Raw genomic sequence first — 277922 nt, forward strand, 5'->3', positions numbered from 1 at the left:
GTAGGTACTTCTCTTTACTTGATACTTTGCGGTATTAGTCATTTATTTAATTTGCTCTTTAGAAAAACAAGTTTTAACCATTAACTGTTGCTGTCCTGAATGATTTTAAATTAACTAAGTTTATCATAATATAAGTGAGAGATTATTTGATGATATTTACAAAAGAGCACACTAACAATTATTGTTCATACAATATATATGTATCAGATATATCTGTAGCCAAGTTTCATACACTTTCATAACAGACCATCCCATATTCTTACATGTTAAAGGTGTTTTTACTTATACTTATAGGGATTTATTTTTATAAGCAATACTAGTACATACTTAACATTTTTTTATTAACTTAAAACTTAACACTGGTTGAATCATAGTGTATTTTTGCACCACAACAACTTTTATATTTTAAAAAATGATGTCCACACAAAACTGAAATGGAGTAATGTACTGGATGGGTCAATATTATGACATACTGTCAATAAGAGATGCTCGCATTGTTGATGTGATGGCGGTGGGTTGCGCATCATTTAGCTTGAACACACTCTCTATGACTGAAATCTCCGTTGATGTTGTGTCCATGCCACAGAATGCACGCCAGTCATTCACAACTAACCCTGCAGCAACCACATCACTCCCTCGGTTCACTGTCCCTGCTACTAGGGGCACCTGCAGAAGGGATGACAACTCATCCTGGTCCTGTATTGTTGTTTTGGGATGAACCATACCTCCTCTATTGCTCAATGTTGTGTACGAACCGACCAGAACGTTTCCCGCCACTGTTTGCCGAAACACTTCCACATCAAGAGTGTCTGCAAGGATCTCTTCCGTGTCTTTATCCAGGTCGGGGTGGACGAGAGCTACGTAGTCGTTGCATGCTATGACATTGCCGAGAGCGCTCAGTCTCTCTTCTACTCGCTGCACCTTCACCCTGTCAGGTAAACTGTTGCGTATGTGTTGTAGTTCTGTGTCTGTTGTGGACGATGGGACGAGTAATCCGTTCTTGTTTGCGACACTCATTCTTCCAATGATTCGACATCCAGCAATGCTAACATGGACAACGGGTATTGTATCAGCTAATTCGGCTTCAAATACACTGTAGAAGTTTTCCGAACCGCCGATTGCAACTAAGCAATAGGAATTTGTGAGTTTACTAAACACTCCAACTTCATTATTATTTTCAAATTGAACACGTACTGCCATTATTGATTTTTGATATTTTTTTTATGTTAATTTCACAATATGATTAAAATTTCACGTGGGAAAAAAAACTTAGATTCATGCGGCGGGGGCAGGCGGATAAGTCATCAATCAGTTCCCACTTCACCAGTCACCACAATTATTTGACAGCTTTGATAAGTTTTACTTTTTTTTTTTTTTTTTATATTAATTCGTTCTTTCGAACAGGCTATAGCCAGGGGCCTTACTGCCTTGTCGTTAGTATTTTCATTTCTTTGGTATTTATTATTTTCACTATTTTGTTTTACAAAAAGTCCAATCCAGTTTTCTCATTTCATCTTACATTATTTCCATTTTCCTTTTCCAATTATGTATATTCGATAGCGAATATTTATAGTAGTTTCTTTCATCAAATCCAATCCAGTCTTAAAGTCATCAGTTATTTTACCATTTCCGTTAATGTATGATTCTCTAAAGAATATTTTCCATATTTTCCTTTTAGTAAGTCCAAATCCAGTAATATAGTCTCTAATAATTTTCCCCTTTTCTTAAAGTCAAATCCAGTGTAATTTGCATAACTTTTTAGAATAATACCTACCTATTTACATTATCTGTTCAGTTCGCGAATTGCGCTATGCTATTACTAGTTGTATATGTACAAGATAAAACGTATTTACATAATTATAAACAAATTTACAACGTATGTATCTACAAATTACAATGTATTTACAGTACTACATACAAATTTATACAAGGACATATAAGTTGATGTGTCCTTTAATAGATCTATTACTGAGAGCGGGATTATATTGGGTGCACCATATATTTCCAGTAGCTCATCCATCAGCACAAGGCGCTGTATGCCAAAGGACGAACAATCAAAAAAGATGTGATCCAGAGACTGATCTTGTTGCTTATTACAATGGTCACAAAAAGGAGAGGAGACAATTTTTTTGCGATGAAGATGAAAATTCAATCGATAGTGACCAATACGCATTCGTGTTATTGTAGTATAGAACTTTCTGTGAGCGTTATTTTTAAACTTGATAAGTTTTACACTTTTGACAATTTCTCTGTTTTTTTTAATGTGTCCAGTCTTAGAGTCAAAAAATCAAATTCATGCATATGAATTTTAAATAGGATTTTTTAAATGAATCAAAATCTACCACATTGTCGAAAATATATGCCTCAGACCTGAATAGAAAGGGTGCAAGATTGTCTGAAGAAAGTCTCTTTATTAACATTTCATTTTCATTCCATACTTTATCCCCGAAAAACAAAAAGTTACCGTATGGTAATAAAGAATCTCCACAATACTACCTGAAACTGAAAATTCAGGTAATACTGTTAGAGGAGAAATAATTAATAGCCTGCCATGGCCCCGAAAAGTTACCTGCGTCTACTTTTTATGTGAATTTAGAGACAAGCTTTAACAAAAAACTAGTTAAAGAAATATAATACATATCTATAAGTATCCCCAACGAATAAAAATATAAGATCCACGTAAAAATAACTCTATTTTACAATGCTAGCGTTGCCAACAGTATGGATATCAGAAAATTAATTGCATGTGGGTTGCATTGCGTATAGGTGTGTGAAATGTTGAGAGGGTCACAAAACCTCAGACTGTCAGAAAAGACTACAGATCGCCTCGAGCTCTTTATCCGATTCGATATTGATTTATCGAGTAACTTGTTCGAAAATATCATTCGTACAACGATATCCACTTAAGCGGCGATAGTTAAAAATTAAATGATTTGAGCAAAACAATATTGGAAAAATTTTGATATTACGTTGATTACACTGAAAGTTCTTGCAACATATACAACTAAGTCTAAGTAAAAATTTAAATTTAGTTTAGTATGAAACGTTGAGCGACGTAGTATAATCCGGCTAAGTTTGAAGCGAACAGTTGCAATGTAGTGGATTTCGAATATCTCCGATTTTTTACAAGATTATAGCCGTCATCAGTCACTGTATCAATGACTGCACATTTCATACAATCGAGTGAATCGCTTTTTTCTTAGGGAGTTTCGCTAGGCTGGTACAACGTCTCTAATGTTGTCATTTGTTACGGTGAAATACATTAATTATGATTTCTATTAATAGTGATGATTAGATATCTATGATTAAAAAATGGAGTGATTTGCATTTCATTAAAAAAATTAAAGTGCGGATTGCATTACATAATGTTATTCAGAATCATGGTCCGACTGCAAACCCCCACATTTATGATGTAGTTGTTACGTTCCTATAATCACACACGTTAGGTCCTGGGGAAAAAAATTATAGGTTGGTACTTAGTTAAGAAAACTCTTTGCAAATATACCAAATCTCATCTGTTAAATATTTATATACTATTGAAATATTATTTGCATCGGTATTGAAGGATGACGACTTACTTTTATGATTGACAGCTTTCACAAATAGGCAGCCAAAATCAAAATGTCTTATATAAAATATTCAATTTAATATTTTTCATCTGATTGTAGAACACATTACAAAATGTCGTCCGAGCGCAAGAAAAATGCACAGATTAGTTAACGTGAACTATTTGATGCAGAATAACGATACACCAAATGCTCGGATAGACTCTGTTCAAAATTTTCGACAAGCTGCAGCTGTAATAGGTCCGATCAATTATAAACCAAATATTCGAGAAACGCTGCAGAATTTGAATTTTAACTTTCGAGCTAACAGTTTCTCCAGTTTGATTCGGGTAAGAATGTTGCTTGTACCTGCTATAGAAAGCAGCAGATGGGTACTTAGGCATATATGCCACGTGATACTAAATTAGGGATAATAATATTGAGTAAAACCGTTACAGGAATGCTGCGTCACCGAAGGGCAGACTCTGCTCATATTTTGGGCCTGTAGAAGCACTGACAGCAGAGTCACCAGCATGTCGGCGTCTAGTTGTTCCTCGCTCCAAATACAGGTATGTTAATAAACAAGTCAATAGTGAAGGACCCTTACGGTACGTAGCAATGTGAGAGCACGAAGGATTGCAAAGTGCATCGCGGTTGCTCTTTTGAAACCTGAAACTGTGGCGTAACTATACAAACAAGGCTCTCAAGAGTCCATATCATATAATGGTTAATAGGGAGGTCTTATGAAGCTTCTTCGATTTGTCAGTGTTTACAACAAATATGTTTTAGGGACCGAGAGTCTCCGATTGTTTCGCAATAACGTCCACCGCTATGTTTTGCATCTTTTTGGGATTGAACGAGACAGATTAATATAGAAATGCTAACCATACTGATATTTTTATTTACATAGAATGGATAGAAGTCGATCTAACTAAAAATAGAAAATTATTTATTATATATATATTAAATAATAATAAAATTATTTATTATATATAATGCTATCAGTTTTATTCTTTTGTCAGGCTTCTTTGACACCAGAGACCTTCTTGTGCCTTCCTAAGTATAGTAATGTTCTTCTACCTAAGTATAGTAGATAATACGATTGGGCCACATCATTTCAGGGTTAAACCACTCTCTTATAATGATTGTTGAGCGGGCATAACAAGTAAAGTAGATGACAAGGCACAAAATTGCGTTAGTATTACCCCTGCTGAAGAAGTGAGACGAATGAAGGGAGGCAAGTGTCCCGGATGGGATTATTGTCGAAATTATTTACATTGTGTTATTGACTTAGTTTTCTTGCCAACATATTAATGAAAACTATTGAATTTCCTGTGCCAAAGAGAAGAACTGGTGATATGTCAAGTACTAAAAATTATGGACCGATTTCACTAGGTACTATTATAGGGGAAATATTTGAAAGAATGGACCCTGATTTGAATTCAAAGTTAAGAATTGACGACGCGCTATTCGATTTTTGTACCAATCTCTCCAGTGACGCTGCAAATTTTGTTTGAAAACGACTGTGAAATACTACACTTTCATTCCTCGATCTTAGTCGAGCGTTCGATCTCGTAAATTAAAGTTTACTCTTTTCGAGAACTTCTAACTTTTCTCTTTGCTCGAGGCCGCTCATTCTCGCTATTGTCACCGAATTCCTCATCTCTGATATGAGCGGTTTCTTGGCCGGCCTCACCACCGAGATCTTTGAGCCGCAGCTGGGGTGTCACAGTGCCATCGATAGGTTTAATTGGCGTGTTGTTGTTTCCCTTGTGCCTTTTCTTTGTATACTCCAGACATGACTATCCCTTGACTGTATCACCGCTGCTGAGCAGCCCTACACACTTAGCGCAGGCGACAGCAGCCGCAGGTGACAAGAATTTGCCACACGCAGTACATGTGTTTGCCATTTTAAATTACTATAAAATTGTAGTATAATTATTATTGTATAGCAGAGTTTGAGTTAATTTTGATTTATCAATATATTATAGTAAATACCAGATGATTTTATAGCCACCTTTTATAGTTTACACTGTTAAATGTTTATAATTAAAAAAGTTTAAAAGAAAATCTGTTATTTTTAATTATTTCACGGCAAAACACAAAACAGCAGTTAATCGTTTATTATACGGTACCTTTTATTATGCTGTTATTTGAAGACTTCATGGTACGTGATTACTGAAATAAAGTTTGCTTTGTCCAACCTATTTTTTTTATCAAAGACAAGATTTCAAATTGCCTAAAAATCTACCCCAAAAACGTATCGTTTTATTTCTAAAAAAATTTTAATGCATGCCTTACTTATCGCTATTTTCTATCGCCGTGGAAAACAGCAAAAGTAATAGGAATCCCTAAGCCCAGCAAAGATTTATCAGACCCATATTCATATCGCCCCATTAGTCTTCTCCCGTGCATTTTCGAAAAAAGAGGATGAATTTCTGCTAGGCATTATTTCTGCGATCGAAATTACGCGGCTGACAACTCACAAAATTACGCTCGTTTTACGATTTTTATAAGCACTACGTGCTCAGTCATGTATGCACGCGGAAGAACTTGAAGCTAATCCTTAATTTAAAAGAAGCTAATTGTCGATAGAAGGTGTCCTTACCATACGCCGTCCGACGTACGACCATCGCCTATGAACAGCTCCGTGACCACAAGGCACGTCCAAAGCACTGTGTTGCCAAGAATTTTTCAATGTTCTATTTTCACAATATTCAAATTCCACAGCGCTTTCAAATTTGCTCATATTTAAATCTCTAATTTTTGACTTAATAAATACAAATATTTCATTCATTGTTTCTATATCGTTAGACATTAATGCGCAAACAGATATGTAGCATATAACGAAAATTAATCTGTATATGAGTGAGGAGACACAAGTAGTAGATAGATATCGATATAAAATTATTATTACACCTGTCGCAGGCGCAGGCGAGTGGGCTCAGCCAGGGCTCCGGGCGCAACCGCGAGCTGCGGTCTGTGGCTCAGCAGACGGACATCACCAGCTGCAGGTACCCTCCCGGCGGCGCCTCACCAGGTGAACGAACTATTGAGGATCCGAACCAACTGACCAACACAGCTAATGTTAATTGTGCTGTTACGTCCAGATCAGTTTACAATTTGTTTTTTTTTTTCTATCGAAGTGGAGGATAAACGAGCGTACGGGTCACCTCATGTTAAGAGATCACCGCCGCCCACATTCCCTTCTAACCAGAGAAGCACAGGAGCGTTGCCAGCCTTTTAGAAAGGTATACGCGCTTTTTTGAAAGAATCTCATTCCGAAGAAAGTTCCATAAAAATCGCTAATTTCTGGCGTGTGCGAAAGTTGAATTTGACAGGAATTAAGGCAGGAATCAGGTCAAGCTGCTCTCGGAACACCCGGTTATAAATGCGGTTGAAGACAATGATGCTACGTCTCTCCGCAACGCCAAGTGATATATATATAGCCTTTTACAGTGTCCTATTGCCCAGGCACTTCTTCTCCCAATACATTGGGAAAGTTCATTGGGTCTTTGTTTGGATTTCATTGCTATTCGCTTGGATCACAACATATGTTTTTCTTTTATAAATGTATATTTTGTAATTATTTCTTTTTTGCGTTGTGTCCTTGCTAGAAGCTTTGTCTGTCAGTCTGTCCTTTGTCGTTTTCGGCTTGTTGTAAAATTTATGTCCCTCTCTTCAATGATGCAGTCCTTAGAGTACGCCATCATTTTACGTTTACCCTCCTCGTTCGGGGGTCTTACATGTAGTGGGGCAATTCCCACCCCACATGTACTTTAGAAATTGCCGATGATTACGTCTACCTTGGACAAATAATGCAGTTGGGCAGGTCCAATTTCGGGTAAGAGGTCACTCGTCGAATCAAAAACAGCTCCCGGCGAACAGATACTTATAAGCGAAAGGAGAGACACGAGGAAGCTGTGGTAACAAACGAGATGTCCAACAACTAAAAGCCGCCTCAACCACCTCTCATAGCTTTGGACAAGCATACAGAAGAGGGCTGCGAAAGCCATATATTAAATACTAGCTGACCCGGCAATCGTTGTTTTGCCATATAAAGTATAATTCAGGCGATAGTTTTATAAGTAATAAAATATTGCCTATATTATAGCCTGTACATCATTTTGTTCTATTGTCAATAGTTTTTGCAGCGCACGCAAAAATAGGTTTTCGATTTTACACCTTGTGTTACAAAATAGCAATTTTATTACGGATCCCTAATTTTGAAAAAAAAAACATGGCCTATAGCCTTCCTCGATAAATGGACTACCCAACACTGAAAGAATCATTCAAATCGGACCAGTAGTACCAGAGATTAGCGCGTTCAAACAAAACAAACAAACAAACACTGCAGCTTTATAATATTAGTATAGATAAATGAAGATTTACCCTCACTTCACAAGCTATGCAAACAACTCTCCAGCAGCCTTCTGAAGTTCGCAACGGCAGACATGGCGAAAATGCTTGCCGACGGACTGGAGTGACAGTTTGCACCAAATCCAGACTTTGACCCCCAGCACACCAGAAGGGTAGAGGAACACGTAGAGGCATATCTAGCACGAAGAGAGACCACAAGACAACAAAATCAGATATTCGTGACTCCAGGCTAGGTGATGTTGTTAATCAGACGATTACCTACCAGAAAGGCACCTGCTCTGATTACTACCGAAAAACTCAAGAGCATGCCAGTGAAAGCTGTGGTCGCACTCACACGCATTTTCAACGGCATATTTCGCGCTGGCCATTTTCCAGATACCTGGAAAGTAGACAAAGTGGTGAATGCTAAAACCGGGAAAGCTCGTTGATCAGATAGGTATGTAAAAATAATTATTGTTCAATACCTAGTGGGTAGCTGGTACGCACATGACAACCGAAACTGTACGAAACGAAAAATGATAGCATCGGGTCGTGTCGGAAAAATATGTGCACTGCTGTTTTGCTACAGATTTACTGCGGAATATGGACTGTGGACTATGGAATGTGGACTGTGGATGGTAGACTGTGGAATGTAGACTGTGGACCGTTGAATGTGGACTGTGTAGGCACTACTGCCCAGACGAGCTAGTTTGAGTTCTTATTTTTAGCGACTCTGTGTTTTTAGTTTTTTCGGTGTATTCAGTGAGCCTTCGTCTTCAGGAGCCAGGAGTTATATTCTTTCTGTCAACATCTCATCCTCGTGGATCAGATAAGACTTGTGTCAGCTCCAGATAATAGGGCGGCGGTGTTGCAGTGGCCTCGTTGGACTCGGATGAGCAGCGCGGCGTGCGCGAGCGCCTCGCTGATTCGCTGACGTACTCGTCGCCGGCGTCGTCTCTGCTGCAGCCACCCCAGCGGTCCATATCCATCCTGGGCTCGGTTTGCGCGCTGCTGCTCAACACAAAGGTCTCTAAATACTATTATTTATTTGTTCAACAGAAACACACGGTCACATTCAGTAACTAACATAAGCAGGATATTAAATCTATCTAAATAATATAGAGATGAAAATTAAAAAGGTATAACTAAAAATCGGGTTTTTAATGATCCTAATGATTTATTCGAGAACAGATCTAATTGGCGAAGTTCAATATCCACACACTCTCCTGATAAAACTTTTTTTTAATATAAATGGTCATCCTGTGCGGTATGCTGAATAACTTTTTTTTTATTTATTAACACATTTACGCTCACATCTACGTGGTACTTTATATGAAATGTTATGCAAAATGGCTGGAACGCCAATCACATTATTGAGAATTTTCAAAAATAATATAGAATCAAAATAAGTGCGACGAAACTGTAACACACAATATTGCATTTTTTTATTGAATTCGCATAGTCCAAATACTCCACACAACTCCATGCTGCCCTTTCCAGAACACCCATTGTGGGCGAATGAGTAAAACGTCCACAAATTCTATATAAATATATATAAGGTTATATTTTAAACAAAGGTACGTGCGCCTTGCGCCAGAGTTCTGAAGTAATGGGCCGAAGTTGTGCACGATAGGTGTCCGTATTGAGCTGTCTCGCTGCCGTCTGCACGTCAGTGACAAAGGCGCGATGTTCACGCCTGAACATCTTCCGCCTCTTGAAAGAGTTCACTTTCAACATTTCCTTCAATAGGAAGCCGGACAATATTGTGAATGGCTCGCCGTATCGTGCCTCTGGTTGTGTAGATGTCTACAACTCTGCAGACGTTATCAGCTCCCAAATGCAAATGTGATATTCGTCCCAGACGCCAACGCTGAGGTGGCAGATTCTCCTCCTTTATTATAACCACATCTCCTACCTTGGGATTAATTGAATGGATTTCCATTTTGTTCGCTGTAGCAACTCTGCAAGAAATTCTTTTCTCCAGCGATCCCAAAACTCACGACGTAGTTTCTCGATGAGTTTGTACTTTGGTCGTCCGTCTTCTGCTGGTAGAGAAGGCATCGACATCAATGGACGCCCGATGAGAAAGTGCCCAGGGGTTAACGGATTCAGCTTAAATGGGTCAGAGGACAAAGGAGATAAAGGACGAGAGTTTAAAATGGATTCTATTTGTGTAAATACTGTTGTCAATTCTTCGAATGTTAAAGACACGTTTCCAACAATTCTTTTTAAATGATATTTTGCTGCCTTTACACCCGCCTCCCAGAGGCCTCCAAAATGAGGTGAATAAGCAGGGCTAAATTTGAATTTAATTCCTTCACTACTTGAGAAGTCAATGACAGAGTCTCGAAAAGAGCGTAAGATTTTACCTAGTTCATTATTTGCACCCACAAAATTAGTCCCGTTGTCACAAAAGATAACATGGGGTTTACCTCTACGAGATACGAACCTGCGCAGGCATAGTAAAAATGCTTCAGTACTGAGATCACTCACCACCTCTAAGTGTACAGCTCTAGTATTCAAACACACAAAAAGACATAAGTAACATTAAGTAATTCGATTGCCTCGTCCTTTCTTACTAGAAACCATAAACGGACCGGCGAAGTCAATACCGCTTGTATAAAATGGGAAGGTAGCGTTTGTCCTAGCTGACGGCAAATTACCCATTATTGGTTGAACACATCTACCACGATAACGTGCACATATAACGCAATTCTTTGCCACCCTTCGTGCCAGATATCTTCCTCCTATAGGCCAAAATACTTCACGAACAGAAGATAATAACTGCCGGGGGCCTGCATGAAACAAGCGGCGGTGCTCATATTGCATAATTAAACTCGTAAAATTGTGCTTTCCATTCAAAATGATTGGATACTTTTTATTGTAAGAGTATGAGGAGTTTCCTATACGACCACCGATTCTGAGTAATCCATGTTCGTCAAGAAACGGATTTAAAGGTAGAAGTTTAGATTTCTTATGTAACTGTTCACTATTTGACATTATAGACGATATTTCATTTGAAAAGCTTTCCTTTTGACACAGCTTGATAAGAGTTTGTAATGAAGTATGCATTTCTTCAGTTTGCAAAGTACCTGTCAATCTATTATTTTTATTTTTAATGTTATTTATAAACCTTAGCACATACGAAAAAATACGTTTAAGTTTAGGAAAACTTGAATAGTTCGAAAAATTAATAACAGAGTTTGAAATATGGGTTTGTTCTACTTGCACGAAAGCTTTAAGTTCAGGTAAGTGCGTAAAAGTATGAGGATGCTCAGGCCAGGCAGCAGATTCTTCCTTCAAGAAGGAAGGTCCTTCCCACCACAAGGAAGCAGAACGTAGTTTCCGAGGATCCAAGCCCCGTGAGGCCAGATCAGCGGGATTTTGGTCAGTAGGCACATGCCTCCAGGTGCACCCTTTAGTAAGCTCATGAATTTCTGCAACACGATTTGCTGCAAAGGTTTTCAAGAGCTTTGACTGAGCTTTAATCCAGCCTAGTACAACTGTTGAGTCAGGCCATAAAACCTTCTTAGTAACACAGCAACGAATTGACTGTATTACCTTTGTGACCAGCCGTGCACCAAGTAACGCTCCACATAACTCCAAACGAGGGGTAGTCATGGCCTTTAGGGGTGCAACCCGTGATTTAGCACATAACAAATATACTGAAACTTTATTGTTTGAATCAGTGGATCGTAAATAGACACATGCACCATAAGCTTGGTGTGACGCATCAACAAAACAATGCAATTCTATATCAATGAAAGAATCACACAAAACATTTCGTTGAATGTTAATATCAGATAATGTTGGTAAATTACTAGCAAGCTCTGACCACCTTTTAGCTATAGCTGGCGGAACTGGTTCATCCCAATCCAACTTCTCGCTCCATAGTTGCTGTAAAATAATCTTTGCTTTGATTATACATGCACATAAGAGTCCTAACGGATCAAATATTTTGCATGTCATAGAAATGATAGAGCGCTTTGTAATTTTCTTCTCAGATTCTAAGTTTACTACAAAATGCAGAAAATCTGAATGCGGTGACCAATTAAGACCTAATACAGAAAATCGTTTATTTAATTCTAGATCTTGAGATGTAGTCGATCCGTGAAGTATATCAGGACAATTACTTCTTATTTTATGAAGGGGAAAATGTGCAGAATTGAGAACTTGTCTGACACCGTCATATATCCTCTTTAAGGTCACCTTAGATTGAGAACCAGTGGTTAAATCATCGATATAGGTATCGTGCTCTATCGCAGTAGAAACAACAGGTCATCATCTTGAATGACTGGCCCTACACACTGAATATCATTCAGTGATTTTCCAGAAGTAGTTTTTGCGGAAGCATCAAAAACTACTCTGAGTTTAGTAGTCTCGCTTTTTTCTTTGAGCACAGCATGATGTGGCAAGTAATGACCGAACTTAGGTTTTTTAATTTCACTTAAATGTCCTAAGCTGCGGTATTCCTCAATAAATTCTGTATAACGTTGTCTTAATATGGGATTTTTATCAAATTTTTTCTCTAAGTTAAGATACCTCTTTTTAGCTAAGTAGTACGAGTCACCTAGTGCTTCTTCAGGGTTTTCTTTCAGTGGTATTTGAACTGAAAATCTACCATTTGATAATCGTTTTGTATTTTTTATAAAGTGTGACTCGCACAACCTTTCCTCGGGAGTGAATGTTATATTATTAGAACTTTGACTAACTTCTTCAACTTCCCAGAACCTTTGTAATAAATTATTATCAAATTTTCTTGTAAAATTACAAATCACATGATTGTTAGGTGGGACACAGTTGTCCAAAGGACCACTAATAAGCCAGCCAAAGTGAGATTCTTGTAAAACCAGTTTACCTACACTTAATTCAATGCGCTTGGATCCTATCAAATCCCAAAATATGTCAGCACCTAATAGCAGGTCAATCTCTGAAGGGCGATGAAATTCAGGATCTGCAAGTTCAATATTGTGAGGCAAGTTCAAATTAATTATGTTCACAGGAGCACTCGGCAAAACGCTTGTTATTTTAGTTACAACAAGACATTTTATTTCTTTCTTAAATAAGTTATCACGTGATTGCAAAGTTATGTTGCATCGTTCTTTAATACTGAAAGACAAATTATTAATGCCCAAAATACGGAGCGGTTCAGAAGTTTGCGAGGATAGATTTAATTTGTTTTTCAGGGTAAAGGTTAAAAATGATGATTGACTGCCGGTATCTAACAAAGCCCGAGCAAAGTGAGTTTGATTTGTTTCTTTATTAATTATTTTGACTACAGCAGTGCACAGCAACACCTGATTAGAGGTGGCTGCTGACAGCGCGACTGATGACTGTGGATTTGTTGTGCTTGTATATGGTTGTGAGTTATATTCCTTTGACTTACTTAAATGCAATAGAGTATTGTGAGCATATTTACATTGCCTACACGAAGCCTTTAAACGACAATTTTTGGCATTATGACCTTCACGCAAACAATTAGTACATAGTTTATGCTTTGCAACTTCTTTAATCATATCAGGAACATCTAATTTCTTGAATTTTGTACAGTCATATATACGATGCCCTTGTTGATTGCAAATGAAACACAAGATATCACACAAATTCGCTGTAGAAGCGACAAAAGAACTTGTTTTGTTAAAATTCTCCTTTTTATTTGAATTGCAATAATTTTGGGATAAATTGTTCTGATTTTTATTCCAATTTCCTTTTAAATAATTACAAGTTCCTTTATCATTAGTCGCTGCAGTAGTCTCTAAAATATTTGCCCTATCACGAATAAACTTATAAAATTCTTCTAAAGTCGGAATATCGGACAAATTATTTCGGTGTTCTTCCCATTTTATATTCGTAACGGAATCTAACTTCGCCGTAATCATGAATACGATAAGAGTATCCCATTTATCTGTTGGCTGACCTAAGGAGTTGAGCGCTCTCAAATTTTTTGACACATGGTCTATTAGGTTGCGTAATGATATATAAGATTCTTTAATAAGTGGTTCAATACTAAATAACGTTTTAAGGTGATTATTTATAAGCATCTTCTTATTATCATATCTATCGCATAATAATTGCCAAGCAATAGAATAGTTTTCTGAGGTAAACTCCAATGATTTTATAACTTCAACTGCTCCGCCCTCTAGTGAGGATCGGAGATAGTGAAACTTATTGATGTCGGGTATCGAAGCTCGACAGTGGATTAATGATTGAAAAGTGTCTCTATACTCAAGCCATTTCAAATAAGTTCCGTCGAAAACCGGTAACTTTATAGTTGGCAATTTTATAGAATCGTTTTTATCTGGGTGAGAAAAGTCGTCATTATAAGTATTTAATTTATTCCATTTACCAATCACACTTTTCAAACTAGCTAAGACCCGGATAAAATTATCTTCAATCTCAGCTCTCAGTGATAATTGTTCGGCAATGTCTGATTCTGCCTCAAGCATAGATTCAATTTGAGTTTGTACATTATCAAAATCATTGGACAACCTTTGACATTTTTCTAATCGGATTTCTAACTCCAATATCTTAGTTGTCGTTAAAGTTTTAATATCCACTTGCATTAAAGAACTTACATATTGTTTTGTTGTTGTTAAACGACCCTTTACATTTCCCCGATTCCTAATTAATTGTGCTAATGCAGCCTTTGCTTTCTCAGACATAGTAATAAATGCTGACAATTAGCTTTAAGATGACAAATGCAAAAAAAAATAGTAATCAAACTAGCTGACCTTTAATTGTGTTGGTGCATACAAATGAACCAGATAATAATCTGTGCATCGAACCCAAGACCTTTGTACTACGCTCCACTCGTCAATGTTCCAAGCTAAGCTAATAATTATGGAAACCTGATATTTGATAATGGGGATTCAAAGCAGAAAAAAAAATTCAACTTGCTTTTATGAAGTGTATATATAGTAGGTATTTTAGAGCCTTTGATGTGAAATCGAAAATAAAATGCAAGAATAGCAGTGTAATATTGTGCCCAATTCTAATAAAAATGCAACAAAGCGCGTACCTATTTAAATTAATGTAATTATAATATAGTATAAACAGTTTAATGATATTATGAATGCAGTACAAATAGTAACTGATTTAGATTTAGTAACTAGCAGTCTTTACACAAATAGATGAATATTCGGAAAGGAAACATAGGATATATGAGCGTTACTTCCCTTCAATTGAATCAGCTGATGCGATGACTTTCAAAATTCCAATAAAGATTATAATATGCGGGCTGCTCTCGCACGGGTCAGTTGAAGTTGCTCGATAGTACGCAATCTTGTTGTAATGGGTGCAAAGTACAAGCCGCGATGCCACGTTGTCTCGTGTTTAATTGTTTCGTAATCCGAAGATTGCAGTCCTGTCACGGTCGCCACTTTTGTGGGCGAATGAGTAAAACGTCCACAAATTCTATATAAATATATATAAGGTTATATTTTAAACAAAGCTAGGCCGAAGTTGTGCACGATAGGTGTCCGTATTGAGCTGTCTCGCTGCCGTCTTCACGTCAGTGACAAAGGCGCGATGTTCACGCCTGAACACCCATAGTGAAGATGACCTTCACATAGGCCACAGGTCACAGCATCAGCTAGCACATAACCACATTTTATTCATAATTATTGATGATAATGAATCATTCTGGATAATTCTTTTAAATCCCCTTTATATCTCCCGTGTTCCTTGACATATTCGAGCTATTTTGGGTTCACAAATCACCATAGCACTTGAACATGTCCATGCTATTGCTGAATGCTTCAAACAGGATTCAAATTCAAATATTTTTATTCCAAATAGGATTTAAAATCACTTATTGAACCACCCATTCAAAAGAGACTGCCTCAGTCCTGATAAGAATGGGCGCAAGAAACTCAGCGGGCTTTTTTTTTAATATAAAAATATGGATTACAATGAGATATCGTACAATAAGAGCCTGGGGGTGTTCGCTTTATTCCCAGTCAGTGGTGTCATTAAGAAAATCGTTTATTCTATAGTAACCTTTCCCACACAAACGTTTTTTAAAAATTCTTTTAAATTTCGTAAAACATTTGTTTTGTACATTTTCTGGGATCATATTGTAGAAGCATATACATCGCCCAACAAAAGACTTACTAACTCGACCCAACCGAGTAGTAGGCATAACAAGTTTATGTTTGTTCCTAGTGTTAACATTATGAATGTCACAGTTTCTAGAAAATTCGTTAATGTGCTTATGAACATACAGAACAGAGGCCGCACTGCTCCATAACAATATACCATTGGACATAATACTATGAAAATAAATAAAGTGTTCTAGTCGCGCCGTATCTGTGTCAGTTAACCGTCTAATTTTCTTTGCCAATCCTTCAATATAACCGGGCCCCATTGCAATTTGGAATCAAGAGTAATGCCAAGAAATACAGTAGATTCCACTGGTTTTACCACCTCTCCATTTAATAAAATATTCGCAACTCCATTTTTGACATTTGGCGCGATAAATTAAATATATTTGGTTTTATGATTATTTAACAATTAGTTATTGCCGCTAAACCAGTACACGATGTCAGATAGAGCATTGTTTACTTCGTCATATAAAACTTGGCTTCGTTTAACTTTGAATATAAGTGAAGTGTCCACCGCAAACAACACCACCTTGTATATTTTTCTACAAGGTTAGGTAGATCATTTATATAAATTAGGAAGAGGAAGGGTCCATGGACCCTTGAAGGGATGACTGTGATCTGTGAATGAGTGAGGTGGGCTGCGATTACATGGTGCGACATGTAATCTATTCGGCCGCTATTGTGCGGCTGTGTTCGTAGATTATTAGCGCTCAAATATGAAATGAATAGATATATACAACTAAATTGGTATTTGAAATATGGCCGGTGATTGCGACAGCAGGCGTCCGCCGCTAAGGAGGCTGCGGGCGCGGCGGGTAGTCCGCCCTCCGACACCATCTGCCGCATCTGCTTCGGCGGCGCGTCTGCGGAGCGACTGGTGCGGCCGTGCAGCTGCCGCGGGACCATCGCCGCCGTGCACCGCTCGTGTCTGGAGCGCTGGCTGCTGCAGGCGGTCACCTCGCACTGCGAGCTGTGCCGCCACCACTACACCGTCACCAGGACCCACAAGTACCGCCATCACCACCATCACCAAAGCTCAAAAATTTAAGCAAAACTCTACGCCTCTACTAGGCAGACTTTTCGTTCAGTTGTGTTTCGATCGCGCTTTGAATACAACGCCACACAAAGTGTTCAGTGAAACGCTGTCCAAACAGCATATCCAAACTTAAAAAAGGGAGTGTTTTATTTCATGTAAGTGGCTTATGTAACTTACTTGAAAGTTTTAATCAATTTGCTTACATTTCAATTAGTAAAACAAAATGTTCTTGCCTCGTGTTGGCGTCCTTCTCGCGCGTCACGTAGTGCTACTACTTCCAATGAGCGTGTTCAATGTTACTTTGAAAGTTACTACTGCCATGACATAAGGTGTTAAGTTGCAAGAAATGTTTTAATGTTATCTTTATAAGTATAAGTATAATGTATACGTATATACAACGCCGATACAAGGCGATTAGAAGTCTAGTGGTTTATTGTAAGTCAATGATCAGGTGGTCGTGGGCGCGCTCCGTGGTGGAGTGGGCGCGGTCGGGTCGCGGGCGAGCGCTGGCGGCGGACGCGTGGCGCGGCCTGGCCCTCGGCGCCGCCTCGGTGTTGGGCACGGCGCGGGCGCTGCACGCGTGCGACGCGGCGCTGCAGGCGGGCGCGCGCCGGGGAGGCGCCGCCGCACTGGCCGCCAACCTGTTCTCCTCTCTGCTCATCGGAATCATAGGTGCGTACTGCGAGCGTACACTCGCGCTGGCGTATAGACGTACCCCAATAATGGAGATTCAGCGAAATAGCAAACCTAACCGATCTTGATTAACAAGTAAACAGTCAGCTACGCTTGCCGTAACACAACAATCATTAGTTTATACTGTATACAGAATGTTAAAAAAATCCTGTACTATATCTTGGCGTGTGTTGGTATTAAGTAGTGAGTACATATATACTATTTTCAGCAAATAATCACATTTAAAAAAAGAGGAATAAAGTACCCAATTATAAAAGTTTGGGCACCTCTGCCTGCGACCATTTTCGTTTTTCCCCGCCCAAACACCCATTTCATTCATGCTACCTGCGAAGGGCGTGCGGGTTGCGGGGAGTGGTTTATATTATTAAATAATTCATTATTATATCTACTTCCTCAGCGTCTCTCAACCTCAGGTACTGCTAGACTCCGATACATTTAGTGCAACATTTCACGACATCGTTGTAACACCGTCGTGCCAGTCTTGCAAGTCAAGTGCATAACTTTGGTCGTACGTGCTGCATAGTTACAATTATTACTATTTATTGTTACAAAACAGGAAGTTGGCTGGTCCATGCGTCAACTTGTGATCGAGTGCTGCTTGTGGTGCCTGGTCAACCTATTACCTATTACCTAACAATGAAGATTTTTCTTCAATTAATTTAAATTAAGTTATTTGACAAGGGAGGACAACTCTTGCAATATCATACAAAATAGGCAACATTCACCAAATATAAATGTTACTGCTATAGATAATCATAATATAAAGCTCATAAATATTGTTCACCAGAATATACAAGGTATCTCAAGTAAGGAATTAGAAATTGAACTGTTTTTGAGCTGCTGTAATAAAGATATATTATGTATTACAGAACATTGGCGTAAGAGTCATCAGCTCCAGTTTAGTTTTAGAGAACATAAAGTAGTCAGTTCGTTTTGTAGAAGCAGGGCAATACATGGAGGTTCCTTAATTATTATTAATAATAGATTAAAATGTAAAAATAGAAGAGATATTGTTAATCTCTCTATAGAACAACTAATTGAGATAGCTTGTATAGAACTAGAGCAATTTATTATTGTAAGTGTATACCGCCCCCCCACTGCATCATATGAACAATTCCAACATAGAATGGAGGAGGTACTATCAAAATTTAGCAAAACTAGCAAGTCAATTATAGTGTGTGGAGATTTTAATATAAACTTGCTTGAACCTTCGGCCAATTGTACTAGCCTTAAAAATTTATTTCAAAGTTTTAATTTGTTCAATGTATTTTGGGAACCTACTAGAATCACTTCTACAACAGCAACCTGTTTAGATAATATTTTTACAGATGTTACTATTACTAGTAAACTCATAATTAATAATCTTCAGTCCGACCATAGTGGGCAACTTATAAAAGTTAATACAAGATTGGACAGTGTCAGACCAAAAAAGGTGACGATTATACCAGTTACGGGTAGCCGTCTTGAGAGGTTTAGAAATAATTTGGTAAATACGATACCATTTTTACACTGTGGCGAAACTGCAAATTTTCACTACAACTTAGTCTTCAATTCCCTCTGTGAGGAATTTGACAGGATTTTTACTCCAGTAACGGTGACAGTAAAAAAACAAACATAGTTTTAATGATTGGGCAACAATGGGTATCCAAAAGTCGTAAACGCTTATATGACCTTTATTATGAGAAACATTACAATAATAGTGAAGAATTTAAAATATATGTAAAAAAATACTCCAGGCTCTTTAAAATAGTTTGTCATGAAGCGAAAACACGTTTCATTGCAGATAAAATTAAAAACAGTAATAATAAAGTAAAAGCGACTTGGAGTGTAATTAACAATGAAACTGGTAGATCGAATTGCCGTCGAACACCTCTATTTGTTTAAATATTAATAATCGCGTTATAAATTCGGAAATAGAAATTGCAAATGAATTTGATAAATACTTCTCCGAAATCCCGATTGTCACGACCAAATACCTTAACTCTTCGCCAAAAGCAGCATATGATATGCTTAAATTACACGTACCAGTATGTTCTACTGATTTGAAATTTAAGTATGTTACAGGTAGCGATATAATAAAAATCTTCAAATTAATTAACCTAAAAAATACAAAAGACCTATGGGGCCATTTGACTAATATTGTTAAATACATACTTGACATTATAGCACCTGAATTAGCAATAATATTTAATGAATGCATAGATGAGGGTGTGTTCCCTGACCTCATGAAATACAGCAAAGTTATACCTTTGTTTAAATCGGGCAGTTCTTTTGACCCTGCTAATTTCAGACCTATTTCAGTGCTGCCTGTTTTTAGTAAAATTTTTGAAAAACTTTTGCTTCAACAGCTACAAATGCATTTTTGTAAATTAATGAACAAAAATCAGTTTGGTTTCACTAGGGGCTTATCAACAATTAATGCGGGTACTAGACTCATTGAGCACATCTTTGACGCCTGGGAAGAGTCACAGGATGCATTGGGCATTTTTTGTGATTTGTCAAAAGCATTTGACTGCGTCCACCATGAAACTTTACTCCTAAAACTAAAGCATTATGGAGTGAAAAATAGAGCCCTAAATCTGTTGAAATCATATTTAAGCGAAAGAGTTCAGATAGTCGATGTAAATGGCAAACGGTCTTCGGGTAAACCTGTGGGAATAGGTGTTCCACAGGGTTCTATTCTCGGTCCTTTCTTGTTTCTTATATATATTAACGATCTACCGTTTATGGTAGATGATAGCCATGAGATTGTATTGTTTGCTGATGATACTTCACTTATTTTTAAAGTGAAGCGACGTGCGGATATTGATGACGAGGTAAGCAATGTACTCTCAAAGATAGTGCGTTGGTTTGAGACGAATAATCTGCACTTAAACAGTAAAAAAACAAAGTGTTTACGGTTCATTACACCAAACACAGCGGAGGTACAAACCAACGTACTTATAAATGACCAGAGATTGGAACTTGTGGACACTACGGTCTTCTTGGGTATCACGTTAGATAAAAAGCTTCAGTGGGGTCCATATATTACCCATCTAGCAGATAGACTCAGCTCTGCGGCATATGCAGTTAGAAAGATTAGAGAGTACACGAATGTTGCGACCGCTAGATTAGTGTACTTTAGTTATTTTCACAGCATCATGACGTACGGTATATTACTATGGGGTCATGCTGCTGACATTGATATAGTGTTTGCACTGCAAAAGAGAGCTGTTCGTGCTATATATCAGCTTGATTATAGACAGTCTCTCAAAAAAAAAAATTTAAAGAAATAAATATTATGACTGTTTATTGTCAGTACATTTATGAAAATTTAATATATGTTCACAAAAATCGTCACCTTTTTGCTCTTAATAGTGATTTTCATTATTATAACACTAGAAATAAGGGATTGCTTGTAACTAATTCTAATAGGCTTCATAAGATACATAATAGCTTTAAGGGTAAATGTATACACTTCTACAATAAAGTCCCAGCCACTGTTCAGGCATTATCTATAAATAAATTTAAATGTTTTATAAAAAAAAGGCTCTGTCGTAAATCCTATTACTCCACTGCTGAATATCTAAATGATCGGACAGCCTGGGACTAGATTGTGATTATTTTATAGCGACTGTACAATATTGTATATTTTTATTGAAAAGAGCGCATAAAAAAAGAATGCTGGGAGAGTTCCTTGCGCCGCTTCTTCTCTCTCAGAGCGCCATTTGTTTCCGAAGAGGTAGTAGTATCTAGTAGTATAAGAAATGACATCAAAAAGAATTCTAAAGGAATCAATTTTGAGAAAATAAATGCCTTTTATGCCTTTTATTATGGTTAATAATTCATTGTATTTGCTTGACGTGATTACTAATTATGACAGTAATCAAGACCATCATGTTCACGAAGAATCCTTACACAAACAATGAATTCAACCCCTCTAAAGGTTGAAGCATTCCTTTATCCTATAATTTATATTTGTACAGTTTATTTTTTATTTCAAATCAAATTAATAACACTTTATTCGTAGAAGTCAAGGAAGTAACACTTATTAATGTCAAAACTGGATTTCCGAAATATCTGTTACTGTGGTAATTTAAGTGTGGTATTTGTTCATTTTTGTGTTACTTTCATCATAATCGTGTTGGTGCATAAAACTTACGAGCCGAGCGACCCACTGTTTGTAAATATTGCTCATTGTTCTTTATAATGATTTGACATTCAATTTGTGTGTACTTCAGTGTCACGGGAATCACTGCAATATTGATATATACACAAGGTACATTTTTTCTTATCACGGCAAAAAGCGGTACGATCTATTTATTTCTTGTGAACTTGCATGTTTCTGTTATAAATTTTTTTCGACCTTAGACCACCGCATTAACCCAAACTTGATAGAACTCCTGCTTTATGCGAGCGGACATATCGCAGGAGCGGTCAAAATAAAGTTGTGACCTACAGCTAATAGGCACCGAGGAGGAGTGAATGAAAATTTGCAGTACTACATCAGCGTCAGCAGCGGCATCTAGATTGTCCAGCGAAAAACAGGTCGGCCTCCACGGGTAGGATTCCAAAAAAATACCTTATTTCATTCCATTCAGCTGAACTGTAGCCACACGTGGTGGCAACCTAAAAAGTGGGCACTGCTAGGCCCGTTATCGGCACGGTGCTCCGGTACAGACTGTAATCCGACGACCCCAAAGGAGGATCAACAGAAGCTCCAACAGTGAAGTTGTATGATCTTACACGTCTGGAATTCGCGTCGGCCCAATAACCAGTTGTGACAGACCGTATGCTAAAGCGAATTCTCGAACAGATCTCCCCGCATGATCGGTGTATGTGAGCCCAGCCCAGGGAGTTGTCTGCCCTGCGGTGAGGATCTGTTTCAACACGGAATCTTTAGCCAATTGGTTGTGCTCAGGGAGCCGTTTCTTCCCTACGTTACCGATATAGAACCTATACAGGCATGCGTATTCGCGTATGGTGACCGCCGTCTACGCCCACCCAGAGAAGGGATAGGTCCTCCTTCAAGGATTATCAGGATTCGAGAACATACATTTTCTCTTAAGTAAACGAACACACCCGCCCATGGTATTGCGTGTGCTCCAGATAAACGAGCGAAACTCTCTAAGAAAAAAGCGATTGTTTGAAACGTGCAGTGATTGACAGATGACGGCTATTATCTTGTAAAAAACGGAGATAGCCGAAATCCACTACGTTTTAAGCAACTGTTCGCTTTCAAATTTAGTCAGATTATACTTCGTCGCCTTAATATTGTAATTACTATTTCTGTCCCGCCTCTTATTACGTAGAATTTACATCCTCTTTGAATTATACCCGGGTAGGAGAGGTAAAATGTATCAACCGAAGAGGGTATCTTTGTCGCGGTTAAAAAATAGGGCTTTCAGAGCAGATGGAAGTGGACAGCATGTAAATTCATACGAAGCCCCTAGAAGTTTAAGTGTCTTGCTCTGTTTGCCCCAGGTCAGTACAGGTTCCCTCTCCACAGTACGCGGGACAGCCTGTGCATCCACTATAAAGTACAGGTTATAATTGTGTCCCATGGATTCTCGGTGGGCTCCTGGATGGTCCACAAACTGAACAAAGCACAGCGGCCGTTAATTTAAAAACTTTGTCATGGCGCAGGAACCTAAAGATATTCTTGACCCTCTTGGGGTTTTTCCTTCGATTAACATTTATGTGGTGCGGTGTGTGCAGGAGCCCTCAATGGTCTGCTGACGACGTGGATGCTGCTCAAGATCCAGGAGCACCAGGTGTCGTGGCGCACGTGGCGGGACAGCACGCTACACGTACGCGTCACGCTGGACGCCGCAGGGGACGCAGCAGGTGGCGGCGCCGCCTCACTAACGTCGCGCGCCTCTCTAGCTTCCCACGACTCCTTCGCGTCACTCGCCACGGTGGTAGGTGAGGCCGCGCCACGGGCCGACCGCGCTACCAACATCACTGACCCCTTTATGGTTGCGGCGCCGCCCGTCCTGCCGGAGTTTTAGCCCGTGGCACGCCGCCACACTGCAGCCTCCGCTCGCTATACCTTATCCACCAGCTTCAATCCGGTTACAATTGCATCAGCCAGTTTAGTATTAAGCTAATACTTGTTGTTACACTAAGTTTTTTGTAAACAAATCATTAACTTGATCTGAATTTGTTTCATTATTTACTTTATTTATTCCAGTCAATAAGTTGTAATAACAATTTTACTATTCAATTAAAAACTTATTCTAATGTACAAATATTGTATTATTACTGAAGGTGCCAGAAGACCAAGCAAAAGTATTAGATTGCTAAAGATGTAAATTAATATTATTTAGGTCAATTAAATATTATGTCTTACATTAGTGCTAATATTATGTACTTTAGTGAAGTGAAGTCTAAACGAAGTAGGTAAAAGTAGTTTACCACCAAGCTCCCAAAGCTGCCAAGTGTCACACACCAAGTTGTCTGCTTGGAGATTATAAATTGAAATTAAAAAATATATTTTATAAATAACCATATATTAAATATTAACTTTAATATATTATTGGTTATATTCTTATTTATCCTAACTTACGACTTTTTCTAATTTTTCTGTCTCGCAATTGCAGAGGCACGAACGGCACAGATAGCATCCGTAACGATGACATTGATTGTGTGAGGCAATAAGTGCCCGGGCTATGTTCTATGTTCAATGTATTAGACCTGTTACTAATTTTGTGGAGACGTTGATGCATTTGCAGCTCATGTTTATTTTTTGTATTTATCTTGTAAACGTCACAATTGTAAAAGTATGTCTTAGAAGCCTGGGAAGATTCCCAAGATGTGTTTAGGGTCTTTTGCGACTAATCAAAGACATTTGACTGAGTTCAAAATGAATTCTGATTATTATACCAATTGAATCATGGTCAGGTGGCGTCTTAAGCAGCAGCTTTTCAAATTTCAAAAAAAGCAACTTGAAGAAATCATATAGGAAAATTAAATCAAAATCACTTTATTCATGTAGGTCAAGGAAATGATACTTATGAATGTCAAAAATAATATTTTTTCTTATGGAATCTACCGCTACTTCGTATAGGGGAATGTAATGTATGAGAAGAAGTAGCAAGAAATATTATTATTAAATATTTATCTGAAATGTTAATAATGTCACTCAAGTTATAATGACACGCTGTTGCTTCCTTAGATTGAAATAAATCGCCAACGTCAAGTCCAGGTAGCCCCGTTCTGCCAGCGCACCAGGGTGAACAAAATAAAACACAGTGCCATTGTTAATTATTTATTTTTAATATAAATTAGATTCCATCAGTAACGATTATTGTCAATTAAATAAGATTACATCAAGACATTATAATGTCAGATAAATAAGATAAGTAAGTTAGTTAGATACAATTATGATAGTGGTTCCGACCACCACCAACCGACCTCGCGGCAGTGGATACTTACAAGCTAAAATAAAATCACATGTCGAGATTACAACAAGTAGGAGGACCTGAGACGCGCGAGCGGGCGGGACGGGCCGGCGCTTTCTTATAAATATCTGGCAAACGTCAACGGACAAACAAACAAACAAACAGACAACAATAACAATCAGTGTTCTGGTACTCGCGGCTATGCGCGGGCGGCGCTAGCGCTCGTCCTTGAAGCGACGATGGAGGGACTGCACGTACGTGAACACACACTTCCAGTCGGGCTTGCGCATCGCGACCATGTCGTCAACGTCGAGCAGTGGGTACACGCCCGCCTTCTCGCTGCAACACAAACAACCGACCCACGTCATGCAACACAATCTGTCTGAACATCTTACCTATTGCCACTGACCTGTATAAATGCCACTAGACAGGCGGCTGTCAAAGTGCTTTTGTACCTGTTTGATATTCGCCATTTTCGCGTTGTTGGCCATATAGCGAGAGTCTGCGGTACTAAAACTAGTGATCAGCAAACATCGATAGATGGTGGGCAACTATTTACAAAATAAATGTGTACTTTATTACGTTAATTCTTGAAGTATAAACAACACGGAAAACGAAAATGTAAAAATACTTCAGAGTATTGTACGTTCCTTGGCAGCCATTTGTATTATATGTCAAAATTAGTTCTCTGGACGCTCGCGAGTAGCGCTTCAAATAGGCACATAAAATCTGCAGTCAAACATATGGTACAGCCTTTCCAGTGGTATTTATACAGGTCAGTGTACATATTTGCATATGGTTCAATTTGACACCTGTCAGTATTATATTTATATTTATTGCATTTTTTAATTATCGCGCCTTGAGCGATAAAGAGAACCAAATTGATGTGATAACATTACACAAAATACTTAGGTATCGTTTATTATGTACTAAAAGAATGATTAAAGCATTGAAGGAAAAAAAATAATTGTCCAAGAGCAAAATATTTTGTCTCGAGAAATGAATAGTGCAGAAGCATGTCACCGATACTTTAACCTGCACATAAAGGGAGGTCGATTACTTTTTTTTATTCCTGGCGACACTTTACCTAACGAGTATTATTTTAACAAACAGAGTGGCTAAGTTTATGTTCAAAGGTCTCTGGAAAATTCTCAATTAGTCGTGAAGTACAACGTGCGGATTATCCGTCTTCAGTGATGGCTCAGACGTTGGTATCTGGTATAAGCTATCAAGGAAAGACTTTGTCATATTTTAGTGATAAACACGTCAAAGCAAAGGTGTTGAAGATACTAATTTTTGACGAGGTTGTTAGGGACTTTTATCAAAAACATGTTCCATAACCAAAAATGCTCCTTTCAGTAAGCTTAATATCCCGGATTTTTTGCTGGTCCACACAAGCTGAAGACTGCCTGACATCTAGCCTTTATGGTGTGTTTTATGGAGTCATGCTCTTAAAGTCAGGAGAATTTGGCCTCCTTCCCTATAAAATCCGTATAAATAAGATAGATGGAAGTAAATTTTCGAAACGTTCATTATCGCGCCTTTTCTTCTCGCGCATAAGCTTCGTGAAGTGATAATTTGGGTTGCACATAAGACATTCGCCTGTGGCTTTTTTTATGCCGATACGGGACGAGACGAGCAGGACGTTCAACTGATGGTAATTGATACACCCTCCCCATTACAATGCAGTGCAGTTCAGGATTCTTGAAAAAGAATAGAAAGAATATAAACATAAGATGTTATGTCTCATTTGCCCAGTAATTTCACTAGCTACGGCGCCCTTCAGACGGAAACACGGTAATGCTTACACATTACTGCTTCACGGCAGAAATAGGCGCCGTTGTGGTATCTATAATCTAGCCATCATCCTGTGCAAAGAACCCTCCTACTGGTTATTAGGTACAGGCTATTAGGTACGTATAGATAATGGACCTCATACTTACGCCTAAAACAAACACAACAAATACAATACAAGAGATGACTCACTCGGCAATTTTGAAGGCGAGCGTGAAGTTGTGGCGACGCTGGTCGGCGCTAAGCTGCGAGTAGTCGAAGGTGTGCGGCAGGAAGTGGTGGATGAGCGCGCAGAACGCCAGCCCGTCCGCCCAGCTCGTCGAGAAGTTCTCCAGTTTCACATTCTGCACAGAAACGGCTCAATGTACTGGAGGCTCTGGTAAGCTGTTCTTACTGCAGAGCTCGCCTACAATAGTCAACTAACTCAAGAGTGAGTTGTGCTAAAATGATATTGGTCGCAGTATCTGTGGCTTTCGGTACTGAATAATTATTTTCAACACACTTGCTCATAAAGTGAGCCTATTGCATCGTTTTTAAGGCCGCCATAAACCGAACTATAATACACACGTGTATAATAATTACACACTAGTAATTAATATAATTATCCCTATTAAGCTAGTACTTAAAATTGCTGAAAATCCATTTATATTTTGAGAATAAATAAAATGTGTCCTTAGTTAAGACGAAAAATTATTCGTTATTATCAAATTATTGTTGTAAGTATTTGGCGCATCATTTGCCTAATTGGTACGGCTATAGACGCGTGCAAAAAAAAACTTGCACGCCATTCCCATAATTTTCATATTATTTTGTTTGCATCGCATTTATTGCTGTCTGGTAAATAACTGTAAAAATGTTGCAAAAATTGTTGTTAAAATTGCTTTTACCCCACCAGAAATACCTGCACAATTTAGAGACAGTAATTAGCTGCTTACGATACATTTTTGTTTTTTCCTCACAAGTGTTTCAACACACAAGTGCGTATGAAACTCGTGAGCACCTTGCTCACTAGACACTCGGCTGACTTTCACTGCAACCCACTGCCTCGTGTATAATGAGCAACTTGCTCACTAGACAATCAGCTGATTTACAATTACTACAACCCACAGCCACGTGTATAATAAGCAACTTAGCTCACTTGTATCATAATATACTATAATGTAATATTGTGGATCATACATGCAACAATATTATAATGAAACACCACAACCACATCCATACACCGACATTTAAGGCGGACCACTCTGTAAGTACTAGACTCACGCACACCAATACATGATACTTTTTAACATTCGCGCATAATAACAACGAGGAATATATTTTTCTTATCTTTACATTCCAAGATACCACTGCTCGATTCTGCAGGTACGTGTTTTTTTGATTAAACTAATTTTAAATCAACCTTTAGGGAGTAAGCAATGTACTAGTCATAAAGTACCTTTAATTCGTTTTAGTATACTTGATAAATTTTCTGATGTAAATTCCAAATGTTGTTTTTATGAATTGTAGGTCATTTTAAAGGAAATTATGGCGGAATGAGAAAGACGAAGAAAAGAATTATGAGGAATGAGAAAATTATTTAAACTTACGGCAAATTGTTACATATACCTATGGCTAATACATTGCTTACTCCCTAAACGTTCATTTAATATTAGTTTCACCAAAAATAACACGTACCTGCAGATTGAGCGGTGGGTTCTTAGTCTATTAAGCAGTTTGTAATCAGTGAACTTACTATACTGGTTAACTATATCAAAGTTTTATCAAATGTTATTTGTTAACAGACTCCAAAAAAGGAGGCTTAATAGATGACTCATCTGGCAGTTCGGTTTGGCAACCTCGCACTCAATAGTGCCGCGAAATGGAAATTTAAAAAAAGCTGTATCTCATACGTAATAACGTAATACAAGCTTTTATGGGAAACTTGCACCACTCCCACCCACCACCTAATAATAAACAGAGGTTAAGGTAAGGCTAGATTCTAAGACTCTTGAATTTGTAGATTCGACTGTTTTTTCTTGGCATTACCTTGTATAGTAAATTACAGTACCCTTATCAGTGACGTAGCAAATAAGATTAAGTCCTGCAGCTTTTGCCGTTAAAAAGATCAGACCGTTGACTGATGGCAATACAGCTCGTTTGGTCGTTGGGATATACTGCGAAAGTTCATAGTGCTCCAAAAGAGAGCTTAGTAAAGCAATTTATAATATGCGACCAAGAGACTCGCTTCGGGAAACATTCAAATTGATAAACATCTTAATTCAAATTCAAATATTTTTATTCAAAATAGGATTTTAAAATCACTTATTGAACGTCAAAATCTACCTACCTACTAATCCTTCTCTCACAATACAATAAATATAATGTATGTTAGAAAAAATATTATTGAATTAAAGAAAAATTATGATTTGAATTCATTCAATTCACGCAGAAAGAATTAACTGTACGCGCCGTGTAATATGTTAGCTAGAGTTAAGGGCTCCTTCATAGGTCTTGGTATTGAATTTTACAATAAAATACCAGATAGTATACTTGGACTCACTGAGCATAAACTCAAGAAATATATTAAAGTTTCTTTGACAAAGAAAGCTTGCGGTAGTATAGCAGATTATAAAGAGGATAATAATGCAGGGCTCTTGTCTGTTACTGCGGAGATCGCCTTAAATTGTGCTGTGTGGCAGGGAGGGGGGGGGGGGGGGGGCTGGGAGTTTTTTTAGTTCTTCTCCCCATGTCAAAGCCTTCTTACGAATGATGTAGCTTCATAGCGTTTACCAAGTGTTATTGATATATGTAATGTTATTTTCACTCCCTACTATGGTAAATAAATATATTTATATCTATCTAACATGCTAATCAAGACTCAGGTTCGACACACAAAGTCTTCGTTCTTTTTTGTAGCCGCATGTGAGGCCCTCAGTCGCCTCTTACGTAAAATTCCTCTAAGATTAGGACCACCCGGGGTTCGTACAGTGAAAGGTGTGCCTAATATCCGGGTAAAGACTTACCGTGACACGCAGCCGGATCTTAGGAGTACTGGAGCTCACACAACACGACATGCTGTGAGTGCAACGCACACACACACAGACTTGTTATACATATTTACATAACGTGCTTCATCCGATGACAGATATCTGTTTTAGTTTTGTTAATTCCAAACAAATATTGAGAGTTCTACGAGGAAGTATTGTCTGTACACAGTGCGACACCGGGTTCTGACCAAAGTTATAAAATTTGGTATTTTGTGAATATTATTTATGAATAGTAGATATAATAATAATTTATTAAATAATTGGTTAGAAGCATATGACAGCGTGAAGAGAATGAACTGTCAAGTGTGTGTCTGTGTCCACGCATGCGGTGTGTGTATATTGTGTGTGTGAAGGGGGAGGAGGGGGGAGGGGTGGTCCCGATCACCCCGCGCCCCGCGCTCCGAGACCGACTGCCTAGCACTCCCCGCTACTATTTTACATCTACCGTCATTAAATACGTCTACCCTTCGTTAAATTATATATAAATGCTTTATGAGATGAAACCCCAACAAATGAAATGAAATGTTTAAAAGCACACAATTAGCTGCACGTTAGTATAGTCAGGGAAGGCAGGCGGCGGCGGGGCGCGGGTAGAGTACCTCGTAGTCCCGGGTCTTGTCGCGACACCACTGCAGCAAGCGCTCTTTAATAGTGACCGCACTGAGGTGCAGCGCGGGGTCCGTGAACTTGAAGTAGGGCTGCGACGGAGAGCCCGGGCTCTGCGGGCTCTGGGGCGAGCTACAACCGGGGCTCAGGTTAGTAGGGCTGGCTCCGAGCGGACGAGGCGCGGATGATGCTCGTGGGAGCCATGTTATTGACAGTATCGTGCGAGCTGGTCACAGCCCTGTGCCGTTACATGTGGAGAGCGGACGCTATCTACGGGTTCGATGGTATGTAGTATATTATGTAAGTAAGGAATGTTTCATATGCAGTGTGACTCCATATTGGTGCACCGGACTCTACCTGTGGCGCTGCACCCGGCATATCGGTTGCCGGCAATTAATACAATGACATATAAGTTTTATATATGTAAAAAATATTTAGCAATGATTGAGATTTTAAACAACGCATATAATTATAAGTTACGTGTAGTTTTGAAAAGAAAATAACGCGTTTATTGAGACCGTATGTGTCTTTTTTGAGGACTGTATATTTAGTAGAGATGGCCGTCAGTGACTAAGCCACTCACCTGGGTTTGCTTGTAGAGTTTTGTTTCTCGAGCTGCCGGAACTTGGTGAACGGCGACACCGGCTTGGGCGCCGCTCGCGTCACCTCGATCACTGCAAACATTATTACACTGAAAACAACTTGCTTGTTCCTCTTTATATATATTTTAATAATGTCATTTTAAAGCCGGTGACAGACAGGAAGTAATAATAAAGGAACAGGAGGACGTAATGACGCAAAGGTTTGGAAAGAGTGTGGAAGCCCGATTTATCTAAGGACCAAGACAGTCAATAAGACCTTTGCATTTTGCGAAGGAACATTGCGTTATCAATATATAGTTTAATAATTATAAGCCAAATATTCGTCTTAGCATTGACTTACAAAAATTCTTTTAAATGGTCAAAACTCGAATAGGCGTACGATCCCGTTGCCTAGCTTAGTTTAAAAAAAAGTCCGGTTGCGAAAACGCGCCACTTTCCGAAAGTATTGTCGCGTAGCAACGCTTCGACGTACATGACGAGAGTTGTCATAATTAATTTCGCACAACATCGTACATGACAGTTGTCAAACTTCAACACATTGATAATATCAACATCATCATTAAGAATCATTTTGAAAATAGAACAGATCGGGGGGTATATAAGCCGTACTAAGCGTGGCCTACGGCAGTTCTAATTCAGACTCAAAAGTGAAAAGGGAAAAGAAGGAAGAAAGTGGAAAATAGAGAAGGAATAAAGAGGACTAGTTTTCGGTGCGGTGTGATCTACTGAAGGAAGCACAGCGCCACAGACAGGAAGAACAGCGGCAGACCGGTGAAGTGCAAGTTCAGAAAAAGTGAATGCAAATATAGACTCGTTCCTATAAGCGGAGTATTATTTCCAATCCCTGACCCATTCTCGTGTCAGTATGTTGGAATAAACATAATATTTAATTCTTTACTTTGAGTTTTACTATTTCCCACAACTGTATTAAAAAGGTCGTGTGATACACGGGTGTGTAAGTTATTGCAAAGGAGCTGACATTAATAAGTGTCTCCTTCGGCTCGGGCTAGTTAATAACAGCTCGTTTGCGTACTACTACTTCCAAGGGGTGTAATTATTATTTTAATTGTAATCTTATATTCTATATATATATCTTCTAAATATATAATCTGAATCTCAGAAACAGCTCCAACGATTTTGATAAAAAATCGTATACAGGGGATTTCGGGGGCGATAAATCGATCTAACTAGGTTTTTTAATTTAAAAAAATGTTGTTTATCCGTGTTTTAATGAGAAACAGCTACAATAATAGAATACAAAGGTAATTTTTGCCACAATATACAAGACTATAATAGCTCAGATCCCATCTGAGGTTGATTGATTGGCCATTAGGTGATTCGGAAAGCAGAAGACCCCGGTTGCAATCTTGATGTCCTATTAGTTATCTTTTTTCCTAACAATCCTAGCAAGGCTCAGCCGTCCAGATATTAATATGTAATAGAGTAATAAAATACTTTTTAACGTGATCTCTAGACACTTTATGTGTGGGCTGTATAGGATCAATTATTAGCGGATAACTGCCGTTGCCAATATACTATCTACAGAAAGAGATAAATTACTACCTGCTCCTGTCAGTAATTAGCTGTCAATAATCTGAAGATGTGCCAATATTCTTATCGCTTTATATTGGGACGCGTGAATTGCAATTTCCATACAAACATCTGTCCCTGGTAAGCTACACGTCTTCCCATTGACAGACAGCGTGTACGGATAAGGTGAGTTACCGTCGATAAGTTTATTGGGGCAGAAAAGTCAACGATAGTTACGATTTTTATCTCAAGCACCCCACAACCGGAGATAGACTGAATATTGGGAACGGCCGTGAAAGAGTTAGAGCGCGAGATCGTTGATACCTTTAGTGTTAGTGGTGCTGCTCAATGTTTGTTCTGTCGAACTCCTCCTTACACTTGGTGTCACAGTGGTTACCTCTTCTTCATCTGTAATCAGTAAAATGATAATATATCTATTTCCTGTGTTATAACATCATCACACATAACTTCAAATGTTATTAATTAACATAAAACAACAGGCAGAAACGAAAGCTTAAAACGAATCTTATAAAGTATTAGTTCAACGAACACAGTTATATGCGGGACGGTCACAAGTGATTATTATTATTGTATGTACTGTATATTGAGGAGCTCTAGTTCGGTAGGTGCACGGGGCGGTAGGTACAGCAGGCCGGTCGGGGGTCGGGCATGCGGGAAGCGATGCGCAGCACTCGGCAGTCGGCACACACTTGACGACACACACACACGACTCACGCGCGTCTCCTCCCGCCCGCTCGCCAGTGGAATGTGGGTCCGCTACAGCCCCGACACCAGATGTTCGAACGCGTCGTCCGCGTTGCTCTCGTCGAGGAACTGCAGCTCGCTGACGGCGGGCACGGTGCGGCTCCGGCCCAGCAGGAACCCGCGCGGCGAGTGAGGCGGGGCGCGGGGCGCGACAGGCGACTTGTCTCCGGAGAAATAGGCTTCCACGGTACGTTTCTTATCTAGAACTTCCTCCTGGGCGATTCCCCCCTCAAACAGTTTCGGCACGGCCAGTAGATGCATGGACTTTGTCCGGGCGACCACTCGCTTAGGCGACGGTGCCTTCGCTCCGTATTCGGAGAGTCGGTGCCAGGAGCCGGAACGGCTGAGCGCGGCGGGACCGGGGTCACTGCCGGCCGAGGAACCGGAAGGGCTTCGCGGGGAACGGGGGGTGCAGGGGGCCATCGGCCGCGTCTGGGGGCCAGAGCGTTCGCTCGTCTTACGTTCTATCTGCGGGAGCACCTCGTGCCGAGGCGAGGACAGTCGGTCGAGCACCTCTCGCAGGCTGTCAGCGGCGCCGCGCGTGCGCACGCCCGTTGTGATGGTGGCGGCGCCGCGCACCGGGCCGCGCATCACACGCGTCTCCACACTGTCGTGCTCGGTGGCCGGCCCGTCGTCGGCGCGGGGAGGCGGAGCCAGGGCGGCACCCACCGGGGTGTCCCGCACCGACCCGCTAGGGGACGTCGAATATTTAAGACTACTCTCGTTGATTACGACGTCCGGCAAGTAGTCGACTTTGTGAGCTTTTGCTTTTTCTATATCGGGGGTTTGCTGCAAAGGCATAAACGTTGATGTTATATTCGGTGGGGTGTAGTCGAGCACGGTGAAGGGCAGCGGGGCTGGCGGAGGGGGTGGCTTGTGCACTGGATGCTCGCGGCGATTTTTCTCTCGGATTTGTTTCTCATAAAACTCTATTTGCAACTGCTGAGCGTTAATAGACTGAGGAAAGTGGTCTGAGTTGTGAGTGAAGTTCGAATTGTCGACTTTTTTCACCAATTCTGGAGCAGATAAGTTATTTTGGCTCGGAATGACGCTGATTGGGTAGTTTGGTGTGCGATGCGCGTGAGTCGGTGGTGTGCAAGGATTGCATTCATTATAACTTGTCGGTGCTGACGGAGTACTGTCATACATGTGATTATCCAACGTGTCTGTCGTTATATGTTTGAGCTCTTGGTCCACTTGGGATTTTGTTAGAGAAGCTTCAGGATTATTTCCCATATTTAGCGTTGAAGGGTACAACATAGGATTTTCTTTAGATGGTGATAACGGTAGACTGGACGAAGGAGGACTCCAAATATATTGAGCGGCATTCGTGGGTGACTGAAGCTTTCGAGGAGGTTTAAAAGCTGACATAGGTGCATGAGAAAACTGATTTACTGGAATAGGTCTCGCGATGAACGGTTTGTGTGCAGTTTGTGTCGGAGACAGCAGAACTGGCGGTTGGTGCGTGTGCCGAGGTGACTGTTTCACCGTCACCAAAGGTTCTCTGCGCTGCGCAACCCACGGTGGTTTCACTATTTCAGATGTTGTGTCGTTAGAAAACTTTCTCAGGCGGAGTATTGATCCCTGCGAGCTAACGTCCGCAGTTTTCCAAAATTGTTTAGCGGAGGATGCGCTCGACGACCTACTGTGTTCCTCTTTGTCTTTATTTTCGAAAGCATTTTTAATGTTACCAAATCGACTATTCCAATTAGCTTGACCAACAGTAGGGCTCCGGTGGTTTTCGTCGTTTTTCTTCATGAACGCTAAAAATTTCTTGTCATTTTCTGTTTGTGGTTTAAGTTCGGGCACAAGAGGAGCACGTGATTTGTTGGATTCTTCATCCGTATCGCTATCGAATCGGTAACCGTTAGTTGATTTCCCAATGTCTATTGTATTAGCGCGCTTCATGCGGAGACGCTTATTATAAACGGTAGATCGATTCAACGCTTTGGTACTGTCGTCCGTCACAGGAGCTGCGAAATTATAAGTTGGAGGGAGCGGGCGATAGAAGGTTGAACCACGCTTGGGCTCTTCCGGTGGTTTGTGTTGCGTGGTGGGTGTCCGGGTCGGTCTATCTGCTGCCGCGCGTGGCACAGGTGGGACAGGGGTTTTCTCTATTGTATTAAATTTATATGCGATCGCAGCGATGCCACCTCTGTTCTCTCGTCGCCAACGTTCGGACGGACTGGGTGGTGAATCGTGCGTTGCCGTATCTGCTATCGAATGTCTGAAGAAGTTCGGCCTTCGCGGCGGCGGCGCTCTTCTCTCTACGACTTGAACATCTCTGTTAACTTTAGGCGGGGAGTCTACGGTCACGGTATGTGCGACCGGTGTGGCTTTCTGGCGAGTTTCGACAGCGTCGTGGTAGCTAGCTTTCTCGGACACGCTTTGGTATATTTCCGGGGTGGATGATTCATCAGCGCCGGCTTCACTCGAGATGGAGGAGTGAGCGGGGTCAGGTAGCAAGGAGCTACCGTCGACCATCCTCCTAGCCTCATCAAGCTCCTCGCGAGTGACGCCGACCGTGTGTCGCGCCGTACGCGGCCGGCGACGCGGTCTTCGCTTGCAGCCGTCGAGCTTGTCAGCCATATCGAGCGCGTCCTCGAGGCGGTCGGCGAGTGCCAGAAGCGCGCGTGCCTGCGGGTGGCGGGCTGGCGGCGCGAGTGCTTCCCGCAGTCGTTGCAGCGAGCGCCGCACGTCTGCCGCCACGTCATGCGGAGCAGCACCCAACCCCGCCAGAAGCCGCTCGCCGCCGCCTCGCAGCAGACCCTGCAGCAGCGGCAGGAGGAGAGACTCACCGCGCTCGGCCCCTTCGGTCCCACTCGCTGCCTGCGACGCGTCCGCCGCCTCCACAGCCTCGCCGGCCGCCGCCAACGCCTCTGTCACTGCGCTCGCGCATGCTGCAATATATACGAGGTAAGAACTTTAAGAGAGAAATAAAACGAATATAGTCTTATCTTGCCTAACAACCTAAACTCATTGTGCTGACACCATAGATAATAAAGAGAGATAGATGTACAAAAAAATACAAAATCATTTATTTCGCACTTTTCATGTACAAATTAACATTTTATACTGACCCCCACACTAGGCGTTGCCTGTCTCGTGGGGGAAATAGTAGAATTAACAGAAAATGACGAAACTGATGCTTTTATTATGTAAAATCAGTGTACCCAGGCTAAGAGATGGCGCTGCGTTATTTTAGTAAAAATAATCTACGCTCGTAGCGTACCGGCTACCGTCGCTAGATGGCGCTCATTATGCATTATTATTGAATGCATATTGCGATATTGATTAATATTGTAGTTTGTTCTTTATTTGTGGATGGAAATTCTTAATGGTGTTTCTATTACTTTGACTACCACACGATAGTAAAGTCTTGTTTTAATAAGTAACTTAAGTGAGTTTTTTGCTTCTAGTGATAGCATGTTAGCCAATGTGGGGAAGTTGCACCCCCCTGGCTGACTCTGAAGTGCAAGGATGGCTTTTCTATGGCGCAACTTGAGGGTAACTGAGATATTATTTCTGAATCGAGGTCCCTCACTTGTAGGCATGATTGTAGTGTTCTCAAGTTTCGCTGGAATTCACATACTTAGATACCACCGCATTGACCCAAGCCTAATAGCACTCCTGCTTTCGGCGAGAAGCCATTTTGCAGGAGTGGTCAAAACAAGTTTGTAACCTGCACTGATGAAGAACCTCTGATCGATCCCAAACTAGTCGGTACCTACACCAGCTGTTTGCAGTTCTGTAAATAACTGTGTACATTTAACTGTATATTAAATACAATTTATATTATTACAGCTTCGAAAAATTATTTTGAAAAGTAACTTTAACAGATGGTGTATTAAGCCTGGATTCCAAAGTGGTATAATACTAGTTACTATAGCATCTCTTAATTCAGGAAAAAATATAAGGGTCTTTTGAAATGTAAATGAATAAGAATAAAGAAAAAAAAAGTAATCTAAACTAAAGCAGTTTAACATTCCAATTGCGAAATTGTGTCTATGGATAGTGTTAGCATTTTTAAATTCCTGCGCCAACTGAATATTTACGGGTGAAGATGTAAATTTTTGAAATTCGATGAATATTCTCGGATTACCATTACCGGATTAAAATTATTTAATACATCGAAATAATTACGAGTAAATAATAAAATTACTCAGTAGGATGTGAACGATCTGACTGTAACTAGGTCGATGTTTTGTTCCGTCCATGACGTTCTTGGTCGACCTGACCGCTGTTTATCCAACGTGGAATAAATCTATTCGAACTGAACACAGTTTTTAATCGTTTGAACACATGGAGCGTCGTTAAAGTTTCGTAAAATGTGATGGTATCTAAATTCGTGTCACGCAATGGTACCCGAATCGTTGTTTCAATCTGCCCCGTTAAAAAGCTCCATCGCAATTGAATTCCAAGTAACCGTCTGTCCCTAGGCCAAGCTACCTCGCGCCCTTTGCATTTACTTCGAAATTTTCATTTCAAAGGCCACCTTTTTCTTTAATTCGTTGAAATGTATTAGTAATAATGCTCTAACATTGACTAGTACCACATATACCTACTTAGTCGGTATTTTTTGAGTGACTAACATTTGGGGTATTTGACGATTATATTTTTTATAGATGTCACTGCATCTGCCTCAAGCTAGAAGTATCTTGACGTTGTTTTCTGGGACATCATGTATCATGTTTTGTTGGTAAATTAAAAAAATAACTACATAACTACATAAACTACAGTCACCTTCTTGTTCGGCCATGAGACACTTGATACGCCCGCGCAGCCGTCGCCGAGTCTCGTAGTCGGTGGACTCGTCCAGCTGAGGACATGGGGGAGGTGGGGACATGCCCCGCCGGTATGTTAGCCACATTATTCTAGGTACACATTTAAGTAAATATTTGCCATTTAATAATAAATAAAATACATAGATGTATCGGGTTTAGGTAGTAACTTGTAGTTGTCATTCGATTTATATGGAAATAAAACAAAAATAAATAATTATTCTAATTTTTGTTCTACTCTATTCCGGATAGGTATTATAAAGCTATGGTTGTCATCTATTAAAATAGCTATTTCAAGAAAAAATGTCCAACAATAACAATGCCAACAAAAACTTTAAAAAGTCATATATTTTGAAAATATTCGAGTGTATTTGTTTATTTATTAATGAATCTATATATATATATATAAATGAATTGCTGTTCGTTAGTCTGGCTAAAACTCGAGAACGCCTGGACCGATTTGGCTAATTTTGGTCTTGAATTATTTGTGGAAGTCCAGGGAAGGTTTAAAAGGAGTAAATATGAAAATTCTCGGATAAAATAAACATAAACAAAAATTTTGTTCTTCTTTTGATATGTCCCCTGTCGTTCAGAAATCAAACTGAAAAAATAGTTTAAAATAAATAACTAATTAGAATCTATATATCATTATATCTCTCAGGAGATAAAAAATAAACATAATTTTCGCTAATAGTTGGTAGATTAATCGCTACGTGCGAGAACTTTGTTTACTTCGGTTATCCATTGTGATAGTGACGTTTCAATTCTTAAAAAACACTATTTTATTTATTATATTCAGAACAACTTCTGTCGGATCAGCTAGTAATTAATAAAAGTTGTCAGAAATGTTCTGACGTTTGCGAAATTCTTTATTTTTTTTTTGGTTTCTTAGTCCATTAAAAAGACAGGCAAAGGTATCAAGCCCATACAGCCATATTCGTTAATATTCAATATTTCATTGTCAAAGCCATCTTTGCAAGATTTTTAGATGACATACAATGTAAAAATTTCGATTATTATTTTAGCTACCGTCAATTGCTACATTCATGAATCAAATATATTTTTAATCCATAAAAGATTTTATTTATAAATAACCTTTCCTTACATTATCATATTAATATACATAAAAGTTAACTAAAAACTACAGAGCGATCGCAAGTTTAGCGATTTATTAATAAAATTTTGAATTTAACCAACGCACACAATCACAGCAATTGAATATTGTCAATGATTTGAAGAAAAATTGTGCAGATAAATTAAAATAAAAGTAAATGCCGTGTAGGTTTGCTAGTGTTAAGGGCTCCTTTTCAGATCTTGGTATTCAATTTTACAAAATATAGTATCAGACTATTATATATATCCTACAAGGACTCAATGAGCTCAAATTTAAGCAATTATGACAAAGAAGGATTACCATGGGAGGGTCCTTTGCACAGGATGCCGTCTAGAATATGGGTACCACAACGGCGCCTATTTCTGCCGTGAAACAGTAATGTGTACACATTACTGTGTTTCAGTCTGAAGGGCGCCGTAGCCAGAGAAATTACTGGGCAAATGAGACTTAACATCTTATGTCTCAAGGTGATGAGCGCAATTGTAGTGCCGCTTAGAATTTTTGGGATTTTCAAGAATCCTGAGCAGCACTGCATTGTAATGGGCAGGGTATCAATTACCGTCAGCTGAAGGTACTGCTCGTCTCGTCCCTTGTTATCATAAAAAAAACCATAGGAAAGCAGATTATATAGAAGATAATAAGGCATAGTTCATTGTCCGGATCTGTGCCGGGCCCCTAAAACTGTATAGTATTTTATTAAGAAGGCAATTAGTTTTTATATTTTCTTGTCAGCTGATTTACGCTGCACTAGTGACCACAGTGCCGCCAACAGTCGGAACTAGTGAGCTGAGTGCTGTTGCTGCCTGCTCTCCTTAAAGACATTACATTTATCAACTCGGATACGCGGCAGTCGGGTCAACAACAAGTACACTTGCTATTAATATCTTTAACGTATCATTTACGGTATATACTACCTAGAACGCACTACCTACCTACAATCTTAGATAGCACAACTGTTCGAATGTAATCAAATACAATACACTAACACGAACATCGACACTGATAAAGATCTAATCTGATCGGATGAAATATAACAGTAGCGCGTCAAACTGTTAAGGGTAAACATAGACCCGTGGACAACTCACAAGTTTCCTGAGCACTCTCTCGTCCCAGCACTGCTCGATATCGATCGACTGCTGCTGCCGACCCGAGCTTGTCTCCTTTCCTCCACCGTCTTCCCTTAGAACACTCTCCTGCAACATTGATTTATGATTTACAATAGTACATGAAAAATAACCAGATTTTTTCTTAATACTTTCGAGAAATTGAACAAGTTGGTCGAAGTCAGAAGTTAGGGCGTTTAAGTCACATATTGCACTATCGGTGTGATAACTGGAAATCATAGCGCGGCTAATCACTGTTTAATGTAAAGGGTTGTCTACAACGAACAACCGAATAGAAAAACAAACGACCTTCGTCCTTGTTAGAGTTCTACATATACATAAATACAGTTAATCAAATTAAGCAAGGGCATCACGTCTGAGGGGTACCAGAAGAAGCACAAAAAAATCCGTCCTTAGGGCATCACATCTCACTCTCACGTAACGAAAAAAACCACACCAAAAATAGTTTGGGAACAATAATATATTAATAAACGTACTACTACTAGATATATTTTGATCTAGTATATCTATGACACCGTGTGGCAGAACTTGTGCACTATCTCATGGAATTAAAAGATGAGCGGCGGGAATGACCCCCCCCCCCCCCTGCGCTAACATGTCGACAGATTCCACACATGTAAGCTAATGCTGTCCACCACTAACTTGATGCGCGCTTTCATGCCTTATTTGAAAGACTTTCGATTCGTTTCCGGTTCTACGAATGTATTTTCGAAAAATAATAAGTGATTCATTATATGTGTGGCGAGTTCTGGACCTAGCTGGCCATCATCGGATGTGTGTAGCTCAGCAGCGGCGGGTTCAACATTGATACAGTGAGTGATGTGAAGTGTGATGTGAAGTGCTGGTGCGTCACCTTCGTGCACAAGGAAGGCACAGTCGCGCACCACCGCACATTCACGTTCTGATGAAACACACGCTCCATATGTATCTCCGCTCTCATTTCAACCTCACACGCAAGTTTACAGTAATTTATATACAATGGATAACTACCACCGATGCTTCGACGAAAGAGATGAGAATGAGAGACATCATGGCCGGATCACTACTTATGTAAGTCCCAAAAATGGTTCTTTTCGGGATATCAATTGAAGCAGTAATGTGTAAACATTACTGGGTTACGGTCTGAAGGGCGCCGTAGCTAGTGAAATTACTGGGCAAATGAGACTTAACATCCTATGTGTCAAGGTGACGAGCGCAATTGTAGTGCCGTTCGGTGTTATTGGGTGTTTTAAGAATAATGAGTTGGGGGTATCAATTACCATCAGCTGAACGTCCTGCTCATCTCGTCCTTTAACATCTTAAAAAAAATATTAACCCGGAAAAATAAAAGAATTTCTGGTGGTAGTCGGATTTGCAAACTAACAAAAACGTTTCTTACGAAGGCTGCCTTACCGATGAGAGATATATGATCGTGTTGTATGCACGCATGTTACACTAACTTATTGATCAGGAGCCCTATTACCAAAATAAATACGAAGTTTCGATTTGCGGATCGTACATTTTCCTATTACGAAAGTGTTTCGGATCCGAAGATCGATACGAAGTTTGCGATAACACATTTTGTCTTTCGTTTACCTTATTCCCAAATTCAATTACTTTTACTTTTAACCAAATTTACTTTTTAGTTGTTTAACATTATTACGAGTATGATCGTAACTACAACTTCACTATTAATGTTATGTAACCATAGTTTCGAAACGAAATCCATCCGCACTATCGGATCCGAAGTACTTTGGTAATAGGATTTAATTCGAAGTGCGTCGTTCTTTCGTTTCGGACCGAAACTTCGGCTTTCGATTTGGTAATAGACCTCCTGTTGCGTATTATGATCTTTATCAATTATATGTTATGTAACGGTCGCTGAGCATCCATTATGGGTTGACTGATCAAGCGGCGATCGACCCACTGCCACGCGCCTGTTTTGAACTAATAATTGGAGCAACAGCACGCCGATCCATCGATCTATATATAGTGGCGTGTGAACGTCCGCTAAACACGCGCGTCCCCCCCCTCTGCTCTCCTCCCACCAGCGTAATTCAACTACTAAATTTGGCACTGGCGCCACCTGTCATCGATCACATTATAATTCAAGTTGATATTGATTAAGATTTGAAGGTAATGAAATTAGCACAATTTAAAAATATAACAAACTAGTCGTTCCCGCCCGAATTTGAAAAGGAAATAAATTATACAATAAAAAAATAAGTAGCCATAAACCATCTTGGATAAATTTCGCATCGAATGGTGGTAGTTTCATGTCCATACGATTAGTGGTTTAGGCTTGAAAGAGCCTCAAACAAAGTACATTATCTACAATGAAGCTTATATATTCTGTAAAATAAGTTGATTTTAATAACTTAATATCTTTTCCAGTAATCGTTGGTTAATTAAACTGTTCTTGTCGCAATAAATATTATAAATCTTAGTGAGAAATTTCTAAGGAACAATAATTGGTTTAGCATAAAATATTTTATGCCACTTATATTATGTATCTAGTTATGTTAGATAATTGTTGTTTTTTCTCCAAATAAATAAAAAAAAGTAAGTTAAGAAACTGGAACCAAAAGTTCATATTGCATTGGCACCGGTGCGGAGCCACTCTATAATCTATGACAATTACAAAAAGCACACTTATGAGTTAATGATTTGTTATGTTTTTAAAGTGGTAACGCTCACTTCTTAATTATTAATACACATATAATTTAAAAAACAAAATTTTACACGTCCTCCGGCGTTAATGATCACGGATCAACTACAAAGTAATTTATTTATATTTTGATTTACTTAATTGTCAAAATAACAAGGCTGTGACTTCCCACCACTTCTTCTCTTGTGGCGGTAGGTGAATCATAAAGGTTTAATGAATAGTTAGTTACTTGTCAGAACTGGATATAGACCACAGACCGCGAGTGCGTTCACTCCCACACAAGTTTTCTTGTGACTCCTTTATTAAGGCTTGACTATACTCGTAATTCTGACAGTCAATGGTCACTTTAGCCCAAAACAAAAAAGAAATGAGATTTAACTTTGACTACGAAATTATTTAGAATACAAGGCGGACAAAGTTGCGTCATCATTTCCATAATATTTATTCCTTTTTTTTAGTAAGAAACTAAAAATAAATATTTTAATAAATTCTTTTAAAAAAATAGGGCAACGGTTACCGGAAACCGGCCATCCCTGTAATTTCGCGCTAATTCCATACCTAACTACTACACTTCAAATTGTAGGTACTTCCGACGATTTTGAGTTCAAATATAATTTGTGTTATTTTCAGCTCTTCTACCTCAAAAGTCTGGTAAAAGTTAAATAAAACCCTATTTTATAAAATAATTTAGAAGGGGTTTACGTAAATCCATACACACACACACTCATACTCATACATATATTGAGACGTTCGGATACCATCGCGGGAATAGTCAGGGAAGCTGAAAAACTTTAATAAAATGACGTAGGTCTGAGGTGGACGGGCTCTTGCTCTATTTTAATTTATTTTTTTCTGGGACCAGATACAAATGTATCGTGATATAAATTAAAAATAAGGAAATGTACGTGTGTTTATTACGTACAGTATTAAAAGTGAGAATTTTTTAAAGTTCTATTGTATTGGTTTTTTTAAATAATAACAAGGAATTATAAATGTATTCTCAATCAGTCTAGAACTTTTCAAATTATTAACTTTATATTGACATTATAGCCTATGTAACAGTAGTTAACTAGTATTTTTAAATTCATTCAACATATTATAGAGCTATTAATAGTATGAAGGTAGACTTAAGGTAAGCCGGTGACTACAGTAAGAAAAGGCGGCGTTTTTTTTTTTAATTTATATGTAAGTCGGTAGTTTTATGGTGTTGGACGTTACTTAGAAAAACCACTGAAGCATAGCACAGCGGTGCACTTTCATTTTGTTTTTACCGTACCGGTAGTCACGGACGAGTAAAAAAGAAGGACTCCGCGCCGTGAAATTAGCAAGTAAAGCAACGTTATGCTAGTGTGTGTTCGGTTACGGGGGACTAGTTACACAATTTTTTCTCCCTTAAATAATCATATATGGCCACAAATACTTATAAAGTATCGTTTTTACACTTTTTCACAACGCACGACGGCATAATTAAAATATTTTATTGAGACGCAAACTGATCTGTCACAGACGATGACAATTCTCATACTGGCCGCCTATCGGCCTGTACTAGTGTAAGTGTGTGCGTGGGGCTATGTATTTACACGTCAATCGGCTTGTTTTGGTGCTACACTGTTATGTAAGGGGATAAGGAGTCCTTATTTTTTTACTAGTCCGTGACCGGTACTATTTATTATAGTAGTTTTCAATGAACGCGAGAAGTCGCAGGTTCGAGTCCCGCATCGTTCATAAATTTCGTTTTTAGACTTCTTTATCGACAAGAGAAAGATAACTATGACGGGAAATTATTCGTTTTTGAAAGTAATAAATTATGATGGTGACACAATAGTCACCGACAAGTCTGTTCCTGGCCTTTAGTTGTTCACCACAACCACGAGGGATGACGGAATCCATGTTAAATATGGCATGTCATGTCTCGTCTCAAATTAAATCATATCAAAATCACTTTATTCGTGTAGGTCACGGAAATGACACTTATGAATGTCAAAAAAAATTTGAATCTACTGCTACTTCGTAAAGAGTTGAGCTAATGAGAAGAAGTAGCAAGAAACTCACTACCATTCTCTTAAATCAAGATGTACATTTATATCGTTTTACAAATCATTTCAATTACAATATAATATGTTAAGTGATGCAACACACATACTCAAATGTCAAATAGTCAATGCCTTACACGAGTAAGTCAAAAAAGTAAATGTAAATTAATACAAAAGTTATTGAGTACAGTAGCTGCATCATCCACGCACACCGTAAATAAATAAAGGTATTCTGTGAGCTGTATAATAGCTTATAAAATATAAGCGATTATGAAAACTCAACAGCAATATGTGCGCGTTCGCATGAGTGACCACCTGAGTGAACCACATGCAGTGTATGTGAGACACCAGTAGAGCGCGGCACATGCACACAACACACTTTATGCATAATGACACAGATATGCTTCATATCGGTGTCGTGGCTACTGTATCATCCGTTTCCACCATTTTTCACAATTTATTCGTATCTATGTGCTGTGAAATGTGAATTTTTATGACAATTAGAGGCGAGACGAGTAGGACGTTCAGCTGATGGTAATTGATACGCCCTGCCCATTAAAATGCAGTGCCGCTCAAGATTCTTTAAAAACCCAATAACTGAGCAGCAATACAATTGGGCTCGTCACCTTGAGACATAATGTTAAGTCTCATTTGCCCAGAAATATCACAAGCTACGGCGCCCTTCTGAACGAAAAACAATAATGTTTACACATTACTGCTTCACGGCAGACAGCCGGCATACTGAGAAAAGGAGCCTCCCACTGGACATGACAGTTGGAATTTGATGCAGTGTTGATGTGGTCACCTGATGTTAAGTGATCACCGCCGCTCACATTTTCTTGCCATACCAGATAACTCACAGAAGCGTTACCGGCCTTTTAAAACGGTGTACTCGCTTTTTTGAAGGTCCATGTCATCAATTCTAGTTTGTGGCGTGTCGTGCGAAGGTGGACTTTGGCGGCAGGAATCAGGATGAATGCGGTAGAAGACACACAATGAGGCGACATCTCCGAGTGATATAGCCGTTCATAGAGCATTGGATCCTAGACAATTCGAGCAGCTCGGGTTGCCAGACCGGAGATGATAGCAATGCGCTTCGTAAAGCGATAAAGTGTTGGTCAGCTTGAAATATTGCCTTGCTCTATTTATGAATCCCAGTATCTTCAAGACGGATTAGCTTCGCCTTGCAGATGATCGCGGAATTGGAGATTTCCAGAACCAGTAGTCCGATACTAGGCGCACAAACGTAACGCTCAAACGTGAGTCTTTTGGGGGTGAAATTAAACATTTTTTAAGAATGGACTCCATAGAAGACACAAGTTTATTTCGGCAGTAGTCGACGATACCCGAGAGAGACCCATATGGCCACACGTACCTAGCACTACATAACACATACAACTTGGGGAACTCCAGCCTCCACGAGGTTTGGGTTCATGCGGTATATAGTTCGAGTTCTTGTAATTTAGTCTCTGATGTCCAGCCGAGCCGCAGCCATTGTGTGCTTGAAATGCTCTCCCAATTATAGAAGCTTGCTGCAGGTTTATGAAGCTTAAATAATGATCAAAAGTAGCCCGTATGATGGCAGGGTGTTGGGAGCCTCCTAGCTACCACCAGTGGGAGGTTCCTTTGCACAGGAAGCCGGCTAGATTATGGGTACCACAACGGCGCCTATTCCTGCCGTGAACCAGTAATGTGTAAACATTACTGCGTTTCGGTCTGAAGGGCGCCGTAGCTAGTGAACTTACTGAGTAAATGAGACTTAACATTTTATGTCTCAAGGTGACTTTTCAGTATTTTTGGGTTTTTCAAGAATCCTGAGCGGCACTGCATTGCAATGTATCTATGTGATGGGTAGGCCATATCAATTACCATCAGCTGAACGTCTTGCTCGCCTGGTCCCTTATTTTCATTTAAAAAAAAAGTATGATGGCAGGGTGTTGGGAGCCTCCTAGTTAATGGAGACAGTGCACTGTCTTATATTGCCGCACTACGCAGTACACGCCACACGGCTCGTATTCTGGCGCGTATATTGATAACATTACTAATGGATATATTTAGACCTGCCATCTCGTTTCTTTTATGACACAGTAAAGGTTCTTTGTAATATTACATAAAACGTAGAACATCTTCCAATGCACGGAATAAAATTTTGCATTTTATTTTATTTATTTTTCCGTATGAATATAAGAATTGATAATATAATAATAACTATAATAAAGAATATTATACATACTTAATATATTTTGTATATTCATTTTTCATTATGATTTTTTTTAATAAAAACATAGTTTATTCGTATTATATTTGTTTGTCATCTGGAATATAATATAGTATCTTGCTGTGTATTTTAAATATAGAATATAACTCACCAATAGCGAGGCAGCTATCTAAGGAGCATCCGTTTTCTTGATTCCTGTCTACTGGTAGACGCGCACAATTTATAAATAAAGAAATACCTACTTTGTAACTTATAATCAAACTAATTTATTTGTCTAAAATGTCTAGGGCTACCACCGCGCACGGCCGTTACTGATGGACTGCGCTCGCGCTGCTGAGTGACGTCATAAAACCAAATATAGTCCGAGGAAAGTAACTGGAAAAGCGACGCAAAAGCACTTCTATATCCAATGAAATAGAGTCGAGAATAACTGGCGCGTGTTGAACGTTCATTTGGTAGACACGGATGATGCACGGCAATGCTTCGTCTCTATGTTTCTCGTGTACGGTTCAAATTGCAACGCGTGCGTACTGCGTATAGTACGCGGTACCGATGGCCGGCGGGTGTTATTTTTGCCGGCAATGTTCGTGCTTCCCGCACGTGGACTAAAACGGCAACGAATTCAGCGAACACTGAACCGATCAGGCGCATAGTTTACTACGAGATGGTCACCATCACGGCACGACCAGATCACTTATACCAAATATAAATATGAACGTAAATAATATTGATGACTTGGAGATGTGGTGCTGGAGGCGTATGTTGAGGATTCCTTGGACGGCCAAGCGAACAAATGTATCGATCCTCTCATAGCTCAATATAAAAACCCGTCTATCCACGATATGTAACCAACGAATTATTTCGTTTTTGCACACATTATGAGAGCCTGGAGAAAATGATCGTAGTTGGGAACACAAATGGCAAGCGAGCCCGAGGTCGATCTCCTACCAGACCGACCAGGTTTAGGTCCGTCGTCAGGGCCGAGATGGACAGAAGCCGATGGAAACAAATAGTTCACTCCAAGTGTGGACCACTTGTTGATGACCACGATCCTCAGTCATGAGGGAACGACTAGAGAGAGAGAAATAGTATTTGATTATTACCTCATCCTGAAGACAATTATTAAGTAAATAATGATTAGCATAAAACGTTTCTAACATATTGGTTAAGTATAAGTTAAAAGTGAAGGAGCTGTTTTACTGAGAAGTGAAAACTGATCGGAAACAAATAATTATCTAATGACCATGACTGAGCAAATATCGGAGCTCTCCCGTACGTGGGCACACACCCACATGTGTGTATTACACACACACACTTGGATCTGGCACGCGGCCATCTTATGACGCAGCACGCTAGAGCTTCGGACGGCCCATGCGTGAATGTCGCAGCTTTGGTGAGTGTTCGCAAACAAAGCCATTGAATAGTTTTTTACTAATCACAAATACATTAACGTACATTGATTGAAGGCGATGAGGTATTCAATTAAAATACCTCAGCGGCACGACGTAGTGCCGAGCACTCCTACGATCATAACTGTTGTACTGGGGTGTATACAGTTGATATTGTGTTGACAGGGGCTACTGCGAGGTAGCAGCCGATGCACCGAATTCAACATACAACTGATACCGTTTTTAGGGTTCCGTGGCCAAATGGCAAAAGACAATACCCTTATAGATTCGTCATGTCTGTCTGTCTGTCTGTCCGTGTATGAAATATGAAAGATATGAAACTTGGCAAGTTTTAACATTTTCACACAAAAATAGAAAAAAAACACAATAAATTTTGGGGGTTCCCCATACTTAGAACTGAAACTCAAATTTTTTTTTTTCATCAAACCTTAATACATACGTACGTATCTAATTATCTATGGAGATGTCTTCAAAAATGATATTGTAGTCTCTAATATCATTTTTTTTCTAAACTGAATCGTTTGCGCGAGAGACACTTCCAAAGAGATAAAATGTGTGTCAACCCCCTGTAGCTACTAAAATAAGAGAACGATAAAACTAAAAAAAATATTACCATGAAAAATTGGTTTGAACGAAATCTAGTAAGTGGTTTTTGTTTAATACGTCATAAATCGTAAACCGCAATTTACCTTTCATTTAATGAACTCAGTAATATAAACTCAAAAATTTTAAGGAAATTACTTAAATTACATTTTTAGATGCAATTAAAAAAAGTTGAATATTACATATTTCAGTTGTTTTTTTATTTTTAGAAATTTCATGCCGCTGAGCTCTCAATTTGAATGGTTTATTGCAAATATCTTTATTTCTCTTGCAAATACGTCAAAAGTGATTAAGAAACAATTTTATACACAATTTTGAGATTTACAATAATTTTATTTGAAATCTTTTTGATACATTTTTGGTTAAATATATTTCGGAAAAAGTGGTTTTGGGGGTAAAAGGGGTTTAATCTTTAAATTGATTTTTTTTAACTATGTATTCTTTTAATCTATAAAATAATTAAAATAATATTCTCTTACTACTACACTCTTACACAAATTATCTTGCCCAAAACTAGGCATAGCCCGTAGAATAAACTAAGAATAAAAAATGAAGGTTGCTGTTTTCTGTGTAAATTATACCTTGATTTTACTGGACTTAACAGTAGTGATTAACATTGTCCCCATTTACGCTATCCTAACAAATATAATTTGTCCCAAACAGAGGACAAACATAAACACTTGATGTTAAGGGATCACCGCCGCTCGCACACCGCAACACTAGAGGAATCACAGGAGCCGGCCATTTAGAATGGTACCAATATCGTATCGTCCTGAAAGCACCGCGCAGAGAGGCTGATCCCACAGTTTGGTTGCTAATTGTAGAAAATTAGTTGATAGTTGCATATCATGAATGATACACACACATTCAGATGATGAGAATAATTTCCAAGATTCTGGCGTGTCATAAGAATTTGGAATTCGTCGTCAGGAATCAGGTCAAACAGCTACTTGGAACAGCCTCTATGTAACTAGCCTCAGTATATTCCGTACTTCTCATCGCACACCAGTGGGAGGCTCCTTACACCGGATGCCGGTTACATTATGGATACCACAACGACGCCTATTTCTGCCGTGAAGCATTACTGTGTTTCGGTCTGAAGGGTGAGGAAGTCTGAGGAACTAGTGAAATTACTGGGCAAATGAGACTTGACAACTTATGTCTCAAGGTGACGAGCGCAGTTGTAGTGCCGCTCAGAATTTTTGGGTTTTTCAATAATCCTGAACGGCACTGCATTGTAATGGGCAGGGCGTATCAATTGCAGTCCCATATTTTCATAAAAAAAAATCGAGATATATCGCCGTACTCTTTAGAAGTAGTCACGGCCAACAAATTCTCAGACGACCAGACAACAGTGTGGACACGCCAGCAATCTTTGTCACTCATTTTGTGTAATGTCTCTACATAAAGAAAATTGCACGCCTTTTAGTGTTTCACCATATTTGGGATGCAAATATTACGAAGTTGGCATGGACGTTGTTTTCGGAAGGTTGCCGCTCGTCACCAGCGGCGTCGGCTGATCTTTTGGAGACACGCCAGCACTCGGAACCATCACTCGCTGCGGTCCACCGTGCTATGGTGAGGTTCTAGAGTTACTAAACGATTCCGTCATATATGCTGTATATGTTGTTTCTCCAATAACCTCCAGTTTAGATTTGGATTACATTATACAGGTGGGAGCGATCGCAATCCTGTACCTACAGCTATTGGCTGCGGACTTCCTGTTGTGTTCACTTCACGTTGCACGTTACGTACGTCGCGGCGCCCCGCTCAAGTAAGCTGTAGTTTTATGGTAGGTATTGTCCGAAAACTAAACTGATTTCATTTGACATTTTTACCAGAAATGTTTATTATTATTTTAAAAGTTCAAAGTACTAATTGATTGTCAAATTATCACGAACTAGGTTTGGACGTCACATTAAACTGAAGTTTTTGTATCTCAAAGCCCGACGAGATTAAACTTATTTATCACACACAAAAAACGACTACATAGCTAAACACTTTACTACCAACTGAAGGTTAGATTTTATGCCGAAGTAATTTGGTCCGTAAATCATATGAATATGAAATTAAATAGCTTGATGATTGATACTGAGAGACACAATAGTGAGTACCAGTAGAAGCGACGCATGTGTTTGGGAGTCAGCCAACATTGTCTGCCACAGTTCGCCGCGGCCGCGTGACATCACGACAGGAGACAGTAATACTATACACTTGTGGCTGCCAGTACTCGTACTGGTGATGGCATATCTCTCATCCAGGGTGTGTTGGTGAAACAACTATCAGTGGAGTTTCCCTTTGCTATCCTTAAAGATATGACTGTACCCACCTGTTTGACGGAGATCTTGCCCGACGGCTTCTCGGTGACGTAGCTCTGCATGCCGGCCATCAGCACGGTAGCGCCCAGGAACTTGTTGAGGAGGGCGCGCGCTTCACTGTCTTCGCTCGTGTCTCCCTCTTCGATCACTGCCATGACAGAGCACATGACAACTTTATTAGTCTCATATCACTGGTGGCCGGGTCAGATTTAAATGGATGGCAAGCGGAAAACCAAACGAAAAAAAAATATTCAGGTCTTTTAGCTCTGTGCTATTATAATAATAATATTGACATACTCTTCCACAAATTATCCTGCACCAAACGAGGCATAGCCTGTTCTATAGGTAGAAGACAACGATATATTTAATACAATATACTTACTTAAACATACATAAATACATATCAACATCCATGACTCGGAAACAAACATGCATGTTCATTATATAAATGATTGCACCTACCGGGATTCGAACCCGGGATTTCTAGCTTAGTAGTCAGGGTCACCAGCCATTCGGCTATATCGGTCGTAAATAATAGTAACAATAAGTTAAAGAGTAAGACATAAAATTATACTCAGTTCTATCCTATATCTATGATGGCCAAGACATTTGAAATAACATTAGAAATAACAAGAAAACAGGTGCCGGTGGTACCGACACAACGTGAAAACAAATGCTGAATAAAAATAAATTTCAAATTGAAAATTTCAGCGAAGCGTATTCTTCATAATAAAAATTGTTCATCATCATTTCAGCCGGACGACGTCCACTGCTGGACAAAGGCCTCCCCCAAATATCCACATATCCACTGCTGAATATCTAAATGATCGGACAGCCTGGGACTAGATTGTGATTATTTTATAGCGACTGTACAATATTGTATATTTTTATTGAAAAGAGCGCAAAAAAAAGGAATGCTGGGAGAGTTTCTTGCGCCGCTTCTTCTCTCTCAGAGCGCCATTTGTTTCCGAAGCGGTAGTATAAGAAATGACATCAAAAAGAATTCTAAAGGAATCAATTTTGAGAAAATAAATGCCTTTTATGCCTTTTATGCCTTTATCGCCATGACGATCACTCCTGCGCAGCCCTCATCCATCCTACTCCGGCGATCTTGACCAGATCATCGGTCCATCTTGTGGGGGGCCAACCAACACTACGCCTTCCGGTACGTGGTCGCCATTCGAGGACCTTACTGCCCTAACAGCCATCTGTCCGCCGAGCTATGTGCCCTGCCCACTCCCACTTCAGTTTCGCAATCATTTGGGCTATGTCGGTGACTTTGGTTAAAAATGGTTGGGTTAAAATAAAAAAAAATATTAGATTCTAATTCCGACCGCTAATTAAATCCATATCCTATTAGTATTATAAATGTGAAAGTTTGTATGTCTGGATGTATGTTTGAACTTCTTTAACGCAAAAACTACTGATTGGATTTTGATGAAACTTTACAATAATATAGCTTTCACACCAGAATAACACATAGGCTATTTATTATTTATAAAACTATCGCGTGAATTATACTTTATATGGCAAAACAACGTTTGCCGGGTCAGCTAGTTTGCTATAATTAAAACAAACCTATGTCTGCATTTTTCATCCTGGTGAGAATGTCCTGCACCCCGGTGACCTTGGTGGAGCTGTCGAGGAAGGAGCGCTGCTGGTCGTGGTCGTTGCGCACGGTGGTAGTGGTGGTGACGGTAGTGCCGCTGGCCACACGCTCCACGGTACACGCGCTCCGTCCGCTGGTCGCACGCGGCGTACCTGCATACGCATACATGTATACAGACTGTACGAGAGCAGAGGGATATGATCAAGAGACATTCGCAGCACGTGACCGCTTTTTTTATGGAATAGAAGGACAAACGAACGTACGGGTCACCTGTTGTTAAGTGATCACTGCCACCCACAATCTCTTGCAACACCAGAGGAATCACGGGAGCGTTGCCGGCCTTTCAGGAAGGTGTACGCGCTTTTTTGAAGGTACCCATGTCGTATCGTCCCGGAAACACCGCACAAGGAAGTTCATTCCACAGCTTTGTAGTACGTGGAAGAAAGCTCCTTGAAAACCGCACTGTGGAGGACCGCCACACATCCAGATGGTGGGTATGATATCCTTACTTGTGGCGTGTCGTGCGAAGGTCGAATCCGGAGGCAGGAATCTGGTTAAACAGCTCTTTGGAACACTCCCCGTGATAAATGCAGTAGAAGACACACAATGAAGCGACGTATCTACGCAACGCCAAGTGATCCAGCCGTTCACAGAGCACTGGGTCCCTGACAATTCGAGCTGCTCTGCGTTGCACGCGGTCAAATGGATCGAGCTGATATTGGGGTGCGCCAGATCAGAGATGACAGCAATACTCCATGTGTGGCCAGACCTGCGCTTTGTACAGCTCTAGAATGTGGGCCGGCTTGAAGTATCGCCGTGCTCTATTAATGACGCCCAGTATCTTTGAAGCCAATTTGGCTTTGCCCTCCAGATGGCCACGAAATTGGCAATCGCTCGAGATTTCGAGACCCAGTATTCCGATACTAGGCGAGGCTTTAAGGGAAATGATGCCGAAGGGTGGTGATACGATGGGGTGTTTTTAGTGGTAAACGCGCAAACTTGAGTCTTCTGGGGGTTAAATTGGACAAGGTTCAATTTACCCCATTCTTCTTAATTCACCTTCCCCAAACTCAATTCACTTTCTCTAGAGATAGCTCGATAGAAAACAGAAGTTCTCCCGGCACTGGTCGACGATTTCCCGAGAGAGACCTGCATGGCCCGTGTATACGGCATCACCAGTGCTGTCGTCCGCATAGAAATGAATGTTGGAGGTGTCCAACATATCATTGATATGCAGAAGAAACAGCGTAGGAGATAGCACACAGCCTTGGGGCACTCCAGCATTCACGGGCTTCGGGTTGGAACAATGTCCGCCGACAAGCACAAGCTCTCGGGAAGCCCAAATGATGGAAGTTTTGAGAGGAGCGCCTTGTGCCATACACGATCAAAGGCCTTCGCTATATCTAGGCTAACTGCCAGGCCTTCCCCCTTGCTTTCAATAGCCGCAGCCCATCTATGTGTTATGTATACCAGAAGATCACCTGCCGACCAATCGAACCTGCCGACCGACCATGGCGAAAGCCGTATTGTCGGTCGCTGATCAACTGGTGACCCTCTACCAAGAGCTGACGGCTAATTATGCTCTCCATGATTTTGGAGAGCAGGGAGCTTAACTTCCATGAGTCAGGGACTACGCCTTTGGAATAAGAGTGCCGAGTGGCGTCAACTCAGGGGCACACGTTCTAAGCACGATTGGAGTAATGCCATCCGGCCCGCTCGACTTCCTGACTTTCAACAAAAACAGAGCTCACCTAACGGTTTTCTGTGTGAACTGCACTTCAGCGGTGGTGTTTTTCCGATGTCGTCAAGAGTAGAGTTGGAGGCGAAAAGAGAGCACAAGAGATCGGCTTTCTCTTTTGCCGTATGGGCCAGGGTGTCATTCCTCATGTGCAACGGCGGCATGGACGGCTGGCTGAAGTTACCAAGAGCAGCTTTCGACAACGACCAGAACTTGCGTGTTCCGGTCGGGTAACTGGAAAGCTGCTCGCCGACGTGTTTTGACATTGCACGGGCGATTTGCCGCTTAAAAAATCTGGAGGCACGGTTGTATTTCTTCTTAAGAACTATGCCGTTCGGATCCTTTGTGCCCAGCACCGCAACCCAAGTTCGATACGTCTGTTTTTTGCAGTCAGATGCTGCTTTAACTGGCGTATCGAACCAGGGCTGTGATATGCCACCGATCGGTACTACAGAGCTTGGTATAAAAATATCCATGCCCTGTAGTATCACATCGGCTACTGCAACGGCGCAGGCACTAGGATCATCCAAAGGGGAACAAACCCTGCCCCAAGGGTAGGATGCAAAAAAGGAACGCATCCTATCCCAATCTGCTGACTTGTAGTGCCAAACGCGGCGGGTCGCTGGTGGTCTGCGACGTGGGCGGCGGATAGGCACTACACTCCTGGCACTTACCAGGCAATGGTCGGACGTTCCGAGAGGGGCGTCGACAAAGACCTGGTAACCATCGGGATGTGTAGTCAGCAGAAGATCTAATAAGGACGGCATGTGGCTATCCACAACCGGGAGCCGCGTTGGCGACTCAACCAATTGGGACAGACCACACGCCAATGCAAAATTATGCACAGATCGCCCTGCGTCTGTGGTACGTGATCCAAGCCATTGGGCATTGTGCCCGTTGAAATCATCCAAGACTACGATTTCAGCGGAGGGGATTTGTGCAAGCATGTCGTTAATTGGCGCTTAAACGCAGCCCATGAGATGATAGGTTTCTGCGTTACCACTATGGAACCTGTAGACACACGCATAGATGCGGACGTGGTCCCCTAAATCTTCGCGGAGCCAGAGAGTGGACAGGTCCCTACCCTCAAAATTGCCGAGACGGCGACAGCAGATATCCTCCCTAACATATACACATACCCCGGCATGAGGCAAAAAATTATGCTCAATTTTGTACCCGGGGTACGTTTAATATGACGTATCGCTAGGTCGAGATATCTGCGTCTCCGTAAGGAAACACAAGGCCGGCTTCGCCATCTCAAGGTGGTGGTGGACGGCGTTTAAGTTGGAGTGAATTCCCTGATATCGCAAAAGTCCACGTTGAGGGTGGAGCGGAGTGCCGTGGTGTTACTGCCTCGTTTGTTGTTGTCCTTGGTCATGCGCGGTTCTGTGCTCTCTCCAGAATACGAAAGGCAGCCCGAGCTAGAGTGCTCGGGGAAAGATTCTCCGACTCTGGTAGAGCCGGTACCCTCCTGGGCTACTCGTCTCTTTAAGGACCGCTTTCATAATCTTTGTTGGGGAAGGGGGGGGGGGGGGTCCGGTCCTCGATACTAACCCATGCGAAACATAGCGGCATTAGGCTGCTACTTCACGCCAGTATTCTGTGCGAGTGTGGTAATTAACCCGGACGAGTCTGGCCCGATTGTGCTGACGTCAAAAGACGGCAGCGTGACTCTCCCACTTCTAAAAAGCCCATAGTCGCCTCTTACGTTACCCATGAGCCTGGGACTCCCCTATTCTTTTTATGCCCCGGGGAAAGTACAGGGCATCTCGCTCGGCGAGGGACACCGGGTATCCTTCCAAAATCGAAAGTGCCGTATGGCACACTCGCCCTCATCAAGTTCTGACCCTTATTTTGTGTATAAGATAGTTTATTTGCATGGTCTTATAGCTGGTTTCAATATTTTCTCTCATATCATCCTAATTATTAGCAAACTACTTAAGGCTATCTTAAGAAATCGCGAAAATAGCGCATAATTGAAACCATTTCTTAACGGCTCAAGCTTTTAGTTTTACAGAAAACAGTTACCTATCTACAGAGAATGAGAAGAAAATTCAATTTTCTCTTCACATTTCTATCCTTAACAGACATTGCAAAAAAAAATCACCAACGTACCCCTAACTTTTACAGTTGGTAAAAGTTAGGGGTACGTTGTTGTTGTCGTTATTGTTTAACAATGAATGATTAACATGGCTGTTAATCATTCATTGTTTACTAATACTATTTAACATGACATAGTTTTGTTATTTTTGTAAAGAAAATTGTATTATGTTTGTAAAAAATTAAAAATGCTTCTAATTATGAATGAGAACAACGGCGATCTTGTGCGAGAGAGGTAAGCTAGCTTCGCTCGATTGCTCAAGGCCGTGGCTTGCTCCCCAGCCTTAATATAATACGCATTGACAGGCCGCTGCGCCAAAATCGCGCCGGTTTATTGCATACCGCGGCGCGGGGGCACTTGCCGAGTACGGAAGGGTATGCAGTTATTACCTGGGCCGCTGCAGGCGGGGGTGCTGGCAGCAGCATCAGGCACGGTGCTCCGCAGGATGAGGCCGGCCTTCGGGTACGCACTGCGCTCAGCCTTCCCCGACTCGCCTGCTAACATTATTTACATCGATCATTATTATTGCGATTCGTGTACTTCAGTTATTTTCACAGCATCATGACGTACGGTATTTTATTGTGGGGTCATGCTGCTGACATTGATATAGTGTTTGCTCTGCAAAAGTGAGCTTTTCGTGATATATATCAGCTTGGTTATAGACAGTGTCTCAAAGAAAAATTTAAAGAAATAAATATTATGACTGTTCATTGTCAGTACATTTGTGAAAATTTAATATACGTCTATAAAGGGATTGCTTGTAACTAATTCTAGTATACTTCATAAGATACATAATAGCTTTAAGGGTAAATCTAGTAGTAGTAAATCACTTTATTATAAAAGACTCTGGATTCCCACTACATACATACCACAAACTCTTACTTCCCCAGACGCACAACTAAACTGTCCAACAAAATTTCTTCTGTTATGGTTCCAGGTATCAGGACTGGTCAGGTCTTCAAAAGTCGGCCAACTTCAATTTATTCTACCTTTAGATGTTTGTATTTTTTTGATATAATATGTTATCACTGTTGGCTGGCTTAGGCCTTAAACTATATATACATATAATTGTTACACACAAAATCTGTTCTGTACAAAATGTATTTAGAGAGTTTCTTGCGCCGCTTCTTCCGCTTCGGAAACAAATGGCGCTTTGAGAGAGAAAAAGCGACGCAAGAAACTCTCCCAGCATTCTTTTTTTGCGCTCTTTTTAATTAAATATACAATATTGTTATTGCTATTGCTATAAAATAATCATAATCTAGTCCCAGGCTGTCGGGTCACTTAGATATTCAGCTGTGGAGTAGTAGAATTAACGACAGAACCGTTTTTTAATAACACATTTAAATTTATTTAAAGATAACAGAACAGTGGCTGGGACTTTTATAATAAAAGTGTATACATTTACCCTTAAAGCTATTAGGTATCTTATCAAGCCTACTAGAATTAGTTACAAGCAATCCCTTATTTCTAGTGTTATAATAATGAAAATCAGCATTAAGAGCAAAAAGGTGACGATTTTTGTGAACGTATATAAAATTTTCATAAATGTACTGACTAAACTATACTAAAGTAAAAACGATTACAGTAATAATGGTCTTTGATATTAGGTTTATATTTATTTGAAAAGGAAAGACTATAATATTAGTAATACGATTATATTATGACTGCGATATAACCGTAGCTTAGTTGGTCGCGTTGCGCTTGTCATTATTACGAGGCTGTTTCAGTCATCACTTTTACTTTCGTTCACTTTTTGTGTGTCTTCATACACAGCAAATGAAATCGCAAAATGTGCCAAATGCTAACATGAATATTTATCATTCGAGAAAGCAGAGCCAGTCTGTCAGAACAGTTAAGTTTACTTCTTTTAAGCTCTGGTGGAACGCGATCGCAAAAGGGGTTACTGGTTGACTTTGCACATGAAAGAGTGTTGGCATTATTGGGAGAATCTTATATGAGGACTCATATATAAAGAGCCTTAAAAACAAAATAAGTACAAAACCAAGCTGTGGATTGAACTTCCTTGTGCGGTGTTTCCGGGACGATACGACATGGGTACCTTCAAAAAAAGCGCGTACACCTTCCTTAAAGGCCGGCAACGCTCCTGTGATTCCTCTGGTGTTGCAAGAGATTGTGGGCGGCGGTGATCACTTAACAACAGGTGACCCGTACGCTCGTTTGTCCTTCTATTCCATAAAAAAGTACACTTTTTCAAATACAGTAAGGGACGAGACGAGCAGGACGTTCAGCTGATGGTATTTGATATGCCCTGCCCATTACAATGCAGTGCCGCTCAGGATTCTTGAAAAACCCAAAAATTCGCAGCGGCACTACAATTGCGATCGTCAACTTGAGACAGACTCAATAGCACAGTAATTTAACTAGCTACGGCGCCCTTCGGACCAAAACACAATAATGCTTACACATTACTGCTTCACGGTAGTATCACATGAGAGTTTTAATACCTAATTATCAACAGTTGCATACAAGACTTTATCTACACCCAGAATATGAATCCTCTAAAAGATTCTGGAACATTTAGCTTACTGCTAACATTAAAACACCAGTCCTAGTAGTAACCTAATATCATTCATTACTGATTATATATATATATATATATAAATAAACTAAGTATTAATGAAACAATTATTTATTTAGTAGTAATTTACATGTAGTATAGTGCAATAATTAAAATTCACTCGAATATAATGTTCTTTTGCAGCGTTTAAAATGAATCGCTCATTTTTTGTAAATAAAACAATAAAAATATCGAAGAAAAATGGCGGGGATTCGAATAACCTACTTTTTTTTTACGGCGCGCGACGTTCTGGTAGTGTGGAACGCGCGTAAACGAAAATGTTCTTTTTTTGAAATTCATACAGATACCACGCATCGAGCAATAAGAATGTGGCTGTCTGTTGAAACTTTTTACGCATGAAGGTATAAAAAAAACATAGGAGTGTTGTAATGAAATTCAGTACAACATTACAACACTCTTTTGGATTTTTTTTTTCTTTCATTTATTGCAGTAGCCTTTACAAATTTCATGAGTACAGTCTGCCAAACTACGTAAGTAGTTTGTCGGCAGCAGCTCTCGTGCAAAGATAATACTAACAATAATAAATACAATACTAACTACAGCATTAAACTTATTTCTTATTGTTAATTAACACGGCATAGTAAAGTTAAAATTATAAATGATGATGATGTAATGGTTATTAGAACATTGGGTGTTTTAATGTTGGCAATAAGCTAACTGTTTCAGAATCTTTAATAGAGGATTTAAAGCATGGGTGTAGATAAAAATTTAAATCGACCGTGTAAAACAATCAGTTGCAGGTGATCGCCCACCGCATGTACGAGTGTTTTCGTCGAAAATAACCGAGCCGCATGCGATTTTAGTAACCTGTGTATGTGCTAGCGATGCGGCTTGGTGAGGCAATTTGTGAAGCGACTAGTCGCACGGCGAATATCGACCCAGTAAACCCCCTATAACCAACACACGCAATTTCAATTATCGCAACAAAATGTTTTGAGTTTCTCGAAGATTCGTTGTTCAACGTGCCAGAGAAATGTAGATAGTAAAAAAATTATGACACATCGAACACTCGTGACCCTGAAGAGCCAAACGGGAACGAAGTGACTGCTATGGCTGTTATAAATAATTTAACAAAATGGGTTCAAAGTCCATGGACTCAAGTAGTTTTTCGTTTTGTTATTTTTTTCAATAGTATAAAAATATTAATATTGATTCCAGAAATAAAACAAATTTTCGAAGCGGTGGAAGTGAATCCACATCAATAATAATATTAATGGAACTAATTTTGAGAATTTTTTAATGATTTTTAAACTGCAGTAGTCAGAGTAAGCTTAGGAACACAAACGGTTTTTATCAAATCTTTTAAACTTCTAAACAAATTTATTTTGTATATTTTATAAGATACTGTTGTAGAAACATGACTTAGTACTACGTCCTTGTTAACAACACATACTAACTCGCCAGTAGGCACAGCGAGTACTTATTTGGTTCTGGTATTATAGACGTCACAATATCTGGGAAATTTATGCTTACGTACAAATAAATAGGACATCATCTAAAATAGGTCCATATTAATAGGTGCCAAGAGTTGCCCAAACATAAAAGTACAATGGACTGCTTTAAAAATAAGGAAAGAAGTTAAAACGGTCTTAAGTAATCAAAAACGTAAATAAATCAAATTCAAATCCAATCAAACACAATTTACTCGTTTAAGTCATAAATGACCCTGTGTGTGTCGCCTCAATCCATGAAATTAAAAGAGCACCATTCCATTTTATGAGATGAAGTGCCGAGAGTGGATTTGGTGGCATGTGAGACGTCCTGACCGTTACAATGCTGTGCCGCCTAGAATTCTTGATTGAAATCAATATTCTGAACGGTACAGCAATTCCGCTCGTTACTTTGAGCCATAAGATGTTAAGTCTCATTTGCCCAGTAATTTCACCAGCTACGGCGACCTTCACATCGAAACAGCAATGCTTCACATTACTGATCAACCCCCTAGCCGGCCGTGGCATCGTGTGCTAAGCAACCTCCCACCGGCAAGCCAGGTATAGTCGCATTTATTATATCTATAAATTTAGATATACGCGACTCTTATTGCCATATTATATATAACCTGAACAGCTCTTTTCTGCAGCACAGTAATAGAATCAATTACCAACCCATAATAATGTAAATTTTTCAAATTCAAATATTTTTATCCAAAATAGGATGTGACCACTTATTGAAAATCAAAAAACCTACCACCCATTGAAAAATGAATGCCTCAGGCCTGAGAAGAATGGGCAACAAACTCAGCGGGCTTTTTTTATCAAAAAATATGTTTACAATGTAATATTGTACAATTAAACTCATTATTTACTAGCCTGAGGGCGGTCGCTCCACTCCCAATCTGTGGTATCATTAAGAAAGTTATTTGTGTTATAGTAACCTTTACCACACAAACGTTTATTAAAAATTTTTTTGAATAACGCGATACTTTTGTTTTGAACATTTTCTGGGATCTTGTTGTAAAAGCGTTTAGCATATAGCATGAGACCTAATGCTATGAAAGTAATTATAATACACCCATCTTGCAGTCTGTTAAGGTACAAAATATTTACTGCGTATGCAGCAGAACTAAGTCTACTCGATAAGTTGCCTATATGAGGGCCCCATTAGAGTGTGCCATCTTACTTTATTCCTTAAAATAGCGGTGTCATCTATATCTAGATTCTTCTTCGTAAGTTAAAAACGTTCCGGGGTTCTATAGGTATATGCTTAACTAGCGCGCTCAAACTCTGCACAGACTATTCCAAATAGTACCCATATACGTTCAACAGAAGGGCTCAAAATTTCAATACGTTCTTTAAATTTACTATGAATGAAATCAAATCAAATCAAAATATATTTATTTTCCCTCACAATAAAACTTACAATACACATTTTATTAAAATCTTTATTGATACATTAATATAATTGTGAGAGACCGGCGCTTGAAATAGGTAACAAAATACCTGTGCTACAAGTCACCGGGCCCCCAAAGCACATGGTTAAAATGATGGAGCGAATATACAAAAAATAAATATATTATAACGAAACTAAATTAGATAAACAAAACTTAATTAGATTCAGAAAGTAATTGGTGTTAGTGTAGATGATGGTTATGTGAAGGTGTGTGTGTGTGTGTGTATGTAGTGACTTCTGTTATCAATTGACTTTTTGCAGCACCTCCCCACGTGTCAATACAGTAAGAAACTAGAGATTCGCACAAGGCATGGTAAATAATCTTCATTAGTTTAGGATCTGCAGAATGATGAATATTTTTAAATAAGGCTATCAGTTAACGAATTCGCGTAGTTTAAATTAGATAAACAAAACTTAATTAGATTCAGAAAGTAATTGGTGTTAGTGTAGATGATGGTTATGTGAAGGTGTGTGTGTGTGTGTGTATGTAGTGACTTCTGTTATCAATTGACTTTTTGCAGCACCTCCCCACGTGTCAATACAGTAAGAAACTAGAGATTCGCACAAGGCATGGTAAATAATCTTCATTAGTTTAGGATCTGCAGAATGATGAATATTTTTAAATAAGGCTATCAGTTTACGAATTCGCGTAGTTAAAAGAAGAATATGTGGTTCAAAAGTTAAATTATTATCTAAGATGACACCTAAATATTTTACTGTTGTAGTTCTGTTGATAATTGGACAATTACATGAAGATGAAGTGGACAGCGCAGTACAGGAACAAGAATGAGCTATGATATTAAAACCATCTACTGAAGGTTGGAAGTTTTTTTTAATTGAGAAAGCCATATAGTTCGTTTTATCGGTATTTAAGCTAAGGAGATTGGCTTGAAGCCAGTTAGAAATTTTATCAAAACCAATTTGAGCATTTACAAAGGCTTCGTCCCAACTCTCTCCCCAGAATATGCAAGCAGTATCGTCGGCGAATGTAATTATGCGGCCGTTGTGTAGTGACATCTTACATAACTGGTTGATGTAAACTAAAAAGAGAGTTGGACCGATTATACTTCCTTGAGGGACGCCGTAGATAGCATCGCGAGGGCTACTTGTGATATTATCAATACGCAAATACTGAGATCTCCCCTTTAAATAATCCTCAAATAAGTCTAACTGGTGGCCTCGTACACCTAACTGGTCGAGCTTTTTTACTAGAATCTCAATTGAAACCGTGTCGAATGCTTTGGCAATATCTAAAAAAATTGTAAGACATATCTACCCTGCGTCCAACTTCCCTGCAATAGTGTTTGTTAGCTCAAAGACTGCGTCAGCAGTAGATCGAGTTTTCCTAAATTCGAACTGATTATTAGATATAATATGATTTTTTTCTAAGTAATTTACGAGTCTATTATTAAGGATTCTTTCAAGTATCTTAGGAAGGGTAAGAAGTATAGCAATAGGTCGATAATTTTGGATAACTGTCTTTTCCCCACTTTTATAGATTGGTGTTATAACTGATTTCTTAAATACGTTTGGAAATTTCGATTTTGCAATAGATAGGTTGAAAATATGGACTAGCGGGCCAGCTAAGATCTCTTTATTCTCTTTTATTATTTTGGAATTAATATTGTCCCACCCAACCGAACAAGTATTTTTGAGAGAGTTTATTAATATTGTAACTTCGCTAATGTCAGTTTCCAAAAGGCCAAACGATGAAGGAGGAGAAGGCAACGTTACTGATCGAGGACATGTTGGGTAAATTGAATGATTTATTGAATTTGCCATGTTTTTTCCTATATTCGCAAAGTAATCATTCATAGAATCAACTGCGGTTAGTGGTGTAGGGTTATTGGCTAATAATTCATGACTAGTGTTTGATTTGGATTTAAAGTTTGTGATCAATTTTATAACATCCCAAGTCTTTTTTACACTTGTTTTACTCGCCATTTCAAGTTCTGACTTTTCGTATTGGGTTTTTAATTTACGGAGCAATCCTGTACAGAAATTTCTGTATCATCGATAAGTCACGCTAAGAATTTCAATTAGAGTATCCGTTTTCAGCTTAGCGTGCATTTTGTTCCTCGGTCTCAAGCAACGTAATAGGCCAGGGGTCATCAATGGTTTTAAAGGCCTCTTTCTACGTGGCAAAGTTACCGTCCAAGAATGTTTATCAATAATTTTTGTAAGCATCTTTACTAGGATAGAAGTAGACTCGTTGGGGTCATTTGAAGTCAGGACTGGCACAAGGTCGACTTGTTTCAGGTCCGATGAGATACCATGGTAATCAATTTTAGTAATTTTAGGTTTTGATGTGTTTTGGTCAATGCGCCTCCTTAGATCGATAGACAACATTACGCTATAATGATCTGTCAAACTATTTTTTAAAACCAGGGTTGTACAAGTGAGGGTGGTTTTTACTAAGACATGATCGAGACAGTTTTGAAGTCTAGTAGCTATGGTATGGGCTGGAAGCAGTCCATGCGCGGAAGTAAGATTGAGATATTTTTGTGAATTGGGATCTGTATATATTATGTTTAATATCAATATTTACATCTCCTATTAACACAATGTTTTTACTTTTACTTAGGGATTCTAACAAGTTATTTAAAGACTTTATAAATACATCAATATGACGGAAAGCTGGTGGTCTGTATATGGATATGATGGCAGTTGGCCTCATTGAAAGTAGGTTCAAAACTGTTTGTTATTAAGTCTTGTTTCACATATAAAACAATACCGTCATTTTGATTATAATAGATATTAGAACATGTCATTGAGTAGTTATCAATTTGAGGTAAGTTGGGATTGGAGGAGAGCCAACATTCCGTTAGTATTATAATGTCCGGTGGGATCTTGATTCTAGCTAATAAACATAAAAATTCAGATATATTACGACCTATACTTCTTATATTTTGTGTAATTATTTTTAAACTGTTTATTGATGTTTCAAAATATAAATTACAGTCTTCCGGCTCACAGGAGAAAGAGTTAAATAAATTCGTTTCATCTAAGTTTGACGTAGTAGAACGTATGTCATCCATAATAAAAGATATAAAGAAGAGTTGTAGTTACGATTGAAGCGTACAAATTCAATGAGATAACAAGTAGAATAGAATCGTATCTAAATCAAATAATATGAACAGTTTACAATTTAAATAACAGTAGGGGTATAACCTGATATTAAAAAAATTACTGACATGGCAACAAGCGCATGTACACATCGTTCGAAACATTTGGTAAGTTTTTATCAGTAATTGAAACGCCGAGCGTTGAAATCTAACACTCTTAATATCTCACTTTATATACATATAACTGGGTCTCGAAGTTTCAATTGATTGTAAAGTCTGCGATCATCTGGTAGGCCATGTCAATTTGGCTTCTAAGAAAGGAGTCTATAAATAGGGCGAAACAATATTTTAAGCCGGCCTACACTCTATGGATCCATGAGGCTCAGGTACACCACAGTGTCAGCTCGAACAATTTGACCGCTTGCAACGTAGAGCAGCTCGAATGCTCAAAGATCCAGTACTCTGTGTAAGGCTTGACTTATAGGTGTTATTTTATTCTGTGTCATCTGCGGTATTGATCACGGGGAGTATTCGATTCGATGTATGGACCTGATTCTTTAAACCAAATTGAGGATAAATAGATTGATAGGAGCAGCGATGATCACTTACCATTAGGTGACCAACATGCTCGTTTGTCCTCCTATTACACAACAAAACGTTCCCTTGTCACCTTTGAAGACATCTTGTCAATACATGTTTAATTTGAACAAACAATTCATTGTGTTTTATTGCACCTTTGTTCAATAATCAAAAACTGTTCTCTACTAGTTACTAGTCCAGATTAGGGTAAGCCATGTCATCATCATCAACCGGAAGACGTCCTCTGCTGGACAAAGGCCTCCCCCACAGATTTACACGATGATCGGTCCTGCGCTGCCCTCATCCAATGTATTCCAGCGATCTTGACCAGATCGTCGGTCCATCTTGTGGGGGGCCTACCAACACTGCGTCTTCCGGTACGTGGTCGCCATTCGAGGACGTTACTGCCCCAACGGCCATCTGTTGTATGTCGTATATAAGCCCTATATGACAAAAAGTATTTGATTTCGACTTACTTGCACTCTTTATGAATTTCTCAGTGAGAGATTTCACAGAAATTTGTCTAACTGTTGTCCTTTTGTCCTCGCGCTCTCCGTCAACTCTCTGCATCTTTTTCTCGCTCGTTTGCATCTGTTTATTTTCGCTGTGCGTTTCGATTCTCCTTTCTATGCTCTCGTTTGTCTCGCACATGGTGTTTCTCGTATTGTGTTCGTCGATGTCGGCGTGCTCCGCCGCTGAGGAGCTCAGCCTGGTGTGGTGCATTGTGTCACCAGTCGCGCGGGCGTCCGAGTGAGTGAACTGTTCTATGGCGGCGCGTTCCTGTCTCTAAAACAACAAACAACACATCTCAATCAATGTGTATTGATCGCAATTTGGGTCACTAGTAAATGAAACAGTTACTTAGTATATTTATTAAACTTTGTTTCCTATTTACTAGCTGTGTAGTTCACAATGACGAGGTAGCGGGTACTTCGTCATTGCGGACATCATCATCTCGGCATGTCAATATAAGACATAGAACTCAATATGATCGTGATTGTCCGTTGCTAAGACATTTCACACTATTATTTTTGATTTCGGTAATTGGTCAAGGTGCAGCCTGGACTCGATGATGAGAGGCGCGGCGTATATTCATCAGCAACCTTTGCTACTGACTGGTAATGACTGTATCGCTATAATCTCTAATTCTATAAGCTCCACGTCCATCTTGAAGGACTGCCGCTCAATAAATGATCACGGACGATCGTGTGGATGCTTAAACGATGATCAACGACTAACTTGCCGATGACAGACGATCATACAAGTAACGATCATCGCCGATAGTGGAGAGGACGCATTAGTTGAGCGCTGATTACTTGTTATTCGCGTACAAACTATGACAAAGTAATATAATATACTAATAATATGAGTACACAGCCAATCATTTTACTCACTCAATGGGTGAGAAAGGACAAAGGTTACATAAATATTACAACGAATGTTACGAAAAAGATGCGCGATTACAAATTTAATGTGGTCGCCGGCAGAATAGGTTTCAAAAGTGCACAAGTGACACAAGTGGCGACAACCTCGCGGATTCCAACAATTAATATGTTAAGTTCATACTTCCGACACAGCCGAGTTATCATGACATATTCAACGATATGCCATAACATTTAACCAGTGGGAGGCTCCTTTGCACAGGAAGCCGGCTAGATTATGGGTACCATAACGGCGCCTATTTCTGCCGTGAAGCAGTAATGTCTTTCGGTCTGAAGGGCGCCGTAGCTAGTGAAATTACTGGGCAACTGAGACTTAACATCTTACGTCTCAAGGTGACGAGCGAAATTGTAGTGCCGCTCAGAATTTTTGGGTTTTTCAAGAATCCTGAGCGGCACTACATTGTAATGGGTAATGCGTATCAATTACCATCAGCTGAAGTCCTGCTCGTCTCCTCCCTTATTTTCATAAATGAGTTTTGGCACAAATTAATAGTTCTGACATTCTGCTGTCACACGGCTCAATCTATATATATAAAAATGAATTGCTGTTCGTTAGTCTCGCTAAAACTCGAGAACGGCTGGACCGATTTGGCTAACTTTGGTCTTGAAATATTTGTGGAAGTACAGGGAAGGTTTAAAAGGTGAATAAATAGGAAAATGCTCGGAATTAAGTAAAAACAACAAATTTGTTTATCCTTTGATGCGTACCCCGTCAAATTTATTGACGCAATGGTTTGACAGTTATGCTGTGAAATAATTTTGTAACAACAGCGTGCATTTTTACGAAGCAATTCTTGATTTTATGATATATTATTGACAAATTCATAAAAAAAAAACATTATTTCATTTATTATATACAGAACAACGTCTGTCGGGTCAGCTAGTATATATATATATATAGATTCGCGCCTGCTTTCGGATTTCTTAATAATTTAGGCATCAAATGTACCAGATATCGTTCTTGTACTCGACTGTTGAGTATTGAAAAGTAACAAAGATCATTCTCAGATTGTCAGTATAACACAGGTAATATTAATGACATAATAGTTATTTATGCAACTGTTGTGTGATTAAAACACGAATGTGGGTTTATAATAGTATCACATGAGTGTTTTCATAGCTATTTACAAAACAACAGTTGCATACAAGACTTTATCTACACCCATAATATGAATCCTCTTTAAAAGATTCTGAAACAGTTAGCTTACTGCTAACATTAAAAAAGCCAGTCCTAGTAACCATAACATCATCCAAAGGAGTGTTATGAAAACGGATTCTAAACTGGTCAGGAAGCTATGCCACTATGGTATAAGAGGATCTGCACTCGATCTTCTGATCTCATATTTAAATAATAGGATACAGAGGGTCGAGGTGAATGGCAGGAGATCTCCTGGGACTCCTCTCGGTATGGGGGTACCACAAGGGTCTATTCTTGGACCCTTCCTCTTCCTAATTTATATAAATGATCTACCTAACCTTGTAGAAAAAAAAACACAAGGTGGTATTGTTTGCGGATGACACTTCACTTATATTCAAAGTGAAACGAAGCCAAGTTTTGTATGACGAAGTAAACAATGCTCTATCTGACATCTGACTGGTTTAGCGCCAATAACTTATTGTTAAATAATCATAAAATCAAATATATTAAATTTACCGCGCAAAATGTCAAAAATGTAGATGCGAATATTTTATTAAATGGAGAGGTGGTAAAACCAGTGGAATCTGATATATTTCTTGGCATTACTCTTGATTCCAAATTGCAGTGGGGGGGCCCCATATTGAAGGATTGGCGAATAGGCTTAGTTCTGCAGCATATGCGGTTAAGAAAATTAGACGGTTAACTGACATAGATACGGCGAGATTAGTATACTTTAGTTATTTTCATAGTATTATGTCCTATGGTATATTGTTATCGGGCAGTGCGGCCGATATTAATACTATCTTTGTGCTGCAGAAGAGGGCTATTCGCGCGATTTATAACCTAGGTCCTAAAGAATCATAAATAGAAAAATTTAAAGAAATAAACATTTTGACTGTTGCTTCTCAATACATTTTTGATAATGTTTTGTATGTTCATAAGCACATTGAGGAATTTTCTAGAAACTGTGACATTCATAATGTTAACACGACGAACAAACATAAACTTGTTATGCCTACTACTCGGTTGGGTCGAGTTAGTAAGTCTTTTGTTGGGCGATGTATATGCTTCTACAATATGATCCCAGAAAATGTACAAAGCAAATGTGTTACGAAATTTAAAAGAATTATTAAAAAACGTTTGTGTGGAAGGTTATTATAGCATAAACGATTTTCTTAATGACACCACGGACTGGGAATAAAGCGAACACCCTCAGGCTCTTTAATTATAAATGTTTATTGTACGATATTACATTGTAATCCATATTTTATATTAAAAAAAAAAGCCCGCTGAGTTTCTTGCGCCCATTCTTCTCAGGTCTGAGGCAGTCTCTTTTGAATGGGTGGTAGATTTTGACGTTCAATAAGTGATTTTGAATCCTATTTTGAATAAAAATATTTGAATTTGAATTTGAATTTGATTATATAATATTGTACTGAATTTCATTACAACACTCGTTTGATGTAATGATGTAATGGTTATTTTACATTGGGTGTAATTATTATTAATTAATGTTGGCAATCTGTTTTAGAACCTTTAATAGAGGATTTAAAGCATGGGTGTAGATAAAATGTATCACACAATATACATTATACGAGGCTTTGCGCAGAAGAAAGCGTGAGGCGTTAACTTACGGTTTGAACATCAGAAAGCGTAGCGCCGCTGTCGCCGCCGAATCTCTTGGTGGTGGTGATGGCAGCCAGGCCGTGCAGCCGCGAGGGTCTCTCTCCCTGCTGCCGCAGCAGACGCTCCAGGTCCTCGGGCTCCGTGGAGTACGCGGTGACGGAAACCGTGCCCTCGGGTGGCCCTCCGTTGTGCGAGTGGAACTCTTGGCGGACGACCGTGCCTTTCACTGGCGGACCAAACTGAACGTCAATACATTGTGCAAGCATACGACGAAACAAACCCGTTCTTTTATGTTCAAACTTGCGACACTCGTTCCAGTCTACCGTACAGCTTACACAGGGTTATTGAGAATTCGACGTATTCCCGTAAGGAGGTTATATAGGTGACTATTTGCGATAATATTTAACCCCAATATGTACCTATGTATGATGTTTTGAATCATTATGCTTTTAGCTTCAAAATGCAACATTAAAAATGCATCTAAAAATAGTATCAATTTAAGTCTCCTTTTTCTTCTCAGTTATAAAAATGGTTCAACACTTGTTATTAATTAATATCAATTCTTAAATTAAAATTAAATTCTTAAGTTTTTTTTCCATAGTGAAAAAAAATTTAATGGCAAGTATTTGGGGGAGGCTTGTGTCTAACAGTGGACGTCTTGTGGCTGAAGTAAAAGGACTCTTGACATTTTCTATACTATTCATAATAATATATTAATTAAGAGACGATATTTTGAGTCTCGTGCCAGATTTTGGCGAGACAACACGTCCTGAGGATGCCTCGTGTGGAGGCGAAACATGTGTCGAATTGTTTAAAGACAAATATTGGTGGAATTTACACTAAAGAAAACTCAAATCGTTTGGATAATTATAGATTTCCGCAAAGTAACGCCTACTTCAATAAATTTTCAGATGATATCTTATTTAGACCGGGACCACGTACCGGAAATCGCAGTGTTGGTAGGCCCCCACAAAATGGACCGAAGATCTGGTCAAGATCGCCGGAATACATTGGATGAGGGCAGCGCAGGACTGATCTTCGTTGAGATCATTAGGGGAGGCCTGGTCCAGCAGTGGACGTCATTCGAGCGACGATGATGATATTATTTTAACGTTTACAACTACTTGATTAACAAAATTACATTCGGTACTGTCGATGCCGTCGATGCGGTCGAATGGCTTCTTTTTGAGTCAGAGATATGACTTTAGTTTCGTCGTTCTATTAAACTTCCTTAATGTTATCAACATGACTACTGAAGTAACAACTTAGTGCAGGAAAATTACCGTAAGCAATTGTTTTAATTGGTAACAATATCAAAGGTTAAAATATCTCTGATATAGAGCTGAGTTGACAAGGAGACACGAAGTCATAAACGAAATAATACTTAATAAATGCTTCTACTTAGCTGCTTAAAAATGTAAAATTGAGCTGCACAAACTCACTGGTCGGTTCTAATGAATCATCGCATACCTTGTATCGACCTACCTTGGTAGTTAGTGCTTCCTTTCCTGAGAGCTTTTATTCCAAACAGCGGTTTTCCGTCCGCATCTAACGGTCCAGGTCCATAGCTGGATGTTATAACATCGATTGGTTTGGAGATAGTTTTCGATGGGCTCTTTGCCCGATACATAGGTTTCTCTGTTTCAATCTTTTTGCTACTAAAAGATCGGGTTTCCGAGGTGACCTTCTTCAAGTTTCTGCTCGTTATCCACGAGGGTGTCTCCTCACTGCCTGGTTTATGCGGCATTTTCTTTTGACTGTCTTGTACTGTTTTAATTTCGGTTTCTTTTATTAATAATTTAGAGTTCTCCGGACTAGTGTCACGATTAGTACTTGGATATCTGTGTTCCTGCGTTTTCACCGATACAATATTTGCGCGATGAGGACTTAGAGATTTCCTATCAGGGCTTCGTCGAATGGGCTCAGTATTATTTTGTTGAACCTTATGGCCGCCTGACTTTGTTAAATGGTTAATATTTATTTTGTGCTTTTCCGGCGAAGGTGTCCGTTTATTGTTTATTTGAATTACTTCGATGATGTCTTTAGACGATGTTCGCTCAGTGACAATTTTAGTTGATGTTCCAGACACCCGTTGTTCTGCAGTGTGGCTAATTTCAATATGTTTTGTTTTAGCTTCTGATACAACAGGCGCTTTTTTTACTTTGGTTTCAGCCTTGATGTCACTTTCATTTAAGCCAACTTTTTTCATGTAAGCTGTGGCATATTCGCTGAAACGGTTGGATTTTAATTTCATCGTGGCTGTCTTACTGGGTGATAATGGCCTTGACTTTTTATTAGGGCTTAATGGTCGAGTTACTTTACAAGCAGGCACTGATTTTAATGGTTTTTCAGAGTCCTGAGTTACCATTTCAGTTTCATTTATTTTTACAGGTTCTATAGAGTGTCCATTAACTAGAGGTTTAGTTTCTTCCTTAGGTTCCTGAATATTTGACGTGGTAGCACTTTGCGGCTGTAGATCACTGCTATCTGGGGCACAGGTTATTTTTTGAGGAGGCTTATGCTGCTGATCAGTTGACAATGTTTTGTTTGGCATTCTCTGTGGAGATTTGTTGAGGTTTCGACGGTCTGGAGATCTCGTTTTAGTGGTTTTATTTGATGTTTGTTTCATTGACATCGAAGTTTTTACTGATATCGATTCATTTTCTATGTTCTTCTTGGCAATTCTAATTTGTGCTCTTATACGACGTCTTTGCTCATAGCCTACCACCTTTTCCAACTAAAAAGAATTTTTGTATTAAATAAATATTCATAACACACTTTTCCTAATAGGACAACAAATCAAAGATAAGGGCAGAACTGACCTGATTAATATATTAATTGGACCAGGAATCTGTAATAGTTAGCGCTTTAGGAAACTAAGAAACTGTATGGCAACTAATTAGCTTTTACAGTATGTTAAGAGGACAAAACGATCAAACTGTAAAATGTAGCAAATAGTAACAGGTTACCAATGATAACAAGTAAATAACTATGATCACGATTATAACTTGGCTAAGCCGCTGATTTCATTTTAATGTACTCTACTACTATTGAAATAATGTGTTATTACTTGCAAGTAGCTGCGGTTCCTATAAAAATGATAAACAATTACCATTTGCTCAAGAAGTTCTACGTCATAGATATCTTCAATGCACGGCTGATGGTGGTCTCCACTAGGACGGCGTTCACTGCTGACACTCGACCTATCAACGCTTGTCCTGCGAAGGTCAACTCCGAACTTGCCACTGCCTCGTCGGGTGCTTACTTCAATGTCCTCAATGACCCGCGCTTCCTCTTTCATTTGACTTGTTTTAGTTGGGCGTTGGTATCCAGGTATGTTATCATTTGGCTTTTCAGTTTTTGAAATCCTATCACTGCCCACTACAGTTGAATTTGATCCGTCGCCTTCTGGGTAACGAGACAATACTGTTTTAATTGAAATTGGTGAAGCCTTAGACGGTGGAGCGATAGGTACAGGAGATCCTGTCTGATTTAGCGGTGACGCCTCCCCAACAAACGTATGCCTGGGATTCGTGGCAGAAATTTTTGGTAAAGGAGACTTTTCCCTAGTAATAGGTAAGGCTGTTCTGGATATAGGCATATTTTCTTCATTAGTTGGTGTTTTTGAGCGCAATAGCGGTGATTTTTCTCTCAAATCCGGGGTTTTAGTTCTTTCTCTTTTAGGTAACGAAGGAAGAAGATTGGTCGCATCTTTTTTATTTGTACAGTCCAAATCTTGAGATATTACATATGTGACATTTTCTTGTAATCGTTTTTGAGTAACACTTATGTCTGCCAGTTTCATATTTTTGCTATTACTAGTTTCTTTATGTGACGTAGATGTTGTTGTGGATGCAATGTTCTCAAACAAAGCTTTAGCCTTTTTTACGGCCTCACAACTCCGCAAAGTTGTTAATTTTACGGGGCCTTTCTTGTCATTCGAAGTAAGAGGCTTAGCTTTGTTAACTGGTTTAAAAACTCCTTTAGTCTTATTTAATTTATCATCACAATTTTCTTCAAGCAAACATTGTTCATTATCCTTCAGTTCTACAAATTCTTTGACACCTATTGTATTTATGCTATCATCTGTACAGTCAATAATTTGCTTCATTATCTTATCATGTTGTTCCCTTATTTTCTTTTCTTTTTCTTCAATAACATATGTATCGGATAGTACTTGTTCTGCTGTTTTAACAAATTTCGTTACCTTATCAGATACGCTCAAAAGGCAATCATCACTTTTTAGTGATTCATCCACATCACTTAGATCAGGTCTTTTTGGACGTTGTATTGGTTTTTGCTTCGATACTTTCGAGTTTTCAGCGGTCTCGATAAATAGATGAGCTTTATCATTTACACTCAATTTTGTGTAGTCGTCCTGAAATGTTGTATTATTATCATATTCTTCAGTTATTTGGCGACAAGGGCTCTTATCTTTTGAATGTGCAGGCCCTTTAGCAAACTTATTTACTTTTTCAGACACAGATAGAAGACATTCATCAGATTTCAAAATTTTGGTATCAATTTCAAGGTGTAATTGGTTATCAGTATCTTTCAACTGAGTGCTCACTTCTTTAGAATTCTCATTATATTTTGGGTGTTTTTTGTTGACATGAAGATGACTATTTGTAATGCTCAGTTTATTTTGATCATCAACATTACGCTGATTGAATGTTTCCTCATTTTCACAAATTTCTACAATATTATCAGTTATAGATTCAGTTTCATGTATAACGTGATGTGACCGTCTGTTGAATTCCTCATCAGGCTCATTAACTTCATCAGGTAAACGTGGTGTACCAACGTCATCTGAAAATCCAACAGGCGTAGGACAAATACGATCTGGAGAACTTTCTCTAGAAGATTTAGCAAGCTGAACGTCAATTATGATGTCATCATCATCTGCGGGTGTATTCAAAGCAGTAGCCGATTTCGGTTTACTAACTGGTAACTTTGAGTATTCCTTTTGAGTCTTTTGAGTTTTTGTTATCTGCTTTGTTATTCTTATTTCCGGCTTCGACTTGATTCTTTGGGGTGAAACTATTTTTTTAGGAATAGATTTAATCGATATATCACTTGAAGTACGGGTTATCTTTAAATCCAGTTCCTTCTTTTTGATATTACTAATATTTCCTTTTTGTATACCTATCCGCTTTGTTTCATTTTCGTTATTAAGTTTGTTGACAAACTTGGTTGTAGAAGTTTTGGAAATGTTTTGCTGCTTTACGGAAGTGAAAGAACTTTTTTTCATATCATTTGAAATACTTTTATCAATTTTAACGTTAGTCGATATTGCTTTAGGTTTTTGATCATCAACATCATCCCTACTCTTGTTATTTGTTACTTTATGTACTTGTGGTGACTGTGGTCTTCGTGTCGGAGAACTGGGTTTTTTCGTCTCTGTAGGTGAATTTGGTTTTCTAGGGGAAAAGCTTTTGGGCTTGTTCACATCAGTATTTGGTTTAACCAATTTGGAAGCAGTCGTTGTTCGTTTGTTTGGTGAAGTATTTCTTGATGAAGGGTTATTTGCCGTATTACTTAAATTTTTAGCCTTGTCTGTCACATTTACTTTATAATCTGTTTCATCTTCATTAGTAGCCTCTATTGTATCAATTTCATTGGTCACATCTTCAATTATATTTTTAGTCACCTCGTCAATATTCATCTTCAGTATATCAGAAGTTTTAGATTGATAGTCTTTACGATCAGGTGATATTCTCCGTAATGAAGATTGAACCCTGTCAAGTACTTGTTGTTCTCTTTCAGATATAATAAATTCGGAATTTTGGGACTTAATATCAACATGGGACTTTTTAGAACGTCGTACATCACATTCTTTGACGTTTTTAGTAATTGAATCAAATTGAATTACTTCATTCGTCGAAAATTTTTTATTTTTAGTGACGATGCGATCTGGGCTAATCTCTTTGGAAGGCGAAAAGCCTTTGCTTTTTTTAGTTTTTTCAACACTTTCATACGATGGATACGCTACTTTTGTATCATCTGTCGTCTTTATTGTAGTTTGGTTTTTAGATTTGCGTTCCAGGCTAGCTGGTTCAGAAATTCGCGCAGGGCTAACCAAAGGTTTCTTAGAGTCCACATCCGATGGTATATTTGAATATTCACTCTTATCAGTTTCCTTTTCGTTAAGTTCACGATCTGGGCTAGTTGAGGTCAATCTAACGTCGTTTTTATCCGGTGTACATTTAGGGTTGTGCAGTGTTGTGTATGTTTCTTCGGAATATTTGATGGAGGACGTGTTAACATTATGCTTAGTACTATTTACCTCTTTATTATGTCTTATTACTTGAGATGAGATTTCTTTCTTGTTGTCAATTTCTATATTTTTAATTTTTCCATTTATTTTACGATCTGGGCTACTTGAGGATGATCTAACTACAATGTTGCTATTGCTACTTTGTTGTGCTGCACGTTTAGGACTATCTATATTTTTTGTAGGTGTTTTTGACGAGATAATAGTATTAATATGATCAGTAGTTTGGTGATCAAATTCATTCAAAATTTCAGAAGAGATCGCATTAGTTTTTTCAGTTTTCTTTTCTACAAATTGGCGGCTTGGGCTAGATGGTGTCGACATTGTTGTTTTCGGTTTTTGTGTTAAATCCGTAAAAGCTGATGCTATTGAATGTTTCTTAGAATGTTTTATGGGTGATGAACATTTGCTAGAGTCCTGTTCAGTACTTTTGATTTCACCATCAAAATGTTTCACTAATTGAGTAGATATTTCTGTTAAGACATCTGTTTTTTCATGTGTTTGCTGCGTGAATTTGCGTTCTGGGCTTGAAGAATTTTGTCTAGAAGTCCTACACTCTCGTATTTTCTCAGGGCTCGGTGAGTTTTTTGATGGTTTTCTCTCAGCAATTTTCCGTTCAGGGCTATTTGATGCCGTTCTTGAAATAGTTTGTTCTAATGACTTTGAATTTTGTTCGCAGTACTGAACATTTTCAGTTAGCTTCTTTGCTTCCCTTTCCAGCAGTGAAACAGTCTCTTTTGGAATATCACCTTGGTGGTGTGATGGAGAATTATTATTTAACTTAGAGGTATCTTGTAGATCGAAATTCTCTTTTTCTTTATCATGATACTTGCAAGGAGATGTTTCTCGAGATGTAGCACGCACGTATTGCTTAACATTTTCTATTTTATCGTCCAATTCTTTTACATGGTTAAAATCTTTTATTTCATCACTTACAGGACTCTCACAAGGTGAAATACTAGGTGAACTTCCATTTGAAGTTGTGTTTTTCGATTCTTTATTTGAAGATTCCGAGAATTTCTCATCCATCATTCCAAGTATCTTTCTACACCTTTCGTCATATGTTTCACGTCGTTCTAAGGGAGGTTTTTTCTTTACTGGAGTGGCTTTATTTGTAATAATATTATCTATGTCTTCTGACTGCTTTTCTTCTTTTTCTGGGGAGGCTAGAAAGCTTGTAGGAGGCTTTTCACTGGGTGTTACTAGCTGATTTTTATCTAGCGAAGGTTTCTTCAATGAACTTTTACGGGGAAGGTTTTCTTTAATTATCTTCTTTTCGGGAGATGGAGATTTGCAAGAGATTTTACTAGGTGAAGAGGACCTGGAGACTAAGGGTTTCATATCTTCATTATGATAATCTAAATTTCTATCACCCAACTCAGTAACTTTAGATGTATTCATCGCCGTGGAACTAAAATAAACAAATCCGCTGGCAGTAGTTGTTGGCGAACTTTGGCCAGTAGAAGAAGTACTTTCAATGGTCTTTTGAGTTCTAGTAGGGCTGGTTGAAGGAGTGATGAGCTTGCGGTTGCGATCCTTCTCTATTTTTCTATTTATCTCTTCGGTAGTTTTTTCTGTTGTAATGAAATCAATATCTTTTAATTCTTGAGATGACCGATTTATTTGTGGTGATGATTTTCTCACTGATCTTTCAAATATAATTTTAGATTCTGTTCCCATTGATTTTGGAGCAGTAATGTCATTTCTATTAGCGGTTTTCAAAGATGGTTTTCGAGGTAAGTCTGTTTTGGCTGACTTATCTGGACTTAAAGTTGGCCTCTTCGTAACGGTACTTTGAATGTTTATATCATCAGTTTCCGACGTCAAGTTATTATTTGAATTTCTATCCAAAAAATTACTATTATTTGTGGAAGTGGACTCCCTTGACGGTTTCCGGTCTGGATTAACTAAATCAGAATTTAAAGTATTTTTTTCATTTCCTTTTATAGGTGCTATATGGTCTTTGTATGGCGAATTGTCATTGCTGGGGCTCCTTCTGTTTTCTGACTTCCTATTCATTTCTTCTGTTTTTTTATTTACATTAATTGACAAACCAGTTGACTTTGAGACACTTTGTTCATTTTTATCTAATCGACGTGTTTCTTCAGAACTATCATGAGTAGGGCTGTTACGTTGTGGACTCTGAGAGGTACTACGATTAACGTTTAGTTGTCCAGTAGTTGTATGCGGGCGAATAGCGTCTGGTGAACTTGCCGCTGTATGTTTCATATATCCAGCCTGTTCTTGAGAACTTTTCATAGTCCTATCTTGGGTATCTTGTAATAAATAATTATCTTCCTTTTTATACATTGTAAATTGTTGGGTAATATTGTCCTTGTCGATGACTTTGCGAGGTAATTTGTCAGGGCTAGGACTTTTTCGTAACTGTTTTTCATCAAAGTTATTAGATTTATTGTTTTTATCAGGGCTAGTACTTGATGTTTGAGGAGAAGTAGTTTTTTTTTCTGGACTGATGCTAGCTCTTTTTTTTATGTCGTACTTTGGTTTTCGTTCAGGGCTGTACGTTTGTCGAGTTGGAAATTTTGCGTTTTGGGTATCTCGTGTTGTTGTTTTATTTGAATTGGTCTCAGTCATTGAATATGTTGAATGTGTACTTGAATGTCTATTAGAATAATTGAGAGTTGGAGAAGTTCTGTCAAATTTTCTGGGGCTGCCACAACGACTTGAAGTATTTCTATAATTTTTTTCAGGACTCACGCTACTCCGAATTGAAGAATTACTGGATTGCATTGTTCGTTTTCCTGGTGAGGGTGACCTCATGCTGTGGTTTGTTTGAATATCAGAACGTAATGTGCTTGCCCACGCTTGGTGAGAAGGACTAAAGTCTTCGCTTATTTTACGTTGGGTATAGTCACTCTGATATGTTGTTTGGTAGTTATCGGTCGATTTCTTCTCCACAATTTCTTGAATATTCTTAGTCTGGCAAACATTGTGAATCCGTTCATCAGTAGTATTTAAATTATGCTGTTTGACTTCTATGGGTACATGTCTATGGGAATCTAAGGCAAAACTTTGCTCCTCAGTACTTTGGTATGTTGATTGATTTTCATCTTGATGGCGGCGATGTTTATCAATTTTGCTAATTTTGTGATCGTAGACGTGCTCACTCTGTTGTCTGAATGTGTTTGTGAAATCTTCATTTCTTAATGCCTCAGAAATATTGTTATTTCCAAAATCGATAACATCCTTGGACTTTTGAGAGTCGACTATATTTTGTTCATGATCATTGGAATTTCGGCTAAATTGTGACTGAAGATACTCATCACTTTTTTTATTAGTGGTTGAATATGTTGACTCGGTTTCATTCAAAACTTGTTGTGAATGGATTTCAGATCTACTTTTCTGAATAACCGGAGAATGAAACTCTCGACGAGTGCTAGTGACTTTTGTACCATCAGGAAGACATCTAGTCTCAACGATTATTTTAGTATTTTCGTTCGGATAGTCAACTTTTCTTGAAATAAGTTCACCATCTTCGATATTACTTTTTATTATCTGTTCAGTGCTATTTGTATTAGTCATTCTTCTCGTTGATATGTCATCTTCATAGTCACCACGTGTCTCTCTCTGCTGGTTATTCGCGTATGACACATTATCATGTGTTGAGGAAACTTGTTCAAGTTTGGCTGTGGATGATGATGAACTAGTTTTGGTTGAAAAGTGTCGACCATCATCAGTTTGTTGCGAGACTTGCTCGTGGGCTGAAGTTTTAGAGAAGTCCTCGTTTCTTCGAATGCTCGTGTTGCCGTCGTCGTATTCCGTAAAAGCATTTTTATGATGATCATCAGCTGCAAACTGCCCTTTTCCACCGTCCACGTCGTAGTGACCTTCGATGTTAGCATGCACTGACTTCACTGTCGTGTGTCCATCGTCGATTGTTTTATTTTCAGACTCCACGTTCCAGCCAGCGTTCGATAGCTCCTTCAGATCTGAAACATGACATAGTGGTTGAAGAAGCGTGCAGTGACAATTGCTAGCTGTTATTGGTTAATGTTGTTAGTTTGTTAAGCGGTTCAGAGACAGCGGGCGTAGGCACCTTGGCCGCGGTAGGTAAACTCCTTGGGCGGGGAGCCCGCGTCCCGAACTTCTTTGCTCTTCATTGATTGGAAGCTTTGGTCAGCAAACGATTTCACATGGTCTTGTGTTGATGTGTACTCATAACCTGTTGAAATTTTCATAAATAATAACATATATTTTATGTGGCATTAGCAATCAATAAATAAGAATTCAATAAGCTTAACTAATTTCAAGCTTGCTAAAAAGTAGGGTTTGAATTCTGAACTTAAAATTATATGGATAATTTAACAGGTTTCTTAAATGACTATTCCAAAAAAAAATTCAATAATAATCAATCTAATATTATAACAATAACAATACTAAAAATAGAATAAGTACTTGTACTATATCTTATACTTAATATACTTATTCATGGAATAAAACAGAAGTTTTGGATATTACATTTCATCATTCTGAACGATTCGCCTGGCCTATCTTAACAAATATAAGGTTACCTTTTCCCTCAAGAGTAGGTTCTGGTGAGTACAAGCTCCGTAGTCTCTCCTCGCGCAGTCGGTACATGTGAGCGCGAATCTCCTTCTTCCTGGAGAAGTCCTCTGTCTGCTGCCACTGCAGAGCGAAGATACAAATTAATACTATGATTGAACATAATTTTATTCTCGTAATAAGGTGGAAATGGTGAGGAATAAGATGCAAATAAAATTTAATAATCTGTAACTGCAAATTTAATCATTGCTTTTTAATGAAATCCTGGTAGGATATTAATATTGTCAATAATTAATTCTTTACAAATAAATATCCCAAAAAAGGTACCTCAGAATCGACTTGCAGCGGGGTTTTTATAAGCTTAACCTTCCTTGACCTACTGCCTTACATCATGGAGATGATCATGGACTGGGTTAAAATGAAAATTGTTCAGTACGCAGCCACCGCTTATCGACAACACTCCTATTAATTGTTCGCCTAATATCGTAATACTGGGTCTCGAAATTTTTAAACTTGTCAATTCCGCGGCTATTAGGATATAAAGCTAGACTGGACTATACTTTGACTAGCCATAAATACTGTTACAATTAAAAATAAACAAAATATTACATTTGAATTTGGAATCTGTCATTTTAATAATATTGTTCATTGAATTTTCTCATTTAGGCGCGGATACATTGTACAATATTTTGCGATATTAAAATGGAGTGCGGTGTTATCACCCCATATTTCATATTGTCTTTATAGACAACCAAATCGCTGTGATTGCATTACACAAAGTAGGTATGGAACAATTTTTAAAACTCTCCACGTTTGGTATTAGCCAAATGGTTGTGGACCGGACTATTAATAGGTACAATGAGACCTCCTCTATTCGTGACAGAAAAATCCAGCCATCTACGTAATGTTCGTACGAAAAAGGTGGTCAAAGCAGTAAGGGAAAGAATCCGAAGAAATTCTGTCGAAAAACCAAAAGATTTTAGCTCGGGAGATGAAGATAGCACCTAGAACCATGTCGCGTATTTTAAAAGCGGACTTAGGACTTGCAGCCTATATAAGACGTACTGGTTATTTATTAACTGATAATTTAAAAAAGAATAGGGTGGTAAAATCGAAACAATTACTAAAGCGGTGCGCAAAGGGAGGTCGCAGAAAAAATTTGTTTACGGATGAGAAATTTTTTACCAACGAGCATCATTTTAACAAACAAAATGACCGTATTTATGCTCAAAGCTCTAAGGAAGCTTCCCAATTAGTCGACAGAGCGCACTGTAGGACTATAAGAGTGACTGAGCCATAGTTTTGTGAAAAAGGTATCAAAACATCGGCACAAGTGTTTCAAGATAACATTCTTGAGAAGATAGTGAAGCCTCTTAACAACACCATGTTCAATAACCAAGAATGGTCCTTCCAGCAAGACTCGGTGCCGGGTCATAAAGTACGGTCTACGCAGTAGGAAACTTCTTCTTGGTTGGAAACTAACGTTTCGGACTTCATCAGAGCTGAAGACTGGCCGTCGTCTTTTCCAGCTTAATCCGCTAGATTGTGATTTATGGTCAGTTTTAGAGAAAACGGCTTGCTCTAAACGCCATGATCATTTGGAGTCACTAAAACAGTCCGTACAATTGGCAGTGAAGAATTTTCCCATGGAAAGAGTGCGTGTTTCTATTACGTTTAAACGACTGTATTGCAGCCAATGGAGACCATTTCGAATAAGCTTTTATATTTTAAATTGTTTTATATTTATGTATTAAACTAACACACTGTAAAAGTAATAAATATTATTTGCAATAGAAAATTTGTTTTTCCTTTGTTTTAGTATTTATGGCAAGACTAGGTAGTTGCATTATGTTCCCCCAAATATAAATGAAGAAACTTCATCGACAACCGGTCAGTGGCTGGTGGCAACGTTCCACAAGAGTATGGCCCTCACTCTTCACCTCGTCTCCTCCGTTCAGACTCACCATGCGGCGCAGCAGGTCCTCGTCTCTGATGAGGGAGACGTCGCCCTCGGCAGACATGCTGAAACAACATACAACTCACTGTAAACTTGTAGGTCAATATCATACCACATATTATAATAATTAAAATAGTAGTTAAAAAACTAAAAAACACGCTTTATAACCGAACGAAAAAATAGAAAATATTTCCTACTTTTTAGTTTGGTTTACTTATAAAAGTCTCTTTTTTTAGTTTTTATTATTTGCACTGTTAAATTAAAAATTCTGTATGGTATTCGAAAGTTTCCTAATAATAGATGAATCGGTTAAAGATAATGGTTGAAATTTAAAATTAACATCAATTCCTGCCTTATAGATGAGACGATAGGTGAAAATTATATAAATGAACAACAATCTTATTTTGCAAAATGGTAAAATGGAATAATTTTATCAAATTAATGTATTGTCATCGGTCCTCGATAAATCTACGAAGTGAATGAAATCTGGCCGTCTAAAGTGGGTCAAAATCGCGCCCAAATGAGTCGGTTACAAACAAACATACATACAGGAGAAGCTAAGGAAAAGCGTGTAATAATAATGAGATGTCACCCAAGGCTGGGGCTGTTTTAAATTAAAATCAAATCAAATCAAGATCACTGTAGGTCACCACAATGACATTTATAAATGTCAAAAAAATATTTTTTTATTGAATTTACCGCTACTTCATATAGTGAGAAGAAATAGCAAGAAACTGATTGTCACTCTTATAAATCAAACTTTTTTTTATGGAAAAAGGAGGACAAACGAGCGTACGGGTCACCTGGTGTTAAGTGATCACCGCCGCCCACATTCTCTTGTAACACCAGAGGAATCACAGAACATTTGCCTTTTTAATCGATTTATAAATTATTTCAATTACAATATATTATGTAAAGCGATGCAACAAAAAAACTCAAACGTCAAAATATAGTCAATGCCTTACACGAGTAAGTTAAAAAAGTAAATGTAAATTAATACAACACAAAAGTTATTGAGTACATTTGTAGCTGCATCATCCACACACACTGTAAATAAATAAAGGTATTTTTCGAGCATTTTATAAGCGATCATAAAAAAAAAATATAGTAACTTATAAGAATCTGAAGCAGAGCTCTGGTAAACTTTTATTTGCAAAGCTTCAAACTATCCGACCCGACAGACGTTGTACTGTACACAATAAATAAAATACTGTTTTTTTTAAATTTTTCAATAATATTTCATAACATTGTCATAAAATAAAATTATTAATTATTTCGTATAATATGCTCCCTGATGTTTTAATGAAATTTTTCACAGCAGAACTGTCAAATAGTGCCTCAATAAATTCTCTCATAGAAAATAATATGTCAATACATAGAAATAAAAAAATAAATATGGGTTCGAAATCGAAATAAAATCTATCATATCTCTCAAGTTGGACTAAACTGCATTCCACGAAGTAATTCCCATTAAAATTCGTTCAGTAGTTTAGGAGTTCCCTGGAAACACACATCAGGACACTGGATTTATTTGCTCATATAAAGATTTATAAATTTAAATGAATCATGTTATTTATATGATCTGAATTGAAGGCAATTTGTGTTGTCGTCTGCCCGTCAGTCTGACACCACGAGTTAACCATCCATCGTACAATAATTAATGCGCGTCACTGTAATATATATGAGCGGTAGGCTCGCGGGCGCGGGCGGTCGGTCTTCGGCACATAAGTAACCAATCGACAACCGGCACAGGCTTTTACCAGTGGGAGGCTCCTTTGCACAGAATGCCGGCTAGATTTTGGGTACCACAACGGAGCCTATTTCTGCCATGAAGCAGTAATGTGTAAGCATTAGTGTGTTTCCATCTGAAGGGCGCCGTAGCTAGTACAATTACTGGGCAAATGAGATTTATCATCTTATGTCAAGGTGACGAGCGCAATAGTAGTGCCGTTCAGAGTTTTATTTATTTATTTATTAGAAAAGGCTTACCAACTAGACATACAATTGGTTTTATTACAGTTTTGGGTTTTTCAAGAATCCTGAGCCCCACTGTATTGTAACTACCATCAGCTGAACGTCCTACTTGTCTCGTCCCTTATTATCATAAAAAAATAGTACGGTGAAGGCGTTCCCTTAAACTTTGGTAAGCATATTCCGGTGGGACAACAAAATTGTGTAAAAAACCCGTAGATAGCCGCAGAGGCGTGAATTATTTTGTCTTTAGCTGTAACGGAAATAACTGAAATCAGGGAATTGTTGTTACAAAATGACTAACAATGTAAATTAGTGATAAGTCATAGTCATTAAAGAATTAAATCAATTTCAAGATGTGTATTGTTTTTACCTATGCCTTATACTGAAGCATGAAAAAATATTGTAGTTACTAACTAGCATTTGCATTTCCAATGATACAACTAATAATAATTTAATACAATTAAATAAGAACTAAGAGCAAAATAGAAATGTTGCAACAAGAATAGATATGAGATAAATACATTTAATAGTCACTTATTGAATTAAAAAGTATTCTATGTCTCTAGTTGGACTGCACTCAGTGTAGAAGATTTCATTAAAATCGGTTCAGTAGTTTCTGAGTTCTATCCGAGCATAGTTCGAAATTCACTTGGTGGCCGCCCGTCGCATATTCTAGGTTGTTAAATATAAATCACACATAATTATTTTAATTATATCTATTATATATGTATATTGTATGGTAAACTTCGATTCACGCAATTGTCAAATGAAACATCATAACTGTCAATGTTATTATTTATCATCTTTGTCAGGTACACTGTGATTTATATTTTGTGTGTCCTTGCATTTAGTTAGAAGTCCGGACTTTTTAGTTGATCTCGTGTAGATTTCGTATCTCGTAAAAATTGAAGACTTCTTTGATATATGTGGTTTTATTATTATATTACATCTAATTAATAATAAAATCCGGACAAGTTAGAGATCCGGACTATAGTCTAACGGCCGTGCCCAATATACTATCTACAGATAGAGATAAATTACTATCTACCTTTCACTGTCAATAATTTGAAGCTGTCCCAATATACTCGATAAGTCATTCTTATCGCCTTATATTTGGACGCCTGAATTGCAAATTCCATACAAACTTTATATCGCTGGTAAGCTATACGTCGTGACTACGCTTTTTATCTCAAGTAAGAGATAGACTGAACATTGGGAACGGCCGTAAAAGTTCGGATTAATCCAGACGGGTGGTAACCTTAGTCCTAACAATGATTTTGAAAGTTCAACATAGATTTATTTATAAACCGAAAGTTTTAAACGCGTATGTATATTTATTTAATATACACCAAAATACTCAAGAAAGTTACTCCACAATCACAATAAAAGCATATTTTCAACTAAGAGTAGAGTTAGGACCGACAATATCGAATAATGTTACGTTCGTTCAATCAATGTTTCGACATTGAATACGATGTAACTAAGAGTAGGATTCGACACGACTAATGCCACGATATGTCGAATGTCGATTTTAGGGGTAGGTCCCCTGTAAACAACGTACACTCAATCCTGTTCCTGTCAATTTGCGCCGAAGCCGCGGTGGTGGTTCACAGAGTTAGGCCTAACCGTGCGCTTCTCTTTTCGTGAGCTATACGGTCGAGCTTCGCAGATTGATGCGAGGACAAAGTAATATATTGAAATCCACTTTGAGGTCCACGTCACGTGACAATGACACATACCTTAATTGTAAGAGCCACTCAACAAATGTATATTTATTCAGCGATCTAAGTGTGATCATTAATTATATCGAGTGGTCGTTGTGAGAACCGCGACTTTTAAAACAAATGTTGGTAAGCCGTTTGTATGTGTTACATAATATTATGTAGGTATGTTGCGGTATTTGGTCGGAGACGGGTTGTGTTGTATTATCATTACGTGTTGCTTAAACAAACGAAACAGTTCAGGTCATGGACAGGTCACAGGACACAGCGATTGTATGGCGAGTAGTCTAGTCTCTAGTGTAGAGTTTTTATAAAACACATTAAAATTAATCCGCACTTCAGACAATGTTGTTAGATCGGAACTTATTGGTGTATTCAAGGTACATTGTTTTGGACTCAATACGCGTCCAATAATTATGGTTAAAAGGGACAGTAAGCAACACATTCTGAGAAATTTGTCAATAGACCATTGCCAGGTTGTGGTGTGAGTGACTGTCCCCTGTCCAGGGTCGGTCGTGAGAGGTGCGGCTGCCCTTGCCCCGCTTGTTGTGCGCCTGCCCTTATATGGTTCCTTGATATGGCCAAGGTTTTACCGTGGATCATATATACATACAACAAGCTTAAATGTTGGGTATTTTCTCTCACAATAATTATTTTTACCAGTGGGAGGCTCCTTTGCGCAGGATGTCGGCTAGATTATGGGTAGGTACCACAACGGTGCCTATTTCTCCGTGAAGCAGTAATGTGTAAGCATTACTGTTTCGGTCTGAAGGGCGACGTAGCTAGTGAAATTACTGGGCAAATGAGACTTAGCATCTTATGTCTCAAGGTGACGAGCGGAATTTTAGTGCCGCTCAGATTTTTGGGCTTTTCAAGAATCCTGAGTGGCACTGCATTCTAATGGGCAGGGCGTATCAATTACCGTCAGCTGAACGTCCTGTTCGTCTCGTCCCTTATTTTCATAAAAAAATTCTATAGGTACACGACACAATGTGTGGTTGAGAGTATAGAACTTATTTTCATAAAAAAATTCTATAGGTACACGACACAATGTGTGGTTGAGAGTATAGAACTTATTCCTAGGATAGGGAGGGAGGCACGGGAGGGCGGGCGTCTCAGTCGGATCGTGTGTGCTCCACTCAGTGTGTCGAGCGAGCTATGGGCTGCAGGCTGAGAGCCGTTTCTCGCGTCCTAATTTGTAAGCCGTGGTCAGGTGTCTGTTGTACTTTTAAGGCTGCTACCCCAAGAAATCACCAGAATAGCACATAGTTGAAACCATTTCTAGACGGTTTATATAAAGCTTAAATTTTTCAAAAAAAAAATTTATTATATATCTACAGGATATGAAAAGAAAATTGATTTTTTCATTACATTTATATTTTTTATAGACTGTGCTAAAAATACGAAAATGGGGGTATTTTGGTTGGGGGTACTTTTACAGTTAGAGCCATGCTAATCATTCAATCTAAATAAAAAATTTACGAAAATTTATTAATTATATACAATATAAGAAAATTTATTATTTAACATGACATAGATTTGTAAAGAAAATTGTATAATGTTTGTAATAAATTAAAAATGCTTCTAACTCCGAATTAAAACTATGGCGATGTTGTACGGGAGATGTAACCAAGCTCCGCTGGATTCCTCAAGGCTGTTGGCTCGGTCCCCCACCACTGAGACACAATTCTAAAGACTAACACAACACACGTTCAAATGAGGTGAGACATCTTCTACAGTACGGATCTAAGATGAGGGGGTGAGCATAATTTATTTGTGTACTTTACCTACTAACAGCCCGCGCCGTAACCTGATGTATGTACCTACCTGACAAATAATATATATAAGAATACTAGCAGTTCCCGCCCGCTTCGCTGGGCGAATTTTGAAAGGAAATAAAGTATACAATAAAAAAATAAGTAGCCATAAACCATCTAGGATAAATTTTGCATCGAATGGTGGTAGTTTCATGTCCATACGATTAGTGGTTTAGGCTTGAAAGAGCCTCTAGAAAGACTATTTTCAATATATATATACTAGCTGACCCGACAGACGTAGTTCTGTAGATAATAAAAATTATTTCGTAACGTATGCTCCTTGCAGTTGTTATAATGCAATTGTTTCAGAGCAGAACTCTCAAACCGTGCGTCAATAAATTCTCTTACAGAAAATATGTCCATACAAAACAAATATTGGAAATAAAAATAATTATGGGTCCCAAATCGAAATTGAAAGTATCCTATCTCTCAAATTGGACTAAACTGCACTCCATGAAGTAATCCTCATTTAAATCCGTTCATTAGTTTAGAAGTCCATGGCGGACAAACAACGTGTCACGTAATTTATATACATATATTAAGATATACGCATCAGTAAGTCAACATGCAATACAATGATTTAAGTTTTTTCCTACGACCGGGAAGGATTCTTGCCATCGTAATCTGCAACCTCTGAGAACGTTTATGCAAAATATCATGCTAATTGGATTGGGGGTTAGGACGTAACAGAAAGAAAGAAAAGAGAGGTAAGAAAGCGTAGGTAACAGATAATTTACCTTTAGCATTAATTACCTGAAACATAAGTGTAAACATAAGTAAGAATACATCTCTGTATTATATAAATGTACTCTCTGAATATAATCTAAATCATAGGCTAATATGTGTTTTATAAGGTCTCGGTTGATGTTAAGGCCAAATAGCCACAAACATATAGAAAACTGTTTAGTAGACATCGAACGATAAAAGATATTAGTCCAAGGAACATTGAGAACTAACAGAGCTACTCATTTATTAGTCACAAAAGTACTTTCAGGACTTCTGTGACTAAAATACATAATGAATATAAATAAGTGTCAGGTATGAGAGGCCGCGCATCTGACACTGGCCACGGGTCCATCAGGCAACCATATCGACACCCAGTGACTAAGTAAAGAGTCACTACGGCCAGTTATAAACTGGAAGCTTGATACCTATAATATCATACTTTTCTTCTATAAATCGACAAACCTATACACGAGTCACGAATCTCGGGCGCTATTCGGAGCACACTTGCTCTGTCACACGATGTACTGGCGTTCCCGAGGTCAATCCATGCCTGGTAAATATTGTTCTCTAATATAAATAACAAAAAATAAGATTGTGAAATCTAACATTTATTTGTTAAATCAACAAAGTCAATACTTAAACGGAATAAATATTTGCATGCGAACAATCCAATGACGAAGGTTTCTCGACCTTGCCGCACGCCGTTGCATTTAAAACAAAGACATGTTAAAAGTTTGCCATAAATCTTGTGCCAACAATAAAGCTGTCTGTGGGAGGAGACGCCCCGGGCCCGAGCAGTATTTATGAGTGAGATAACTGCAGGAAGACGAACAGGTGAAGGTGAACGGCGACACCCACGCGCCCAGGGCAGCGCTAACGACAACATTCATCGAGTCTTGCTGTTTTGTTCAATTTACAATAATTTCTAATCAAAACCCAAATATTCTGAGCGGCACTCCAACTACGCTCGTCACCTTGAGACATAAGATGTTAAGTCTCGTTTGCCCAGTAATTTCACTAGCTACGGCGTCCTTCAGACCGAAACACAGCGATGTTTAAACATTACTGCTTCACCCATTATCTAGCCGGCATCCTGTACAAAGGTGCCTCCCACTGATAATAATGGTACTGGCATTCGAATGTTTGTGAAACATCCGCTGTTGGAACGGAATTCCCACTCAGGCTCGGCGCACGTCACCTGACCGCGAGCGTGGAATAGTGATGAACATGACCTCTGCGGAGATTCCATTGTCACCAACCGTCAGTGAAAGTTCTCACGTCCCACATTTACACTTTCTTCTAAATTCAATGCCAAATATTTAAAGCTTCTTCGACTCGAAATATCCACTAGAAAAAACGTAACCAAGTTATCAACAGGATTTCTTTCAGCCAATATTGAAATGAGAATAGAATGGGCACATGCGATGCACCTTGGACAACATCAGGGAATGGTAGAAATGTATTTTGTTAAATAAAACTCCATTTTAACATTTCGCGTACGAGCGATACGATGGCCCAAATGACACATCCTCAGGGATCAAAACCTAAGATCAGACAACCTCACATATAGCACAGAATACTATATCTAGGTACTCTTTGTATATAAGATAACGATTTGAACTAACAAACAAGCTTTAAAAATCGCAGAACAAATGAAGGAAGCTATTAGTGAGGGAGGCCGCGGCAAGCATCGTAACAAGTAACAAGTCGCGCGTCAGCGGTGAGCGGTAAACACTGCAAGCTGCACTATGAAGTACATCAATATCACATTTAGCACGTCCGGAAGTCAGACGAGCACTACCGAAGGTCGTATCGTTCACTACAATCATCTAAATCTATTTGTAATGGGAAAACAAGATTTGACTCCCACGCGGGCTTGGGCCAGGAGCGAGGAGATTAGCTGCGCAATATTGATGAGCACGGAGAGACGGCTCAGGAAGTTACATCAGCTCTAAAATAGCGATAATGTGGGTGTTCACACTATGAGCGGGCTCATGTTGTGAGCTAATTCAAATGAGTAGAGCTCAAAGTACTTCACAGATACTCTCAATACAATATTGTGATGTGTACTTCATACGGCCTCGAGTTATCTTAGTACGAATTGAAACAATATTGCACTTCCTCTACAGCAACAACCCTTGAACTACAACGGATATAGGAACACTGGCACACAGAAAACGTATTAGAAACTAGTTGAAATATATAATTTAATCAATATTAAGCTATGCATGTAGAACATTGACAAGTAGTAATAAATAGACATAATTAATCAAATTATTATAGTTTTAATAAAACAAGCCCGTTGAAATAAATAATAGTAGTATAAAGCGTCGCTAGCTCCTGGACTATAACCGGTTAGATTGTGATCAAGATCAGCTTTATGCAAATGTTGTTCCTTTTGCGGAAACCGGTACCTGAACTATATGTATATGTATACTGAGGTATATGTGGCTCCTCGCTGGTGAGTGACTACTGATGAGTCAAGAATCATAATGGCTCATCAAGAATACCCAGTTGACTTCACCCCGCAATCACCATATGTCCGGGAAACAATACGAATGTAACTATGTGTTGTGTTATCAGGGCTCACAGATGTTAATATTGAAATAATAGAGACTAAGATGAAAAATGAATAAAACAAGATACTGACATTAAACATAATCTAAAACAAGGTAGCCAAATATTTTCTCAAAAGCTTTTTAAGAAATACCGATTTTATATATCCCTACTATCACCGCTCTTCGAGAACACTTCCCTTAAAGCCTCGCCTAGTATCGGAATACTGGGTCTCGAAATCTCGAGCGATTGCCAATTCCGTGGCCATCTGGAGGGCAAAGCCAAATTGGGTTCAAAGAAACTGGGCGTCATTAATAGAGCACGGCAATACTTCAAGCCGGCCCACATTCTAGCGCTGTACAAAGCGCAGGTCCGGCCACACATGGAGTATTGCTGTTATCTCTGGTCTGGCGCACCCCAGTATCAGCTCGCTCCATTTGACCGCGTGCAACGCAGAGCAGCTCGAATTGTCGGGGACCCAGTACTCTGTGAACGGCTGGATCACTTGGCGTTGCGTAGAGACGTCGCTTCATTGTGTGTCTTCTACCGCATTTATCACGGGGAGTGTTCCGAAGAGCTGTTCAACCTGATTCCTGCCGCCAAATTTCACCTTCGCACACGCCACAAGTTACGATATCATCCCCACCATCTGGATGTGTGGCGGTCCTCCACAGTGCGGTTTTCAAGGAGCTTTCTTCCTCGTACCACGAAGCTGTGGAATGAGCTTCCTTGTGCGGTGTTTCCGGGACGATACGACATGGGTACCTTCAAGAAAAGCGCGTACACCTTCCTTAAAGGCCGGCAACGCTCTTGTGATTCCTCTGGTGTTTCAGGAGAGTGTGGGCGGCGGTGATCACTTAACACCAGGTGACCCGTACGCTCGTTTGTCCTCCTATTCCATAAAAAAAAATCAAACAAGGTATATGAAAATTAAATAGATAGCCCCTCTCACACATAGTAGTAGTTACCACAATTTCATAATCCTGTTGACCATATTTATCAGTTGTTTTAAAATATGCATATTTTATAGTCAATTTTGATGCCATTCTTGCCTGCAAAAATTACAAAAGTTATTAACAATTAACTAAAAAAAAAGGTTCAGTTTTTTGCAAATATCTCATAAACTTAAGATTTTTCAAATTTGCGCAAGCCACGCCCCTTTCGGACCTTTAATGAATAAATATTATTTAAACTTAATATGAAATGAAATATGAAAATTAAAAATTGAATAAATTCAGTTCATTCAAGTTCACCAAAAAGGCACTTGTTGACTAGACTATTAATGTCTTATGTAAAGTTGTTTACAAAAATCTTAACGGGACCGTACGGTATAGGTAATGAGTCTCTTTTTCCATGGGAAAGTAGGTAAAACGATCCACGATGCTGTACATCATACGTAAGCTTGTGCTGCGATGGTGGAATAAGTTGGCTGGGAGCAAGGCATTCAGCAGCTCGTGTAATAAATGTAGAAGACACAATGAAGCCACAGACACGAGGCGCACGTTCACACTTCACAGACTAGTAGACTGTAGAACCTCACCCGAGCAGCTGTGCGGTGCTCGCGGTCAAACAGTCCGAGATAATCAGGCTGAGTGTGCCCGCTCGTGCTGCTCGTCAGACGGCAACTGACTGTCCTGGAGTATTTCATTCACGTGAAAAATAGCTCTCTTGTTTTTTTTTTATGAAAATAAGGGACGAGACGAGCAGGACGTAGAGCTGATTTATTTATTATTGAAAAACCAAAAAATTCTGAGCGGCCCTACAACTGCGCTCGACACCTTGAGAAATAAGATGTTAAGTCTCATTTGCCCAGTAAATTTCACTAGCTACGGCGCTCTTCAGGCCGAAACACAGTAATGCTTACACATTACTGCTTCACGGCAGAAATAGGCGCCGTTGTGGTTTCCCATATCTAGCCGGCATCCGGTGCAAAGCCGCCTCCGACAGGTAGGAGGCTAATTACCTGGCCCCATTTTAATACAGGGCCGACCAGATCGTTGACTGTGGACTCTACATATAGATCCACCTTTACTAACACTTCCCTTCACATTAGCCCACTATTTACTTTCAGTCATCCCTCCATAACGAAGCTGTGCGTAATACTAGAGTGGTTATTTGGCGAGGCCCATTAGCGGTATTAATGTAATTGGTAGTTAATTAAAACAAACTGTGGCAAGTGTAGAGGTGCAACTACGAAGTAAGTTAATGAACGACACAGGCGGTGTGTACGTGGCGGCCATTGAACTGGCGCTCATCGGAACAATCGCCGCAGTCGTGACTGGCCAGGGCTGCCCAGCGGCGAGCTCCGGGGTGGCCGGGTGAGTTACTTTAACACAGTTATTATCAGACTCTGAACGAAATATTGTAATTCAAAGGATTCAAAATCAATTATTGAACGTCAAAAACTACCACCCATTCAAAATAGACTGCCTCAGACCTGAGAAAAACGGGCGCAAGAAACCCAGCGGGCTTTTTTTATATAAAAATCTTGATTACAGTGCAATATCGTACAATAAACATTATAATTAAATAGCCTGAGGGTGCTCGCTTCTTTCCCAGTCTGTGGTGTCATTAAGAAATTTGTTTATGTTATTATATACCTTTCCCACACAAATGCTTTTAACAGTTCTTTTAAATTTTATAACGTATTTGTTTTGTACATTTTCTGGGATCATATTGTATCATGGGTGCATATGCATCGCCAAATAAAAGATTTACTGTGGTGACATTGTGGACACTCACTCAAGTGGTGAGCTACTGAGACATAACATAAGTATGTTGCGCCGTAGTTAGTGAAATTACTGTCTCATGTCTCAAGGTGACAATTGCAATTGTGGTGCCGCTCAGAATTTTTGGCTTTTTCATGAATCCTGAGAGGCACTGCATTGTAATGGGTACGTCGTATTATTTACCATCAGCTGTACGTCCTGCTCGTCTCGTCCCTTAATTTCATAAAAAAAAGAATAGACACCACCTGTGTACTTTATTTAAGCTACGATATAACGATTGACAATACCAGTACAGGTGTACCATGAGTACCTCCGGGCACTGGAATGGTCTGGCCCGTGTGCAGCTTACTGTGTATATCAATCTCTGTGTTCCATATGTCATCTGTGTATGTTACAATTGCTCCGCAAGTAACTGATATAATTAGATCGTTTGTTGTTATTTGCGAAGGCTGGCCGTAGGGGAGGAATGCAAAAAGTAGAGCATATTGATTGATAGGAAACTTGCACGAGCGAAGGCTGCACTCGAGGGCTATTTATATCAGGTCGCGGATGGAGGTGGGCAGACGGTCGGGGGGGGGAGGGATGCCAGGATAGTGTCCGGCAGGCATTCCTCGCTGCCTGCGGTGTTACATAATGTAATGTTATATACAGCATGTTTTGTGTTGCACGCGAACTGGTTTGGACGCGGGAGTCGACTGCAGAAACTTCTTAAACTTGAAGAATAAATATCTAACGAACGTAAAAATTATTCGATAGTGACACAATACAAAAACATCGAATACGGTTCAATTTGTAACATATTATAATATCTTTAGAGATACTAATTTTCCTCTCTTTATCCCTCATAAACACTTAAATAGTTTTAAAGACGTAGGGGGTAATACTCCAAATTCAACTTCAAATATTTTTGATTACAAATGGAATATGAAACCTCTTATTGAAAGTCAGTGGGATGCTCCTTTGCACAGGAAGCCGGCTAGATTATGGGTACCACAACAGCGCCTATCTGAAGGGCGCCGTAGCTATTGAAATTACTGGGCAAATAAGACTTAACATCTTATGTCTCAAGGTGACGAGCGCAATTGTAGTGCCATTTAGTATTTTTGGGTTTTTCAAGAATCCTGAGCAGCACTGAATTGTTATGGGTAGGGTCTATCAAGTACTATCAGCTGAACTTCCTGCTCATCTCGTCCCTTATTTTCATATAAAAAAAGTCAAACACTACCACCGTCATACCGCCGTTCTTCAATGTCTCTCTCAGCTTCGCACCTGTTATCAGAATACAGTGTCTCCTTTCTTATAAGGCTAGCCCACATTCTGGCACTCTATAAGGCGTAGGTCTGTTCTCTTATGGAGTACTGCCCCTATTTAGTTAGCCTTGTGCACACCAGATGATTGAGTACTAGCTCGAAATATTTGATACAGAGCTCGTTAAACATGTATGTAGCATGTATTATTAGATAATATTAAGTATAGAAATATAATATATCATAATAATAATTAGTTATTCGCAGCTTATATAATTTTTAGAACCATTTTATGTTATGTTTGAATATGATTAGGTTATTATTAGGTTATGTATAAAATTAATGAGAGCATTTCGCCGATAGACGTAACGTTTGGCGAGTAAATAAATGAAAGTTAAATGTAAGTAGATATATGTAAATAAATAAAATAAAAAAACTATCGAAGATGCTGTATGTTCTCTGTGAACAGCTCTATCGCTTGCGTAAAGACTTCGCTTCATAGCGTATCTTCCACCGTATTCATCACGGGGAGTGTTTCGTAAAGCTGTTTCATCAGCCACCGCAAGACACACTGTTAGATCAGCATCACGATCCCGATATTTGGCGTTACTTCAGAGATACCTGGAAGCTCGTTTGTTCTCCTACGCAGGAGAGTTCGTAGTAACGTACTATTATACTCTTAGAAACTAAAAAAAAAATAAGTAATGTGTAAGTCCAGATAAAGGACATGAAAGATGTGAAAACTCAAAACAAACCTAAATAATACGAAATAAAATTATAATTTGTCCCATATACATAATAGACCAGTGCCGAAGCCTTTGAAAATGATAAAAAGTGAAACAAAATAATAGTAGGATGAAACCCATTGGAAACGGACGAGAATAAAACAAAAATTAAGGGAAAAATAAATTACGGGCGATCTGAGGTCGGGAAGTGGAAAAGGGGGGGTGTTTTAGGGTAAAAAACGGTGTATCTCAATTTAAGGCAAAACTACAAGTCCTATGGCAAAAAGTTAATGGGCAAAGTTGTAGGTAATAAAGAGATCTACAACTTTTGTAATGACACTTTTTTCACATAACGTCAAAATTTAGGTGAAAAATTCAAAAAACCAAGTTTTTGGTTTTTTATTTCTTTTTCAAAAAAAAAAAATTTTCTACGAAATTTGGTTAAAACTTACCTTATTATTTCCCAAATACACTGTAATTTATTTGATTTATAATATTTATTTTTTCGCCTTATTATAACTTTTTATCAAAAAAGCACCCTAATTTTCAATCGAAATTTCTGACGTCAAAATATCAGCTTTTTTCAAAAAGTTTAGGGCTTTTTGTTCGTTGACATATCTACTTTCTGATGGTGTAAAAAAATATAAATTACGATTTGTAAATGTTCGGAAAATTTAAGTCCAACAAAAGGTATTTGGTACTCACTATATTTTGCGATATTAAAAAGAAGTGGGGTGATAAAGAGAACCGAATCGCTGTGATTGTATTACACAAAGTAGGTATGGAGCCAAATGCAATTTTTTAAAATCTCCATAGTCTTGGTCTTAATAAAATGTTTGTATACCGGACTATTAATAGGTACAATTATACCTCCTCTGTTTGTGACAGACAAAGATCTGGCTGTCCACGTAGTGTTCGTACGAAAATGATGGTCAAAGCAGTAAGGGAAAGAATTCGAAGAAATCCTGTCCGAAAGCAAAAGATTTTATCTCGGGAGATGAAGATAGCACCCTAGAACCATGTCGCGTATTTTAAAAGATGACTTAGAGCTTCCAGCCTATAAGAGACGTCATAGACGTACTGGTCATTTCTAAACTGATAAATTAAATGAGAATAGGGTGCTAAAATCGAAACAACTTCTGAAGCGGTACGCAAAGGAAGGTCATAGAAAATTTTTGTTTACATTTGAGAAGTTTTTTACAATTTAGCACCATTTTAACGAATAAAATGACCGTATTTATGCTCAAAGCTCTAAGGAAGCTTCCCAATTAGTTGACGTTGCACTATCCGACTTCAGTAATGGTTAGATGGGGTATTAGCTATGAAGGAGTGACTGAGCCATACTTTTGTGAAAAAGGTATCAAAACATCGGCGCAAGTGTATCAAGATACAATTCTTGAAAAGGTGACGAAGCCCCTTAACAACATGTTGAATAACCAAGAATGGTTCTTCCAACAAGACTCGGCGCCGGGCCGTAACAACCACATCGAATAAGCTTTTTATATTTTAAATTGTTTTTTAACTTAGACCTTTAATCGATCTAGCTAGGTTTCAATAAAAAAAAATTATCCGTGTTTTAATGAGAAACAGCTACAATAACATTACAATACCAAGGTAAATTTCTCCACTATATACAAGACTATTATAATTAAATTTTTTATATAATACTAGCTGACCCAGCAAACGTTGTATTGCCATCATAGTATCATCATCAACTGTAGTTAATCTATCAACTATAGGTAGCTAAATTTAAGTTTGTTTTTTTAACTCCTGAGAAAGTTAGACAGATACAAAGATTCTAATTAGTTATTTATTTTAAACTATTCTTTCAATTTGATTTCTGAACGACCGGGGACACATCAAGAGAAAAACAAAATTGTTGTTTTTTTTTAAATTCCGAACATTTTCAAACCTTCTCTGGACACTCCACAAATAATTCAAGACCAAAATTAGCGAAATCGGTCCAGCCGTTCTCGAGTTTTAGCGAGACTAACGAACAGCAATTCATTTTTATATATATAGATAATTATAATTAATAATAGCTCAGATGGGACATTGGGTGATCCGGAAAGCAGAAGATCCCGGTTTTAATTCCGATGTCCTATTAGATTTTTTTGGTACAAGTTTTGTACATTTTTAAAAATCTGAGCAAGGCTCGGTCGTCCGGTATTGGTGTATGTATATGTATTAAACTAACAACTAACGCTGTAAAAGTAATTAATGTTATTTGTAATTGAATTATTTTTTCTTTGTTTCAGTATTTATAGCAAGACTAGGTATTATAATAATAAGAGATATTGGATGTTGCTTCCATTAGCAAGCGGAGTGTAGTGTCGCTACATCTGTGTCACTACTTATCCTCACGTTTACAATACAATAGAACCTTCTGCAGCTCGCTGGGGCCGCGGCAGAAGAAGTCTTAATAGGAGGCTGTGTGAGTTGAAAACGTGTTGGGCGAGCGGTCGGCGGCGCGGAGATAAGGGCCGCATTACAAGTGGCGGGTAATATATAGGCAAATATATAGTTTTCTAATGTTGTACATTTACGTATAAACCGGAGCGGCAAACGCCTTTACATTAAGTAGAGGCGTTTGCCACTTAGTTGATACATTAACTATTTTTATGAAAATAAGAAACGAGACGAGCAGGACGTTCAGCTGATGGTAATTGATACGTCATGCCGATAACAATGCATTGTCACTCAGGATTTTTTAAAAACCCAAAAATTCTGAGCGGCACTACAATTGCGCTCGTCACCTTGAGAGATAAGAAGTTAAGACTCATTTGCCCAGTAATTTGACTAGCTACGGCGTCCTTCAGACTGAAACACAATAATGTTTACACATCACTGCTTCACGGCAGAAATAGGTGCCGTAGTGAACTATTAAATTTTATATTATTATGTTCATTGATAACTGCAAAAATTGATGATTATAGAGTAATAAATGAAACAATATTGTTAAGTTCTAGTTTAAATGATTAATATTATACAGACATACCATCATATCAGAACTGTTATCAGTGCCTCCCCAAACTGAGGGATTAATGGGCGTTCCCAATATACTATCTATAGATAGAGATAAATAACTACCTTCTTCTGTCATTAATTAGCTGTCAATAATCTGGAGCTGTCCCAATATACCAGATAGGTCCTTCTTATCGCTAATTCACTGTTGCAATTTCCATACAAACTTCTTTCCCTGGTAAGCTATACGTCCTACCATTGATAGACAGCGTGTAGGGATAAGATGAGTTACCGTCGATCAGTTTATTGGGACAGAAAAGTCAACGATAGTTATGATTTTTTATCTCGAGTAGGCTACAACCGGAGATAGACTGACTATTAGGAATGGCCGTAAAAGTATGCATGTATACTTTTAATACAGTTTTTTCACAAAATACTACTTACTATACATAAGAAAAATAATTGAACTATCATACAATCCTACCGGGATAATGTAGACGTTCTGTTTCTCTAGGGAGTTGTTTCCAGGAGTCTCCCGATCTTAGATAATTTGTACGTCTAGATAGAGTCTCTTGCCGTTAGACAACCGATAAAAACAGGCCAGGAATATTAGTTTAGTGTGTGACAAGCTACTTCTTACACTCGTGATTTGTATGACACTTTGTGTTAGTGTCCGCGAATGGGCTTAAATAGGGGATAGTTCTAAACACAATTTTTTTCGAAGTTTTCACAACAATCACAGTCTATATAGATGCATAAATGATAAAAGTTCCCGATCATCAACTATTAATTGAGTACTTGAAATCCTGTTTAGATATTTAATATGTTAACAGCTGCAGTTACCTGCTTCCATATCTATATATCTATAACTGAATTACTGTTCGTTAGTCTCGCTAAAACTCGAGAATGACTCGACCGATTTGGCTAATTTTGGTTTTAAATTAATTGTGGAAGTCCAGGGAAGGTTTCAAAGGTGAATAAATATGAAAATGAACGGAATTAAATAAAAACAACGATTTTGATTTTACTTTGATGTGTCCTCCGTCGTTCAGAAATCAAATAAAAATAATAGTTTAAAAATGAATACCTAATTAGAATTTTTATATCTTTCTAACTTTCTCAGGAGGTAAAAAATAAACTTAATTTTAGGTTACCATAGTTGGTGGATTACTTATAGTTATAGTTGTCGACTATCTATCAAATTACTTTTACGTAAATTGATAAATTATGGCGATGTCTTGATTTCATATAAAGTTAATAAAGTTTTAAGAAATAAAGATATTTATAAGTACTACGTGCTTATTCATGTGTGTACGCGGACGAAGTTGAGCTAGTTATAGATATATATAATATTGTGTCATAGACACGGGTTCTATATGTGATATGAAATAATCTTTCTTTATTTCTCCATTAAAACTTATTCTAATGTACAAATACTGTGTTATTACAAATATGCCAATATTATAGTAGTAAGCAAAAATAATAATAATGTTTGTAAATTATGAATTAAAATTGCTCGTTTAACGGCCGTTCCCAATATTCAGTCTATCTCTTACTTGAGACAAAAATCATAACTATCTTGACTTTTCTGTCTCAATTAACTTATCGACGGTTACTCACCTTATTCGTACACGCTGTCTGTCAAGGACGTATAGATTACCAGCGATAGAAGTTTGTATGGAAATTGCAATTCACGCGTACCAATATAAGGCGATAAGAATGACTTTTCGGGTATATTGGGACAGCTTCATATTATTGACAGATAATTACTGACACTAGAAGGTAGTAATTTATCTCTATCTGTAGATAGTATATTGGGAACGGCAGTAAATGTATAAAATAAACATCCGCATTATAACTTTAACAAACATATATTTGGATATCATTTTCTATTACAAAAATAAAATAGTTTTTTGAAACACTGTGAAACGATAGCAGACACCCGCTGAATAAATTATAAATATAATTACAACAAAATGTTGATAGTTATTCAAATAAAGTTATTATTCAGTAGAAAGAGACAACTATTCGTTAAAACTTAATTAAATACGAATGTGTTTATTTAGACCGTAACTGCACATTTTATTTATTGTAGAAAGTTTAATATTCGTAACATAAGCCCGTGAGATTAAGATTTACTATTATATACATATATATATATATATATATATATATATATATATATATATATATTTACTAGCTGACCCAGCAAGCGTTGTATTGCCATATAAAGTAATAAAAAACAAAATTGAGGTGTAAAAAGTAGATGCAACCGATTGTCAGACCTACCAAATTTATCGAACTACAATTATTGTAATTATTAATCCATTGCCATCTTGCAACCCTATAGCGCATTTGTGGATGGAACATAATAATATAAAAATCGCGATACAAAAATAGGGGTTGATCGTAGAGGGTTGAAAATTTAGGGTTGTATATATTTTTAATGTTGTATCATAAAAAAATAAAAACATAAATTACATCCAAAAAAATAAATAAATTTTTTTGGGATGGACCACCCTAACATTTAGGGGGATGAAAAATAGATAGTAGCCGATTCTCAGACCTATTGAATATGGATATAAAATTTGATAAAAATCAGTAAAGCCGTAACAGAGGAGTAATGTAACTAACATTGTGACACGTGAATTTTATATATAAGATTTTGAATATAAGAGACGAGACGAGCAGGACGTTCAGCTGATGGTAATTGATACGCCCTGCCCATTACAATGCAGTGCCGCTAAGGATTATTGAAAGACCCAAAATTCTGAGCGGCACTACAACTGCGATCGTCACCTTGAGATATAAGATGTTAAGTCTCATTTGCCCAGAAATTTCACTCGCTACGGCGCCCTTCAGACCGAAACACAGTAATGTTTACACATTACTGCTTCACGGCAGAAATAGGCGCCGTTCTGGTACCCATAATCTAGCCGGCTTCCTGTGCAAAGAAGCCTCCCACTGGTAAAATGATAGCGATAGTCACATTATGTAGGTACAAAAACCAAATCTTACAAAGTGCTGTTATACAGAATATACCTACGTGGAGATAAGGAGATGATGCTGGTGCCTCATCATCACCGCACGAGGAAGCATCAACATCTAGTGCAATTTAGTCATTATTAGCAGCAACGTGCTTACATGTTCTCAAACTTTTATCATTACGGAACATTAACATTGTAATTATTATAACGGGTACTCGCGATATTTATTTTATTAATTTGGTGCCGATTTTTCGATCCAATTGCATGAATCGTGGTCGCGGCGGACCTTTATGCAATTGGATCGAAATATTATTATAATTACAATACATATTCTCACTTCTCACCCCAGTTTAATATTGAATGGTCATCCATTATCGCAGTTGTGCAGATATATTTGAATATTAATTAGCTTTGTTTAAATCGGGCAGTTCTTTTGACCCTGCTCATTTCAGACCTATTTCTGTGCTGCCTGTTTTTAGTAAAACTTTTGAAAAACTTTTCCTTCAACAGCTACAAATGCATTTTTGTAAATTAATGAACAAAAATCAATTTGGTTTCACTAGGGGCTTATCAAAAATTAAACCGGGTACTAGACTCATTGAGCACATCTTGTGATTTGTCCAAAGCATTTGACTGCGTCCACCATGAAACTACTCCTAAAACTAAAGCATTATGGAGTGAAAAATAGAGCCCTAAATCTGCAAAAATCATATTTAAGCGAAAGAGTTCAGATAGTCGATGTAAATGGCAAACGGTCTTTGGGTAAACTTGTGGGAATAGGTGTTCCACAGGGTTCTATTCTCGGTCTTTTCTTGTTTCTTATATATATTAACGATCTACCGTTTGTGGTAGATGATAGCCATGAGATTGTATTGTTTGCTGATGAAACTTCACTTATTTTTAAAGTGAAGCGACGTGCAGATATTGATGACGAGGTAAACAACGCACTCTCAAAGATAGTGCGTTGGTTTGAGACGAATAATCTGCACTTAAACAGTAAAAAAACAAAGTGTTTACGGTTCGTTACACCAAACACAGCGGAGGTACAAACCAACGTACTTATAAATGACCAGAGATTGGAACTTGTGGACACTACGGTCTTCTTGGGTATCACGTTAGATAAAAAGCTTCAGTGGTGTCCACATATTGCCCATCTAGCAGATAGACTCAGGTCTACGGCATATGCAGTTAGAAAGATTAGAGAGTACACGAATGTTGCGACCGCTAGATTAGTGTACTTCAGTTATTTTCACAGCATCATGACGTACGGTATTTTACTATGGGGTCATGCTGCTGACATTGATATACATATACATCGTGTTTGCTCTGCAAAAGAGAGCTGTTCGTGCTATATATCAGCTTAGTTATAGACAGTCTCTCAAAGAAAAAGTTAAAGAAATAAATATTATGACTGTTCATTCTGAGTATATTTATGAAAATTTAATATACGTTCACAAAAATCGTCACCTTTTTGCTCTTAATAGTGTTTTGCTCTTAATAATTTTCATTATTATAACACTAGAAATAAGGGATTGCTTGTAACTAATTCTAGTAGGCTTCATAAGATACATAATAGCTTTAAGGGTAAATGTATACACTTCTATAATAAAGTCCCAGCCACTGTTCAGGCATTATCTATAAATAAATTTAAATGTTTTATAAAAAGATGGCTCTGTCTTAAATCCTATTATTACTCCACTGCTGAATATCTAAATGATCGGACAGCCTGGGACTAAATTGTGATTATTTTATAGCGATAGAAATTATTGTACAATATTGTATATTTTATTTTTATTGAAAAGAGCGCAAAAAAAAGAATGCTGGGAGAGTTTCTTGCGCCGCTTCTTCTCTCTCAGAGCGCCATTTGTTTCTGAAGCGGTAGTAGTATCTAGTAGTTCTTAGAAATGATATTAAAAAGAATTCTAAAGGCATCAAGTTTGAGAAAATAAATGCCTTTTTATCAACAAACATCTTTAACAATATGTAATGTTTATGTTTGCTTGTTTGTTTGTTTGGCAGTAGTGCGATTACGAAAGGAATGATTGTATAACAGCACAGGTAGGACGAGCCATGAGTATCTGCATTATATAACATAATATTGCCCCCGCCAAGTCGAGAAAAACAAGCAGCCACGGCCGTACCATCCTTTTCTCGAAGCAACTTAGGCCATCTTCGACCGCCTATAACTTCGTTGTGGATAAAATTAGAAGTATTAACACGATATATTTCAAATTTCAGTCACTCACTGACTGACTGACCGATCATTAAAAGTCCAAGGCATTTCTAGCAGACATCATCATCAGCCGGAAGACTTCCACTGCTGGACAAAGGCCTCCCCCAAAGATTTCGATCGATCGATCCTGCGCTGCCCTCAGGGCATGCAATGCATTCAGGGCGATCTGTGCATAATTTTGCATTGGCGTACGATCTGTCCCAATTGGTTGAGTCGACAACGCGGCTCCCGGATGTGGATAGCCACATGCCGTCCTTATCAGATCTTCTGCTGACTACACATCCCGATGGTTACCAGGTCATTGTCGACGCCCCTCTCGGAACGTCCGACCATTGCCTGGTCAGGAGTGTAGTGCCTATACGACGCCCACGTCGCAGACCACCAGCGACCCGCCGCGTTTGGCACTACAAGTCAGCAGATTGGGATAGGATGCGTTCCTTTTTTGCATCCTACCCTTGGAGCAGGGTTTGTTTCCCTCCGGATGATCCTAGTGCCTGCGCCGTTGCAGTAGCCGATGTGATACTACAGGGCATGGATATTTTTATACCAAGCTCTGTAGTACCGATCGGTGGCAGATCACAGCCCTGGTTCGATGCGTCAGTTAAAGCAGCATCTGACTGCAAAAAACAGGCGTATCGAACTTGGGTTGCGGCGCTGGGCACAAAGGATCCGAACTGCATAGTTCTAAAGAGGAAATACAACCGTGCTTCCAGATTTTTTAAGCGGCAAATCGCCCGTGCAAAGTCAAAACACGTCGTCAAAATCGGCAAGCAGCTTTCCAGTTACCCGACCGGAACACGCAAGTTCTGGTCGTTGTCGAAAGCTGCTCTTGGTAACTTCAGCCAGCCGTCCATGCCGCCGTTGCACATGAGGAATGACACCCTGGCCCATACGGCAAAAGAGAAAGCCGATCTCCTGTGCGCTCTTTTCGCCTCCAACTCGACTCTTGACGACAACGGAAAAACACCGCCGACCATCCCGCGGTGTCAGAGCTCTATGCCTGAAGTACAGTTCAGACAGAAAACTGTTAGGCGAGCTCTGTTTTCGTTGGACGTCAGGAAGTCGAGCGGGCCGGATGGCATTTCTCCAATCGTGCTTAGAACGTGTTCCCCCTTAGTTGACGCCGGTGCTAACGCGTTTATTCCGGCACTCTTATTCCAAAGGCGTAGTCCCTGACTCATGGAAGTCAGCCCTTGTCCATCCGATCCAAAAAAAAGGAGACAGTTCGGATCCGGCAAACTACAGGCCTATTGCTATTACCTCCCTGCTCTCCAAAATCATGGAGAGCATAATTAGCCGTCAGCTCTTGGTATACCTAGAGGGTCACCAGTTGATCAACGACCGACAATACGGGTTTCGCCATGGTCGGTCGGCAGGTGATCTTCTGGTATACCTAACACATAGATGGGCTGCGGCTATTGAAAGCAAGGGGGAAGGCCTGGCAGTTAGCCTGGATATAGCGAGGGCCTTTGATCGTGTATGGCATTAGGCGCTCCTCTCTAAACTTCCATCATTTGGTCTTCCCGAGAGCTTGTGCAAGTGGACCTCCAGCTTCCTCACTGGGCGCAGCATACAGGTCGTTGTCGACGGACATTGCTCGAACCCGAAGCCCGTGAATGCTGGAGTGCCCCAAGGCTGTGTGCTGTCTCCTACGCTGTTTCTTCTGCATATCAATGATATGTTGGACACCTCCAACATTCATTGCTATGCAGATGACAGCACTGGTGATGCCGTATACACGGGCCATGCACGTCTCTCTCGGGAAATCGTCGACCAGTGCCGGGAGAAACTTGTTTCTTCTATCGAGTCCTCTCTTGAGAAGGTCGCGGAATGGGGTAAATTGAACCTTGTCCAATTTAACCCCCAGAAGACTCAAGTTTGCGCGTTTACCACTAAAAAAAACCCATTTGTCGCATCACCGCTCTTCGACAACACTTCCCTAAAAGCCTCGCCTAGTATCGGAATACTGGGTCTCGAAATCTCGAGCGATTGCCAATTCCGTGGCCATCTGGAGGGAAAAGCCAAATTGGCTTCAAAGAAACTGGGCGTCATTAATAGAGCACGGCAATACTTCAAGCTGGCCCACATTCTAGCGCTGTACAAAGCGCAGGTCCGGCCACACATGGAGTATTGCTGTCATCTCTGGTCTGGCGCACCCCAGTATCAGCTCGATCCATTTGACCGCGTGCAACGCAGAGCAGTGCGAATTGTCGGGGACCCAGTACTCTGTGAACGGCTGGATCACTTGGCGTTGCGTAGAGACGTCGCTTCATTGTGTGTCTTCTACCGCATTTATCACGGGGAGTGTTCCGAAGAGCTGTTTTACCTAATTCCTGCCGCCGAATTCCACCTTCGCACGACACGCCACAAGTTAGGATATCATCCTCACCATCTGGATGTGTGGCGGTCCTCCACAGTGCGGTTTACAAGGAGCTTTCTTCCACGTACTACAAAGCTGTGGAATGAACTTCCTTGTGCGGTGTTTCCGGGACGATACGACATGGGTACCTTCAAAAAAACGCGTACACCTTCCTTAAAGGCCGGCAACGCTCCTGTGATTCCTCTGTGATTCCTTGCAACAGCAAGAGAGTATGGGCGGCGGTGATCACTTAACAACAGGTGACCCGTTCTTGACCAGATCATCGGTCCATCTTGTGGGGAAATGTCCATCTAGCAGACATAGAAGCTTAAAATTTCGAATAAGTATACGCAGTTGGTGTTTGTGTTCCAAGTGTACCTACATGGCACTTTCGAGAGTTAAATGTAAATAATGTCGACTTTGGAAGCATTGAGGGGCAGAAATACTCAATTTGTGAATACTATAGATAATAATATTAATATAATAATAATAATACTATAGACTAAAAAGTACTAACCATCCAGATTGTGAAAAATTGTAACATCAAAGCCTCCGAGAAAAACCCATAGAGATCGATCGATAGGCTTTGAGAAAAACTGTAGCTGAAACTAAATAAGTAGTACCGGAAAAGAAAATGAGGAAGACTACCTACAAAAATAAGATAAGCTCATAAGAAAGTCAGAAAGTGGGCTTTAAGAAAATCCTTTTGTTTCAATTCAAGAAGTAGAAGGTACTGGAAAGGAATAAAGTTAGATTACCTACGAAAAGAAATAATATGCCATCAAATGCATAACTTTAAAAAAAAACAAGTCTCGCAACTCAATTCTTCTATCATAAAATGTTGTGAGATCCATGTAATATCAAGTCAGTGTTACATAATTAGCTAACTTAACAACATCTTATAGTGACCATGTAAATATTAAAAATATTATGTTTTAGATAAATAGATTAACTTGGACATCGCACAAAAAATCTAATTATGTGTAATAATATGTATTACTTGTGAAATACATTGTGTTTTATGCGAAATACTGGCTTATAGTTATGTTATGTTTTGGCTGTTAGAAGTGATAAGCCTAAGCTTATAAAATATATAGAAAAAAAAACAATTTCAAGATCTGAATGTATTGTTTGTACCTTTTCCTGTGATACTGATGGATGAAAATATTGTTATTACTTAACTACTTACATTTCCAATGATATCCATAATTTTATTCACAAGTATTAGATATAACTTATATACAATGTTTAATATGATAGTTTTAATATAATATAATAAAATAAAATTTGTTTTGATACAATAAAGTGTCGTTTTTATTCCTGATTTGTTAATTATGAAATTTGTAGAAGTTCAATCATTAAATAAACAATTATTCCATTGTTTCCTGTTTTTGTAATGAAATGTCAAAGAAGAACTGTCAAAGAAAAGTCATCTTCTCCAAGTGTAATGGACTGGGAATGAAAGTTATGCGAAGCAGTGTTTAGTGCAGCAGTACCTATCGAGCGATACAATTAAAACTCGGATATGTATCACAGTAATAATTTATGTACCAATTAGCTGACCCGACAGACGTTGTTCTGTTCATAATAAAAAAATACTATTGCGGGTGGAATTTCGAAAAAAATCGTAGCTCACCTCTACTCGGTGAAAGGAATATTCCTACCAAATCTCAAGTCTAAGCTTTACGAGCGTCACACCAGTCCCACCAGTGGGAGGCTCCTTTGCACAGGATGCCGGCTAGATTATGTGTACCACAACGGCGCCTATTTCTGCCGTGAAGCAGTAATGTGTAAGCATTACTGTGTTTCGGTCTGAAGGGCGCCGTAGCTAGTGTAATTATTAGTTGTAATTATACTGGGAAAATGAGACTTAACATCTTATGTCTCAAGGTGACGAGCGCAGCTGTAGTGCCGCTTAGAATTTTTGGAGATTTTCAAGAATCCTGAGTGGCACTGCATTGTAATGGGCAGAGCGTATGAATTACCATGAACTGAACGTCCTGCACGTCTCATCCCTTATTTTCATAAAATTAATATAGGTGGAAATCTCTTACATATAGATATATTGAGCACATCATCTAACTGTAAACCCATATTTTGCTTTCAACACTTTTCGAAGATTATATAAAAATGGCTCCTAAAGATGTGGGTGGCCGTGTGACTAGCGTACGGAACAATGTAAATTGTTTCAATAATTTGCAATTAAATATTGAAGGCTAAAAATGACAAAGACGGAGATATTAGAAACGTGGGCGAGTGTTGAGCGCGGATGGCGGACGCAACCTAGTCGCGCTATTAAATTTATTTATCGGTGATTCCTTTCTCGGAAGTGATGGTGGCGAGTCGCTGACGGCAATGGCATGGTGCTCACCAACTACCACCAGTGTATGGATAGCAGCGACGACAGTGACACCTCGACACGAGGTCAATACCATACAGAGGAAGATACCGCATTGGTAGTGATGTCACCGCGAATTTATGTCATAATTACTGAGGTCCTCACCGATGGGCTATTCGCTCATTCCAGATGCGATATCTACAGGTGCTGGTTCGGCCAAAACAGGGATCTGAGGCCCCTTTTGAAAGGCTGCATTCATTTGTTACGGTATAATTGTGCTTAAATATTTGGAAATTTCAGTAAAACTGTGGACTTACAACGGCTACCGATCTACAGTTTAACCAGCTGTTTTCGACTGACAGGTCATCTCCACTTTATTGAAAGTAAATTGACCAATGGCACTATCGTATGAATTTGGAATTTATTCCTGAGAAAAATTAACGCTACTGAAAATATAAACTATCAAGGTCGGGACACAGAGACACACTGGTACTACGTCCTAAATAGTAAGTGGACCTGTTAGGGTCGGGCCTTTTGGTCGCGGGCAATGTCGCGGACTAGAGCTAGTGATGCAGCGCGCGGAGGAACTGACGAGGAGCGGAGGGCGTCACTTATATTGGTCACCGCCGGTTTAGTAAACAACACATTAAAAGGTTGTTTCAATAAATTATTTGTTATGTTCTCCTACTCTGTGTTACGTCATGTTCATGTATATCCAGTTCGATCCGGATCTCTGCCGCCTTCACTAGAATTAATGCTTCAATACTCTTACCATTACTATTTTCTTGATTGACGCGAGTTACACATTTAAATAGAAAAAAAAATGATTAAAACGCGTATGATTCTGTGTTTTTACATTAGATTTTGCGTAACAGTAACATTTTTATTATTGTCGATCACGTTTTAAGGGGGAATACCAGCCCAGCAAAACTCTCTAAGAAAAAAGCGATTTACTCGATTGTATGAAACGTGCAGTCATTGATAGATTGACAGATGACGGCTATAACCTTGTGCGAAACGGAGATAGCCGTAATATATAATCCACTACGTTTTAAAAGCATCTGTTCGCTTTTAAACTTAGCCGGATTATACTTCGTCGCCAATCGCATTACTATAATTATTGCTATTTCAAACTTATGTCAAATGACTGCACGTTTCATACTACACTAAATTTCAATTTTAACTTTCCCGCGTCTTATTAGTAGTATTTACATCCTCTTTGGGGACTGCTGTTGAAATGAGTCAAGATAGTATTTGTCATAGCTCTCATTATGAAGTTTAGCGCCATTTAATAGCTCAAGAAAGTTAGCCGCCCATATTTTTTTTTATTTATTTTTTTATTACATCGTTAGTTCGCCATTTGTTCTTGATTGTTCTCTATAAACATTTGTTTGTTCTCGATTTATTTATTTAAAAAAAAATTGCAATTCATTAAAATTGGTTAGGTTAGGTTATGTTAGAACAGTTAAAACAACGCACGAGCCGAGCGTAGCGTGCCGCGGCAGCGGCCGGCGAGTGCCAGAACCAAATAGTAGGCGTTTCCCCCCATTAACAGGGGGCGGGGGCTAACTAAAGGATATGTTTTTAATTAATTGTTTTTAAATAAACAACAAAAGAACAAACAATTATTTATAGCGAACAATTAAGAACAAACTACGAACTAACGATACCTATGCGATATTGAAAATTCAAAAATAGAAAATTTTTTTTTTGGGGGGCTAAGTTTGATGAGCCCCATTTAATACCATCTGTATTTGCTGTAAACAAAAAAACCATCTGTCTACATTTTAAAACACAATTATTATGTCTTTATATTGAACATCATAGCTTATATAAGTGTGTGCTAACTGCTAGTGTTTCATGAATTACAAGCAACAGGTAACATTATCGATTTGTGCTTCAGCCATATTGGAGATATATTATTACAAATAACTCGAATGAACCGCACCCCGATATCTTTGTCATATACAATCTAATCGATACATTACAAACAAACATACACTTATTATACCTACAACTCGGTTGAATCGAAGTAAAAGACTAATTAACATATATTATATGGAATGTGGACGTTAGACAGTTACTAAATAACTAAAAGGAAATTTAGAGCCGCATCAATGAAACTTATTTATTGTCACAAATATGTAATGACTATTTTTATTTATTTATTAGGAAGTCAACGTGCATACGACTAATAATAATAATAATCTACGGACACATTTAAAAATTATTTTATAATATACATTCTACTTAAAGCAAAAGAAAATTTTGAAAAATATAACAAAAATAAAGCCACAAGCTGATTTAAAAAATATTAGATTCTTACTAAATAAACAATAAAAACAAAAGAAAAAAAAATAAATACGAACAATGACTAACCATCTTGCAGTACTTTCATAATTTTTTCCCTTTTTTGTTTAAAAATGGGGCAGAGTGCCGAAAACTATCTATGCCAGCCCTTTTAACCAAATTGTTGTAGGTGACAACTATTCTACACAAGGGGGCGGATCTGCCTAGATTCGATCTGGCTAATCTAGTAAATAGGTCATCACGAAACAGGCCAAAGTAAAGCACCGAACTTACCAGGATATAACGACAGGGGAGAGTCCAGAGAACAGTGTCAGTGTGTGGAGCGAGCCGCGCGTAGGATGGTCTAGCGTGAGTCCGACTCGGTGCGGACTGGTGACTGCAGCCGGCAGACCGGTGTTGCCTCTGAGGAGCCGGAGGAAGCAGCCGAGGTGAGGAGTGAGGGTGGGGGGGAGCGACCCACGCGTGATACACGTCGCACGCTGGAAACCACCACTGTCTACCATCATCGTCACCTGCGATGACGCCATCAAGCGCTGGCACTTGGGACATTTACAACTAATCTGCCATTCTACGCTTAGTCAACAATCACTCTGTGTCTTGTCCGAATATATCATTAAACATAATTTCTTACAATTCAGAAAACCAATATAATATGCTGAAAACCTACGGACTTCTATAATCAATTTGAGTTGTCAAAATGTATCGGTGTATCGTTATGTTGATCTATATTTTCGATCTATTTATGAGGAGTCCGTATTTGAATTTGACAGATTACTCGTATTAATGTGTCGTCACATTAAAGTGCAGATTTAGGATCGATTTACGGATGAAATCTGGCTAAATGTTACTGAAAACTGATTCGCTTCGGTCTTACCTACACCAGTTTGCAAGTTTACATGTTTAGCTCTCACAATTCAGTCAATTGAATGAAATATTTGAATTATACGGTTGTCTTTAAAAATGAACCTCATATGTCACTCTGAATCGAAAGATAAATAAGTAGGTAATTGAAAGTAGCTTTTTGTGCAATAAATGACAATAACTAATAATATTAGTAACACCTGAGAACACAAATAAATTTTTAAAACAAAATTTTATGAACGATGCGGGAATCGAACCCGCGACCACTCGCGTTCCGTGAGAGAGCTCTGCCCACTGAGCAAACCGTTTGAGTGACGTTTCGTTGACAAAATCTTGTATACTTTGTTGAACTCTTAGATTGTGGCTTCATCTACAGGATCTACTTTACAGATGATAACCTGCTCAACCGCATCGTTCATAAAATTTTGTTTTCAAATTGTATGTGTGTATTAAATTAATTAATCCCAGAAGTGAGGGTTATCACTTTAAAAACATAACAAATTGTTAAGATTTGCAAGTGCGACATCTCAAGTCAATTTTCTAAATATGCAAATATTGGGGTTGAGCAAGTTATCATCTGTAAAGTGGATGTATGATGAAATCCTGTAGATGAAGCCACAATCTGAGATCACAACAACAAAGCATACAAGATAAGATCTAGATAGATCAACGATACGGCACTCGCTAATTGTTAACACTCCAGAACACAAACAAACATTATGAGTGATACGGGAGTAAGATTGAAATTTATCGGGGAAATAGATGTCGGCTGACGTGGGACATTCACTATGACTATCACCGGTTCCATGACATTAACTAATCATAAAGGACTACTTGCTAATATTAAATGCTCTCTCCTACCGCGGCAACGTACCCCTTGCTTCATATTAACTTATCCTGGTTCTACATACAGTTTCGTTAAAAATAGGGGTTGAACAACATTAGATACTGATAGGTTTGTTTTATGATAACATTACAATCAGAAAGCCCTTCATAACGGAAATCAAAGCGAACCAAACATGACAAGCACTGCACCTCATCGATAAACATTTCCTCGCAACTCCTTGTATCGTGGGAACCGAATGTTGGCGGACGAGACGCTGAGAAAAAGAAAAACGCACGGTCGGGAACGAGACAGCTCGTATTATATAACTTGAATGAATAATTATAATGTACGACGCCTCGTCAGGAGTCAACGAGTGAATCTGACAGTGTTTGATGACAAACATTCAAATCTCTCAAATTTCAACTTTCTTTATTGGTACCAAAGGTTATTACTTGATATAATTGATCTGGACCTTCTTTTAGCTGACAAAAATCTGTCAGAAGTTCCTGCTCTTCCATATCTATAATCATTAAGTAGGTACCTACTAAACACTAATAAGGTGTGTGTGTGTGTGACGACGAATGTGTTTGTGTGAGTGAGTGTGTATGTGAATGTGTATTGTGTTCGCTAATACACTGGCCTTCAAAAGTAAGTATCACACTTTTAAAATTGGGATAACGTTTTAAGTTCACAAGATATACTTTCGAAATAAAAAGGACTCCAAAGAGAATTTAATTTTGTACATAAAAACTTTATAGTCGGTAACCTTCTTTTAAGAATTGGCTGAAAAAAAACTTCAAAAACAAAACCATTCCTTTTTCAAAGTGGACGTTTCCGAATTACAATGGTGGGTGTGACGGTACGAACGGTCCAGAAGGTATAGCGAAGGTACGAAGAGACTGGACACCATCTGAGGAGACCTTGTAATGGCAGACCCAGGTGTACCAGTGCCCGAGAAGATCGTTATATTATTTCCACTGTGTTAAGAAATCGCCACCAAAATGCAGTTGAAGTCCAGCAACAGCTACTTCTGACCCGGAGGGACTACATTAGTCAGTACAGTGAGAAGGAGACTTGCTGAAGCAAATTTGAAACCCCGAAGACCAGCGAGTGGCCCAAAACTCGAGAGATAGCATCGAGTAGCGAGACTGCGATACGCCCGTGAACACATGCAGTGGGATGAAGAAGAATGATCAAGAAATTTGTTTGCAGATGAGTCTCGATTCTCCCTTTACACTTCTGATGGAAGGCGAAGTGTTTACAGGCGACCTGGTGAGCGATACCTTCAAGCCTGCATCTCAGAAAGAGTCCAATACGGTGGAGGCAGTGTACATGTATGGGCTGGCATATCTTCAGAAGGTCGCACAGAGCTAGTAGCCATAGAAAATAGCACCCTCACTGGGCAAAGATATGCTCAAGAGATTCTCAATGAGTATGCAGGGCCGTATTTAGCAAATATGGGTGATGGATCGATGCTGATGCATGATAATGCCCGGCCGCACACGGCTCATATCGTACAAGAGTATATTCAGGAGGTCGGTATCAGCGTGATGGCTTGGCCATCAAGAAGTCCTGATCTCAACCCGATTGAACACGCCTGGGATGAGCTTGGGAGGCTAGTCAGAAATCGCAGACCACCACCTACTACCCTCAGGGCACTAAAGCAGGCCCTGGTAGAAGAATGGGAGAATATTCCCCAACATCGGCTCAGAAACCTAGTGTTCAGTATGCCAAACCGGCTCGAAGCTGTAATCAGAGCTCGAGGAGGCAATACCAGTTATTAGAAATTAAATAACATGTAATACATTTTAGTTGAATTTTTTTACACTAAACTAAAAATGTCTATATTCATTGTTTTATCTTTTTTAAGTTAAAAATGTTACTAATGTATAATTTTAGTTTCTTAGAATTAAATAAAGGCTATAAAATTTGTAACAAAACATTTTTAATCTTAAATGTGTACCTTCTATAGTTAAGAAAAAAAATTAATTTGAAAAGTGTGATACTTACTTTTGCAGGCCAGTGTATATTGTATAATAAGCTTTATAAATACATAAAGAAGAAAGTTCTGAAGCTTTTATTATGTCTGATTTTTGGTAATCAATACAAAGAGATAATGAAGTGATAAATTAATACATATTATAGAGCAGGCAGATAGATATAAACTGTTTTTTTTTGTTTACTTTAAAATACATAAAAGGGCCTCCGTCTACACATATTTTTTGGTCATTATACATCTAGTTACAAGTTTTTACAGCCATAATAATTTTGCCCTGTGCTGCCCCGGGGCGTAAAAAGAATAGGGTAGTCCCAGGTCCAAGGGTGTCGTAAGAGGCGACTACGGGCTTTTTGAAAGTGGGAGAGTCACGCTGCTGTCTCATGACGTCAGCACAATCGGGCCAGACTCGTCCGGGTTACTTACCACACTCGCACAGAATACCGGCGTGAAGTAGCGGCCTAGTGCCGCTATGTTTCGCATAGGTTAGTGTCGAGGACCGGAGGCCATTCCCCCCCGTCCTTCCCAAAACAAAATATGAGAGCGGTATTCAAAAAGAAATTACCCCAGGAGGGTACCAGCTCTTGTAGAGCCAGAGAATCCCTCCCCGAGTATTCGCGCTCGGGCTGCCCTTCGTATTCTGGGGAGGGCACAGTACCGTGAATGTCACAGGACAAACAGGGCAGCAACACCACGGCACCCCGCTCCACGCTTAATGTGGACTTTTGTAACATCCGGGGAATTCACTCCAACTTAAACGCCGTCCACCACCACCTTGAGACGTCGCAGCCGGCCTTGTGTTTCCTTACGGAGACGCAGATATCTCGACCTAGCGATACGTCATATTTAACGTACCCCGGGTACAAAATTGAGCATAATTTCATGCCTCATGCCGGGGTATGTGTGTACGTTAGGGAGGATATCTGCTGTCGCCGTCTCGGCAATTTTGAGGGTAGGGGCCTGTCTACTCTCTGGCTCCGCGTAGATTTAGAGGACCGCGTCCGTATCTATGCGTGTGTCTACAGGTCCCATAGTGGTAACGCAGAAAAGGATCACCTCATGGGCTGCGTTCAAGCGGCATTTGATGACGTGCTTGCTCAGATCCCCTCCGCTGAAATCGTAGTCTTGGGTGATTTCAACGGGCACAATGCCGAATGGCTTGGATCACGTACCACAGACTACGCAGGGCGATCTGTGCATAATTTTGCATTGGCGTATGGTCTGTCCCAATTGGTTGAGTCGCCGACGCGGCTCCCGGATGTGGATAGCCACATGCCGTCCTTATTAGATCTTCTGCTGACTACACATCCCGATGGTTACCAGGTCTCTGTCGACGCCCCTCTCGGAACGTCCGACCATTGCCTGGTCGGGAGTGTAGTGCCTATCCGACGCCAACGTCGCAGACCACCAGCGACCCGCCGCGTTTGGCACTACAAGTCAGCAGATTGGGATAGGATGCGTTCCTTTTTTGCATCCTACCCTTGGGGCAGGGTTTGTTTCCCTTCGGATGATCCTAGTGCCTGCGCCGTTGCAGTAGCCGATGTGATACTACAGGGCATGGATATTTTTATACCAAGCTCTGTAGTACCGATCGGTGGCAGATCACAGCCCTGGTTCGATGCGTCAGTTAAAGCAGCATCTGACTGCAAAAAACAGGCGTATCGAACTTGGGTTGCGGCGCTGGGCTCAAAGGATCCGAACTGCAAAGTTCTGAAGAGGAAATATAACCGTGCCTCCAGATTTTTTAAGCGGCAAATCGCCCGTGCGAAATCGAAGCACGTCGTCAAAATTGGCGAGCAGCTTTCCAGATACCCGACTGGAACACGCAAGTTCTGGTCGTTGTCGAAAGCTGCTCTTGGTAACTTCAACCAGCCGTCCATGCCGCCGTTGCACATGAGGAATGACACCCTGGCCCATACGGCAAAAGAGAAAGCCGATCTCCTGTGCACTCTTTTTGCCTCCAACTCGGCTCTTGACGACAACGGAAAAACACCGCCGACCATCCCACGGTGTCAGAGCTCCATGCCTGAAGTACAGTTCCGACAGAAAACTGTTAGGCTAGCTCTGTTTTCGTTGGACGTCAGGAAGTCGAGTGGGCCGGATGGCATTTCTCCAATCGTGCTTAGAACGTGTGCCCCTGAGTTGACGCCGGTGCTAACGCGTTTATTCCGGCACTCTTATTCAAAAGGCGTAGTCCCTGATTCATGGAAGTCAGCCCTTGTCCATCCGATCCCAAAAAAAGGAGACAGTTCGCATCCGGCAAACTACAGGCCTATTGCGATTACCTCCCTACTCTCAAAAATCATGGAGAGCATAATTAACCGCCAGCTCTTGGTATACCTTGAGGGTCACCAGTTGATCAACGACCGGCAGTACGGCTTTCGCAATGGTCGGTCGACTGGCGATCTTCTGGTATACCTAACACATAGATGGGCGGCGGCTATTGAAAGCAAGGGGGAAGGCCTGGCAGTTGGTCTGGATATAGCGAAGGCCTTTGATCGTGTATGGCACAAGGCGCTCCTCGCAAAACTTCCATCATTTGGGCTTCCCGAGAGCTTATGCAAGTGGACCTCCAGCTTCCTCACTGGGCGCAGCATACAGGTCGTTATCGACGGTTATTGCTCGAATCCCAAGTCCGTGAACGCTGGAGTGCCCCAAGGCTGTGTGCTATCTCCCACGCTGTTTCTTCTGCATATCAATGATATGTTGGACACCGCCAACATGCATTGCTATGCAGACGACAGCACTGGTGATGCCGTATACACGGGCCATGCAGGTCTCTCTCGGGAAAACGTCGACCAGTGCCGGGAGAAACTTGTGTCTTCTATCGAGTCCTCTCTCGAGAAGGTCGCGGAATGGGGTAAGTTGAACCTTGTCCAATTTAACCCCCAGAAGACTCAAGTTTGCGCGTTTACCACTAAAAAAACCCCATTTGCCGTATCACCGCTCTTCGAGAACACTTCCCTTAAAGCCTCGCCTAGTATCGGAATACTGGGTCTCGAAATCTCGAGCAATTGCCAATTCCGTGGCCATCTGGAGGGCAAAGCCAAACTGGCTTCAAAGAAACTGGGCGTCATAAATAGAGCACGGCAATACTTCAAGCCGGCCCACATTCTAGCGCTCTACAAAGTGCAGGTCCGGCCTCACATGGAGTATTGCTGTCATCTCTGGTCTGGCGCACCCCAGTTTCAGCTCGATCCATTTGACCGCGTGCAACGCAGAGCAGCTCGAATTGTCGGGAACCCAGTACTCTGTGAACGGCTGGATCATTTGGCGTTGCGTAGAGACGTCGCTTCATTGTGTGTTTTCTACCGCATCTATCACGGGGAGTGTTCCGAAGAGCTGTTCAACCTGATTCCTGCCGCCGAATTCCACCTTCGCACGACACGCCACAAGTTAGGATTTCATCCCCACCATCTGGATGTGTGGCGGTCCTCCACAGTGCGGTTTTCAAGGAGCTTTCTTCCTCGTACCACGAAGCTGTGGAATGAGCTTCCGAGTGCGGTGTTTCCGGGACGATACGACATGGGTACCTTCAAGAAAAGCGCGTACACCTTCCTTAAAGGCCGGCAACGCTCTTGTGATTCCTCTGGTGTTGCAGGAGAGTGTGGGCGGCGGTGATCACTTAACACCAGGTGACCCGTACGCTCGTTTGTCCTCATATTCCATAAAAAAAAAAAAAAAAAATAATAATGTTTCGGATATATATTTCCATATGTATTAACAATGTTGTAAACATTATGATATTGTTTACGGAGCCGCGGCCTTCTCTCACTCTGGTAGCCTAGAGCTAACTATAACACTTAGCAAAGAGCTCTGATACTATTGTTGTTAATAATGTGTGTATGAATGGCGTTACCAAGCTAACGACCAAAAAGAACGGACAAAAGCAATATCATTCAGGATAATCAGGATGAAGTTCAAATGATGATAGAATTCCGAGCTAGGTTTCACGCAGTCATATCTCCATCACATTAGTCGGACAAATATGGTATGGAATGCTTTACTATGAAACGTGAATATCCAAAGCTATCAGAAAGGGTCTCCGTGGACGATCAGCAATCACTCCAAGAGGGCGACATGGTTGAGAGGCCGCGTGACCTCCGTGTGAAATAACTCTATCTTACAATGGTCCGCCCTCTGTTCGAAAGGGGCCACTGTTCACACTCGTCCCGAGACCTGGTGGTGTGCGATGTAATTGCGGGAGATATAAAGCGGTCCAGGCAATTAGGATAGTATGATGTGAAGATGATGCTGTTATTGATCAACAAGGAGTGTATTACATCATGTATATGTTTTACACAATTAAAACTGAAAACAAAATAAAAATCCAAAACATAACAAATTGTGTGTGTTTTACGTTTATTATTTTAAAACTCGGTCATTTATGCACATATTTCATTTGATGAAATAGGATATACCTATTCCAAGATTATGTCCAAGATACAAATAATTGAGATTTAATGATGCAATTGGGGGATAATCCTTGAAGTGTACCTAAGTGTTTGGTTTTTTTTGTCAACTAAAACTTAAGCATTTATACACAGAAAGTATCATTAACTTATAAAGAATACTACAAGTGACTACTCAAAGTTTTCAATGAACAGTCCAGTCATTCCTTGAAACTGGTTGTAACTTTTGTCTTTACAACAAAATTATAAGGGTAAGGAAAACCAAAATTTAGAACATATTAGATTGTCAATTAAGTAAATAAACATATGTATATATATATACTTAATGTAATTATACTAATTAAGTACATATAAATAAAATTGGAGTGTCTGTAATATTGAAATAACCGTTTTTTAGTACATCTATATGAATATATATACCTACGGTACATACAACAAAATATATTTTTAACAATTTTTGTCTGTCTTTCTGTTTGCTTCGGCTAATCTCTGAAATGGCTGGACCGATTTTGACGGGACTTTTATTGGCAGGTTACTGTTTTTTTTTGATAATAAGGGACGAGACGAGCAGGACATTCAGCTGATGGTAATTGATACGCCCTGCCCATTACAATGCAGCGCCGCTCAGGATTCTTGAAAAACTCGAAAATTCTGAGCGGCACCACAATTGCGCTCGTCACCTTGAGACATAAGATGTTAAGTCTCATTTGCCCAGTAATTTCACTAGCTACGGCGCCCTTCAGACCGAAACACAGTAATGCTTACACATTACTGCTTCACGGCAGAAATAAGCGCCGTTGTGGTACCCATAATCTAGCCGGCATCCGGTGCAAAGGAGCCTCCCACTGGTAATAAGGAGTAACTTAGGCGACGTTGATTTCAGAAAAAATCTTTAATTTTAGACAAATAAAGTAAAGTTGCAATGTGAAAGAAACGGTCTAACTCTAAAAACAATTTATATGGCAAAACAACGTTTGCCGGGTCAGCTAGTTATAAATAAAGTTATAAGAAGCATTATTATGTTATAAATATTAATCGTGTTTACAACAAAAAAGTAACTGTCTTATATTTGAATTGAAATAAAAATGTATGAGATGAAATCGAAATACATAAACTTGATCCGTTATTCTAGTAAATGTAAGCACCGTTAGTAAGAGTTGGCAATTGGTTGCTTGACGAAAATAAGCTTTATATTGTTTTAACGTTTAAACAGTAAATATAATTAAATTATTATAACTTTCGTGAGTCATTATTCAATTATCTATTAATACGGCTTTACTCACGTTTTTGTCTGTGTCGGTACCGAGCTCAAGTCCGCAGTAAAAGGTGGGACGTTATTGCGAACCCACCACACTCACCCTGATGAAGGACCCCCGAATGGTCCGAAACTAGTCGGTACCGACACCGACAAAAACGTGACTAAAGCCGTATTAATAGATAATTAAGTAAATATAATAATTAACGATAATCGGAAGATTTGTATACAAAACAATCAATGACAATAATTGTAGGTTTAAACTTGAGGGACTTCTTTTTTATGACAGTAAGAGGGACGAGACGAGCAGGACGTTCAGCTGATGTTAAATGATACACCCTGCCCATTACAATACAGCAATTTATACATATAGTATATAGAGTATCTTCCCCATTTAGAAAACATAGTAAAACGTGCTTCTAAAATGCTTGGGTTTGTTATACGAAACACAAAAATTTTTAAAAGCTTAAAAATAAAAAAGCTCCTTTATTTCAGTCTGGTTAGGAGTATCTTGGAGTATGGTTCAGTTGTCTGGCGTCCTCTCATCCTAGGACTGGAACGTATTCAGAAGCGATTTCTGTGGCATGTGGCATTTAGGGCCGGTAAAGCCAAGAAAATTTCTTCTTACAAAGAAAGGCTGGCCAACTTTAAAATGACCACTTTGGATGAACATAGAGAACTTCTGGATCTTCTGTTTATAAACTATTGAACGGCTTTATCGACGGCCCCGAACTGCTAAATAAATTTGGTCTAAGAGTACCAGTAAGAATTCCACGTAAGCCTATTACTCCACTTTGTCCTCCACTTCGTCGAACGATCCTAGGTACCAATTCCCCAGTCCCACGATTATGTAAAATTTTAAATTCTTATATCGTAGCTGATATTGATATATTTGCTGATTCCTTAGCCAAATTCCGCAAGACCATTTGCAGCATCATTGGTAATCTTTAATAATGTTATAATTGGAAAATTTAAGTAACTGTGTAAAAATTATTTATTAATTTAAAAAAAATGTTTTATTTGTAACTTATTATATATAATTAACTTAATAAAATTAATCACTTCTGTGCATGCTGTGTTTATTTGTAAGTAATCACTACATTTAGTTCTACTTTTTTTAAATATTTGTGTGTATTATTGTAAGTGATTGTAAATAAACCTAATAAATAAATAAATAAATAAATATAGTACAATGCAGTATTACCAGTGGGAGGCTCCTTTGCACAGGATGCCGGCTAGATTATGAGTCCCACAACGGCGCCTATTTCTGCCGTGAAGCAGTAATGTGTAAGCATTACTGTGTTTCGGTCTGAAGGGCGCCGTAGCTAGTGAAACTACTGGGCAAATGAGACTTAACATCTTATGTCTCAAGGTAACGAACGCAATTGTAGTGCCGTTCAGAATTTTCGGGTTTTTCAAGAATCCTGAGCGGCACTGCATAGTAATCGGCAGGGCGTATCAATTACCATCAGCTGAACGTCCTGCTCGTCTTGTCCCTTATTTTCATAAAAAAAAATCTCATTTAAAAAATTGTGAATCTTTTTGAAGTCAGTCGATAACAAGCTGGGTATGTAAGGATGGTGGTCACGCCGGCGAAACGATCACAGACCTGTCACGATAACTCATCTGACACCTGACACTGGCCGGTATAACAACCTACGCTCTGTCACACAATAACTATATTATTAATAAAGACGTGTATAAATACCACTGGACAGGCTGTTTCATATGTTGGACTGCAAATTTTTTGTGCCTATTTGAAGCGCCACTCGCGAGCGTCTAGAGAACTAATTTTGACGTATAATAGAAATGGCTGCGAGAGAATCGTACAATACTCAGAAATGTTTTTGGATTTTGAATTGATTTCGGTCGTTTTACTTCGTCATTTATACTTCAGGAATCAACGTAATAAAGTACACAATGTTTATTTTTTAAATAGTGTTCCAATTGATGTTTGTTTAGCTGTGGTTGTCATCACTAGTTTTAGTACCACTACATCACCAACAGCGCCAAAATTGCGAATATCAAACAGGCACAAAAGCACTTTGTCAGCCGCCAGTCCAGTGGTATATAGTAGAGGTCAGTGGCTCTCTCACTCATTTATTAATTTTGTAACATACGCTTCGTGTTATTTTACATTGAATTTAATGAAATACAAAATATTTACTCATGATATGTGATCCCAGTGTCTATCTTATTTCTTGTAGTATTAATTTTACAAAGTTTTACTACGTAACCTATCGGAATTTTAGACTCATATATTAGCAAAGTTTAAACAGAACATGTTAGCACGTTAACGTCATACATTAGCTAGTTGGAGGGCAGGGAAGACCAATCCTTAATATAAGCTCCTAGCATATATCTTCAAACATGAGGTGTGACGTGTATCGTGGTCCGTGGTCCACGGTGAACAGCGGAGATGGTGATGAAATGCATATACCAGGGAGGCTCCTTTGCACAGGATGTCGCCTAGATTATGGGTACCACAACGGCGCCTATTTCTGCCGTGAAGCAGTAACGTGTAAGCATTATTGTGTTTCGGTCAGAAGGGTGCCGTAGCTAGTGAAATGACTGGGCAAATGAGACTTTAATAATATATTACTTTAATAATATATTAATATATTATTAAAGTCTCATTAAGATTAAAGTTTTCTAAAGACCTAGTAGAAGAAAAAAAACCACGAATGTGAACGTTGGCGGGCCAACTAACCTGTCCGTGTCGGGGTATGACTCGAGTCTGGTGCTCGCTACGCGCGTTATTACATCATAAGTTCTTCTAGTCGCTTTACTCATTGTCATTTCACGGAACGCGGAATTTGTTTAGAGAAATGATGGGAGAAATGAAGAAGTTTGGGAATGCAGGTCATTATAATAATATAACAAAATATATATTGTAATTGAAATTATTGCGTATGTAATTGAAAACGATGAAAATGTAAATTTTGATTTAAGAGAGTGGCAGTAGTTTCTTGCTACTTCTTCTCACTAGCTTAACCCTTTACGAAGTAGCGGTAGATTCAATAAGAATTTTTTTTTGTCATTTCCGTGACCTATATAAATAATGTGATTTTGATTTGATTTATACAAGACAACATTATATTTATTAACATAATTGTTGAGTATTCGGCTGAATCGCTCAAGACGTATGAGACAAAAAAGACGTGTCATTTATACAGTTTTATGTTGGGAACTTAAAAAACTATAATAAGCGTATATATACCAATATATAAAGAAAGAAGATCAGTTCCACATGGAGCAACGGTCGGAAGAACTGTTTCTAGGAAGACATTAGCAAGGTTGTTAAATTAATATTCTGTTGTTCTGTAAATTATTAATAAAGTGATGTTTTTTTATGAATTTGTCAATATTAACATAAATAATTTTTTCGTAAAATATTTTGCTCCCTTTCGTAAATAATTGCTCCCTGAAATTGTTCCACTGCAGAACTGTCAAACCATGCGTCAATAAATTCTCTCATTTATACATCTAAATAAAATTGGAGTGTCTGTTTGTAATATTGAAATAACCTGTTGTTACTATATGTTTATGAATACATATAGTATACACACAAATATCATTTTTTACAATCTTTGTCTGTCTGTTTGTTCCGGCTAATCTCCGAAATGGCTACGTTTATTTTAGAAAAATAAAGTAAACTCTAAAAATAATTAATATGGCAAAACAACGTTTGCCGGCTCAGCTAGTAGAAAATATGTCCATACAATACAAATATTGGAAATAAAAATAATTATGGGTCCCAAACAATCCCAAATCAGAATAAAAACTATCCTATCTCTCAACTTGGAATAAACTACATTCCTTGACGTAATCCCCATTAAAATCCGTTCATTAGTTTAAGGAGTTCACTGGAAACAAACATCAGGACACTAGATTTATATGTATTAAGATATTTCATTCAAATATTTTGAAGCTACTGATAAGTAAGTGTTGGCCCTCGGTACCCCAGTTCCCAGCTACTTTCACTGACTCCAAATATGTTCGATAAACAATTATTTTAATATAGTTCTCGATACGTTTAATGACAGTTACAATAATTAACCTCGAACTAAATGAGACGGTTTGTTTTAATTACAATTACTCGTACACATTCTTGGAAAGTTGACGATAACGTATCGTTATGTGTTGCGACAGCTCACATTACCTCATCATGTTATTGTTATTGTACTGTTAGCTGTACTCTATATATATTAGGATGTTTCCATTATTCTGTGGATCGGGTATGACGTCATGTGACAAGAATCCTTGTTGGAATTGTAAAGATAGTAAGCAGTTACAATAAATACACGTAGAGGATGGAATGTACTGATAAGGAAGATTGAATTAACAAGAATGCAACTCTTTTACTAATAAAAAAACGGGTTGCACTGCGGGACTGCAAACTTAAACATTAACATTGTGCATTTTTAAATATTTTGGAATAATTTCGCAAGAATTGCTTTATTTATCAGTATAAAAGTAGATACTAGCATTTAATATGTAGTTAAATACAATATTCATTTATACACTATTTTTATCGTATTTATTTATCGTACACAAAAATGACAATTTATTTTACATAAAAAAATTAAGTCTCACACAAATATTACAATTATTTTACATTAAAAAGATTATCTCTGAAAAAAATCAACTTTCATCCATAATTTCAACGACTTTCTTACGAATTTTCGATCAGGTCACGTGTCCTGACGCGAGTTATCATTTTATACCCATCACAAAGAAAGTGCTCAACGCCGCTAAAGAAGTTTTCACTACAATATAATGAATGTACGTAACGAAAGAATATGTAGCAACGAAAGAAGAGATTTAGGTAACGTATTGCTAGTCAAACTGGTATTTAAATATTAATAGGTGGCTAATTTGCTTTCATTGTCGAACCTGTGGCAGGCTCCTTTGCACAGAATGCCGGCTAGATTATGGGTACCACAACGGCGCCTATTTCTGCCGTGAAGCAGTAATGTGTAAACATTACTGTGTTTCGGTCTGAAGGGCGCCGTAGCATTGAAATTACTGGGCAAATGAGACTTCACATCTTATCAATGTGACGAGCACAGTTGTAGCGCGGCTCAGAATTTTTGGGGTTTTTCAAAAATCCTGAGTGGCACTGCATTGTAATAGGCAGAGCGTATCAATTATCATCAGCTGAACGTCCTGCACGTCTCATCCATTATTTTCATAAAAAAAAATATTCGTTAGATAAATACTAGAATGTGACAGCTGCGTATTGTGTCAATGCTACCAGTGTCATCTGTGGTGGACAGAGATCGAACTGGATTTAACACTACACTATCTCGTCACAGTCATAGAAAGTAAAAATAAAAGTGCCCGATAGCGACAAATTAAAAGTAGGGGATCCTGTAGTATCTAGGACACTTTTTTAGATATTAGTTTTTAATTTTTGTTTGACGAACTGTACTTAAACCATTGTTGCATATTTATAAAAGGTCAATTATTTGGGTATTCACCAAAATATCAAAAATGTATATTGCATACTTACAAGTGTTTTAATAATGAGAACGAAAAAAGGGATTAATGGCCAAGGTACAACATACCCTATGTTCCTAGGCCAGTACTACAACAGTACCTAAGAATTGCGGGTAATTTATGGAAAATACAACTATTCTTAACTAAAACATTTAAATAACATATTTAACAAAAAGATATTCTGAACAAAATAAAAATGATGATATGGTACACATAGTGCCAAGGTACAACAGGTTCCTCTACAAAGGGGAGTATCTTACGTAACATAATTTGGACAATCCTGGGACGGTTAGTGCATTATAATTGTATGGAGCAACATACAAGACAGCCCTTTGGGAGAGAGCAATGATATTGTCTGTAAGCATTTAACAGTTGCCAGATATCCACATGTTATAAGTTTATTCAAACAAAACAAATCTTATTACTATATTTATTACAATACTATAATTATATAAATTTTAACTCATCGTCACGGGGAAGTGTACCAAGAATACTGGCAGCATTTGCACGTTGGATAGCTAGGCTGACCCGTTGACCGAAATTGCTGCCAGCGCTTGGGTTGCCAGTAGCCTTATTGAGGCGAGAAGATAGTATTTTGTACATTCTCCGCGCCTCTGGGCCCCACGGGCCAAGTGTCTCATCACCAAATGGCACAAAGATGTAAGACTCATTGAGACCGACATATTTGCGACGCTTGCTGTCTTCGGCAGTCGAAGCAGCAGCCCCAGCACCAACTGACGTCACTTGGACATGGGAAGGAGTCAGAGTGTCGACGCAAGTCGTGTCCCAGACCAGCTCCGAATATACAGGTTGCAGAACAATAAACAGGACAGTAATTTAATAAGGAGTCGTGTTCCGTGTCGTGACCGTCGCGTCGGCCGCGGTGTCTCGTTACGTGAGGTGTTATGTGTCTCCGTCATCCAAGTGTACTACGCCCGCCTTGTGTTGTTCAGGATTGCTATTACTATTATTAATTATAACTAAAAACAGTAAATTTCGTTGGAGGGGATAGTAAATTATTACCAAAAGCTTGAAGCACTTCCTGTGTGCTGAAGTCACAACAAGCACTTCGCGGTCCCAATATATCATGTCGTGAGGTGATCACAAACCACTGTATCTGAACAGAGGAGGTCTCATTGTACCTATTAATAGCCCGGTACACAAACATTTTATTAAGACCAAGCGTATGGAGAGTTTTGCAAATTGCACTTGGCTCCATACCTACTTTGTGTAATGCAATCACAGTGATTCGGTTCTCTTTATCACTCCACTCCATTTTAAATTCGCAAAGTATTGTATAATGTATTGGCGCCAAAATGAATGATAAACTCAATGAATGTTATATTTTGTTTATTTTTAATTGTAACAGTATTTATGGCTAGACTAGTACAGCGTAGAGCTATCTAATCTTATTCGTACAAAAATTTTTTTTTTATGGAATAGGAGGACAAACGAGCGTACGGGTCACCTGGTGTTAAGTGATCACCGCCGCCCACATTCTCTTGCAACACCAGAGGAATAACAAGAGCGTTGCCGGTTTTTAAGGAAGTTGTACGCGCTTGTTTTGCCGGCCATTTTCAATAACCTATCTATTTTCACTTAATAATATTTTAACTTACTAGACGTAGACAAATCTATCATTCTACGCTTACTTATATTTCAATAACCTATTGACAGATAGCATTGGACTATAACTATATTGGATATAACTATGGATAGATAAAATCTTGTCATTAAACGGTGACAGCATTGTATCCGTAAGTTAAACTAAGGGTAGATAGGTTATTGAAAACGGCCAACAGTCAACCGCTGACGTATCTGTTTACGATGTTCGTGTATCGATGTTCGTGTATCGATGTTCGTGTATCGATGTTCGTGTATCGATGTTCGTGTATCGATGTTCGTGTATCGATGTTCGTGTATCGATGTTCGTGTATCGATGTTCGTGTCATATCCGCGAGAGATCATGACTGAGGATCGTAGTCATCAACAAGTGTTCCAGACTCGGAGTGAACTATTTGTTTCCATCGGCTTCTGTCCAACGCGGCTCTAAAGCGTAGGTAGCTAAACCTCGGGGACCTGGAGTCTTTTATTTGTTCGGTCCATCTGGTAGGAGTTCGGCCTCGGGCTCGCTTGCCATTTGTGTTCCCAACTACGATCAATTTCTCCAGGCTCTCACTACTCCTTCGCATTATGTGGCCAAAATACCACTCTCTACGTTGACTTATGTTATGTTCATCTTTTAATTCCTATTAAACAGAATCTCTCGTTAGGTCCAAATTCAATCGGTCTGCATTGTTGAGAAATTTTAAGCAGATGACGCTGTCCAATTATTTATCTATCTATATATATAAAAATGAATTGCTGTTCGTTAGTCTCGCTAAAACTCGAGAACGGCATGACCGATTTGGCTAATTTTGTTCTTGAATTATTTGTGGAAGCCCAGAGAAGGTTTAAAAGGTGAATAAATATGAAAATGCTCGGAATTAAATAAAAACAACAATTTCATTATTCCTTTAATGTACCCCCGTCGTTCAGAAATCAAATTGAAAGAATAGTTTAAAATGAATAACTAATTAGAATTTTAATATCTTTCCTTCTCTGAGGAGGTAAAAAAGAAGCTGAATTTTAGCTAATTATAGTTGCTAGATTACTTACAGTTGTTAACTATCTATTATATTATTTTTATACAAATTGATAAAATATGGCGATATATAGATATCTTCATTTAATATAAAGTTAATAAAATTTTAAGAAATAAAGATGAAATGAAATGAAAGATAAAGATTTTCATAAGTACTACGTGTTTAGTCATGTGTTTACGCGGACGAAGTCGCGGGTATCAGCTAGTTCTTACATAATTATAACATGACTATCTCAACCTATATAAGTATATAATATAATATTTTGACATTCAGGGAAAGAAATGTTCCCTTTCCAGGGGTGTTAGTGCCGCGTTCAGTAAATATATACATACATATAAATAAAATTGGAGTGTCTGTTTGTAATATTGAAATAATCGTTTTTTACTACATGTATATGAATTTATATACGGTACATACACCAAAATAACATTTTTTACTATTTTTGTCTGTCTGTTTCTTCCGTCTAATCTCTGAAATGGCTGGACCGATTTTGACGGGACTTTTATTGGCAGGTAGCTGATTTAATAATGATTAACTTATGTAACGTTTGTTTTAGAAAAATAAATATTTTAGAAAAATAAAAGTAAAGTTGCAATGTCCAAGAAACTGCCTAACTCTAAAAATAATTTATATGGCAACGTTTGCTGGATCAGCTAGTATAAAATAAGTTTATGTAGATTGTACATTGTATGCTGTCTGTACTGTATATGGTAGTGTAGGATTTGTGACATGAACTCGCGAGAAACTGTTTTTAAACATAAGTAACTGGTTGGTACGATGTTATTAATTTCCAAAACAATGCAATGTTTACAATGCAAGAGCTATCACATCGAGTTTCTGCATTTTTTATTTAGTAATCATTTATTCGCTCACATAATCATATCAAACCGTAGCGAGGACAAAAAAATTGGGAAACTACTGCCGGGATTTTTAAAGTTATAGTTAACTATGTATATTCTATCGATTGTAGCTTAAAGACCCAATCACTGACGACCCAGTCATTATCTATAAATTAATTTGAATATTTTATTTAAAATTGGAAATTAGTACGAGTAGTAGGACTTAGGACAGTAAGTCCAACAACTCCACAGCTGAATATCTAAGTGATCGGACAGCCTGGGACTAGATTATGATTATTTTATAGCAATAACAATGACAATACAATAAAGATCGCAAAAGAAGAATACTGGAGAGTTTCTTGCGCCGTTTCCGAAGCGGTAGCTATTAGAAATGACATCAAAAATAATTCTAAAGGAATCAATTTTGAGAAAATAAATGTATTTTATACCTTTAGTGAACATACATTTGTTAATCTGGTACACATTTGGTGGCCACTCAAGCCTGAGTGAAATCGAAGGTGGTATTTTATATTTTATATGACTCACAAGAATCACGTTGATACTTCATTAAGGCCGCTATTCCAATTAATAGCCAAAATAGCGCCTAATAGAAACAATGTCTTGACGGTTGATATAAAGCTTATATTTTTACCAAAAAAGAATTGTATATCTTTACAATATAAGAAGAACATTTCATTTCATTTCTTGTTAATAACTTAAGCTATTGATGAACATAATTAAACCAGACCCCAAGCCAATAATCCACTGTTTTAGCAGAAGTCTTCTGAACCTAGGGCATATTGTTATGATAACGTAGTGTTCTTATTTATGTTATGAATGTTTGGAGACGGAACAAATAATATTGTAATTATAAGTATGTGACTCACGCGAGGCGGTCGTACTGCTGTCTCCCGGTCCTGGCTGCTGGCTTCTCGCCGACGGGAGCCGCTCCTCATCAAAGCACGCACACGAGAATAAGGGTCGCTATCACTAGAGTTATTAGTAAGACAAGCGCACGTGTTAAAAGCGTTTGTTATCAGCGGTTAATCGCGTTCGTTTTCGTTCGGAGGTTTGACCGAGTCGTGACGAGCGTGGGGATGGAGGAGCGACCGAGCGCTCCGGACAGTGCTCGAGTGATCACTGAAGGCTCTAGCGGAGACCGCGAGCCTGGCGACCGCCCCCCCGCCCCCCGTCCGCCGCTGCCCTCCGATCGCACCCGCCTGCGCCCGCGCCAGACGCCCCGAGCCTTCCAGGATCACTTAGTGTTGACTCTTGACGCCACATTGTGGTGACACACACAACGATTCTGAAATATTGCATCGTCGGTACAATACCTCTTACAACACTCTAAGCAAATCAACTTGAAACTTTATTTTAAAAGCGAAGCGCAATTAGTTATTCTAAAGTATTCGACAATTATGGTGAACATAAAAATTACAAAAATATTCCCTAATTACTTTTGAAAAATGGAACTAATACTATGGAGGACAATAAAAATAAAATAAGAAATAAAAGTACAAATTATAAATTTAACCTAAATGAAAGAAAGGAGAAGAACAGTAAAGCTACTACTAGTGTTAAACAACGCTTTCTCTAAACCTGACCAGCCCACTACCGAATATATCAATCTCTGAATTGGTATCGTCTTATTGTACTCGCGTAGAATTCGAGCGAGATGCGCCTGAAGTCCCAGGTTGGTTTTTACAGAAGGAATTTGAAAGATTCTCTTGATTTGGAACGTTGGGAATGAATATGGGACAGCAAGGTTAATATTCTGTAAGAGGTTATTACATTGTATTTGACTGTTTAAGAGTTGGTATACAAATATTATTCCAGCAAGAGATCTCTGATCGAGCAATGAAATCATATTAAATTTCCTGAGGCGCTGATGGTACGGGTGGTATCTGTGAGAGAATCCAGTACTAATGTATGCAAGGTGTCGTGTGAATGCTCTTTGGATACTCTGAATGCGTTGCGAATGGATCGCATAAAGGGGATTCGATTGAATGCTACTATATTCTATATGACTGCGTACTAGAGCGGTATATAAAATTCTTTTCGTTTTGGAGCCGGAACGATTTGAGTTTCACTTTAGAAATCCTAACATTCGTGTGGATGTGTGTGAACTTATTAACTTGTGAAATAAAAGTTAATTTGCTATCCATAGTAAACCCAAGTCACGAATCGCCAGCACTTCTTTTAATGGTGCTTGATCATACACTGTAATAAGCGGTTTTTTTTTCTAGTATATTTAATATAAAAATATTTGCTTGAGTTGAGGATCATGACATTTAATAAGCACCAATCTTTTATACCATTGAGATCACTTTGAATAATAGCCACATCAGAGGCAGAGTTGATCACTTAATAAATGTTTAAATCATCGGCGAATAGAGATAATTTACAATATTTGATATAATTCCTAAAGTCATTCACAAATATTAAAAATAGCAATGGTCCTAGGTGGGATCCCTGGGGAACACCAGATCGCGCAATGTATGAAGTAGACTCAGTGCCTCCAACAACTACTGGCTGAAGTCTATTATGACTCGAACTATTTCAGTAAGTTTCCTCCAAATCCAATATTATTTAGCGTCTGAATCAGTATAGGGTAACTGACTTTATCGAAGGCATTGCAGAAAGTTTGTATATATTCCATCAATCTGGCGCCCATTGTCCAATTCCTGTCATCAAGAATTCAAAAAATCCCGCTAAGTTTCTTGCGCCCGTTCTTCTCAGGTCTGAGGCTGTCTATTTTGAATGAGTGGTAGTTTTTCATGTTCAGTAGCTAATTTGAGAGTCCACAATAGGCGTCAGTGTTTCCATTGTTTGCATACCGCTCAGCGTCAGTGTGTATCTGTATAATATGATCATAACATTTACTGTTTATGATGTAATTAGATGTATGACAATATCAATAAAAACAGCATTTCTTAGTTTCTAATGCCCATCATTTATTTATTATTATAATGTACCTACTGGACGAGTGCTGACGTGATCGATGAGTCTCAGACACCGCGAGGTAAGTGCCGAGTGATCACATTACGCTGAGCTATTTATTTATTCGGGACACAATACTTTTAAATATGTTAACACAAGTAATATGTGCGTAACTATTCTTAAATATTTAAGAAAGTTTGTGAGGAGGCCAAACTAAAGACTCATCTTCATAAGACTATCATTAGGAAGAATTTTGTTCTCAATTTAAAATAACACATAAGTTACAAAATTTGAAAGATGCCATTGAGGGTCAAGATGCCACGCACACAAGCATCTAATACTTGCCGTAATAAAGAAGCTATTGTTCTTAGGTAGTGCAGTATCTAGTCGGAGCGCAGTGGAGACCAATTCTTAATCTTAGCTTAAATAATTGTTTTCAAATTATTTTCTTGTATTAGCATCGAGTTTTTGAAGGCTAGTTTTAGATGTACGCCTTTTGGCCTCTCTACATATAAGTAAGTAGTTCCTTCGTGTTTTATATGTTATTTCAATAATTTTATATTAGGTACTTTCAGTCCGTAGAGACACAACATACTATTTATTTACGAGCCTAGCGAAACTAAGAAAAAAGCGATTCACTCGATTGTATGAAACGTGCAGTCATTGATAGATTGACAGAAGACGGCTATAATCTTGTAAAAAACGGAGAAAGCCGAAATCCACTCCATTTAAAACATCTGTTCGCTTTCAAACTTAGTCGGATTATAGTTCATCGCCAATCACCATACTGTAATTAATTCCATTTCAAATTTATGTCGAATCACTGCATGTTTCATAATTAACTAAATTTCAATTTTTACTAAGGCAATCCCATCTATTATTACGTAGTATTAACATCCTCTTTGCTATTTACAATAAATGTTTGCTACTCTACTCTACTTAAACTACTACAGTTCTAAGAACTGTGTCCTCATTGGTGCTACCCTTCAACAAAAAGTGCACACCGTTGAAAGGGTCACCGTCCTTGAATGCTGAAGCACTTTTGGTATTGTTCTGAGCCATCGACCGCTGTTTATACACTCGTATTTAAAAACACGTCGGTACAGTTTCATATGTTAAATTATGCTGACAAAGTAAATAGATTGACGAGAGATTTTGACTACATATTAATGAAATGAAATTGAAATGAAATAAATTTGTTCTTAACAATTGGTAGATGTAGAGCACAATTCGCCAATGTATCGGCATACAAATATTTGATTGCCAACACGGACTAGTATAATAACAAGGACTCCGTGTCACCTTGCATAACAGTGTAGCACCAAAACAAGCTGATTAACGTGTAAATACATAGCCCCACGCACACACTTACACTACTACAGGCTGATAGGCGGCCATTATGAGAAATATCATGGTCTCAATAAAATATTTTAATATTTATAATTTAATATTTATTTTGCCGTCGTGCGTTGTGAAAAAGTGTAAAAACGATGCTATATAAGTATTTGTGGCCATATATGATTATTTAAGGGAGAAAAAATTGTGTAACTAGTATACCCCGTAACCGAACACACACTAGGATAATGGTGCTTCACTTGCTAATATCACGGCGCGGAGTCCTTCTTTTTTACTCGTCCGTGATTGTCAATTTGGGATTTTTTATAAATAGGTAAGTATAGGCTACATACTGCAGACTGATTTTATTGAATACATAGGTACGTAGTGTATTATAGTTATTAATAATTAAATATAATCATAATATTATTAAGTATTGTTAATTAAGTAAAAAACATTGTTTTGTTTTGAATGAATAATATATAATTACTAGCTGACACAGCAAACATTGTATTGCCATATAAAGTAATTAAAAAAATTTTGGAGTATAAAAAATTCTCAGACCTACCAAATTTATCGTACTACAATATTATTGTATTCGATTGCCATCTAGGGTTGCACCCTATAGCGGATTTGTGGATGGAACAGAATAATAAAATCGCGATACAAAAATAGTTGTGGATCGTAGAAGGGCAAAAATTTGAAGTTGTATCTATTTTTAAATGCTGAATCTTAATTAAATTAAATTAAAAAAAAATGTCAATAAATAAAAAAAATAATGGGGAGTACCCTTAGCATTTAGGGGGATGAAAAATAGATGTGGTTCAATTCTCAAACCTACCCAATATGCACACAATATTCGGAGAATCTTCACAGAATCGGTGAAGCTGTTTCGGAGAAGTTTAACTACAAACACCGCAACACGAGAATTTTATTTATAAGATATAATATTTCTTAGTAATATTACCTAATCAGTTCTCCCCTAGTTCGGGCACGTTTATTTGTCATTATTATTACAAACAAAATATAAATACAATGAAATATATTTCAGACATCTGAAATAAAGGACTCAAAATTATGTGACTAACAATGCTATTTTGTATTTTCGTCGAAGTAAATGAATATGTAGTCCCAAAACCGAAATATTTTATTAATCTGTATTTTTTTTATGGAATAGGAGGACAAACGAGCGTACGGGTCACCTGGTGTTAAGTGATCACCGCCGCTCACAATCTCTCGCAACACCGGAGGAATCACAGGAGACTTGCCGGCCTTTAAGGAAGGTGTACGCGCTTTTTTTGGAGGTACCCATGTCGTATCGTCCCGGAAACTCCGCACAAGGAAGCTCATTCTCACAGCTTTGTAGTACGTGGAAGAAAGCTCATTGAAAACCGCACTGTGGAGGACCGCCACACATCCAGATGGTGGGGATGATATCCTAACTTGTGGCGTGTCGTGCGAAGGTGGAATCTGTTCGGAACACTCCCCGTGATAAATGCGGTAGAAGACATCGACATCTCTACGCATCGCCAAGTGATCCAGCCGTTCACAGAGCACTGGGTCCCCGACAATTCGAGCTTCTCTACGTTGCACGCGGTCAAATGGGTCGAGCTGATACTGGGGTGCGCCATACCAGAGATGACAGCAATACTCCATGTGTGGTCGGACCTGCGCTTTGTAGAGCGCTAGAATAGTTTGTAGTGCTAGTAAGGATAGCTGAGCGGGCGAGGATAAGTCAACAATATTGGCTGTCGATATGTACGACTGTGTTGTGAAGGCTGCTGGTGGGCACGTGGGTGGGAGGCTCCTTTACACAGGATGCCGACTAGATTATTGGTACCACAACGGCGCCTATTTCTGCCGTGAAGCAGTAATGTGTTAGCATTATTGTGTTCGCTCTGAAGGCCGCCGTAGCTAGTGAAATTACTGTGCAAAAAAGACATAACATCTTATGTCTCAAGGTGACGAGCGTAGATATATTGCCGCTTAGAATTTTTGGGCTTTTCAAGAACCCAAGCGGCACTGTATTGTAATGGACAGGGCGTATTAATTACCATCAATTGAACTTCCTGCTCGTCTCGTCCCTTATTAATTAAAAAAAAGTGTGTGTGTACACGTGTGTGTGTATGCACGCAAAAAATTATACTTCTTTGGCCTAACAAAGCATAAATCCTTAAAATTATTTATTCCTCGTACTATTCTACGTTTGTAGAAAGAACAATAATGTAAAAATCTCGCAACGATGTCTTTGACAATTAATTATTAAATAACGAATACGGCTGTATGGGCTTGAACCCTTTGTCTATCCTAATAATGGAAAAAGAAACCAAACAAAAAATAACGAATGTCGCAATAGTCAGAAAATTTTAAGAACCAACTTCACTCTGTTACTTTTATGTTACATTGATGCGCGCGCATCTGAAAATTTCACTCTCATAATTTTTCGTAACACGCCTAAAGAAGGATAAGTTCAAAAAAAAGTTTATTTTAATTGCTTTATTTTACAATTGAATTTAATTCATGAATATTTTTACCAATTCTTTGTAATCACATACTTCGCCCACGAAAGGCTTGTTAACATGTCGTTTGCCGATTAGTAGGCATAAAAATACAAAAATTATTAAAGTTTTACGTCGAAATAATAACAATTTGCACCAAATACAACCTTGGTCCAAATTCAGATGTGGAATTTTAATAATAAAAAGTTTTTAATTTAAGTTATCTGTTGGTAATGTAAGGCCAACGCGAAACGAAAATATACCGATAATTATTGAAATAAACACAACATGAGGTTATACGGCGACGCTCGCGTAGGCGCGCCGGGTGACGTCACCATCCTTCGAAGCCTTATACGGGATCGTGTCGGCACTCGGCTCACACTCGGCTCACACTCGGCTCACACTCAGCTCACACACTCCTAATTATTCATAAGATTTAGTGTTTTCTGAATATAAATCTTGTCAGACGTACGCAGTTAAGTTTAAATAATTAATGACAACCGAGAAGGAGTTTTCGTATTTTATAGTAGATATCAAATTATTTTAAAATTTGTTTTGTACGAATGATATTATAAAAATTAAAAATAAATAATAGTTTAAAAAAATACGCTTTTATAGAAAATCCCACTAAAAATAGTAAATAAATCTTAGGAAATTTGAATTAAAAATAGTGTTAGAAAAAATTATTTTATTGTAAAAAAGCGCGGGGTGCATAGTATCAATAGTAATAAGTATTTGATGAACAGATATCATAATAATACCCTGAAAAGCACCCCGTAAAGCGTATTTTTTAAACTATTATTTATTTCTCATTTTTTAGTTTTTTTTTGTTATATTGAATTGTCATCGGTCCTTAATATGCCAAATTTCGAGTTAATCCGACGTTTTGAATGGGGTCAAAATCATGTCCAAAGATTCCGCTACATACTAACATACTTATGAAGCTAATAAAAGCGTATTAAATGCCCAAAAATGTTGGTGAACGTAGTGGTTAAAGTATATTTGAATTTTGGTTATTTGGTTATTTAGAAAGAAAAGATCAAACAAAAAGACAAACACAATATAAGACGATATTTAAAGATTTTTTTTTCCAATTTAAGCGGTAACACCAAATATCCTTCAATTTTCAGAGACAGTCAATCTGTAAGAGGTGGGACGTTATCACGAACCCACCACACTCACCCTGATGAAGGACCCCCGAATGGTCCGAAACTAGTCGGTACTGACACCGACAAAAACGTGAGTAAAGCCGATTTAATAGATAATAGATAACAGTCAATCTGACTAACACATTTGATAAATTCATAATTTTTATTAATAATTATAATAAAGGTAGAAATTTATGTTTCTAAACACGATGCAGAGTCAAGTCTAATATCCTTATCCTTTTCAGTCAGCTTTATCGTTCCAAAGTTGACCCATATATCTGAATGGTTAGTGACCCTGACTGCTAAGCTAGAGGTCCCGGGTTCGAATCCCGGTAGGTGCAATTATTTATATTATGATGAATATGGAGTCTGTTTGTCTGTTTCCGAGTTATGGATGTTGATATGTATTTATGTATGTTTAAGTAAGTATATTGTATTAAATATTACGTTATCTGGTACCCATACTACAGGTTATGCCTAGTTTGGTGCAAGACAATGTCTCAATATTTTTAGTATTAGTTACGTTCAGTGTATCAACAACTCCTGAGGATGCCTGAGTTCATCGTTGATCTTGGCGGACATTCAATATTGTTTATTTTAATTATTGACTACTGTTTTGTACAATCTATGACACATAACTGAGCATGACTGTGGGTCAAACAATACTTACAAATAAATATATCATTTGTCTAAGTATTCTAGATTCCTGGTAAGCGTTGATTATGTTGCGGCTTACAAGGTATATGAGGATAAATTTATTCTTCATTATTGATAGACACAATGTGAACATTGTTTTGTAGGCTACCTAGGCTTTGCAAAAATGTGTTTGGTATTTGAATATGGACCTTCCAATTGTAAAATTGAGCTTTTACTAAAAAGTCTACAGTCAAAACAATTTGTTATGTTTTTGAAAGTGATAACTCTCACTTCTGGTATTAATTATACGAATAAATCTGAAAACAAAATTTTATGAAGGATGCCGGACTCGAATGTGCGAGCGCTCTTTCAACTGAGCCAACCGTTCGAGTGACGTATCGTTGATAAAATCTAGTTTGCTTTGTTCAACTCTCAGGTAGTGGCTTCAACTACAGGATCCACTTTACAGTTGCTAACCAGCTCAACCCCAATATTGAGATATTAGGAAATTGACTTGAGATGTCGCTCTTGTAAATCTAAACAGATGTTCATAACATTTTGTTTACAGTTTTATTCGTCAACAGTCAAATTTTTATTTTTATTCAAATAGGCCTTTAATAAAAGTTTTGAGCCGTTTATTAATTTATTTTTCTCTACTTTTTAGGATAAACTTTATGATGATTCTTTATAATAAACAAGCAGGAGCTGGTGACTTTTCCCACCTAGACACTTCATGGCAATATAAATATTGAATCGGAATTTACGGACTTTTGCAAAAAAATATACGCTGGACGTATAAAAAGAAAACACGAAAGATTTCTCCGAGCTATGTACCTCCAGTGAGGTTGTACGGTGCAGAGCTGGTGAGGGTGCACAAGTCCACATACCTGGGTCATGTGGTTACAGCAGACATGAAGGATAATTGTGACATTGATAGGGAGCGGAGAGCGTTGGCGGTTAGAGGGAATATGTTGGCTCGCAGATTTGCACGTTGCACAAAAGATGTAAAGAACACGCTATTCGAGTCATTCTGTCAGAGCTTTTACACGTGCAGTCTGTGGGTTGAGTATACCCAAAAATCTATTAATGCTCTCCGTGTCCAATATAATAACATCTTCAGGATAATGTTGAGACTGCCTCGGTATTGTAGCGCGTCCGGTATGTTTGCGGAGAACCGTGTCGATGGTTTTTCCGCAATCATACGGAAAATTATCGCCTCCGTCGAAAATAGGTTGGAGAGGAGTCCCAATATTATTTTGAAGGTGATAGCAGACAGACAGGACAGCGCATTCAAAGCGCACTGGATGTCTGCTTTAGTTTGTAAGTTTATTAATTATATCAACTAATACAGAATAAGTTTGTTACTAACATATATGTAATTTATTATTGTATTTCCTAACATAGGTTAAGACTATTTCACTAACATTTATATATGGACCTTTTGTTGTCTTAAATAAATAGTAAAATAGATAGTCCAAGATAGTTTGGGACTGAAAACCCTTTAAGGCTGCTATCCCAAGAAAATTCCAAAATAGCGCATAGTTTTTTTTATGAAAATAAGGGACGAGATAAGTGGCACTACAATGGCGCTCGTCACCTTGAGACATAAGGCGTTAAGTCTCATTTGCCCAGTAATTTCACAAGCTCTAGAAATTGCCAAAATAGCGCGTGGTTGAAACCATTTTTCGACGGTTTATATAAAGCTTGTATTTTAACAAAAAAATAATTATATTTCTTCAGAATATGCGAAAAAAAAATCACCAAATTCTTTTACAGTTGGAGCCATGCTAATCATTCAATTTAGAAAAAAATATATGAATTGTACACCAATACTATTCAACATGATATAGTTTTGCTAGTTTTTTAAAGAGAATTGTATTATGTTTGTTATAAATTAAAAATGATTCTAACTCCGAATTAAAACTATGGTGATCTTGTACGGGAGAGGTAACCAAGCTCCGCTCGATTCCTCAAGGCTATCGGCTCGGTTCCCAGCCTTAATTAGAGACATAATCGAGGCAGGTGATGATATCGAAGAAACACCAGACTTGTTGACTAGTTGACTTAATTTGAGACACTGGTGAATACATTATTTTAAACCTATTGTCACACGCAACGTGTTGGATCAAAATCAAATCCTCAAACTACAATTACTGTAAATCGCCCCAGCTTAAAATTACAGCTTTAAAAATTTTTCTGAAGCAATTAACGTAGAATGACATTTGTATTTATGACTACCGTACTCTATAGTAAGCGGTAAGCCCTCCCAAAGGTAGATCAAAGTTGAAGATATAAATTTGTATCTATCGCAGTTTATTGAAACGCAAAGATACGGCTAAGGCAATTTATGGTAGCTAATTGAACAAACTGTTAAAGATAAGTAGGTTATTGACAACGGCCGTAAGAAAAAAGCGATTCACTCGATTGTATGAAACGTGCAGTCATATATAGATTAACAGATGACGACTATAATCTTGTAAAACACCGAGATACCCGAAATCCACTTCACTTTCAAACTTAGCTGGATTATATTTCGTCGCCAATCTCAATACTTTATTTACTTCTACTATTTCAAACTTATGTCAAATGACTGCACGTTTCATACTACACTAAATTTCAATTTTTACTTTCCCTCCTCTTATTACGTTGCATTTACATCCTCTTTGTAATGTGGACGATATGATCCAATCCAGAGCTCGACTGTATCATTTATGTCTAGTGTTTCCGGGACGATGCGACATGACAAAAAAAGCGCGTACACCGTCCTTAAAGGCTGGCAACGCTCCTGTGATTCCTCTGGTGTTGCAAGAGAATATGAGCGGCGGTGATCACTTAACACCAGGTCACCCATACGCTCGTTTGTCCTCCTTTTTCATAAAAAAAGAACCGAGCAAGTGTTTACTGATTTGTACTAGGTACTATGCTTTCTGTTTGGTGTTTTCGGTAACGTGACAGAAAACATAATTTTGCAGAATTTAATTTAAATCTTTATTCTTAGGGGCCTTTACCGCTAAAGACGATATCCTTATATTGATAGTAACAACTAATAATACCAACAAATTACTTTTATATACAACAAGTAATAATAAATATATAAACAAGGTAATACCTAAATGTTTGGATATAAAGAAATATAGCTATAAATATATAATAGACAGGGCTCGCTTCTTACATTGGCCACGACAATATCTCTGGGGTTTGGGCGTTGACTGCTGGTCTTCGTTAGTCGTATCTCCTGGATTTGAGAAGATAATCCTAATTGCCATTGCCTGTGTATAAGTACTTGACGTCGATATATATAGCGTTTGTATAGCTGGTAAGGAAATATTTATCCGGTGGTCTGGTCGCGTGGAACGCATTGCAGACAATCTTGATTCAATGTTTAATATTTGTTTTGTACATATGTACCAGCAGTCGGAACGGAGTACAGTTGGTGACGGATGGCTCCGAACGAAGAAGGACGACCTCTCGGGGCCGTGGCTCATTATTAATTATTCTCATTAAACAATTATCATAAAATAACATTATTATTTATAAGTAAGTACTGAGTTTTTTGTCTGTATTAACCTAAATTACGATTGACCAACATAGTGAAAGAGAACCTTAGTAATGTGGATATGTCACTCGACGGTCAGCGGCCACTTGCGATGGCTATCGACTGCGTGTCCCATATTCCATCGCGGGATCGAACCGGCTACCCTTGGCTCAGCGTGCATTATTCAGACGAAAATGTAGGTCGCCGAGGCCGACCACACAATACATTCTTGATAATTATTTACCTCTAAATGGGAAGACAACGTTCTCAGCGCGACCTCATCGGCTGAAGGATATGACATGCGTAATGCAAGCGACCAGCACTTGTACATGATTTAAGAACGGTTTGCGTTATTAAATACGATTTTTTAGTGATAGTTGGAGTATTTTACAATAAAAACATTTTAATTTTGAACTGAATCTTCTTTAGGCGCATGAGGGTTATTTCTTTACAAATGAAACGGAAATGGAAGCCTCACGGAAATCTGAGACGTTTTTGTTCAAGAAGAGGGGGAGATTTTTGTTCAAGGGAGAGAGCGATTGACACTGATTGAGGAAGAGTATTTCTTACTCTCGGGCTTCCCTACTAGCCTTGTATCGTTCAGGTTTAGCGCGTGGCCGCGAGTAAGTAGAATATTAATATCTAATATTGACAATAACATTTGGCTTAGAGAACAGATTAGGATAATTGATATAAACGAGATTTAAAAATTAGTTTTGCAAAGAAGTTTCACTTCTGACATGTGTACTTAGTACGCACGCCATTTTTTTTTAAGTTTGTTTCAAGTTTAGCCTTGTTTACTTACTTTACTTAGCCAGGATCAGACATAAACATATAATGCCTACTACTCGGCTAAGTTAGTAAGTCTTGGTCAAAACAAAAGTATTCCGTTATTCAAAAGAATTGTTAATAAGAAACGTTTGTGTGGAAAAGGTTACTATCACATAAATGACTCTCTTTAACGATACCACAAATTGGGAACGGAGCGACCTGACCGGCTGAAGGATATGACATGCGTAATGCAAGAGACCAGTACTTGTACAATATTTACGAACTGTTCGCGTTATTTAATACGTTTTTTTAAGTGATAGTTGGAGTATTTTACAATGAAAACATTTTTTTTAAGTTTTGCCTTAATAGCCATGTTTAGTTACTTTACTTACCCAGGAACAGGCATAAACATATCGTACCTTGACAAGAACAAAAGCGAACAAGAACAAAAGGAGAGCGAAAAAAACTCTTCAAATTGGTATATCTTTTTATTTTGTAATCTGTCGAATCCACTTTTTTATTGAAAATAGTGTCAAAAAAATCTTCTTTTCACTAATTATACAAGCTATTAGTAAAAGTTAATACTTAATTAGTAATTATCTATTTTGTAAATTACGCTACTCTTCATTAGACAGTTTTTTTAACATGTTCGTTACAACATTAATATTTACAGAAAAAATAATAGTGAATACATCACCGTGCAATGCAATGAGACTGAAACGGAAAAGTAATATTACTTTTATTGAATTATAAAAATAAGTACACGTTATGCCATTCTTCTTTTTGAAAAATATAATGTGTAATCTGGTCAAAAGCATTAACAACTTTTCTCTCTAGATATTTTTTCTTACGGCAGTACTATGAGTTGTTACGGGAAAATTACATAACTAATTAATGAAATAATAAAAGCATATTATTTTTGAAATAATGGAGTTCTTATTTAAATAAAAAAACAATGCTGTTTTTTTATTTGACAACTTATGTTTATACTTATCTACTATTTTAAAAACACCAATGAGATAAAATCTCACTTAAAATAAAATTATAATATTAAAACATTAATAACGGTATATTTAGTCTGAAATGAACTCACAGAAATCAAAAATATTTATTAATTATGAACTGCTGACATGGAATAAAAGTTAGTAAAATTTATAAGTTTACCAACAAACTCATCCAAATTTTTCTAAATCTTAAACTGCAACTCTTTTAATGCTTGGATCTGATATATACATTTCTTAATCTCTTATTTTTCTTATAATAGATTTATTTTGACTGTTATAGTTATCCTGTTCTATAATCTTACTTTCGTTATCAACTCTATAAATATTTGGCACACATGATTTGACATGCTTCTTTGGTCAATGGAGATAAAGATTAATTAATTTAATATTGAATACTCCAATAATACAGAGAGTAGTGCTTGCTCTAATCGCCATGATAATTTGGAGTCCCTAACACAATCTGTACATTGGAAGTGAAGAATTTTCTCATGGAAAGAGTGCGTGCTTCTATTGATAACTGGCCTCAACGTTTAAAGGACTGTATTGCAGCCAATGGAGACCACTTCCAATTAGCTTTTAAATTTTATGTGAATGTTATTATTATGTTATTATATATTATATGTTAATTTAGAGTCGTTTATGATGCCCAGACCGCGTATTTCATCAACACGGTGTAGTTCGTGGTTTTTAAGTTTATAATTATATTGTATCGTTTTCTCCTTTCGACTAAAATCATGTACAAACATTTCGAAACATTTAAATGGAGCTTATTTAGTTTACAAATATATTAAAAAGGAGTAAAAAGAGAGGCCAAGGAGAGATCCCTGTAGAACGCCAGAAGGAATTGTGAACCACTTTGAAAGGTAGCCATTTACCGCTACAGCCTGTGATCCTCTATCAATATAAGAATGTTCAATTGCACTGTATTTGGATGCAAATCGAGGATAAATTCATACACGAATTATATTAGTGCGGCCGGAAGCGCTGGTCTGTATGCCGTAATCACATTAACTCACTACTTCAATAAGCACTATTATTGCGTACACGCAACGGTGACAGCGGTGATAGCGGTGACAACGGTGACTACGGTGACAACGGTGACAACGGTGACAACGGAGAAAACAGTGACAACGGTGACAACAGTGACTACGGTGACAACAGTGACAACAGTGATAGCACTGACAACGGAGACAACGCTGACAACGGTAACTACGGTGACAACGGTGACAACGGTGATAACGGTGATAACAGTGATAACACTGACAACGGAGACAACGCTGACAACGGTAACTACGGTGACAACGGTGACAACGGTGATAACAGTGATAACACTGACAAAGGAGACAACGCTGACAACGGTAACTACGGTGACAACGGTGACAACGGAGAAAACAGTGACAACGGTGACAACAGTGACTACGGTGACAACGGTGACAACGGTGAAAACAGTGACAACGGTGACAACGGTGACAACAGTGACTACGGTGACAACGGTGACAACGGTGAAAACAGTGACAACGGTGACAACTGTGATAACAGTGATAACACTGACAACGGAGACAACGCTGACAACGGTGACTACGGTGACAACGGAGAAAACAGTGATAACACTGACAACGGAGACAACGGTGACAACGGTGACAACGGAGAAAACAGTGACAACGGTGACAACAGTGACTACGGTGAAAACTGTGATAACAGTGATAACACTGACAACGGAGACAACGCTGACAACGGTGACTACAGTGACAACGGAGAAAACAGTGACAACGGTGACAACAGTGACTACGGTGACAACGGTGACAACGGTGAAAACAGTGACAACGGTGACAACGGTGATAACAGTGATAACACTGACAACGGAGACAACGCTGACAACGGTGACTACGGAGACAACGCTGACAACGGTGACTACGGTGACAACGGTGACAACGGAGAAAACAGTGACAACGGTGACAACAGTGACTACGGTGACAACGGTGACAACGGTGAAAACAGTGACAACGGTGACAACGGTGATAACAGTGATAACACTGACAACGGAGACAACGCTGACAACGGTGACTACGGTGACAACGGTGACAACGGAGAAAACAGTGACAACGGTGACAACAGTGACTACGGTGACAACGGTGACAACGGTGAAAACAGTGACAACGGTGACAACGGTGATAACAGTGATAACACTGACAACGGAGACAACGCTGACAACGGTGACTACGGTGACAACGCTGACAACGGTGACTACGGTGACAACGGTGACAACGGAGAAAACAGTGACAACGGTGACAACAGTGACTACGGTGACAACGGTGACAACGGTGAAAACAGTGACAACGGTGACAACAGTGACTACGGTGACAACGGTGACAACGGTGAAAACAGTGACAACGGTGACAACGGTGATAACAGTGATAACACTGACAACGGAGACAACGCTGACAACGGTGACTACGGTGACAACGGTGACAACGGTGAAAACAGTGACAACGGTGACAACGGTGATAACAGTGATAACACTGACAACGGAGACAACGCTGACAACGGTGACTACGGTGACAACGCTGACAACGGTGACTACGGTGACAACGGTGACAACAGTGACTACGGTGACAACGGAGAAAACAGTGACAACAATGATGTATATATAATATCTGTTGACGTAAAAAGTGCGAAATACTACAGTATTTTAATGTAAAACTGTAATTTAATATATATTTAAGGAAACTTGCAGAATGTATGTTTATGATTATGTACTATGCCAATTACTACGCCAAGTTTTTTTGCCAAAGTACTTCGCCAGGTACTTTGCCGAGTACATTTCAATAAAAAAAAAAGTAGAAGTGCAAGTGCAAGTGCAGATGACAACGGTGTCATCGGTGTCATCGGTGACAACGGTGGCAACGGTGAAAACGGCGACATCGGTTACAACGGTGACAACAAGTCTAATTTGCCCAGTAATTTCACTAGCTACGGCGCCCTTCAGACTGAAACACAAAACAATGTTTTCACATTACTTCTTCACGGCAGAAATAGGCGCTGTTGTGATACCCATAACCTAGCCGGCATCCTGTGCAAAGGAGCTTCCCGCTGGTACTTAATAAGGAAAAACCAAATGAATAAACTTATTTGTGACAAATACTTTTAATATTTAGTTTAGTGCGCAGTTTCTTATGCTTCCTTTTTGACGTTTCCATTTACTCAACCAATTTAATGCAACGGGGTCAATGTTAAGATCAAATGAGGCATCATTGGCGGGAGTTAATTCCTTGGTACTTTGATGTGAATTGACTTCTACCATCGCATTCAATCATCATAATTTACCAAACTAGCGACTGGTTGGTTTCCTTGGAGCACATTCTTCAAGTCGAAGTTTCCTCTACGGAAGCCTTAGATAATTTATTCGTTTAGATAGACTGTGACAGCTGCGAAAACATCGAAAAAAGTATTCTAAGGTAAACAATTTTGAGAAAATGCCTTTTAAAAAATAGCGGTGAACTGTCAACCTCAATTTTCAGCAACGCGCGCACGCTAAAACAATGTGACTGACGTATCGCGAGTGTAAGAGGTAGCTGTCTTTCACACTAAGGTAATAAACCTGGACTATATTCATGCATTGCCTCACAGCAAGAGGTATTTTATAGGTCTATCTAGACGTATAAATGATTTAAGTCGGAAGCGATTAATTTTATTTGTTTGATATTATTTATTTATTGTTATGAAATTAAGTGTATGACTGAACTTAAGCCATTCTTAATCAATGTTATGAGTTCAATAAACTTTTTAATTTGATTCGATCAACACCGTGTGTATATTGGCCGTATCCTCTTCAAACACAGTATTGATATTGCGAGCTGTCACTGCTGCGGTAATTCCATCGGAGATTTTATTAAAAATATTTACTTTTCAATTTATCAATACTTATTTTTTAAGCCAAATTTAAAAACCATTCTAAGTCTTAACTAAGCACTTTGTAAGCAAAGAGGATATAAATACTACGAAATAAGAGGCGGGACTGAAAAAAGTAAAAATTTTAATTTAGTTTAGTATGAAACGTGCAGTGATTTGAAATATTAAATTTGAAATATGAGTAATTACAGTATGGAAATTGGCGACGAAGTATAATGCGGCTAAGTTTGAAAGCGAACAGTTGCTTAAAACTTTCTGTATTTCGGCTATCTCCGTTTATTTTTTTCAAGATTATAGCCGTCATCTGTCAATCTATCAATGACTGTACGTTTCATTAAATCGAGTGAATCGCTTTTTTCTTAAAGAGTTTCGCTAGGCTGCCCAATTTTGTATATTATTTCTGTCATGTCAAAAATTTACTCTGAAACGATGTTTTATTTTATTTCAAAGTAGCCAATACTCGAAGACGGCAATTTCATTTATAAACCCCTATTACTAACAATCTTTAAAGAAACTAATATAAAATTATTGAAGTAGGCGTTAGTTTGCGGAAATCCATAACTATCCAAATGTTTTGAGTTTTCTTTAGTGTTGATTCCGCCAATATTTGTCTTTTAAACAATTCGACACGTGTTTGAGTGTCCTGCTAAATTTTGGCGAGTCAACATGTCCTGAAGATGCCTGGAGTAGAGGCGAAACACGTGTCGAATTGTTTAAAAGACAAATATGGGCGGAATTAACACTAAAGAAAACTTAAACCATTTGGATATTTAACGTAACTTAAGCTTGACTGAAGGTTTATATCCCCAGTGCGCAGCTGTATTAGTTGCGACACTGTGACGGTACATCGGTGGTGACGGTGTCGTGTCGCAACTCGCTGGCTGGCTACAGTTACCGGTGGACACCGCAACACCAACTGTGAGGAAACCTCGTGTCAGCCTCCTTGATACGCTATACAGCTGGTGTTTTATGTAACATACACCAGATTATCTTACAAGGCTTTCCTTAGGAAATACATCGTGAAGCAACTTGTCACTGGAACCAACTTTTTTTTCTGACAATGAGGGACAAGACGAGTAGGACGTTCAGCTGGTGGTAGTTGTAACGCCCTGCCTGTTACAATGCAGTGCCGCTCAAGATTCTTGAAAATCTCAAAAAATTCTGAGGGGTACTACAACTGCGCTCGTCACATTGAGACATAAGTTGTCAAGTCTCATTTGGCCGGTAATTTCACTGGCTACTGCGCCCTTCAGACAGAAACACAGTAATGCTTACACATTACTGCCTCACGGCAGAAATAGGGTTGCGGTACGCATAATTCAGCCAGCATCCGTTGCATAGGCGCCTCCCACTGGTAAATTAACTAGATCTTTTATCGTCAAGCATCCAGATTGATTTGAAAAGTTATATTCTTTAAAAAAAACTTTCTCATAATCGCCGTTATAATTCGTCTAGTGTTGCAGAGCGTAACGACCAGCTGCTGTTATTTAGATTCAATCTGCTGTCTTGCCAGCGCAGTCTCCCACTACGAAGTACTCGTCTCGTCTCTTCCACTCGCATCTAACATTTCATACATGCTCTCTGGTTTACTTACATTTATTTATTTACAACTGGACTGGCGGCTGTCAATGTGCTTTTGTGCCTGTTTGATATTCGCCATTTTGGCGCTGTTGGCCATAGCGAGAGTCTGCGGTACTAAAGCATGACGACCACAGCTAAACAAACATCGATAGATGGTGGGAAACTATTTACAAAAAAATGTTTTCTTTATTATCCTGAAGTATAAATAACACGGAAATCGAACGAAATTAATTCAAATTGCAAAAATACTTCAGAGAACTGTACGCTTCCCTCGCAGCCATTTGAATTTTACGTCAAAATTAGTTCTCTGGACGCTCGCGAGTGACGCTTCAAATAGGCACTAAAAATTTGCTGTCAAACCTAAGGAACAGCATACGTTATTTTTTTTTATTTATGGGGTAAAAAACAGTTTAACATTAGATCTTACTAACTAAAATATATTATAAGGTAATAATAAATGTGCCACCAGCACGGTTAACCACAGATTAATTACAAAAATTGAGAAAGTTACACATTACAAGGTTAAAATTTAATAAATACAAAAAAGAGAGTTTAAAAAGTGCAACAAACTATAAATCTTTAATTATTTTAATTCTTCTACTATTTGATTTTTAAACATTCCAGCTGACGTGCATAAAATATCAAGATGATTAAAATTTACATCATAAGCTTCATTAAACAAATGATTTGAGTTTTCTTTAATGTTAATTCCGCCAATATTTCCCAATATATATAGAATATATTTAGACTCGGTCTCGTGCCAGATTTTGGCGAGACAAGACGTCCTGAGGATGTCTCGTGTAGAGGCAAAACATGTGTCGAATTGTTTAAAGACAAATATTGGCGGAATTAACACTAAAGAAAACTCAAATCATTAGTTTAATTATGGATTTTCGCAAAGTAACGCCTACTTAAATTTTTTTATTATTATAAGCTTCACCAATTCGATATAACGGCAAGCGTTTGCCAGCGAAAGGTTAGCCTTTCTCATCCATGCTCTCCACACGACCAAACCACTCCAACATTTCCCCACTGATAACTGTCAATACTTCTTCATAATCACCACATCGCTCGCACTGTTTCTTAATCTGCCTTAGAACACTTTCGCACTACGTCCGATCAGAGTCCAATCCGTATCCGTAAAAACACGATAGTACAAAGTTCTACGACTACTCCGGATCGTGTTTTCACGGATAAGGATCGGACTCTGATCGGACGTAGTGCGCTCTTAATGTAATCCTTCAGTGCGATTAATTCGATATCATTTATTAATACTACCAGAAGTAAGCTTAGGAAAAGAAACCAGTTTTCGAAGTCATACTTCTTTTGGCGCGTTTATCAGAGTGAATTTTTTAGATACGCGTGCACACCCACATTCTACACCTTCAGCATAGTTGGTGTCGACAACTAGTCTTATGAAGAAGCTCACTGTTGCTCAGCGGGCAATGAAGAGGGCTATGCTTGGAGTTTCACCAAAGAACCAAAGTCATCGACATAGCCCAAATGAATGCGAAACTGAAGTGGCAGTGGGCAGGGCACATAGCTCGGTGGACAGATGGCCGTTGGGGCAGTAAAGTCCTCGAATCGCGAACACGTGTTGGTAGGCCTACAAGATGGACCGACGAAAATCGCCGGAGTTGGTTGGATGAGGGCAGCGCAGGACCGAGCGAATTTAAACAAATAAGTTTAGGTTACAATATTATAAAACGAAACCACTGAAATATTTGCATGTCTCTCAAGACGAAACATTTGCCTACTCTTAAATTTGTAACGACTTTACTTGTGAATATTTCTGGCAAATAAGAACAGGACAAAGAAAAACGTCGTTTATAACTTATTTTGATGCTAATAACCGTTATAGATGGGCTGTATCTCCATTCCTTCCTACAGAACAAGTCCGTACAAATTTTGATGTTCCGGATGATTTTGAATTTGGTTTTATTTTGGAAGTAGACCAAGAATATTCAATTGAACTGCATGATTTACATTCTGACCTATCCTTATGCCCCGAGAATAAAAAATGTAAGTATTGATGATACAAAAAGCATAAAATTTGTTCCAAACCTTCGTAATAAAAATACATATGTTATTTACTTCAGAAATTTAAAGCAATGTCTCACACACACACACACACAGAAAAAACAAAATATTACATAGATTTAAATACAAACATGCATTAACAAGCTACCTACATCTGATTTCGAAAAGATTTTTATAAATTAATAAATAACTCAATGTATAAAGAACAATGGAAAATATTGAAAAAAGAGTAAATGTAAAATTGCACTGTATGATTTAATTGCCAAGATAGAATTCCATAGTTTATCTATTTTAAAATGAAAATTTGGTTGCAGTTCTATTACGAAAAACTAAATTGTTCTTCAATAAACATATTTAGTTGGGATTTTATATATTGAAAATTTCTAAAACTCTAATGCGATGACTTTCACTAGTTAAATAAGTTTCGAAATAAATTAAAATTATTATACACTGATACTGATAGTTTAATATATAAAATTTTACACAGATATAAAACCTGACTTACATTTGCGTTTCAAAACCTCTGACTGCAGAAAAAAATTTTTTGCTACCCAAAAGTCAATAAAAAGAAGTACGGTACTATAATTATAAAGATGAAAACAAAGTTAACATATTTAATGAATTCCTAGGACTTAGATCTAAACGCATGTATTAGATGTTGTGGGAAAATACGCATTCAAATTTAATAAAAGTGTTACTAAGTAAGTATATGAAAATGGAAAATTATAAGATATGCCTATTTGAAAATAAGAATGAATATTGTTCAATGCATAGATTTAAGTCAATAAAGCATAATACTTTCACTCAACGAATAAATAAATCTAGTTTGTCATACCAAACTGTATATCTAAGCAAATTATATTGATACCTTAGCTTGGAGTCATCATAAAATAAGATAAATATTATATAAGTTTTAAGGTTGAATTATTTTTTTTGAAAAGAATAGATTAGATATATAACTTGTGGAGTAAGTTATGATGTAGGTACTGTATATTGTTTTATTTATAATTTTTTATATTTAAATATAATCAATAAATGGTAGTTTAACAATAAATCGTCTCATTATAAAAAAATCACATTATTTTAAAATTCAAACAAAGCGCATGGCTACAAAATTACATAGATTTAAATACAAAGATACATAAACAAGCTACCTACATCTGATTTCGAAAAGATTTTTATAAATTAATGAATACCTCAAATATATAAATAACAACTGAAAATATTGAAAAAAGAGTAAATGTAAAATTGCACTGTATGATTAAATTCCCTAGTTTATCTATTTTAAAATGAAAATTGGTTGCAGTTCAATTACAAAAGACTAAATTGTTCCTCAATAAACATATTTATTTGGTATATTGCAGGTATATTGAATATTTCTAAAACTCTAATACGATGACTTTTACTATAACTATATGTTAAATAAGTTTCTAAATATATTAAAATTATTGTACACTGATACTTATACTTTACTATATACATTTTTAAAGAGTTATAAAACCTGATTTACATTTGCGTTTCGAAACATCTGACAATGCAGAACAAATATTTTGTTATCTAAAACTCAATAATAAGAAGTTAGGCTATTTTGAAGATGGAACAAAGTAAACATATTTAATGAATTCCTAGGACTTAGATCTAAATATATGCGTAAGATGTTGCGGGAAATTGCAACTCCAAATTTTATAAGTGTTACTAAGTAAGTATATGAAAATGAATAATGCCTATTTAAAAATAAGAATGAATATTGTTCAATGCATCGACCTAATTTAATAAAGCATAATATTTTCACTCAACGAATAAATAAATCTACTTTGTCATACCAAACGGTATATTAAGCAAATTATATTGATACCTTAGCTTGGAGTCATCATAAAATAAAATAAATGTTATATAAGTTTTAAGTTTGATTTTTTTTATTTTTTGAAAAGAATGAGATTAGATACATCGTTTATTTAGATATATAACTTGTGGAGTAAGTTATGATGTAGGTACTGTATATTGTTTTACTTATAAATAGTCCTATTTAAATATAATCAATAAATGGTAGTTTAACAATAAATTGTCTCATTATATTATATGAAACCTTTTTGTAGTAGAGGGTGCACTGTGTGTGGGTGTGGAAAATCAGTTTTCGTAAATAATTTTATAATATTTTTGAATGATGTCAGTGACACAAATTGTATCTAAATCACCTGATGCTTTGATGAAATGCAACCTTTATACAATCTCAACCATGTGTATTAGTTTCAAGATATAACAACCTGATCTCTATAATATGTTTGGCGAAAGAAAAATCTTAAACTAATACTAAAAATAATTAATGACCCGATGAGGAAATCTGATGGTCGAATTATTGATATATTCGCGAAAGGAAATAATCACAGAAACTAAAGTGTATTTTATTTATCTCAAAATTTGTTACATTAAGAAAATGACAAAGAGCTTTATTACTTAACTCAAGTTGTACAATAAAATTGATAAAAATCATAATATTTCAGTAGATTACCGCAGTTATGTTTATGTTTGATCGTTTGTAAGGGTGTGTAATAGTTTTAGTTAAACTTACTACTATATTACCTTATAATATTGAAATTAAATATGTACTTAAAATGATGTTTTGTTTTATTGTAAGTTGTAATCCAATAACTTTTAAATACATTATTCTACGGTACGGTACAATCGAGATACAGAATTATTTGAAGAAACTTGATCTCAGTATTCAAAATAATGTTTACGCAGCAAGCCGATTGTCGATATACGTTGTAACGCCCTGTTATATTGTCAACAATGTAGATAGTGAAAATAAGCCAGGCTCTCACTGGGTTGCAATACACATTGGTGAGCAGGGTATTGGACAATACTTCAATTCATATGATCGGCCAAGTCAGGGATTCCAGCTGAGGTTTTTACAAAGCAATTGCAGAATGTATATCCACAATACTACAAGAGTAAAGAATTTATTTACCGCAGCATGTGTTGCGAGTACTGTTTAATGTATCTATACTTTAAGTTTAATAAGAAGAGTTTGAATGATTTCATCAAATATTTTTAAAATGATACAATCTGCAACGATGTTTTATTATATACTTTATTTATATCATCTGTTAACTTAATAACAAACACAGCACAAAACTGTCGTTTTAATCGTAGTAACGAATGTGTGAGGTAATTTACTAATTACATCTATCACTTTCAAAGAATCGACATTGAGTCGCTCACCAATCATTAGGTTAATTACCACTGATTAGTAATGAGTATGGATCTGTTTAACTTAAAAAGCTAACTTTGTAACTATAAGAGATATCGAAAAACGGATCGCTCGGAAATACATCAAAACCCCCAGTTTGACACCAAACTTTTTTTTTTTTTTTAGTAGGCATCACGAACAAGTGAGCCAGAACCGGGGAGGCAGAACCGGCGAATCCCCACTACTGTGAGCCAGAACCGGCGAATCCCTACTACTGGCGCCAGGCACTGGGCAAATGAGACTTAACATCTTGTCTCAAGGTGACGAGCGTAATTGTAGTACCGCTTAGAATTTTTGTGTTTCTCTAGAATCCTGAGCGGCTCTGCATTGTAATGGGCAGGGCAATTACCATATCAATTACCATCAGCTGAACGTCCTGCTAGTCTCTTTCTGTATTTTCATAATAAAAAACCAATTTTGAGAAAATAAATGCCTTTTATGCCTTTTTAATAAAAAATCGTGAATATAAGAAGATAAAACTCCTGCTTTCAATCTGACGTTTAGAATTCATATTGGGATCTTATCGGGCTGGTGAGTGGTTGCTGGTGGCTGGTGGCAGGCAGCTCGACGTATAAGGGCAATGAGGTCCGGCAACACACGCCACGCCATAACTATCGACAGTTTTTGCTACAGCGACGTAAGTATAGGACATAAGTTTCTAATGTTACGTAATATGTAAGCAGGTTCTATTTAACACGTAAACGAGCAGAATATAAGTACCTTTCCTGAGTACTGGCTTTGCTTCGTGTGTGAGTACTATTTATGAGATGAAATGCAGGGACCAGCAACACGTTAACCTGGTGGTAAGTAATACGCGCTGCGCGTTAAAATGCAGTGCCGCTTAGCATTCTTGATTGAAACCCATATTCTGAGATATATTTATACCGGTGGGAGGCTCCTTTGCGCAGGATGCCGGTTAGGTTTTGGGGTACCACAACGGCGCCTATTTCTGACGTGAAGCAGTAATGTGTAAACATGACTGTGTTTCTTCTTCTTCATATTCTCAGTAGTCCATTAATGTCACCAGCTACGGCGCTCTTCTCACCGAAACGCAACAATTCCTGCACATTACTACTTCACGAAATAGGAAAAAGGCGCCGCTAAAGGAATAAGCCACGAACGAAAGAGTGGAACACTATTTCTTGGAAGTTCAAGGGCGCGACTTCCATCGACATCTGGCTGCATCACAAGTCCAAGTGACGTCAGTTGGTGCTAGGGCTGATGCTTCGACTACCGAAGACAGCAAACGTCGCAAATATGTCGTTCTCGTTGGCCCGGTGGGCCCAGAGGCCCGGCTAATATACAAAGTAAGTACTATCTTCGCGCCTCAATAAGGCTACTAAAAACCCGAGCGCTGGCAGCTTTTTCGGTCAAAGGATCAGCCTTGCTATCCAACGTGGACATGCTGTCAGTATTCTTGGTACGTTTCCACGTAATGATAGTTTTTATTTTATGTAGTCATAGTATTGTAAATATAGTTAGAGGATTTGTTTTGTTTGAATAAATAAATTGCTATAATTTATATTTTTATATTATGTACCTAGTACTTCGCGCGACACGCCTCAAATTATGATATCATCTCATTAGTTATGTATTAGTAATAATAGTTAAGAGATATTGTCCTCGCAACACCGTTTTGTACAATTAATTTTCCTCATAAAATGAGCCGGTGGGCATCTACTGGTAGCTGGCTCAGTTTTACGAGAACTTATCCATATTTAGTTGTTGCGTAAAAGGGCTTAATGATTCAACAGCTGTCTGTATTTGTAAGAGCTATATATGTCTAATGTCGTCGTTGTTATCTTAATGTTTTGTTGTAACTTTGTGCACGTTGAGAGTTAAGTGTTGACGATATTTCAAATGAACAACATTAGGTGAAGGATAGAATTCAAACTACATTATGTATGGAAGCAGTACGTTCTATAAAATCTCATGTCTTACTGGCCCCTGGGTTAATACAGAATAACGATGAATACTTATAAAAAAAAACTATGTTTTATGCGTGTAGGTATTGCTTCCCAGGTTAATATAATATTGAATTTGCAACTTTCCAAGACTATTCGTGTACGCTGTCTTGATTTCATTTAAATTGAGCTAAATATTTTATAAAACTATACCTAAGAAATAATCTATACTTATAACAAATCTGTAGAGATCAAATTTCTGTACAAAGAAAAAAAATGAACTGAACTGAAATGAACAAGTCCCGATTTTTTTGGAATTTCTTATTTCTCTGTCTGTTTGTACGGGCTAATCTGTGAAGCTATTGGACCGATTTAATTGAAATTTTGCATGATGATACTTTACATCCCCGGTCAACATCTTAGATACTTTTAATCACGGAAAATCAAATAGTTCCCGTGGGACAGTTAAAAAGCTCTACTTACTAATATAGCATAGTAAACAACAACGTATGCACATAATTGGCATGTTGATATCTTATATTGCTGGTCAACATCTTAGATAGTTTTCATCCCGGAAAATTAAAGAGTTCCCGAGGGAAAGTTAAAAACCTATAGTTACTTATATAGCGTAGTACACAACAACTTATGCACATAAGTTAATAAATTTTGGCATGTTGATACCTTATATTGGCGGTCAACATCTTAGATACTTTTCATCCCGGAAAATTAAAGAGTTCCCGAGGGAAAGTTGAAAATGTCTACATACTTATATAGCGGAGTACACTACAACTTATGCATGTTATTTAATAAAATTTGGCATGTTCATACCTTATATTGCCAGTGAACACCTTAGAGGCTTAGATAATTTTAATCCCGGAAAATTAAATAGTATCTGTGGGACAGTTAAAAACCTCTACTTACTTATATTTTGTAGTACACACAACATTATTTAATAGAATTTGGAATGTTGATATGTTTTATTGCCGGTCAACACTTTAAATACTTTTCATCCCAGAAAATTAAAGAGTCCCCATGGGATAACTCATTAGTAAAGTGTCTTATATAGCTTAGTACACAACCACTTCATAAAAGCGACGGGTTCCTGCGAGAAAGTAAAAGATTACAAAAATATAGCCCAGCATAGCGTCATTCATATTAAATCAATTGAGTGTGACGGACATCATTACCACCTGAGGCAAAAATTGAGAACGACAGGTCATTTAGGTCAGACATAATATATAGGATTCATCGATACATACTAAACTTAACCTTACAACCCTGTGAAAATCTCAGCCCTACCTTCTGGCTTTCCAAAAAAGTACCTACTCACATAATAAATACGAAAGTTGGATGAATGTATGGATGTCTAGATATATGAACCTGTGAAAATCTCAACCCTACTTTCTGGCTTTCTAAAGAAGTAACAACTATTATTATAAATACAAAAGTTTGTAAGAATGTATGGATGTCTGGATGTATGGACCTGTAAAAATCCCAGCCCTACCTTCTGGCTTTTGAAAGAAGTATCTCTAATATTATAAATACGAAAGTTTGTAAGAATGTATGGATGTCTGGATGTATGGACCTGTAAAAATCCCAGCCCTACCTTCTGGCTTTCGAAAGAAGTATCCCTAATATTATAAATACGGAAGTTTGTGAGAATGTATGGACGTCTGGATGTTTGTTGCTCTTTCACATGAAATCTACTAAATGGATTTTATTGAAACTCTACAATAATATAGCTTACATATCAGAATCATACTTACATAACAGATAATATGTAAAGAAGATAATCTCTGTCTATACTATATTATTTGAAGAATTATTGGAAAAGTTATGACGATGACAATAAACAACCGAGTGCGCGATATTGTGGTGCGGTCTGGTGGCAGGCGATGGGACGGGCTTGCGGGCGACCGGACGGCTGTGGGTTGAGGGGTTATTAATTTTAAACGTCTGCAGTTCCTATTAATTTGCATTTTCAATGACTATCAACAAATCGCAGGGTCAAACCCTAAAAGAAGCAGGCATACATTTGGGCATGCCATGTTTTTCCTAAGGCTAACTCTACGTGACTTGCTCAGGCGTTTTTAAATAGTAAAATCTGCATATTTATGCTGACTGAAATAAATCATTTAAAATAATTTAGAAGAACATAAGAATATATTGCAGTAACTACCTTTAACTTTTGCATTACTATCAATCATCATATATATACATCCGACCTATTTATCCTTACAAACTATAGCGTTTATAATACCTGTTGGTGAAATCATCATACAAATTCTTAGTACAAATTAACATACATTACACAAAATAGTTGTTCGAACACTTATATCTGAAGAACGGCTGGACTGATTTTCATGATTTTTTATTTGTAGGATTTGCCTCCGTCCCGAATCGCAGAATAATAATAAATCATTGAAAAATTGACGAAATAAGAAAATACTTTCTTTTATTTAAAATCATGATCACAATTTTTTAGAGAAATTTTTTTTATGGAAAAGGAGGACTTAAGAGCGTAGGGGCCACCTGGTGTTAAGTGATCACCGCTGCCCAGAGAATGTTCTCTTGCAACACCAGAGGAATGACAAGAGCATTGCCGGCCTTTACCTCTAGATCTACTAAACCGATTTTAAAATTCTGTTACGAATAGAAATTCAAAATTTTGTGCATGTCATATATATATTAACCCAAATAACGAAAATACTTTTTCATCGTAGTTATAGTTAAATACGTCGGAAAAAACAACGTTTGCCGGGTCAGCTAGTATTAAATAAAACTATACCTAAAAAATAAAAAAGGATTGTGTGGTTTTATCAAACCACGGTAAAAGTGAAACTTTTTTTCACATTAAAGACATTTAACTAAAAATTTTTGGAATAATATAAATCGCTTTATCAATCTTAATTTTATATTTGGAAAATTGGGATGATAATGGGAAATAATAAAAGTAGACTAAGTCTCCGACTAATATTTTTATTGAACTCTAGCCCTGGTTAAAAATGATGAAATTTGAATACTTTTGAATACTTTCAATTCTTTTTCATGTATACATATATAGATATACAGTTTACATGGGATGACTGATTCCCAATACTTTTCAATCAATATTTTTAATCAGGCTGAGTATGACATACATAATACTTAACAATTATTTAGATTATATACACATATTAAAAAACAAACAAAATAGCGTGGAGCACTGGCACAAATGAGTAATAGTCTATACACTACACGGTCAGCTGCTGCGAACTATAAGCGCGGCCCGACCGTCACGCGACATGCAACACACAGACGAAAAATTTTGAGACGATGTAACAATAGTAATTGTATTTAAATCGGAAAATTATGATTACCGACGATAGGAAGTCCCTTCGTTGGACATATTTTTATTGCAGCTATGATCTACAGTCAAAATGGCACAATAAGGTACATTTGTATTATTTTAAGAGATAATTATGCTTCACTTGACATCAAATGACTCTCACTTGAGGTGAAGGTCTCACTTGAGCCTCGACTCCACATGCCACTTCCACTAGTTTTTTCTGTTACGTGATTATAGTAGTAGATATGTCATACTTAGGTACCATTGTGGCATTGACACGTTTTAAATAAAACCCGAAGAAATCGTTACTCGGTGCTGGTTGAATTACTTTAAAACGAGCTGACCCGGCAAACGTTGTTTTGCCATTTAAATTATTTTTAGTATTTGACCGTTCTTTCTTACTTTTTAAATCCAACTACCACGATAAAGTCTTTTAATTTGTCTGATTAGTATAATGTAGCCACTTTGTGAGTGATGTGGCTCTCTGTTGGTAAGAGAAATTTCTATATCGGTCCACTAGATACAAGAGATTATCTCCTAGAAAATTGTGATAATGATGATAGAAATTATTATATTTTTTTCTCAATATTTCAATCTTTTTATATTATTCTGCTGTTCGGGACGGAGACAAATTCGACAAATTAAAATCATGAAAAGCTGTCCAGTCGTTCTGCAGTTATAGATAAGTGTTCGAACAACTAACCACCTTAAACAAAGCATTGTTTAAGGTGATCTCACTAATTGGTATAATAAATCCTATTGTTTGTAATGATGGATATGTACGAATGCATATGATGATTGATGGTAATGCAAAAGTTGTAGATAGGTATACTCCTATAAACTTACTATATATACGTATAAACATGCAGATTTCAGGATTTAGAAACGCGTGAGCAAGCCACGTAGAGCTTGCCGTGGGAAAAACCTGGTATGCCCAAATGTATGCCTGCTACCTTTAAGATTTGAGCCTGCGATTTGTTGATATTTATTAAAAATGCTACTTTTAATGGGAACTGCAGGCGTATAATCTAAATATGTATATTGTAGCTGCCTATAAATGGGATTCTATATTAGCTTAGTATCTAAGACTTAAATAATGTAAAATTTTTGTATGTGTAATTCTGTTGTTGGTTCGAATAAAATAAAATAAAAATAAATAAACATAAAATTAATAACTCCCCCGCCTGTAGTCGTCCGATCGCCCGAGTGCCCGTCTTATACGCCCACCTGCGACTGCAACATAATATCGCGCACTCGGATGTTTATTGTTATCGTCATAACTATTTAAATATTTATCCATATGATGTAGTGCAAAAGACAAAGTTTATCTACTTCAAATTGTGATTCGATAAAAGATTTGATGTAAGGATCAATTTCTACCAAATGTGCGTTAGAAATTAATTAATAATTTTATTGTATGTATGGTTCACTATTTTGGTGGTAATGGCTTACACATAAAAGATAGATATATACTGTGACGGGCTATTTTCTAGGATTATTTAAGATAAACAATGGTATTATACATTATAATATTTGTTACTCCTGCAGTTATTGCAGCGCACACACAAACAGCTCGCAGATTGTAGGTTTTTTTTTCTGCTTACTTGCCACTTATCGTATTATTTTGGATAATACCTTTATAAATTATAGCCTATGTGATATTGTGATGTGTAAGCTATATCATTCATCAAAACCCATTCAGAAGGTTTTTCGAGAAAGAGTAGTATTAACCATACATCCATACATTCTTACACATTTCACGTTTATAATATTAGTAGGATCTCTACGTTCACACATTACCAGCCGTTACAGGACATCTTATAACATACAGCGAGGCGCTCGGGCAAGGGCGCTGGCGTAGGTTCGACTTGCGTCAACACTTGGCTCCATCTCAAGTGACGTCAGTTGATGCTATGGCTGCTGCTTCGACTGCCGAAGACAGCAAATGCCGCAAATATGTCAGTCTCACTGAGTCTTCTTTATGCTGTTGTCGCATAATATTGCCATAGAATTTTGTACAGCTTTCCAAGACACTGTAATACTGCACTGCGTATATGGATCGGTTTGATTGTCTAGGATTAATACAGACAGTAAATGTAAATGTAGTTGATAGAGAAGTGATGTCAGGCTTCTTAGTGAGTACGATAGGATAGCAATGTGTCTATTGTTACTGTTATATTAAATAATACATAGTAAGACTAAAGAAGTGATTCTTACTCTACATCATCTAAAATGCTTGCCACTGCATCACTGATGAACTTATGAAGTCTTCACTCATGTCTTTCATCGATTTATTAAAATTTCAATTAATTAAAATTCTTTATTAAAATATTGGTTGAAACTCGATTAAGAAAATCATTTAACTACTCGTTTAAAAAAACAAATTTTTCTTCACCTTATTTAAAGTACCTAAATGCATTTTTGAAGACCGTAGGTATGTACCGTATGTATGTATGTAAAAAGTTCACATGGAATTTCACATTTTGACGTAGTGTCCAGCGCTGTTGGCTGCTCTCCTCAAAACTCCTCTGACATTATTCTTGATAATGTTCTATATGTTCATAAACACATTAAAGAATTTGCTAGAAACTGTGACAATCATAATGTTAGCACGAGGACCAAACATAAACTTGTCTATTGCTCGGTTAAGTCGCGTTAGTAAGTCTTTCATTGAGCGATGTATATGCCTTTACAATATGATGCCATAAAATGTACAAAACAAATGTGTTTGTGAATGTTCATTGCATATTTTTATTAAAAGCCCACTGAGTTTCTTGCGCCCTTCCTCTCTGGTCTGAGGCATCTATTTTGAATGAGTGCTAGTTTTGACATTCAATAAGTGTTTTTTAATCCTATTTTAAACAAATCAAACCTACGTCAAAGAACTAGTACCGTAAAATTTAGACATCGACAGATACTGTTTGGACCACCTTACGGTCGTTCCCAATATACTATCTAGAGATAGAGATAAATTACTACCTTCTACTGTCAGTAACCTGAAGCTGTCCCAATATACCCGATAAGTCATTCTTATCGCCTTATATTGGGATGCGTGAATTGTAATTTCCATACAAACTTCTATTGCTGGTAAGCTATACGTCCTCCCATTGACAGACAGCGTGTACGGATAAGGAGAGTTACCGTCGATAAGTTTATTGGGACAGAAAAGTCAATGATAGTTATGATTCTTATCTCAAGTAGGCCACAACCAGAGATAGACTAAATATTGGTAACGGCCTTAAATCAAGTTTAGAAAAGTTAAAATATAGCTCTATCACGTGAAAGTGCATTTGTTGTTCATATGTATGTTGTTTTATATGAATAAGCACAGATTTGATTTCTCTTAATGACAGATAAATAATTAACAGAGATGTTCTATGAGTAGGTAGTTCGTTAGTACAAACAACAATGGTGTACTGTCGCGTTTGTTGGCGATGGTAACTCAAGAAGCAGAAGACCTTCGCAGTGACGCGCGGCGTCAGCCGTGTCAGACACAAAACACTAGCGAAATATCTAGGTCAAGTATATACGCTTATCCTTTTATATTTTACTCCTTAACATTACCTTACGTTATAAAATAGTAAGTTACACTAAACTTGAAACATTTTTGGACTTGGATGCCGTAAATTTTTAGCAGCTCCGAGTTGCACGCGGTAAAATGATTCACTCTGATACTGGGTCACACTAGACCAAAAACCCAAGAAATTGTGGAGTATCAACTCGGAATGAGAAATAGTCAGCTATAAATTTGAATAAACCATATATATTTACCCATATTATTATCGTATTATTTTGGCACTCTAACGGCCGTTCTAACTGTCTTTGACTTTTCTGTCCCAATAAACTTATCGACGGTAGCTCACCTTATCCGTACACGCTGTCTGTCAATGGGACGACGTATAGCTTACCAGCGATAGAAGTTTGTATCTAAATTGCAATTCACGTCACATTTATCTTTATCTGTAGCTAGTATATTGGGAACGGCCGTTAAACTTGTCGCAAAATCTACTTATCGTAGGATGTCCGCATCTGCAGATATTCAGAGGACAAAGGTCAAAAATTCGGCGCGACTAAACTATTTTCATAGTATTGTTGTGGGGCAACCCTATCGATATTAATACCATCTTTGAGCTGCAGAAGAGGGCTATTCGCAGTATTTATAAACTATAAAGAAATAAACATCTCGACTGTTGCCTCTCAATATATTCATGACTAGCTGATACCCCGCGACGTCGTTCGCGTACGTATTTTTACACCTTACATTACTGGACTTTTAGTAGGGATCCCTATTTTTTTGAAAATGTAAGCGGCGCAAGAAACTCTCCCAGCATTCTTTTTTTTGCGCTCTTTTCAATAAAAATATACAATATTGTACAGTCATTTCTATCGCTATAAAATAATCACAATCTAGTCCCAGGCTGTCCGATCATTTAGATATTCAGCAGTGGAGTAATAGGATTTACGACAGAGCCATTTTTTTATAAAACATTTAAATTTATTTATAGATAATGCCTGAACAGTGACTGGGAATTTATTGTAGAAGTGTATACATTTACCCTTAAAGCTATTATGTATCTTATGAAGCCTACTAGAATTAGTTACAAGCAATCCCTTATTTCTAGTGTTATAATAATGAAAATCACTATTAAGAGCAAAAAGGTGACGATTTTTGTGAACATATATCAAATTTTCATAAATGTACTGACAATGAACAGTCATAATATTTATTTCTTTAAATTTTTCTTTGAGAGACTGTCTATAACCAAGCTGATATATAGCAAGAACAGTAGTTGCGGAGCCTATTCAATGCAAACAAACAATCAAATCTTTTCTCTTTATAATATTAGTATAGATAATGTAATGTATGTACATAGGCACATAAGTTATTTGCTGGCAACTGTCATAACCATAATTATAATTTTTATAAAAAAATAAAAAAATCATAAAAGAAGCAAATTTCTTCCAAATTATATAAATCTTAAGTAGTTTATGAAAATCATTTCAAATGCCTGGCGTTCCTTGAACATATTTTGAGGCGATATCAAGATCCTATTTTTGCATTCTAAATCGTCTCAAAAGCAGTATATTGGCAATATGTGTACATAAAACAGCCAGATAAGGAAAAGCGAGTTGCCAAAAGTGGTCGCGGCTGCGGTGGTGACCTCAGCGACAGATGGTCACACACATGGACTCACTGCTCTCATAACAAGCTCATTGATGTTGCAGATTTATTTGCAGTGATCGACAACCTTCGATCGATGTAGGACTCGGAACTATGAGTCATATAGATAGAGCCAGTACAACAACCGCTTCTTAACAAAATTAAAATATGTATAGACCATACTTATATAAAAAATGTTAATATTGGTAACAGAACCGAATATTGCTGCAAGTTTATTTGACTACAACATTAAGAAATGTTCTCAAGAAATATATTCAAATTCAAATTTTTATTCAAAATAGGATTCAAAATCACTTGTCAAAAACTACCAACTCCTTGTGCGGTGTTTCCGGGACGATACGACATGGGCACCTTCAAAAAAAACGCGTTCACCTTCCTTAAAGGCCGGCAACGCTCCTGTGATTCCTCTGGTGTTGCAAGAGATTGTGGGCGGCGGTGATCACTTCACAACAGGTGACCCGTACGATCGTTTGTCCTCCTATTCCACAAAAAAAAACTACCAACCATTTAAAAGAGACTGTCTCAGACCTGAGAAAAATGGATGCAAGAAACTCAGCGGGCTTTTTTTTTAATATAAAAATATGGATTACAATGTGATATCGTACAATAAACATTTATAATTAAAGAGCCTGATGGTGTTCGCTTTATTCCCAGTCCACGGTGTCATTAAGAAAATCGTTTTTGCTATAGTAACCTTTCCCACACAAACGTTTTTTTAACAATTCTTATAAATTTCGTAACACATTTGTTTTGTACATTTTCTGGGATCATATTGTAAAAGCATATACATCACCCAACAAAAGACTTACTAACTCGACCCAACCGAGTAGTAGGCATAACAAGTTTATGTTTGTTCCTCGTGTTAACATTATGAATGTCACAGTTTCTAGAAAATTCCTCAATGTGCTTATGAACATACAGAACATTATCAAAAATGTATTGAGAAGCAACAGTCAAAATTTTTATTTCTTTAAATTTTTCTCTTAATGATTCTTTAGGACCTAGGTTATAAATCGCACGAATAGCCCTCTTCTGCAGCACAAAGATGGTATTCATATCGTCCGCACTGCCCCATAACAATATACCATAGGACATAATACTATGAAAATAACTAAAGTATACTAGTCGCGCCGTAGATACGGCGTCAGTTAACCGTCAAATTTTCTTAACCGCATATGCTGCAGAACTAAGTCTATTCGCCAATCCTTCAATATGGGGCCCCTTGTGTTTTTTCTAAAAGGTTAGGTAGATCATTAAAATAAATAAGGAAGAGGAAGGGTCCCAGAATTGACCCTTGTGGTACCCCCATACCGAGAGGAGTTTCAGGAGATCTCCTGCCATTTACATCGACCCTCTGAATCCTATTATTTCAATACGAGATCAGAAAATCAAGCGCAGATCCTCTTATACCATAGTGACATAGCTTCCTGACCAGCGTTGAATGTTGAACACAATCAAAAGCCTTAGTTTATCTAAGGCTTTTGATTTATCACAGATGATACCAAGTGCATTCTGTGATTCCTCCAAGAGCCGTAAAGACCGCAAGGGAGAAGAAATACGACTGTACGAGAGGAATACGTAGAACTTTCATGGTTTGAGTTTTTTGAGTGAAACTTTATTCGTATGGTACCTATTTCTATTTCTTATTTTAAAAAGTATGCAACATTCCACTATCAACTTTCAGTTGTTTTTATTCAGCTAAGACAAGAAAGACGGATACTTGGAAATTCGAGTGATTATATTTATTCGAATATTAGATCGAATTGTGACGTGCGATGAAAAGTGGATACTTTAACTTTGCAACAGTGTCCTAAAGCAAAGCTTACCAATAAAAAGGTAACTGTTTGGTGTCTCAGCATGGTGTTATTCACCATAGCTTTCTCTGATCTGGTCAAGCAATAACGGCAGATGTCTACTATGCCGAACTCCCGAACAATGATAGCAAAACTACCAGTGAAACAGTCCCGAATCATGAATCGATCTTCATTGCTCCTTGAAACGAGAGACCGCATACAGCACGAGATACCGTTTTAACTCTATAGGAATGCAATTAGAAATCCTTCCGCATTCGCCAGAGCTTGCTCCAACGGACTACCATTTTTTCTTGATTTGGACAATTTTCTACGTGCTAAAAAGTTTTCTTCTATGGAGGCAGTACAAAACTACAAAATGCTTTTACACTGTTTGTCGAATCTATATCACCACTATACACTATAGATGGCAGCAATGTATAAGATTTTGATAAAATAAATATGTTAAATTTAAAAAAAAAACGAATTTAAATTTTTTAGTACAAATCGGCAATTTCATACTTTAACCCCTAATACAGCAGCCTACTCCAGATTAACACCAAACCCCATAATCGCCCAAAATAAAAAAAAACTTGTTACAGATTTAGCCCCAATACCTATAATATAATAAATAGCAAGTTGATAAAAATTAAGTAGCAAATCATTTTATACTGGATGTAAATTATTCATTCTATTGTAGTCTGTACAGTATCGTGATTGGTCCGTCTGGTTTGCATCAAAAGTCTGAGAAGAAACCGTAATAACATGTCAACACGGTTAAAAACATAGCACACTGTAGTTGCGAACGTTTTCAATAATACTAGTCAATACATAAATAGTTTTCAAAGATAAAATAAAAATATATTAATTATGCGAGCATTATGTCAACATATGAAAATAGCTACTATAAATATAATAATTTTTAAAGTTGCAAGATAAAGCAGAGTTTTAGATGACAGAACAGCCATCACCTTCTTAGACCAGATTTAGGCAAGGAGACGAATGGCCCTACAAGTTAATAACAAGTATACCGGACTCGATAACAATATGGGTTATATTGCTATCGAGTAGCCATCGAGACAACGTTGTAGCTTGTAGGTATGTAGCGGCACAACAAAGCTATTGGCCTATTAGTATTACTACACACACGTCTAATATCGTGTCCAGGTGATCACTGCGTGACGTACGAATAGAGCCGTATGTGGACGAGCGTTGTCACGCATTCAATATTAAATCGGACCCCATTTGCAATCGGTGTGGTTAGTCAGTCCTCACGGCGAGGGAAGACTACACACAAATAAACTATCATGCTTAAGTCTAAACCTTTGGTAAATATGAAATGGGCCTGATTGTTTGGCGCTGCGTAGAGATGTGGGTTCTCTTTGCATATTCTACCGCATTTATCACGGGAAGTTCTTAGAGGAGCTGTTCGGTTTGATTCCAGCGGCCAAATTCTACCACCGGACATTACGTGCAAAGTACCACCCGCATCACGTTGACGTCTGGAATTCCACAACCGCGCGTTTTGCTAGAAATTTCTTGACTCGCCAGCCACTTCGTGGAATCAATAACCAGCTGCGGTTTTCCCGAACCGGTACGACTTAGGGACCTTCAAGAAAAAAGCATACTCCCCACCATAGGCCGGCAACGCATCTCTTGACACCTGTTGTTGTGGGTGTCCATAGGCAGCTGCCTCACCTCTCCCCATCCCGTGAGTCTCTTGCCCGTTTGCCCCCTCTGATATAAAAAAATATAACTTATATATTATATAATTTCAACTTTTTATTGTGAGTTGAGGCAAAGAATATATAAATAGTACGTGGAGGTATTTAGTGAGCAAATCTATCACACATCGCTTAGGTTTTTTTGTAGAGTTCCCCGGGCAGGGCTTGTCATGTTTGCTTAAATTCTCGTGGCGGCACCGGGGGGTGGGCCGGATATTTTTTATTTATTTATTTATTTATTAAGGACAATCAACGGGTTACAGTTAATCATTAATAAACTAAACAAAATGTGGTACTTACATATTAATTGTTAAATTGTAGACCCACTTAGAGATTGCCACAGCTTGCAAAAGAGATACTAGTTAGAAGCAGAAGAAACGAAAAAGAAGAGAGACAAGATATTATAAGATCTAACAAGCTGTAACAGTCAACTAGCTGGTTCTAGTACAATGAACAAATAACACACAATTAGAGCTGACATAAAAATAAAATCAAAAAAACCCTAATAATAAAATTATCTAAATCTAGTACAATGAACAAATAACACAAATTAGAGCTAAGATAAATATAAAAACAAAAAAACCTAATAAAAAATTTTTCAAAATCTAGTACAATGAACAGATAATACACAATTAGAGCTAACTTAAAAATAAAATCAAAGAAACCTAAAAATAAAATTTTCAGAAACCCAAATACGAATAAAATGAAATAATACGAAATACTCAAAAGATACTAAACCATTTCGTCACTATATTGTGAATGAAAGTGGTCCGTTATCTTTTTTTTAAATTTAGGAAAACTATCACCTACTATATCAATGTCGAGAACTTTATTTATGCTATTATATAAAGTTAACATCCTATTGATAGGTCCTGAGAGCCGTAGGTTTGTTTTGAGACGCCAGCTTTGAAAGGCATATAGATTATAGCACTAGACTATACTGTCGTGGAATTCTTACAGATATTTTATAAAGTAAGTCAGACGCATCTAAGCCTTCATTGAGAAGTCTATGTAAAAAATATAGGTCTAATAGTTTTCTACGGTCTGACAGAGTCAATAAGTTATAGTGTCGGAGTCTGGAATAGTAGCTAGAATTTATACCTATTACATAACTTATCGCCAAAACTTACATAGTGCAGAAAGCGCTTTTGGATTCGTTTAATTCTCATAGAATGTGTACTATAGTGAGGATTTCAGGCAACTGAAGCACACTCAAGAATACTCCTGGTAAGAGCATTAAACAACAATAAATTAGTGTTCGAATTCCGAAAGCCTTTGGAGCTACGCTTAATGAACCCAGTGATCTTTGATGCTTTCTTACATATGTTATCAATATGAGCAATACAGCTTAGTTTATGATCCATAACGATACCTAAGTCTCTAATATAATTTACATTTTGAACATAATGGCCATTTATACTATATACGAATTGAATCGGATGAACTTTTCTATGAAACGAAATACGATAGCATTTATTATGATTCACTACCATTTTATTAGCAATACACCAGCGACTTAAACAATTTAGATCATCCTGCAACAAGCAGGAGTCCTTTACAGAGTTGATCGCACTAAACGCTTTCAGGTCATCGGCATAAAGCAAAATTTCTGAGTTGACAAAGCAGTTTACAATGTCATTGATAAATATGTTAAAAAGCACCGGACCAAGAATGGATCCCTGGGGCACTCCAGAGCGCGCCGTGTAAGAAATAGAAGATTGGAAACCACCCAAAACTACTGTCATATGTCTGTCTCTTAGGTAAGAGGCAAACCAGTTAACAATATTTCCGACGAAACCGTAATACTTTAGCTTGTCAATAAGAATGTTATGGTCGACTATGTCGAACGCCTTGTAGAAAATTATTTTTCGAGGGAAACGATGGCTGGTCCATGCGTCATGCTCGTTAACGAACGCTGCTTTCGGTAGTCGGTCCTATATTCGGGAACTTTTATTTTTGAAGTGTAAACTTCGTTAGCGGCCATGAGCACTTTTCTTGGGATGGGTATAAAATGTTAAACTCGTGTCAGGACAACAAAACACAACACGTGACATGATCGAAAATCCGTAAGACGTAGTAGACTGCTGGCGCGGCGTAGGAGAGGAAGTGATATCCCCCTATCTCGCGCATCCATGGATGGTGACTGCTGATAGCTCGACCATGTGTATACTTGTAAAATTCGTATAAATAAAGTTTTAATGGAAATTGAACAAAGTGTATCTATTAATGAAAAAAGCGACGAAGAAATACTGAAAGAAAATGAGTGAGTAGGTAAGTACTTTATAAAGATATACATAATATATACCTACACATTATAGATGTAATTATATTTTCATAAAATCACAATAAGCCCATCTAGTTGAAATTATGGATGAAAGTTGATTTTTCCGAGAGATAGACTTTTTAATGTAAAATAAATTGTAATAGTTCTGAAGTGTTAAATTTTTATGTCATATAATTGTAATTTTTGTGTACGATAGCGCAATAAATGAATATTGTATTTAACCACATAAATGCTAGAACTTTTATATACTGATAAATAAAGCAATTCGTACGAAATTATTGCCTAACATTCCAAAATATTCAAAGATGCACAACGTTAATGTTCATGTTTTGTGCAACTCGTTATTTTTTTATTGATAGTAAACCATTTCATGTTATTAGTATATATTATTCCTCGCATAATACCTTTACTTATTTACAGTGTTTAATTTTCTTTCAACTTACACCACTAGGAAAGTTAAAACGTTTGAGTAATTCTAGAACATGGCTTATACAGTATGTAAAATAAAATGAAAAATGCTGTAAGCCGTAAATATAGATTTAAAATAGTGGCAATGAGTTTCATGTTACTTCTTCTCATTCGAGCTTAACAGTTTTCTGAAATGGTGGTACAAATAATTTTTCTTTTTGTTAAGCCAGGATTTTACAAAAATCATGAGTCTCGAGTCGGGACCATTGGTAATAATTCTCACTCTTCTCTCACTCTCGTCTCTTCTACTACCTCTAGTTCTGTGGCCTACCGTTACATCTTTTCATACTTCTATAGACTCAGAACTATTTGTAAAGTTAATATTAGCATTAACATTATTATTTATAATTATTATTATTATACACACGCACTCACACGGTCTCTCCCTTCGATTCAACCGCTTGCGCCCATTTATGGGTGAGATATGCAAGAAGATCACCAGCTGAGCGAACCTGACGGAAACCGTACTAGCAGTACCTAGATCAACACCAGCTGATCAGCTGGTGCCCCTCTAGGTATCCCAAGAGCTGGCGGTTGATGATCGACTCTATTACTTTGGAGAAAATGGAGATAATGGCAATGGGGCGGTAGTTGGACGGATCTGAGCGTACACCTTTTTTAGGGATCGGGTGCACTAAAGCCGCCTTCCATAATTTCGGGACTACGCCTGATGAGTAGGAGAGCCGGAAAAGACGGGTAAGGACCGGCACCAGTTCCGGAGCACATGTCCGCAGCACTATCGGGCGAATGCCATCGGGCCCGCTCGATTTGAGAATGTCCAAGGTGAGAAGCGCCTTAAGCACGGCGCCATTTCGGATTTTTACCTCCGGCATGTATGACTCGCACCGCATACAACGAAGAGAGGCTCGAATCATCGACGATCAAGTCATCTTCGATCGGCTTGATTCTCTAGCATTGCGTAGAGATGTGAGTTCTCTCTGCATCTTCTACCGTATTTACCACGGGGAGTGCTCAGAGGAGCTGTTCGGGTTGATTCCAGCGGCCGAATTCCACCACCGGACATTACGCGCAAAGTACCATCCGCATCACGTAGACGTCTGGCATTCCACAACCGCGCGTTTTGTTCGAAATTTCTTGCCTCGCACAGCCACTTTGTGGATTCAACTACCGGCAGCGGTCTTCCCGAATAGATACGACTTAGGGACCTTCAAGAAAAAAGCATACTCCCACCTTGAAGGCCGGCAACGCATTTCTTGACACACCTGTTGTTGCGGATGTCCATGGGCGGTTGCCTCACCACTTCCCATCCCGTGAGCCGCTTGCCCGTTTGCCCCCTCTCATATAAAAAAAAAACACACACACAAACACACTCACGCCTGTTTCCGGTCGGGTAGGCAGAGCCAACAGAACGCCACTTGCTTCTATCATTACAAACCTCACGCACTTCTATTACATTACCTACTCTTTTCATACCTACTCACCGGTGGCTTTTTTCTTTTGTCTTACGAGGTCCCCCGCGACCGACTTGCCCCCTCACACTTGCCTTATATATTCGATAAATCACTCATTCGCTCCACGTGTCTAAATCATTTCAGCATTCCATTCTCAGTCCTTGTCACAACATATTTCAGACCACAGCTCGTATCACCGCATTCGGAATTCTATCAATTAGTCTCCAGTACCAGTACCTCCTGTACCAGTAGGAGGCTCCTTTGCACCGGATGTCGGCTAGATAATGGCTACTATAACGGCGCCTATGCCGTGAAGCAGTTATGTGTAAGAATTATTGTGTTTCGGTCTGAAGGGCGCCGTAGCTAGTGAAATTACCGGCCAAATGAGACTTAAAATCTTATATCTCAAAGTAAAGAGCGCAATTGTAGTGCCACTCAGAGTTTTTGGGTTTTAAAAAAAATCCTGAGCAGCACTGCAATGTAATCGGCAGGGCGTTTAATTACCACCTTATTATCATAAAAAAGTCTCAATGTCTCTTCTGCTGAGCTGAATTCTGCTTTTATGTTTCATCTGCCATACATATTATCATTATTAAAAATAAATACTACTCAACAGGTACGCATAAAATATATATTTTAAATTTACGTTAGTGAAGAAGTTAAAAATGAAAGTATACATCAATAAAAAAAACATCGATTTATTGAGAAAAATACTAAATATGCCTTTTCTTATAACTCTTTCATTTTTATAACACGATCTATAATTATTTACATGTGGCACTTGTATAAGTTATTCTAGTAGGCTCACTCATTTTATGAGCAAACGGTTATTTTCTTGACATTTATAAGTTCACGATATATGATTGCTTTTTGCTTAAACGCTTCAAAGTTCAAACAGATCTCTTCAATATTCTAAGTAATAATATCTCCACCTGCAATGAGATTATTATTTGATTTCATGATATTAAGTAATACTTCATCAGGGTGGTCAGTACCATGTCAGTACATATATAGGCCTGTGCCGCGCTTCGTGTGGAGACTGGAGAACCTTTCGCAATTTTTTTGGCACTTGGCTTCAGCTAAAAACATCTACCAACGTATTTCAAGCCTCATCATCATCAGCCGGAAAACGTCCACTGCTGGACAAAGGCCTCCCCCAAAGATTTCCACGACGATCGGTCCTGCGCTGCCCTCATCTAACGTATTCCAGCTGTCTTGACCACATCGTCGGTCCATCTTGTAGGGGGCCTACCAATACTGCGTCTTCCGGTACGTGGTCACCATTCGAGGACTTTGCTGCCCTAACGGCCATCTGTGCGTCGAACTATGCACCCTGCCCACTGCCACTTCAGTTTCGCAATCATTTGAACTATGTCGGTAACTTTGGTTTTCCTACGGATCTCCTCATTTCTGATTCGATCTCGCAGGGAAACTCCCAGCATAGTCCTCTCCTTTGCCCTCTGAGCGACCATGAGCTTTCTCATTAGGCCCATAGTTAGCGACCACGTCTTTACTGGCAACACACTGGTTGAAAACTTTCGTCTTCAGACAATGTGGTATTAGGAACGAGAAGAGGAGCTTCCCGAACGCTGCCCATCCGAGTTGGATTCTACGATTGACCTCTTTCGCGATATTGGACCTGCCCAACTGGATTGTTTGTCCGAGGTAGACGTACTCGTCGACAATTTCGAGAGTACACTTCCCAATTGTTATGGGAGTAAGTGCGACATGGACATTTGACATGATCTTCGTCTTGTCCATTTTGAGACCTACTCCTTGGGAAGCTGTATTGAGGCCATCGAGCATATGGCTTAAGTCTTCCATGGTCTCTGCCATGATTACGATATCGTCTGCGAATAGGTAATCAATGGAGAGACTGAAGCGCCCCCCAGGTCTCGATCAGTTCAATGGCTTTCTCATAGTCCACGAATGCCAAGCATAGTGGCTGGTTACAGTCTTCTGTCTTCTGTATAACCTGCCACAGCGTATGTATGTGGTCTATGGTGCTAAAGCCTTTTCGGAATCCGGCTTGTTCGGGAGGCTGGAAGTCGTCAAGCCTGCGCACGGGACGATGCTCAGAAGTTATATGGGCCTATAGTTCTTCAAAAGTATTTAATCACGTTTTATTTCAAGCCTGCCATATGCTTATACAAAATTTTATATCAATTGGACGAGTAGTTCGAAGATAAAATACACTGCCACCAGCGCCACTTATCTGACACAAATGTAAATATGTTCGACGAAATTGTCATGTCGCCTTTTATATGTGTGCAAACAATGATATTCTATACTTATAGACAATGCACGTCGCATAAAAACAAAGCCAAAATATGGAACATGACACAAATTACACCATAATAAGCTTTAACTGCAGCTATGCCTATACATCGCTGCATTTGCTCCAGTTGTTTAAATTATTCTTGGTCAATAAGCAGCAATGTAAAACATTATTCAATTAGGTTCAATTCGGACAGTGGCAGTTGACACACGACTAAGGAGAAAAGTGTGCTTACATTGTCTTTAAACAACATTTAAACTTTTGCCGTTCCGCTATCAGACTTCGAATGGTATGTCCATATGTATAGAACGTGATTAGACATAGACATATTTTATTTCACATCATCATCACACAATTTAATTTACAAAGTATTATTATACACCTTAAAGTAAAACATAACAATATCGCTTAAAGTAAAATAATATTTGTGAACATAATTATATAATTTACAATAGAATAAAGAATGATGCGAAAATGTACACCGCTCAGCGTATGCTGTAACAAATGCTACAGCGCTGGTTTTCAGCGTAGCCCATTACGAGACAAACTCGCGCTGTGGTTTAGAAACGTTTGAAAATTTTTAAATACTTACAGCATAACACATACTTACTTAAAACTGAAAACCTACCCAAATACCTTATACGTAGAAAAACCAACATTAAAGAATAAAGAAAGACAAAAATTACCAATATAAAAGATACAAAATATGCAAAACTTGATAACAAAATATGGTACACAACAAAAAATACAAACGCTGCGATTACAATATAAAATTAAAATAAAATAAAGCCAGTTCAGAAAATATACATATTATATATATATTCACTTTACCTAAGATAAGTGGGGACTATTTTTCCACCTATTTGTAAATCTTTTTGATAGTATACTAAATGGTTTTTGTATTTTAATTTAAAACTATATATGGAGCAACTATTCCTAACTGGTGGTGGTATATTGTTCCAACACTTAGTGGCAGCGTAACGGAAACTACCACGAAAGGCAGAAGTGCGGTGAGGAGGAATAGTAATTGTGTGCAAAGTTTCATTTCAATTGAGCTAAATGTTGTCGAGTTTTAGGTGAACATACCCATATTCACATACACACATTATCTGTTATTTATGTAGATGTATGCCCACTTATAGGCTAAGAAACTCGACAATTGTAAATGGAAATACTTTATAATGCAAATAGAAAAAATATTGTATTCTGTATTATTAACCTTGCACAGACGAAGTGTTCACCTGTGTCGTGTACTCTGAAGTACACTCCGTTGGTTCCATGACGCGCTAACAAGATCTAAATTAGTTTATAGACGTATCTGTCCACAAACTCCTCGGCATGCTCTAGCTGCCGGCTCCTGTAGGTCTCGTTCTCCCTCGCGTGCTTCAGCACCGGGCCGCTCCTGTCCTCGTCGTTGTACTTCACAAACGTGTCGGGGTTATCGAACGTCTCCTCGGCCACGTGCTCCTCCATCAACACAAAGGGATGTATCGCCAGCGTCTCCATCATGGCGAACCTCCTCGCCTTCTCGCACCAGTTGAACAGATCCCAGCGACCGTAGTTGTAGTCCTTCAGCTTGCCTTTCGTGACGTCATCCAGACAATGCGTGAACACAGTGTAGTAGTGATTAAGTACCTCCATCTCGTGGGCCAGCCGGAACTTCCTCGATGTGGTCAAATACAGAAATATCATAATGTCAAATGCTGGAGGGCCGTATCGCACGCACTGGAAGTCTAGCATCACGGCGTCAGTCGGGTGCGTTCCATCGTATCTAAACATGATATTATTGGTCCACAGATCTCTGTGTATGAGAACGTTCAAACTGTCCTCCCTCTGTCGTAAATCATTGCAGGTGTCGATAAACAGCTCAATCATAATTTTTTCCACACTTCTATCAAGCTGCTTTGTGGAAAACTCTTTGAGGAAATTATAGGTTAGTTTTGCTGCTGCACGTAGCCAGGGAGAATCCATAAACGACTTGTCCATTAGCTCCTCCCTGTGTTCATCGTAGAAGCTGTGGGGATGCTGCAGATCACAGTTCCTGTTGGCTTCATAGCAAGCGAAGGCCGCGTGGAACTTGGCCATGGAGGTCACAACTGCTCGCACGTGCTGCAAGTCCAGGCATTCCAGTTTCGCAACATTCCGATAACCTTCGTAAGAAAGATCTGGCATTACAACTAAGGTCTCGTTGAATCTGAGTGCTTTTGGACACCAGGGATTCTGATCTGAAATTTAAAATCATAAACATATATCAGAAAGACATTGTCCACAGTATAACCCTTATAGATAACTTAAGCTATTTGACAATATGATAAATAATAACTTGTTTACTGCCATCTGCTTAGATTATGGTTTCATTTCTAATCGGGCGACTGAGCAAAAGTGGATTTAGCAGACTTGAAGCCTTAATATCCCTAGTACAGTCTGCTCCAAATGCAACGGGCGACCAAGGAGGAATTAAAAGGATTATTCCCAAGATAATTGTCATGAAGCTCTGTGAGTATAAAGGAACCACGACTGCCATGCGAGCCCCTTAGGAACCGGCACCGATAGGAAAATGGAGTGTGCGGGGTATTACTAGAAAATAAAACTCGACATGTTAGGGAGAGAGATAACCCAAAGTGATTTAAATATCTGCGAACACACTGGAGAGAATAATGGTCATTGTTGTACAGGGTTTCTACTCATAATTGGAAACCATTATTGCAAAAATACCCAACAGAAAGGTACTTTTAATAATGGTCGACTTCAATCCCAAAGTTAGAGCTAACTTCCGTCAGTTCACAAATTACGTACTTCGGATACGAAGCGAATGTGGGGAACGCCTAATGTAATACAGGGACAAAATAAACTTATTTCAACATCATCCACGGAGACAATTAAACCTGGATCTTATCATATCAGGGGTGCATACCGCAATAAGATCGGCTACATCCTGATTCGGTCAAGCTGGCGAACCTCCAGTCCTCCCTGCGACTGTGGGTCGGATCACGAAATAATGATATAGTAAAGTTTTGGGCTTCTTTTAAGTTCTTTAAAATCATAATCAATTTGTGACATGAATGAATGGATAAAATTAATCGTTTTTTGTATTTTAAATTAAATTTCATTAAATAAAAGTGAATTTGGTAAAAAATAGCAGTGATTAACATTGACAATAGGCGTGAAGTAGGTACGGTACCTATAACCGCATTTCTTCCTTACATGCAAGTGGCAATGAGAGTGCTGGAAGTTTAAGGTAATAACTATTTTCCATACTATGTTGATTGTTTCATATTTCATGTGTTATTTGGCCTTATATTACCTCAAATGATTTATATTTGTTTATTATTCACATTAATTGCTAGTTATTAAGAAAACTATTGAATCTTAAATAGCATTTTGAACACTACCAGCGGTTTGTACCTGCTTATATTGGAATTAATTGGCAACAATCTATAGGCACAATCAAGTTTATTCATTTAGACAATATTTATTATGAAATATCTTACCATTGTAAACTCCGAGCTTGTCAAACAGATCGTACATCAACGCTTCTCGTTGAAAGAAATTGCTTTCCATTACCAGCTTGGCTTTAGGGATGTTGATAAGTGGTAGAAATTTAGCGAACAGGTGTATTATACGTATTGTGTTATCCTTCCTTAGATGGAGATCCAGTTTGAAGTGGTCACCGAGGAAGCCGGACAGACCCTGTGCCGCGGGACGAACATCGCACCTCTCGACCTCCCAGTTGTCGAAGCCTGCATCCCGCGCTATACCTTTTAATTGGCTGCTCAGAATACGCTCCACATTTGCACACTTCTCCTTAACAGCTTCCATTATAGAAAATGTTAAATATTTGTGGAGAACACTTATATAGGTAGCAAATATAAGGTTTCATTGTTGGTATAATATCTGTTGGTTGTTTGTGTTCAGACAGTGTGCTTGTTGACACTGCTGTGTAAGATAACGTGCATTCTCGTGACTATTTACGAAGAGATATCGATAGAGAGGTACTATTTAGACTTAACGTTAAATGTGTGTTTCCGGAGCCGGAGCTGGCTAACTAAAGCAAGCTCTGTAAGTCATTGTAAGGTTTTAGTCCTGCCAAGGTTCCTTTCATAAGTCAAAATAGTAAAAAAAATATTAACTCACCAGTGGGAGGCTTCTTTGCACAGTTAGATTAAGGGTACCACAACGGCGCCTATTTCTGCCGTGAAGCAGTTATGTGTAAGCATTATTGTGTTTCGGTCTGAAGGGCGTCGTAGCTGTGAAGTTACTGGGCAAATGAGACTTAACATCTTATGTCTCGATGTGACGAGCGCTATTGTATTGCCGCTCAGAATTTTTGTGTTTTTCAAGAATCCTGAGCGGCATAGCATTGTAATGGGTAGGGCGTACCAAATACCAGCAACTGAACATCCTGCTCGACTCGTCCCTTAATTGCCTAAACAAAAACTTAGGTAAAATATCTTATGACGAATTTAAGATATATGTTTCACGGTTTACCACTACCACGGGAAAGTTGAGCTACAATGAGAACTAATAAGAAACTCATTGAGGCTCTTTTACATCAACATCAACAGTTTCAGCATTTTACATTACATTTATACAATGTATGTAAAGTGATGCACTGATAATACTCACACGTTTCGACATACATGTGTTGGTAAGTAAATAAATCATAAAAAAAAATCAAAAGTAACATTGAAATAAGATAGGATAAACTTTATTACTATTATCATTACCCAAATAAGTAAGGGTATTATGCAAGTTAAAACTATTTTTGAAGACGTCAGTAGCACAAGTCGTGGAACTTGACTCTCAACACGGTGTCTCCGGTTCGATCCTGGCCCGCCAGAGGTCAACGTGCGAGCTGTTAGATAGCTTTGGCTTTGTTAGAGTCCTAGACCTTACAGCCGAAATAAAGAGCTACCTAAGTAGTGTGAGAATGGCGACTGCTGCTATCGGGCGCTCAGAACTCAGCTCAAAATAATAATGTGTTATGAGTCCAACGCAGCCGTGACCTACTCTTTATTCTGTGACGGTACGAATATTGCCCCCTTTTTGCAAGTAATATATTTATATATTTATAATATGCAACATCATATTTTAACAAAACTGTATAAACACAAACTATGTAACGTGATAGATAAGAAAGTAAGTAGGTTGGATAGGTAATTTTACAAAACCTGCACCAAGAAATATACGAGAGTATAGATGTATAATGTATAAGATGTGCAAATTTAACATCATAAACGGAATATAATCTCCCGCGCTTTCAGTTTATGATTCGCAAATTACACGGATAGGTACACTAAATGATAACATGAAAATGATTCAGGAGTTATACAGTATATATGAAACCAAGGAACAGTTGCTCAGTATAGTTACCGTCTGATTTCAAATAATTTGATATGAAGAAGATATTTTATTATGATTGAGAAAAACAAATTACTTGTATTTTACATATATTGTTACAGCGAGCGGTTACATATGATTACCTTCTGTTGACTGCACAGTTATAGTTACGTACGCACCAATAACACTTATATAGGTTTTTTTGTGTTAGGATGTTAGGATTGATCACGCTACACGTAGGTACCTACAAGCCGGAAAGGGCATTATAAAGGAACAAATTTCTACACATCAATCTGTGCGAATCTGAAAGCAGAGGAGAACAGTTGAGACTCAAAATGTTTTATAGACCAACCTACACTGTTTATTGTGCATGTCAATGATATGTTGGACACCTCCAACACACATTGCATATAGACGACAGTACGAGGGGCACACTGAAATGATCGGGAATAGAATATTTATGATTGAGTTACAATAAAACCTTTTTTAGAATTTGAATACTGGCCTCTTAGAACCTTAATAACATTCATATAATTAAAAAAAATGTTCAAAAACAAAAACTATGTAAATATTTAAAGTTGACACTTCGTTGACAGAAATGGAACTCACGCGTGAACATTTTCGTGCCATAATTTATCACAATTTTCGTCGCGGCTTATCTCAAGATAAATGTCTCAGTGAACTTGTTTCGATTTATGATGTTGAAGCACCGAGTCAAACGACAATAAACCGCTGGTATGCCGAGTTCCGACGCGGTCGTGTGTCGCTCAGCACTCTTTCTTCTGCAGGTCGACCAAGAACAGCGGTCACGCCTGAAAACATCGCAGCCGTGCGAACTATTGTATTAGTTGACCGTCATGTGACATACGAGCAGATTCAGGCTGTTATCAGTATCAGAATGAGTGCCATTCAGTCGAAATTACATAATGAACTTTGTGTAAGAAAGCTAGTTTTCCGATGGGTACCCCACAATTTGTCCGAAGAGCAAAAGGCGGCTCGTGTAGATTGGTGCCGGAATACTCTGCAACGCTTCAACGGAGGGAAGTCAAAAGCCGTTTATAATATCGTCTCAAGTAATGAATCATGGATTTATTCATACGAACCTGAAAGAAAACATCAGTCAGTCGTTTGGGTCTTCGAAGACGAGGTCTAACCAACGAAAGTGTTTCGCTCCCGCAGCGTGTCAAAGAAAATGGTCGCAACGTTTGTCTCGAAAAAGGGGCATGTTGCTACAATTCCTGTACAGGATCGCAGAACGGTTACCGCTGAGTGGTATATCACGGTTTGTTTGCCAGTAATGATAGCCGAACTCCGAAAAAATAGCCCGAAACGTCGCATCATCTTACATCACGAAAATGCGAGCTCTCATACGGCTCGGAATACAAATGATTTTTTGAAGCAGTAAAACGTTGAGCTGATGGGCCATCCTCGGTACAGTCCTGACCTGAGCCCAAACGATTTCTTAACATTCGCTAAAATGAAAGATTTATTACGCGGTCAAAGGTTTGAAGACCCCGAAGCAGCTGTGGAAGTATACAAATCAGCCATTTTGTCAACATCAACTTCAGACTGGAATTAATGTTTTAATGATTGGTTTGCACGAATGGAAAAGTGCGTTAAGTTGAACGGAGAATACTTCAAACAATAATAAAATACAATTTACCTAAACTGTGCATGTGGTTTTTCTTATTCCCGATCATTTCAGTGTGCCCCTCGTACTGGAGATACCCTACACACGAGCCATGCAGCTCTCTCTCGGGAAATCATAGACCAGTGCCGGATAAAACTTGTGTCTTCTATCGAGTCCTCTCTTGAAAAGGTCGCGGAATGGGATAAAATGAATCTTCTATAAGGTGAGGTAGATCACTTATGTAAATTAGGAAGAGGAACGGTGGAAGAATAGACCTATGTGGTACCCCCATACCGAGAGGAGTCCCAGGAGATCTCCTGCCATTCAAATCGACACTCTGAATTCTATTATTTAATTATAAGATCAGAAGATCGAGCGTGGATCCTTTAATACCATAGCTTCCTGACCAGCGTTGAATGTTGAACACAATCAAAAGCCTTCAAAAAAAACACAGACGGTACCATGTGCATTATGAGATTCTCTCAGGTCTCAAAAGTATTCTTGAAGAGTTCAATATCTGCATCCGTAGTCGAGCGTCCTCTAGCAAAGCCAAATTGTTTTGTAATATGTAACTTTTAAGCGTTAAAGTGAGTAAGCATTTGGCTGAGAATATATTTTTCAAAAATTAAGATTCGGCAACAACAAAACAGGACGATAGTTATTCGGGTTAGAAGTGTTTCCCGATTTAAATATCGGTGTAATTTTACTATATTTCAAGTCAGGAAACACGCCATGTTCAATACAACTATTAAAAACTATTGCTAGATATGATGCTATGACGTCAATTGCTGAACTTATTATTTTTACAGATATGCCCCACATATAGGCAGTTTTTTTAATTTCTAGAGATCTGAAAGTTTTAAATATTTCAGAAGCTACTCTTTGCTTAGAGTGGATTTTAGTATTGTTTATTACTACATTATATTCAAAATTGCAGTGTTTCGCTCTTCCAAATTCCCAGTTAATAACTTTCCAAGTAATTTTTATGCATTTTTAATTATTTATCTAATATGCATTGACTTGGCATAGTAGGTACGTACTTTTTTTTAAATAATTTTGAGTATTTTTTCACATACACGAGAAAAGATACATCATAATTACATAATGATCTATATAGTTCTTAAAGCCGTTGTCTGCTCCTATGAATACCAGCTAATGCCCAGTCATTAAATGACAAGAGACCACCTGAGTTGACTGCCTTCGGAGTAAATATAGAAGCAAACCCAGTTTTAATTATTTTATATAATATACCGTACATCCCATTTGGATAACTGTTATGATTCAAATTTGAGGCTAATTGACCAAAGTGGTCTGATCTCCGTTTACTAGTTATTGACTGAGAAATAGATTTATAATAAGTAAAAGTATTATCAATACTGCTTTAAGAGGTGCTTGTTACACTGATAGGATTATGAAAATATGCGATAAATTATATGATTTTAACAAAGATGTCAATCTAATACTAGTGGTCGATTTTCCTAATAAATTAATATTTAAGTCAGGTATCTTAATATAGCAGAAGATTTATTTAATCATGCATCATTTATTTGAATCAATTAAAATTTTAAACGTTCATATTCTATCATCATTAACGTGTTATAAGTTATCTGTGGCATGTATAGCTACTGTTCTTTTCTCTTGTGTGAACTGTTGATCTCGTCTTTTTTATATAAGGGGAGGCAGACTGCCACGTGGCTCGTTTGATGGAGAGTAAAAAACCAGACACCTATGGACATACACAAGACCAGAGAACAAGATATGCGTTACCTATCAGATGGAAATATGTTTAAATTTTAAGCTTGAAAATATGTCCTATGTCGTATCGGTTCCGGAATACAGCAAGTACTCGATGATTTTGTAAGAGTTGAAAAGTTAAGGCGCTATAGTCCTAAAAAGTAACATTTTTGAAAATCTACTTTAAATACTTCTACAAATACTAAGCTTCCAATTTTTTAACATGTTTATCTTCATTTTTTTATCTAAATTATCGCAGTTTCGAAAACACGATTACGAAAAAAAACTCGATAGATTTATTTTATGAAAAATTGTCTTTTTTATTTGAATTGTTTATATTATCATAAAACTATGATAGCTATAAACACAAAACTTATTTTATTCGATAGTTAATTAGTATTTATAAATTTTCCTAATGGGGCTTATCAAAACACTTTGTGCATTATTTTATATTAATTTTTTTCGTAATAAACCAAACGCGACGCCTTGTTTGCATGCTCGCTCATGCCAGCAGTACGCCCATAGAGTAACTTATTATGGGGAGAATAGACTCATCAGCTTTAACTCCGATCAGGCGCCATCTTGTGAAACCGGAAGAAATTAAATTTTTCTATACCTACAACTACAATATCTATACGTGCCTGTATATACGTATTTTATGATTTTTTTATGGAATAGGAGGACAAACAAGCGTACGGGTCACCTGTTGTTAAGTGATCACCGCCGCCCACAATCTCTTGCAACACCAGAGGAATCACAGGAGCGTTGCCGGCCTTTAAGGAAGATGTACGCGCTTTTTTTGAAGGTACCCATGTCGCATCGTCCCGGAAACACCGCACAAGGAAGTTCATTCCACAGCTTTGTAGTACGTGGAAGAAAGCTCCTTGAATACCGCACTGTGGAGGACCGCCGTACATCCAGATGGTGAGGATGATAACCTAACTTGTGGCGTGTCGTGCGAAGGTGGAATTCGGCGGCAGGAATCAGGTTAAACAGCTCTTCGGAACACTCCCCGTGATAAATGCGGTAGAAGACACACAATAAAGCGACGTCTCTACGCAACGCCATGTGATCCAGCCGTTCACAGAGCAGAGCGTTGCACGCGGTCAAATGCATCGAGCTGATACTGGGGTGCGCCAGACCAGAGATGACAGCAATACTCCATGGGTGGCCGGACCTGCGCTTTGTAGAGCGCTAGTATGTGGGCCGGCTTGAAGTATTGCCGTGCTCTATTAATGACGCCCAGTTTCTTTGAAGCCAATTTGGCTTTGCCCTCCAGATGACCACGAAATTGGCAATCGCTCGAGATTTCGAGACCCAGTATTCCGATACTAAGCGCGGCTTTAAGAGAAGTGTTGTCGAAGAGCGGTGATACGACAAATGGGGTTTTTTTAGTGGCAAACGCGCAAACTTGAGTCTTCTGGGGGTTAAATTGGACAAGGTTCAATTTACCCCATTCCGCGACCTTCTCGAGAGAGGACTCGATAGAAGACACAAGTTTCTCCCGGCACTGGTCGACGATTTCCCGAGAGAGACCTGCATGGCCCGTGTATACGGCATTACCAGTGCTGTCGTCCGCATAGCAATGAATGTTGGAGGTGTCCAACATATCATTGATATGACACTAACCTATGCGAAACATAGCGGCACTAGGCCGCTACTTCACGCCGGTATTCTGTGCAAGTGTGGTAATTAACCCGGGCGAGTCTGGCCCGATTGTGCTGACGTCAAAAGACGGCAGCGTGACTCTCCCACTTCTAAAAAGCCCTTAGTAGCCTCTTACGACACCCATGGGCCTGGGACTCCCCTATTCTTTTTACGCCCCGGGGAAAGTACAGGGCTCTTTTTATTGTAATATTTTAAACAAAATTAGGCATAAATAAAACAACACATTTAACTACTTTAATATTGATTTAGTACATTAAAATTTATATTGAGCGGCGGCCATCTTGGATTTCAAAATTGATCACAAAATCGTTCTCTGCACCCTCGAGAACCTCGGATACGATATCCATATTATTGTTGTTATCATAATTTGGCGCGGCGGCCATCTTTGATTTCAAAATTGATCCTACAATCGTTCTCTGCACTTTCGAGAACCTCGGATACGATACCCATAATGCTGTAATCATAATTTTGCGCGGCGGCCATCTTGGATTTCAAAAATGATCCCAAAATCGTTCTCTGCACCCTCGAGAACCTCGGACACGATATCCATATTGTTGTTATCATAATTTTACCCGGCGGCCATCTTGGATTTTAAATATGATCACAACTTCGTTCTCTGCACCCTCGAGAAACTCGATCGTTATCAACCCGAACAACTCCTCTTATTTCTCCCTGTGATAAATGCGATAGACGTTGCAGAGAGAACCCACATCTGTACGCAACGCCAAATAATCAAGCCGATCGACGATGACTTCACCATCGGGCGGATGACCAGATTGACGCCCACTGTCTAGCAGCGCACCATTAATCTAGACACACTTATATTTTAGCGACCCACATAGCCGAATGGTTAGTGACGCTAACTACTAAGCCCGAATCCCGGTAGGTGCAATCATTTATATAATAAGTATGGATGTTTATTTCCGAGTCATAGATGTTTATATGTGTTTATGTATGTTTAAGTAAGTATATTGTATTAAATATATCATTGTCTTGTATCCATAGTACAGGCTATGCCTACCTTGGGGCAAGATAATTTGTGTAAAAGTGTGTCTATATTATATTAATGAACCATCCCATGAAAGCAAATGTACTAGAGTGTAGTCATGTATCATGTCAGCACCATGCTCATTCAATATCTTAAGTAGTGGGAAGGCCAACGGTTAGGTAACCACTGTGGTCCATTCTCTTCAGCAACACGAAAGGTTCATATCGGGATAGCTACCAATGAAACCACCGATAATTTGAAGAAATACATTTATTTAATCTTAAACTATTAAAAACATTTGAATAAACTATAAAATATATTATATAAATGTAAAATATTCGATAATCGTTAGCCATAATCATCTAATGGAAGTCAACTGGAAGACTATATTATAGTATTAGGAGGACCTTATCATTGTAAAACAAATTACTCCATTTATACATTTATAATCGAGATTTAATCGAGAGCAAAAAAACGTTTTAACTAACTGATCTTCAGAATTAAGCTCTGTTCAAACTGGGGCTAATAACGAGCACGACGCGGAGCGCGTTTTAGAGCAATTCGCTCGCTCGCTTAGCCTCTCAAACTGACGCGACATGTCATTTTTGGTTCTACAGTGGAGAAACAATACGCATTGTGAGATTAAACAATCCCGTCGGGCGTCCCGCTTTTGTTTCGCTTCAACTTGAGCGACTACTCGCGTCAATCTGAACACGTCTATACAAGTTAACTGACAAAATCGGCGCGAGCGACTTCTGTCCCGCGTCCCGCGCGATATTAGCCTGAGTTTGAACAGAGCTTTTAGTTTAAACAAAATAAAAACTGTGTCACTTATAAATTAATATTCTATTAAATAATACCATATTTTCTCTCAATAATTATTACTAATAAGGCACATTGCGGAAAGCTTTTCCACACTCAACTATCAACTAAATATTGAAATTGCATATTGTAGTATTCACTATGTTGCATGCGGTGGTTAAGGCGCTACATTTAAAAACAATCTGCCTATTTTTCAATTTTTTCTAATTATTAAGTGTACTTAGAGGTCTGCTTTTTTAAATTGTTGTATTTTGTCTTATTTATGGCATTATTGTTTCAAATATTACATATATCAAAAAAATAGTAGGGTGAATTGGAAAAGGAAAAGAATATAACAAAAATGAAAGAAAAATAATTGATGGGCGATCTGCGATCGGGCCGTGGAAGGGGGCGCTGCCTTTAAGGGTGAAAAACGGCTTATCTCGATTTCCGCCGAAACTGCAAGTCCTATGGAAAAAAGTTAAATAGCAAACTTGTAGGTAATAAAAAGATCTACAACTTTTGTTTTTGCACTGTTTTCACATAACCTCAAAATTTATGTGCAAAATTCAAATAACCAAGTTTTTGATTTTTTTTTATCTTTTATACAAAAAATATTTCCACGAAATTTGGTAAAAAGGTACCTTTTTATATCCTAGATATACTGTAATTTTTTGATATATCGATTTTATCACCTTATTTTGACTTAATATCGAAAAAGAACCCTAATCTTCCTAAACCCTAATAAAATATCAGCTTTTCCAAAACAATATACATTACTACGGTAAATATTCTCAGAAAGTTCTCAGATCGCCCGTAATTTATTTTTCCTGATATTTCTGTTATATTCTCTTCATTTTCCAATGGGTTTAATCCGACTTTTTTTTTGGTATCAAAAATTATGGACCCTGGCCTAAGACAGCTGCGCAGTGTTTTTTATTACTGAACACCTAAATATTTTTAGTTATTTTTATGAAAAAAAGTGATGAAATTGGCTACACCTTCACCTGGTGGTCACATCCCGACCGTTACAATAATTTAATATGCTTACGATAGTTGATTGAACCGAAAACTCTGTGCAGCATCACAGTAGGGTATATTACCCCATATGAAAAAATAATAAAAAAATTACATTAGTTACAAGATAAAGATATCAGTCTAAGATCTGTCAACATTTGTATATTTATGATGTAATATTTCTTACAATAGAAATAGAAGTGATCTACAAAGTGTAAAATTTTTAAGCTACGGCCACACCTGCGCGTCAAGTAAGCGGGAAGCGGAACGCGATGAGGGAGCGTCTATAATGCGAATCTATACGTTCACAACTACAAGACTACGAAGCGAACCGCGAACTTGGTTCGTGCATTCTACTAAATTTCGCGTCTTTTTACTGCGATTTAAATTATGGTTATGTCATTCTCCTTCCTTCCGAAATTGGAAAGTGCCTCCGAGCCGCGGTGTGCCTCAGATCGGCGCGATTTTGGCGTGAGCGCAGCGGCCTGTCAATGCGTATTATTTTAGGTGTATTAATAGATTGCTTATGATGATTTATGATATGATATTGAGTGAATGTATCTGAAAGCTATTATATATTATTATTATTATAAACAAGGTGTGTATGGAGCCATTTAAATATGGAGCCATTAAACATGGGAGGCGATTGTTATTTGATGCTAATACCGATTATTTGATGGAACATTATTTGATGCTGATACAGATTATTTGATGCTAATACAGATTATTTGATGGAACATTATTTGATGCTAATACAGATTATTTGATGCTAATACAGATTATTTGATGGAACATTATTTGATGCTAATACAGATTATTTGATGCTAATACAGATTATTTGATGCTAATACGGATTATTTGATGGAACATTATTTGATGCTAATACAGATTATTTGATGGAACATTAATTGATGCTAATACAGATTATTTGATGGAACATTATTTGATGCTAATACAGATTATTTGATGCTAATACAGATTATTTGATGCTAATACAGATTATTTGATGCTAATACGGATTATTTGATGGAACATTATTTGATGCTAATACAGATTATTTGATGCTCATACCGATTATTTGATGGAACATTATTTGATGCTAATACAGATTATTTGATGGAACATTATTTGATGCTTATACAGATTATTTGATGCTAATACAGATTATTTGATGCTAATACGGATTATTTGATGGAACATTATTTGATGCTAATACAGATTATTTGATGGAAGATTATTTGATGCTAATACAGATTATTTGATGCTAATACAGATTATTTGATGCTAATACAGATTATTTGATGCTAATACGGATTATTTGATGGAACATTATTTGATGCTAATACAGATTATTTGATGGAACATTATTTGATGCTAATACAGATTATTTGATGCTAATACAGATTATTTGATGCTAATACAGATTATTTGATGCTAATACGGATTATTTGATGGAACATTATTTGATGCTAATACAGATTATTTGATGCTAATACAGATTATTTGATGGAACATTATTTGATGCTAATACAGATTATTTGATGCTAATACGGATTATTTGATGGAACATTATTTGATGCTAATACAGATTATTTGATGCTAATACAGATTATTTGATGCTAATACAGATTATTTGATGCTAATACGGATTATTTGATGGAACATTATTTGATGCTAATACAGATTATTTGATGGAAGATTATTTGATGCTAATACCGATTATTTGATGGAACATTATTTGATGCTAATACAGATTATTTGATGGAACATTATTTGATGCTCATACCGATTATTTGATGGAACATTATTTGATGCTCATAGTGATTATTTGATGGAACATTATTTGATGCTAATACAGATTATTTGATGGAACATTACTTGATGCTTATACAGATTATTTGATGCTAATACAGATTATTTGATGCTAATACAGATTATTTGATGCTAATAGAGATTATTTGATGCTAATACGGAATCCTATTTGATGGAACATTATTTGATGCTAATACAGATTATTTGATGCTCATACCGATTATTTGATGGAACATTATTTGATGCTAATACAGATTATTTGATGGAACATTATTTGATGCTAATACAGAATCCTATTTGATGGAACATTATTTGATGCTAATACAGATTATTTGATGGAACATTATTTGATGCTCATACCGATTATTTGATGGAACATTATTTGATGCTAATACAGATTATTTGATGCTAATACAGATTATTTGATGCTAATACAGATTATTTGATGCTAATACAGATTATTTGATGCTAATAGAGATTATTTGATGCTAATACGGATTATTTGATGGAACATTATTTGATGCTAATACAGATTATTTGATGGAACATTATTTGATGCTAATACAGATTATTTGATGGAACATTATTTGATGCTCATACCGATTATTTGATGGAACATTATTTGATGCTAATTCAGATAATTTGATGGAACATTATTTGATGCTAATACAGATTATTTGATGGAACATTATTTGATGCTAATACAGATTATTATTTTATGGAACATTATTTGATGCTCATACCGATTATTTGATGCTAATACCGATTATTTGATGCTAATACAGATTATTTGATGCTAATACGGATTATTTGATGGAACATTATTTGATGCTAAAACAGATTATTTGATGCTAATACAGATTATTTGATGGAACATTATTTGATGCTCATACCGATTATTTGATGGAACATTATTTGATGCTAATTCAGATAATTTGATGGAACATTATTTGATGCTAATACAGATTATTTGATGGAACATTATTTGATGCTAATACAGAATCCTATTTGATGGAACATTATTTGATGCTAATACAGATTATTTGATGCTCATACCGATTATTTGATGGAACATTATTTGATGCTAATACATATTATTTGATGCTCATACCGATTATTTGATGGAACATTATTTGATGCTAATACAGATTATTTGATGCTCATACCGATTATTTGATGCTGATACCGATTTTCGAAATGTTAACCTTAACCTTATTTTGTGAAGTGAATAATAAATAGTTGTTGCAACTATATTAACTAATATTACAATAAGGAACGCTATATGTCGTATTGTTTATTAATATATTATAATATACTTTTAAAAAAAACTTATAAAAAATTTTCATTAACCACTTAAATGGTTAACTTATTATAATATCAAATATTAAAATTACAACTTACAGCATTGTGCTTGGAATGCTCAACTTTGGAAGATGTCGTATGACACTATAAAAAGGATTAAATCTTCAAAATAATATTATAATTTAATATTGGTTTACTTATAAAAGTAGTTTTTGATGAGTCCGTCAAAAATTCTTTACTAGAACGAATTACGAAACATTCCCGAATATATAACTTTTGCAAATTTAAATAGAAAAGGAGCGAGGGTAGTTTTTTTTATGAAAATAATGGGTTTTTGGGGCAGTTCAGGGTTTTTGAAAAACCCAAAAGAATTGTGAGCGGCCCTACAATTACGCACATCGCCTGCCTAGTAATTTTTCTAGCTACGGCGCCCTTCAGACCGAAACACACTAATAATAATAATAGTCTTTATTCAAAGGTATAAACCCAATACAACGTATTTAAATTAAAAATTAATAATTAAAAATTGGCGATGTCAATAAGTTTATCATATTTCACAATTTGTCGTCACATGAAAATTGGTCGGACTTGTTTTATTGGCCGGCCAGCAGGCGGCGCTCCACGCGACCACGTGCTCGCGGCCCGTCGTGCGCGACGCTCTCACCGTGAACAGAGGAGTCAGTCTGTCGTCACGCCCCCCGGCCGGCCAGCAGGCGGCGCAGGGCCCGCAGCGCGGCGACCAGGTCCCGCGCGGGCGGCGGCACGCTCCACGCGACCACGTGCTCGCGGCCCGTCGTGCGCGACGCTCTCACCGTGAACAGAGGAGTCAGTCTGTCGTCACGCCCCCCGGCCGGCCAGCAGGCGGCGCAGGGCCCGCAGCGCGGCGACCAGGTCCCGCGCGGGCGGCGGCACGCTCCACGCGACCACGTGCTCGCGGCCCGTCGTGCGCGACGCTCTCATCGTGAACAGAGGAGTCAGTCTGTCGTCACGCCCCCCGGCCGGCCAGCAGGCGGCGCAGGGCCCGCAGCGCGGCGACCAGGTCCCGCGCGGGCGGCGGCACGCTCCACGCGACCACGTGCTCGCGGCCCGTCGTGCGCGACGCTCTCACCGTGAACAGAGGAGTCAGTCTGTCGTCACGCCCCCCGGCCGGCCAGCAGGCGGCGCAGGGCCCGCAGCGCGGCGACCAGGTCCCGCGCGGGCGGCGGCACGCTCCACGCGACCACGTGCTCGCGGCCCGTCGTGCGCGACGCTCTCACCGTGAACAGAGGAGTCAGTCTGTCGTCACGCCCCCCGGCCGGCCAGCAGGCGGCGCAGGGCCCGCAGCGCGGCGACCAGGTCCCGCGCGGGCGGCGGCACGCTCCACGCGACCACGTGCTCGCGGCCCGTCGTGCGCGACGCTCTCACCGTGAACAGAGGAGTCAGTCTGTCGTCACGCCCCCCGGCCGGCCAGCAGGCGGCGCAGGGCCCGCAGCGCGGCGACCAGGTCCCGCGCGGGCGGCGGCACGCTCCACGCGACCACGTGCTCGCGGCCCGTCGTGCGCGACGCTCTCACCGTGAACAGAGGAGTCAGTCTGTCGTCACGCCCCCCGGCCGGCCAGCAGGCGGCGCAGGGCCCGCAGCGCGGCGACCAGGTCCCGCGCGGGCGGCGGCACGCTCCACGCGACCACGTGCTCGCGGCCCGTCGTGCGCGACGCTCTCACCGTGAACAGAGGAGTCAGTCTGTCGTCACGCCCCCCGGCCGGCCAGCAGGCGGCGCAGGGCCCGCAGCGCGGCGACCAGGTCCCGCGCGGGCGGCGGCACGCTCCACGCGACCACGTGCTCGCGGCCCGTCGTGCGCGACGCTCTCACCGTGAACAGAGGAGTCAGTCTGTCGTCACGCCCCCCGGCCGGCCAGCAGGCGGCGCAGGGCCCGCAGCGCGGCGACCAGGTCCCGCGCGGGCGGCGGCACGCTCCACGCGACCACGTGCTCGCGGCCCGTCGTGCGCGACGCTCTCACCGTGAACAGAGGAGTCAGTCTGTCGTCACGCCCCCCGGCCGGCCAGCAGGCGGCGCAGGGCCCGCAGCGCGGCGACCAGGTCCCGCGCGGGCGGCGGCACGCTCCACGCGACCACGTGCTCGCGGCCCGTCGTGCGCGACGCTCTCACCGTGAACAGAGGAGTCAGTCTGTCGTCACGCCCCCCGGCCGGCCAGCAGGCGGCGCAGGGCCCGCAGCGCGGCGACCAGGTCCCGCGCGGGCGGCGGCACGCTCCACGCGACCACGTGCTCGCGGCCCGTCGTGCGCGACGCTCTCACCGTGAACAGAGGAGTCAGTCTGTCGTCACGCCCCCCGGCCGGCCAGCAGGCGGCGCAGGGCCCGCAGCGCGGCGACCAGGTCCCGCGCGGGCGGCGGCACGCTCCACGCGACCACGTGCTCGCGGCCCGTCGTGCGCGACGCTCTCACCGTGAACAGAGGAGTCAGTCTGTCGTCACGCCCCCCGGCCGGCCAGCAGGCGGCGCAGGGCCCGCAGCGCGGCGACCAGGTCCCGCGCGGGCGGCGGCACGCTCCACGCGACCACGTGCTCGCGGCCCGTCGTGCGCGACGCTCTCACCGTGAACAGAGGAGTCAGTCTGTCGTCACGCCCCCCGGCCGGCCAGCAGGCGGCGCAGGGCCCGCAGCGCGGCGACCAGGTCCCGCGCGGGCGGCGGCACGCTCCACGCGACCACGTGCTCGCGGCCCGTCGTGCGCGACGCTCTCACCGTGAACAGAGGAGTCAGTCTGTCGTCACGCCCCCCGGCCGGCCAGCAGGCGGCGCAGGGCCCGCAGCGCGGCGACCAGGTCCCGCGCGGGCGGCGGCACGCTCCACGCGACCACGTGCTCGCGGCCCGTCGTGCGCGACGCTCTCACCGTGAACAGCACGCGCCGCTCCCACGCCAGCTGCAGCGCGCGCAGCACCTGCCGCGACGAGAGAGTGTTATATACACATCACTAACGGTTATTATATACTAGATACTACTACCACTTCGGAAACAAATGGCGCTATGAGAGAGATGAAGCGGCGCAAGAAACACTCCCGGCATTATTTTTTTGCGCTCTTTTTAATCTAAATATACATACCCATATTGTACTGTCATTGCTATTGCTATAAAATAATCATGCGACTTTATTATAAAAGTGTATACATTTACCCTTAAGGCTATTATATATCTTATGAAGCCTACTAGAATTAGTTACGAGCGATACCTCATTTCTAGTGTTATAATAATGAAAATCACTATTAAGAGCAAAAAGGTGACGACTTCTGTGAACATGATTTTTATATCCCAAAAAATCTCTCCTAGGACCTTTGCCGTTTGTAGTTTTAATTCATGACATAGTTTCGATTGTGAAGCATAGCAAAGCGCTACTGATGATTTAAAGTTGTACCGATTAATTAAGTCGAAGTTAAGAACACTGTTAGCGACTAGGCCAGAAGTAACAAAATGATCCTCAACGTCACATTAGTGTGTCTTTAATAAATAAATAAATGATGTATGGCATATTGCTTACTTTGTACATTGACTAAACCTATGTCAGCTGGATATAACAATTGTGGATTCTGTTAATACAATGGAGAGTCCAGTCTACCTCCAACTCCTTTGCTGTGCGGTTGTGTTCAGTTCAGACTTAACTTACTTTTTTATTATATTCTAATTCAATCATTATAAGTTTTATCAAATAAAAGTGTTTTTAATAAATAAAGTTTTTTTTGAAAAGCTAAATTCAGTGTCCCGTATAACAGCGCGTCCACAGTCGTCGATCTCGAGGAACATTCATTCACTAAGTGGTGTTACCACTAACCATCAAAAGACCCGCGTGCTGGTTTCTGTCTTCTCCATAGAACAACTAGGCTTTCCACCTCACTACAGGATGTTCACGCACTCGTACAATACTACATGAATTGAAAATTAATACTAGTTATTTATATAACTATTGTGTAATAAGGGGTATTAAATATGAATGTTGGTTTATGTGATAATAGTATCACATGAGTGTTTTAATACTTAATTATCAACACTTGCATACAAGACTTTATTTACACCCATAATATGAATCCTTAATAAAAAATTCTGAAACAGCTTACTGCTAACATTAAAAAAGCCAGTCCTAGTAACCGTAATATCATCTAAAGTAGTGTTATTATGAGAACGGATGATATAATGTTGTACTAAATTTCATTACAACACTCGTTTGGATGATGGTTTTTAGGACATTGTGTGTTTTAATGTTGTCATTGAGCTGCTTTAGAATCTTGGAGGATTTAAGGTATGGGTGTGGATAAAAATATTAGGATACACACTGTATCTTAATTTTTTGTCCTATCACTGATAGGAAGAACTTTAAACGAGGAAGAGGAATTTTCAAAATGGCAGGAATGCTCTTGTGATACTTCTAAAATGTGAGCGGCAGTGATCATCTCATCTGTTTTCCTGTTAGATTAAAATTTTTTAAACAGAAACCACTTAATAAAGACTCGAGGTAACGGCGACGATTGAAGCAAGGAGCATTTTTTTATGAAAATAAGGGACTAGAGGAGCAGAACGTTCAGCTGATGTAATTGAAACGCCCTGAACATTGCAAGGCAGCGCCGCTCAAGAGTCATGAAAAACCTGAAAAACTTGAGCGGCACCACAATTGCGCTCGTCACCTTGAGACATAAGATGTCAAGTCTCATTTGCCCAATAATTTCACTAGCTACGGCGCCCTACAGACCGAAACACAGTAATGTTTACACATTACTGCTTCACGGCAGAAATAGGCCCCGTTTTAGTACCTATAATCTAGCCGGCATCCTGTGCAAAGGAGCCTCCCACTGGTAAAATAGTATTAGGTGAGAGCGGGGTACCTGGCGACCGAGCGGCGTGTCTGGCAGCGCGGAGTGACGCGGGAACCCCACGGCGTAGTACGGCGCCCCCGGCTGAGGGTGAGAGGGGCCCTGGCGCCCGGACTGGAAGCTGAGGGGATTATATATTATGATATCTTGAAATAAATCTTAATATGTCTACGTAGACTATGCAAGCTGTGACAACTATGACAGCTGTGAAAACGTCGAAAAAAATTTAGTTTAGAATTAATCTCTATTTGGAGCAATTTATATATTTTATTTATATATTTATTATATATTATCAACAAAATATACAATATATATATATCAGTGTTGGGGTCTCCTTTTAAGCAATGAGTTGCCTGTAGTAGGAGGCCCCGCTCTTCCATAGCATAAACATAATAATATGATGTAATAATAATAACAACTTGACCTTAACATTAATATTATAAACTAAGGGAACGACAACTACTAAAAATAATAACAATAAAAAGACGTGTGGCACTCGGGGACTGCCGCGGTAAAGCTATTGCATAGCATTTTTTATCAACTTATGCAATTATAATTATTTATTTAAGCAGTATGTTTTTTGATAAAATTAATTTAAAAAAAAAGCAAACGGGAACGGAGTAAAATTTAACTTGCAAGATTTGATTACAGACAGACAACGGGACAGGTGAAATTAAATAAAAACGCTTGTCATAATAATAAAAATTAAAAAACGTAATAAAAAAATAAAGAAATTAAAAAACGTAATAAAAAAATAAAGAAATTAAAAAACATCAAGACGTACCCCAGGCTCGAACCTGAGACCTTCTGCACAAAAAGTATGTCTTTTAAATATCTATGTAGATCTAGTAAGTAAGCGAAAATAACCTATTTTCGTTACGGAATTTCCGGATTCGGTCTCCACGCTCAAGGCCCGCGATAGAAGCTATGCAATAGCTTAAAAATTGATGTATGTGTAAGTATCTAAACTTAATGTCCTATGTGCGTGTGTGGGTGTTTGTATGTATGTATATGGACGTGTGTGTGATTATATGTATTGGTGAGTGTGTGCGTGGGTGTGTGTGTGTGTTATTTTGAATGAACACCTAAAGATTTAGTACCTAACTATAAATGCAATGGACGAACACTTAAACAAAGTGACATACAAATCGCGAGTGTAAGACGAAGCTTGTCACGCACACTAAAGTGGCCTGTTTTTACCAGTTGTCTAAAAGCAAGAGACTCCAGGAAGACGTGTAAGTAATCTAAGATATAAATCTTCAACCTAACTTTCAATTTGCTTCAATTAAATGTTTTTTTTAGGTTTTATTTTTTTAGTAAGAAGCCCATGTTGTATACAATGTGTTACCTTATGGTATATTTATATATACCACAAGGTAACAATTTATTATTACTTATATTTTTTAACATCATATACCCCATTTACAGGCTAACTCGACATGCAATTAATTAATTAAATTACAAGTACTTAATAACATTATTAAAATAAGGCAATTTCCTTTTTTACTTACTATCTAAATTACTTTATAAAGATGTCTTAAAATGTTCAAACCAAGTGTAATAAATGCAAACGTAATAATGAAGGGATATAGTACTTGTATGTCACCAGTATGGAGCCGGTGTGCGGTGGATACCCTGGCAGAGGCTCCGCCTGCTGCCGCCACGACATGGACCCGCTGGGCTGCTCGCCCCCCTCCACCCGTGGAGCCGGCCCCCCCTCCGCGTGCTGGTACTGCTCACCACAGATCAAACACTCCACAAACGAACCATCCTGAAACACGACCGCCTTCTTAAAAATAGCTAATAAAAATCAATGGTTATACTCGACCTAACCTAAAATCTATCAAATATAGGTAGCTAAAATTAAGTTTGTTTTTTAACCTTCTGAGAAAGTTAGAAAGATATAAAGATTCTAATTAGATATTCATTTTAAACTGTTCTTTCAATTCGATTTCTGAACGACGCGGGACATATTAAAGGAAAAACAATATTGTTGTTTTTATCTAATTCCGAGCACTTTCATATTTATTCACCTTTTAAACCTTCTCTGGACTTCCACAAATAATTCAAGACCAAAATTAGCCAAATCGGTAAAGCCGTTCTAAAGTTTTAGCGAGACTAACGAACAGCAATTAATTTTTATATATATATATAGATTATTAGATAAGTTTTTCATATTATTTGTTATGATACGTAGGTCACACTAAAAGTTTTGCATAACTTAAAATAACAACATGTTATAACCAAAATATTATGTTTATTGCTTTTCAAAATACTCTCCTTTACATTTTAGAGTTTTTTCATGCGATCGAACAATTTTTTTGAACAGGAGGACCACAGATCTGAAGGCATGTTTTCTACGTGCTGATTGAACGCTATCACTACCTTTTCGGAATTAGTAAAAGTGAAACCTCTCATCAAATTTTTGATTTTGGGGAAAATACAGAAATCACAGGGTTGGGGCTATGTGCAGGATGGGTGACGAGTTGTACTTTTTCGGAAGCTAAAAATGACTTAGTTTCGTCGCTGTGTGAGACAGAGCGGTGTCATGGTGTAGGAGAACGCGGCTTTATGGTCGTAAAAGAAAAATGCGATTTTTTTTTAACAACGTTTCTCGCCTGCCTCACTTTTGTAGGCCCGTTCTCATTTTCAAACACCCATTCACAAGATTGCAGTTTTTTCGGGTTCAAACAATAAATCCACGTTTCGTCTCCTGTGACAATGCCATAAACAGCATTAGAATGTCCGTGGTTGTATTTCATTTGCATCTGTGAGCAACATTTCACGTGATCCGGGACCTCTAGCTCAGTACGCAGGGTCACTAACCACTGGGCTAAATGGATCATCAAAGTTGTCTTTGAACCGAACCCAAGATGATTTTGTTGAGCACAGTGTGTGAGTTTGTGTCACTACTGACCTGCGAGCACGTAAGGTACAGCGGATGACCGCAGCGCGGCGCTGCTGCTGTCACCGCCCCGTTCCATTCCTCTGCACCCTGGCTGAAGTGTATCATGTCCTGGGGTACACCTGCACACCAAAATACTGATGTGAATATATATTCACATATTAATATATATTCACATATTACATATTCGTATGGACATAAAATATCTTGATATATACGTACAGGTAACAGAGTTGTAACTACAAAAATCAGGATATTTAATAGAAAGGAATAGAATTTATCACGTGAGTAGGAAATACAACAAGGTTGATAAAATTATCTGCAAAAGCTATGTAGCTATATAAAAAATTGTATAACTCGATAACGAAAGCATCAGCTATCCAAAAAAAAACATCGTTTACTTATATCAAAGGGCATAAGACAACATTTTCAAAGAAGCCAAGCCAGCTTATTTTTTTCCGATGTTTTCAGCAACATCATTATGTTTCAGCCAATATTCAAACCTTAATTAATGTTACATCTAAACCTTCCTCAAAAATCACTCGCCTCTTAGTGAGATCTAGTAAGTAGTTTTTTTAATACGTCAAAATCGTTACAACGAACTAACTACAAGAACTTTTATATATGAACCCTTTATGGGCGAGTCAGACTAGCATATATATATACATATATATAGTCGTGGTCAACTAATTAGGGACATTCAAGATAGTGAAGAGAAATAACCGGTTATGTACATATAAATATAAAACTCTATTGATTTCTCAGTAACTATTATTTGCATCTTCTTCTTAGTCGGACACTCTTGTCAGAGTGGTCGTGGTTGCGCTGACGAGGTACGTGCTGGAGTGTTCGGTGGGTCAATATCCTTTCTGAGGATAGATCTCCTGGCGATGTGCTTCCATTTCTGACGGCTAGAGGCGTTGCGAGTACACTGGACTATGGTGGACTCAGTAGCCTTTGTGATGGCGTCTATCCAGCGGGTTGGCGATCGACCGCGTGCTCTCTTGCCTTCCACCTGGCCCTGAACTACCAGTCTCTCCATCCAGTTCTCATTTCTAGAGACGTGACCAAAGAACTTCAGTATTCTTAGTTGCACAATTGACGATAGTCTGTCTTTAATACGAAGCTCTTTGAGGATGGATACATTGGTGTGAAATGCCGTCCACGAGAACTTTAGGAGGCGTCTCCAGCACCACATCTCTAATGCATCGATTTTACAGCGGTCCTGCAGTCTCAGAGACCAAGTTTCGGCTCCATAGAGAAAGATTGGAAACACAAGGCATTTCATCAATCTGACTTTAGTCTTCTTGGTAATCCTCCTGTCCCTCCAAATCTTTCCCAGTTGTTCCACTGCAGACTTGGTGATGGCGCACCGTCGTCTGATCTCGTCGCCACATCCTCCAGTACTTGATATAGTAGAACCAAGATAAATATAGTTCTGTACCACTTCACAGTTGGCTATATAGGGTACGTTGGTTCCAATTTGTACGGCCCGGTCTACTATCATCACCTTCGTCTTGTCTCGGTTAATAGTAAGTCCGAATTGGAGACTGGTACTTTCTAGACGGTTTAGAAAATTTTCCATATCTTCTCTAGTCTGTGCGAGAAGGGTAGTATCATCAGCGTATCTGAGGTTATTTATCACACGTCCCCCAACAGATATTCCATTGTTCCAATCTTCCAAGACAATGCGCATAATATAATCTGTGTAGATGTTAAAGAATAATGGCGATAAGATGCATCCTTGTCGTATACCGGCTTCAGCCTTGAATTCGCTTGAAAGGGTATCATCCACTCGTACCGCTGCAGTACCTCATACAACCTCCTCAATAGAACTATTTATTAGAACTGGTACACCCATTTCCGCAGGTATCATCCAAAGGTGTGTCCATATGACCGTGTCAAATGCTTTGCGAAAGTCCACAAAGCAGATGTAAAGGGTTGTATTGAATTCTCTGGCCTTCTCAATAATCTGACTCAGTATAAGAATTTGTTCGGGAGTGCCTCTTCCCTTAACAAATCCGGCTTGCTCCGGTGCAATCTGCCTTGAGAGGTAGGCCAACAGCCTTGTATTAATTATGTGGAGCATCACCTTACTTGCATGAGATATCAAGGATATGAGTCGGTAGTTGATGCATTTCTTGGTGGACCCTTTTTGTGCAGTGGAATGAAAATGGATTTTGACCAATCGTCAGGGCATATTCCAGTATCCCATATTTTACAGCAGATGGTATATAAAATATCAACTCCAGGTTCTCCCATCGCTTTGAGGACTTCAATTGGGATCTCATCACAACCTTTGGCTTTATTGCATTTGAGGTGTGTAATTGCTGCTCGTACTTCATCCCGCATGATATCGGGTTCACGGTCAAGTATGTTGTGGGGAGAACATGTGAAGCTTAGTACCAAATTATTGGAAAAAAGTGATTGACAATATTCATTCACGATATCCTTTATCTCCGTAACCGTATTCCCAGCGGAGTCCTCAACAGCCCACGTCTTAGGTTTAAATTGGCGTGTTATGTATCGCACCTTATCATGCAGATCTTTGGTTTGATATTTGTCGGAGTGCTGTTCCAGTTCATGACATATCTTACTCAGATGGTTATTGCGGTCACGTCGGCAAGCAGCTTGTATGATAGCTGACTTGGCATTTAGCTTCGTAATGCTAGCACCACTGGCTTTAAGTTTTCGGCGCTCTTCAACCAAATGCCAGGTTTCTTCCGTCATCCAATGTTGTCGTTTTGGTAAGACGGTTTTCGGTTGTGACTCAGCAATCGCCTCCACAATATATGTTTTTGCCGAGATCCACAAGTAGTTAGAGTCATTGTTTCCGATACCTGCTCTCCATGCGGCATGTCTGTTCTGTATCGAGGTGGTTAGTGACTTTCGATCGTGCACCTCCATTCTTCTAGCCATTTTAATTTGTCTTGCTCTTTGCAATTTCAATCGCAGGTTTCCAATGAGCAGTTGATGGTCGGAATGACAATCAGCACCGGGAAGGGTATGTGTATTGGCAATTGAACTTTTCCATCTGGTTCTCACTAATATGTAATCTATCTGATTGCGGTGGTTGCCATCAGGGGAGGTCCAGGTATATAGGCGTCTAGGATGGTGTTTGAACATCGTGTTTGCTACGGCCATGTTGTTATCGGCTGCAAAGTCTATGAGTCGTTCACCCCTTGGGTTACGAACACCATGGCCATAGTTCCCAACAATATGTCGTATGCCCGTATTCATTGTGGTGTTGGCGTTAAAGTCCCCAATGATGATTAATAGCTCTCTTTTGGGGATCTTAGCTATTGAAGACTCAAGTTGACAATAGAAATCTTCTACTTCTTCATCTTTGGCAGAACTTGTAGGAGCATAGACTTGAATTATGTTGAGTGGGGTCGGTGATGCGCTAAGTTTAATGGAAATAATTCTATCATTAATTGGGTGATATCCAAGCACCGAGTTTTTACATAATTTAGGGATCGCAATAGCCACACCCGAAAAGCTACTTTTATCGTTGCCGGAGAAATATATGGTATGTTTCTCTGAGTCAAAGTGGCCGCTATATTTCCAATGTGTCTCACTGATTCCCGTGATAGTGAGTTTGCATCGCTCAAGTTCTTGTTCCAGAATATGAAGCTTTCCATCTTCAAGAAGCCCTCGAACGTTCCATGTACCCATGCGAAGATCGTTTCTTAATTTAATATTCTTTCTTCTTCTTCCAGTAGCATTTTTTCCATAGGATGCCTGGTTGCCTGCATCCTGATGGCCGGTAACCCATTTCACACCCTCAGCCCCGGAAAACTCAGGGCGCCGGTCGCTACGCGGGTTGCCAGGCGGTCTTACTCTGTCTTTAAACATACTCATCATTGCAACTCTCATGGGATAAATAATGTAGTAGGTTCCCGTTACTTTCTACATCGCGGTACTATAACCTCAGTGGCTATACTAATCCAAGAGTGAACCGGTTCAGAACGTATGGTTCCTTCGCTTCACTTCGGTACTGATGGTTACCGCTGCCCTCCATCAGGATCCAGGTTCCACGCCCCTGTAGATTGCCTCCTCCGCTGGTTAGTCCGTACCGACAACTGTTGTCTCCCATTCACCACCGTTGAGTTCTTCACCCGTAACCCTGGGCACGGGTTCTGCGTTATACTCCGCAGTACTGGGTCCCTGCTGAACTCCGCCATCTACACACTCCGACTTGCTGAAGTGTAAGATGCCCACCCCCGCGACATGGACGCGCCAGACAGGACTTGCCCAAGTGAAGAGTAGAGAAGGTGGCTCTACTCTCCCAGGGGCCGGGTTAATGGACGTGTATAACGCCACGCCCAAGGGCGGACTATTATTTGCATAGTTTAGTCTAATTATTATGCAATAAATGGCTGTAAATAAAGATTAAATAAATAGAAAAAACTGTTTAATATCAAAGGTTAACCATGTATTCAATTTAAGGTATAATTCTGTAGCTGGACATTGTAAACACACTGGACAAGTAAAGTGAAAAATAGAGTTAAACAAAACTGTAATCTGCAGTATTTTAATTTCTTTAACAACTCCATTTTATTACGTGTTAAATCAGTACCCAGTAACAAAACCTTTGTTAGTAATTACCGGCTGACACCGATGTGGCATAGACATTATCAGTTTCTGACATGTTTCGACAGGAGTGTTTGCCCATGCCTCACAATAAGCTTCATTAAGTTTATCTAAAGTTGTGGTACAATAAGTGGCAACTTTTTTCTTGGTTTCGTGCGAAAGATGCTGTTACCGACTGACTGTTAAGAAACGACTTGACTGAACGGGCGGTATGTTTCGGGTCGTTATCATTCTAAAACGTCCATATAATAGGGAGATGTTCCTCAGCGTAGGGAAGTTTCCTCTAATATTGCCTTGTATTGATGTTGGTCTAAATTACCCTGAACTTTCCTCACAGGTTGGGACCTGGATTGGATTCTGGACGTGGAGTGGGCTCCACGTCCTGAAAATGAACCCCACATTTTAATGTTTCCACCGCCATGTTTCACCTGCTTATTTGTAATTCTTAGATTCATTTCCGCTTTTACAGGACGCCGTACGTATTTCCTTCCATCTGAAGAAATCAAATTAACCTTGGTCTCGTCAGAGAATAATACATGTTGCCATTGGGCACAAGTCCAATGTCCAATTTACGTGCAAAAGTCAAACGTGCATTTTTATGTTCTTTCTTCAACAACGATACTTTGCGAGCCACTCTTCCGAACAACCCTGCTTCTACCAGACGTCGTCTAACGGTCCTCGCGGATACACCCACTCTTTCGTCCGCCACAAACACTTCGTGTTTTATTAAAACAGAGATTAAGAACGGATCTTTCTTAGCTAACCTGGTTATAGTTCTATCTTCTTGCGGTCTTATTTTTCTGAGCACTTATAAAGCTGTGTTGTTGCGCCTGAAATGTTGCACTGCATTGCATACATACATAGTTTTTCAACAATTTAAATATTCTGCTATCCTTCGGTATGAACAACCACGCTCGACAAAGTTCGTGATGATTTTTCGTAGTGTTGCATCGCAACTTTTATTTTTGCCCATTTTTCTCCAAAATAGTTCTCAAAACTTAAAATTAATAATCTTGATTGCCGCCAAAACTACCACGAAGCAATAGGAGAAGAAATAAAAAAATATTGAGATTCAGATGTTGAAAATAGAACGCAATATCTCAGTGTCCCTAATTAAATGACCAGCCAGAATTTACTTAACAAATAGCACTGTGATAATCTATCAGCTATACCGTAAAGAGGTTTAATGTTTTAGAAGTTGTTATTGTTTGTATAATCGGGCACATAAATGACTAATTACACTTACATATGAGGGATATGGAATCTTGTTGAGACTTGTTGGAAAATAAAAAATAAATTCACAATTTGGTTTATCTCGAGAGTGTCCCAAATTAGTTGACCACATCTGTGTATATATATATATATATATATATATATAGACTCTAAATAACATACATATACATTCACAAATATATATATATATATATATATATATATACATATGTATTTGTGTATGTATATGTATGTTATTTAGAGTCTACTGTACTCAATAACTTTTGTAATAATTTACATTTACTTTTTTGACTTACTCGTGTAAGGCATTGACTATTTGACGTTTGAGTATGTTTGTTGCACCATTTTACTAATAATATAATATATTGTAATTTAAATGATTTGTACATCGATGGAAATGTAAATATTAATATAAAAGAGTGGCAATGAGTTTCTTGCTACTTCTTCTCATTAGCTCAACCCTTTACGAAGTAGCGGTAAATTCAATAAGGAAAATATTTTTTTTGACATTCATAAGTGTCATTTCCGTGACCTATGTGAATAAAGTTATTTTGATTTGATTTGCACTTGGCCGCTTCTTTATAATTTTATGTAGTGATAGTGATGTATTACCAATTTCCCCAATGTTATTATTGATGTGTTGCTGGTCGTACGAGGAGTGGCCGCTGGTCCGTGCGGGGCTCACATGTCTGGTGTAACCCTGTTCGAACACATCGTCGCTGCCCTCGCTGCAGTTCAACAGCTCAACTGCATGCTGTAAGATTATTATCATTATTTGAGACTTCAATTTGGTATTAATTTAAGACCGAAAAAAGTTTATTTGCGTTTGTTGCAAAAAGGAGTTTTTTTTTTATGAAAATAAGGGACGAGAATATCAAGACGTTCAACTGATACGCCCTGCCCATTACAATGCAGTGCCACTCTGGATTCTTGAAAAACCCAAAAATTCTGAGCGGAACTACAATTGCGCTCGTCACCTTGAAACATAAGTTGTTAAGTCTCATTTGACAATACACAATAATGCTTACACATTACACATTACATTTCTGCTGTGAAGCACAGCAGAAATAGGCGCCGTTGTGGTACCCATAATCTAGCCTAGCTCATATCTGAAGGTGACGAGCGCAATTGTATTACCGCTCAGAAATTTCGGGTTTTTAAAGAATCCAGAGCGGCACTGCATTTTTATGGGCAGGGCGTATCAATTACCATCGGCTGAAAGTCCTGCTCGTCACGTTCCTCTTACGTTCATAAAAAAGGGAGGGTTCTCTAGGGAGGGTCTGTAAAACAATTGTGACAATGCAGAAGGTGAGGACTGGGCCTCCCACCGTAGCAACAGTCTTGTGTTTCTGTTTGTACTAAGATTAAAGAACTAACTGGAGTCTACTGTACAGTACAGCCATCTCACCGGCAGACTCTCCTTGCTCTCGTGGCTCAGGTACGTGGACACGGTGTCCACGCTGTGGCGCCGCGTCGACCCACACTCGGTGTCCGTGTGTCGCGCCTCCTCGCTCTCATTCTCCCTCTGTCGCGCTCGTTCTCTGATTCTCTCCTTTGTCTCCTCCTCATACACCTTGTTATTGTTACCTTAATTGCAAAAACAATAATATAAATCGGTCATCATTGTAGGCACTGCGGAAAATTATTAAAATGGACAGAGATAAGGTAATATTTGTCAACTCTTATTGGTACATAAATAGAACTCACTGTAGTATATTGACATCTAGTCTGAACTCAGTACGTGTTAACAATCATTGTCACTGTCATAATATTGACAGTGACATTAACTGTGTGACGTTGAGTGCTATAAGCAATGCACAGTATAGCGGAAGGGCTATCCCAGCGTATACTCCGTATGGAGTGCCGCTTGCGCCTCTCTCTCCCCAGGAGAAGGTCGCCATCGATGAATGCTTAGAGAGCACTCAGGCCCAAAGCCAACCTCAGGTGGTGTTTAGTGGTTAGGTATTAGGTTTGACGTGGGTTCGTATGCATGAGCATTTACCACCTCCCTCCCATCATTATCCCGGAGGGTAGCCCTTTGCCTTTGTCTGGGCGCAAAAAAAAGAAGAAGGCGGAAGGGCAGTTCCCATCGGCTATCGGTTGTGAGCGGACGTCTCCGGATGTAGTGCTACATAGTAAAGATTAGATGTTTCACTCGTGACCAAACGACTGACAGACGACCAAATATTTCACTCACTAAAAATGTTGAGATTGTGAAGGATTTGTCTCGCGAGGCCCGGTTTCCGGTCTCGAGGCGATGCACTGCGCGCTCCGGCCGGCAAGGACTGAACGGACTGAACTGACTGCACCGACTGTCCTGACTGCACTGAATGTACGGAGTGTACACTGGAGCCTGTATGTTGTTGAGGTATTTTCGGCCTTCGACCTGCAATGTTTGGATAAAGATTTAAATATTCGGATGACCGAGCCTTTTATTGAGCTTGGATTTTTAAGAATGTACAAGAATTGAACAAAAAAATACTATTAGGACAACTGGCTTCGAACCGGGGTCTTCTGCTTTCCGAATCACTCAATGTCCCATCTGAGCTATTTATTATAGCCTTGTACATAGAGGCAAAATTTACCTTTGTATTCTAATGTTATTGTAGCTGTTTCTCATTAATACACGGATAAAACTACATTTATTAAATTGAACCATAGCTAGCCCCCGAAATTTATTTATTTATTTATTTAATAAGGTTTACCGACAGATAGTACACATAAGCTTATTTACAATACATATACACAACTTAAAATCTATAGTGAACATCCAATTATGGGTAAACACAGCAAATTAGTTATCTAGTTGTAAACAGAGGTAGAGAAGAACATGTTATGGATATTATCCATATATTATAATATACACATTATATAATATTTCCTTCGCTATTGCTTAAGGATATTGCAAGAAAAAGGAATATCTATAAATATATTCTATTAAAATTTACAGACACAACAAATATTTAAATATTAGTGTTCCATCTCGTATGCCAAACACGCTCTTCTTAACTTGTTTAAAGATATATTATGTAGATCAACATCTATGTCGTTGAACCATGCGTTATGTTGACGGCATATCCGAGGTAAAGGACTGTGGAACCCTACATTTGTTCGGTAAATATCTATTGCAAAAGGCTGAAAGTTATTCACTCTAGCATTAGCACGAGGAACCTTGAAGTTAATTTTTTCCAGTAATTGAGGACATTCAATCAAATTATTAACTATTTTAAAAAGAAAAACCTGATCTGAATTCTACGTCTACGCGAGAGAGTTGTCAATTCAAAAAAGAAACAGCGCTCATTGTATGAAATCCCCTGTATACTAAATTTTATGAAAATCGTTGGAGTTGTTTCGGGGATTCAGATTATATATATATATATATATATATACAGAAATTGCTCGTTTAAAAATATAAGATTAGTTAAGAAAAAAATAGTAATTATTAAAATATTATATAATAATAAGCGTCGCACCGTGCGGCGCGGGCGGCTGCTCGGAGCGTGCCAGCGGGTAGGGTGGGTGCGGCGCAATAGTAATTATTAAAATATTATATAATAATAAGCGTCGCACCGTGCGGCGCGGGCGGCTGCTCGGAGCGTGCCAGCGGGTAGGGCGGGTGCGGCGCAATAGTAATTATTAAAATATTATATAATAATAAGCGTCGCACCGTGCGGCGCGGGCGGCTGCTCGGAGCGTGCCAGCGGGTAGGGCGGGTGCGGCGCAATAGTAATTATTAAAATATTATATAATAATAAGCGTCGCACCGTGCGGCGCGGGCGGCTGCTCGGAGCGTGCCAGCGGGTAGGGTGGGTGCGGCGCAATAGTAATTATTAAAATATTATATAATAATAAGCGTCGCACCGTGCGGCGCGGGCGGCTGCTCGGAGCGTGCCAGCGGGTAGGGCGGGTGCGGCGCAATAGTAATTATTAAAATATTATATAATAATAAGCGTCGCACCGTGCGGCGCGGGCGGCTGCTCGGAGCGTGCCAGCGGGTAGGGCGGGTGCGGCGCAATAGTAATTATTAAAATATTATATAATAATAAGCGTCGCACCGTGCGGCGCGGGCGGCTGCTCGGAGCGTGCCAGCGGGTAGGGCGGGTGCGGCGCAATAGTAATTATTAAAATATTATATAATAATAAGCGTCGCACCGTGCGGCGCGGGCGGCTGCTCGGAGCGTGCCAGCGGGTAGGGCGGGTGCGGCGCAATAGTAATTATTAAAATATTATATAATAATAAGCGTCGCACCGTGCGGCGCGGGCGGCTGCTCGGAGCGTGCCAGCGGGTAGGGCGGGTGCGGCGCAATAGTAATTATTAAAATATTATATAATAATAAGCGTCGCACCGTGCGGCGCGGGCGGCTGCTCGGAGCGTGCCAGCGGGTAGGGCGGGTGCGGCGCAATAGTAATTATTAAAATATTATATAATAATAAGCGTCGCACCGTGCGGCGCGGGCGGCTGCTCGGAGCGTGCCAGCGGGTAGGGCGGGTGCGGCGCAATAGTAATTATTAAAATATTATATAATAATAAGCGTCGCACCGTGCGGCGCGGGCGGCTGCTCGGAGCGTGCCAGCGGGTAGGGCGGGTGCGGCGCAATAGTAATTATTAAAATATTATATAATAATAAGCGTCGCACCGTGCGGCGCGGGCGGCTGCTCGGAGCGTGCCAGCGGGTAGGGCGGGTGCGGCGCAATAGTAATTATTAAAATATTATATAATAATAAGCGTCGCACCGTGCGGCGCGGGCGGCTGCTCGGAGCGTGCCAGCGGGTAGGGCGGGTGCGGCGCAATAGTAATTATTAAAATATTATATAATAATAAGCGTCGCACCGTGCGGCGCGGGCGGCTGCTCGGAGCGTGCCAGCGGGTAGGGCGGGTGCGGCGCAATAGTAATTATTAAAATATTATATAATAATAAGCGTCGCACCGTGCGGCGCGGGCGGCTGCTCGGAGCGTGCCAGCGGGTAGGGTGGGTGCGGCGCAATAGTAATTATTAAAATATTATATAATAATAAGCGTCGCACCGTGCGGCGCGGGCGGCTGCTCGGAGCGTGCCAGCGGGTAGGGCGGGTGCGGCGCAATAGTAATTATTAAAATATCATATAATAATAAGCGTCGCACCGTGCGGCGCGGGCGGCTGCTCGGAGCGTGCCAGCGGGTAGGGCGGGTGCGGCGCAATAGTAATTATTAAAATATTATATAATAATAAGCGTCGCACCGTGCGGCGCGGGCGGCTGCTCGGAGCGTGCCAGCGGGTAGGGCGGGTGCGGCGCAATAGTAATTATTAAAATATTATATAATAATAAGCGTCGCACCGTGCGGCGCGGGCGGCTGCTCGGAGCGTGCCAGCGGGTAGGGCGGGTGCGGCGCAATAGTAATTATTAAAATATTATATAATAATAAGCGTCGCACCGTGCGGCGCGGGCGGCTGCTCGGAGCGTGCCAGCGGGTAGGGCGGGTGCGGCGCAATAGTAATTATTAAAATATTATATAATAATAAGCGTCGCACCGTGCGGCGCGGGCGGCTGCTCGGAGCGTGCCAGCGGGTAGGGCGGGTGCGGCGCAATAGTAATTATTAAAATATTATATAATAATAAGCGTCGCACCGTGCGGCGCGGGCGGCTGCTCGGAGCGTGCCAGCGGGTAGGGCGGGTGCGGCGCAATAGTAATTATTAAAATATTATATAATAATAAGCGTCGCACCGTGCGGCGCGGGCGGCTGCTCGGAGCGTGCCAGCGGGTAGGGCGGGTGCGGCGCAATAGTAATTATTAAAATATTATATAATAATAAGCGTCGCACCGTGCGGCGCGGGCGGCTGCTCGGAGCGTGCCAGCGGGTAGGGTGGGTGCGGCGCAATAGTAATTATTAAAATATTATATAATAATAAGCGTCGCACCGTGCGGCGCGGGCGGCTGCTCGGAGCGTGCCAGCGGGTAGGGCGGGTGCGGCGCAATAGTAATTATTAAAATATTATATAATAATAAGCGTCGCACCGTGCGGCGCGGGCGGCTGCTCGGAGCGTGCCAGCGGGTAGGGCGGGTGCGGCGCAATAGTAATTATTAAAATATTATATAATAATAAGCGTCGCACCGTGCGGCGCGGGCGGCTGCTCGGAGCGTGCCAGCGGGTAGGGCGGGTGCGGCGCAATAGTAATTATTAAAATATTATATAATAATAAGCGTCGCACCGTGCGGCGCGGGCGGCTGCTCGGAGCGTGCCAGCGGGTAGGGCGGGTGCGGCGCAATAGTAATTATTAAAATATTATATAATAATAAGCGTCGCACCGTGCGGCGCGGGCGGCTGCTCGGAGCGTGCCAGCGGGTAGGGCGGGTGCGGCGCAATAGTAATTATTAAAATATTATATAATAATAAGCGTCGCACCGTGCGGCGCGGGCGGCTGCTCGGAGCGTGCCAGCGGGTAGGGTGGGTGCGGCGCAATAGTAATTATTAAAATATTATATAATAATAAGCGTCGCACCGTGCGGCGCGGGCGGCTGCTCGGAGCGTGCCAGCGGGTAGGGCGGGTGCGGCGCAATAGTAATTATTAAAATATTATATAATAATAAGCGTCGCACCGTGCGGCGCGGGCGGCTGCTCGGAGCGTGCCAGCGGGTAGGGCGGGTGCGGCGCAATAGTAATTATTAAAATATTATATAATAATAAGCGTCGCACCGTGCGGCGCGGGCGGCTGCTCGGAGCGTGCCAGCGGGTAGGGTGGGTGCGGCGCAATAGTAATTATTAAAATATTATATAATAATAAGCGTCGCACCGTGCGGCGCGGGCGGCTGCTCGGAGCGTGCCAGCGGGTAGGGCGGGTGCGGCGCAATAGTAATTATTAAAATATTATATAATAATAAGCGTCGCACCGTGCGGCGCGGGCGGCTGCTCGGAGCGTGCCAGCGGGTAGGGTGGGTGCGGCGCACGCCGCAGCAGCCGCAGTGCGGGCAGCCCGGCCGCCACCCGCCCGGCCGTCATGCTGCTCAGCGACGCCACCCACCCGTCGAACGACACAGTCTCCTTGCCTCGGTCGCAGGCCTCCTCCAGGCAGCATTGCACCTGTAATTTGTCATTTCTCAATTTGTGAATGTTGGTTAAGCAATTCAAATTCAAAAACACTTTATTCATGTAGGTTACGGAAATGACACTTATGAATGTAAAAAAAATAAAAATATTGTTTCTTATTGAATTTACCACTACTTCGTAAAGGGTTGAGCTAATGAGAAGAAGTAGCAAGAAACTCATCGCCTTTAAGTCAAGATTTACATTTTAATTGTTTTACAAATCATTTCAATGACAATATATGCAGTGACGCAACAAAGGTACTCAAATGTCTTGAATGAAAATGAATTGAAGGGAGGATACTCCTCGTGGTTATAGGTAAAGCTGATAACTTTATATAAAAATAATATATATCGGCGAAAATACTACAACACACCTTATTATAAAAACGAGAATAATTCAGTTTAACTAATTTTAGTTAAAATTAGTTCATAATTTATCCTCTAATTACATTGTGACGTGAAATTATTGTAAAAAACAACACGAATTGAAAACACGTGCACGTGCACCGAGTCCTATAAATACAGCCGCACGGTCGACAATAGAGTCAGTCGTGCTCGGGCTGTAGTACGGTAAAGTAATAAAATACCTACTCGTGTAGTTTTCTTTAGAAGAACCAATGAGTGATCTTCAGCAAGATAGCAATTGTGATGTCAACAGTAATGACGTCACACCTGTTAAAAACAATACAGAGGTTCTTTCCTCCTCATCAGAAGTGGGATACGACCTGATCAACTGCAACCAACCAACATCCAGCAGAAGGTACCGTTGGTAGATAACAATACACCATTGGAAGCAGGGTCACAAGGACTGCAAGTATACCCATATTATGGAAATCAGATGGGAGGGATACCAAGTCATTGCAAATGATGGAGACGATGCAGAAAATGTCGGTGCGCTTATGTGCTTTATCTACCGAAGCGAAGATAAAGGATTGAAATCTACTTTATTTGACTGGAACGAGTGCGCTGCAATGCGTAGTGCAGAACGAGAGTTTGGTGTCAGCTCGTAGTGCTGCAGGATGGCACCTGTACATGCTTATTTACGTGTTGATCGTATCGACGGAAAACGAATTACCCGCTCACCGAGATCCTATTGCACAACACACCCAGCCCATTCCATCAATCATATGAGAAAGGCTGTCACTGCAGCCACACTAAGACTCAGTGTGAGGATAATCAGAGTATAGGGAAGTACCTCTATTCAATAATTCAAAAAAAAACAGACGAATATCTTTTATAAATCCACGAGGGAGTCCTACGAGAAAAGTGCCTGAAAAGTGGCCTCTGGCGGTGGTAGCTCAGGCTAACAACGTCATACATTTGTGATAACCACGTATGCTTGATGTATCCATCAGAGATACCGTTGGGACGCCTTGTGAAATCGTGAGTAGACACATAGACGCCACAGATCCGTATGAATATCTGGAGAGTGGTACTTCTGAGCTAATCATGTCATAAACTTGGATAACCACGGACCCATGATGTATCCATAAGAGAACCATAGAGATACCGTTGGGAAGCCTTGTGGAATTGTGATTAGACACGTACACACCACATATCCATAAGAGTGTCTGGAGAGTGGTACCTCTGAGCTAATCATGTCATAAACTTGGATAACCACGGACCCATGATGTATCCATAAGAGAACCATGGAGATACCGTTGGGAAGCCTTGTGGAATTGTGATGAGACACGTACACACCACAGATCCGTATGAATATCTGGAGAGTGGTACCTCTGAGCTAATCATGTCATAAACTTGGATAACCACGGACCCATGATCTCTGACCTACTCACGTTACACACTTGTGCTAACCACGGACTCTTGATGGATACACAATGTGAACAGTTTTATTCTATAATTCAAAACATCCTGATGAAAACCTTTTATTAATCCACGAGAACTCTACGAGACCCTCCAGGAACTCTACGAGACCCTCCGAGACATCTTCGAGAACCTCCGAAAAGCCTCTTAAAACTTTATATTTTTGCAGCTCAACGAGAACTCTACGAGATCCTATGAGAATCTCCAAGAACTCTACGAGAACCACTGAGAACCCTCAGTTATAATCATAGCATTTGAGTTTATGTAACTACAACAAAGCAACTCAAGCTGATAACAGATGCACTACTCAGAAAAACTTTCTATACTTGCTTTTGACTTCGCACGGGCGATTTGCCGCTTAAAAAATCTGGAAGCACGGTTGTATTTCCTCTTTAGAACTATGCAGTTCGGATCCTTTGTGCCCAGCGCCGCAACCCAAGTTCGATACGCCTGTTTTTTGCAGTCAGATGCTGCTTTAACTGACGCATCGAACCAGGGCTGTGATCTGCCACCGATCGGTACTACAGAGCTTGGTATAAAAATATCCATGCCCTGTAGTATCACATCGGCTTCTGCAACGGCGCAGGCACTAGGATCATCCGAAGGGAAACAAACCCTGCTCCAAGGGTAGGATGCAAAAAAGGAACGCATCCTATCCCAATCTGCTGACTTGTAGTGCCAAACGCGGCGGGTCGCTGGTGGTCTGCGACGTGGGCGTCGTATAGGCACTACACTCCTGACCAGGCAATGGTCGGACGTTCCGAGAGGGGCGTCGACAATGACCTGGTAACCATCGGGATGTGTAGTCAGCAGAAGATCTAATAAGGACGGCATGTGGCTATCCACATCCGGGAGCCGCGTTGGCGACTAAACCAATTGGGACAGATCGTACGCCAATGCAAAATTATGCACAGATCGCCCTGCGTAGTCTGTGGTACGTGATCCAAGCCATTCGGCATTGTGCCCGTTGAAATCACCCAAGACTACGATTTCAGCGGAGGGGATCTGTGCAAGCACGTCGTCAATTGCCGCTTGAACGCAGCCCATGAGATGATCGGTTTCTGCGTTACCACTATGGGACCTGTAGACACACGCATAGATGCGGACGCGGTCCTCTAAATCTACGCGGAGCCAGAGAGTGGACAGGTCCCTACCCTCAAAATTGCCGAGACGGCGACAGCAGATATCCTCCCTAACGTACACACATACCCCGGCATGAGGCAAAAAATTGTGCTCAATTTTGTACCCGGGGTACGTTAAATATGACGTATCGCTAGGTCGAGATATCGGCGTCTCCGTAAGGAAACACAAGGCCGGCTTCGCCGTCTCAAGGTGGTGGTGGACGGCGTTTAAGTTGGAGTGAATTCCCCTGATATTGCAAAAGTCCACGTTGAGTATGGAGCGGGGTGCCGTGGTGTTACTGCCTCGTTTGTCCTTGGTCATGCGCGGTACTGTGCCCTCCCCAGAATACGAAGGGCAGCCCGAGCTAGAGTTCTCGGGGAGGGATTCTCCGATTCTGGTAGAGCCGGTACCCTCCTGGGGTACTATCTCTGTAGGGACCGCTTTCATAATCTTTGTTGGGGATTTATGGCCTCCGGTCCTCGACACTAACCTATGCGAAACATAGCGGCACTAGGCCGCTACTTCACGCCGGTATTCTGTGCGAGTGTGGTAATTAACCCGGACGAGTCTGGCCCGATTGTGCTGACGTCAAAAGACGGCTGCGTGACTCTCCCACTTCTCACAGAATCACTGCAACTTACAAATACCAACCAGGCTGGTGCAGAGCGCGCACCACCTGTCAGAATGGCCGTTTCGGCGCAAATACTACAACACACCAATTATAAAAACGAGAATAATTCAGTTTAACTAATTTTAGTTAAAATTAGTTCATAATTTATCCTCTAATTACATTGTGACGTGAAATTATTGTAAAAAACAACACGAATTGAAAACACGTGCACGTGCACCGAGTCCTATAAATACAGCCGCACGGTCGACACTAGAGTCAGTCGTGCTCGGGCTGTAGTACGGTACGGACCTCTCTGGGATGTCGTAACGCTGCCCTTGTTGAATAAACCAAAGTAATAAAATACCTACTCGTGTAGTTTTCTTTAGAAGAACTAATGAGTGATCTTCAGCAAGATAGCAATTATGATGTCAAAAGTAATGACGTCACAACTTTTAAAAACAATACAGAGGTTCTTTCCTCCTCATATAATAAACCCTGAAAAATCCTAAAAAATAATCATGAAAATCAGGATATTGAAATTAAAATGTAAGAAAAAAATAATGGAAATAATATAGTATGAGATACTTTTATATTCAAATTCAAAAACACTTTATTCATGTAGGTCACAGAAATGACACTTATGAATGTCAAAAAAAATATAAAAATATTGTTTCTTATTGAATTTACCGCTACTTCGTAAAGGGTTTAGCTAATGATAAGAAGTAGCAAGAAACTCATTGCCACTCTTTTAAGTCAAGATTTACATTTTAGTTGTTTTACAAATCATTTTCAATTACAATATATGCAAAGTGACGTCACAACAAAAATACTCAAAAGACAAAAACTGAAAGGCTTACATGAGTAAGTCAAAAAAAGAAAAAAAAGAAAATTAATACATATAAACACAAGAGTTATTGAGTATAGTAGATGCATCAATCCACACATACCGTAAATAAATAGAGGCATTATGTGAGCATTTCATAAAATAAAATATATAATAACTTTAACTTTAAAGGAAATAATAATAATAAAAAAACACATCAAGCAGACCTCCCGGTAACAAGATCATCCAGCCCCCACGAGTAGCACCCGTTCACGAGCATGACGCATGGACCAGCCATCGCCTCCCTCGACCATATTTTAGGGAAGGGAACGACCCGCCCCACGTCGCTGCCACAAGCAGAGGCATTTAAGCGAGCATGACGATACCTGTCACGAGAAATCTACCGAATAACAAAACAATTCAAGTTCATCTACATATTATGCAATACTTACTAAATGCCTCTACTTACAATTTTGTTTCAAATTACATAACTCATGATAATGATTATTAAAATTGATTAAAAAACAGAAACAATATTAATATTTAAATTATATAACTATAATGACATTTACCAAACTAAGACAGACATGTAACAGCCCAGCAGCTCAGTCCCAAGGGTTCTTTAGATCCAGATATTCAGATATTTTATAGTACCCTTTTGTATACAACTTTTTCTTTAGCACTGATTTATATTCATTTAAAGGTAAGTTCTGAATGTCAATAGGGACCTTATTATAAAAACGTATACACAGACCTCTGCATGAATTTGTGACTTTTTGGAGTCGACTTACATGAACAGCAAGCCTATCCCTATTTCTAGTATTGACATTATGAGTGTCACTAATTTTTTAAACGAATTTATATTTTTTTTTACATAAACAAGGTTTTCATATATGTATTGCGATGTCAAAGTCAAAACTTTTATTTCCTTAAACTTGGTCCTAATTTATAGATGGCACGAATAGCTCGCTTCTGCAGTGTGAAAATGGTGTGAACATCTGCAGCATGTCCCCAAAGTAAAATACCGTATGTCATCAGACTATGAAAGTAGCTGAAGTAGATCAACCTCGCGGTATTTTCATCCGTAAGTTGCCGAATTTTTTTAACTGCGTATGCTGCAGAACCAAGCTTTTTCGCCAAATTCCTAATATGAGGACCCCACTGATGTTTGGTATCTAAGGTAATCCCTAAAAATACGGTTGTATCTACAGGTTTCAACTCATCGTCTTTTACTACAATATTTGTGTCAACCTGTCTAACATAAGGCAGGGAAAATTTAATACATTTGGTTTTTTTTTCATTAAAAAGGAGATTATTCGTAGTGAACCATTCCACTACTTTGGAGATAGCATTGTTCACGTCATCAAAAGCAGTATGCTGTCTATGTAGTTTAAAAAGTAAAGAAGTATCATCTGCAAACAAACTATCTCATTTTTATTTTGTACAAAGTATGGTAAATCATTTATATATACAAGGAATAGGAATGGCCCAAGAATCGAACCCTGTGGAACGCCCATGGTAATGCGAGATCAAGCTGACCTCTTACTGTTCACTTCAACCATCTGAAACCTGTTGCCCAAATAAGACTTCAGAAAGCCAAGTGCTTCTCCCTTGATACCATAATGATGTAGTTTCCTGATTATTATTTCATGATGAACACAGTCAAATGCCTTGGATAAATCACAGAAAATACCAACGGCATCCTGACAATTATCCCAGGCTTCAAAAATTTGCTGAATAAGCTCAACGCCAGCATCTGTTGTTTAGTGACCAAATCCAAATTGTTTAGTGCTCATTAAATTGTTACCATAAAAATGATTAAGCAATTGTTGTAAAATAAGCTTTTCAAATATTTTACTTAGCGTCGGTAGAATAGATATTGGTCTAAAATTTGTGGGGTCAGAAGAACTACCGGCTTTGAATAATGGAATGACTTTACTCTGTTTCATCAAATCAGGAAACACACCATTGTCAAAACATAAGTTAAATATGACAACCAAGTATGGAGCAATACAATCAGCTATGGAGTGAATTATTTTAACGGAAAAGCCATCAAGATCAGCAACCTTTTTCAATTCTAATGATTTAAAGGCTTTCATTACATCATTGTAAGTAACATGAGTGAATTTGAACTCTATTTTACATTCATTTACATTAGACATAATTATAGATTCAGCAAGAGTGGCAGATGACTTTAGGACCTTGGTGGTGGAAACTGGAATATCAGCAAAAAATCTTTCAAAAGCATCCGCAACATCTTGGTCTGTATCCAAGATTTTATCATTTATTTTTAAACTAAAATTTAAGTTGCGAGGTTTGTTTTTTCCAGTCTCACTGTTTATTACTTGCCATGTTGATTTTATTTTATCTGAACTATTTTTAATTTTATTACTTATATACATTGATTTTGCTAAGGTACATGAGCGTTTAAATATCTTTAAATAATTTTTTACATAGTTAGCAAATCTTTCTGAGTGATTATACAATTTTTCCTCATAAAGTGAGTATAATTTCCTCCTGCTAATATGAATTCCCACCATTGCCCAATCACTGAAAGACAATGAATTATTTTTCTGTATATACTTTGGCTTAAATATAACATTATATTCACCTTTGATAACATCAATAACAGAATCATATAGTTCATTTGGGTCCTCATAATAATTTAAATTAGGTAACTTCATTAAAGTATTTGATCTAAAATTATTTAGGCGACTAGTGTTCACAGGTACATATTTAACACTGTACTTAGGTTTACTATAATTAAAATTAAAAGTGGTTAGTAGGCCACAGTGGTCTGATTCTAATTTATTTATAATTGACTTTGACTGTGGAACAATATTGGTAAATATATTATCAAGACAGGTTGATGTAGTCACTGTAATTCTAGTTGGCTCTAAAAATAAATTTACTAGATTATAGCATCGAAATAGGGATATTAGCTTAGTGCTCAGGCCGGATTCAACTAATAAATTGACATTAAAATCTCCACAAACAAGAATATTTTTATTACTAATTTTAAGTAAAACTTCATTATCATCATAATTTTTTCAAAAATGTTTATGATGCAGCTGGTGGTCTGTATACACTCATTACAACAAGCTGCTCAAGCTCTATACAGGCTATCTCAATAGTTTGTTCAACTGACAGGCTCACAATATCTGAACGTTCTTTATATTTTAAACTGTTATGAATCAGTATTAGAGAGCCTCCGTGTATTGCATTTTGTCTGTTGAACGAACTAGCAACCTGAAGCTTGCAAAAATTAAACATAAGCTGATGACTTTTTAACCAATGTTCTGTTAAACAAAGTATATCAATATCATTATTATTTAAAAACAACTCAATTTGGAAGTGTTTCCCAGACAAGCCCTGAATATTTTGGTGCACCAGGTTAATAAAATTTTTATTATTAAATTTATCTAATACGGGTGTGCTATGCTTTATATTCAAGTTATTATTTTTTGTTGTATTAGATTTCAAATTTCTGCCGGAGTTGTTCTCAGTTGTCTTATAAACTAGTTTAAATGGTTTGGAAAATATTCCACAGTTTTAATACCAAAGGTACTACTAACCTGCTCAATAGAAGCAGGTGTCTGTCTGTCCACCGAACAGGATAAGTTAATAAAATAATAATTTAGCACATGTGCTAATTGTCGAATACAATATTTAGAAAGATAATAATTATCTTTAGTCAAACAAAAATACTTTCCAATAAACTTATTGGTGTCCATAAAATGGAAAAGACCATGACAACATGTCAAGGTATGCATATATAAATTTAACTTATGTCTATGATTATTTTCTCGTTCTGGCAAGCTCTGACTGAATGGTAACCCAAACAAAATTATTTTATTTACATTATCTAAGTTGCTAAGCAATTTGAAATAATTAGCAATATCCTTATTATTAGTTCTTCCTCTTCTACCAATTAGAATTATTATTGTTGTATTTAAATTGAATTTAGAAGTAATAATTCTGTCTAAAATATACAGATATTTAAAATATTTTGACCAAAGTTAAGATTCAGTTGTAAACCATTTTTTTTTCCAATCTCATCACTGTACATAATAATGTTATGTTTAATATTGGTTTGTAACTCTTGATTTTGTGAGAGGGAAATAGTTGATATGTCTAATGATATGCAAGGGTTCTGCACTTGAGGTATAAGCGACTCATGCTCCGGCTGTTGGCAAGCTTGAGAAGGTGTCCCACAAAATATGTTTTTTGCCACTAGTGATTCAAATGTTTCTAGATTATACTGACTAGACTTAATAAGCTCATCCATTGCCAAAGCATGTTCACTTATCTCATTTTGAGCCATATCATATTTATAAGTTATTTCCTGTAGGGTTTTGTTCATATTAAAAAGATCTGAATGAAGCTGCTGTATTTCATATTCATAATTACACCTACATGATTCTAAATCTGAATTACACTGATTAAGTTTGTTTAATAATTCTGATCTTTCTTTACGCAAGTACAAATTCTTACCGAAATTATGATTTTTTTTGATAAATTTTTGGGTCGACTTAATATATTTGTTAATTTTAGCATATTTTGTTACCAGTTAAGTCAATAGTGACACTGAGGGAATCTGAATTACTAGGTGAGTTAGCAGAACACATTGTAGGTGAATTGCAGATTAGTTCTTCAAACAGTGACTGTGTGTGGGACATATTCCTGTTATTTTTTTGTGAGTCCAAGATAGTAATATGCTTATGAGCATCCCTTGGCTCCCATTCTAAGTCAGCAATGCGTTTGAGGGCAACATCAAAAGCATCACTGCTTTGGTCAAAACCAGCCAACACTGTCTGAAGTTCATGTCTATGACTTTGTATAATAAGCATTTCAGAGTGCAATTCTACCAACTCACTTTTCATCTTTTGGTTTTTTCCTAATACATTCAACATTTCCCTCTCACTATCCTCTCTCTCATATAGTAATTGCTCACATTCTGCCCTGGATGACTTTAGCTCTTTGAGAGTCTGATGTAGCTGGTCTTCCAATTGACGGATAGTTGTTTTGCGTCTGTTCATGGTTGAAAAATGTATAATATTTCGCAAAACAATGAGGTGAGCAACGACCAAAAGAGGATAGAGCGTAGATTGTTATTTTCTAATATAATATGTACCTATATTTTTTTCGATAAAAATATTATGTATTACTTACGTAAGTTATTAAATAAACAGCAAATACACTTCAATCAAAGACCAATTTTAAAATTGGCGACAACGGACTTTAGAAACGTCACAACCTAAATTAACTTTACGAAAACAATTATTTCCACAACACTTACATTAACAAGATAAATAAACTGTTTACTAATATTTATATAATTTGGTCGTGATGAGATTGAATTTTGATAAAATTAATGCAAATTTCATAGAAATTTAATTAAAATTTAGAGTTCTTTAGCTTACAACATGAACAGAAACAAGTTTATTAGAATTAACAATTCAATAGATTGAATGAGATGGATCTAAAATATTCCCCAAAGATCTCCACGATGTCCTGTGCTGCCCTCATCCAACCTATTCTGGTGACCTTGATCAGATCATCGGTACATCTTAGAGGGGGAGAACCTACCAGCACAATCACAATATCATCAAATGTTGGGAACGGGAACTAAAACGGGAACCGGAACTGGAATGAGACGAGATAATCTTCAATTCCGAACTTTTTTTTTATGGAATAGGAGCACAAACGAGCGTACGGGTCACCTGATGTTAAGTGATCACCGCCGCCCACATTCTCTTGCAACACCAGAGGAAGCACAAGAGCGTTGCCGGCCTTTAAGGAAGGTGTATGCGCTTTTTTTGAAGGTACCCATGTCGTATCGTCCCGGAAACACCGCACAAGGAAGCTCATTCCACAGCTTTGTAGTACGAGGGAGAAAGCTTCTTGAAAACCGCACTGTGGAGGACTGCCACACATCCAGATGGTGGGGATGATATCCTAACTTGTGGCGTGTCGTGCGAAGGTGAAATTCGGCGGCAGGAATCAGGTTAAACAGCTCTTCGGAACACTCCCCGTGATAAATGCGGTAGAAGACACACAATGAAGCGACGTCTCTACGCAACGCCAAGTGATCCAGCCGCTCACAGAGCACTGAGTCCCCGACAATTCGAGCTGCTCTACGTTGCACGCGGTCAAATGGATCGAGCAGATACTGGGGTGCACCAGCCCAGAGATGACAGCAATACTCCATGTGTGGCCGGACCTGCGCTTTGTAGAGCGCTAGAATGTGGGCCGGCTTGAAGTATTGCCGTGCTCTATTGATGACGCCCAGCTTCTTCGAAGCCAATTTGGCTTTGCCCTCCAGATGGCCACGGAATTGGCAATCGCTCGAGATTTCAAGACCCAGTATTCCGATACTAGGCGCGAAGAGCTTTAAGAGAAGTGTTCTCGAAGAGCGGTGATACGACAAATGGGTTTTTTAGTGGTAAACGCGCAAACTTGAGTCTTCTGGGGGTTAAATTGGACAAGGTTCAATTTACCCCATTCCGTGACCTTCTCGAGAGAGGACTCGATAGAAGACACAAGTTTCTCCCGGCACTGGTCGACGATTTCCCGAGAGAGACCTGCATGGCCCGTGTATACGGCATCACCAGTGCTGTCATCTGCATAGCAATGCATGTTGGAGGTGTCCAACATATCATTGATATGCAGAAGAAACAGCGTAGGAGATAGCATACAGCCTTGGGGCACTCCAGCATTCACGGGCTTCGGGTTCGAGCAATATCCGTCGACAACGACCTGTATGCTACGCCCAGTGAGGAAGCTGGAGGTCCACTTGCACAAGCTCTCGGGAAGCCCAAATGATGGAAGTTTTGAGAGGAGCGCGTTGTGCCATACACGATCAAAGGCCCTCGCTATATCCAGGCTAACTGCCAGGCCTTCCCCCTTGCTTTCAATAGCCGCCGCCCATCTATGTGTTAGGTATACCAGAAGATCACCTGCCGACCGTCCATGGCGAAAGCCGTACTGTCGGTCGTTGATCAACTAGTGACCCTCTAGGTATACTAAAAGCTGGCAGCTAATTATGCTCTCCATGATTTTGGAGAGCAGGGAGGTGATAGCAATAGGCCTGTAGTTTGCCGGATCCTGTCTCCTTTTTTGTTTGGATCGGATGGACAAGGGCTGACTTCCATGAATCAGGGACTACGCCTTTGGAATAAGAGTGCCGGAATAAACGCGTTAGCATCGGCATCAACTCAGGGGCAAACGTTCTAAGCACGATTGGAGAAGTGCCATCCGGCCCGCTCGACTTCCTGACGTCCAACGAAAACAGAGCTCGCCTAACAGTTTTCTGTCTAAACTGTACTTCAGGCATAGAGCTCTGACACCGCGGGATGGTCGGCGGTGTTTTTCCATTGTCGTCAAGAGTCGAGTTAGAGGCGAAAAGAGCGCACAGGAGATCGGCTTTCTCTTTTTCCATATGGGCCAGGGTGTCATTCCTCATGTGCAACGGCGGCATGGACGGCTGCCTGGTTGAAGTTACCAAGAGCAGCTTTCGACAACGACCAGAACTTGCGTGTTTCGGTCGGGTAGCTGGAAAGCTGCTCGCCGATTTTGACGACGTGCTTTGAATTCACACGGGCGATTTGCCGCTTAAAAAATCTGGAGGCACGGTTATATTTCCTCTTAAGAACTATGCAAATCGGATCCTTTGTGCCCAGCGCCGCAACCCTAGTTCGATACGCCTATTTTTTGCAGTCAGATGCTGCTTTAACTGACGCATCGAACCAGGGCTGTGATCTGCCACCGATCGGTACTACAGAGCTTGTTATAAAAATATCCATGCCCTGCAGTATCACATCAGCTACTGCAACGACGCAGGCACTAGGATCATCCGAAGGGAAACAAACCTTGCCCCAAGGGTAGGATGCAAAAAAGGAACGCATCCTATCCCAATCTGCTGACTTGTAGTGCCAAACGCGGCGGGTCGCTGGTGGTCTGCGACGTTGGCGTCGGATAGGCACTACACTCCTGACCAGGCAATGGTCGGACGTTCCGAGAGGGGCGTCGACAAACACCTGGTAACTATCGGGATGTGTAGTCAGCAGAAGATCTAATAAGGACGGCATGTGGCTATCCACATCCGGGAGCCGCGTTGGCGTCTCAACCAATTGGGACAGACCATACACCAATGCAAAATTATGCACAGATCGCCCTGCGTAGTCTGTGGTACGTGATCCAAGCCATTCGGCATTGTGCCCGTTGAAATCACCCAAGACTACGATTTCAGCGGAGGGGATCTGTGCAAGCACGTCGTCAATTGCCGCTTGAACGCAGCCCATGAGATGATCGGTTTCTGCGTTACCACTATGGGACCTGTAGACATACGCATGAGCGTGGAGCGGGGTGCCGTGGTGTTACTGCCTCGTTTGTCCTCGGTCATGCGCGGATCTGTGCCCACCCCAGTACTAGGCCGCTACTTCACGCCGGTATTCTGTGCGAGTGTGGTAATTAACCCGGACGAGTCTGGCCCGATTGTGCTGACGTCATAAGACGGCAGCGTGACTCTCCCACTTCTAAAAAGCCCTTAGTCACCTCTTACGACACCCATGGGCCTGGTACTCCCCTATTTTTTTTACGCCCCGGGGAAAGTACAAAGGCAAACGAAAGAACTTGCTTATTATTTTTAAAAACCCTTTATGTACGCGGACGAAGTCGCGGGCATCAGCTAGTTATTAATAAAATAGAGTTCTGTACATGTCTGGAAAATAAAATGTATGTTAAAACCACATGACATCCGTATAACCCCTAACATGTCACACATCACTAAACAAGCACCTTTTCACAATCGGCGTGACGAACAGTCCTAAGTGCAGAGGCTGTCTAGCCGAGGACGAAACGGTCACTCACGTAATTCTGGAATGTGCGGAGGTGGCTAACCAGCGGGCGAAAACCTTAACAAATACGAGGTCGCTCCAGGAAGTCTGAGAACACCTCAGGAATGTTCTGAACTTCTTGGAGAGGGCGCCACGTCGAAATACGAAGTTTCGTTTGACTGATATATTTTCCTATTACGATAGTATTTCGGATCCGAAGATCGACGAATGAAGTTCGCGATTAGACATTTTGTCTTTCGCTTACCTTATTCCCAAATTCACTTACTTTTTATGGTTATGTTATGTAATAGGATTTAATACTAAGTTCGTCGTTTCGGAAACTTCGGCTTTCGATTTTGGTAATAGACCTCCTGGGCTATATACTAGTGGTTTAATTGCGGAAACAGGAGCCCCTATACCATACCTCCATGGGAAGTGGATCGTATCGTAGCGCAGCGGCGCGCGGCGGCTCTGCCAGTCGCGCCCACTCCCAGCGCACTCCGCGCCCGCCCGGAGACTGCACGCTGTAGCACGAGCGGCGCACCCGACATTCTGATACACCTGTTGATTCATATTATATTATACCAGGCCTGTCTCACTTGCAGTGTAGGTATAGAAATCGTAAGTACGTGCGGAGGCCTACTCTGTATTACGCCAGCCAGTAGGGACTGATGACTGAGCAGTGACGCACGCGCGACCTTCGATGTCACCTTCACAAATCCGACCGATATTTAAAAAATGGAGAAACATAAATAAAGCAAAGTATGCTAAAGGTCATTGCGATCCAATTTTAATTTTTTTTAGGTTCCTTAAGACAATTATACAATCTAATTCAAACTGATTATTACTATAATGATATTACCATTTATGATAGCTACTTATTTATTTCCTATATATACGACGACCTGTATAGCCGAGAGGTTAGCGATCCTACCTACTAAGCTAGAGGTCCCGGGTTCGAATCCGGGTAGGTGCAAGCATTTATATGATGAATATGGATGTTTGTTTCCGAGTCATGGATGTTTAAATGTATTTATGTATGTTTATATGAATATAATATGTATGTTTAAGTAAGTATATTGTATTAAATATATCATTGTCTTGTAACCCATAACACAGGCTATACATGCTTAACTTGGGGCAAGATAATTTGTGTAAAAAGTGTTTCAATATTATTATTATTATTATATATTACGTAGGTTTGACTACATGTCGTGGTCTTCCAACTCATACATTACTATCTGCAACTAATGTATGTGTGATGACGAAAGAATATTGATTTAAAATAACAATTACATACCTATTTATATTTAAGAAAAAACTGAGCTATTTTTATAAGATAACCTTATACTAGGTAGGTATTGTTTTAGGTAAGGAAGTCAACCCTATTGTCATCAGAAGAGGTAAGAGAGGTGATTAAAAAGAGTCTGTATTACTTTAATTGATTTTGCTTACTGAGACTTCCGTAATTGTACTATTATAATATATTCTTTGATTATATAGAGCTTTAAAACATTGCTAATACCTATTTTCATAAATATAAAAATATTTTATGCATCAACATGTGCATATTATGTTCTATGTTGAATGGTTGACTAGTTATAGTGACTAATCATTGTTCTTTAAAATTTGTTAACTACATCTTTTGACAAATTTCGTAACAATCATATTAAGTTGTAAAGCATTTACACAAACATTATGTAAAAAGTATTTATACAACAAAATATTTTTCAATTACATAATTAAAAGTATTATTAAGAAAAACATAATAAATACCTATGATTTGTTGATAAAAGTTGGCAATCCCAGTTAGACTATGAAATTGCCCATAAGTACGGAAAATCTCTAAAATATATTTATTTTTTTAGTATATTATCCCTTCAAAATACCATACTAAAAAAAATTTGTAAACATATTTATTTAATCAATAACTATAAATTTCTGTCATCCCATTTCAAAACTCTTGGAACCTCGGCTCAACAGATTATATACTAGTGTTTTTTGTATTGCTGGCAGCAAGCAAAATGGTAAGGTAAGCTTCAACATGTGCTTCTTTCCATAGGTCAATTAAATCACGAAGCACCCATATATCAAGCTTTTTTATTTTACCAATTCAATTCGAATAGGTACATATAATGGGTGTGATAAATAATTATGGACCATGGCGCAAATTCCTTGATAGCTCAGTAGTTGGTTATCAATCAGATTAGTGGCTGATCAGGGTCCATTTTTCAAGGCAGTTTCTTGTATGGAAGCAAACTAAATATCTAATCTTCAAATGTAAAAATATTGGAAGTCAAATATTCCAATATTAGTTTAGATAGTTATAGCTATAATATTTCCCATGTTCTTCTCCGGGGGCAACAAAGGGCAAAAATTGTCAAAGGCCTATGATTTGGTATTACATGAATATTTATTGTACAAACTCGAAAAATACGGAATAAGAGACAATGCAAGTAACTTGATAAAAAGTTACCTAAAAAATCGGCCACAACATACCGAAATATCAAGAATAGTTAAATGCATTAAAAAGTCCACAAAAATTGTTTACACTTCGGAATTTAGAGAAAATCTGAGTTGCGCCATTCCACAAGGAAGTATTACCGATAATACTTTTGCTATTTCTATCATACATCAATGATCTCCCAGACTCTACAATTAATCAATGTGTGCTATTTACCTATGATACAACATTAATTATTAAAGTAAAAGACACAATTACACTAAAAAATACAATTATTAATTCACTTAATGACATTACCAAATGGCTTAATAATAATAATTATTATTATTATATATACAGACAGTATCAGAACAAGCCGCGTGGTGTGCATACCATCATATATCATCCGTACTGTGCTATGGACTCATCATTTGGGGAAATTATTCGGGCGCAATTCGCGCTTTCAGAGTTAAAAAAGAATGTATCCCTGCAATATGTTATGCACACTGGATAGATAGCTGCAAGCCACTTTTTATCAAAAAGGAAATATTCACACTTCCCCCTTTGTATATTCAGGAAATGTGTGTATTTGTACATAAACACCCGGAATATTTCACCAAAATGAAAGATCACTCTACTAGGAACACTCAATACCCAAACAAATTACTTGTACCCAAATGTCAATGGACACTGCCAAGAAAATGTTCATTACATGGCGATAAAAATATATAATAAGTTACCCGACCATTTAAAAGACATGACATGTAGTCAACTTAAGAATAGATTGACAAAATGGCTAATAAAAAATTGTTTTTATTGTTATTCCAATAAATGACTATTTAAATTTAAGGAAAATTGACATATAAATCTGACACAAATATTACTATTTTATTAGAATTATAATTGTATTGCTCAGTGTATAATACTTCATGGTTAGGTTCAATATTGTATAAAATAAAATTTTATACTACATATATTTGCATGCCTTGTAGGTAGAATAACAGAAAATTAATCTAAATAAAATAAGACTGATTGTACTGACCTTATTCCAATGCAAATAAAGATTACTATTATTATTATTATTTTTAAGGAATTGGGAAGTAGTAAGAGGCAAGTAAGGGCTTTTAGAAGTGGGAGAGTCATGTTTAGACTTGTCCGGATTAAATTAAGAAAACCTGTGTAGTAGTGGACTAGCGTGGCAATGTTTCAAATAGGTCAGTGTTGAGGACCAGCGCCCATCCTCCCACCCGTCCCTCTACCAGAACATGTCAGCGGTCATTAAAGAGATTTTTACCCCAGGAGGCTACTGAGTCTGGAAGAGTCAGAGAATCCATCCCCTGAGTATGATCGCTAGGGCTGCTCATCATATTCTGGGGAGGGCACAGAACCGAGATTGCCCGAGGACGAACGAGGTTCAACACCACTGTGTACCACTATATACTGTACTCAAAAATTCTAGCTTTTACGTATGAATTATCATTTACTCTTTTTGATTTTCTTGTGTAAGGCATTGAGTAATTGATGTTTGAGTATTTTTGTTAGATCACTTTACATATATTGTTATTGATATGATTCATAAAGAGATGAACCTTAAAATTTTGATTGAAAGAGCAATGTTTTTGTTTTCCACTTCTTCTCATTAAGGATCAACCTTTACCGTGAGTAAGTGGTGGTAAAAAGAAAAGAAAACTTTTGACCTTCATAAGTGTCATTTCCTTGAATGAATAAGGTGGTTTGTATTATGGGTGTTTATTACTAACCGTACTAACTCTTGTTGACTATTCTTCAGTTCACAAAAAAAACAACAGCTATTTCAACCGATCATTTCAGCTCTTTACATAATTCAATCAGCTAAATTAAAATAAAAAATCTCTCCACCTTGACGTTGGCCGAATCGTCGAAATTCAGTCGACGGAGCCAGTTAATTTAAAAAAAAATAAAACGGTGGTTTGATTTGAAAGTTATAGATCTAAATTCACAGGGGAAAAAAGAAAAATACAACAATATTATTGCACCTACCTGGTGTCTCAGAGCATTGGGTTAAGGTCCTGAGGTTAATGTAGTGGCCCTTCAGTGTGGGTTCTGCATCGGCAAGAACTACTCGTGTTAGCTGCTTGGCATGTGCTCTTTCCAAGGTGCGAGCTACTCCAGGGGAGTGTGGTAACCACTGACCCTCCTCCTGCCATTCCCACACAACAACACAGTGTACAGATGACATTACCCTCTAAGTCATCACCGAATTAATCATGACATATATTGAGGTTTGATGGACAAATGAACCTTAACATCACATTCACGAAAGGGTAATAAATAGGTACTTAGTAACTTAATATGCTACAATTACATGGTTGAGTCAACTTAAGTAAAATTTTAATAAGGATGAAACTTAAAACAAAGCAGTGTGTTTGTAAACAAAATAATAAAATAGTTGTAGGTAGCGAAACGCCACATCAATCCGCAAGGCCCGGACACCGATACCTATTGTTAAACTTTAAACTAGTGTACCGTACACTAAAAACCTACTTTAATTAATAGATACACATATCATGTATTAGTTCATAATATTAAAATGAATTTATTGTATAATTTCCTTGACATAATTAACAAATAAACGCATAACGGTCAGCTTGTCAAGTATAACTAAATTTGAAGTTTGAACTTTGAACCACAGACCTTTTTTTTTTGGTTCTGTTCGTCCATCTGGACAGGCAAAGGGGTCAAAAGCCCATACAGCCAAGTCTTCATTTTTATTTTTCTATTCTTCACGTTACACAGCTTGTTCAAAGTCAAGCTAAGTATTTAATATTTATATAATCTTCAACTTCAAACATAAATAGTACAATTTCACATAAAAGTAGTATTTCGTGTTCTTCATGTATCATTTTCTTCATATACATATAGGTTCGCATGACAGGCCGAAGCCAAGTCTTTTATTGATAATATTCTTGTTCCAATGAAGATCAAGCTTAAACCCTGGGCGGGTTTAATAATAATAAACTTTTATGATATAATACTAAAATATGTATCTCATATACGTTATAAGAAATATATTATACATGAATTATAAGTAATAATGATGAATATTAGTTGAATATAATTATAAGATAATATGAAACTAATTCTAAATAACTAAAGGTACAACTACAAATATAATATTTACTACAAATATAATATATACATTAAAATTTACATTATAAACACAAGTCCAATAATAATTTATGGACGAATATGTTTTAAGTCTGTGTATGTGGATTGTGTCAAAAGCCAAGCCGTATTTTCAAATTTCGCCTACCGTTGAAACTATAAATTTGTAAAGCGGCACGAAGCAGTCATAAGTTTTCAATAGCTGCTGAAGTGAGCGCGGGATGTCTTCAGCATTCTTATAAATATCCAAGAGGCAGTCTATCAGTATAAATCTTTGAAGATTATATTGGGGACAGTCAAAGAAAATGTGATCAAGAGTTTGGATGGATAAATTACAGAATTGACAAGTTGGAGAATCTAAAACACCGATCCTAAATAAATGAGCACAACTACGAGAATGTCCCAGACGTAACCGACAAATTGTGGTGTAAAATTTTCTGTGTAAGTATTTTTTCTTTTTAACAAACCCGGGAGGAGAGATTTCGTTTTTAATGTCGGCTAACCATTTGCCCTTTGTTTGAACAACTTGTTGCCAATAATTCTGCAAGTCTTGCAAGAATGTACCTTTAAAATGAGACAGTGCATCTGTGTGTGGTATGGGAATGTTCAAAGCAGTATGTATCTGATTACTATTCACAATAGATTTAGCAAGATAATCAGCTTGTTCATTTCCTTCCACGCCTATGTGTGAAGGAGTCCAGAATAAAACAATATCTTTTGTTAGGGATAAGCATTGATATTTGTCTCTAATATTGTAAATGATGAAATTAGTTGTAACATTACATTTAGGATATTGTAAAGCTTTTAAAACACTTATGCTATCCATTATAACAATCCAATTATTATATGACTGTTCTACAATATATTCTAGAGCAGCATATATGGCAGCACATTCTGCTGTGTATATACTAGCCAAGCTATTTAACCTATGACCAAACCCACTCCGCAGTTGTATGTCATAAACTGCCATAGAGACAGCAGTATTACTTTTAGATCCATCAGTATAAAGTTGGTTATAATTTTGCCACTCTGACAGCATACTATATACATCTTCCTTATATTTTAATGATTCATTAATAATTATTTTAATAGGTGTATATTTTGAATTATAAGAATTTAAATAACATGGCCAAAGAATACTAGAAAATAGATTATGATCACAAGAAAAATGTAACAAATCAGAGATGCCTTCTACTTGATAGTAGGAATTATTGTCAGTTTGGTTAATATAGTCCTGTATCTTTAATACGAGTGGATGATTATTAATAGAAGTTAATTTGAAAAAGAATTTTGTTTGTAGATATTTGAATCTAAGACCTAGTGGGGGAATATTACATTGTAATGATATAATAGGAGTAGACCTAAAAGCGCCTGTTATGATCCTTAAGCATTTATTTTGTATTTTTTCTAATTTATTCACTAATGTAATTACTCCACCATAACAAAAGAAGGCATACTCAAAATGGCTACGAACTAATGACTTATATAGTGTTAGCAAGATGCGTGGGTCTGCACCCCAATATTTACCAGCTAATGATTTCAGAATATAGCAGGCCTTTAATGCTCGATTTTCTAATATTTCAACATATTTGTGCCATCTAAAATTACTTAAAAACGTAACTCCTAAAAACTTTATTGAATTTCCTGAATTGAAATTTCCTGAGTACCATAATATATTTTTGCATCTCTTATTCTTATAGAATGCTTTGAAAATATTACTACTTTGCTTTTGTCAATACTGACCTCAAGACTAAGATATTGAAAATAAAGCTCCAATTTTTTGAGTGCTACATTAAGATCTAACACAACATTTGATAAATTAAGTCCTGAACTATACACTACTAGATCATCAGCAAATTGGATGTTAGAAACTCTATTACCCAAAACAATATTTATTTGATTTATGTAGATTATAATGAGCAATGGACTCAAAATTCCGCCCTGCGATACGCCTCTATATGAATATTGAGCACCTATTAATTGGTTATTGACTCTAACATAAAGTTTACGACCATGCAAGAAATTGAATATCCAACTAACAATTTTTTCAGGGACATTTAAAGATAGAAGAATGGATGATAATTGTTCTAAATCAACTTATTATTATTAAATGCTCCTACAACATCCAAAAAAACTCCAGCCAATATCTTATTGTCAATCTGGGCACTATGGATGTCAAGACATAAATGCCGTAGACTCTCACAAGCAGAACGACCACATCGAAATCCAAATTGATTATTAGGTAAGAGGTTACTTTCAATATAAAATATTAATCTCTGTTTTATTAATTGTTCAAAAATTTTACCAACACACGAGCTTAGTGTGATAGGACGATATGAATCAGCTGAACTAGAATCTTTCCCATGCTTTAAAATTGGAATTAGACAGTCTGTTTTCCATTCTTCTGGAATAGTGGAGTTCTTCCATAGGAGATTTAATATTTTTAGAAACTTATTTAAGTTAGAAGAGTTTAGGAGTTTAAAAATTTTATAGGAGAGCTAATCCAAACCACATGCAGAGTCCTTTCTTGATGATAGACTAGCTTTTAATTCTTAAATAGTAAAAGTGGCAATCATAAAAGAGTTGGTGCTTAAAGGATGATTATTGTGGATAATTGTCAAATTTTGTACTGTATCTGGAGTATATTTGTGTAAAAAGTTGGATATCCAATTATTGCTAGAGAAACAATTATTATTAGAATATAAGTTCTTAAATTTCCTCATTTTTGTCCAAATTGTTTCATTGGTGTTAACCTATTTATGGTGGAGCAAAAATCTGTCCAGGATTTACGACGTTCAAGTCTTAATATACATTTTTTCTTTGCTTGAGCTTGCTTAAAATGAATGTAGTTTTGGATATTGCAATTTGATTTGAATAAAAGATAAGCCTGCTTGCAATCTTCTACCACTTTAGTACATTGCCCATTCCACCAGGGAAGTTGTCGCTTTCTTATAGGTAGATGAGTAATATTGTTACAGTGGTAGTTGGTTTTAGGTACTGAATTTTCTACCGCTCTAAGAATTAAGGAGCAGAAGTTATTGTAAGACTTCTGTAGATTACGATTATTTATATCAAATTGTTTTAACAAGTCATTTACTAAGTTCTCATATTGGTCCCAATTTACTATTTTCAGATTACTGTGTGGAGGAATGTTGGATGAAAATGAAGAAGATTCAGTTTCCGACACTACCATGGAAAATTTTGTGATTGTAGGCAAATGATAGCTGCCCAAAGAGTCCTGATGAACTTGCCATTCACAGCACAGGAATAATGAAGATGATACTATTGTTAGATCTAGTCCATTTGGTCTCCAAGAATTAGTACCCACTGTAGTTGATTGATCATTATTTAAGAGCATTAAGTCATTATCGTCAATTACATCCATGATGCCCCTTCCTCTAGAATTGGTTCTATTACAACCCCAAATGGTATGGTGAGCATTAAAATCACCAGCAATTATTAGTGGTTTTGGAATACTATGCAACAGTCTATTAAATTTAGATTTGTCAAAGTTAGGTACACTGTTGCCAGGACTATAAAAGCTAACAATTGAGATGTCTTTTTGTTTGTATTTAATTTTGATTGCTACATTTATTTAATTTTGATTGCTACATTTTGCAAGGAGTTATCAGAAAATGTTTCTAACTTTTGAAAAAAATGCCATTTCTAACAAAAATTGCTACACCATTGTGATCATTACCACAATCATTTCTTAGTATTGTATAACCTCTGATAGAAAACTGTATATTTGGTTTAAGCCAAGTTTCTGATATAAGTGCTATGTGTATGTCCTGCTCATAAAGTAGGCTTTGAAGCTCAAGTCTGTTACTCAACAGACTTTGAGCATTCCACTGTACTATGTTAAGTTTGTGACAGTTGAATGTGACGTTTTATTTTTAATTTCTATGGTATCTTTAATAGCTGAACTAATTGCGTGTGAGCTAATGCTTTGATTCTGTGTTTTATTTAGTGTAATGACTTTGATTATTGATTCTGTGATTTGGTTGACGTTAGATTGGATAAAATTAAATTAATGATGTCTTGTGTGTTCTCTATCTTATTGAGTGATGGAAAGTTTGTTGGATGTTTAAATAAATCTGATAATGGTGTTTTACTTTTATTTTTACTATCCAATATCTTTTTTTGTTTTATAGGGCATTGACCTGATACTGCAAGATGGTTACCTTTACAGTGCACACATACTGCTTTGTCAATAGGTATAGTACATTCTTTATATGAATGATTTTCAGTGCAGATTGAGCAACGCTGAGCATTCTTACAGAATTTAGCCAAGTGGTCAAACCTAAGGCATCGGAAAACTGCTTAACTGGCGGCACATAAGGTCGCACTGGTAGACGCCACATCTTTAAGTGAACGTAATCTGGGAGTGAAGTAGATGACGCAAAGGTAATAATGACTGTCTGTGTAGGTTGTAATATAAAACCACTATCGGATTTGTCTTTTTTCATTATACGCCGAACAGAATTTTTTTTTGTACTAGACAAAGATTTGAAAATTTTTTTGTTGGACATATCAATGGGTACGGAGGAAATCACTCCAGACAATTCAGTGGCACCAGCTGGGATGGACGCCTTAATATTTTGTTCCCTTAAAAATGTCGTGTTGTCTAGGAATGTATTAGCCAAATTGGGTCGTTCAAATACTACTCCTATCTTATATTTGTTGAGTTTCATAAGATATTTTAATGAAACGCGATAAGTAGCTACTAAGAGTAAGCATGTCACGACTACCAAGTGGCTGTTCAGTGACACTCTCTATGAAGACTATAAATTCATGACCGGCACCTGCGTCTTCCGGATATCGGCGACAATAGTCGGGGCCACCCTATATGGCAAATAAAAGTCCTCGTGGTCTTCCAAAACTGTACGCGAATCTGAGTATTCGCTACTTTCAGAGGTGGAATCTAGAATAGACTCACCTTTATCTCGTTCCGGCTTCGTTTTTTCCCGCCTTTTCGACATCTCTTAGCACAAACCTAAATCACTAAATATATAGACTTTTACTTATACTAAACAAATTAAATGATAAACATATACAAATACTTAGATACTTTTCAAAAATATGAGGATGATATACAATATAATAGAAATATTTAATTTTATAGTTAAAAAGACCGCCCTAAGCACTCAAGAGTTCCCGCGCTTTTTCTGAACCACAGACCACAGTCACAGAAAACTTTGACTCTAACGAGACCACAGTACACTTTTACCACACAACACTATTACACTAACTAAATGTCAACTTAGTGGTTAAATTATCTTTGACTAAATTCTAAAACTAGTCTGTGGGCCAGGTGACCGTGAACGCGAAACTCAATAAGTAGGAAATCAGCTTAGAATATTACCGCTACAGAAGTAGCGTAACTTCATTACAAATAGAAAGGACAAGCGATATGCAACTAAGGCTGAGATACAACGGGACAAAGCTATTCATCTTGTATCTCTATCGCGTAATCCATTTATTTGTTTGGCCCAATGTCAACTTTGGGACAAATAAACAAAGATCTGTCATGTCATCGAGCTTGCGAATAGTATTTTTGTGATTTTATTGTTTTGAAACACATTTGGTGTGAGATACGGATGCCTTTCAACTTATAAAAGTTAAGGCGTTGGATAAGTTGTGTGTCTGGTTGCCAAAGCCAGTAATATAAAAATCCAGGAGTTAACTTCCACACGTAAGAATTGCTTTTTACCTAACGTTTTCAATACACGGTGAAACGTTATGGGTATACTATACTTTGAACCAGACATTCTTAAGGTCATCTCTAATGACTATGTGAAGTCAGAAATGGATTTGAATTATAAATTAATACAATTTTTGAAGTGCTAAGTTTTCGCAAAAACTATGCATCCCGCAACCCTTATCAGCTGTTTTTCTGAATTACAGTTTGACCTAAAATAGATAAATAACGTAGATGTGACATAATATCAGATAATAATAAAATGCCTACTATTTATTGCAGCTGTGTGGCAAATTATGTTCTCATTTTGCCTTGAAGACGAAGTTGTTTTGTATGTGCATTTTCTTTAGCTGACATTGAAAATCATTCCAAATTTGTTATTTACTGTAGTTATGCATTACCCAATAAAGATAGGTACTTCTAATCTTATTATGAAACTATTTTATGTTAGTAATTTCTTTGATTTACGCGAGTGTTACACATTTAAATAAAATACTTTTAAAGGATTGAAACGCGTGTTATTGTAACTGTGTTCTTACATTTTGTATTTATTTAAATATGTTATCTTAAGCATTTATTCGACCTGTCTGCAGCAATACTCTTTGAATTGTGCTTTGAATCACGATATCTACTGCTCTGTGATTGGACAATGTGTGAAAGACATTATCCAATCACAATCACGCAATTATTCGTATTTAAAATGGTATCGGCGGTCTTTGTGAATCAAAGGAAGCCGCTAGTAAAGGCGGTTTCCTGAGTTTAGAAATGTGGAAGCTCGCCGCCTGTTATGTGGGAATTAAACATAGGGAAACATTTGTGGAACAAATATGCCTAACCCTTCAAGAATACAGGCGTGAACCTGTGTAATGTTAAGTAATTTCTTATTTTGTTTATTAGTTTTGCAATAACAGAAGTAAGTTAATGTAATTGTATGTGAAACACATAAATACAAGCCATGTGCTCTTGTGTGGTTTCATGTAGTGTGCATATTCCTTAATCATAAATTCAATTTCAATGGATATTTACTTATTTACCAAAATAAATACAGCCTAAAAATGGCACTCTCTTTAAAAGTTAGGGTTGTCTAAGAAAAGTAATTGAAAAATAATATTTTTATTTCGTAGGGGAGTTTATGTATTTATTTATTAAAATTTAAACATCACCAAGTATGTCCAATAGTAATTGCATATGACCCAAATAACGTACCATTGAAGGGATGGAATACCCTTTCTGATTCACGCAGTGTAACTTGTAACAAGCTCGTTTCAAAAATATATATATGAAATACTCTTTCCAACAGTATTGATTTCTGATCCATAGTAACCTATTTTTTGGAAATTTGTCGTAATCAAAATAAACATATCTTAGAATAGTGACAGCCAAAATGCTGCTATAACATAGAAATAGTTTTACCCAAGTTAAGGGTAATGATTTATTTTAAAACTTATTTATTCAATTTTATTAAAATTACATACAGCAGATACATATTATTAGTATTAATAATTTACAACGATATATTTGTTCGGAGTAAGGAAATTAGAACGACATTTGTACATTTTACTTTGATCGATTATAAAACAAGGAACATGATGTAAAGATGTTGGACAATGTGTAGTAAAATAATAAACAAAATAATCTATTTCAGGTTCCCATTAGATTCAATACTAAAAAAATGGATAAAAGCAACAGGACGAACAGATTTATGGGAACTAAATAAACATGCAAGAATTTCTTTAGTCCACTTTGATGCGAGACAAATAATAACAAAAAATATAAACAAACGGTTCATTGAAGGTGCAGATCAAATTTATTCATGTAAGTGAATAAATTTCCCGCTCTCACCTCTCGCCTCGACACGTCGCACAAATGCGACACAAGCACATCACACCTATAACTATTTATGTAGTTAAAACCTACCTTGTCTGATACCGACACCAAAAATAGCTACATAATTGTAACTACACATTATTCTCGTAATAATTTGATTGAATTTTAGGTAGTAATATTTATTATTTCAATTTACTCAGGAAAACTCCAAAAATATTTTTAAGATACGATTTTAGTGCATATTTTATTGTTTTGGAAAAGTTTTTTTGAAGTCGGTTGTTTTATTTTAGATTTTTGGTGAATCTGAAGTACACCAACTTATTTGTCTAAATAATATGTGACGACCTACTAAATGTTCTGCTCATATGAGACAGCGCTGTTTTATTGAAACCAACGAAGTCAGGGAGATACGTCTATCTCAATAGAAGAAATCTACCTCGAGGACAATTTCAAAAGAGACTTGCGAGAGCGCAAAAATAGATAGAACATTGCGTCAAGATGCAATGCAGCAACGAATGTAAGCGCCAGCCTGGCACAACTCTCTCATAAACTCAAATATGTATGGCGTTGCGCTAAAAATAATGGTGGCAAACGCTGTCTCGATCTAACATATATTCGACTCTTTTGTTTGTTTTGGTTTGCGTGTCCTGTGACATTTCATTCATTCAAAATAAAAGTGACTGTTAACAATTTTTGTTACAAATTTTCGTTTTCTTTTACTTTATTCGTGTATTATTCAGGGTAATGTGCTTAATTATTTATATAATAATGCGAAAGACTTTCTAAGCTATACCAAGTAATAAAAAATGTGTAAAATATGTGGTTTAAAATCTGGCTGGTAAGAGAATTTTCATGGTGATGATGCGAGGGAGTCAAAATGGGGTGCGGTGTAATGCAAGATGTCCAGGGTAAGTGAGGTTGCGGGTAATCTGGTTTGGCCTGTTCACAATCAATAAACATAAAACGCCAAGTGGCTGAAGTACTCACCTGATACTGGTCAGCCCTTTCCTCAGACAAGCACTTCACTTGGCACTACGATGACGCGAAAGAAGTAGTATAAAAAACCACGTGCGACAATGATGCACGAATGCGTAACGCGGCGCGTGCGTGGTCAGCGGTGTCCACTCGAACAAGACCAATCGGTAAGTGTCGCGTTGTAAGCGGCCAGAGAGTCGTTCAGCGCCCGATGCGAAGACCAGGGCGATGCCAATGCTCGGGTTGTACATCAGCCCCCCAGGTGGCGTTATATGCTATTAAATGCGAACAATAACGGCGCAAATTCAAATTCAATTTTTTTTATTCAAATTGGATTTATAATCACTTATTGAACGTCAAAATCTACCACCCATTCAAAAGAGACTGCCTCAGACCTGAGAAGAATGGGCGCAAGAAACTCAGCGGGCTTTTTTTTTATATAAAATATGGATTACAATGTAATATCGTACAATAAACATTTATAATTAAAGAGCCTGAGGGTGTTCGCTTTATTCCCAGTCCGTGGTGTCATTAAGAAAATCGTTTATGCTATAATAACCTTTCCCACGCAAACGTTTTTTAACAATTCTTTTAAATTTCGTAACACATTTGTTTTGTACATTTTCTGGGATCATATTGTAGAAGCATATACATCGCCCAACAAAAGACTTACTAACTCGACCCCACCGAGTAGTAGGCATAATAAGTTTATGTTTGTTCCTCGTGTTAACATTATGAATGTCATAGTTTCTAGAAAATTCCTCAATGTGCTTATGAACATACAAAACATTATCACAAATGTATTGAGAAGCAACAGTCAAAATGTTTATTTCTTTAAATTTTTCTCTTAATGATTCTTTAGGACCTAGGTTATAAATCGCGCGAATAGCCCTCTTCTGCAGCACAAAGATAGTATTAATATCGGCCGCACTGCCCCATAACAATATACCATAGGACATGATACTATGAAAATAACTAAAGTATACTAATCTCGCCGTATCTATGTCAGTTAACCGTCTAATTTTCTTAACTGCATATGCTGCATAACTAAGCCTATTCGCCAATCCTTCAATATGGGGGCCCCACTGCAATTTGGAATCAAGAGTAATGCCAAGAAATACTAATAAAATATTCGCATCTACATTTTTGACATTTGGCGCGGTGAATTTAATATATTTGGTTTTATGATTACAAACATACTCCCCGGCTTGGAAATCCAAGGGATTATCAAAGGAAAAACGCGGGTAAGGAAAAGGTGTAGGAAAGTAGGAGAGAGTTATAATCAGAAAATTTGCCATTTATTTATTTATTTTATTTTATTTGGAAAACTTACAGTGTTACAATAACTTAATTACTAAATAATAGTGTGAATATTTTACACCATTTAATAGTTTTCGCATATTGTTTCTAATAACACATAGCGTAATATAGGTACAACTTTTTTATTTATTTTTTCTTATACAAGTATTATATATAATATGTTAATAATTACATAGGTATTACATTTATTATGTTCAGAGATAATTTAAACACTACGTTCAATTATGTTTGTAGTAACAGTTAGGGAAACACATTAAACCAGTTTTTAGTAATTTTTGATCTGATAGAATTTGTGGATGAATTAAACAGGTCAAAATCAGGAAAGCCTTTAAGATTATTTATGCAGTGAGATGCTCTTGAGAAGAATGAGTTTTGTTTGTAATTTGACGCACAGTGGGGTATATGTAAATATTTAGGATGTCTTGCAGAGATTCTGGGAATATTTAAATTTATATTCGAGAGAAGATGGGGAGCGTCAATGTGACATTGTGCTATTTTTGTTAAGAATAGAATATCAGCTATTTTGCGTCTCTCGTGGAGTGGTAATATATGATATCTCCTGCATCTTGAATCATAATCATTGTCGTTTGTCTTGCACTTATATTCAAGGTATTTAACAAATCTGCGTTGGATTGATTCTAATCTGTTAATATATATAACATATGTACAATACAACGTTTTTATAACCTTGATACTTGAGAATTGGGAACAGGATCTCTTGATAAATCCTATACACTGGTTGGCCATATTAGCCATGTTTTCAATGTGTTTATCATATGAAAGCTTAGAGTCGTGAATTACGCCTAGATCATGTATCTCATTTACAATTTTGAGTGGATGGCCATTAAGTGAATATTGAAATTTAATAAAATTAGGCTTACGGGTAAATGTTATAGCGTAACATTTCGGAACGTTCAGGTCTAGTTTGTTGATGCTACAGTATTTTTCAAACCTGTGCATGTCTTGTTGTAATAAAAGACAGTCATCTACGTCACGAATTTGTTTAAATATTTTCATATCATCTGCGTATAGTAGGAATTTGGAATGTTGAAAACAAGCAGCGATATCGTTAATGAAGATATTAAACAACAATGGAGCCAACAAGGATCCTTGAGGGACCCCAGAGGGCACGAAGTTCCATTCTGATGAGTATCCGTTGAGAACCACAGCCTGTGATCTGTTCTCAATGTACGAGGTAAACCACCTATATAAATTACCATGAATTCCTGCCGAAAGAATTTTCTGGAGTAGTATTTTATGGTCAATTCGATCGAATGCCTTGCGAAAATCTGTGAATATAGAGTCTACTTGACCCCCAGAATCCATGTTTAATGTTGTGTAATTTAGGAATTATAGTAGATTAGACGCAGTTGAGCGATTTCTAATAAATCCATGCTGTTCGGGGATAAATAAGGTTGATACACTATTATAGACTTGGGTGTAGACTAATTTTTCAAAAACTTTAGCGAAAATGCATAACTTTGAAATTGGCCTGTAATTTTTAATGTCATTTCTGCTGCCATTTTTGTGTATGGGGGTGATAAATGCAGACTTCCAGATTTTCGGAACTACTCCTTCCCGTAATGAACGTTTGAATAATATAGTAAGAGGTTCCGTTAGTACATCTGCGCATTTTTGTATAAATAATGGGGGAATTCGATCAGGTCCTGCTCCCTTAGTAAGGTCTACAGATTTGAGTTGTTTATTAAGCTCATCTGGTATTATTTCTATTTCACTTATTGAGAAACTAGAGTCTGGCTGAGTCCTGTTCTGATCGCTTTGGTTAGTAGTGGGTGAAAGAAACGTCGATTGAAAATAATCTGAGAAGAGACGACAAACTTCTTCTCCTGTGTCTGCCGATTGATATTCATAAAAGAGACGGGAGGGAGGAATGTTAGAATTGTTTTTTATAGATTTTGTGAATGACCAGAATAATTTGGGATTTTTTGTTATTGATTCCTCGCATCTTTCTATATAGGTTTTATAGCATTGGTCCTCTAGAACCTTCGCTCTTTTGCGCAGTATAGAAAATGTATTGTAATCAGATGTATTGCCGTAAGTATTGTATTTCTGAAGAAATTTGAATTTTTCTTTGAGGACCTTTTTTAGTGATGCGGTGTACCATGGTGGAAAGTTATTGGGCGAGTAAAATTTGTGAGGAATATATTTGTTTATAGTATCATATAGATTTTTGTAGAATACTTCTATTGCTTCTTCTATGGGATTGATTAGTAGATAGTCGTCCCAAGCCATTTTACCTAATATTAATTTGATATTATCGTAATCACCTTGTTCATACATGTATTTCTGTCTTTTGTTTGTCTTTAACTGATTACGATTTTCTAAATTTAAGATTATTCTTAAAGATTTATGGTGGGAGTCCTCTGGTATTAAGGGGTCATCACAAGAAGAAACTGCAAGGTAAACATTACTCAGTAATAAATCTAGGACTCTGTTATTAATATTATGGCATAAGTTATGTTGTGTGAGGTTACATTCAGACATGGTATCAACAAACAATATCTGTGCTTCACCTGAGGCACCTGAGTGTTCCAGATGATCATGAGAGCCAGGTGACCATTGTATGTTACTCAAATTAAAGTCTCCCATTATAATAAATATATCATTTGGACAAGAATTGATTATGAGAGATAGGTTTGCTGTAAAATTATTTAATTGTGAGTTAAAGGAATGACCAAGTCTTTCACTACATAAATAAATACAACAAAAATGTATTTTAGGCGTTGTTCTATTATTTTTGTAGCTGACCGTAACCCATATATCCTCGGCAGAGGTGCGCCACTCCAAGCGTTCTTCTGCGATAAGTCCGCGTTTTATGGCCAAAAGTACTCCCCCGCCATACCTTTCACGTGTAGCTAAATAATTTCTGTCCCTTCGCCAAATAATGTATCGGTCATCGAATAATTCAGAATCATTAATACTGCTAAGCAACCAGGTTTCCGTCAATGAGATAACATCATATGAATTTAGTTGTATGTTTCTTTTAATTAAGTGTGTTTTTGTTCGTAGCCCTCGAGTATTTTGATAGTAGATATTAAGATTATTAGGCGCCATTATTATCAAGTCTCAAGCAAATCTTTATATAAAAATAGTATTTTAAATTACAACAATTTGTGTAGTTAGCATCTCGTAAGGAACGATAAAATATTGACCCATTTAAATTAATTGTGATTGTAGGTGAATTAATACAACATCTTAGTCTGTTTTTGTTTACCAGTAATAGTTGGGAGAATAAATGTATTTTAATTTTGTAATTTATATGATAAGAGCTAGTTTTAGTAATGTTTCCCAAACTGTCAAGTTTAAGTTTATACAGTTGAAAAGGTATTTTAGTTTTAATTGGCCTAATAACTATGTTATTTTTGTTAGATCGCTTTCGCATTTTATTAAAAATATTGGCGAGGTGTCTGATCGTCTAGCCATTATTTTGCAATGCTTGACCCATATATACTGGAAATTCTTCTCCCTAGCTAGAGCTCTCGCTTTACTCAAAAGATATTTATTGCGCTGCGTCAAATGGTCGTTAAAATAGAAGCTGCCTGCAGTACTGAAGCCGAGGCTGGTTAGATTTAGTTTCTTGTTCTTACGAGAAGCTGCTACAAGTTCTTCCTTAGAGTAACGGCAGTTGAATGCGATTACTATAGGTTTTTCTGTGTTAGGTGCTCGTGTTGGTATGCGTGCAATATAATTTATTTCTTCCTTTTTTATATGAATATCACAAATTTGACCTATTTTCTCTGCAATCTCATATAGGTTCTCGTTTTTCTTCTGGGGAATCCCTCTTATCTCCACATTATTTGCTATTGCCCATTGGTCTCGATCTTGTAGCTCTCGATTGATTCGGGCGATTTCCGATTTAAGAGCAGGTACCTCCAGCGTTATTTTTTCTGCCGTTATCAGTCGAGATTCTAGGTCTTTGACCTTTTCTGATTGAACGCCAATGAGGTGGAAAGTCATCTCCAGCGATTCCTTCATACTAGTTACCTCGTTCTTTATTGTTTTTATGTCTTCCGCTAGGGAAGTCAGTGGAGTCAATTGGAACATAACTTTATTAAGTTGTTCATGAATTTTTTCCAGCTGAAGGGGTTGCGGTGATGTGGTGGCTGGTTTTGCATTTGGGACACTTCCAGGAGTTCTTCCTGTCACCCAGTTTGCCCACCTCGGAAACACCTGAGCATTGGTAGTCATATCGCTGCTTACAGACGCTGCATACCGTTCCGTCAGAGTGTTGTGCTCCACAGCTAGCACATGCAAACATATTGATGACAGTCTTTGAACAACTATATGTGTAGCAAATTTACAAATAAATTTACGTGAGATGCTCAATAGGGCTGAAATACGCCAATGTGTTACAAATCTCTATTATAAGAAAAACGATAGAAACGCGACAATGATGCACGAATGCGTAACGCGGCGCGTGCGTGGTCAGCGGTGTCCACTCGAACAAGACCAATCGGTAAGTGTCGCGTTGTAAGCGGCCAGAGATTCATTCAGCGCCCGATGCGAAGACCAGGGTGATGCCAATGCTCGGATTGCACATGAGCCCCAGGTGGCGTTATATGCTATTAAATGCGAACAATAACGGCGCAAACACATGGCTAAATTCTTTTTGGATATAGAAAGGTAAGCACTTATGAACAAATAATAAGATAATAAAGAATGCTTAAAGTGATTAAAAGTGATAAAGTATTGATTTAATTCATCTAGCATAAAAATTATAATATAATAATTATATAGATTATAAATCTATCTGTAGTGTTTGACACTTTTTTATCGATTGTCGATATTTTATTTTAAATTATTATTAAATTTATTTTTATTTATTTCATTTTTATGGTATCTATATTTTTGAATAATAAGTTTATTACCTTTTATATCAAATTATATTGTGGTTATGAGGTGCAAAAAAATATTTAAAGCCTAAAAATTAGGGTTAACTAAGTTCTGCTAATATGTATTATTGTGTCAATCTGCTGTTATTAAAATTAACAAAAGAGAACCTTAAAATGAGACATTATTTATATAATATATGTATTAGTTAATTATCGATAAAAATTATGTATTGATTCCAACCCTATATATTTACTATATTGGCAGCTCTGATATTACGTCATTACTTGATTATGTTGGTATCAAGATTTAGTGCAATACAATACAAGCGACATTTCTCATTATTTTGTATGGCACTGCCGTCTCTTGAACGTAGTGTTTAAATTCTGTTTGGTAAGCGCATTGCAATATGATTACAGAGAGTTAGACAGTTGGTTCTGCCCTGTGGCAGACTTACTTTATTCCTTATCTGTATAAGGAGTAAAGTAAGTAAGCCGCTAAGGGGTTCCATAGATCATCATATTCGACCACGACAATTACTTGAGCATAATGACGTTACGGAAGATGTCTCAAATATCGGGATACCATATAAAAAAAATCAGCCGAGTATCGTTAATTTACCCCTTAGCATTGAGGATATCTGTTATTTTGTAATCGATCCCATAATTAGAACTTAATCAAAATCTCGTCAGACTACCCATGAAGTATATCCTTAAAATTATTTATTATTATTTATTCCAATAAAGAAACATCAAAATTGGTTGGCGTGATTTTGAATTATTCGTCAATTAGTCGAACACATACTCAATGTAATTTTAAGAATATGGTTTTCTCGTGGATGCCCTTATTAGAACTAGACCAAATTAAAATGAGACCGGGCCACACGGGAAGTACCATCTATCAAATAAAAAAAGGATCATCACACTTGGTTCACCCAGACGACATTTCTGAGGTGACAAACATAACAAGAAACTATGTTAACTTAAGAAGAGTAGAAGAAGAGAAGAGTTAACTTAACTATGTTACTTAAGAAGAGTTATTAGTTTTTTTTACATTTCAGTCGGTTCCATTCCCAGACGAGGCAAGTAATTTTTAGAAAATCTGTGAATGCAGAAGTACTAACTTTTAAAAATAACATAAAGTCTTGTTTCAGTAAAATAGCCTATCTTGGATATTTAAGGTACTTTCCCTTCGTGTCCCAAAGTTATGGGACATGAAGGGAAAGTAAAATAGTGAAGGCGGCCATAGAGCGTAACAAAGGCTCAAAAGTATTCGCACGAGATTTGTCTATTAGGCAGAGCCAACTGACGAAACTGAAAACCGGTGACGGCAGGGTCGTTTCGTCAAAACCCGAACTTTTGAGGTAAGTCGAGAAGTTCTTCGGACAGTTATACACGACCGCACGGGCACCTGTTACCAACAAGGCTGAAGACCCAAGAGCCAAATTAACTTGACACTAAACTGAAGATATCCATACGTCAGCCTGTACGAGATTAAAAACAAGATCTCGAAGCCTATCCAACTGCAGCGGGGAGTCAGACAAGGCGATGTCATATTGCCCACGCTGTTCACCACTGCGTTGGAAGATGTCTTTAAGCTTCTGGACTGGAACGGTATGGGCATAAACATCAACAGCCAATACATCAGTCAACTTCGATTCGCAGACAATATCGTAATCATGGGAGAGACCATGGGAGACTTAAGCCATGTGCTCGATGGCCTCAATACAGCTTCCCAAGGTGTCGGTCATAAAATGAACATGGACCTGACGAAGATCATGTCAAATGTCCATGTCGCACCTACTCCCATAACAATTAGGAACTCTACTCTCGAAATTGGCGACCAGTACCTCTACCTCGGAAAAACAATCCAGTTAGGCAGGTCCAATTTCGCGAAAGAGGTCACTCGTTGAATCCAACTCGGATGGGCAGCATTCGGGAAGCTCCGTAAAATCTTCTTGTCCCAAATACCACAGTGTCTGAAGACGAAGGTTTTCAACCAGTGTGTGTTGCCAGTGATGACTTACGGTACGCAGACGTGGTCGCTAACTATCGGCGTTATGAGAAAGCTCATGGTCGCTCAGAGGTCAATGGAAGGGCTATTCTCGGTCTTTCCCTGCGAGATTGAATCAGAAATGAGGAGATCCGTAGGAGAATCAAAGTTACCGTCATAGTCCAAATGATTGCGAAACTGAAGTGGCAGTGGGTAGGGCACATAGTTCGACGGACAGATGGCCGTTGGGACAAGTCGTCGAATGGCGATCACGTACCGGAAAACGCAGTATTAGTAGGCCCCCAACAAGATGGACTGATGATCTGGTTAAGATCGCCGGAACACTTTGGATGAGGGCAGCGCAGGACCGATCGTCGTGGAAATCTTTGGGGGAGGCCTTTGTCCAGCAGTGGACGTCTTCCGGCTGATGATGAGATATAACAAACAATACAATATATTTCCTGATCATTTTTAGTGTTCTGACTGTAGTATATTTTAATACCTAACACTACTCCTGTCAAAACTATTGCTATCCAAAAGGGGCACGTGGGGACTACTTCTATAGTGTCAATATTCTAAGATACTGTCATTATTCTAAGGCTAAAGTAATAGTGTTCTGTCATCTGTGTTTTAAAGTGTTATTGTGTCAATATTCTAAGGTTAATGGCATTTGGATTGATTTAGTTCTTAAATTGTACTTTGATAACTACAAGTTAATATTGAAGTTATTTAAAGAAGTTTAAAGTTTGCTGATCTAAATTTTGAAATAAATATCTCAATCCCGTTGGCCGTATTTCGGGCATTCTATAAATCGGAAATCCAAAGGAGATAGGTCCCTGCCTCGGCACGGCTTATTCTTCTAGTTCGGTATGTAGATATTAAACACATTTAAATAGAATTTGCACAGCAATGTGCAATTAGTAATTACCATTAGGTAAGCATTGCACTGCAATTGGCGCAGAATAAGTTGCTGCTAATTAATTAATACACAAGTTTCAATGCTTAATAATTCGCTAAGTGTAAAAAACATCCATATTATGTGCAGCTAAAGCTATTTGTTCCTCCCGGCTTACGAGATTACACTCGCGCTATTTCGATCTTGTTTTCCAAACGAGAATCAAAATTCCATAAAAATCTAAATTGTTCATTTACACGTTTATTTAAATTTCTCTGCTCAATTCTAAATAATACATACTAAGTGAGTAACAAATAGTTCTTATAGCTCGAGCCTCTATTTAACTATTATCTTTGCTATTGATTATTCAAGTATCCTGTTGTCTGATTGTTATCTAAATATGGTGTGGCCATTCTGAACTGAGTCAGGCCTTAAATTTGACGATAAAAAAGAACTTGCTCACTTCCTGTGATTTATAAATAGCTCCGGGTACATATTGTATGTTTTAAGTTATATTGTAAAAAAATTGCATCAAGTTAATCAGCAAATTTTTTTCTAATTAAAACTTACTACTTAATAATTATACCTATAGTATATATTAATGATAATTGTAGATAAATTAATAACCTATATTAATTAAGTATGTTACGAATTTATCATGTTACAAAGTTTTCTTTATCAAGTATATACATAAATCAATCTTCATGATTGGAGCCTCCTTATAAGTGCCTGTGTTAGATGATGATGACAATCATGATGTGGTCTAATTTATCCTTGTCAAACTAGAAACCTTAGATAATTAATATGTCTAGATAGAATCTCTTGCTGTTAGACAACCAATAAAAACAGGCCAGGTAGAATATTTTAGTGTGCACACCAAGCTATGTCATACACTCATAATTTTCGGACACTGTGTTAGTTTGCATCAATTGCTCTAAATAGAGGTTAGTTCTAAACACAATTCTTTTTGACAGCTGTCATAGTCTATCTAGATGTATAAATGATCTAATACAAATCTGGTACTCCACCATTTTTAATGGGATGGGTAAAATGGTGATGTGACAAGGACCTGCATTCCAAAAGTATGTTCATACTTATTTTTTTAACAGATAACACAAACTTCAGTGACAAGAGTTTCAAAATGGCCTCGAACAATGCATTGGCTTTGTAGTGTGCTGAACATGTAGAAAATATTTATACTCATAAGAATACATGACACCTATTATGGGTATGTCTCCATTCAACAATCTTCTATGATGCAATGGGCCAGTGGAATTGTTGCCACTGTTCAGATATTATGGAACAATTTCATTGGCTGCTCAGCATGCTAGAATTTTGTATAAATCTGGTATATGAGCATAATCATCAACACATATTTATGGAAATAATTATTGCTAACAAATGTATACAATATTATCTAATGACGCAACCTTTTTCATTTATTACTATATGAATATGTATGGACAGTCATTGGATTGTTTTGAAGTCATATGATAAATAATACTTAGTGAATGTGACTTATGTGATGGTAAGTGACCATTGCAGTCCATGTTTGCTGTCAACTCTTATCAAATACTTTGCTGACAGCTTTGAGTGTGCATAATGATGTACTATATGCTCCTGGTGTTGTTGTGCAAGAGTGTGGATGGCTGTGATGACTTAACATCAGGTGTTCTGTTTGCTTGTTTGTCAACAAAAATATCAACCTCAATATATATAACCCTTTGTTGTAGTATGCTGTAAGCCTCATATTTATATTTATTAACCTTTCCGCATCGGCCGTGCCCGCGGGCACTGGTAATTCAAAAAACAATGAGAGCGGCTGTGCCGCGGGGCACTCTTTTACCTCATCCAGTTTTCACCCTTATTAGGTGTACAAGATGGTTTATTTGCCTACGTAGTTATGAACGAGTGAATTCCCAAACACATTTCGATCCGTTACGATTCAAGGCCACCAATATTCGACGTCATAGCTTTACGGACAAAGGACTTATGTGTCCACTTGTTCCCGGCCGGCGCAGCGAGCGGTCGTTATCAAGACTTTACACGAAGATCGTTCTTTGTGGAGATTTAAGCTTTATTTTATAATTAACATATACTATTCATTACAAAAACATAAAAGGAAATAAATAAAACAAGTAATTAACAATAATAACAATATTTATTTTAAAATATACCTATATTTACACTTTTTTTCGAATGAAAAGTCTGAGTGAAATAAAAAAGAAAGACAATATGAATAATTTATACATGGTCTTATAGCTTTTTCAATAGCTTTCAGTGACAGTCACTCAAATCACCCTAGTTATAAGCATTTTATAACTACACGTAAAATAATACACACGGGGAAAATGCCGCGAAAATGCCGGAAGCTTGCCGATCTACAGTGTACAGCGAGATCCGGAGCGCGCCGATTCGGAAAGGTTAATTATACATATAAAGTAAATAAATATTTCTTATATTATGTCTTTGAATATAATTATCTATGACCACCATTCCGCTTGTAACTATGTACTATGTGTTTTATTGTACAAATTCGTTTGTTCAGGATCAAGCACAAATAAGAACACTCACCACTACTGAATTACTAACCACTTTATTAACACTCAAGTACACTGTTTATATATATCTCTAACCTCCAAGTATTGTATAAGCTCAATAAAAATAAATAAACTTCCTCTTATCCTATATTAAGTATTAACTTGTGTAAACGCGACCCAAGTAGAGCCTAGCGCCATCTATGATTCTAGTGCGAAAACAATACTTATTGAACATTCCGCCCACCAAGAACTTTGTTCTTCAATACAATTAGTAAAAAAAAATCTCTAAATTAAAGTTATACACTGCTTTACTTCACTAATAAAGTTAATGTTCACTCAACATAATAACATAAAATAAGTATTCATCTCGGAATATAATATTGTACCGCCCACCGTGCTAATAACATAAGTATGATTACAAACTAAAACAAAGTGATATTTATAACAAATAAAAAAAATACAATAATGTTTAATCTACTACTAAATAGACCCATCTGTTGGTAGAAAACATAGTTTATTGCAAGGCCGTTTGAACATTCCCCTTTGTGTATCAATTGTTACAACCCTTACTATATTATCTATACCTGGATGTATTTTTACAATTTTGCCGAGAAGCCATTTGGCTGGAGGTAAATTATCCTCCTTTATAATTACAATGTCACCTTCCTTAGGTTCAACTTTACGAGTTGACCATTTATATCTATTGTTAAGAGTCGCTAAATATTCAGTAATCCATCGAGACCAAAAATGTCTAACCATTCTGTTACATATTTGCCATCTGTCCGAAAGATTAACAATATCATAATCTTTGTTTACGACATTTAACAAGGCTTCGCCTACTAAAAAATGGCCTGGTGTCAAGGGCAGTGGGTCGTTAGGATCGTTGCTTACAATAGTCAATGGACGCGAGTTAACACATGCTTCAACTTCGGCTAATACTGTAGATAACTCTTCATAGGTTAGTGTACTATCACCAATAACTTTTCTCAGATGTGTTTTAACAGAACGTACTCCAGCTTCCCATAATCCACCAAAGTTCGGTGCTTGTGGGGGAATGAAGTGCCAGTTTGTATTTTTGAGTGTAAGTGCTTCGGCAATGTCTTGAGTGTATTTTGACTTGGTACTGTTAAACATGTCTCGTAATAATTTGTCAGCACCAACAAAATTAGTGCCATTGTCACTGTATATATCTTGGCAATGACCTCTTCTCGATGTAAAGCGTTTAAACGCCGCAAGAAAGCCTTTTGATGTTAAGTCTGTTACAGCTTCAATATGCATAGCCCTCGTCACCATACATATAAATAGGCATATGTATCCTTTATACGATTTCGAGCCTCTCCCAGGTGAGAATCTGATATTGATAGGTCCCGCATAGTCAACGCCTGATGAGGTAAAAGGCTTGCTAGGCGTTAGCCTTACTTTTGGAAGTTGACCCATTAACTGCGTACTGTTGGTGTTTGAATATCTTTTACACGTGATGCATGCCCTGTAATACTTTTTGACTTCTTGTCTACCACGCATAATCCAATATTTTGAACGAATAAAGTTAAGAATGATCTGAGGTCCACCATGAAAGGTTTTGTTATGCGCATCCTTTATTAATAACTGCGTAAGATGACTCTTACACGGTATAATGATTGGATGACGTTCATCATAACTCAAATTAGCTTGTTCAATTCGACCACCCACTCTTAGTATGCCGTTTTTATCCAAAATCGGATAAAGAGTGTGAAGCTTACTCCTTTTGGGGATACACCCCTTATTTTTCAAAAACTTCATATCATCACCAAAATGAAACTCTTGTGCTTGTTTTATACACATCTGCAATACCTCATTCATTTCTTGAGTAGTAATGTATTTAGATAACTTAACCCGTTCTTCTTTAGTTTTAAGCCAGTATAAAATTCTTTTGCAATATGACATCACTCTCAACATTCGGTTTAAATTGGAAAACTTAGTCCACTCAAATTCTTCAATTTTGTCTTGTATTATTGTCATTGCTTTAATTTTTTGCTCTTCTTCTGTTTCAGGTATCTCAGTCTGTTTATTTTTAAGGTTTAGATTGTAAATCCAGTTTGGTCCATGCCACCATAAAGTATGCTCTAGTAGTTCTGAAGGTAGTAATCCACGTGAGGCACAATCTGCAGGATTCATATCTGACGTTACATGATCCCATTGCTCGAAGTCTAAAATCGTTAATATCTCCGATACTCTATTACTCACAAATGTAGACCATCGAGAAGCACCTCCTTTCAGCCACGCCAGTACAATTGTTGAATCTGTCCACGCATAAAGTTGTTCTTTAGGAATATTCATTACTTGAGCCGTCTCAGATAGTAATTTGGATGCTAAAACTGCGCCACATAATTCCAGTCTAGGCACCGTAAGTTCCTTTTCAATTGGAGCAACTTTTGTTTTGGCTGACACAATGGATGAGTATACTTGGTAATTTTGGGTTATGACTCGAAGATATACTACGGCCGCGTAAGCAGAAGTAGATGCATCGCAAAAAACGTGTAATTCCAGTTTGCATCCTTTTGTACAATTTAACCATCTTGGAATAGTTTCCATTAACTCTTGTTTATATCTCAACCACTCAACTAATATATCTTCGGGTAATTCATCGTCCCATCCTATTTGTGCTTTCCAAACTTTTTGTATCATAATCTTGGCTCTTATAATAATGGGAGCAATCCAACCTAAGGGATCATATAGTCTGGTGATGTCTGACAACATTTGTCGCTTCGTTATATTTCCTTTTATCTCAGGTAAGTTAATAGTATATTCGAAACTGTCTGTTTTTCTATTCCAACAAATTCCTAACACCTTCAACATGTGATCACTTTTGATAATTGGTATTAATGTTTCTTCTTTGAGCGTGTCTCGTGTTATGTATTCTAATAACCTTTTATTATTGCTACTCCACTTCTGTAACTGAAAGCCTCCACTGTTCATTAGTAAATTCATTTCTTTGTATATGCTTATAGCCTCGTCCTCAGTGTTACAGCCAGTCATTAAATCGTCGACATAGTAGTCTTTTTTTGTTATTTCTGCTGCAATTGGATACTTTGTCTTCTCTTCATCAGCGAGTCTCTGTAAACTTTTAATTGCTAGGTATGGAGCACAAGCAGTTCCGAAAGTAAGTGTTCGTAATCTGAAATGCTGTATTGGTATATCAGTGTTTGACCTCCATAAAATACGTTGGAAATTGGCATCATCTGTATGGACAAGCACATTTCTATACATTTTTACAATGTCTGCTATTATACAGATTGGATGTGTACGCCAGCGCATTAAAATGTGTCTAAGATCCTGCTGAATTTTAGGTCCAGTTGCCAACTCATCATTGAGTGAAATGCCGTTATTTCCTTTAGAAGAGGCATTCATCACTATGCGTACTTTCGTCGTCTCTTTATCATTTCTAACAACTGCGTGGTGGGGAAGGTAGATAGCTCGTGGATTGTCTAAGTCGTCGAGTGGAACTAATTCCATGTGGTTTAAGGTAAGATATTCGTTCATTACTTTCTCGTATTCAGTTCTCAACTTAATATCTTTTTCTAATCTTTTCTCTAGGTATAATAGTTTTCTCTCCGCTATTTTTCTTGTATTTCCGTATTGACATTGAGTATTTTCGACTTTAAAAGGTAATCGTACTATAAATTTTCCTTTTTCATTTCTAGTTGTAGTTTTTTCGTAATATTTCTCACACATCTCTTCTTCTACGGTAAATTACTTCTGGATTAAATCTGGTTCAGCTTGGACTTCCCAAAATTTTTTCAATATATCATCACTACTCATTTGTATGTGCATATTTATTATTTTCTCTTTGTGTGTTGCATCTCTTGGTACTCGTCCAGACAGTATCCATCCGAAAGCCGTATGTTGTGCCATTAAATTGCCCTCTGGGTGTTTCATCATTTTGTTGTGTAAAATCTCACTGTATACGTCTGCGCCTAAAAGAATATCTATTTTGCCTGGTGTTGCATAACCTGGGTCAGCTAACTGCAATTGTTTCAACTGTACCCATTCAGAAGCACATAGTTGATCTCCTGGAAGCAATGATGTTAGTACTCCTAATACGTACGCGTTTATACAAAATCTAACAGTTGGATTATAACGTGATTCAATAATTAATGAAACTGAATATTTTATTCTTGTTTGCCCATGTCCCAAGCCTGACACCACACCATTTATTGGCGATCGCTTAAGATTAAGGAGCTGTACAGTTGATTCACTTATAAAAGAAGCTTGTGAGCCTTGGTCTAATAGCGCCCGTCTGACGTATTTTTCTCCATTAGCTGCGTGTGCGTTAATAACAGCTGTAGCTAACAGTACATTATGGCTTTGTAATCGTTGTGAAAAGTTAGCGATTACTCTCGTTTCATTATGTAGTTCTCCTTCACTATTATTATCCTCTTTGTGTATCGACCCGTCTTTCTCAATGTGTAACATCGTGTGATGTTTCTTGCCACACTTTCTGCAGCTTGTGATTTGACGACATTTGTTCACTATATGATTTGGACACATACAGTTAAAACACAGTCGTTTGTGTTGAACGAAATCGATTCTCTCTTGTATTGGTTTTTGGATAAACTTTTGGCAGTGATATATGTAATGTGAACCGTTACATAAAGCGCAAGTACTTATTGAGGATTTGGTAATCTGTGGTAGTGCTGTATGAAAAGACTTATGTTTTGAAAACTGGTTCACTTTGTTAACAACTGAAGATTTCACAGATTGCTTGCAAGGATCAATCATTTCAATGCTGCGGAATCTACTTTCTAAGAATTCAGTCAGTTGTGCCCACTTTGGTAGATCAGCTGTCGAACTTAACATTTGTTCCCATAGCTTATGTGATTCTGTGTCTAATTTAGATACAACAAGGTAAACAATAAATGCATCGCATGATTTCGTATCAACTCATATGTTCTGTAGTGATTGTAAGCACGACGTAGTGGTATCAAGCAATTGCTTTAACGCATATGCTGATGCAGTTGTGATAGGCTTTTGTGTAAATAAAGTTGTAAGTATAGCGTTAGCATTGTATCTTTTATTGTTGTACCGTTTCACCAATTGTTTCCAAGCATCCTCATAATTTTGTTCTGTAATCGCAAAATTGCGTAATAATGTCTCTGGTTCACCAGTTAAGTTAGCTTTTAAGTAATGTAACTTTTGCACACAAGAAAGAGTTGTATTACTGTGTATCAATGAAACAAACATGTCATAGAAACTCTGCCATTCTTCATATTTACCACTAAATATAGGTAACTGTATTCGCGGAAGTGGTATTTCTGACATTTTCACTGTCTCAGGTGTTAACGCATATGAACTCGATGGTTTGGCAGTTGACAGGGCAGATTTGAGCAATGTTTTATATGTAGTGTATTTTTCTTGAAAAGAATCATATGTATCAAATGTAAAATATGTCATTGTTTCTTTACTGCTCTGTGGTACCGTGGAAACTAATTTTTTATGGCCTTCCTTAAATTCCTGAAAAAGCTCCTCCAATGTCTGTAGCCTTGTTTCGATATATGCACATGTTATTCTCTCTTTTGGCGACTTTTTATAGTTAATTTCAGCCTTTTGAAGTCTCTCGTATAGCTCAGTTTGTAAAATAAGAATTTCGTTGGCCATCTCACAGTTGTTTTACGTCAGAACAGTAAATATTTCAATGTTTAATAAACTAGTTAAGCAAAAAAGTTCTAAGTTATTGTTATATAGAAGCAAAAGATTACAAGTCTGTGGCACAAGCAATATTTTCTAAGTCAATGTATATAAATGCACAAATATTCTAAGTCCACAAGACGCCAGCAATATTATTCACAAGTCTAATTTATATCTTGATATTTCACTTCTCTGCACTATGTCTATTACTCACGGTTTACAAGTCCAAGTTCATTATCCTTAGTTTCGGCACCATGTACAAATTCGTTTGTTCGGGATCAAGCACAAATAAGAACACTCACCACTACTGAATTACTAACCACTTTATTAACACTCAAGTACACTGTTTATATATATCTCTAACCTCTAAGTATTGTATAAGCTCAATAAAAATAAATAAACTTCCTCTTATCCTATATTAAGTATTAACTTGTGTAAACGCGACCCAAGTAGAGCCTAGCGCCATCTATGATTCTAGTGCGAAAACAATACTTATTGCAATTCAAAAAATGCAAAAAATTCAAATATTTTTTTTTGTTTAAATCTTAATAAAAGGCCAGCAGCACATCTCTCGCACTCTGGTATTGCAGATGTCTTCCCATTAAGTCAGCTTCTTGCATATTTGCCCCCTCTTATATAACAATTAGAATTAATTATGTTGTATCTGGTTATGATTCATAGTGTTGTATATTTTGTAAGTACTTTCTATAAAATGTGTTGAGTTGGTGCACATGACCAATTAGTCAATTATGCCAGCTCCTGACCCAACCACCGGGGAACAATAGCAATCAGGTTGCGGAATACAACAATCAAATGGATATGATGCAGGTATTTAATACAATATTTTTATTAATTATACATAATGTCTAATGTCATAGTCCCTTCAACAATTCCGTTTATGGTCTTGGTGACCGATCAATCAGCAGAAAAAATTAATCAATATTTTTTTTATACATAATGGTTTTAATAATGTAATAGTATTATTACTAATCATATGTAATAATTGAACACACAACATGGAAATTTTTTTTAACATCAGGCCAGAGGTACTACAAGGTCTAAAGAACAAACAAGTAAACATATGTATACACAGAATAACAGTTTATCATTTTATATTAAATATATGATATGGTTTTAGGTACAGAAAATGGAACATGATGTAGAGAGCCAGGATGAAAAAACACAACAAAGAATAAAAAAGTTTGGTATCACAGGTAGATAATCCCTTTTTTTTTCAACTATCTACATATAAATGGACAGTGTTGTACAGTAATTATATATTTAAAAGTTTGCAGGACGTAATTCAGATATTTAAAAAATTGATTTAAACCTACTATAGTAGATTAGAATCCATTCTTTTTTTATAGAAAAGGAGGAGCGTACGGGTCACCTGTTGTTAAGTGATCACCACCGAACACATTCTCTTGCAGCACCAGAGGAATCCCAGGACCATTGCCGGCCTTTAAGGAAGGAACCCACGTGATATTGTCCCGGAAACACCACACAACGAAGTTCATTCCACAGCTTTGTAGTATGTGGAAGGAAGTTCTTTGAAATTCGCGGAGGAGCATCGCCACACATCCAGATAGTGGGGATGATATTCTAATTTGTGATGTGTCGTGCGAACATGGAATTCCGCTGCAGGAATCAGGTGAAACAGCTTTTCGGAACACTCCCCGTGATAAATGTGTAATGTGGAAGAAACAGAGTAACAGTGTAAATCGGGCTTAGGGGTCCAAGCAATAACCGTCGACAAAGACCTGTATGCTACGTCCAGTGAGGAGGCTGGAAGTCCATTTGCATAAACTCTAGGGAAGTCCAAATGATGGAAGTTTTCAGAGAAGCGCCTTTTGCCATACACGATCAAAGGTCTTCGCTATATCCAGCCAGGTCTTTTCCATTGCTTTCGATAGCCGCAGCCCATCTATGTGTTAGGCATACCAGAACATCGCCTGCCGACCGTCCATGGCGAAAGCCGTACTGTCGGTCGTTGATCAACTGGTGACCTTCTGGGTATACCAAAAGCTGGCGGTTAATTATGCTCTCCATGATTTTGGAGAGCAGTGAGGTAAATTAAAAAAAAAGAGGCTATTGACCTGTTGTTTGCCAGATCCGAACTGTCTCCTTCCAAAGGCTGACTTCCATGAGTTAGGAACTACGCCTTCTGACTTACAATTAAATTTATTCAACCGAATAATATAAAGAAGTTAAATTTACCATTTGTATTCAGAATAATAAAATTTTATTCCTAAGTATTGTAAATTAACAGATTAATATTTTAACAATGTTCTTTAAAATTGACAAATGCTATAGATTTTAATATATATTTAGATTATAATATATAATAATATTTTTTGCAGCACGAAAGCTGTCCTTGAAGGAGCGCCGTCGACGCCGCAACCAGCGGTTGAGGCGCCAGATCACTCCAAAGAGTGCGCTGATGGTCCTCAACGAAATGAAGCAAGGCGAGCAGATCACCAACGTATGTGCTCTCCTTGCTAAAGATTACTTAATATCTGTATTTATGTACTTATTTAACTTACAAGTTACTAAATTATTACAAAACTGCTGCCTATCTTTCTTAAGGTGTATAATATTAAGAAACTACCTTGCACAAAAGATGATTCTGACATTGCATGAACCTATATTTACCCTTTACAACTTACCTCGATGGTATTCTCCAATTACAAAGGATAATTCCATAATTAAAGTATTTTACCACGAAATATTAGAGAAAAATACAAAGACAACGCACTATTTCGGTACTGTATAGTACTTCCAGTTCGGTCTAAAATAACATTCTGTCTGCTAAAAGAGTATTTCTTTAATAAAAACATACAGATTGCCATACATGACAACATTCAAACTCGTCTAAAATCTAACAAGAGACTAGAGACAGTTGGTGCTAGGAATACATATGGTAAAAGAACCACTGAATATGTTGTTACGAGTCTGTTAAATAATCTAAGCAACTCTTTTATTTTTCAAGACAGATGACAGATGTACTTAAAGTTGAACACTGAACCGGTTCTATTGTTTGCTCGGCGGATTAGTGTGTTCGTTTGCAAACAAGAATTGAGACCATTTTAAGAATACGTCTTGGTTCGTGATTATTTTCTGTTGCTTATATTTTGTTATTTAGTTTTTGTTTTTTCTACTATCATTAATAAATTTTTTTGTTGTAATGTCGCAATGTACTACGTACGTCACTCCACACAAACCCAAGTGGATTATGGGTGCTATTGTATTCTCCTTTATGTTCCTTAAAATAAACAAATTTTAAATAATATATAAAATATGTTATACAAGACGTGTTTTTAGATAATATCGTTGAAACCAAAAAAATCCCTGCCAAGGCAACAGCTTGGGTCCAGCAAAGAATATGTAACAGTCCAGTCCAGCAAAGAGTATGTACAAGTACAGAAGGCTGACTCTACAAAATCAATAGCAATAGAGAGTCTTATGGCTATACAATAAGGTGCATTTGTATCGTCCATTCTTTAAGTCATCCAAATTTTATCAGTTTTTGAGAAGCAATAATTTGTATATTGTAATGAATCTTGTTCATTTTAACTCTCATAAAGCAGACTCAAGTGCTCGTCTACGCTTTCATCGTCTTCTCCCTTAATGCTTCGCGTTGGTCTTGAAATCTCGAGCGAATCCAAATTTCACAGTCATCTTAGGCAAAGCCAAAACGGCTACGTAGACATTAGAAGACAAGACTTCAAGCCCTCTTCAAAATGCAGTTCCGGTCACATAATATTTCAAATTTCTGGTCGGTTATACTCTCGACTGGATCCATACTGGATCCCAGTGCTCGAATTTTCAAGAAGTACCCTGTGAATGGCTTAATTGCCTTGCCTGGCGTAAGTATTAGAGATATGTCTGATATCTGACACTCACTATACGCCTCAAACAGAATAACTGTCGTCATAATTTGGATATTTGGCATTCATTAGTCGTGCGGTTCTCTTTCCTTTCTTCGTTACTTTATTTTTCGCGGTGTTTCCAAAACTATTAACCATTGTTCTTAAAAGCCGACCATAGTGCTAGGAATACCTACTAGTAACAGATTGAATGCAGCTTATTTTTTTTATGAAAATAAGGGATGAGACGAGGAGGATGTTCAGCTGATGGTAATTGATACGCCCTACCCATTACACTGGAGTGCCGCTCAGGATTCTTGAAAAATCCAAAAATTTTGAGCGGCATTACAATTATTCCGCTCGTCACCTGTATGTTTCACATTCGATGTTAAGTCTCAGTTGCCCAGTAATTTCACTAGCTACGGCGCGCTTCAGACCGAAACACAGTAATGTTTACACATCACTGCTTCACGGCAGAAATAGGCGCCGTTGTGGTACCCATAATCATTATCTAGCCGGCTTCACATGCACTTCATGCAATTCACACATTCCACTGTTTTTTTTTAGCTTTCCATACGACTTCAAAAAAGAAGGGTTCAGCTAACTTGATCAAAACGTTTTCAGTTGTTCAAGGTGACTCCCGTACAGATGAATCACTTCGGCAAGCTGATCCAGCAGAACTATGAGGCTGAATGTACTATCGATGGTGTCACTTACAAAGGTTACGGTGAGTATCATCCATGCTTTATTGCCAGTGTACTACTCCGGTACAGTGTCTCAGTGCTAGGGTCAGTTACCAACCACCTAAGCCATCTGAGTGTTGTTTGTAATGTCACTGTTCAGCGATCTATCGAATTCTGGCGATGGTAAAGGCATAAAGGCATTCTTCAAAATTGATTCCTTTCGAATTCTTTTTGATGTCATTTCTAATATACTAGATACTACTACCGCTTCGGAAACAAATGGCGCTCTGAGAGAGAATAAGCGGCGCAAGAAACTCTCCCAGCATTCTTTTTTTGCGATCTTTTCAATACTACTAAACTCTCTCAAAAGAAGTTATTGAAGTATACTTCTCTAGGCGCTTTATGAAAAAATGATGATAGTGAAATTATAAGATGTGCGCGCGTCACTGTAACACAAAAGTAACAGGTTGAAGTTGGTTCCCAAAATTTTCTGACGTTTTCGTCATTCGTTATTTTTTTTTGGTTTCTTCGTCCATTACATTATCGTCACAGGCAAAGGGTTCAAGCCCCTACAGCCGTATTCATTATTTATTAATTAATTGTCAAGTTATATTTGCAAGATTTTTACAAAATGGTTCTCTCTTAAAACGTAGAATTTTTCGCTTCGTTATGTCAAAGCAGTATAACTTCTTGCGTGCATACATAAGTACACACACACTTTTTTATTAATGTGAGCTCACGGTCGCTCGAAGCTCGGAGGCGTGGTCCAAAGAATGTGAGTCAATCAGACGCTAAATATAAAAACATATTTAATAATATGGCCAAAGTACCTACCTACATTATATTTTAAAATACAAGAGAAGGTCAAACTGTTCCTGTGATGTGTTGCGATGTGTATTTCCGTGTGTGTGCATTTTCTTATTTCAGATTTTAGTTTATATTTTGTGCTCATTATTTAATAAAATGCACGACATTTAACAAGCAATAGAATGTCCTATTGTATTGCTTCTCTCATTGTAACTTTCGAATGTTTTAAAACATATAGTACCGATAGTATATTTTTTAACATATAATGGTATAGTACCGATGTAAATGTGGCTCTTACTGCCGGCAGGTGACACCAAGTCGGCTGCGAGGAACAACGCGGCCGAACAGGCGGTGCGAGACCTGGTCATCAAGTGCATGGAGCGGGCAAAGGAACCAGCCCCGAACGAAACCGCCGGTAACCTGCCCTCACAAGCTACACATACTATTACACGATGAATTATTATGTATAGCGTATATGCGTATATATAGCCGCTCAGAAATATTGGAATTTTTCATGAATCCTGAGCGGCATTGCAATGGGCAGGGCGTTTCAATTACCATCAGCTCAACGTCCTGCTCGTCTTATCCCTTATTTTCATTAAAAAAATGTTACTATACATACCTAAACAGTAAAATATATTATTATAAAATTCAGTCCAATTAAAAATCCCGTTTTGTTTGACTATAAAATTGATAATATGCCACTTGGGCAAGCGTTTGTTACCGCGACCTTGGTCTTGACCTTGACTCTTTAAGGCCTTAGATAAATCACAAATGATACCAAGATCGACAGGAACAAAAACAGGGAGTACCTGATATCCACAGTTGATCTCTTTCTATGGAAACCTGCCTTAAGGCCTGTATTCACTTTGATTAGTGCGAGTGCAAGTGATTAGTTATTGAGGATGATTAGTACAGGTAGTGTCCAATTCTTGTTTAGTAAATTCAGTTGTTAGGTCTCGATCAGCAAGTATGGACGAACACAGAGGAGCGCGCTTGAAATTGCAAGAAGTACTTAAAGAATTAGTATTAAACGCGGTGGTATCTGAAACCAAAGAACTTTGGGAAGCTGAAACTGCATGACATAAAATATGGGTCCGAAAATGGATTAATAGAAGATCCATTCATGGCGCAAGCTGCCAACTCTTTAAGGAATTGGCTGCTGAAAATACGACGGAATATTACTTTGCTCTCAGATTGACCGAAGAGTCCTTTAATATACTACTAAACCTCGTTGCACCCGTCATACTTTTGTAAAGTTTACACTTCTGTGTCAGTGGCAGGCAATCTGCGAGTGAGCGGGAATGGAGGGCGCGGGACGTAGCTAAATAAAATGGAACACGCTTCTAATCACGTTACTACGCAGCCAACTAATCACCTGCACTTATCAGTCGCTGTCCATACTTGTTATCTCCTAATCACTAATCACCTGCACTAATCACAAATCAAAGTGAATACTTGTTGTGCCTAGTACTCGGTTGGGTCGAGTTAGTAAGTCTTTTGTTGGGCGATGTATATGCTTCTACAATATGATCCCAGAAAATGTACAAAACAAATGTGTTACGAAATTTAAAAGAATTGTTAAAAAACGTTTGTGTGGGAAAGGTTATTATAGCATAAACGATTTTCTTAATGACACCACGGACTGGGAATAAAGCGAACACCCTCAGGCTCTTTAATTATAAATGTTTACTGTACGATATTACATTGTAATCCATATTTTATATTAAAAAAAAAAGCCCGCTGAGTTTCTTGCGCCCATTCTTCTCAGGTCTGAGGCAGTCTCTTTTGAATGGGTGGTAGATTTTGACGTTCAATAAGTGATTTTAAATCCTATTTTGAATAAAAATATTTAAATTTGAATTTGAATCCAGGCCTTTATATAAAATTCTTACATAGTAATGAAAATTCTATCTTAATTTGCATCTATTAAATAAAATATTCATAAAGTAACAATAGTAAATTTTGAATATATTTTGATGACAAATAAAGCACCAATTCGAAAACAAATGGCGTGCTGAGAGAGAAGAAACGGCATAAGACAATCTCCCATATCCATATATTTCACTCTCTTTTTTATGTTAAACTCATTAACAATAAATTAACGTAACTGGATGGAAACTATTTAGTTGGCAGTAGTAGTCCTCGAATGGCGACCACGTAACGAAAGAGACAGTGTTGGTACGCCCCGCACAAGATGGACCGACGATTTGGTCAAGGTAGCCAGGATACGTTGGATGAGGACAGCGCAGGACTGATCGTCGTGGAAATGTTTGGGGGAGATCTTTGTCCAACAGTGGACGTCTTCCGTCAGATAATAATGATGATGAAGTTGGTAGTGATGTTAATATTATAATTTGTAGCGACGGACGAGTCGATGGAACAAGACGAGGACACGGGTCTCCCCATGGCGCAGCTGGCGTCGTACGCGCTCTTCAAGCTGTTCAGCGAGTGGGAGCAGGGCGGCTACAAGGTGCCGCTCATGAGGACCCCGGTTAGTAATACAGTGCTGATTGTTGGATGATTTATCGTTGATTCGCATTTGTTGGTGAATGAGTTTGAATGATGGTAAGTAATACGGCCTGCCCACTACAATGCTGTACCACTCAGGATTCTTGAAAAATACAAAATTCTTAGCGGCATCGCAATAGAGCTCGATATCTTGAGATATTAGAATTTATATGTTAAATCTCACTATCACGGTAATGTGAGTAGCAGCGGCGCCTTTCGAACCGCAACACACATTGCTTGCACAGAACTGCAATACGACAGAAAAAGGTGCTGCTGTGGTGCCCATCCTGCGGACAAAGGCCTCCAACTGGCGTGGTATAACAGGTGACAGGAGCAAAGGTTGTCACTCAAACTAATTTACAATCAGTTACAAATATACGCAAATAAGAAAGAATATTGTATGATACGATTATAAGAATATAATATAATATTTATATATATTAAGGTACTGGTAGAGTCAAATAATTTATTTTATTTTATTCGGGAAACAAACAGTATAACTTAATACACTTAAAAAATAAAACTTAAAATATAAGTCACTGACCAATAAAAGTTTCCACAATTAAATAGTACATAGATAATTGCGAGCAAATTAATTACAATTTAGAAGTACCTATTTGTATTGAAAATAATAAATACATATATTGAATTGAAATTAATAAAATATTTACAGAAAATTATTGATGGTTTTAGTAATAAAATAATAGCCCGACATCTCATAGAGTTAAGAAATTATTATGTATATTAATAAGTGAGACAATGTATCTTGATAAATAATTCCTTATTCTCCTACAGCTGCCTATATATATAGACACTAGAAAAGATCCGATCCGATCCCTAGTACAGAAGTGTTCTTTTAAAAGATCAGGAGAAAAAAAATTGTTGTATTTTTTTGAATGAATAGAATTATATTATGTGTCTGAGCGGGGTCGTTCGCGCCAGCTAACATCTAAAAAATTTTACTCATAAATGAAGTCAGGTTTAATCAACACAGTTCCTCAAGCGAAGGATTGATGGCGTTAATGTGCGTTGACGATTTGACATCGACAAGACACATATATATATATATATATGCAGGTAGTATAACGTGATTGACAGATCTGATCGAGAGTGATCACCGTCACCCATGTTGTCTAGCAAAAAAGAGAAACCAGCGTCATAGAGTACCGGTGTGTGTAATTGTTTCAGGGAAGCGCAGGCTCGGAGTCTGACGGGACCGTGTCGGTGGCGCCGGGCGCCGGGCCCAAGGAGCGCCAGCTGCCTCCGAAGGCGCTGGAGATGCACCCGTGCATGCTGCTGACGTACATGCGGCCGCACCAGGTGTACCGGGAGCTGCAGGTGGAGGGCCGAGGGCCGCCCAACCTCACCTTCACCGTGGGCGTCGACGTGGACGGACACACCTTCACTGGGAAGGGTATGTGCTCCGGCGCGGTACAAGTTGTAGCGACAGCTGGCAGCACGAGATGCAGCCTATATTGCACACGTGACAAGCTAAATCACTTTCACACACAAAAGTAATGAGGCTGAGCCAAAACACATAAGAAAAAAAACTTATTAAAACAATCAACTATTGTGGTTCTTGTTAATAAAAAGACTTAAGAATTATAAAAAAAATATTTGAACCCGATAAGAAAAATATCATTATAGGTCTCTACATTGCAACCTTATAAAGATAATTAACCATATTCATCTACGTCACATTAATCCTATATAGTAAGTAGGAATTAGACATTTACCATTAATATACACCCAATTTTTTTTTATAAATAATAGTTGTTTATGCAACTGTTCTTTAATACCTAAGTGTTTTAATACCTAATTATCAACAGTTGCTTACAAGACTTTATATACACCCATAATATAAATGCTCTATAAAATATTCTGAAACAGCTACCTTACTGCTAACATTAAAAAAGCCAGACCTAGTAACCATTACAGCATCCAAACGAGTGTTGTAATGTTGTACTGAATTTCATTACAACACTCGTTTGGATAATGTAATGATTATTTGGACATTGGGTGTTTTAATGTTGGCAATAAGCTAACTGTTTTAGAATCTTTCATAGATGATTTTAATGCATGGGTGTCGATAAAAGGGTGTTATATTATGGTGGAACCATACCAATATTGTATAGGGTGTGTTCCATGGTAACTTCACTACCTCTTTCCTCGATCTCCTTAGCATCTTCCTTGTGTCAGCAAGATGCAAAGCAAGTGAGAAGGACATACAAGGAACTCATTGGGCACTCAGTCTCTGTGAACAGTTTACGATATCCAATGACTAGGCCTTACTAACGCCTTTTATTGTTGACACTCATTTGATACTTTCAGCCTGATTTTTCACTGAGAGCCATCTCCCGGCTATTGCCCTCGTCGGCAGTCTCTCCACAGTCGGACTTGTTTAAAGCAGCTAAAGTAAATATGTGTCGTTCGCGAATGATTGAATTAAAAGACCCGGGTCGCAAGACCCGCGCGATTGAACGGGTCGCCGTGCCAAAAGTGATTCGTTCTTTCGCAGTAGGTCGATCGTATGAACCACCAATCATTTGATCGTCGCGACTTATCCACCCGCCGCCGCCCGCGCACCCCTTCTCTCACCCTGACCGATTGGGTCAATTATTTCTGTTGTAAATTTATTTATTACATAATATATTTCTTTAATTGTTTGTGTTTTTTTCTTTACAAAATCTATGCTAGGTAAACAAAGATTTATTGAATATTAAGTTATTATTAGATAATAATTAATATAAAGAATATAGAATATTAACATAAGAAGGCATGCGCGTCTAATACTACTTGATATTAGTATTAGTTAGTAGGTTCTTAGCAATTACGTACTACTATTGTACGTAGGTAACTGGCAAGTGGCAACGGTTCTGGGGGCCTACTCCTAACATCGATATTCGATATATCGTGGCATTAGTCGTGTGAATCCTAGTCTTAGTTACATCGTATTCAATGTCGAAACGATGATTGAACGAACGAAACATTATTCGATATTATCGGTCCTAACCTTCCTCTTAGTTGAAAATGTCAGTTGTCGTTGCTATTATCGTTTCAATTTGTAGTTGTGCTTTCATTTTGATTGTGGAGTCAATTTCTTGAGTCTTTGGTGTATATTAAATAAATAAACATAAGCCAAATATTTAAACATTAGTTACATAATCACATATATTTGGTTTTCCTTCAGTGAGAAGTGTTGCCCTTTCGAGCACACTGTATATACGCATATGAGGATTGTCGTTTCCACCGACCACCCTAACAAATTATAAATAATCAACAGTATATTTTTTACTACCAAGTAATTTAAGGCGTTTCATTGGCCGTTTATGCGTAGAAAGTACTAGAAAATGGCCGCCTTACAAATAGGAAGTCGACGAGAAGGGTTGAGTTACTTTTTTTACATTTTTTTATTCGCATGTTAGTATTATTTATTCAATTTGAATTGGTTTTATTATATTAATTTCATTATTTTTGAATATTTACATTTTGTATGAATGATGTTAATTGGTGGGGCAGAGTCTGGCATGGTTCTTTGCGTTTAAACTATGTTTTGACTTTTGACACTTAACAGCGACATAGCACATAAGATAATATTTAGTTTTTCAAGGTTTGCACATAATTAATTCACACTAACATCGTAAAACAATCTAAATATTAGTCTATGGTTACGATAAACGAAAAGGAATTCGAACAATTGTTAGAGTAGGGTAGTTGAACCAATCAATCGATCGAACGGGTCGCGCGACCCGAGTCATTTTGGGTCATCTCTAAAATTGAACGAACGACACATGTCTAATCTAAAGTGTTATTTTTTATATTTTATCAATAAGCAAGAGTATTCTTAACGTGTTTCAGCCGGCAACAAGAAGGAAGCACGGCGGCGTGCGGCCATCGCCGCCTGCAAGGTGCTGTTTGACATCCACTTTGAGGAGTGAGTTGAGAGGGCGCGACTCTGTCACAGTGAACGATACTCCGTCAGCCTCTAACGAATCATTCAGTGGATTTGTTCTTTTGTTGTTCAAGTCTAATTCAATTCAAAAATCAACATCCACCCATTCTTGTCGTCACAATAACAATGGTCGTTCTTTAAGTTATAAGTATTAAATATATCACTTAGAATCAATGTTCTGTATAAGTTATAATATTAAAAAATTACCAAATTTTTACCTTTATAAGTGTAGTGTTACTTAGCAGTACAGTCTCAACTTAGTTGTGTGATAATTAATTCCGAGTGACAGTTTGTGAGTAAAGAGTATTATTATATTTCATATTGTTTATAGCAAGATACAAGTGTCTAATGCAGCCTCCAACTGGTGACAAATCTCACAGACTCACATTATGTAGCCACTCTAGGAGCCTGTAATACGGATACCACTCTATTCTTTTTTTAATTATCGTATGAGCGTATCAAATAACCTCAACTGAACGTCCTGCTCGTCTCGTCCCTTAATCTCATAAAAAAAAGTTTATCTCTTAATACGAAGAGAACTTTTGTCCGTCATTTATTACCTATTCTCATCAGTTTATTTTGATATGAATTATTTTAAAAGCAGCTAATTGTATAAATTATATTCCTTAGCTTGTGTGAGTGCATATTCAGATTTTACTAAACGATGTCGAGTGGCTTTAGTAGTGTGTATGGTTTATGTTTCGCCCCTTATGTTTACTTGGACTATTAAATAATGTTAGACTATGTTAAAGCTATATGGAACCCGAATATGAATGAATAAAAATGTATTTTTTACCAAAAAACCTTATGTAATGTAAAGTTACAATTACAAGTGTTTTAATCCTTTAAAAAGTATTTTATTTAAATCTGTAACACGTGTGTGGCCATGCAGTGGCATGTTTGTGACGCGGCTGGGGGCGGGGCCTTCCCTTACTGCATCTACATAAGTGCTGATTAGTTACTACTCCTCTTCGGCTCTGAGTGATGTACCTACCTAGTGTCACTATGAGACAATTGAAGTTACTGGGCAAATACTGCCCTGTACTTTCCCCGGGGCGTAAAAAGAATAGGGGAGTCCCAGGCCCATGGGTGTCGTAACAGGCGACTAAGGGCTTTTTAGAAGTGGGAGAGTCAAGCTGCCGTCTTATGATTTCAGCACAATCGGGCCGACTCGTCCGGGTTAATTACCACACTCGCACATAATACCGGCGTGAAGTAGCGGCCTAGTGCCGCTATGTTTCGCATAGGTTAGTGTCGAGGACCGGAGGCCATCCCTTACCCCCACCCCCTCCCCCCAAGAAAATATGAGAGCGGTCCATAAAGAGATATTACCCCAGGAGGGTACCGGCTCTACCAGAGCCGGAGAATCCCTCCCCGAGCACTCTCGCTCGGGCTGCCCTTCGTATTCTGGGGTGGGCACAGAACCGCGCATGACCAAGGACAAACGAGGCAGAAACACCACGGCACCCCTATCGACGCTCAACGTGGACTTTTGCAATATCAGGGGAATTCACTCCAATTTAAACGCCGTCCACCACTACCTTGAGACGGCGCAGCCGGCCTTGTGTTTCCTTACGGAGACGCAGATATCTCGACCTAGCGATACGTTAAATATGTTAACGTACCCCGGGTACAAAATTGAGCACAATTTTTGCCTCATGCCGGGGTATGTGTGTACGTTAGGGAGAATATCTGCTGTCGCCGTCTCGGCAATTTTGAGGGTTGGGACCTGTGTACTCTCTGGCTCCGCCTAGATTAGAGGACCGCGTCCGTATCTATGCGTGTGTCTACAGGTCCCATAGTGGTAACGCAGAAACCGATCATCTCATGGGCTGCGTTCAAGCGGCAATTGACGACGTGCTTGCACAGATCCCCTCCGCTGAAATCGTAGTCTTGGGTGATTTCAACGGGCGCAATGCCGAATGGCTTGGATCACGTACCACAGACTACGCAGGGCGATCTGTGCATAATTTTGCATTGGCGTATGGTATGTCCCAATTGGTTGAGTCGCCAACGCGGCTCCCGGATGTGGATAGCCACATGCCGTCCTTATTAGATCTTCTGCTGACTACACATCCCGATGGTTACCAGGTCTGTGTCGACGCCCCTCTCGGAACGTCCGACCAATGCCTGGTCAGGAGTGTAGTGCCTATCCGACGCCAACGTCGCAGACCACCAGCGACCCGCCGCGTTCGGCACTACAAGTCAGCAGATTGGGATAGGATGCGTTCCTTTTTTGCATCCAACACTTGGGGCAAGGTTTGTTTCCCTTCGGATGATCCTAGTGCCTGCGCCGTTGCAGTAGCCGATGTGATACTGCAGGGCATGGATATTTTTATACCAAGCTCTGTAGTACCGATCGGTGGCAGATCACAGCCCTGGTTCGATGCGTAAGTTAAAGCAGCATCTGACTGCAAAAAACAGGCGTATCGAACTTGGGTTGCGGCGCTGGGCACAAAGGATCCGAACTGCAAAGTTCTTAAGAGGAAATATAACCGTGCCTCCAGATTTTTTAAGCGGCAAATCGCCCGTGCGAAGTCTAAGCACGTCGTCAAAATCGGCGAGCAGCTTTCCAGTTACCCGACCGGAACACGCAAGTTCTGGTCGTTGTCGAAAGCTGCTCTTGGTAACTTCAACCAGCCGTCCATGCCGGCAGGTCAGAGCTCTATGCCTGAAGTACAGTTCAGACAGAAAACTGTTAGGCGAGCTCTGTTTTCGTTGGATGTCAGGAAGTCGAGCGGGCCCGATGGCATTTCTCCAATCGTGCTTAGAACGTGTGCCCCTGAGTTGACGCCGGTGCTAACGCGTTTATTCCGGCACTCTTATTCCAAAGGCGTAGTCCCTGACTCATGGAAGTCAGCCCTTGTCCATCCGATCCAAAAAAAAGGAGACAGTTCGGATCCGGCGAACTACAGGCCTATTGCTATCACCTCCCTGCTCTCCAAAATCATGGAGAGCATAATTAGCCGCCAGCTTTTAGTATACCCAGAGGGTCACTAGTTGATCAACGACCGACAGTACGGCTTTCGCCATGGACGGTCGGCAGGTGATCTTCTGGTATACCTAACACATAGATGGGCGGCGGCTATTGAAAGCAAGGGGGAAGGCCTGACAGTTAGCCTGGATATAGCGAAGGCCTTTGTACAAATCCCAAAAATATCCCACTAACTAAGGTATTAAAACACTTAATAGGGGCGTACCAATCGTATATTCATCAGATACATAATAAGTAAGGTCACAGTTCTATAATAAACTTAGATAATGCGTCCTTGATGGCTTAGGGCGACATCTATGAACAATATCAAACTGTAATCGATTACAAACCTTAACATACCGGCTGCCATGGACGTAGTCCAGCCAAAACAACAATACTTACATATTATATGCAACTTATCAATACTATGAATCTTAATCTAAATCGTAAATTTAACAGCAAACATCAGTGACTTACAAGTAATACAAATGAAGAAAAATATTCGCAGTGTAAAATTAAATACAGTTAATCTTATATATATAAAATCTACATATCTACTACAAAATAAAAATTTAATCCTTAACAGGCAGTATAATCAATTTAGATACGGGCCGTTTAATAAGATTTCCCTTGTATTTGAGGGTGACTACGCGAGTAAGATTGGCCAAACCTGGATGTTTATCTACAATTAGACCAAAAAGCCATTTAGTTGGAGGTAAATCATCTTCCTTTACTAAAACCACACTTCCAATATTTGGTTCTGGAATGGTAGCGTTCCATTTATATCTATGATGCAATTGCGTCAAGTACTCCTGAGACCATTTACGCCAGAAATCTTGAACCATTCTCTGAGCTAACTGCCACCTTTTTAGGCTACTTATAGTTGACATTTCATAGTTAGCATCAGGTACAGACACTAATGGTTCTCCCACCAGAAAATGCGCTGGTGTTAGAGGCTGAGGATCCTCCGGATTGTTGGACAACTGAGTCAAAGGTCGAGAATTAAGACAAGCCTCAATCTGGGACAATACGGTAGATAACTCCTCATATGTGAGTGTCTTGTCACCTACAATACGCTTAAGGTGATACTTAGTAGACTTTACGCCAGCTTCCCACAATCCTCCAAAATTTGGAGCACGAGGAGGGATAAAGTGCCAAGCAGTACCATTAGAGGATAAAAAATCAAGAATATCTTCAGCAACAGTAGACCTTTCCAAATTGAATAAATTCTTTAGCTCTCGTGCACTGCCAACAAAGGTAGTACCATTATCACTCCAAAGTTCAGCGACGTGACCTCTTCGTGCAACAAAGCGCTTAAAGGCTGCCAAAAAGGTTTCAGAAGTCATGTCACTGACTACTTCCAAGTGAATGGCACGTGTAGCCATACATATAAAAAGGCAAATGTACCCCTTCATTGAGCGATGTCCACGGTCTTTGGTGGTACGAATACTGATTGGACCGGCATAGTCCACTCCACTTCTAAGAAAAGGTCGATGTGCTGTTACTCTGGACACGGGTAGCTGTCCCATCATCTGTTGGTTAACCTGGGCTGAATGGCGAATACAGATCACACATTTTTTAACAAATTGTCTTACAACACTTTTAGCTCCAATAACCCAGTACTTGCTTCTCAAATAGTTAAGAACAAGTTGTGGACCACCATGAAGAGTCCTTTCGTGAGCATCGTGTATAAGAAGGTAAGTAAAATGTGATTTGTGTGGAATGATTATAGGGTGCTTCATATCATCGGACAAAGAAGCATTATGCAACCGTCCCCCTACTCTAAGAATACCATCCCGTCCCAGAAATGGATTCAACGAGGTAAGTTTACTTGTTTTATTTAATTTTTCATTATTCTTTATATTTCCCATATCTTCTTCAAAATTTTCTTTTTGACAAATCTTAATACAAATCATAAGTTTTTCTTGTAATTCTTTAGCAGTTAAAATGTTACTAATGTACCTTTCATATTCAGGTTTGTTCCAGTACAACACTCGACGGCAGAAGGACAACACTCTGGTAAGTTTTCTTAGAGATGAAAATCTCGAAAATATATTTTCGTCTTTATCACTAGTTACAGTGTGACTACTAATCTTATGTTTGCGTTCTTCCAAAGATGTGTCTCTCTCTTCTCCCTTGCTACAATCTATGTACCTACTGTACAGCCACTCAGGGCCCAGTTTCCAGAGGTTATTGTGTACAAACTCTGTTGCAGATAATCCCCTGGAAGCGCAATCAGCGGGATTTTCTTTTGATATAACATGGGACCACTGATTTCCATCCAACAAGGTATGTATTTCGGAAACTCTATTGGCAATGAAGGTCGACTTGGATGGCTTCTGAGCCAAGCCAAGACGATAGAAGAATCCGTCCAAGCGTGAGTTTGATGTTTAGGAACATCAAGAATGAGACCAACTTCATCTAAAAGTCTTGCTAGCAAAACAGCTCCACACAGCTCAAGACGTGGAATTGAGACCTGCTTTATGGGTGCTACCCAAGTTTTTGAAGTTATCAAACTCACATGCACGTTGCCACTATTATCAATTATGCGAGCATAAACAACAGCTGCATAGGCTGCGTTTGATGCATCACAGAACCCATGTAGTTCTCGACATCGATCAATTAAATTCGATCCCATCGAGAAATGCGAACATTTGTAAGAGATTTCAAATCATTCCTGAACTCCAACCAGCTTTTAAGCAATGACTTAGGAAGCTCGCTATCCCAATCAACGCCAGATAACCATAGCTGTTGGATAAATATTTTAGCCTTGGTCACAACTGGCGCTATCCAACCCAATGGATCGAATAGACGAGCAATGTCGGAAATAACCTTTCGTTTGGTTATTGGTGATTCCACCGAAGAAAGCTTGACAGTGAACTGAAACTTGTCCTCTTCTCTATTCCAGGTGAGTCCTAGTATTTTCATTACTTCATCAATTTTAATTTCCATGGCTTGATTAGACTCGCTGTTTTCCGCCTTAATCTCTTTAAGCAACTCCTGACTATTGCTATAAAACTTTTGTAATGGAAATCCACCACGATTCAGTAATTCCGTCATCTCTTCATATATTTGAATGCCTTCGGCTACCGTATGACATCCGGACATCAAATCGTCGATATAGAACTCCTTTAGTATTATATTTGAAGCCAACGGAAACTCTTTACCATCCTTACGGACTAGTTCTTGAAGAGTTCGCACAGCCAAATATAGTGCTGATGTACCAAAAGTGACTCTTAATAAACGAAAATGTCTTATTACATCGTTTGGGTCATCACGCCATAATATACGTTGATAATCTACGTCGCTCTCCGCCACCTTCACTTGTCGATACATTTTGACAATATCTGCGACGAGTGAAATCGGGTAACAACGCCATCGCATGAGTAAATGTCGTAACTCAGGCTGAAGTGTGGGACCAACCATCAAGTCATCATTTAATGATACCCCGTTGAATCCCTTGCATGAAGCGTCAAAAACCACACGGACCTTAGATGTAAGTTTGTCTTGACGTATCACCGCATGATTTGGTAGGTAAACAGCGTCTGGTTTATCAACATCCTCTGCTAAAACTTCTTCCATATGACCAAGATCAAGATATTCGTTAATTACCTTAGAGTACTCAATTTTAAGACCAGGATTTTTAATTAAGCGTTTTTCTAACATAAGAAATCGCTTAAGAGCTATATCTCTTGAGTTACCAAATTTACATTGCAGATTATCCGACTTAAAAGGAAGTTTGACAATAAATCTACCAGTTTCATCCCTAGAAGTACTTTCCTTGAACAACCTTTCACAATTTTCTTCCTCTTGAGTGAAATACTTCTTAGGTTTACTTGATTCAGATTCCAACTCCCAGAATCTTTTTAATAATTCGTTCTCATTACAGTGTGTCAAATGCATGCTAACTACATTGTCACACGTCCCGTTCCTAATTACAGTTTCTCCATTATGCATTTTGCCAGAGAGGATCCAACCAAGTGCTGTTTGCTGCGCAATTACAGATCCTGGCGGACCCCTGACTAAACCTTTCAACAATATTTGCGTCTGCACCTAAAAGAAGATCAATCTTGCTAGGTGTGTGGAACGAGGGATCCGCCAACTGCATGGACAAAAGAGTTGGTATCATTTGAACATCAACTTTCTTACTAAGTAAGAATGTTGTGAGTTTTTTCAAAACATGAGCCTTGATTGTAATGACAAAGCTCGGATCTAGACGTGACTGTATTTTCAAAACTACAGAGGACTTTGATAACAAAGTTAAACTCTGGTCGCCGCCTAAACCTGACATAAAATTTGTCTCAGAATGCTTTTTGAGACCAAGCAGTTGAACTGCAGCCTCTGTAATGAAAGAGGCTTGAGACCCTTGATCAATCAAGGACCTCAACACAACCGGTGTAGTATTAGCTTGTGAAACTGCTTTCACTAAAGCAGTCGCTAACAAAACTTGATGGTTTGTGTTTGAAAAACAAGATAAAATAGGACGATCAGTACCCTCACCTTGAGCCTGGGAAGAATGAATAACGTTACCTACTACCGAAGTATTTCCTTCACCAGGTTGATCAGCTTGCGTTAAGCTTGCTGATTTGGGAGATTTGGTATGAAGTAAAGTGTGGTGCTTTTTCTTACAAGTTCGACACCTTGTAGATTGATTGCATTGGTATACTGAATGATTAGGTGTCAAACAATTAAAACATAAATGCTGGGTTTGGACAAAATTACGACGTGAGTCAACCGTTTCCTTAGGAAATTTCTTACAATTAAATAATTTATGATTTTCAGAGCAAAACACACAATTAAAACTAGTAGTGGCGACATGAGTACACGTAGGTTTCTCTTGCTTAATTAATTTAGGGTCTAAAAACTCCAAGGACCTAAACCGATTTTGTAAAAAAATCCTCTAATGATGCCGTAGTTGGTAAATCAGAAATCTCGATTGCCTTTTGTTCCCACTGTTTACGTGATTCTGAGTCTAACTTTTGACTTATCAGAAATATAATTATTATATCCCATGACTTTACATCGATACCTAAGTTTTTTAACGCACTCAAACATTCTTTAGTAGTATCTAACAAATTTTGGATTGCACTCGATGACTCAGACGACAGAGCTTTTTGATTTGTTAACCTTTTAAGAATACAGTTAGCTTGAATTTTTTTATTATTATACCGGCTTTCTAACTGCTCCCAACAAATTAAATAATTATCCGCAGTACATGAAATGTGTCTCACCAACTGCTCCGCCTCTCCCGTGAGACAACCTTTAAGATTTTTGTACATCATCAATTGTAGTCTCATTATGAATCAACGATAGGAACAAATCTCTAAAACTTGGCCACTCCGAATATTTACCACAAAATTTAGGTATCTCAATCTTAGGTAATTTAACATTGCTCTGATTCGTTTTATTCTCAACGGATACAACATTTGACTTTTTTAATATTAATAATTTATCTTTCAATAATGACTTCTAATCTAGATACATTTCCTCACAGTTATCGAACACTTCATTTAAAACATAATCATTTTGTATCAACACATCCTTTTTCATTTCATAAACAATTTTTTGATGATTTGAGAAGAAAGAAGACCACAATTTCTCTAAAGCTTCTAAGCGCGTTTCAAGATAACCTATGCTTATTCTTTCCTTTGGAGATTTTTTAAAGTTACATAAATTTCTTTCAATTTTACTTAAAATATCATCCTGAAGTTTAATATAATTATCACCCATGACTAAAAGTTAAAACAACTAATCTAGTTTAAATCGAAAACAATATAAAATTTGAATCAACAAAAATCTCAAAAATGTTAAAATATTTTTCTAAGTTAAAGACAAAATCGTTGAAATTTTTCTAAGTCTTTTAACACTATTCTTTTCACTTTAAAATCGGGCATAGGTTCCCCGTCGGATCACTTTTTAACAAATTATTCTAAGTCCTAAACACTTTGAATTTAATAAGTCAATAATAACTTCTATCTTGAATTTTCTAAGTTAAATCTTCCTAGTAATTAAAGTTCAAACTTGTACTCACGATTAATCTTCGGTAGTTGTCCCACACATACACACACTTAACTTCTGACGTAAGATGACATATGACAAGTGACGTTACTTGTCTTTGGACGGCACGTGGGTTGCTGTGACAGGTGTTGCAGGGGGTGCTCCCCTCTGCAATTGCTGCTCCTGACGCCTCTCCAGACAGGTGACTAAGGGGGTGCTCCCCTCAGTCTTTAAAAGTTCAGGCCCAAATAGGTGCTCCCTCGGTACATCGAAGAGTACCGATCACCACAAACAGGCGCTGAACGGACTTGACACTATCAACCGCAAGGCACCAGTTCCGGCACTCAAGAAGGAC

At 38.4% G+C, this 277922-nt stretch overlaps 6 protein-coding genes and 1 long non-coding RNA gene across 18 annotated transcripts; 3 read left to right on the forward strand and 4 right to left on the reverse strand.

Annotated features, from left to right (window-relative positions):
• Positions 1–324: 324 nt before the first annotated feature.
• LOC126968999 (eukaryotic translation initiation factor 6) lies at positions 325–1319 on the reverse strand. Its single transcript, XM_050814265.1, has one exon. It carries the CDS (start codon positions 1198–1200, stop codon positions 463–465), a length of 738 nt encoding a protein of 245 aa, XP_050670222.1. The 5' UTR covers positions 1201–1319; the 3' UTR covers positions 325–462.
• A 2068-nt stretch (positions 1320–3387) lies between these two features.
• LOC126968947 (E3 ubiquitin-protein ligase MARCHF2-like) lies at positions 3388–24235 on the forward strand. Of its 4 annotated transcripts, XM_050814183.1 has the most exons (8): positions 3598–3895; positions 4004–4114; positions 6474–6585; positions 8779–8930; positions 16785–17014; positions 17494–17714; positions 22176–22276; positions 23433–23556. In XM_050814183.1, exons 1-7 carry the CDS (start codon positions 3704–3706, stop codon positions 22241–22243), a joined length of 1086 nt encoding a protein of 361 aa, XP_050670140.1. In that variant the 5' UTR covers positions 3598–3703; the 3' UTR covers positions 22244–22276; positions 23433–23556. The 4 variants fall into 4 exon arrangements, with proteins under 4 accessions (XP_050670141.1, XP_050670140.1, XP_050670138.1 ...); XM_050814184.1 differs by lacking the exons at positions 3598–3895; positions 22176–22276 and adding an exon at positions 3388–3468 and having other exon boundaries at positions 23433–24235; XM_050814181.1 differs by lacking the exon at positions 22176–22276 and having other exon boundaries at positions 23433–24227.
• Positions 24236–24971: 736 nt separating this feature from the next.
• LOC126968879 (smoothelin-like protein 1) lies at positions 24972–131403 on the reverse strand. Of its 7 annotated transcripts, none has more exons than XM_050814003.1 (19): positions 131144–131403; positions 83242–83299; positions 81286–81400; positions 80811–80936; positions 73592–80703; positions 71965–73216; positions 70488–70705; positions 66750–67059; positions 57528–57632; positions 53269–53451; positions 51702–51838; positions 40424–40531; positions 38187–38262; positions 36242–36343; positions 33003–33086; positions 31130–31220; positions 30540–30678; positions 27104–27255; positions 24972–25456 (listed from the first exon to the last, which is right to left on the reverse strand). In XM_050814003.1, exons 2-19 carry the CDS (start codon positions 83296–83298, stop codon positions 25333–25335), a joined length of 10491 nt encoding a protein of 3496 aa, XP_050669960.1. In that variant the 5' UTR covers position 83299; positions 131144–131403; the 3' UTR covers positions 24972–25332. The 7 variants fall into 7 exon arrangements, with proteins under 7 accessions (XP_050669960.1, XP_050669957.1, XP_050669958.1 ...); XM_050814000.1 differs by having other exon boundaries at positions 57528–57635; XM_050814001.1 differs by lacking the exon at positions 131144–131403 and adding an exon at positions 112194–112314 and having other exon boundaries at positions 57528–57635.
• Positions 131404–173675: 42272 nt separating this feature from the next.
• On the reverse strand, positions 173676–179103 carry LOC126968954 (uncharacterized). Its single transcript, XM_050814199.1, has 2 exons — positions 178765–179103; positions 173676–177498 (listed from the first exon to the last, which is right to left on the reverse strand). The coding sequence occupies exons 1-2, from the start codon at positions 179090–179092 to the stop codon at positions 176570–176572; spliced, it is 1257 nt and encodes a 418-aa protein (XP_050670156.1). The 5' UTR covers positions 179093–179103; the 3' UTR covers positions 173676–176569.
• A 7785-nt stretch (positions 179104–186888) lies between these two features.
• Positions 186889–208659, reverse strand: LOC126969187 (protein deltex; the record flags this gene model as incomplete). Its single annotated transcript, XM_050814504.1, has 9 exons — positions 186889–188936; positions 194302–194497; positions 196428–196536; positions 198011–198186; positions 199333–199442; positions 205759–205900; positions 206555–206733; positions 207344–207532; positions 208620–208659. Coding segments are annotated over 8 exons (1116 nt in total), but the record flags the coding sequence as incomplete, so codon positions are not given.
• A 22536-nt stretch (positions 208660–231195) lies between these two features.
• On the forward strand, positions 231196–234595 carry LOC126969033 (uncharacterized). Its single transcript, XR_007730330.1, has 3 exons — positions 231196–231453; positions 233064–233254; positions 234146–234595. It is a non-coding gene; the product is annotated as an uncharacterized LOC126969033 (long non-coding RNA).
• A 13717-nt stretch (positions 234596–248312) lies between these two features.
• Positions 248313–269448, forward strand: LOC126968985 (uncharacterized). Of its 3 annotated transcripts, XM_050814247.1 has the most exons (10): positions 248313–248545; positions 249683–249801; positions 257534–257605; positions 257916–257991; positions 259138–259259; positions 261268–261370; positions 262441–262548; positions 264497–264627; positions 265833–266058; positions 268503–269448. In XM_050814247.1, exons 3-10 carry the CDS (start codon positions 257591–257593, stop codon positions 268580–268582), a joined length of 861 nt encoding a protein of 286 aa, XP_050670204.1. In that variant the 5' UTR covers positions 248313–248545; positions 249683–249801; positions 257534–257590; the 3' UTR covers positions 268583–269448. The 3 variants fall into 3 exon arrangements, with proteins under 3 accessions (XP_050670204.1, XP_050670203.1, XP_050670206.1); XM_050814246.1 differs by lacking the exon at positions 249683–249801; XM_050814249.1 differs by lacking the exons at positions 248313–248545; positions 249683–249801 and having other exon boundaries at positions 257515–257605.
• The last annotated feature ends 8474 nt before the right edge of the window (positions 269449–277922 follow it).

Source organism: Leptidea sinapis, chromosome 17, assembly GCF_905404315.1.
Source record: "Leptidea sinapis chromosome 17, ilLepSina1.1, whole genome shotgun sequence".
In the NCBI taxonomy this organism is placed as follows: domain Eukaryota; kingdom Metazoa; phylum Arthropoda; class Insecta; order Lepidoptera; family Pieridae; genus Leptidea; species Leptidea sinapis.

Coding starts and splice junctions, on each gene's coding strand:
- LOC126968947 (XM_050814181.1), top strand. CDS start 3,704: ATGCACAGATTAGTTAACGTGAACTATTTGATGCAGAATAACGATACA. Junction 4,115..6,473: donor GTTCCTCGCTCCAAATACAG/GTATGTTAATAA, acceptor CACCTGTCGCAG/GCGCAGGCGAGTGGGCTCAG. Junction 8,931..16,784: donor CGCTGCTGCTCAACACAAAG/GTCTCTAAATAC, acceptor TGATTGCGACAG/CAGGCGTCCGCCGCTAAGGA.
- LOC126968954 (XM_050814199.1), bottom strand. CDS start 179,092: ATGGAAGCTGTTAAGGAGAAGTGTGCAAATGTGGAGCGTATTCTGAGC. Junction 177,499..178,764: donor CAAGCTCGGAGTTTACAATG/GTAAGATATTTC, acceptor TTTAAATTTCAG/ATCAGAATCCCTGGTGTCCA.
- LOC126968985 (XM_050814247.1), top strand. Junction 264,628..265,832: donor TGCCGCTCATGAGGACCCCG/GTTAGTAATACA, acceptor TAATTGTTTCAG/GGAAGCGCAGGCTCGGAGTC. Junction 266,059..268,502: donor ACACACCTTCACTGGGAAGG/GTATGTGCTCCG, acceptor AACGTGTTTCAG/CCGGCAACAAGAAGGAAGCA.
- LOC126968999 (XM_050814265.1), bottom strand. CDS start 1,200: ATGGCAGTACGTGTTCAATTTGAAAATAATAATGAAGTTGGAGTGTTT.
- LOC126968879 (XM_050814000.1), bottom strand. CDS start 83,298: ATGTCTGCCGAGGGCGACGTCTCCCTCATCAGAGACGAGGACCTGCTG. Junction 80,704..80,810: donor GTTTACCTACCGCGGCCAAG/GTGCCTACGCCC, acceptor GTCATGTTTCAG/ATCTGAAGGAGCTATCGAAC. Junction 25,457..27,103: donor CTCGCCTTCAAAATTGCCGA/GTGAGTCATCTC, acceptor TTTGTGTTGCAG/CGAGAAGGCGGGCGTGTACC.